Source organism: Hippopotamus amphibius, chromosome 12, assembly GCF_030028045.1.
Source record: "Hippopotamus amphibius kiboko isolate mHipAmp2 chromosome 12, mHipAmp2.hap2, whole genome shotgun sequence".
Classification (NCBI taxonomy): domain Eukaryota; kingdom Metazoa; phylum Chordata; class Mammalia; order Artiodactyla; family Hippopotamidae; genus Hippopotamus; species Hippopotamus amphibius.
The window spans coordinates 59,394,587-59,657,560 of NC_080197.1; the positions used below are offsets into that span (position 1 = coordinate 59,394,587).

At 37.9% G+C, this 262,974-nt stretch overlaps 5 protein-coding genes and 1 non-coding gene across 19 annotated transcripts; 4 read left to right on the top strand and 2 right to left on the bottom strand.

The window, feature by feature from the left end:
• Positions 1-2,388: 2,388 nt before the first annotated feature.
• KRAS (KRAS proto-oncogene, GTPase) lies at positions 2,389-40,135 on the top strand. 4 transcript variants are annotated; one of them, XM_057701791.1, is made up of 6 exons: positions 2,413-2,510; positions 2,979-3,035; positions 6,278-6,399; positions 22,566-22,744; positions 23,756-23,915; positions 31,089-34,414. In XM_057701791.1, exons 3-6 carry the CDS (start codon positions 6,289-6,291, stop codon positions 31,206-31,208), a joined length of 570 nt encoding a protein of 189 aa, XP_057557774.1. In that variant the 5' UTR covers positions 2,413-2,510; positions 2,979-3,035; positions 6,278-6,288; the 3' UTR covers positions 31,209-34,414. The 4 variants fall into 4 exon arrangements, with proteins under 4 accessions (XP_057557778.1, XP_057557776.1, XP_057557774.1 ...); XM_057701794.1 differs by lacking the exon at positions 31,089-34,414 and adding an exon at positions 35,639-40,135 and having other exon boundaries at positions 2,421-2,510; XM_057701795.1 differs by lacking the exon at positions 2,979-3,035 and having other exon boundaries at positions 2,389-2,510; positions 31,089-34,413.
• A 375-nt stretch (positions 40,136-40,510) lies between these two features.
• On the bottom strand, positions 40,511-47,285 carry ETFRF1 (electron transfer flavoprotein regulatory factor 1). Of its 7 annotated transcripts, XM_057704229.1 has the most exons (4): positions 47,139-47,272; positions 46,898-47,052; positions 41,506-41,593; positions 40,511-41,427 (listed from the first exon to the last, which is right to left on the bottom strand). In XM_057704229.1, exons 3-4 carry the CDS (start codon positions 41,554-41,556, stop codon positions 41,206-41,208), a joined length of 273 nt encoding a protein of 90 aa, XP_057560212.1. In that variant the 5' UTR covers positions 41,557-41,593; positions 46,898-47,052; positions 47,139-47,272; the 3' UTR covers positions 40,511-41,205. The 7 variants fall into 7 exon arrangements, with proteins under 7 accessions (XP_057560212.1, XP_057560216.1, XP_057560218.1 ...); XM_057704233.1 differs by lacking the exon at positions 46,898-47,052 and having other exon boundaries at positions 47,205-47,285; XM_057704235.1 differs by lacking the exon at positions 46,898-47,052 and having other exon boundaries at positions 47,201-47,272.
• Positions 47,286-47,414: 129 nt separating this feature from the next.
• On the top strand, positions 47,415-119,202 carry DNAI7 (dynein axonemal intermediate chain 7). 5 transcript variants are annotated; one of them, XM_057702200.1, is made up of 16 exons: positions 47,415-47,490; positions 50,355-50,372; positions 62,318-62,402; positions 65,869-65,960; positions 68,298-68,399; positions 69,229-69,366; positions 74,138-74,284; positions 76,832-76,935; positions 79,015-79,324; positions 104,033-104,108; positions 107,721-107,881; positions 110,395-110,551; positions 113,971-114,227; positions 115,646-115,813; positions 117,729-117,842; positions 118,665-119,202. In XM_057702200.1, the coding sequence occupies exons 1-16, from the start codon at positions 47,488-47,490 to the stop codon at positions 118,941-118,943; spliced, it is 2,211 nt and encodes a 736-aa protein (XP_057558183.1). In that variant the 5' UTR covers positions 47,415-47,487; the 3' UTR covers positions 118,944-119,202. The 5 variants fall into 5 exon arrangements, with proteins under 5 accessions (XP_057558183.1, XP_057558185.1, XP_057558187.1 ...); XM_057702202.1 differs by having other exon boundaries at positions 114,013-114,227; XM_057702204.1 differs by having other exon boundaries at positions 79,015-79,171.
• Positions 119,203-119,267: 65 nt separating this feature from the next.
• On the bottom strand, positions 119,268-215,969 carry IRAG2 (inositol 1,4,5-triphosphate receptor associated 2). The gene is given in 39 exon segments (XM_057702199.1): positions 119,268-119,672; positions 120,583-120,690; positions 122,689-122,790; positions 123,085-123,134; positions 123,252-123,314; positions 125,065-125,108; positions 125,995-126,142; positions 132,425-132,559; positions 136,801-136,941; positions 137,202-137,229; positions 137,314-137,368; positions 139,782-139,839; positions 143,007-143,077; positions 145,233-145,340; positions 145,499-145,563; positions 145,668-145,714; positions 155,314-155,395; positions 156,585-156,732; positions 158,841-158,937; positions 159,505-159,585; positions 160,660-160,721; positions 167,356-167,518; positions 167,940-168,054; positions 182,344-182,507; positions 183,549-183,650; positions 184,388-184,522; positions 186,614-186,713; positions 187,936-188,000; positions 188,106-188,165; positions 189,440-189,496; positions 191,714-191,791; positions 194,846-194,896; positions 196,841-196,958; positions 200,065-200,223; positions 201,474-201,552; positions 201,644-201,714; positions 206,069-206,258; positions 214,379-214,492; positions 215,402-215,969. Coding segments are annotated over 39 exon segments (4,326 nt in total). The 3' UTR covers positions 119,268-119,428.
• Positions 169,603-169,709, top strand: LOC130834260 (U6 spliceosomal RNA). The gene has a single exon (XR_009048643.1). It is a non-coding gene; the product is annotated as a U6 spliceosomal RNA (small nuclear RNA).
• Positions 215,970-250,010: 34,041 nt separating the features above from the next.
• On the top strand, positions 250,011-251,810 carry LOC130833134 (histone-lysine N-methyltransferase KMT5B). Its single transcript, XM_057702433.1, has 2 exons — positions 250,011-250,056; positions 250,166-251,810. The coding sequence occupies exon 2, from the start codon at positions 250,242-250,244 to the stop codon at positions 251,421-251,423; it is 1,182 nt and encodes a 393-aa protein (XP_057558416.1). The 5' UTR covers positions 250,011-250,056; positions 250,166-250,241; the 3' UTR covers positions 251,424-251,810.
• Positions 251,811-262,974: the final 11,164 nt, after the last annotated feature.

The window sequence follows — 262,974 nt, forward strand, 5'->3', positions numbered from 1 at the left end:
TTTGTGATTTACATTGAAGAGTGACTACACAGCAACATACAAATAAGTGAAAATTCATTCACTCAACAAAAACTCACTGTGTCCATTATGTGCAGACTTTTCTAGACTCCCTAGGGTGTGGTTTATCAGAAAGTGACGCGGGTGAGTTTAAAGGCAGATTTTGTAAGAAGTTGAAAACAGAGATTACAGAGACTTTAAGGCATTCTGTCAAGGAAGGATTTAGATTCACACAGTTCAGAAGCAGGGTACATAACTTCACTCATTCAACTTTCCATACATTTGTTGAGTGCCAATTGTGTTTGTAGCAGTAAGTAAAACAGACAAAAATCCCTGCCCTATGGAGCTTATATTCTGATGGGAGAGAGACAAGAAAACAAAATAAGTAAGCTATATGGTATAACAGAAGGTTATAAGTGCTCTAGAGAAAAAACAGGAAGAAAGATAGGATTTGGGAGGAAGGAAAGATGCAACATCAGATGATCTTTTGGGAAACTCTTTCGAAGAAGACATTTCAACAAAGATTTATAAGTGCATGTCAAAGGAAGCTTTATGGATATATAGTGTGTTCCAGTTAGAGAGGCAGCAAGTGCAAATGCCCTGAACAAGCCTGCCTGCATTTTCAAGGAATAGCCAGGAACCAGTGTGTAAGTTTGGAAGTGAGGAAGGTGGACTATTGGATAAGAGCTCAGAGAGTAAAGCCATAGAAGACCTGGAGAAGGTGTTTGCTTTTATGTTCAGCAGGATGGGAGCCACCCTGAGTGGGGAGCAGAGCAGTGACCGTGATCTGACATGAAGGATACTTCCTTTCAGCTGTGTCACCTTGGGCCCAATTTCTAACCTCTCTAAATTTGTTTCCTCCTCTGTAAACAGAGAAAAGCATGACTTCATGAGGTTGTTGTGATGATTAAATAAGATATGTGCAAAGCATTTAGCATCTACCTGAACTAGAGCAGGCATAGTCTTTTCCTTCCATGTTTTCCACCTCCTCCCTTCTGTCTCTTCCACCTGGTATCAGGTGCCAGGAGAGGGAAGTGGGAACCAGCCTTGCAGAGTACAGTCCACATAAGGGTAGGAAGAAAAGGGGGCAGTTGGCGTAAGGCCTAGCTTAACCCACTTAGTGGTTGGGATTTAAAATAACTGTGTTATTCCTGTTTTATGATGTGGAGTAGAGGGACAGAACTGCTAGCAGAGACTCAGATGGGTGGTTCTGTTAGGTACAGGCCCTGGCCTGCCAGGCCTCAAACTTTAAAAAAAACTCCCCCAAACCTTTCTAGGTAGTTTATCAGTGCAGACTCTGGGCTGCTAGCAGTTTTAATTGTTCCACTGTTCAATGTGTTAACTCCCTGAACGTTAACTGATGAATCTGTCTTCTAATTAATGTTTGAGTGATTCTCCTCAGGTCTAGACTATTAAGGGCACTTCTATTTAAAAACAGTCTGTCGTCTGCTTGTGCCGTCAGGGGCAATAGGTACATCTGAGGTCGCCGTTTTCAGTGACCTGTGCTGGCTTCGAAATACCCGTTGAAAACAACAGAAAACAACAGACCCCCTCCCCCTTAATTAGCGATGAAAGGATTTGCCGCGTTTGCCTGGGCCTGGGGCTAGGTCGCCAGCGCCGGAGTGTAAAGAATGGTAATCTCCAAGGCGTGCTCAGAAAGCCCCAGGCCGGGGAACTGGAGGCCGGTCTCCGCCAAAGTCACTCAAGCCGCCGCCCACTTCGGGTGACTGCACGTTGATTTACTTGCAGTAAATGATAGTAAATGAACGTGCCCAAGTGCAGGCCGACCCCAGGGGCGGCGGGATTCTCGCAGCTCCCCCGTGTGCACCCGACAGGGGCGCGGTGGGCTGGCTGCGGCGTCTCCGGGCTGCGCCGCCGAGCCGAGCGCGCGCCAGCCCAGGTCCGAAGCTGCGGCGCCGAGCCGGGGCTGCGGCGGGAGCCTGGGGGCGGGGTCCGCCGGCGCCCCCTCCCGCCCACAGGCGCGCGCCGAGGAACCGCCCAGACCCGCCCCCCGCCCCCCCCCCCCCCACCGCCGGCCGCGCGCCCCCCCTCACCCTCCACCGCCCCGGCCGCCCGCTTCCTCCGCGGGCCCGGCCCCCGCCCCTCCTCCGCCGGCCTGGTCCGCCTCCTCGCCGGCAGGGCCCGGCCCCCTCCCTCTCCCCGGCGGCGCTCGCAGGCTCGCTCTTCCCTCTTCCCACACCGCCCTCAGCCGCTCCCTCCCCGTACGCCCGTCTGGAGAAGAATCGAGTGCCGCGCGCATCGATAGCTCTGCCCTCTGCGGCCGCCCGGCCCCGAACTCATCGGTGCGCTCGGAGCTCGATTTCCCTAGGCGGCGGCCGCGGCGGCGGAGGCACAGCGGCGGCGGTGGCGGCGGCGGCGGCGGCGGCGGCGGTGGCGGCGGCTCGGCCAGTACTCCCGGCCCCCGCCATTTCGGACTGGCAGCGAGCGCGGCGCAGGCACTGAAGGCGGCGGCGGGGGCCAGAGGCTCGGCGGCTCCCAGGTGCGGGAGAGAGGTACGGAGCGGACCACCCCTCCCGGCCCCTGCCGGGGTCCCGACCCTCCTCGCCGGCGCCGGGCGGGGCCGACGGCGAGTGAATGAATTAGGGGTCCCCGGAGGGGCGGGGAGGGGGCGCGGGCGCGGGGCCCGGGCGGGCGGACGGGGTGGGGGGGTTTGCAGGGGGAGGCGCGGGGACGCGGCGACGCGGGGAATGAGGAATGGGCGGTGCGGGGCTGAGGAGGGTGAGGCTGGAGGCGGCCGCCGCTAGTGCTGCTTCCTGGACGGGGAACCCCTTCCTTCCTCCTCCCCGAGAGCCGCGGCTGGAGGCGGCCGGGGACAAACTCGCGGGCCAGGCGGGCCGCCCCTCGGGGCGGTCGGGTGCGGTGGAGGTTACTCCCGCTGCGCTCCAGCCTCCCCTCCCCCTCGCCGTCCTTCCCTCTCCCTCGCTCTCCCTTCGCTCCCGCACCTCTTCCTCCCTTCCCAGCACTCGGCTGCCTCGGTTACCGCCTTCTCCGCTGCATCTCTCATCTCTAGGACGAAGGTATAAACTTCTCCCTCGAGCGCAGGCTGGACGGCTTGTGGTCCTTTTCAGTGTGTAGGGGGATATGTGAGTGAGAGGGGAGGTCGCGTTTTGGAAGCGCGGAGGAAAGTGCTTAGGGACCACTGTTGGAGGTTATTGTGTTTGGAAAAAAATGCATCTGCAGCCGAGTTCCTGACTGCTCCCCTCCCCCATGTATGGGCTGTGACATTGCTGTGGCCACAAAGGAGGAGGTGGAGGTAGAGATGGTGGTGGAAGAACAGGTGGCCAACACCCTACAACGTAAAGCCTGTACTTAGTGAAAAGGAAAAAGTTAATCCCAGAAGGTCTGTTTTGCTTTGTCAAGTTAAAACACACGCAGCAAACCCGCAGAGCAGAAGCAGGGCTTTTTCCTTGCTAGTTGAGTGTAGACAGCAATAGCTAAAATTGTACTTGAAGTTTAATTTGCCTGCTGTTGTCCTTTCCCCCGTCTCTTCTCTGTTACCCTCATGCGTGCAAATTTGACCCCCATCCCAGGAGTTATTACACCACTGCCAAACGGCTTACACATTTTTTCTTTTTAACCGACAAGAGGAGTTAACTGTAGCAATCTGCCAGCCAACTGCCTGAAATACTCTTAGGCATGTGCATGCTGTAGTTGAAGTCCTAAGCAAGCCTCCTTAAATCTTATATCCACCAAAACAAGGTGTTCAGAGCAGAAAGGTATTCTCTCATTTTTTTTACCCAATATACATGTTACATTTGTAATGGAAAAAAAATCATTCAGAGAGAAATTACAAAGGGAAAAAATTCTGTTCATAATCATCTCAGAAACAACCTTATGAGTGATGTCATTCTTAGGTGACTAAGGTCCAAAATGCTGACTCGAACGTGCAATAGACTTGGGGACATCAAATATGGTTGATAGCAATACTGTTTACTTTAGACTGTATCCATCCACAGGCATTCTTGGTTTTAAGAGATAGTATAAGAAACGATAATTCATTTTGTTTTATGAGAAAAAAAAAGTGAAATTTTTTTTCCTGAACAAAATGTTCAGTTCTGGTTCCAGTTCCACCCCTTGTTAGCTTATGTAGCTTTGGGTGAGGGGGCTCTTTCTGGCCTGTGATCTTCCGTGGGAACCCGTTTCTCTCTAGTGGGTTTAAATATTACCTGATTTTTGAAATCCAAGTCAAAGATTTTTTTCAGAAATAACCATTGCATAAAGAAGTAGATGGATGTCTTTCAGAATTCGCACATGAATGTACAACTAAGCTGTAATCCAGTATTTGTCCACAATCTCTCCTAGGCTAGCAAACTTATTGGTCATAAGGACCCAGATCCTTTTACACTCTTAAAAATTATTGAGGATCCCAGTGGGGAGTGTGTCAGTATTTACCACAATAGAAACTAAAATTGAGAATTAAAAAAAAATTAATTCATTAAAAAAATAAGCCCATTACTTGGTAACAGAAATAGAATTTTTAATGAAAAGTAACTGTTTTCCAAAACAAATACACAGATTAGTGAGAAGAGTGGCATTGTTTCGCACTTTTACAAGCCTCTCTACTTATATGGCTTAGTAGAAGTCAGCTGGATCTTCATATCTGCTTCTGTATTCAGTCTGTTATGATCACATGTCTGGAAAATTCTGCTGTACACTTGTGAAAGAATAAGAGTGGAAGGGGTAAATCACATCCTAGCATTATCATGAAACCAGTGTTTGACCTCTTGGACCCTCTCCAAAAGTCTTAGGAACCCTAATGGGTTCCTGGACCACATTTTGAGAACTACTGTTCTAGGCTATCCAAATTTTGGTGGGGTGGGTAGGGAACTAGGGGATACATTTTGGTGTGATTATCCTCACCTGTTACATTTGGTATGGCCAATATTAGGAATGAAAAGGGGGAGCAGACAGGATATCATACATGTTTGTGGTGGCCCTAGACAAGGCTGGGTGGCAGGGAGCAGGTCAGGGAGGAAGTGTGACACAACAGTTATCTGTCCTGTCTTTTCTTTGTGAGTGGGTTCAGGAATAGGTGGTTAGTATGTTGTCACTTGCATATTATGTTTTTGGAGGGTGGTGCCTATTGGGATAATTCTTGGTTTTCACTAAATAGGATGCTGCGTGTGTATAGTGTTTGTATGCAATATCTGCACATTCATTAATTTGGAACTACTTAGCCTGTAATAAATTATTGTGCATTCTTTCTGCTGTTCACTACTTATTTGTAGTAATATGTAGTTATTGAGGGAAAGGAGATTAAAGTAAATAAATTTCTTTTCATTTCAAAAAGATTGAAACGGCTGACTAAAAAAAATATTTTCTGTCTAGGCGCTGTTAACCTTACAAGTTGCCAGTATTTATTGCTACTGTTGGGAGATGATGAATGAGAAGCAGAGAGTAGAAGTCATGTGGATTACTGAGGAAAATTCTCATTAGAAGTGTGCTTGTCTTTAAATATATAATTATATATTTTTTGTGCAATGTGCTATTTTCAGCACTGATATAGCATTATATGTGGTGATTGTTGATCAGATCATCTATACTGAATAAAGTTCACAGTTCTCTTAGTTTTTACACCATTATTTTCCCCAGCAGATAATTTACAGATTAAAATGTCACCAAATATTGTCCTTATCTGCTTTGGCATCTCAGTTTTTATTTTTCCCAGTATACCATCCAGCTTTGACAGGCCTACCCCCACCCCCATCTGATTCCTGCTATTTGTCCAGGAGAACTACTAGGATGATGCTTTTAAAAAGTTTTTATATCTGTTGGCCCCAACAGAGACACTCAGCATATCCGCTTGTAACTCTTAGGGGCCTGAGTCAACAAGGAATACTGTGGTGACGGCTGTCAACAGGTTTTGTGTGGCTGTGTCCACAGGGTATAGAGCAATGTGCTTGACACTCGTACTGAGTGAAGTCATGGGCTGCTCCTTTGAGAGCCATTACCTGCTGCCCTGCAACAGACTGCCTCTTCAGATAGAGCAACCTGAATCTGAGGTAAAAGAACTATGCGCTCTGAATGCGTTTTTCTCAAATGCTGATGGAGGAGTTTGTAAACGAAGTACAATTCATTACAATACATATCTGTAGTCAACTGGAGTTTTCGGCATTGAATTTTGTGAGGTATTTTGAAATAATTTTCCATGTAAAGATGAATTTGTGTTAAGAGGTATTGATAGTGTGTTTGGGTTATATTAATCTCATGTGTGGCACGTGTTCTAATTTAGTCACGTTTTCATTATTTTTATTATAAGGCCTGCTGAAAATGACTGAATATAAACTTGTGGTAGTTGGAGCTGGTGGCGTAGGCAAGAGTGCCTTGACGATACAGCTAATTCAGAATCACTTTGTGGATGAATATGATCCTACGATAGAGGTAAATCTTGTTTTAATGTTATGCATATTGATTTGTGCAGGCCCATCCTTTGGGTACAAAAAAAGGTTTCTCTGATTTTCTGTGACTACTCATTACAAGGCAGTTATACTGATAATACTTTTATTAAGTTACCTAAAATGTGTTTGGGTTTCAGGGCATTACTGTGATGTTACAAGTAACCACAGATATGAGAGCCCAGCCCGTCTTCTCTTGGGAGAATAACACCATCGGTGACGTTCACTCTGTGTTAGTGTATGTGCATTTTGATTGGAAGTGTATTTCAGAGTTTTCTCAGAGGGTGAAAATGTGAATTCACATCTTATCCGTAAGATGAGACATAGCTAACAGTCATTTTTTTTAAAAAATGTGGCTATTATTTTTATGGGGTTTTGGGGTAATTTTTTGTGGTATTTGATGTCACACGTAGAGTTGATTTGTACTGGTGAAGTGTAATTATTTGATGACTGAATTAAAAACAATTAGTAGTATTTTCATGTTTTCTCTTTATACTGAAGTGTTGGAGAACCTACAACTACCTGATGCATTTTAGAAAGCTCATTCTTTGCTTTTATGTGTATGTGTATCAGGTGATATATAAGGGTACCACCACCAATCCTTACCTTTGCTTTGCAGCCATTTTTCAATTTACTCAAGGCAATGTTAGAATTGTTTTTTATTACAAATTGATTAATGAATAATTTTCAGACTTTTTCGGTTTCATGAAAATGTACCAAAGGAATGGCCAACAGCAAAACGATAGAATAAAGGCCTGGCAGAGACCTTGAGAGGTCACGTAGTATTTCCCACTGCCTTCTTGCATCCCTGTACTCAGATGAACTCAAGCAGGTAAGGATTTATTTAATCCCAAAGACCTGCAGGAGAGAGTGGCACATAACTGCCTTGTTAACTAATTTCCAGAATGTAATTATTAGTGCATTTCATGCATAAGCTGAATCTTCCTGTTAAGTTTAACATAATATCAGCTTATCTTTAAAATAGATTTATGTTGTTAGATTATTTCTTAGACTTCTTTACCCCCGAGTAAGCAATCCTAATCCCTTAACTTTTATTCTAGATCTGATATACCAATTTTTTTAGTCAGCTCTGAAAAATTTCCCAGAACTTTCTCTGGGTCCCACGATGTAGCGTGTAGAAAGGTCAAAGTGCCCAGTTAAAGTACTGTGCTGTGTAACGTCTTTAAAAAAAAACACCTTGATTGCACTCAGACAGGTTCTGAGGGCATTGTTGGCCTTGGGAAGATATTTACACATTGTAGAACTTTGAGGATTGATGAGGAAATGTTCATAAGGAGATGTCAAATATTTTTGGTACTGCAGGCAAAAAAATGAAGAAATAACCCTTATTTGCAAAGATCAGATTTAAACACAGAAGCAACTTTTATTTGGCTTCCAAGTTTATTACTTTGCGTTAGTAAAGGGGAAGAGTCTAACTGAAGTGGACCACCTATGGAATAGTCTCTATATTTCCTCTTGGCAAGTCAATTCAATGCTGATGGTTTTGTTTATTTTTTCTTTGAGTAGGATTAAATAGTTCACCTATTTCTAAAACCAAGGTTACTAGGCATACTCCAGCATTTAAATCAGAAGGAATTCCATTACACTCTGTTTCCTATCAGCCATCAAGAATGATATATAAGAACGAGATTAAAAAAAGATTAGGAAACTTTTTGGTCAAAATTGTTTAAGTGCAATATAAATCTTAAAGCTAAAAAAAGTCAATCCTTTAATTTGGGGGGAGGTAGGAAAAGTTTATAAACTCAAACCCATTAACTCTGATTATGATTTCTGCCAAACCAGAAGACTTGACCCGGGGAAGCATCGATTACCTGTGAACTTTGAAACTGACATTCCGTCACTAGCCTAGCCACCTGAGAAATGGTATCAGAGATTGTCTCTTATCTCCCAAGTTACAGTGAGTCTGAGAGAACTGACGCGTTAAATTCTTGGTGTAGTTCAACTAGAAGAAAGGCCAGAGAATTCAGTAGTTTATTTTAATAAGTAGCTAAACAAAAATACATGATATTTTTGTAAAAAGTTGAGGGGTAGTGGGTATCACTACCGCTGTAAGTTTTTGATTGGTGAACAATGCAAGTCACGGAAAATAAGAGAGGACATAGACTATGTACATTTGGAATTCTTATCAGTTTTTCTGCAAGAAACAAATGGAAACCAATTTAGAAAAAAATTTTGATTAATACCATATTTTCTAGTGGCTTAAGAATTTGCAGAGATATATACTATGAGATAGGTAAGGAAGGTGGTCATTATTTCTTTCATTTTATCAATAAAAATGGCCTCTGAGAGGTTTTAGACTTGCATAAGGATACTTAGCTAGTAAGTGGTGCAATTTTAAGTTTTCTGAGACCAAGTTATGTGGAATTTCCATTGTACCCTTGTGTAGCTTTTTTAAAATGAAAAATTAACCTTGAAGCTAAGAAAATATTTACGAGGGTGAGTCAAAAATTATCCACACTCCAGTTATATTAAAACTATAAATTCGACAGCCAGAGTGCAGATAATTTTTGACTTACCCTCGTAGTATTGGAGGCTGATTCAGATTATTAATATTTCAAAATTTGAGCTTAGCATACTGTCTAATGCCATCTTAGTGGCAGAGATATGATATAGAATTAGTTATGATGCATGGATGGAGCATGTTCACATTTGCACATGATAATCACCTTTACTTCTATTCTGAAAAGATTTTACCTTTATCTTTTATGAAGCCCATTGAAGAGTTCCAAGAGATAATGAAATACCTTGTTAGTGATGCAGGATTATTAAAAAATCAGTCCCCAAATACAATGCAAGCTAGAAATAATGCATGCTTTTATTGTGTGGAGATCACGTTATTATAAAAACATGTTCTCTGAAACGTGTTTTCTGAGGTAAAATTTGAAAGCAGAAAAATGGAGGTAGAGATCAGCATGGTCAGTTGGTCAGTTAACAAATATATAACAAGAATCTGCTGGATATAATATAAAAATAGATACAGACAAGTATTTTTTCCCAGGCTCCAATTCATTGACATCTGCATGCTTCTGTTAATGTGACATTTATAATTCAGTCCAAGTATTATGCCCATCTTTGATGAAACAGTTTTCTGCTCAGTAAGGAAGAATGGATTCATAATTGGATTGATTTGTTCCATTTTTAGTGCTCTGAGCTTGGAGTGTTTATTCACAAAGATATATCCGTTTCTCTTTTAAAAAGTTTTTCTGTGTTCATTATGGAATTTACTTTCTGACTAAGGTATTTAAATTATAGAGAGAAAATTTGTAATATTAAACCGGTACTGAAGAGTGGTGTAAGAAAAGCACTGCTCAGTGTTGTACGTTGTTATTTTTCTTTTCTGCTGCTGCTTTTTTTTTTTTTTAAACATATGTATCAGTAGTTATTAATGAGGAATGGGTGGTGACGTTGCCCCTCAGGGGACGTTTGGCTACATCTGGAGATATTTCTGGTCGTCACAGCTTGAGGGGAACTGCTGCTGCTGTCTGTAGTGGGTAGAGGCCGGGGATTCTGTTCATCTTCCTGCAGTGCACAGGAGAGCCCCCCCCAGCAAATAATGACGTGGCCCAAAATGTCAGTAGTGCTGAGGTTGAGACCCTCATGCTATGTATTACATACAGCTTTAAACATCCTGTAGATTGTGACGTTCAATTCCCTGAATATGGTTTATGTTAGGTTTTTTAATGTAATATAGATTTAAGTCTTACATTTTCTAAACTCACAATGTTATATTAGCTTACTCTGGCGTTCTATGAAAACATTCCATTTTTAAAGTGAGGTACACAGAGCAATTTTGTAAATGCATTTCTCTTCAAGACTCTGGCCACTCTTCTCCCCCTTTCAAGTGAGTGCCCTCTACTGGTCAAATTATTTGCTTTTATAATAAAAAATGAAATCCTTATTTGGATGTTTTTTCTATTTAAACTGTGGGTATAATCAATTTGTAACTATATAAATTTTATTTGAAAGACTTATTTTATATAACTAATGTTTTAACAACCTAAAGTATCAGTTTTACTCTGCAAATGTTAAGATTATTGTGTAGACCAGTTAGGCCTCACTAATTATGTGGGTGAATATTTTTAACCAAGAAAGGAAATGTGGCAGTGTAGGAGAAAATAGGGTGGTGCCCTTGTTTTGACACTGATTGAGGTTACTTTGTCTGAGGGCATAAGAAGTGGCACTGTGGCTCTGTGAATTTCTTTGCATGCACACAGGAGGTACCTGACAGAGTTCAAAAGTGGCAAATTCAGAAGTGGCAAATTGTGAAAGTTCACATTCTGTAAACTTTTATAGGACCGTAGAATAGTTGAGAACACCCAATTTTTAGAATAAACTAACACAAAATTCAGGTACTGTATTCAGGTCAATTTAAAAATAAGTATTTAATTAATAACTATTGAGAACTAAATGTGAAAAGTTATTGGACATGTTTTATTCTAACTTGGGTTTTTATAAATACAAAGCTTTAAAAACATAGACGTGAAGGTTGGCAATGGAAACAAATGAAAGGAAAAGAAAATTTTATTGTTTGACATCTCTTAAGAGTCTGGTTTTAACCATTGCAACTAATTTCTTAATTCCATAAACGTTATTAGTGCCTACTCTGTACCATGCAGCCTTCCTAGGGTATAGAGATACACTGAGGAGCAAAAAGAACCAGAGCACTGCCTTCATGGAGCTTAATAGTCTTAGATGTATTTGGAAGAGCGTGTTTCTAGACAGTGATCCTAATTATATATAACTTCCTGTAGAGGCTTTATGCTTTAGGAGGGCAATAGATTCCTTATATCTCTTAATTATATTGTCTCATCATGCCTAGGTTTATGGAACAGTTATATTATTGTGATCTTAATATAATAAAATTTAAAATGGGTAGTAAAAATAAAATATTTGAGAGGATTAAGTAGGGATATATTACTTACCTTAGGTAATTTTTGAACTTTTTATTTTGAAAATTTCAAACCAATGGAAAAGTAGTGAAAAACAGTACATTGAATACCTCGTACCTTTAAACTACACATAATTGCTTTATGTGTGTGTGCCTGCGTATGTACACACGCACACTTGAATACATATTATTTATTTTTGCTGAATTTTTTGAGAATAAGTTGCATATGTTAGGACCCTTTACCTTAAACTCAGGGGTCTGTGAAAGTGTGGCCTGCCTGCTGGCCAAATACAGCCTGTGTCTGTTTTTGTAAAGTTTTATTGGGGCACAGCTGTGCTTGAATGTTTAAGTGTTGTCTTTGGCTGCTTCTGCACTACAGTGGCAGAGCTGAATGGTTGCAACAGAGACCAATTACTGTCTGGTCCTTTACGGAACAAGTTTGCTGACCCTTGTCTATTCTTTTTTTTAAAAAATTAATTAATTATTTATTTTATTGGCTGTGTTGGGTCTTCGTTGCTGCACACGGGCTTTCTCTAGTTGCGGTGAGCGGGGGCTACTCTTTGTTGTGGTGCATGGGCTTTTCATTGCGGTGGCCTCTCTTGTTGCAGAGCTCGGGCTCTAGGCGCATGGGCTTCAGTAGTTGCAGCACATAGGCTCAGTAGTTGTGGCTCACGGGCTCTAGAGCACAGGCTCAGTAGCTGTGGCGCACGGGCTTAGTTGCTTTGCGGCATGTGGTATCTTCCTGGGGCAGGGCTTGAACCCGTGTGCCCTGCATTGGCAGGCAGATTCTTACCCACTGCGCCACCTAGGAAGTCCCCCTCTTCTATTCTATACAAGAATAATTCCTTGTATAACTACAACGCAATGACAAAATTTAGGAAATTGAACATTGATACAGTGTTTTATCTAACATATAGTCCATATATAATTTTATCAGTTCCCAGAGTGTGATTTTAGCAATTCTTTTCTTATCCTGATTGCAGGATCAAAAATCAATTGTCATGTCTCATAATCTAGAACGGTTTCTCAGCTTTTCTTAGTCATTCATGACAGTGGCACTTTTTGAAGAATTCAGGCCAGTTGTTTTGTAGAATGTCCTCTTGTTTAGTTTTGTCTGATTGTTTCCTCTTGGTCAGATTCAGATTAAACATTTTTGGTAGAAATACTGGGTAAGTGATGTTATGCCCAGGTGTATCACATCAGGAGGCACAAGATGCTGGCTTGTCCCATTATTGATGATGTTAACATTGGTTGTTTGATTAAGGTCATATCTATCAGTTTTCTCTCTGTAGAGGTATCTTTAGTTCCTTTATAATTAATACGTGCTCTGTGGAGAGGTACTTTGAGATTATAAATATCCTGTTCTGCAACATATTTCCTCTCAGAGGGATGTAGTATCCACTGATAATTCTCACCAGAACAAATTACCACCAGAGTGACTGCAAAGTGGTAGGTAATCGAAGTCTGTCATTATTTCTACATTTATTATTTGACATCTACCTTAAGTAAGAGTTCTCTCTTTTCTCTTCCCTGTCCTTATTTAGTTAGTCTTATTTGTATCAGTAGGGACTCATGGATTCTTCATTTGATGTGTTAAAGTCTATGCCTGTAATTACTGATTTTGATGCTCAAATACATTTTTGATATGGCTAGCGGAATCCCTTTCAGGCTGGCCTCTGTATCTTATTGACATGTCCCCATCAGTTTTTGAGCTCTTCCTTACTTTCTGGCACAATGTATTCCAAATTCCCTTTGTTCTTTCCCTGTCCCTACCCTGGATTCAGCTGTCTGTCCTAAGAGCCCTAATTCCTTTTACTAGGAAGTGATATTTAGAAATTAAGACCTGGATGTTAGATGTGTTTGTTGCTACTGGAGTGTCACTGCTTCTAGACACTTTTCAACAGACAGAGCTAAGTAGCTTTTATTTAAAAAATCATGAGGTCATTCTTTCTCCATGTCTTCTTTCTCCAATGATGAGAACAGTGGTCCTACCTTGTATAAGTTTTAATGGTAAACATTAGACAGCTATTGAAATAAAAATGATAATTTCAGTCAGCACAGATTGAATAATATAACATTAGGTTAGCTTTTTTAATTTGTGGAATTGGGATTAAAGATTTTTCTCCTTTGAGAAAAGTAGGGATCCTTTTCATTTTCAAAGTATTCTTAAACCATTTAGGAAGAGATTGAACTGTTTGGCTACATAAAGGTTAAAACATCTTTAACAAAAATCTAAGACAGATGGAAACCTGGGAAAACTGTTTGCATCATTTGTCAATCAGGAAGCTCTCCTGTATCTGAATTAGAAAAAAGCAGACATCCAAATAGAAAAAAAAAAGGGCATATGAATAGTCAGCCTATCCACACTAACACAAAAAGTGCTTTCGAAACATAGTAAAAGATACTTCATTATTATAGAAATGCGAGTTCAAACAATAAGTAACATTTTTTATTTCCATGTTGGCTAAGATTAAAATGGTAACCGACCTGGAACAGTATGGGAAAATATGTACTCTTTATGCTGTGGTGAGAGTATACATTCGTATAAACTCTCCGGAGGTCATCAGTTTGGCAGTATGTATTGAAATGGAAACTGCATGTCCTTGGACCAATTGATTCCACTTATAGAAATTTATCTGAAAGATTCAGTTGGATAAATGTTTAAGATGTATACCCACGAGTGTTACTGTAGTGTTGTTTATAATTTTTAAAAGTGGAAATAATCTACATGTCTACCAGAAGGGAATGGGTGAAGTGAGTTATGGTATATTTATACAAATTATATTACACAGTTGTCGAAAAGGATTAGGTAGATCTGTATGTACTGACATTGAAAAACTGTCCATTATGTGAGAGAAACTGTATCATAGCACTTTGTGTAGAGTATGATTCTATTTATTTAAAAACAATGTGAACATGTACATAAAATATGGTAGGACACATGCCAAACTCTGTAGTGTTTTTGGTTTTTTTAAAAATGAACATATACTATTGGAGAGAGAAAAATAAATCCTTATTTATTTATTTTTATGTTTTATTATTTATTTTATTTTTGGCTGCATTGGGTCTTCGTTGCTGTGCACGGGCTTTCTCTAGTTGTGGCAGGTGGGGGCTACTCTTTGTTGCAGTGCACGGGTTTCTCATTGTAGTGGCTTCTTTTGTCATGGAGCATGGGCTCTAGGTGCACGGGCTCAGTAGTTGTGGCACATGGGCTCAGTAGTTATAGCTTGTGAGCTCTGGAGCACAGGCTTAGTAGTTGTGACGCGTGGGCTTAGTTGCTCTGCAGCATGTGGGATCTTCCCAGCCCAGGGATCGAATCCGTGTCCCCTGCATTGGCAGGCAGATTCTTAACCACTGCGCCACCAGGGAAGCCCTAAATCCTTATTTTTGAGGGAGAAAAGTCACTAGAGTATTAGAAACCATTAGATTACTTCATATTTACTTTCTTCTCTCCTTTTAAAACCTCAACAAATTGGATAATACAGATGTATTACAGATAAAGAGGTACAAATAAAGAAATTGGTGTTAGCTGAGAGATATATAATTCAAAATATGAAAATTATATTCACATCCGTAATTATTAAGATTGGATCCATGATTGATCCAGCCTCACATTCTGACCTTGGCATCAAGTGATAATTTGTGGGAGAGTGCACATGACTTCAACAGGTTACAGATGTAGGCTTATAATATCCTTATTTTCAAAATCTGTTATACAAATTTTCCTTGAGTTTATTCAGATTTTGGAACCAGTTTTATCTCTTGGACATAGTATACATTTTATTCCCTCTAGTCCTAATGTAAGATTTAACATTCTTATAATTTCAAATGTCCATTATTTAGTAAAGAAGTCTTTGTTTTCTTTATCCTTACTTTTAATGAATGTCTTAATCAAAAATTCTGTCACGGGAACAGTCTCCTTTAACACCCTTGCTCCCTAATTAATATAGAAATCCGTCATAAACCTCAGAGTTTTAGCCCTTTTCCCCTGGAGCTTGTCCAGCTCCATTATATTTATTTTGAAATACAGTGAGTGGTTTTGGAAAAAGTAGGCCAAACGTAGATATCCGGTGATTTTTATAAGGGCAAGATAACTGCTGTTGCTGTACAGTTCCTAGTGGCCAGTGGCCTGCCCCCTACCTTTTTGGCCTATAATAGCATGTACAATGTAAAATATAAAATAATACCGTTAACTTTTTATAGCACTTTTCATTTTATAAAGGGATTTTCATGGTCTTTAATCCTAACCTGTATACAAAGTCTTGTGCATTATTATTCACGCACTTTTACAGCTAAAGGAACAATAGTTTAGTGTAGACTAGAGATTAAGTAGTTTGCCCATACTCACACCACAAGTAAGTGGCATTCTGCAGCTGACATAGATTGAAGTCAGGAGTATATCTTTAAGTATTTCTCAACTCTTACTGCTGTTGCTGCCTTAGTTCATGTTCTGTCATTTCTTGTAAGTTTCCTAAACTCATCTCCCAGCCTCCAGTCTGGTCTCTTTCTAGAGTTTGTCATAATAATGCTAACAGTGAACCTTGTCAATCTGATCCTCCCTCCTACTTAAAACCTTTTAGTGGTTTAGTATGAGATGAAGTTCACTGTTAGCATCATTATGACAAATTCTTAATATGGCATATTAGACCTTCTATAAGCTGGCCTCTGCTTGATGGTGCAGTTTCACTTCTACTACCTAGAACCCCTCCACTCTAAAATTGGATTGAACTTCTTGGTTCCATGTACTCAACATGCTGTTTCATGTTTTTGTGTCGCGTTCTCTTTGCTCCTTCCTGCCTGGAGTGGCCCCCCTGTCTTTCTTAATTCAAACAAGCAAAGTTGATGTCTTCTCCTGTTTGCCACCATTGTACTTTGTTCTGTATAAGGTGTTGGCATTTATTTAATTGTGCTTAAATTACTTGTTTACATTCGTATCTCTTCCACCAGACCTAGCTCTTTTAGGTTAGAAACTTTATAATGCCTGGTACAGTATATGACATTTAGTAGGTTTTTACTAAGTGTTCCTGTGATACAAGGGAGAATGGAGTAGGTAGGTGGAAATGAACTAATAAGCCTGTGCTTTTATATCCCCAATTCCTTGTTTCTTTCCTATTATAATTCTAACATACCAGGCTGTTGTACATGTTTTTAGCTATCTTTGAGAACTAGCTGTGTACAACACCTTTTGATGATTTTTTATAAGCAATAGCGTGGAACACATAATTCTATGATATATTCAAATAATCTTTTAAAAAGAGTAACAAAATACTTGAGCATTAAGAAAGTAAAAGTAGGTTTTTCATTTTTTCCTATAGGTGTTATTTAGCAGTACATGAAAAATAACACGTTAAGAAAATCTTACAGACATTTCCAAAGTAAATCCTCAAGTAATACTTTAGCTGACATTTCCAGCAGTTCTGTTCATATTTACAAGAGCATCTGATGGAATCAGCAGCATGAAGATGGAGGTTAAATGGGATAAGGCTTGTAATATGCTTATCACAGTATCCAACATATAAATAAGGGCTCAGTAAATGTTGGCTGTCATAATTACTATTGATAGTAATATGGTTACTTTTAGTAAAAGTTACTAATTTCTTTAGGTTTTTTGTTTACAGTAGTATGTCTTCCCATGACAGGGTTAATTTGCCTGAGTTGGAAAACTAAGTTGAATATGTTAAAAGATGAACATACTGAGTAACTTGGTTAGTGTTAATTATGATAGAAAAATGACAAAATGATGTCCTGGTCAGGGAGTTTACCTCATTCTTGAAAGATGTAGTCTTAACTTTCAGATTCCTCCATTGGGTCTACAGGTAAGTGTCTATACATAAAACAGCACTTGAAGGCATGTTAATAAATTGGAAACCACTTTTTAAAAATTAAGTCAGTACAAAAAAGACAAAAATTCCAGATGGCCAAAGGACACAGGTAATGGAAATAAATGAGAAAGAAAAACTATGTAACATTACTAGTCCTCAAAGAAATAGATATTAAAACAATAGGATTTTTGGTTTAACAGGCTGACAAAAATAAAAATATAAAAGCCATTGCTGAGTGCGTGGTGATGGAATGGGTACACCCTGAGTGCAGTGTGGAAGAGTAGTACCATGAGTATCACGTGCGCCCCAGCCAGCTTTTCCCTGTCTTAACATTCTGCCATGTTTGGCTTAGATCTTTTTTTTCCCCCAAGATATAAAACTTAACACAGTTGAAGACCTCCATGTTCTCTGTAATCGTATTCTCTTCCCTCCCCAAAATGTTTTAAAATCTCTATATATTTTGTTTTGTTTACATTAAAAGTAATTAAAATTTTTAATATTATATAAAATTGGTTGAATACATTTATTAAAATTTACTCTTAGTATATTATATAATTTTAAAATTTACAGCTTTATTGTTTAATATAAATACAATATCTTAAACTCATGTTTATTTTTAAAGTGTCTCCATATATTTATTTACATTGAGTGGGTTTATTCAGTTGTTCAACAGACGGTACTGATTACCTGCTGTGTTTAAGACACATGCAAGGTGCGTAGTGGTGAGCAGAACACATGTGAGCCCAACCACCATGGAGTCTAAAGCCAAGTAGAGGGTATAAACTTGAACAATCACACATGAATACATAGTTACAAATTATAATACAATCACCAGCTGTGGAGAATATATATCTATATATATTTTTTGAAGTGTACAATTTATTTTTTTCTTATTAGTAATGTATATATGGCAATCCCAATCTCCCAATTCATTCCCCCCCCAAACCCCCTGCTTTCCCCACTTGGAGAATATGTTGTAGGAGTAACAACAACGGCTAGGAAGCTGTTGCAGGAGATTGCATGAGACAAAATCACATTGGACTAGGCTGATGGTGGTGAGTGCTTGGATTTGGAGTATATTTTGAAAGTAGATAAATGGCATAGCTTGTGGGTATTAAATGCTGTGTAATTTTTTTTTTTGTAAGATGTTTTAGGATGTCATGTTAAGTACATCTCTATGTTAACTATCGTTTTAAAAAAATAAACCACATTTTCTTAGCATCTGTTACTAGAAGTGGCATTACTGTGTCAAAGGCTATGAACATTTGTATGGCTTTTGAAAAGTACTGTACTTGCTTTCCAGAAGGATTGTACCTGTTATGTATCACCAGAAATGTTTGACTTCTGTCTATGCTTAACTTTTGCCAGCATAGTATATTTCATTTAGAAAAGTTTTTCTTTTCTTTTTTTTAGCTACTTCAGTAAATTAAAAAAAAAAAATAGTACTTTAGCTGAGAGTATGGGGAAATGTATGGAATAACTTTCCTTCATTTAATATTTATTATGTTGAGTTAGTTTTTAAGTGGCTTTCTTTTATCCTAGTTTCCAACAGATGTTAGTTACCTATGTATCTGATCTAAAAGTTTGTTCTGTTTGAAAGGCTGGAAATAATACTAATTAAAAATGTAAAGTCTTGATCCTTTTCTTGCTCTGTCTTTAACTAGTTTCATTGTGGAATTTATGTGGTTTTAAACTGGTTAGGCTTTGATAATCTGTACTTTCTCAGTGATGATTTTTTTTTAAGTAGAAAAGGAATAATATGTGTTGAGAGTGCCTTAGATTTGTGATAAGCTCTTTTATCAGCTTAGAGCAGGGGTTGGCAGACTTCTGTAGAGGGTCACTTGGGTCTTTGTCACAAATTCTTTGTTTTTTTTTAAATAACCATTTAAAAACCTAAAAACTGTTCTTCGCTCATAGGCCATACAAAAACAGGTGGGCAGGATTTTGCCTATGGGCAGTGGTTTGCTGTACCCTTATTTAGGCTCTCATCTTGGGAAAGATTCTACTGGATTGGCCATAAAGTTCATTCAGGTTTTTCTGTAAGCTCTTGCAGAAAGACCCAAACAAACTTTTTGGCCAACCCAATACATTGATGCATACATTTTTTTCTACTTCCATATACTTTATGGCTAACCTGAAGTTGGAACAAAATCTTTAGTATTTACATACCATTTTTGTTGTGCTTGCTGTCTGCTTTGTCTTAAAACCTGTCAGTTCTTTTCAGATCAGATCTCGCCACTTAACATTTTTGTTCTTAAGTTTTTACCAAGTTGCACTGCCTTTTTATATAGCTCATTGACTAATTACACTTCTAAGGATGACTCTAGTTAAAATTAACTTGGGAAATACTGAATTTTTAACCTAAGTCTCTTATTTGTAATTAGCAGATTCCTCATTGTTTATAGGCAGGTTATAGATTACTTTTTTCAACAATAGAATGTGACTCAGAACTTTGCTATCAAATATCTAGGGTTTAGAAGGGAAAAAAATGATAGGAATGAATAGGGACTGCTTTCCCAGTTTTCCAGTCCCTTTGATGGGGTATTCATCATGGGAACATGCTATGAAATGCATGCAGAAACTACTAATATTCCACATTATATACTTTTGAAACACAAAATGTTTGAAAATTTTGTAAGTGGGAGTTCACCGAGGTAGATGTCTTAGAGGCGGTATCTGTGGGCAGATGTGAGTAATCCTCCAGCCATGCCTTAGGTATAAATTTGTGTGGCTTCAGAGACTATAGTCTTAAATTTCATTGTTGATAGAAAATTTTAAAGACTAAAGAAACTATTAACCATAAGGTTAACTTAAGCTATTATTGGTAAGTGAAGAATGTGAGGTGACAGCAATAGGTAAGGAAACGTCTTTGGTCTGTTTCACAAACGCAGTAGCCATACCTGGGTAATGAACAGATTGACTCTAAGACACTGTACTTTGCTCTCAATTCCTGCTCTTTCATTCTACTTCAAAAACACTGGTTTTCAATTTATAATATACAGGAGTTCTTTCAAGTATCAACAGTTAATTAAAGGAATAGGCTAAGATAAAATGTCAACCAAATGTTCAAATCTTTCATCAAGAGCTTCTTGTTTAGAAAATTAAATAACCATCCTTTTTTTTCTGACTGGTGAGATAATCAGATTTTATTATAGAAAATTTGGAAAATACAGTTTACTTTAAAAGATAAGCACGAGATCATAGTCTGATATTATGGTAATCTTTCACACTTTTTAAAATTAAAAGGCAAGAAAAGAAATACATTTAAAATAATACCTATTACCAAAAAACAAAGATAAGCAAAAGATGAATTATTTCTTAGATTAATTATCTCCATCAGAGACATACCCTTTGTTGACATTTTGATGTACATACCACCACGAGTTTCTTAATATATGTACAGATATACGGTTGTGGTGAAATATTGAGATCTATTAAAAACATGATTTTTAATGACCACTTTTTAAATGATAGATTGGTCTGTAAAGTAATTCATGAACTAAGGGTGGAACGATAAGAAACAGTGTCCTTAGGGGCTTCCTAGGTGGCACAGTGGTTGAGAATCCACCTGCCAGTGCAGGGGACATGGGTTCGATCTCTGCTCAGGAAGATCCCACATGCTGCAAAGCAACTAAGCCCGTGTGCCACAACTATTGAGCCTGCACTTTAGAACCTGTGAGCCACAACTATTGAGCCTGTGTGCTGCAACTACTGAAGCCCACGTACCTAGAGCCTGTGCTCCGCAACAAGAGAAGCCACGGCAGTTAGGAGCCCGTGCACCACAATGAAGAGTAGCCCCCGCTCGCCACAACTAGAGAAATGCAGTAACAAAGACCCAACACAGCCAACAAATAAATAAATAATTTATTTTAAAAAAGAAGAAGAAACAGTGTCCTTAGGCTTATACTTTATACCCATTATCAGCCCTACCTCTTGACTCCATGACTTCACCTTGGACCAGCCCTTTATCTTATTTTTTGGAGCCTGTTTTGGCAGAGAGTTTGTGAAATCTTTTAGGCATGACTATTAATCAAAAGTCAGAGGAAAATCAGATTTTCATTTCAAGATTCTGTTTTGTTACCTCCCTCCTTTCCTTTACACCATCTTAGAATTGCATGGTCTCTAAGATACCCATCTCTTTTTCTCTCCTTCACCCCTCCCTCTCTTTTTACTAGAGGTCTCACAGAATTTGCAGATAGAACAATCATTCTCTTTAGCATTATCATAGTATCCATCTGACTGTTCCCAGGACTATGAAGTGGATTAAATAAGGGCATTGAAATTCTCAGTATTGACCATTCTCTTATGTATTTTCTTGACTATAAGTAATGTACATGCATGACAATCATTTGTAAGTTGCTTGATTTTTCTTGCCCCCTAAATCATCCAGAATAATAAGAGTTAGTAGAGCTATCTCATTTTGTAATAATTATTTTACTTTACAGAGGATTTGGGTCTTTTTGTTATTAATCTGTGCACTTGCATTGTTGAATCTCTATGTAACACCTTTTTTTTTTTAAGTATATTTTAAACTGTGGTAAGATATACATAAAATTTATCCTTGCCACTTTTAAGTGTACAGTTTAGTGGCATGAAGTAAATTCACAATATTGGACCACCATTAGCTCTGTTTCCAGAACTTTTTCATCATCCCAAACTGAAACTCTGTGCCCAGTAAACAATAACTCTGCAACTCCCCTTTCCTCAGCCCCAGGTAACCTTTATTTTACTTTTTGCCTCTGTGACTTTACCTATTTTAGATATCTCAATATAAGTGGAATCATAGAATGTTTGTCTTTTTGGGTCAGACATTTCACTTACCATAATGTTTTCAAGGTTCATTCATGTTGTAGCATATATCATACTTTCATTCCTTTTTGTGGCTGCATAACATTCCTGTGTTTGTGTGTGTGTGTATGTATGTAGATACACGCATGCATGTGTCCGTCTGTCTCTGCCCCGCACCATTTTGTTTATCCATTCATATGTTTAATAAACACTTGGGTTGTTTCTACATTTTAGCTATTATAAATAATGCTTCCATGACCATTAGCATACAAGTATCTGAGTTTCTGCTTTCAGTTCTTTTGTTTATATACCTAGGAATGGAATTGCTGGATTGATCCTGTTTTCTCTGCATCCTCACTAGTGCTTGTTATTTTCCTTTTTTTTAAAAAAATAGCCACCCTAATGAGTGTACAGTGATAGCTCATTGTGGTTTTGATTTGCATTTCCTGAATGATGCTGAGCATCTTTTCATGTGTTTATCAGCCACATGTGTGTTTTCTTTGAAGACCTGTCTATTCAAGTACTTTGCCCAGTTTTGAATTAGGTTGTTTTTTGTTCTTGAGTTGCGTCCAACACCTTTTTAGAAGTAAAAGGCGCACCATAATAATCCAGACTGTGTCTCTCCCTTCTCAGGATTCCTACAGGAAACAAGTAGTCATTGATGGAGAAACCTGTCTCTTGGATATTCTCGACACAGCAGGTCAAGAGGAGTACAGTGCAATGAGGGACCAGTACATGAGGACTGGGGAGGGCTTTCTTTGTGTATTTGCCATAAATAATACTAAATCATTTGAAGATATTCACCATTATAGGTGGGTTTAAGTTGAATAAAATAAGTTGGCATTGAGGAGTAACTGTATCTTCCATTTATTGAGTCTTTGCTAACTGCCATGTACATATGATCGAATTTAAACTTTAAAATAATTTTTGTGAGGTAGGTAATATCCCTGTTTTACAAATGAAATTCTTAAGAATTAGAGCAATTGAGCAGCTTGTTCCAGACCACAAAGATAGTAGTAGTGCCGGAATTGAAAGGTGGGCCTGTTTGACTCTAAAACCTGTGCTCTTAACCACTGTATATTGGAGAAACAAGGCTTTACGCTAGATGCATCATGAAAATGAAAGCCATGAACAGAAATGTGAAAAGGTAATTGAGATGGCACCATTTGAATAGCCTTAAAAGTAGGTCTGTTTAGTGTAGAATTTCTTGGAATCAGATGAATGTTGGCCTTAGATAATTAAGGAAAAAACACAGCTCTGAATTTATAAGATCGAAGTGTTAGAACAATACAGTTTTTAAAGAATCTTGACAGATTTGCATAAAAGCAACTACTTTTATGAAAATAATTGTTCATATAGAAATCAAAATCTTTACACTTGGTGCTCTCTTTTTGGAAGTTAAAACATTGTTAATGTTGCAATTCATGTGTTTATAGAAACATTATTAATTCTATATATGTAATTTAACAACATACATAGTATATGTTTTTAAGATTATAATTTTAAAAATTTGGCATAGCACTTTTTTGGCCTAACATTTCTTAATATTTCTGTTTTATCATTGTGACCTACCTGCATATGAACCTACTTGATTGTTGTTTTACTACATTTCTAGGTACTTGATCTTTTAAGAGACATTGAAGTTCTCTCTTCAGGATAGAGAAAAGTAACTAGAAGGAGGAGAAAGGAAAATTTGGTGTGATGGGAACTAGGAATTACATTAAGAGTCTTTTAACCATATTTTATGAGACAAAGTTGTGAATAGTTTTGAAAGATTTTTGTTACTAATTCTTCACTGTAACTTTTTTTTTTTCCCTCCCCAGAGAACAAATAAAAAGAGTTAAAGACTCTGAAGATGTACCTATGGTTCTAGTAGGAAATAAATGTGATTTGCCTTCTAGAACAGTAGACACAAAACAGGCTCAGGACTTAGCAAGAAGTTATGGAATTCCTTTTATTGAAACATCAGCAAAGACAAGACAGGTAAGTAAAATTGTAATAAATACAAATCTATTCTCTCAAACTGTATCAAGCGATTTTAATCATTAATCACTCTTTACTAATATATATTCTAATAATGTCATTTTGGGAGCAGGAGGGCATGAACATTAATAAATGTACATACCTGATAGTGTAACTTTTGTATTAGTTGATATAATTTATCAGTTTTTTCTCATTATACTAAAATAGGAAATAAAACAGTATTTACTTGGTAAATGTTCCCTTAAGAATGTGATAGGGCAGCACTTCTTATTCCAGCGTCCATGGTATTATTATCTTTGGCTTTGGTTTTCCCTATATTGAACAATTCAGCACATCTTGTAGTAAGGATTCAAAAAATGTGGGATTTCGGGGCTTCCTAGGTGGCGCAGTGGTTAAGAATCTGCCTGCCAATGCAGAGGTCATGGGTTCGATCCCAGCTCCAGGAAGATCCCACATGCCGCGGAGCAACTAAGCCCGTGTGCCCAAAAAAAAAAAAAAAAAAAAAAATGTGGGATTTTTTTTTTTTTTTTTTTTACTATTTATAAAGTCAAAGAACAGGGAAACAAATTTTGAGTTTCCTATTTTAGAAGTGCTTTTAAGAGTATTATGTCATGTTTCTAGGTTAAATTTTGTTGTATTTGAAGAATTTTACTTTGGTAGTATTTTTTTTAAAGGATATATTTATTTTTCAGGAAAGCTTTTATTAAAGCAAGAGAATATTTAGAAAGTAAACAGAAATTCTCAGTTATTCACTTGCTATGTTGTTCTGAGAAAAAACACCACCAGATTGATCCTGAATTTTGAAAGTAACTTTTTCTCTAGGTAAAATAAAATAATTGATATTATTTAACCTATTTGTATGAAATAAGAGTTTAACATTTAGAAAAGAAAATGAATTCCTAGAAAGGAGTATATATGATGGAATACTAGTTTGTTCCATACAAGATGAACATTTGTTTGGGGCTGTGTCTGGTTATGTGTACCTATGAGCCCAGAAAACCAATTTCATGGAATGTAACTTTATAATGCTCGAAGTTAAGAAAATTGATGAACAACTTATTACATGGTTAAACTTATAAAAACACCTTCCAGACCTTTCACGTGGTTAAACTTATTTTAAAAAAAGTCTAGAAGAGACCTTTCATTGAATTTTGTAAAGGGGTAAAAATTTAAAAGTAAACCATCATTTAGCTAGTATATATGTCTATTTCCCTAGTGGAAGATAATATGTACCACAGATTTGCTACCCAGTGAAAAAAACAATGAATTCTATTTTAAATCTTCGTTTTGGGATTAAAAGCTGAATTACTATAGTTTTTGACCATAATACAGATTATCTCATTCTAACACCTGATCTATAAGTTAAAGAAATACTTGGAATATACATTACTTCACTTTACTTTGGAAGAATTAAGATTTCATTCATATCATTTGCAAAGACTGGGAAGAGGTTTGGTATTTTGTCTTCTTTGTTCTGGTCTTCTCTGACCAGACTCCTTGATTTCCCTTAGGGAGGTACTTAGAAAACATGATTATAAGATTATAACTTTTTCTCCCATTTTTGTATGAAAATTTTTCAGATATAAAATTGGAGGAATTTTATTGAAAACATCTGCAAACCTACTACCTAGATTATACCATTAACATTTTATTAACTTGAATTATTTGTAACTTAAAATATACATTTTAGACTAGTGGACATGTTAGTTTACATTGTACAAAGAAAAGGAAAATCTAAGAGACTTTGCCTGATGTACAGGGTTGCAAATAAAGCAGTGCTTCTCATACTTTAATATGCACAAGAATCAACTGGGCTTATTCAAATCCAGATTCTAATTCTGAATTAGAATTAGGGTCTAGGTTGGAGCTTGTGGTTCTGCATTTTTAACAAGCTTTCGGGTGATGCTGACTTTGGTACCTGGACCACATTTAGAGCAGAAAGGCGATAAAGGACAGTAAGGGAGCCTTATTCCTGCATTGTTGCCCTCCACTCTCATTTCATAAGAGACTGAAATAATGGCTGTGTCTTCTTTCCTTGTTGTATGGTTACTACCTCAGAAGTACTATTGATTCTTAAGCGTTTGACATTAATGCTTTAATATACCACAGCATTCATAACTAATCGGAAAACTACCTAACTTCCTTTTAAAACAGGTTTTTAGGTTTTATACTGGTTTTGGGGGATGGGCTTGTGGGAGTACGGGGTGGGGAAGGGAATGTAGTGTGTGATACCAAGTAGATTAACCTAAATTTGCTTTGTAGACATTTTAATGGATCATCCAGTAAAAATATACAGTGATATAATACAAAGGAATACTTGTACTTTATTTCTTAACCTTCTAGCACTCAGCTTTTCTTATATTTATATCCTGTTTTACTGATATCATTATGTAATTTATATTGCTAAACTAGAACTTAGTGTTTAGTTTCTGATCTTTGATTTCTCTTTATTACATGGACTTGTTGATTTGCCTTTCAAAAGTTTATTCATCTTTCTCTGTTGAAATTAATTTGATATTTGCATGCTTTTAGAAGACTTTAAAGAATTATTCCAAATAATTGAGACAATGAAATATGTAAATTTTCATAAATTTTAATTTACATCTCCAGTTTTTGTGAAAATTTGAAGCCCTATTTTCTGCAGAATGTTTTGTTACTCATCTGCTATTATATATTTATTATTTGAACAAAATTAATATGCATATCCTTGTATTTTATCAGCAGCTACTTCATGCCCTAAGTTTTGGTGTTGAGCATAAACCTAAAAAACAAACAAACAAAAGTTATATTCAAGTTAGTAGGAACAGGACATTCATTTAGAACTGTCATAGATATGTCAGGGGCTGGCAAACTTTTTCTGCAAAGGGCCAGATGATAAATATTTTAGGCTTTTGGGGCCACAAGTGGTATCAGTTGCATTTTTTTTTCTTACAACCCTTCGCAAATGCAAAAATCACTCAACTTGTGGGCAGTACAAAAATAAAGGCTGTGGCTACATTGGGCTTGCGGGTTGTAGTGTGCTGACCGTTGATTCTCTGGGGAACTGTATTCTTTGGCTAGACATGAGAAGTTAGGTCAGACTTTTGACTTAAATCTTACAGGCTAACATTAGTAATTTTAAAGTAAAATTTATGTATTCTATGAAAGAGAAAGGAGTTTTACTCTAGTCTTTGTAAGGTAAAGGTTTTAGACTATATATTTTACCAACTTACTTTCTTATTTTAAAAAGCCCATTTTATGGCTAGAGTATAATGAATTATATTTTTAACTGTCATTTTAGTCCATATCTGAAAGGTCAGAGTAGTTTTATTTTCTGCAAGTATGCTGTATGTGGTCCCTCTGTTCCTAATGTATAAAGACTGCTACCTAGTTCACATTTATCTGGGCAGTTAGTAATTGACACATTTTTCTGGCCTCTTTGGGCAGTGTGTGGCAGTGTTCGCAAAGGCTGTTGAAACCAAAATGTTGACACCATGATAATCAGCTCTGTGTTTTCCAGTCTGCTAAATCAAAAGTGGGGAGCATTCAGTAAAGTGGATGGCAAAAGCAGAATTCTCTGAGTATCTGCTATTCCTGAGTCAGCTTTTTGGCTTTCTGGAGGTCTCAATTTGAGCATAATGTGAAAATTTGTTTTACGAACTTAAAAATGTTGAGTGATTAATTTTCTGGTTTTTGTTGTTAATTTCTAGATACTTAAATTTAGTTGTTAGAAGACCTCCATTAAAGAAAGCTTATGATCGAATTGTTTTAACAAAGCAAACCGAACAAAAAAACTTTATGTGCCATATTTCTCTGTTTAATAGTGGCTGGGTTTGTGTACATAAGATCAATATTTTGAACTTTGCTTTTTATGAGTTAAAACTAGACAAAACAGTTACTGAGCACCTGCTGTGCACCAGTGCATAGTATAGCCTCCCAAGTAATGGTCTGGCTGCATTTCAGTAGTTCCTGAGGTGGACAAACAATAGTTTGGCAAGGTTTCTTTCCAGTTCAGCGATGCAAAGTTGCTTTTCAGAATACATCTTATTCCTCCCATTCCTTTCCTCCAAGAAGGGCTAGTATTCTTGCATCTGTCTACAGTTAGGGTATCTGAAGATGTTATTTATTTCCTTAAAAGAGTTTTTGCAGATAATAAACTTTTCAACTAGAACAAGTACTTGTTTAAAGTTAAATTGCTTAGTTAAAGCATTATAGACACCAGGGTACAGAATGATGTTGTTCACAGTTCTTTCTCCTGTGTTGAAGTGCTCTGTTTCCATAGTCTCACAGTATATTTTCAGATAATGGCTGAGCTGAAAATATTGTCAAATCTCTTGATATAAAAAAATTTACAAATATATATTTAAAAACATTTTAAAATTTATATATATATATATAAACACATGCACTTTTGTTTCAGTTGTTCTTAAAGTTTAATAATAAATGACATCTGAAAATGAGTATATGTGGCAACAAGCCATATTCCCAAGAATAAATCGAGTGCCAGTTAAGACCTTAGCAACTAGCCACAGCAGGTATTAAACATCTGTTTCGGCTGTACTTAATCTTTTTAAATTACCTACAAATTTTGGAATATGAAACCAGTGTTCTGTGCCAGTGGTTTAAGGTATATACAAGGATCAGTAATTTTCTCCTCATGTTAGTATGGCTTTAAAGCATATTATTAAGAGATAAGTAATTAAGTCTGAGAAAATATGGTAAATAACTGATTCTTTAAAATCTAATTTAAATTTCCTATTAGTAAAAATGAGAAATGAAAAAAGTCACTCTGGAATAACTTTTGCAGTGTTGTTAATCATCTTAGCCTCTGAGGTCCTGATACTGAATTCTTGGTGGTGGGTGGTAATCTCTTCTTTTTAATTACTGGCTTCCAATTCTCTCTCTGCATTGCTGGAAACAAAAATCATATCTTCTGATATTGGTGATGGGGATGTACACACTTAAAAAGGAGACACATTCAAACTAATTTTAGAAAGAGTTACAATCAAAATTTGCTTCTGCTAAATTAGTAGAGGACCAAAACCCTGTTTTTTCCTCCGTCATAGTATATTTCAGTACTTCTGTATTGACCTTATAACTTTTTTTAAACAGGAGTAAAAGTTTTCTTAAAAAATATGAGCTTTACCTGGTTTGTTTTATTTATATATACATATATTTTTAAATTTCTTGGATTGATTTTCAAATTGAAAGAGAATCATTTGTGAAAATATCTTAAGTGCCAGCTCATGCTTTATATTTTACATGCTTTACTAGAGTTATTTTAATGCCTTAAATTATCTGATTTAATAAGAATTTCTAATATGTAATTTTTAAGGACTTATGAATAAAAACAAATCCTCTCCTTGTTAAATGTTAAAAATTTTATATATGGGTACAAGTGGCTGTCTCATTTAAAGTACTAACGTATTTAACGATTTTAGAAAATAGTCGGAATTTTTATTTCATAGTTGGCTTAGTTAGTTGATTAAATTGACTTCATTAAAAATAAGATACACAGATTTTCTTGGGCTATAATGACTTGTATTAAACAGCTGAATAGAAATGTATCACAAGTTGGTATAAGTAACTTGAGAGGTACATTTTAATATATAATCAACATATTATTTAAATCCGTACTTCTTAACTGAAACTTAATTTTATGAATTTTAAATTAAAGCTTTACTTTAAAGGTAAATTACTGAGTTCCACTGAAGCAGTTCTTAATATATTCTTGAGATTTATAAAAATTAATGTACCCTCAAGAATTGAAGTGCCCTTTTTTTTCCTTAACTGTTATAAGCAATGGATGTGTGATGACTTCTGCATGCTAAAATTAAGCCTTAAATGTTGGTTTACTTAAGTTAATACTTAAATGGCTGATTCTCTGTGCCTGATTGAATTTAAAACTACAAATCATACTTTTGATACATAATATAGGTACTGAGTCCATTTTGTCACATTTGGTTCATAGAAAGACTGATGTTACCAATTGCAGAGAGTTAAAATATGCCAATTCCCACAGTGTGTAATTCATTCTTAAAATTAAAGGTACAGTAAAATAGGCTACTAACATTTTTTAAACACATCTTTCTTATAGAAGAATGGGACACACGTATCATATCTTTTAAGTTAATTTATACCACACGTAGATTAATGTTTGCCTTTCTCTTTTAGATGTATGTTTCTACTTTGGTGGTTATGTTTTTCTGGATGAATTAGCAGTACAGTTATCTAAACATTTTGTCGTCTTGGCTACTGCCTAATTTTCTAGACTGGAAAAGACATTAAAAACTTTATTGATCTCCATATTGCCATATATGATTGTTGTCGTAGCTTTCTTACCATAGCCTTAAGCAGAAGCCCCCTTTGCCCCTTTAGAGTATGTAAATTGGGATAGATGATATGAAGCCAGTATAGGTGGATATTGTTCTAGAAATAAGAACAGTAAGACTTAAGACTTGTAATAAGGATGCAGAATGCAATGCTACTATTTTGTGTTTTTTGAACACTTAAAAATATTTTCCTTTTATGGTGTACATGGTGTACAACCCTCATTTAGCGTTTTTATTTAAATAGTATAGATCTCCATCCACAAAAGTCCCAGTCTCAGTTCCAGTTGTGGGCCCTACAAATTGACTCGACATTGTAATTGGAGATAGAATTTGAGATTGTGTCGAGTCTCTTGACACAACTATATTTTGAGGTGTTTTATGAGTGTATGTTTAAGCAAAGTTTAAATATCCCTTCTGTACCATTTTTCTCCTCACTCCTCACTCAGAGCAAGGATGCAGAAATCATTTGTTTTACGCAAGTCAAAGAAATAATTTAAATCTTAACTTCAGTTTGGGCTTGGATTAATTCCATGACTAGTCAACTAAAATGACTGCATTAATTAATACACAGGTACTAATAATACATGTACTTAGGGTTTTCATAATCTCTCCTAACTGCTAATTTAAATTAAAAAAAAAATTTAATCCCATTACAAAACAAAACTGACTTCAAAGAACAAACCAGGATTTAAGCCCATATTTTAAAATTGAATCCCCAGTTTTATTGAAACAATCTGATACCTGTTTAAAAAAAAATTCTCAAGTAAAGTTCATAATTTCAAATTTCTTGCACATGGCTGTCCCAAATAAATTACTATTACCAATGAAACAGACTTTAAAGAAGTTGTGTTTTACAATGCAGAGAGTGGAGGATGCTTTTTATACATTGGTGAGAGAGATCCGACAATACAGATTGAAAAAAATCAGCAAAGAAGAAAAGACTCCTGGCTGTGTGAAAATTAAAAAATGCATTGTAATGTAATCTGGTAAGTTCAGCATATTAATTTTGGCAGAAAGCAGATGTCTTTCACAGGTAACAAAGTAGCAACCACTTTAGAGCTATGTAGGTGTGGGATTCTAATCTGAAATATTAAAAAATAAGAAACCTGTAGTTTTTTCCCACAATTAATACATTTATTTTTAATCTAATGGGTATTAATTATAATTGAGGTGGTTTCGATGACTATAGACTACTCTCCATTTGTCATAGTCTAAGAGAAAACATTTGAGGAACCATATAGAGGAGTAGGTTGAATGGCCCAGAAGGTGGGAAAGGGTCACTCTTACAGTGAATGTTTTCTTTTGGATACTCCACAAGCAAATGCTTGTTCTGTCTGTGCTCTCTTAAATTTAGTAGCATCAACATCACTTTTTTAGCCAGGTGAGAAACCTGGAGTCTTGGGATGACTCTGAAATCCTTCTTTTTCACACTTATTTGGAGGCAACCACAAATTCCTGTTATGATGTTACATTCTAACTTTTATCACATCATCACTTCAGGCCCCTATCATTTCTTGCTGGGACTGTTGTAACCTCTTACTTGGTTTACCTGTGCTGTCTTCATTCACAGTACAGTCAGAGAGATATACTTAAAAGAAATGTCATTTTTCTTATCTTTAAACCTAGTTACTGACTTCCTGTTACCTGTAGAATAAAATCTCAAGTTTCATAGCATATGTGTGTGTGTGTGTGTGTGTGTGTATGGCTCTTAACACCTTCCTTCCCCTCTAGCCTTTGGCTCTATCTCTAAAAACTCCTTGCCTGGATTTTTTTTGTCCTTATGTAAATCAACACCATGTTCTTTCTTACCGTCCCTTGAGTCTTGGCTGTTGCTCTTGTTTGGAGTGCCAGTGTTTTTATCCCCTAGTCTTACTAGTTAACACACTTTTATGATTGTCTAATCTGCTGTTCTCTAAGAATCTTTAAACCATTAGACTGAGCCTAATGTGCTTCCTGTGTATTCCCAGTTTATTGCTCTTAACTTTTAACAGTGCTTACCATGTTAAGTTGAAATAATCTCTTCTACGTTTGATTCTTATATGGTAAGAATCTTAGGGAGCCAGAATCATATATTTTTAATTTTTGCATGTCCATGGCCTAACGAGGTTCCTGGCACACAGTGGCTGCCCAGTTGGATATATTGAGTGGAATTTCTCAACTTCCTTTCTAAACCAACCCATATTAAATTTGGTCTTGCTTAGGAAATATTTCACTCAGTAGATGCCAAAAAAGTTCATGCCAAAGCTTAAGATTTTGATGCATGTTATTTGTAACATACAATGTTCTGTGGGAACAGGAAATAAAATTGTAGGATATCATTTATTGTGCTCACTAAAGGTTGGTATTCTTTATTTTATGAGTTGAAGGTCTGAAATAATGTGTCTCCCCAAAATATAAAATATACTTGTGAATAGTAGACTAAGTTCCAAAAGGTATTATGTGGTATACTAATGAACTAAACTCAGAGGAAGAAACAAAGCAAAATTAATCACTGGCATTAATTTTTATTGAGATTTATGAACTCATAATATTTTTTGAGTATCATTGTATAAAGCAGTATTTAATTTAGCAGTTGTGATAAAACTTAACAATGCGATGCAATTTGAAAAGTCAAACTTCTAAAATAACAGTACCCATGACCACAGTTAAGGGATAGTTTTCATTTTTTTCCTATTGTCTTACTATTAGATGATTTTTAAAGTAGAATTATTTAGAGTAAAGTGTTTTATGCTTTAGTTTTTATTTAAAGCAAAGGTGAAAGCATATACTTTTTAAAATTTCAAATTTGGGCAAACTATATTTCAGTGACTGTAGTCTGAATGTCAAATTGTTGGGCATGATGAATTAAATCCTTGTCTTTTCAGTGATTATTGAATAGCATTTATATAGGGAAAAAAGTGTACTTGGTAATATTTAAAGTTTTAAATAAAAATATTTTTACAAAATTAATTTGACAATGATACATCTATGCAAATTAGTTTTTCTTAGTCCTAAAACGATGGGTTTAAACAAAATAATTACTGGTGTCTTATTTTGTCTTTTAAATGTGTATATGAGAATGATTAGTTCCCACATGAAAAAGAAAAGGCATTCGTGGACTTCCTAGGTGGCGCAGTGGTTAAGAATCCACCTGCCAATGCAGAGGACACCAGTTCGATCCCTGCTCCAGGGAGATTGCACATGCCGCAGAGCAACTAAGTCCTTGTGCCACGAAAAAAAGGCATTCACTGCCCTATTTTGATCAATTTTAGCATTTTACTAATCATTGAAATTATTAATAAGATTATATAGAAAGGAGAGTTCAGTGCAGTATAAACAAAGTATCTGTCAGAATCTTGAAGAAGGTAGTAATGTTATAAAATTCTTTGCCTTCATTGTCTCCTAAATACTTATATGTTGTTTTCGCCTTAGGATGTGTCTTCTCTATACCCACCTCATGGTTTTTCATTTTATCTGCTTCAACATTTTTGTATCATTGACGTTTTTCTTCATTATAAAAACAGTTGAAGTGGAGTAGACTACATAAGGATGTATGATCAAAGGGAATTTGTGAAGGGTAGGGGAGTTGGAGTAGATCCTCTCTTAAGATTCCATCCCATTCTAAGAGTTTATGGTTATAAATTAGTCAAGGTTGATAGTATTTATAATAATAAAATAATTATTATATTATTGGAAGTTTTTTACTCTTTATGTGTTAAGGTTAGCATGAAGTTTTATATATATCGACTTGATTGTATTGCTGATAAACTGTCTTACAGTTTTTCTATCTCCTTTGGGTGAAACAGGTTATGTTATATCAGTAATGATATCAGAAAGTGGGGAACATCAACGAGTGCAGTTTGGGGGCTTTACTGGGGACTTTTATTCACTAGTATTCAAATCAATAATGCTGGTTTTTATCCCACTGCTATTGTTTAAATGTGAGCAAGCCTCTCATTCCCACTCTGTTTAATTCTTTAAAAATAATGGTAATACTTTTCTAAATTTTAGATCTGTTGTGAAAATTAGTTAAATGTAACTTGAATGAAAATGCCCAGAATTAATTTAGTTATTTTTAAATACTAATTGTAGAAAATCTTAGTAATACATAAAGGAGAGATCATATCGCTATTAAATCTCGTTATTTTCATAATAATATAACTTATTGGATGTGTTTGTATTAATATTCAACAGAGGTGGTTAAAATGAGTAAAAAACCAGTTTTCATTTTCTGAAAGTGGCTTGATTTATACAACTTTATCTGTTGTATATTTGTTCCTAAGGCTCCCTCTAGTGTCTAGGTTTGAAAACATCATTAGGTTCACAGGCTTTTGTTGATAGTTACTACTCAGCTGAACAGTTTTAAAATACATAGAGGATCATATTTTTTACTTAATTTTTTATTTCGCTTTTATATTTAATTTGCTTTTTAATAGGGGTAGGACAAGAATTGACTTATGTATAGATCTTATATAATTCAGGATTGCAGGGTTAAACTCTGCTGTCCTGCTACCAGTTTCAGAGTGCCATTTTTCATGTTTGGTATGAATGATTAGGTTGAAAATTATTCTGACTTGAAATCACTTTCAACCTTGCTTTGGATGCCTTGCTTTGATCACAACTAGATGCAGGCCAAAATGACCAAATGGAAATTTCTTTGAAGATACAGCATTTGACTTTACGTGGCAAACATTTGAATACTTAATAAGCTAAATAGAAACTAAAAAATAATGAATTAAAAAAACTCCATATCAGCAGACTGTTCCACCATTTAAATGATTTAGCTCACTTCCCCACAAGTAGAGGCATTACCTTTTTCAAAGGAGTGTGTCTTGTGTTGCGGTCACTTTATTTTTAATTATTTTTTTTTTTGGCTGCATGTGGGATCTTGATTCCCCTACCAGGGATGGAACCTGTGCCTCCTGCAGTATAAGTGTGGAGTCTTAATCACTGGGACCACCAGGGAATTCCCCTGTTGTGGTCACTTTAAATTTTCCTTCTCATATCATGAGTATATGAATTGAAACTAATGCCTTAATAAAACTGAAAGTATATTGTAATACTGTATACTTCATGGTAGTTATTTAAATCTAGTGAATTTAAATAAGTATTGAACCAGAGCTCAAATACAGTGAATATTTATGAAAATTAAGTTCTGGGGAAAAGTAATGTGTTAACTAAGCATATGTAAGATTCAGTGCCATTGATTTTCATTGCCTTTTGTGAAAATCAGTGTTCCTATAATGTTAACAAAATATTCTTGAAGACATTTAAAAAACCTAAAAGTCTGACATATATTCAGTTGCCTAAAGCGAAATGTTATGTATCCTTATTCTTTCTCAATATTAGTTTCCATTAGTAATATATCCTTTCTGTTATCTGTATAACTCAAATCATCGTATATATTCACGTTTTATTATTTATGTGTTTCAGGGTGTTGACGATGCCTTCTATACATTAGTTCGAGAAATCCGAAAACATAAAGAAAAGATGAGCAAAGATGGTAAAAAGAAGAAAAAGAAGTCAAAGACAAAGTGTATAATTATGTAAATACAATTTGTACTTTTTTTCTTAAGGCATACTTAAGTAAAAGTGGTAATTTTTGTACATTACACTAAATTATTAGCATTTGTTTTAGCATTACCTAATTTTCTTTCTGCTCCATCCATACTGTTAGCTTTTATCTTGAATGCTTATTTTAAAATGACAGTGGAAACTTTTTTCCTCTAAGTGCCAGTATTCCCTGAGTTTTGGTTTTTGAACTAGCAATGCCTGTGAAAAAGAAACTGAACACCTGAGATTTCTGTCTTGGGGTTTTTGGTGCATGCAGTTGATTACTTCCTATTTTTCTTACCAATTGTGAACTTTAGTGTGAAACAAATTAATGAGGCTTTCAAATCATCCCTCTTCTATGCTTTATCTTGTCACATACATGGATTAATTACTAATTTTAACTTCAGTTGAGATTTCATGATTGGTTTTACTGAAACATTGAGGGAACACGAATTTATGGGCTTCCTGTAGAATCATCTTATAGTTATCATGTCATATAGTTTCAGTTACCCTTAATGAATGTAAAGTTACACTGTTCACAAAGGTTTTCTCCTTCTTTCCACTGCTGTTTGTCAATGGTCACGTTCCCCAAAATATTATATTTTTTCTATAAAAAGGGAAAAAAATGGAAAAAAATACAAGGCAATGGAAAATATTAAAAGGCCACTTACTTTCCACAGTAGGTAAATTCCTATAATACTCTGATTAGCTTTTCCTGTTAAGGCAAACCCAGTATGTAATGAGGATCATAACAACCATTTTGGGGCTATATTTACATGCTACTAAATTTTTGTAATTGAAAAAATTTTAACATGTATTGAATATAAAAAATTCTCATAGGAATTAAATATAGTCTCCCTGTGTCAAATTGCTTTTTCTTAACATAAGACTTTTCTTGAACTTCAGTCTTTGAAAGTAGTTTTAATTCTGCTGGTAGTGGTGTTAAAGATTATTTGGGCCAGTTAGCTTAGTAGGTGTTACAGAGACCAAGGTGGCAAGGCCAAGCCTTGTATGAACTGTTGAGCTTCACTGAGAGTTTCACAGCGTGGACTGCATCCCTATGGTCTTCCAGTGTTGTCATGCCTTGGTTAGTCAAAAATGGGGCCTAGGGGAGAGTTTGGATAGCTCAGCAAGGTACATTCTCACTATGTGGTAGTCCTACTCAGAAACATCACTTTTGTTAAAAACAAAAAACCAGAACCTTAAAAAAAACATTATTTTACATGAGATTTTAGGGTGGGGTGGCAAGATTTTAATTTTTTTTAAATGGTGAAACGAAAAATTTCAAAACCTTGAGTATTCAGTGTTCTCTTAACACTGGCTAAAGTAACACTTTACGAGTCTGGTCCATAATTAAGAATATCTAATGCTTATAAAATAGATAATTAATGTTAACAAAATGATTCTTTCAGTGCATTTAAAATGTTAACTTATTTTAAAATATTTGAACTGAGATGGTGTGTTGAGGTGAAAATATCACTGGACAAGGAGGAAGGTGACTTAGGTTCTAGTTATGTGTCCTTTACAACTCCAATTTTGGGCAAATCATTTACTGTCCGTTTCTTCATGTTAAAAGAAGTCATCTCAAAGGCTGTATCTAACATTATAACTATGTGATTTGCATTCAGTTTACGTAAGGATGTACCTATTTGTCAGTCTCAGCACAATCTGTAACTTTTTACCTGTGTTATCGTTTTCAGTGCCAGTCTTAGGCAAAATTGTGCAAGAGGTGAAGTTTATTTCTGAATATCCATTCTCTGCTTTCAGGACTTCTCCCATAAGTGTCATCTTGCCTGCCTACCCTTCTACATGCCCCATGACTTGATGTTTTTTCTTTTAATACTTCTAATTCCCCTAACCTCAGGATTTATTGCTGCTTTGGATATCTCCATCAAGTCACATCAGAATGCCCCACATCTTACTTCCTCAGGCTCAGCATAATCTGACAGATACTATAATGGGATTTGACCTAATACCTAAGTTTCAGGTGGTGGCAGTAGCAATTTAATCTTGAACCTTTGAACATCATCTCTTTGCTGCCTGGTCCATCAGTGACAAAGTAGGAATTTTCATACCTGCTATGAGTAGTCAGAGCCCTATCCAGTGAAAGGAGAATTTAATAAAAGTAGTGCTGAAAGAATTCCTAAGACTACAACTAGGACTAGCCCTGCTAATAGTGATACATTCCATTGTTTCAAAAAACTAAAATCTTACAATGAAAGATACTTTAAAATTTAATTCATAAATCTTACTCTTTAGCAGAATTTGTTTATGCAGCAACTATTTGAGTGCCTACTAGATGCCAGGCACTAGGGATATTATAGTATCCCAAACAAGGGACATGATCCCTGTCCTTAAGTAGTGCTTACATTCTGGAGTGGTCTGTATCTTAGGGAGGCATTTGGCACATGACCCAGATACAACATCATGCATATTGTAGTTTTTGCAAAGAAGGGATTTAGTCTCTGAGCTTAGTTTCTTGAAGTTCTAAAATAATTGTTTTGCTCTGGTTCCAATGTAATTGTTTAACCAAGCTACTTTTTTTAATTAAATCAGTTTACTTCATTGTTTTGCAGGAGTAAATTTGATTATATTGTTTTTTATTTGGCATAATTATGTGAGTCTATTAGGGCAATTATAGTACAAATTAAGTTGTATGTCAGATACTGTTAAAATTCGTTTGTGTGTAGTATGGTCTCTTTGTATAAGTAATTAAAATAGACTTTAAAAATTAAATGTTGAATTCAAAAATAGTTGTGTTTACCTGGGTAAAAATAAACAGATACCTGCCTAATTCACAGAAAAGGAAACGTCTGTGTAAAAATCAGTATGTTTTCTGAGATGCTATACTAAGCTACAGGTTTATGGAACATTTGGTAGGGTATTCAGACTTATATAGTCCCTCCTCTTGTTTCTACATAAGAGAAAGAAATGGCCATACTTCAGGAATTGCAGTGTTTAACTGAGGGGATTTTTAGGACTTTTGAATTTTTGATGTAGCTGGGCAATTTTTTTATGGCAGTGGTAATTTTCCTTTATTATGTGAATTTTGAATGGCTTACTAAAATGTTTGTTTTTGTAGAGATTTTAAAAAGGGAGAGATAATCCTAGAAATAACATAAATGTTATCTAATTATTACAGCCTTAAAGATAAAAATCGTTGAAGTTGAAAAAAATTGCTAAATTACATAGTTTTAGACATTAACATGTTTGTGGAAGAATGTAGAAGTATGTAGTAAAATTTGAGTGAATATCTCCAATTAGGAATTCTAGGCTCTATTTTAACTGAGTCACACTGCATAGGAATTAGAACCTAACTTTTATAGGTTATCAAAATCTTGGCCACCATTGCACAATTTTGTCCTAAAATATATAGAAACTTTGTGAGGCATGTTAAGTTGCAGTTTGCACAAGTTCATCTCATGTGTATTCCAGTGATTTTTTTTTTTTGTCTAACCATTTTTTCTAAACAATATATACACATTTAGGTTTTTTTTATAGGCAGTAAAAACTATCTGCCATTTCCATTTGTCAGAAAATAATAATTTCTTGATGATTATGTATTAATGATTTTTAACAACCCATTAGTTACTTTAAAGCTGAATTTATATTTAATAACTTATGTGTTGATATTGGGTAGCATGAAATCTTCTTTGAGAAATTGACCAGCATATAACTGGTAGCTGTAAATTCCTTCAGAAGATGAAATTTCTTTCTAAAGATACATTTACATCAGTTCTTAAAAAAGAGTCATAACTAGTAATACTTGTTTTAGTTTAATAGTTTTAGGTGCCTGTTTGGGATGATAATAGGCAATTTTAGATGAATTTAGGAAAAACAAAGTTAATACCTGCAGAAATATCAGTTACAGAAGGTCCCCCTCCCTATAGAGCTAAATGGGTTATGTAATGTTTTATCCAAAAATTTCCAATTCCACTGTCTTGTGTTTTCATGTTGAAAATACTTTTGCATTTTTCTTTTGAGTGCCAATTTCTTACTAGTACTATTTCTTAATGTAACATGTTTACCTGGAATGTATTTTAACTATTTTTGTATAGTGTAAACTGAAACATGCACATTTTGTACATTGTGCTTTTTTTCCGTGGGACATATGCAGTGTGATCCAGTTGTTTTCCATCGTTTGGTTGCGCTGACCTAGGAATGTTGGTCATATCAAACATTAAATTTAAAATGACCACTCTTTTAATTAAAATTAACTTTTAAATGTTTATAGGAGTATGTGCTGTGAAGTGATCTGAAATTTGTAATATTTTTGTCATGAACTGTACTGCTCCTAATTATTGTAATGTAATAAAAATAGTTATGGTGACTATCATAGTGTGTACTTTTTTCTTCCTTCCTCCCTCCTTCCTTTCTTTCGCTGTGCTGCGCAGCTTATGGATCTTAGTTTCCCAACCAGGGATCAGACCTGGGCCCACAGCAGTGAAAGTGCCAAATTCTAACTACTGGACCACCAGGACACTCCCAGTAGTGTGTACTTCTTGATGGAAATTTGAAACATCAGCTCCATAATTGATATGGGATAGTTTATAAGCCACAGATGCTATAGTATATCAGTAAATCTTTTTTGCAGCTTGTTAAGTTAGATATGTTCTTTATTAATGAAAGATGCTGTGAACGTTATATAAAGGTTTAAGTGTTTGCTTGAAACCATGTTAGGTTTAGGTCCTGTGCCGTGCTGACTCATTTAGAAGTGGATGCAAAACACATCTGCCTTTATGACAAAAGAATAGAATAACATTATTTATTACTTTTTATTGAAGAAGGTAATTGATATACAACAGGTGATTTGTTTTAAGGCCCAAAGGTAGCCAAGTGGCAAAATTAATAATGGAAATAATTAAATAGGTGTATATGTAATGCCAGTCGCTGGCAGGCTGTTTCAAGTTCAGAAATAATCTTACTCTGTACATATTATTTCTACTAACTACACTTAAATCATTACCAGATGCTATTTCTCTTGCAGTGAACCTTGAATATGTGCTGTTAATGTACCAAATGGAGTCAAAAATAAGGAACTCCTTCAAAAGTTAAGGGGAATAATCTTGCAAGAAATTATTTTGCTTACTTAAATGTGCATTAAATGGCATTCTCTTCAGTAAAATGCAGAGATGGGCTGAAAATAATTGGCAAAAATTTATTAATTAAAAATTAAGTACTTTTTCATTCAAAATTGGGTGCTCATCAGTCTTTGGTAGTTGGCAGCATTATATAAATTGCTATTTAAGTATAAAAACTGAGCATAAAAGTTGCTGATAAAGCTCTCAGTATGAATAGAAGTTGAAACCTATTTTAGTTCAGTAAGGGAGCTCAGGTATTTTTTAACACAATGTATATCTCGACATTTTAAGTTAGAATTATTTTTGTAGTAGCTGGTATACATAAACAGCTGGCACTGATTTTCAGTCAAATTATAGTAATAGTGATCAGTTAGTTTGGTTGGTATCTGAATAATAGCGTTGTTTCATAGCTCTGTATTTCCTAAGGAAGTATAATGCTTCTAGTTCTTTCATTACAAATTTGCCCCGTTCAATAAGTTCTTTGATCTTCTCTGGGTCCTTCACATCTTTGTTTTTAAGGAAAACATTCTTCAGACGCCTTTTAAAATAGTCTGCTCCTTTTGGATAGTCTCGTCCAAGATACAGCAGCTTAAAAAAGAAAGATTATATATTTCTGAACAATCTATGTCATATAACATTTATAAAATTGGCAACATAATTACTTACATTTTTATAAAGATTCAATACTTCTCCTCTTAAAGAATTGGCCATTTTCATTTATCACGGAAAGGATCCACTTTTATATTTAATATACCTAAAGAAAAAGAAAAGTGTTTACAAATAACTGCATTGTAGTCTTAGAATCAAAGAAAAAAGATTTTACACATTAGCAAAATGGTACCCCCCCTTTTTTTTCATTGAATATTTATTGAGCACTTTTATGTTCCAGGTGCTGAGATGTAGCTGTGAACATGTCAAATAAGATATCTGCTCTCACAGAGCTAAAATCCCCTGAGGGTATACTATGCAAACAAGATCATTATGAATTGTGATAAGTCCTACAAGGAAAACAGGACAGTTAGAGAAAACAGGTTGTCAAAAATAGATATGTAGGTGTACCTCCTTTTATCCCAGAGTGTAATGAATCAGAGCTAGAGTTGAATCCCAGCTGCATAGTGTTATACAGGCTACTTTCTGAGTCTCAGTTTTCTTGTCAAAAGAACTGCCTTTACCCTGCCTTCAAGGCAAGCCTAGAACAGTGTGCAGGACCCTGGGAAGAGGCCTGATCAAATCAAGAGTGCCCTCCTAAGAAAGGCTAAAGAGTAGGAGAAACTGGGTGTGGGGGTCAAGCGAGTTCACAACTAGTGGGAGATGGGCAATAAGATCAGTGGTGAAGAGGCCAAGTGAACAATCTGTAAGGGGGTACATGAGGAGCAGGCAACAGCCAGTGGGATGCAGGCTTCTCTGTGTGCTTTGTTCATGCTACTAGGGAGAGGTGGCTCCTTAAAGGCACCGTGATAGCCTAAACATAGAAAATAATTCCCGATGGTTGTGGGGGTTAAATCCTAAAATTCCTAACATCATTAAGCGTTTAGTTCATGACAGGCCCAAAATAAAAGTTAGTCATTTATAACTTCCCTTAAAATTCCATAATGCCCATTTTCCTATTGACCTAAAAAAAACTTTTGCATCTTTTTATGTCCCTCATTAACATATTTTTATTTTAAAATAATTTCAATCTTGCAGAAAAGTTGCAATTTAATACTACTGTTTTTTTTTCCTGAACTATTTGAGAGTAAGTTGCTAACATATCAAATCAACCTGAATACTTCGCAGTGCCATCCAACAGAAACACAGTGCAACCCACCCATGTAATTTTTTTTGGTAGTCCATATTAAAAAATAAAACAGGTGGATTTTTTATAATATATTGTTTATATCCAAAATATGATTTCAGTGTGTTATGCCAGAAGTGCTTATAGGTACCAATGGGTTAGTTGCTACCATACTGAACAGCACGGTTTTCAAGCATATTTACTATGAACAAGGACTTTTTCCTACAGACAATACAACCACCAGAAGCAGGAAATTAACAAACACTGCTATACTACTACCATTAAATCCACAACCCCAAGTTTGGCAGTTGTCCCAAAGATGCCTTTTATAGCAAAAGTACCCAATCCATGATTACACACTGCATTTAATTTCCATGTTTCTAGTCTTCTTCAATCTAAAAAAATTCCTTTGAATTTCCTTGATTTTCATGAACTTGAAATTTGTGAAGATCACAGGCCATTTATTTTATAGAAATGTGTCTCATTTTAATGTCAACTCATGGCTAGATTCAGCTTACGTAGTTTGGGCAAAAATATTAGACATGCTTTGTTTATTTCATTGCATCCTATTAGGTGGACACAATCCCAGTTTGTTCCATCATGGTTGATGTTAATTTGATCACTTGATAAAGCTGGTGTTTGTCATGACTCTCCATGGTTAAGTTAGCTTTTTCCCTTTGAGGTTAGTATTCTGTAGGAGGTATGTAAGTATATGTAGTCCAGAAAAACCTTTCATCTTGCAAACACATTAAAAAGGACAGCACTTATAGGGCTGGGGAATAGGTTTGGGGCATACCACTCAAATCCTGTGCAATTGAAAACAGAGCACTAATAAAAAAAACAGAAATTGGTAACTGGAGAGCTAATTTGAGCCACTCAGATTGCTCTCAGCATAGCTGGAGGATACCACAGAGATGTTTAAAATGCTCAAAAATAACAGCGTGTGAATGGGAGTGGGAGGCTGGCAGCAAGGAAGGGATTAAAAGGGGCAGGAGAAAATCCGTCGAGATAATGGATATGTTTATTATCATGATTGAGGTGAGGGTTTCATAGGTGTAGGCATGTGTCAAATTTATAAAACTGTATTTATATTTAAGTGTATGTCAACTGTACCTTAGTAAAACTTTAAAAAATCGTGTAGATATGCTAGCAAAATGCCAACAGCAGGGCTGGGAGATACCGAGGTACATGTGGAAGCAGAGATATCTAAACCACAAGGCTGCCAATTAGTGGTCTGGGTAGGTGATTCAACCTGTAACCAAGTCAACAGTTGCAAAAAACAAGGTCTACCTCTCTGAGGAGGGAGCCCTGGGGGTAAGCACTTTTTAAATTTGTTTTACAAATATACTTGAAGAAGGCTCCTGCTGCCAGTACAGCAACTAAGTGAAAACCTTTTCTTGCTAGAGTTTATAAATCCGCTTCTCTGGCTCCTTTCTCAGGGGAAAAAAATCACGTAGGAGCCAACATTATTTCCATGTTAATACTTGTATACTTCCTCTGTTTACTAATAATTTATGAGTTAGTTCATGTGACAAGCATACCTTGTATCAGAAGTTTTTTTCTGAGTTCATTAGTACTAGCTTCTTTTCATCCAAATTGCTATTTTTCTGCTTTTGTATCTCTTCTGAGCTTTCCTCCAGAAAAAAGGAGCCCTTTTCTGTCTACTCTTACAAGTAAAGGACCAAAAAAAAACTTTTTAGAAGATCTGTGTACATGGTTGCAGCTTAGAGACTCTGGGCTTCACTTAAGGTGCTCTGAGTGGTACCTTCACTGCGGAACCTCTGATGTTAGTGTCTTAGACCATTCCCAGCTGGTCAGATTCCCCAGAGAAGAGTCTTCCAATCTTCTGAGCACTTGATAATTCAACATTAAGAAGTGGAAGAGGAATCGGCCTTGCATTCAGCATTATGTGTACCCAAACTCACCTCATCTGCTTCCAGTGTGGTTCTGGTGTACTTAGTATGCCTGAAAACACCCCATTCCAGAGACTAGTGTTTATTTTGTCCAGAAGAAAACCTCCAGTCTTCTGTGGGAATGAGGGGTGCGGGCACTTAGAGGTGTTTCCCAAATAGCTTTCATTTAATCCTCTCTGATTTACTTCATTCTCCATTTCCAATTCCAGTGGCCCTGTTCCAGTGCCCTTTGAGAATTATGCAGTATAAATTGGGCATTTCTAGTGTGCTAGGTCACATTAATCTGTTTTGCAGCTTCTAAAGTTTTACTGTTGTCATTTCCTCTTCTATTTTTCTAATTTATTTTTAAATTGATTTACTGAAGATTCAGTGGTTTTAGAAGGGAGTAAAATTAGATGAGTGTATTTAACTGGGTACATCAACACCTGATTTCATTTTAAAAACTTTTTTCCCTGTGAGCCATTTTTCGTGTGTTTTAATCTTAGTGAAGAATGACTCTGAAGAAGCTTGTGCTTTTAAAATAACTGTAAATTAAATCCACATTAGATGTAATTTAAAGTTACAAATTATAGCCTGTTTAATTCCTGACAAAGAGCATAGCTATATTTAATTCAAAATTTGTAATCTGTAAAAGCTTTTAGAAATGTGGCTTAAATTGTCCTCTTTAGCTGTTGCCCTTTTTACAAATTGTGCATAATAAAGGACCCGCACAGCAAAAGGAGTAGCTGCTGTGACTAAGGTAAATTTGTCCCATTCTTTGATATTTTATGAGTTAAGTAAGTTTTTCATTATTGCATGCTGATCTTCAGGCATTTAAGTTTATTTTAGCCTTTGGGAGAAATGGGTTTCCTTGGGTTCAGAATTGGTGAACAATTTAAATTCAGCAGGGACCTGCGACTGCTCCTTAACCCTGCATGAAGTCATGGAGGTTACTGCTCTTTGTAAAGAGCCAAACGAATTAGGGACTGAGAGAAGTCCCTCATCATTCTGAGAAGCTGGATGGGGAGGGGTCTACAATCCACATCCATTGCTCTTTCCCAATGACTTGAGGGTTAAGGATGTAAGACTTAACCAACTCCAGTTCTGGGTTAAGTGAGAATTGTCATTTTACTAGGGGTTATGGTGCCCAGAGCTGTTATTAATCACTCTTCCCCATGAAGTTCAGACTTGACTCAAACAGATGAAGCACATTTCCCCAAAACAGTTAAGCCTAAAAAGCATCACACAAAAATTTATCCCAATACACTTGCCAGCGCCAAAGGCTATGTAATCCAAGAGGTAGGTGGCAAGACATTTTGCCCCCAAAAGCTGGTTTACTGCTTGGTCTAGGCCTACCCAGAAGCCAGATTATAGAAGTGAGTTGAAAGGAGATGGTTATGTATGTTCAGAGGGAGGTACTACACCTGTCTGAAGGTAAAAAAGAACAGGAAATGGGCCTTCCTATACTTAGCAGAGAACTAAATAAATTCCTTGGTATAATCTCATAGCATAGTGGTCCCCCAGAACACAGTCCAGCGTGTTCTAACACATCCATAGCAAATCCTTCTCCCTAGGAGGGAAGTTGGTGGAATGAGAACTTGAGCAAGTCTCTCTCCTAGAGGCCCACCAAAGTTATTTGGGATTACCATCACACCTCCTTACCCCCATCACAGTTGACTAAGGTTTTGTACCATAAACATCAGTAGCTTGGCTGAAAAACTAAAACAAAAGCTTAGTTCCACACCAAACAGCTTCACAACGCTATATGAAGTCAACATTAACAAGTTTTTATCTTGCTACCTGGGATGTGGAAGTGAGATGTCACAGCTATGACACAACCTGGATTTCTCTGGAGAGAATAACACTCCAACCCACAAAGACAAGCTTATTTACTAATAATACCTTTAGTCAATGAAACTGCAAGGGATAGAGCATTATAAAATTAGAATTCAGAGATGAGAAATGGTGGCAATAATTTTATAGCATTCCACGTCTTGTCAGGCTAAAGCAGGGTTTAGATCTAAAGTCATAGAGAATTCAGATAAGCTTTGGAAGGACCTTAATTTTACAATCTCTTAATTTCGTCTAGTTTTCCTGTTGGGTAAGCTGCCAGAGTTTCAAGTAGGGTGACTGACATTCGAAGGGTTGTTCTACCGGTTAGCACAATCAACCTGTGACCTTGACCTTGGACACGTAATTTAGCGAGTCTTCCTAGGTCTCAGAGACCCCCAGGAATTGCTTCAAATCATTTACAGGTCTTGTTTAGAGCTCCTTTTAGAAGAAACGGCATATACCTTGCTTGTCCAGAAGTAAACAGAACCAGATGCAGGAAGAAGAATCCGAAAGTCATTAATTTCGAAATAAACAACCCTCCGGGAGCCAACTTATTTACCTCTTTTTCTAAACTGCCAATCGAGCCCCGCCCCCCACTGGTCTAAGCGATGGCGGCCCAGGCAGCCGAGCCGGTGTCAGTCACTTGACCCAGCCGCGCAGCCGGCGGCCCCCTTCCTTCTCGAAATCCGCACAGAGAGATTCGCCCCAACCACTCTAGGGAAACAGGGAGAGGGACTGTCAACGTCGCAAGACGCGCAGAAACCCTGTCCCACGCCCGCTGGTCCTCGCCCAGAGCATACTTCACCGCCTCCAGACCCCAGGATCCGGGAAACACAATAAAGTTCACCGGTGCGGCACTCACGCACTTTCCGGCACGACGCAGCCGTAAAAGCCTCCGGCCGTTCCGACTCCTGCGGCCATCGACCGAGGCGGGGCGGCGGAGGTGGGTGGAGCAACCTGTCCGGGAAGAGGGCGGGGCGCCGCCCGGAAGAACGCCAGCGCGACTGCGCAGACCGAGACGCGCGGATCGCCGCTCCCGCCTTGGCCCCCCCAGTGGGCGGGGCTTGTCGTCCTGACAACACGGGAGCGTTTGTCCGCGCAACCCTGAACTCGGACTTGGCAGACTACGGAGGTCGTGTATGCCTCAGCATGGTGAGCAGAGAAAGTGGGGGACCCGGGTGAAGGGGCGAGCATTGATTCTCCCACATCGTGTTAAATGCTGTAATGAGAGCCTGTCATATTTTATTAGAGGGGAGCGAGTCGGTTTAGGAAAGAGCCCAATGCCCTTGGCAGGGACGGACCTTCCCCTGATCTTGTGGCCTTCCGTCCGGGATCCGGCGGACAGGTGGGAGTCCAAACGAGTTTGTGCAAACGGGGAATGACCAGTGCGGTCAGGTGATGTCTTAATCTCGAACTGTTGCTGGATTTAAATATCGATCTCAATGTAGTAACTTCCAATAGTGATAGACATTCCCATGCAATTGCTTTTTTATTGCAGCTTGGCGGAAATGTGTTTTTTTGCCTCCTCAGCAATTGATTAAAAGCTGTTGCAATTTAGTCTGCTTTGAAAAGTTATTTTATGTGGTCTTTTGTGGAAATTTGGATTGTTTTGTGATTCCGGGTACACAACCTGCCCTGTGTGTATTAAGTATGATAAAGCTTCTTGTTTTGTTTTTCTGCACTCCTCAGCTGTCGTGTCTTCTTCAAGAACACAGGCCAACATGTAGCTGTACGATGTTCTCATTTCCCATTTTCTGAAACGTGATTTCCATCTTCTTGTATGATTAAAACCAGAGGAAGTGGAAAATATAATTAATTAATTAATTCGTTAATTAAGGGAAAATAGGGAGCATGTTTTTGTTTTGTGCTTGGCACTAGGCTGAAGCCAAGGACACAAAAGTGAAAATTACAATCTCTCCCTGGTATGAAAGACACACTTAGCAAATTAATTACAATACAGTTTTATAACTGTGATAATTGAAGTGACTACAGTGGAGTAACACAAGGTTGGAAATGTTTAAATTGGGGCAGGAGAGGGGAAGGGAACAGAAAGGGAAGAGCAGTGCTTTTCAAGCTGTGTTTTAAAGTATGATTATGAATTTACCAGAAGTGATGAGAAGAAATAGGGCATGGAGAACATTCGTGTCAGGGAGAACAGAGAGTAAATGGATTTTAAGCAGACTTAAAACGGCTGATAATTTACAGGAACAATAAGCACCTGTTTATTATTTTCCAGTCGGTACATAAGTTTCTTGTTCTTAGATGCCTCTAGCAATCTTTCTCGAAATGTGGTTTCTGGAAAATTTGCCTCTAATAAACCTGGAATACCAGTTAAAATGCAAATTCCAGGAATAGACTGGACTCCAGATCTACAATGTTAGTTTCCTAGGGCTGCCAAGTAACAACATACCACAAACTAACTGGCTTAAACAATAAAGATTAATTGTTTCACAGTTCTCTAGTCTAGAAGTCCAAGATCAAGGTGTCAGGGCTATGCTCCCCCTGCAGGTGCTCACTGCTGGTATTTCTTGGCTTGTGGCAGCATTATCCCGTTCTTCACTGGCGTTTCTGTGTGTGTGTGTGTGTGTGTGTCCAAATTTCCCCCTTTTTACAAGGACACCAGTCATATTGGATCAGAGACCCACCCTATTCCAGTATGACCCCATCTTAATTTAATTATATCAGCAAGGACCCTCTTTCCAGATAACGTAAAATTCAGAGATACTGGGAGATAGGACTTTAATGTATGAATTTTGAGAGGACACAATTCAACCAATAATGTGAACTGAATTACAGTGGGGAGAGAGAAGTGAGTATGTACAGTTTCAGCCCAGGAATATGCATTTTAACAAGCATATATGCCCCCTTAACTTTGAGAACTGCTCTACTAGATGGTGCTCTTATGATTTGCAGGAGGGGTGAGGATATGTACTTATCCCAAACCTGCATCACATGAAAGGCACTAGTGAGAGATGACAATTCACCCACCTTTAAAATGTGGCTACTTGGGAACATGGCGGAGGGAAGTGTGTTAACTATTAATTGACAGCAAATATGATAAAAATAAAACACATTTGTAAAAGGTATGAGAGCTGTCTCCATTGTTCTTCTTTATATCACCTCCAGCATCTCAGAGTCCTTTGTGTGTAAATCATTAATAAATACCTGCTGAATGAATTAGTGAAACATAAGCACTTTTCAAGAAGATATAATCTACTGCTTTGTATCAGTTTTAACATTTATATTTTATACAGCGATAACCTTATGGTTTGGACCACTAACTTCTGTACAAGTCTTCAGATGTGGAAAGTGTATGATGTTATAGTCACATGATCCCCTACAAACTCCTTACCAGAAATCTAATGAATACATGGGCCAAATCAGATTACAAGTAGTGTTAATAAAAAATACTTGTAAATATGTACTGAAATACTATACTTTCCAAAATCCAAAAAAGCATAGGTCTGCTTTAGGACACATTGCTGAATGGAATGATATTGACATAGCTTTGCCTGCTTTAAATTACTGATCCTCTTTTTATAAAATCAACAATCTAACTTTATAGGAAGATTATTTCTTTATAATATGAAGCCATTCCCACACTTTCAAGCTTGACATTAGTACCAATAGTTAGTCAATGATTTCTTGTTCTTTAGAACCCTTTAAACTAGTGCTTTCTTGACTGGTACTCTGTTTCGTGATTGGGCATTTCATTAAACATGGATCATTGATTGTCATAAGGAGTGTAAAACTTACTTACGAAAGATGCTTCAGTGGGTGAACTATCTTAGTCTTTCCTGGACTTGCTTGTAGTTTTGTCTGAATTCTTTTCTAAAAAAACTTTCCGAGATGATTTTACATTTATAGAAAAGTTGCATAGAGGGTACAGAGAATTCCCTTACACTCCTTACTCAGCTTCTCCTAATTTTAGCACATTAGGTAATCATGATACTTTTGTTTAAAATGTCTGAATAATTTTTTTAATTTATCGATTCTTTTGTTTTTCCAACTTTTAGGCTCCCAAAGCGAAAAAGGTAGGTAGAAATTATTCCTCAAAATAGTTTTAAAGCACTGGCATTGTACAAACAGAACTTTTAAACATTTTCCAGTAGTTTTATTATAGTTCATAGAGTTTACTAAGCTTAGTTTTTAGACATTAATGCTATTTAAATCATGGAATAATCCTTTATAATAACAAGGGCATATTTCAAATTTGATTTAAAAAGATAGTTGTAATTTCACAAAGTTTTTTTTAAAAGCCTTTAATTTTTACTTGTGTCTAGATTTGAGGTTTTTTATTACTTGTGCTCTAGAAAATTTTGGATTAGGAATGTTTTTCTTCATTTCAGATAAACACATAAAAATTTAGTTCCAAAATCTTCTGTGACTTAAAAGCAAACTCTAAGGTATGTTTTTAAGTGGGTTGCATGGTGACACATATTGAATTTTTTTGTGCTTTGTAAAAATTTGAGTTCATTAAGGGATGTCTCAAATAACTTTTTCTCTCTTCTTCACTTACTAGATTTATACTTTAAAGCAGAGAGTATAACCTCTTGATTGGCAAACATAGATGTAGTTCATTTGACCTAAAAGGGTTTTTTTTTAAATCAGTTGCCAGGGTATTTTCATGCAAAATTGTGATTTCCATCTATTCTTGAAAAATTGGAAACCTGATAACATTGGGCCTACAGTCCTATGGGGAACAGTTGGCTACACTAAGTAACAGCTACCCCTTTTGGAAGTGCATACACTCTTCAGTTTGTTGTGGTCCAGACTATGACCAAATCCCTTACATCATTTCCTTGCCAGGTCTCAATAGGGATTTAGGTTTGGAGTGCCAGCTTTAAGGCATATCTGAAAAGTCACTACTCTGTTAACTTCTCTTGTGGCATCAGTTGCCCTGTCTGTTCTCATAGCACATGAATTTGTACACACCTCAGTTATAACGCCTATCATTTTATTGTAATAATTTATCATTGTGAGCTGTTCAAGATTAAGAGCATGTCATATTTATTTTTGGATCCAGAGCATTTAGCCTGGCACATAATAGAAATTCAGTCAATATTTGTTGAATGAATATGTAAAACCCCATTTACCCTACCACTACTTAAAAACACGTGGGCCCTTGATTGTTTAAGAAGAAATGCTTATATAAATGTGCATTCGATATTTATACAATTCAACATTTCTTCAGAAAATACTGTTGAGTACCATTCTATGTTTGCTCTTCTCAGCCACTTGACTCCATAACCAACCTGATACAGTTTTAGGGACTGTGGATATAGCTGAACAAAATTTATGAAGGCTCTGGACACATTCTTATGGGGGAAGTATTCTGGAGGACTACAGTCTTTTATATGTGGGTCTGCAATAGTTTATTAGTTTGTGTAGACGTTCATTTTCAGCTTTAGATTGTGAAATCTTAGAGGCATTATTTTAAATCTGAAAACTCATTGTTCTAATGACTTTGGTATTTAATCATGTATGTATGGGTGCTAAATAAATACTTTTGGATTATTTTGTTCATAATGTTGTTTCTCTTAGAGAATGGTGAGCTTCATCTTATGAAGTTTGAAACCAAACATAAAGAGGAAATGACTCACTTTTTAACTATTTCCATTCTTAAAAGATTATGATTTGGGGATGAGGTGAGTCTGTAAAGGGAATTTATAGTATGGTTAGAAAAACTTGGTTAGATATATTTTATTCTTTCTGATTTCTTAAAGATTTTTTTAAAAGGAAAAAGTAATAAACACACATGGTACAAAATTAAAGTTAAAAATGTAAACGTTTCCCCTATCTAAAACTAAAAGAACCGGTGCATATCTTTTCATACATTTTCTAATCATTAAAGAACACACACACGGACGTACACATCCCTTTTCTCCCTACATATGGGAGCATTCTGTAACTTCTAGTTTTCACTTGTTGATATTGTATTTTATTAGTTCTAGGAGACTCATCTTTTTACATTTTAACGTGGCCGAAATTGAGATACGTCTTATGGTTGATAATATAGCTTACAGTCATTGTAGTCCTGAACTGACATCTGTTTCCTCCAGAGATGTTTGCTTCTGTCAGTCACTTAGGCCTACTACCAACCTGATACTACTTTAAATTCTCGAGAGTTTTTGAACCACACTAATGGTATGGGTCAGACGGCAAATCCACATGAACTGGCTTGTGGTGTAAACTTTCAGGGATTTTTTTTCCTTCTTTCTATTCATTTTCAGGATTGTATCTTTCTGTATCGTGGATTCATTTGTGTTTACCTGATATCCAGCTATATACAGGCATCTTCTTTTACATTCCCATCTTGGACCTTTCCTTTTTTGGTATAATAATTTAAAGGTACATCTTACATCTGATGGCTTCAAAGATTCAATGGAGTAAATATTTCTTGGGGACCTTCTTTTGTTTCATCATATTGAAATTACATCACTTCTTTCACAGCTATATCACATTTCATTGAAAGTATGTCTATGACTTTCATATTGTCCCTATTTTTCACTACTTCAAACAAGGTAGAAATGAAGATCCTTGTATGTAAGACCTTGCAAACTTATGGAGAAATAGTTGTTTCATTGATTTAGCACTGTTCTAGGCAATAAGAGTACAGCAGCAAGACAGGGTCCCTGCCCTCCTAAAACTTACATTCTTTTTTTCTCCAGCTTTATTAATATATAATTGACAGGACTTCCCTGGTGGTGCAGTGGTTAAAAATCCACCTGCAATTGCAGGGGGCATAGGTTTGATCCTTGGTCTGGGAAGATCCCACGTGCTGCAGGGCAACCAAGCCCGCGCTCTAGAGCCCAAGAGCCGCAGCTATTGAGGCCACACACCACAACTGCTGAGCCCATATGCTGCAACTACTGAAGTCTGCACACCTAGAGCCCATGCTCCACAAGAAGAGAAGCCACCGCAATGAGAAGTCTGCACACCGCAATGAAGAGTAGCCCCCACTTGCTGCAACTAGACCCAGTGCAGCCAAAAAAAAAGAAAAATGTAATTGACGTATAACATTGTGTAAGTTTCAAAGTATACAATGTAATGATTTGACATATGTATGAGTTATGAAATGATTACCAAAATAAGGTTGGTTAACACATCCATCACCTCAGATAATTACCATTTCTTGTGTTTATGTGTTGTGTGTGTTGAGAACATTTAAGCTCTATTGTCTTAGCAACTTTCAAGTATACAATACAGTGTTGTTAATTGTAGTCACCATGCTGTACAGTAGATCCTCTGAACTTATTTTAATAAGTGGAAGTTTGTAACTTTTGACCAACATCTCTGCATTTCCCCCACTCCCCGCCCCTGGCAATTACCAATTTACTCTCTGTTTCTATGAGTTTGGCTTTTTTAGAGTGTACGTATAAGTGAGACCATACAGTATTTATCTTTCTGTGACTTATTTCACTTAGCATAATGTCCTCCAAGTTCATCTGTGTTGTTGCAAATAACAAGATGTTCTTCTTTTTTAGTGACTGAATATATTCCTATATATATATGTGTGTGTGTGTGTGTATAAATGTGTGTAAGTGTGTGTATATATATATATCACACTTTCTTTATTCATTCATCTGTGGATAGATACCACTTAGGTTGTTTCCATGTCTTGGCTATTGTGAATAATGTTGCAGTGCACATAAGGGTGCAAATATCTCTTCAAGAGAGTGATTTCATTCCATGAAGCTTGCATTCTGTCTGGGGAGGGGAGGTGAAGAAAAAATATCCTTTCAGAATGCTTTGAATGTGCAGAAAACCAAGAAAGGGGTCGGTGAGAAATGGGGGGGGGTAGGGTATAATGGTGATGCTATTTATGTAGGGTGGTTAAAGAACTAAAGTTTGAGAAGAGACCTGGAAGAAATGAGCATTCTAGGCAGAAGAAACAGTTATTGCAAAGACCCACGGTTGGGAACAACCTTGGTGGTTAGAATAAAATGAGCAAAGTAGAAAGTGAAAGATAAAATGTGGGGTGGGGGATGGTGAGCGTGGAGGGGTGGGTGGAAGGGTTGGGGGAGATAAGTAGGAGCCAATTCATAGTCAGGTAGCCCATGGTGAAGTGTCTGGGTCTGAGTGTGGGAGTGTTGTAAGCAGAAGAGTGACATGATCTGATTTACATCTTTAAATGGTTAGTAGAAAATTCACTGCAGGGAAGCAAGAGTAGAAGTCGGAGGGCCAGTTAGGAAGCTGTTGCATCAGGGTAGGTCAGAAGTCTTTACACCCAGGTGAACCTACTTCTAGAAGTAAAACATACTCTTTCCTGGAAAATATCTGCTGTCTTGAAGTTCTGCCACGTTGCCATTGCATCCTCTCCTTTCACAATTTCCTTTCTGCTTTACAAAACAAAGGCATACCTCTCATCCGTTCTGAATCTGACTGTGCTTCATTGCCTGAGAGCCTGGGCTGTGAAACTAAAGGACAGTTCCAAACACTGATGTTGGCAAGGCTTTCTTTAATCAAGGCACTACGGACTTCTTGTTTTGGTCTGTCTTACAAGTAAGTGGTGAAATGTGGCATTTGAAATATCGAGATATTCTGGAAGTCCTATATATCGTAGTATGGAGAGGTGGGACAGGTAATAATTTTCATTTAGTAACACTGTTTGTAAGACTATTGTCAAACAATGATGCAAAAAAAATCCTTTCACGATGCAATTTATTGATAAAACATTCAGACTCCAAAAATAGTATTATTTTTTATCAAAGAAAGATTAAGGGTTTCAGTAAAAATGTAAATGAGCTTAATAGTTTTACATAGACCTTAAAGTTGCCTTTGAAACTTCATATAATTTAAGTTAGTATTATTGATTGCAAAAACTAGGAACTTGTACAAAACTGTAGAAAAGGTTGTAACAGCTGGTGCACAGTTAAAAGACCCATCACTGCATTTACATCAGTATGTTTCCTTCAGAAACCACTGTATTTCATAGAATGCATGAAATAGCAGAAGACATTAATTAGATTGTAGGCAAAAACTGCCTTGCAGATTGATGAATGCATAGATGAACTTGGAATACTTTTATTGATTGAATTGATTTTATTTGAATAGATTGAGACCGGTGCCCAAGTGCCTCCAGGCATGGAACTGTAAAGAATGGGCAAAAAGGGGCCCTATCACTCATATCCATACTTATATCCTATTTTAACTTAGGGAAACCATATTCACAAAGAGGCTTTCGTTGCCTAAAATTTGAGTCCTGGTTCTATGGAACATTCAATGTTTTTTTGTTTTGTTTTGTTTTTTAATAAATTTATTTTATTTTTATTTATTGGCTGTGTTGGGTCTTCATTACTACACACAGGCTTTCTCTAGTTGTGGCAAGTGGAGGCTACTCTTTGTTGTGGTGTGCAGGCTTCTCATTGTGGTGGCTTCTCTTGTTGCGGAGCACAGGCTTTAGGCCTGCGGGCTTCAGTAGTTGGGGCATGAGGGCTCAGTAGTTGTGGCTCGAAGGCTCTAGAGTGCAGGCTCGGTAGTTGTGGTGCACGGGCTTAGTTGCTCCTTGGCATGCGGGAGCTTCCTGGCCTAGGGACTGAACCCGTGTCCCCTGCACTGGCAGGTGGATTCTCAACCACTGTGCTACCAGGGAAGCCCCGGAACATTCAATGTTAACCCTAAACTATAAATGGTGTTAAGTTCAGGCATTAAATTATTGCATCTTTTAAAACAATATGTGAGGAAATAGAATTAACTCATACCTGGCTTATAATAAAAAAGATAGCTTATCATGAGGACGCATATTAACACATTTATTTGTAGAGAAACATGAAGTCTGTGATAGAAAGTAAGTACGATATGGCCAGTTGGTTTAACTTTGAAGGCTGGGCTTAGCTAATTAGGTAAATAGTCATTTTTTAATACTTGGAATGAGCAAAATCTATAGCTTTAAAGTTTTGATCAACTTAAAATAAAAGCAGGGGCCTTTCTAGGTGGTGCAGTGGTTAAGAATCTGCCTGCCAATGCAGGGGACATGGGTTCGAGCCCTCCTCTGGGAAGATTCCACATGCCATGGAGCAACTAAGCCTGTGCGCTGCAACTATTGAGCCCGTGCTCTAGAGCCCGTGAGCCACAGCTATTGAGTCCATATGCCACAACTCTTGAAGGCCACACACCTAGATCCCATGCTCTGCAGCAAGAGAAGCCACTACAATGAGGAGCCTGTGCACCACAATGAAGAGTAGCCCCCACTCGCAGCAACTACAGAAAGCCTGTGTGCAGCAACGAAGACCCAGCTCAGCCAATAAATAAATAAAATAAGTAAATAAATAAATTTATTAAAAAAAAAAAATCAAAGCAGGGACTTCCCTGGTGATGCAGTGGTTAAGAATCCGCCTGCCAATGCAGGGGACATGGGTTCAAGCCCTGGTCCAGGAAGATCCCACATGCCGAGGAACAACTAGGCCCATGCGCCACAACTACTGAGCCTGCACTCTAGAGCCTGCGAGCCACAACTACTGAGCCCACAAACCACAACTACTGAGCCCACGTGCCCCAACTACTGAAGTGCAAGTGCCTAGAGCCCATGATCTGCAACAAGGGAAGCCACTGCAATGAGAAGCACATGCACGGAAACAAAGAGTAGCCTCCACTCGCCACAATTAGAAAAAGCCCTCGGGCAGCAACAAAGACCCAATGCAGCCAATTAATTAATTAAAATCAAAGCAAATGGTAAAATAAAATAATTTTTTCAAAATATTATTTTGATTTTCTTATTTTCAGTAATATTGGGCTTAAGATTTTTTGGATCAAACTTTCTGCTGAAAACAATGAATAATGCTGACTAAAATATATACGTATAGATCAAAACTATCATCTTAAAAGTACTTAAGAGCTGATAAGATAGTAAGAAATTATCAGGAGAAAACCTAAATTAAGGAAGGGACCAAAGAAATAATGGAAGCACTAGAACTCTTTTTCATGAGGGCATTTGCAGTACTGGGCAAAACTTGAACTTGTGGCTTTAACAGCAACAATGGGAGCCAGAGACAGTGGAGTGATGTCTTCAATGTGCTGAAGGTAAATAACTGCCAACTTAGAATTCTGTATCAGCTCAAACAGTTTTCAAAAATAAAGGTGAAAGAAAAATGTTTTCTCAGGCAAAAACTGTGTTTTCCACCTGCAAAACAGATTATATGCATAAGGTAGAAAACAATAATCTGAATAATAACGTGGGTTTAAAACAAAAAACCGAGATACATGACAACAAACAACCCATAATATTCATCAGTTGATAAGTAGATAGACAGGATGTGGTATATCCATACAATGACATATTTTTCAGCCATAAGATGGAAGTATTGATACATGCATCACCCATCATTGACTTGATCTCCAGCAATAAAGTATTTTAAAATTAAGATGTGCACCTTTTTTTTAAGACGCAATGCTATTGCACACTTAATAGCAGTATAGTGTAAATATAACTTTTATATGCACTGGGAAACCAAAGAATTTGTGACATGCTTTATTGTGATATTCGCTTTATTGTAGTGATATCTCCAAGGTATGCCTGTGTTAGGACTGAAAAGAGAGACATGACTTTAACAATGTGACATACTCTGAACAGCTTTATGTGTCAATAAATTAGAAAATTTATATGAATTAGACAAATAGAAAAGAAAATAACCTCGAACTCTTTCATGATGAAGTAGAAAACCTGAATAGTCTTACAATCGTTTAAGAAATTAAATCAGTGGTTAAAATTTTTCCCAGAAGGAAAATTCTAGGTCTACAAGTCTTTGTTAGCTATTTCTTCATTCAAAGATAAATTATTTCATTTTTGTACAAATTCTTCCAGTGCATGGAAAAAGAGAAAACATTCCTGCGTAACCTAACAATAGTATGAGAAAGGAAAATTGAAGCCCATTTATGAACATAAATGCAAAATTTCTGAACAAAATGTTAGCAAGCTCACTTGGAAGTATACAGATGGTAATAAATCATGACCCAATCCAGTTTATCCTAGGAAAGCAGAATTGGTTTAATACAAGAAATTAAATGATATAATTAGATAGAGTTAGAAATTCAATTATTGTACCTTAGTATTTAATAGGTTAAAGGGCACTTCCTTAGCCTGATAAAGTTATCTATATTTTAAATGAAGAAAAAACTGCTAGAGAAGCAAAAATACTGAAGTTAACAAATATTGACCAAGATTATGAGAGTATGAATTGGAATAATTTCTTTGGAAAATTCAACTTTAACAACACTGAAAATACACCTACCCACCAGTTTTCCTTCTAGGTATACACAGTAGAGAAACTCTTGTATGGACACCAGGATGCATACACTGGAAGGTTTATAGCACCATTATTCATGATAGTAACAAACTGGAAACCACCCAATGTCAACCAGTAGAAAAATGGATAAATAATGAGTTACTATTCAGCAGTGAAAATATACAGCTCCTGCTGTATCTCCCTTTGGATGAATCTTACAAACCATAATTTGTATGTAAAGAAGTAAATTACACAGAAGGACAAATATTGTATTATTCTACTTATAGGAAATATCTAGAGTAGTCAGACTCATAAAGACAGAAAGTAGGATGGTGATTGCTAGGGGCTGGCATTGGGGGCAGGAGGGGAGTTAATGTTTAATGGATACAGAGTTTCACTCTGGCATGATGAAAAAGTTCTGGAAATGGGTGGTAGTGATGGTTGTACAACAATGTGAATATATTAATGCCACTGACCTGCACACGAAAAAATGGTTAAAATGGTAAATTTTATGTTATGTATACTTTATGACAATAAGTAAATTACAATTGTATACATAAAGTATAATTGGATTTATGTAAAATTCAAAAGTAAGAAAAATATATTGTTTAGAAATAAATACATACGTATTGAATAATAAAACTTTAAAGAAAAACAAAGTCATCACAAAAATCAGTGATTATCTCTAGGACTAACTTTTTTGGTAAGTCAATGTAATTTTTGGCATATGTTGTGGAAAGAATTCAAAGAACTGTATGATATAGCTGTAACAAACCTATTTCCTTTGGTTTTTTAATATAAACCAGATTTCTTACTTCTTATATCTGTAAAAATTAAAATAGAATCTGTCTGAATCCTTGTTTCATTCAGCAATAGCTAACATTTATCCTTGGATCATGAACTAACCGGGAAAAAGAAAAAACCCAACCATCTCATCAAAAGACACCTATCTAGTAAAATTTTACTTTTTATGTTTTAATATTTACTTATCAAAATTTGTAATATAAAATGTTGCTTTGTTCAATTGTATACCAAAAATAATTGTAAAATTAACTCAATCCATAGCAAAATTTGTATTGATTAGAAACTTAGTCAAGGAAATTAAAAATTTTATACACATTTTCTATAACAAATATGATAGGAGAGTCAACAGAAGTCTTTCAGAGGTAGTATATTAGGGTAAGATTCTGTGGAGTAAGGTGAATGGGAATATGAATTCAAAGAGAAAAGGATTAAAATTTTTATTAAAGAAAAGCTTTTCCATATTTTTAATTGATATTGGCCATTAAATCAGTATAGTCTGTAGATCCATTGGGTATATTTTAAATAGTGATGGATGTATTTAAAAGATGTAAAAGTTGTCTTTTGTATGTTATAGTGGGAAGTACATCATTTGCAGCTGTTTAAACTTATGGTAAAAAGTTTTCAATGTCAACTTAAAAATGTGTGAAGGGGTACATAGCTTTTCAAAAATCTTGTAGGGAACATATGAACAAGTAGTTTTAAAAGTTACTGATCAACTACATCTGAGGAGGAGAAGCCAGAAAAGAAGTCTAAGAAGGAGGGAAGAAACGAAATCAGATAGTATCCACCTGACGGCCTGCTGAAAATATTTCAAGATGAAGGAAGAAAACGTTGTCAGATGATGATGACAGATGAATAAAACGAGAGCTGAAACCTGGCCACCGTCATGGGAAACATGGCATCTTAAGGCTCCGCAACAAGAGAGGTTTTAATGGTGGAATAGAAATGAAAGCCTGATTGGAATGGGGCATGCAGAAAATGGGACGCGGAAGCAGTGAGCAACCCCTTTCGGCCTGTCTGACATAAAGGGTAACAGCCTTGGAGCGAAAGAGGGAGAGGGATGTGAAATCCAATGAGGGAGAAATCTGTGAAAAACTGGAGGTGTTAATTACAGGAGCCATGTCTTTTAAATAGGCAGTAAGGGATACGATCTAGTATAAAAGTGGCAGATTCAGCAGAAGGTACATACAGTTCAACCGTAACAGGAAGGAAGGCAGACAAACATAGAGGCAGGTTCAAAGATTTGGTGTGTAAAGGAGAGTATTCTTAAAGCTTCTAGTGATGTAAGAGGTTAAGGTCAACAACTGACAGTTGGAAAGAAGAGAGGATTTTGGAAGTTTAAAGAGTGAGGGAAATGAAATAGTAGTAGGAATACTGGATGGTGCTTAGAGCCTGTTTAAAATGTGTGCTCACAAATTTGAGCTCATGTATTTTTCTCTGGCAAGGTTCAGCTGCTCCTATTGCCAGCTTAGATTAAGTGGAGAGTTGGGTTTAACTAGAACTAGAAATTTGCTAGCCGAGCTTCTCAGAGGGAGAGGAAAATAGGGGAGGTGGAGATGTATAAGTTCGTGATGATGGTGATGAACTGTGACATCTAACCAGGGTAAGGAAGAAATGACAGTGTGGGGTGGGGGCAGGGGAGGTTGATGAATGGTGAAAAAGTGACAGGACTAATGGATTGGAGATTCCAGTGGAGCCTCCTGCAGTAGGTGAGCCAAAAAGAGAAGGTGGCCATCCGAGAGTCTGTATATCCCAAGCATTAACCACTCAGCTGTTTCCTAAATTTAGATGGTGCACGTGTCTTTCTATACTCTGCCTTAGAGAGAAGGGTGGGGAGGTCATCACCCAGACAGTTCTCAGATCTGTATTCTGTAACCCTGAGCTCTTTGCTACATCTCAGTTCTTCAGTTTTGAAACCTGCACGCTTTGCCTGGATGAGCCACCAGCACTTCATACTAATTACACTTAAATTTCTCTAAACAAATTCTCTCTCAGATCTGCACCTTATGGACTACTATTTTTCTTTTTTGACTCTTCTCTGACCCCTTCCCCTCCTTGACTCCAGTTTTAATCGTGATCAAGTGTTACATTTGTTGGAGCCATCCCCCATCTGCATTTGCATTGTCATGACTTCATTGATTATCGTTAATAGTCACCAAAAGGGTATCGTCTTTATAATCATTTCTCCCCCTAACACCAGGTTAGTTTTCAAGATAATAGCCACAGACATCCTGGAAAACGTTTAGGCGGTCTCCAATTCTTTTAGAATAATGTCCAATCTCAACAGCGTAGGCACCAACCTCCTTTTCCATTCTCATGTCCATCATTGCCTCGTCTTGGGCCTTCCCAGGGCCTACCCAGTGCTCTCCCAACTCTATCTTATGCCTGCTTTTCCCTCTCCTTGGGGTATCTTCCCCTCATATCTGAATGTTAAAATCTGTTGGGCACAAACTTAAAAACTAGCTGCTCTTTAAAAATTTTACTTGATCCCAGCTGTTGAAAATAATTTGGCCTTACTCCAGCCTTGCAAAATAACTCTCTCTATATCTGTTAGTCATAAAAATATCTTTAACTTTTATAGACACGCAGCAGTGTTAAATATATTTTTACATGTATTTTATTTTAATCCTTACAAAAATGAAAGGAGGTTTTATTTAGCACCTCTTTAAAGATGTGAAAACTGGGAATGAGATAATTAAATTGTATATACTTGTCACTGTCACTCTTGCCTTTGAATAGTTTATACGTTAATTTCCCTACTTGTTTCCATACTTGTCCTCAAGGCACAGAGTCAAGGCTTTGCACTTAATAGGCTGTCTTATTTGGATGAGTAGAAGACTGGATTCGTGGAAGTAGAAGTGTTTTTCATAATTACTAGTTGAGGGATATGTATTTTTAAGTAATTTGAGTACATGTGAATAGCCTTTTAAAAAGTTGTGGCCTTTATTAAGTCTGGCAGTAAGAAAAAGAGAATCACCAAAGCCGACCGGTTGAAGCAGCTACAAGAGGAGGAGGAGAAACGACAAAAAGAGGAAGGTATAGAACACACAGTGGTAACTATTTTCATATGCAGGTAATACTAACAATAGGTTGGTATTTCTGTCATCCAGTCAATACTTTTTAAAAACAGGTTTCAAAATTTTTAATTTTTTGAATTTAATCTGCTTTATAATAGCTATTTACTATTTAAAAGATACCCAGAAATTTCTGCTAGTACACACCAATCACTTTCAGATATATCTTGAAGGAGAGTTGTCAGATAAAATACAGGATGCCCAGTTAAATTTGAATTTCAGATAAACAATGGATAATTTGGAATAATTTGCCCCACGCAATGTTTAGGATATACTTGAACCAAAGAAAGAGCCTGTTGTTTATCTGAAATTCAAATTTCATCTCATCAAATTCAAAATTCATTGGGACATCCTATATTTTTATTTTCTAAATATGGCAGCCCTATCTTAAAGTGTTTATACTTACCGATTAAATTAGGGCATTGGTGCTGATTGTGCAGCAAAAATTCTGAAACTCAAATTAAATATGGGGAATATACACTAGCAAGAAATACACAGAGCAACCTAAGTACTTATAGTTTATTAATACGAGGGTGAGTCAAAAATTATCCGCACTCTGGCTGTAGAATTTATTTTAATTAACTTTTAGAAAAGACAAATATATCATTTTTTGACATAATCTCTTTTTTTTAAGAACTTTTATTGACATACAGTTAACATACAATAAACCGCATATATTTAGAGGGTACAATTTGGCATTTTTTTTCTTATTAGTAATGTATATATGGCAATCCCAATCTCCCAATTCATTCCCCCCAACCCCCCCACCCCCCCTGCATTCCCCACTTGGTGTCCATATGTTTGTTCGCTACATCTATGTCTCTATTTCTGCCTTGCAAACTGGTTGATTTGTACCATTTTTCTATATTCTGCATATGTGTGTTAATATATGTTTTTCTCTTTCTGACTCACTTCACTCTGTATGACAGTCTCTAGGTCCATCCATGTCTCTACAAATGTCCCAGTTTCACTCCTTTTTACAGCTGAGTAATATTCCATTGTATATATGTACCACATCTTCTTTATCCATTCATCTGTTGATGGACATTTAGGTTGCTTCCATGTCCTGGCTATTGTAAATAGTGCTGCAGTGAACATTGGAATGCATGTGTCTTTTTGCAGTATGGTGTTCTCTGGGTATATTGCTGGGTCATATGGTAAGTCCATTTTTAGTTTTGCAAGGAACCTCCATACTGTTCTCCATAGTGGCTGTATCAATTTACATTCCCACCAACAGTGCAAGAGGGTTCCCTTTTCTCCATACCCTCTCCAGCATTTGCTGTTTGTAGATTTTCTGATGATGCCCATTCTAACCGGTGTGAGGTGATACCTCATTGTAGTTTTGATTTGCATTTGACTAGTAATTAGTGATGTTGAGCAGCTTTTCATATGCCTCTTGGGCATCCGTATGTCTGCTTTGGAGAAATGCCTATTTAGGTCTTCTGCCCATTTTTTAATTGGATTGTTTGTTTTTTCATATTGAGCTGGATGAACTGTTTATATATTTTGGAGATTAATCCTTTGTTGATTCATTTGCAAATATTTTTTCCCATTCTGAGGGTTGTCTTTTCGTCTTGCTTATAGTTTCCTTTGCTGTGCAGAAGCTTTGAAGTTTCATTAGGTCCCACTATTTATTTTTGTTTTTATTTCCATTACTCTAGGGGGTGGATCAAAAAAGATCTTGCTGTGATTTATGTCAAAGAGTGTTCTTCCTATGTTTCTCCTTGCTTTTCAATACACTTTGTCGATCTGTCAACAAGCTTTTGTATTCCCTCATTAAAAAATGTTTTAGGCTGAGCTCCTAGCCACGAACGCATGGCTGTCTTCACTTCATCAGAAGTGAATCTTCCATCTTCATAGGGCTGCTTTCAGGGGACCAAACAGGTGAAAGTCCGATGGAGCAAGATCAGGACTATAGGGAGTATGCTTTAACACATCAAAGCAAAGTAATCCATGACAGACTTAGGTTTCGAAAAGTTTGTGCATGATAAGTACTGGAGCAACTCACAGAAGAGCATAAACAGAAGCATTTGGATATCTGCAAACAAAATTTGGACCGATACTCTAAAGATGGTGAAAGTTTCTTAAAGAGAATCATTACTGTGATTCATCACTACAAGCCTGAGGGTAAATGGCAGAGTATGGAATGGAAACATCCTCAATCTCTGACCAAGAAAAAGTTCAAAAGTCAACCATCATCTGGAAAATTGATGCTTACAGTTTTCTGGGATTCTCAAGGGCCAGTATTGGAATATTATCAGGAAAAAGCTTCAACAATCAAAAATCTACAGTGCTCTTTACAGAGAGGTGCTTATCAAAGAGCTGAAGCCTAAACTTTGGATTAAATGCAGAGGACTGCTATCCAAGGATGTTGTGATCTTGCATGACAGTGCACATTCAACACTATCGACACTCTGCAAAAACTTCGTTTTGAGGTGGTAAAGCATCCTCCCTCTAGTCCTGATCTTGCTCCATCGGACTTTCACCTGCTTGGTCCCCTGAAAGCCACCCTATGAGGAAGAAGATTCACTTCTGATGAAGAAGTGAAGACAGCCGTACATTTGTGGCTTGAAGCTCAGGCTAAAACGTTTTTTAATGAGGGAATACAAAACTTGTTGACAGATGGACAAAGTGTATTGAAAAGCAAAGAGATTACATCAAGAAATGATCTATTTGTCTTTTCTAAAAGCTACTTGAATTCTACAGCCAGATTGCGGACAATTTTTGACTCACTCTTGTATTTATTCATCAAGTTTAAAGGGGAATTTCAAAGAATGTCAAGTAAAAATTAATAAAAATTTGGTCATTTAAAATAACAAAAAGCGACTTTAAAATCTGAATAGTTTAGATGGTTGTAGCTTTTTAGTATAAAGAACATCTGTTGATTCAGATTCAGGTTTTAAATGTCTGTCCTTGGTTTCCGTGTTGATTTTTTATGTATAATCATACAAATCTTTTTTAGATGACTCATGATAAGAATACAGTATCAGGATGTACATCTTGAGGAATGTTTTATTATATTGGGCTAAACTCTTATTCTTCAACACAGATTTCATACTTTGTTTTTTAATAGTGAAAGCAAGGGAAGATTAAGGTAGTTAACTTTTGATGATGTAGATGTTATAAGATTATGGAAATCTCCTGAGAATTTTACCTCTTCTTAATTACCCATGATAGATGTCACTTTTCATTGATTAAAATCATTATTGGATTGCTATAAACTTTTTGGAGAAGAAAAATATCATCATAGGCCAGAAATTTTTAGAGTCACATTAATTTTTTGAAAGAAATCGGGTACTTTTATTTCTACCACATGATAAAGGTTGTGACTTTTATCAAATATTCCATCACCACTACATATTAAATATTTGAAGTAACTTTAAGGGCTTAAAAACAGACTAAAAAAAATTTTTTTTGTTGGTCTTTAGAGGAAGCCCGTGTGAAATATGAAAAAGAAGAAATGGAAAGACTTGAAATACAGCGAATTGAGAAAGAAAAACTGCGAAAACTTGAAGCAAAAGTAAATAAACATTATGATATTATTACTCAAGACAAACTATGTAGCTGTCAGATCTGCTTGGCCATTTAATGTCATTGTCCCCCAGAGCTGCCAGTAATATTTAGGCCTATATGAACTGGTTTAACTCATTTGACCCTATCATAAAGTTATGGTGGGTAAGTTATCTATTACCTACATTTCACAGATCAGGAGTTTGGGGAATAGAGAGATTAAGCAGCTAATAAATTTCAGAGCCAAGACTTAGACAGAAGTAGTCTTGCTTCAGAGCCCATGCTTGTAACCATTAAGGTATTATTTTCAATCTGTCTTACAGATAATTAAATAGGGACCAAAAAATGTTCAAATTCTACCTCTCCTTTTAAAATTTCACTTCTCTTTTTCGCCAGAATTTTTCATTATTGGATCAGTACTTCTGAGATATTTTAATCTCAGGACAAAACCTAATTACTATTAAAAAGTGAAGATCCCATGGAATTTTTGTTTATGTTTGTCAATATTTACTATATTAGAATTTAAAACAGAAATTTAAAAACATTTGTATTAATAGAGATTAAACATTGTTAAACATAAACATGAATAAAAAAGTAAATACATTAACATATTTTAAGAAAAAACAATTACAGTATACACGTTTATTGAGGTGTAATTGGCATATAAAATTATATTAGTTTCAGGTGTAGAACCTAATGATTCAATAGTTGTATATATTGTGAAATGATCCCACAATAAATCTAGTTAACATCCATCACCACACATTATATACATATTTTTAAATTAGGGAAATGAGTAGCATTGTTTATATTTTTTAAATCTCTTTAATGTCTGACTTAACAGAAGATAACTGGATCTCATACCTGCTTCATATTCCATCTGTTACAATGTGTTGTTTTGATTGAAGTATGTGAAGAAAATCTGGCCTCACACAGATATGTAGTTGGAAAAAGGAGGAATATTGTAAGAGCCTTTCAGATAATTGTGGATATTCTTCTTTGATACTATACTGAGACTTGATAGGTGGTAGCACCTTAATGTGGAATCTGAAACCAAATCAATGAACTTTACATACTCTATTATGCTAAAACATTGATCTGTTATTACACTTTGAGTAGATCTTGTATCCACAAGCTCTTGCATGATTTTGCAACATCATGCATTGATTGCTTGGAAAAAATTGGCTCACTGAATTTTTTAATTCCCAATGTTGACACGTTTTTATTATTCATTATCCAAAAACAAATCACATGCATTAGTATCATCTCCATTCAAATCAGAAAAATTTTTAAGGATTGGGAAACTGTCAGGCTCCCTAGTGGTGGATATGTTTTCTAAAATTCAAATTTTTATTTGAAAGCTTGAATTTTATCACTGGCAACAAACACTTTAAGTTGTTTCCTGAAAGTGACATGCTCAATTCATCCATTTTTAAAAAATCAATTAATTAATTTATTTATTGGCTGTATTGGGTGTTCACTGCTACGCTCACGGGCTTTCTCTAGTTGCGGCAAGTGGGGACTACTCTTCATTGCGGTGCATGGGCTTCTCATTGCGGTGGCTTCTCTTGTTGTGGAGCATGGGCTCTAGGCGTGTGGGGTTCAATAGTTCTGGCACACGGGTTCAGTAGTTGTGGCCCACGGGCTTAGTTGCTTCGTGGCATGTGGGATCTTCGTGGACCAGGGCTTGAACCCGTGTCCCCTGCATTGGCAAGCGGATTCTCAACCACTGTGCCACCAGAGAAGTCCCTCAATTCATTCATTTTTGACAGAATGCCTGCCAAAATACTCAAATAGTTGTGCAAATGTTTATTTCTGAAGATAGCGTTGTCATTTGTTATGTAGCAGAAGTGCTTTATGCACACTTCCCATTTTATCACACAGAATATTAAAAAGACATATACTTAAGGTTCGACATTTAATACAATTAATAATGTTCACTTCTTCTTCAGGTCATTCTCATATGAGACTGGCTGCTCATCACCCCTCTCCCCCGAGGAATGTGACCACTAGTACAGCTTGTGCCTTGATTCGTGCTAAGGCGCCAGCAGTTTTACACCATCTTGCAAATGTGTACATTGCAAAAAAAGCAAATAAAGTCTTAGTATTATTATTAAAATAGACTTGACCTCACAGATCCCAAAAAAGTTTGGGGGACCCACCAGGAGTCTTCAGATCACATTTCACACACCACTGTTTCAGATGAAACCTTTTGGTAATATCAGTTACATTTAAACTAACTGTAGTATTCATCTTGAAATTAAATATTTGTCAAGTAAATTTTAGATGCTACTTATGAAACACAAAGCTGCAGTTAGATTTCAATGTATCTATCCCCATGAAACAGGATCTAGAAAGAAGAAATGAAGAGCTTGAAGAACTTTATTTACTAGAGGCACGTTTTCCTGAAGCAGAGAAATTGAAACGAGATAGTAGATTGCTTTCTCAGGTAAGACTGATTTTATTTATTTATTTAGCTACTACTTTTTTGTACCACTAGAGGGAGTTATAATCCCATATCCATTTTAATAACAAGAAACTTTAAATTTGTCCATAAAAAAACTCTAATCTGACAAATCTCTCTCTCATATTGCTTGCAGCAAAGTAAATTCATATAGCTCTGTAGAAATCTATTCGTCAATAATAAGATCCTTGAAATTTTTAAATCCCTCTACTCTGATTTAATTTGGGGGAATCTATACTGAGGAAATTATCCTAAATTATAATATAAAAAGTTTGAGCCTAAGGCAATCTCGTGTTGCTGAAAACAGCATAACTTTGGGAAAAAATATAGATGATTATCAGAATAAAAAGGAAAACTGTAATATGGCAAAAGATTATAGTATAAAGCAAAAAATTATAAGTATGATATGATTACAAATGTAGAATTTGCATAGACTACAAAATGAATGGAAGGACAGTGGTGGTTAACAATTAGTAGTAATTGGAAATTAGCCCAAGTGTTGGCTTTTGTAATTACAGGAGCTATATGATTAGAGAGGAAAGCAAAACAAAATCAACTCATAAATACTTTTAAAAAAAATAAAATATGACAATAAATAAAATTTCTCTTTATTTGAAATATTGTGGCTTATAAATTATTTTGATGAACAGGAATTTGGTTAGTTTAGAGATAGCTCAAGTAACTAAAGTCATAATACCTTTTTTGCCTAAATTAGGAAAACAAGGTTATAAGAACTTACACTTCAGAAAAGAAGTAATTTAATCTTTGGTTGAATCTTCATCAGTGTGAACCTTCATACATGTTTATTCCACAGTGGAAACACTACATTCAATGTGATGGGAGTCCTGACCCTTCAATATCCCAAGAAATTAATACTTTTATTAGCTTGTGGAAAGAGGAAACCAATGAGACCTTTGAGGCAGTGATTTCAAAGAGTAAACTAGTGCTAAATGTAAGTATTTATTATTCTGTAATCTTAAAGTATGTAAATTACAAATTGTCTGATAGACTAAAAATAGTAATAAAGTATTTTTTGAATTAATAACACTACTACCTCCTGGGCTGTGGAGAAAAACATTTGCTCATCATTTTGTTTTCTTTTTTCTTTTTACCACTCCTAAAAACCTCTTGCCTCCTTAGGTAAGGTCAACCTAACATAAATCTGAAACATTAACTGTATGTGTATCTAATTCAAGACAAAATCAAGTTGCATCCATTTATGTAGATAACTCGGCCAGAATTATCCAGTATTCTGCAATTAAGCAGACATGAGCCAGGCACCTCTTTTAAGCCCTGGAAGTAGAGAGATGAATAAGATCCTACCTTCTATTTCTGCAAGTAGGATGGACAGGCCAACCTGAGGAGCTCTAACTTTTACAATGCACTTAAAAATGCTAGGAAAAAAATTTTGATGAGGTTTAAATCCATTGCCTAGCTCAAAAGAAAGTAAAGGAAAATTTTAAAGGCCAGAAAACAATTCAGAAAAGTGCGCAAGTCTCAAAGTCAGTGGCTTCCCAGAGACTGTATTTGTTAACTCCTGGTGGCTTAGCACTGGTTTAAAGGACCATCAGGAGGCAAAGCCTAGGGTACGAGCAAGGTAGCAAGTTGGATGAGAGACACTTTTATGGCTGGTAATGTGGATACTAGCAGAAAACCTACTCTGCAAAGGGAGATGATAAGAACTTAATTGGCTCACATTTAGCTTAATGAAGGAAAAACAAAAATGTCTCTACTGAGAATTCTTAATAATGAGGGAGTCAGGAGTTAGGTTGGAAGAGTTTATCAGAATACAGCACAGAAAGATAAAGAGATGAAAAATATCAAAGAATAGTTTAACAAATCTATATGATGGAGCAAAAAGGACTAAATGTATATTGACAAGAGTACCAGAAGGAGACATAGAAGAATGAAGGAGAGACAATATTCAAAGAGATAATGGCTGACGATTTTCCAGAATCCTCAGAAACCCAACAAATCCCAAGTTAGGATAAACAGAAAGGAATCCACATTTAGACACACCTACGTAATAGCAGGAAGTAGAAGGAATTCACTCCTCTTGGTCCTTTGATCTTCTAATGCCTTTTGTTTCAATTCCTTACAACGCTGTGCTTCTTGTCGCTGTGGTTTACTTCTTCTCCATGTTGCTTATAAAATGGAAAAACTCCGGACTGTTAATGTCACAACATGCTTGCCTAATTTAATCTGGAAAACAAGCTTATGTGATTCATTTTTCATTTGAAGAACCGGATTGTGACTTGCTTACGGTCCCCTGTGAGACCTTAGATGGGCCTTACCTGACTTTCCAAAGACTCCAAAGAGCCTCCCATGAGGTGTTTGGACACTAATGGATTCATCAGACAGTATTCTTGCCATTGCATATTCTCTCTCCCAGGGAGGCTGCCATGGCGTGATGCTGGTCCAGGAATCTGCTGCTTTTTGATTAGCAGGGAGGCAGCAGGAAGTAGTACTAAAGTTCACCAGTGACGAGCCGGATGTGACATCTTCCTGTTATGAATGTGGGATATAGAAGCAGAAGTCATAAATAGTAGGGAAGATGAAAAAAGGATCAGTAAAACAAAACAGGAGCAGATGAGGAGGGTAATCGTAACAATGGGAAACTAAAGCAGGAAACCACAAGATGAACAGAAAGAACTGGATAGCACTGATCCCGTGGTAAACACCAAGCTCCAAATTATCAAATTTATGTATTTGACAAACTCTTGTGTAGCACTTACCATGCCAGGCTCTCTCAGCCTGGTTTAGGTTATTCATGTTGTTGCCACATTCCCCCAATAACCCTGTGAAGTAGGCACCATCATCCCCATTTTACAAACGGAAGGCACGGCACAGAGGTGCTAAATAACTTGCCCCAAATCACACCACTGGTAAGAGGGGACGAGGATGGAAGCCCAACTTTCTGGTTTGAGCCCGTACTATCCAGCTCTACTATGGTATCTCTCTTTTTTTCTTTTTTTAATTTTATTTATTTATTATTTTTGGGGGGGTACACCAAGTTCAATCATCTGTATTTATACACATATCCCCGTATTCCCTCCCTCCCTCAACTCCCGCCCCATCCTCCCTCGAGTCCGCCCTCCCCTCCCCGTCCCAGTCCTCTAAGGCATCATCCATCCTCGAATTGAACTCCCTTTGTTATACAACTTCCCACTGGCTATCTATTTTACAGTTGGTAGTATATATATATGTCTGTGCTACTCTCTCACTTCGTCTCAGCTTCCCCTTCACCCCCCGCCCCCCCCAAACCTCGAGTTCTCCAGTCCATTCTCTGCATCTGCGTCCTTGTTCTTATCCTGTCACTGAGTTCATCAGTACCATTTTTAGATTCCGTATATGTGAGTTAGCATACAATATTTGTCTTTCTCTTTCTGACTTACTTCACTCTGTATGACAGACTGTAGTTCTATCCACCTCATTACATATAGCTCCATCTCATCCCTTTTTATAGCTGAGTAATATTCCATTGTATATATATGCCACATCTTTATCCATTCATTTGTTGATGGGCATTTAGGTTGCTTCCATGTCCTGGGATATCTCTCTTGATTTAGAAATTTTCTGTATATTATCTACATCCCTGTTCAAAATTTAATTCTGCTACTTAGTAGCTGTTCCTTGATCATGTTGTGCTGTAATTTCTCCCAACACCTTAAATCTCTCTCCTCTTTCTTCTTGCTTGAGTGATTTCTGAAAAGTTGGATATAATTCTTAACTTTGTTCCTCTAAAGGTAAGGTGTCTTCTTCCCTTTGACTACTGTCCGAAATTTTTCTTTATCTTTGATTTTCTATATTTTAAAAACGGTATGAACGAATAGGGGTGTTTTCTTTGTTTGTTTGTTTTAGCATGTACCTTGCTTGGTGTTCTCTGAGCTTCCTGGATCTGTGGTTCAGTTTCTGACATTAGTTTGGGGAAAATTCTCATTCATTATTATTTCAAATATTTATACTGTTCCTTTCTCTCTCTCTTTTCCTTCTGGTATTTCCATTATATGTGTGCTACATTTTTTGTAGTCATCCCAAGGTCCTTGGATATTCCGTTATGTTTTTTCTCAGTCTTTGTTCTCTTTGCATTTTGGTTTTTGGAGGTTTCTACTGATAAATCCTCTCGCTCAGAGGTTCCTTCCTCAGCTGTGTCCAGCTGAGGAATAAGTCCATCAAAGGCATTCTGCATTTCTGTTGCAGCGTTTATGATCTCTAGCATTTCTTTTTGGTTCTTCCTTAGGATTCCATCCCTCTGCTTTGCATCTCCCACCTAGTCTTGCATGCTGTCTGCTTTATCCATTAGAGCCCTTAGTGTATTAATCACAGGTGTTTTAAATCCCTGGTCTGATCATTATGATATCCTGCCATGTCTGGTTCTGATGTTTGATCTGTCTCTTCAGATTGTGGCTTTTGCCTTTTGGTATGCCTTGTAATTTTTTCTTGATAGCCAGACATGATGTACTGGGTAAAAAGAACTGCTGTAAATAAGCCTTTAGTAATGTGGTGGTGAGGCAGGTTGGGGAGGGGAGGAGTTCTGTAGTCCTGTGATTAGGTCTCAGTCTTTAAGTAAGCCTATCCTCTGGACAGTAAATGTCCCAACTGTTTTTTATTTTTCTTATCCCCTCTTAGGTGAGAGGGAATGGTTAGAGCCAGCTGGAATTGGGTATTTCCTTTCCTCCAGGTGAGTTAGGCTCTGATAAAGTTCCAGCAGGTTAGGCTCTAGTTGATTAATTTCCCCTGAGATCAAGCCTTGTTAAGAAGAACAGAGTGCTCTGGCGTGTTTCAAAATGCTTCCTTTCCGCCCCCCTCCTTCCAGAAGCACGAGGGAATTTCTTTCCCCCCACATTTATCGTGGGAACCTGGTTGAGCTCCTGCAGGTAAGCCTCATGATACTGTGGGCTCTCGCTCTCCCATGACGGTGTCCTCCTGGAGCTTTTAACTCTCAGAGTTGTCCGCCCTGAGCCCCCAGCAATTCATCAATTACAGTTCGGGTTTTCCTAGCTTGCACTGGTTCCTGCAGTGGTTTCTGCCCCTGACACTCTGCTCTGGTAAACCAACGCCCTGTATTCACCTGTAGGTCTCTCCGATCTTGGGGACAAGGATTTGCTCTGTGTCCTCCCCTCTTTTATGGATCAAAGAAAAGTTGTCGGTTTTTCAGTCTGTGCAGCTTTTCACTTGTTAGGATGGAGTGGCATCTTCCAAGCTCCTTACTGGTGGAACCAGGTTGCCTCAGTTTCCTCATCTGTAAAAATAGGCAGAATAAACAGTGTCTACCTCATAGAGTTATGATGAGGATTAAACTGTATCAAGCATTTAGAACAGTTCCTGGCACATAGTAAGCGTTCAGTAAATGTTAGTGATTCTCCTTCTCCTCCTCTTCCTCTTCCTCCTCACTCTCCTCCTTGTCATCACATTGTTATTATTTCCATTATTCCACAGTCTTAGATAATAACACGCTGTGCCTCCTCTGTCAGCTTGCTAATAACAGCTCTCTTACACATAGTTGAGAATTCTTACAGTGGAGTTTGGGGAGGAAATATTTTATTTTTCTATGATCTTAAATAATAGAATAAATACAGGAATACTTTTATATGTTTTACTGATGATGTGTTCCTCAACTCAAAAGTGATAAAACATCCCCCATTTTGCTTCTTCTTTGGTTGTCGGAAGACTACTTTTACAGTGAATTTTTACTTAATTTTAATTTATGCTTTGACTTATAGTTAATTGAGAAATTGAAGTTAATTTTATTGGAAACTCCACCATACGATTTGCAAGAGAAAAATATAATACAGTACCAAGGATCAATTCTGGAACTGCAGGAGCTCCTTCATCTTAAGTTTAGCATAGCCACAGAAATCCTTCTCAGAGTAAGTGTGATGTTTTGCTGTATATGTTATTATTAACTTTCATAAGAGTTAAGATTTTTTGTTATATAATTTTAAAAAATCCAGCATCCTTAATTTTTTTGAAGATTAAAAGGTTATGGAAAATTCAGTAGAATGATTGAAGACACGGTGTATTTATCCAGATTTAACAACAGTGAATATTTTGGGAGGAGGGGGGTGAAGTAGAAAAGGATAACTTTGTTGCTTTGCCAGGCAAAGGGTGACACAACAGGCTTCTGCCTTGAAAAACTATGTGTCTCTGAATATTTTATTTTTAAAGAAATAGAACATTATCAATATAACTGGTCTAGATTTTTTTTTCTTATACTTGCTAAAGTTTACTAGGACCATTATGAAAATAAATTCATAAAACCTTTTGTGTTAGATATTCACTCTAGATAAATCAGTTGACACAAGACTGTAATTATTGGTAGTCACTCTATTTTTCCCAAATATCTTAGCACTAATGATAATATTCAAATAGTCGTAGAGCCATTATTATACCTAAGAAAGTTAATAATAACTCCATAATGTATTCTGATATCCGGTCCATATTTAAATTTTCCCTCATATTCCCTGAATATCTTCTATAGCTGTTTTTGTTTTGTTTTTTAAATCAGAAAACAATGTAAGGTCACACCTTGCTTTTGGCTATTTTGTCTCTTGGTTTCTTCTGGTCTAGTAGAACAGTCACTTTTATAGACTTGGTAGAATATGTTGTAATTACAAAAAGAACTGGAAAGAAGGCTTATTGTTATTGTTAAGTTTATTCTTAGCAGTAATATTCATGTTATATAATTTTGCAACTATTTTAATTATAGTATAAGGAAAAGCCAGTAGGGAAATGTATTATAATGATTAGTAATCAAGATTTTTATTTTAAGAGAAAAAAGATATATAGAAAAAAGGAAGATTAGAAAAAAATACTGTAATGTTAAATTTGTAATGGAAATATCGGTATGAACCAGATTTCTTTTTATTCCATAAAAAGGAATCAGGTCTAATTGGGGTAAATGGCTGATTCAAGTTTGGGCAGGGCACGTGAAAGATGAGGTTGTTATTGCAAGATGGGTTTAAGTAATCTTGTGCTAGAAAGCAAGTAAATACTCAAAGACTAATGGAGTCATAGCCAAACGGACAGGACTACCTTAAAGAAGCTCCCACTGGTCAAATTGGGGATAATATGAATATCAGAAATAATGATGATTATAACTGATTATAGAACATTGAATAAAATAAAAATTCATGAGGCTATAGTGACATTCCAAAAAGGAAGGGGGAAAAGTGGAGTGGGGGAGTAGAAGGCACAGTTCTTTACAGAAGAATACCATCAGGTGAATGGTCAGGAAGATACTCACCATTTTTCAATCCCCAATGTGATAGCTGATAAGGCTCATCAATGGCTACCTCAATAGTTAGGTGAAAAGCTTAGGAACACATTATCCTCATAGCGCCAAAGTATTAGACCACAGATTCCTTCCTGATTAGGATAAACGTACTTTGCAGTGGGGAGATATGGGTAGTTACTACCTTAACTAAGTGATCAAGTCCACACTGTTAACAGCAGGACGTCACGTGCCTCCTGATAGGACGCAATGGGAAGAGCACAACATTATCTATGGTGCCTTCTTGCCGAAGATCATTCATCTCATCTGATTAAACCTGCCTAGACCTAACTTCCAGTGTACAAAAGATAAAGTGGATGGAGGAGCAAGTTAAACCCACAGGGAAACAGCCAGATAAATCCAAGCGCTTGTGACTTGTGGGATCTTAGTTCCCCCACCAGGGACCAAACCCATGCCCCCTGCAAAGGAATCACAGAGTCCTAACCATTGGACCACCAGGGAATTCCCAGAACAATCATTTTTCTAAAAAAATAGCAATAAATTCAATTCCCAGTACTTTTAAATTTTTACATTATAGGAACCAAATACATATTGACTTATTTAAGCCCTTTTAAAGAGCTAATGTCTTAAGCAATAGGCATCAAGCTATGTTAGTCTTTATTAAAGAATTCTTAAGAATAACTTTGAATCGTATGTTTAATGTGGATTATCAATTATTGGACTAGTGAAACACATGACTTATCTGGATGTTTTGTTTTCTAAACTTGGTAAGTTCAGAAATACGCTAACTTTTGCAGTAGCATAACTACATTTTAATAAGGTAAGGATAAAGAAGCATATATAGAGTTAAAATAAAAAGTCGTGATAATGTTAAAATTGAAAAGGGGTAACTAAGGGTAATCTACAAGTGCTACCTGGGAATATAGGAGCAATTTCAATCCCAGACACCTTAAGAGAAACTGAGTAGAAAATGGGGAGCTCATTTAATTGAGTAAATATGTTTGTATCGTTTAGAGAAGTTTTTAAAAACAATTCTTTGTTATTTTGATTGAACCTTATTTTTACCCAAATTACTTTTTTAAGCACTGAAGGGAACCTAACACCTAAGTGATGAAATAACTTATCTAAATTACATAATTTATGAGGCCTCTAATCTTTATAACGTTTTCCTTTTCTCTTACAGCAAGCTAGTACTTTAGCAGATCTGGACAGTGGAAACATGGAAATAATCATTCGAGATGAAAATGTTACTCTATATGTATGGGCAAACCTAAAGAAGAATCCAAGGTATTCCCATGGGTGATACTGTAGGTCACATGACCAGGCAGATGCCTGTTGCATTACAGCATGGCATACTTATAAAAACCCATGTTAGGGACTTCCTGGTAGCACAGTGGTTAAGAATCTGCCTGCCAATGCAAGGGACACGGGTTTGATCCCTGGTCCGGGAAGATCCCACATGCCTTGGAGCAACAAAGCCCATGTGCCACAATTATTGAGCCCATGTGCCGCAACTACTGAAGCCCTAGTGCCTGGAGCCCATGCTCTGTAACAAGAGAAGCCTCCACAATGAGGAGCCCACACACCACAACAAAGAGTAGCCACCGCACACCGCAACTAGAGAAAGCCCATGCGCACCAATGAAGACCCAACCCAGCCAATAAATAAAATAATTCATTAATGAAAAAAAACAAAAAAACCAAACCCATGTGAGAAAGTCAGCCAACTGGGGTCTGACTCAGAGACGTGCCGTTAGTCTTAGGCGAGTTCCTTAGCCTTGTTATGCCTCAGTATATCAACAGTAAAATGGTGATGATAGCACTAAACTTAGTCAGGTTGGGCTGAGGATTAAATGTAAACACACGTACAGGTCATACATAGGTGGCATCTAGTACAAATATATCGGGGTCTTCCTCCGCTTTTCACCGACTTAACCTCCTTCCCCACCAGAAAGTAGCAGCAGTAGGTGCTTCTTACGTGGCAATCTGAAACGTTTAAAAAATTTATCTTTTGTGAACTGTTAAAAAAAAATTGTCAAAAAACAATACTTTCCATATTTGTTATTTTTTAGATATTTAAGTGACTTTTCCCCAATGCTTTTCCCCAAGTAATATTCTGAGGAATGATAGAGATGATAATAAGTTCACGATCATTCGGTTGCCGCTTCATCTCAAGCATTTCAGCATAATTGAGTTACTATAGCAGCGAGGATTAGGGGAAAACAAGCAGGATAAAAGTTAGGAGACCTAGGTTCTGGTCCCAGCTCTGAAAAGACGAGTCCTATGACAGCAGAAAGTATGGGAGTTTATTTTTGATATTTAGTAAAAGTAAGGAACAAAATATTTTCCAAGTTCCATTTGCTGCAGAATACTCTGTGGTTTAAATCAGAGTCAATCTATTAACATAACGTGTTTCATTGTAAATATGTTACCTCCAGAAAAGCGAAGGAAATTAATCTGTATAATTTTAAAAGAATAAACGTAAAATGAATAGCCCTATATTAACTACCTAGGTTTAAGAAGAGAACTAGATGGTATCTTTTACTAAGATAAGGAATAATGGAGGCAGAACAAGTTTTGTTTTACAAGGGTGAGTCAAAAATGATCTGTACTCTGGCTGCAGAATTTATAGAAGTTTTAATATAACTGGAGTGTGGATAATTTTTGACTTGTCCTCGTTCTCGGATGGTGATGGTGAGGGGGCGGGGGTGGTTGGGAGGATGAGCTCAGTGTTGGACTTGTTGAGTCTGAAGTACTTGTGATACATCAAAGTGCAACTGTCTGAAGGCATTGAGAGAAATCTGAGTTAGAGACATATTTTGGGGAGTCATTAGCATACAGATCAATAGTTCTTAACTTTTGGGGACTCGCCTCTTATGAACTTTATCACATATGCTCAACAACATATATAAGGGCATTTTTGCATCTTTTAAACTTCATGCAGAGATGCTTCTTCCCCTAGGAAATGTAGAACTCATGTTAAACACTCCTGATAATATAAGTAACAGTAATTGAAGTCGTAGAAATAATATCCAGGGAGAGTATGTAGAGGGAGAAAAAAGGAAGGCTCAGGATGGAGAGGTGAGTAATATCAACATTTAAGGGATGCTTAGGAAGGAGACCATACAAAAGAAACAGAGAAGGAGCTGCCAGAGATGGAAGAGAGAAGAGTATAGAATCATGGACCCCAAGGGAGAGTTTTGAGAAGGTAACATCAGCAACTGGGTCCAAATGCTGCAAAGAAAACAATTATGGGTCAGGACTCAAAACTGTGATGAAATTAAAGTGGAGAGAAATACTACTTAGGTATAAGTTTACAACAGACCTAGAATTTCCTAGAGCCTCATCCTTTTTGTTAAATCAACAGGTACAGAAGTATCAGATTCTCTGACACACAAATTGGATTTGAAATTCCAAGGATTTTAGCAACATCTGACATTGCTCTACGACTCCTACATACCCACTATGATCATGTCACACCCCTGCGCCCTGTTCCAACAGCATCACAAGAAGACACTTCCACGGTAACTTACTTTATCAAAGATGAACTTAAGAGTGTAGAAGCAGCAGTCAGCAAAGATCTCCAAGAAGAGTATAAACAACAAGAAAATGAGTCTAACTCAGTCCATGAGGAAGAAAAAAAAGTTGAGGAACAAGGTGATATTGAAGGACAAACGGTAGGACAATTTATGTGTACATTTTTTCTTCACGTAACAGGTGTTATTAGATTCCTTTGATGAATTCTCAAGATTTTTTCCTAAACAACTAGGAACTGAAAGCCACTTTCTTACCAATGGCTCAGTTTTGAATTTTTTTTTTTCCTTGTCTTCTATTCATAGTCACTATTCATAGCTGAAACTATTGCTTCCACATCCTAAAGTTGAGCACGAGAATTGCTCCTGAAAAGCTTTGAAGCAATTTAATTTTTGCACATTTATTATATTCCAAACTCCCTCAAGAGAGTTTGCAGTAGATACTTTCACAAACTGAAGAATTATCTTACATTACTCTTACTTCCGCAGCTTTTGGTTTTGTAAGAAAAAAATTTATGAAGTAAAAACTGATTTTTTTAAACTGTTGTACACCCCTTAAAACTTGACATCTTTAGATATAATAATATATTATTTGAGCAATTTAATAATCATATTCTGTTAGTTGGTTTCTGTTGTTTTTTTCTTTCTATTTCCAGGATTTTCAAGCTACTTACTTATTATGGTAGAATAAATTGTCTCTTTAGAATTTAGTAATACTTTCTCAGAACTGAGCAGCCTTTTGTTTGGCCATGGACAATTTGCATTTTAGGAAGGACCAGGTTTTCTTACAAGTACTTAAGATATAAAGTGTATTGGTTTATTGGTTTGTTTTCTTTAAACACAGGTAAGGGTTAAGAATTAAATTGAATACAATTTGAAATCAGAATAAAGATTATTAGATATTCTCAAAACATATTTAATTGAAAAATTCCATTTGATTACACCAGAATCAAAAATTATAATGATTCTACCACAATATAAAAAATTGATGACATGATGGTCAGTACAAAGAGTTGTATTTAGAGTATAATTACAATGATGAAAAAAATTAAAAAGGCATAAGGGGAGGAGAACCCAGAAACCTGTATATAGCTGATATTTCACAAAAGTAGGAAATAAGTGGTTAGTTCTTCTTTTAAAACCTGTCACTTTTTAAAAAAAATAAATTTATTTATTGGCTGTGTTGGGTCTTCATTGCTGCACTCAGGCTTTCTCTAGCTGCGGTGAGCGGGGGCTACTCTTTGTTGTGGTGCGCGGGCTCCTCACTGCTGTGGCTTCTCTTGTTGTGGAGCACAGGCTCTAGGTGCGTGGGCTTCAGTAGTTGCAGCACATGGGTTCAGTAGTTGTGGCACACGGGTTTAGTTGTTCCACGGCATGTGGGATCTTCCTGGACCATGGATCGAACCCGTGTCCCCTGCATTGGCAGGCAGATTCTTAACCACTGCACCACCAGGGAAGCCCTAAAATCTGTTACTTTTAAAGAAATGTTTTTTTGAGCAATCTGGTAGCTTTCAAAATAAAATTTATTTTCCCTCTCAGGTAGTGTGGTAGCTTTACTAGAGTTCAACAGTATTTCCAGTTTTCTTCCCTTTCCTGCACCTGTGGGAGGATTACACTCCTAGCCCCATTGAAATTAGGAGTAACCATGTGACTTGCTTTAGCTAATAAGATATGAGTGGAAGTGACATACTGATTTCTAAGGGGGGGGGAAATTAAAGAATAAGTAAATGGACCCTGTATGTCGCATTATTTAAAAAACAAAATGAAAACTTGTAAACTTAAAATTTGGCAGGATTTGTGATTGAAAATTCATGAAAACAAAGAATAAATAAACAGGTATCAAAATTGTTATATGAAAAGAGTATCTAAAAATGTATGGTCTTGATCTGAGAAAAATAATGGATAACTTCTGCTCCTCAACGTCCTTTATCATATTTTATTAAAAACTCATCATTTTATGAAAAATGCATCAACAGTTTACCTAAGAATTTCACATTATTAATTGAAAAATTGTGAAATAAGAATTAGGACACATGTAATTTGAAATATTACTTGAATTTAGATGGCTAAAACAATTCTTCCTTATGCACGTATGTCGGTTAAAGCAGCCCCATGCAGTGATGACTTATTATAGTTCTGTATCTAAAACTACTTAAAAATAGTTTTATATTTAAATTATCAGCATATGAATTCACTGTAATACCAAACAGTGCAGTTATATGTTTTTCTCAAGGTCTGTCATCTATTAGGGTAAGAAATCATTTCCTTTACTCTCAGCCAGTGAGCTCAAAGTTACCAAATTAAGCTTTCCTCATGCTTAACTACATCTGTGGTTTTTGCTATTATTCTTTAATGTTTTATCGAACCATTTCAATTTATCATGATGACTCAAGGTGTACCAATGCTAATGCTGAGAATGCCACAGAAGTACATGAAGGAAAACATTCTACTTGATGGTAATGCATCTTTCATGGAATGTTGGAGCTTTTCTCAAATAAGTGATCCAGGAAACCCAGAGTAAAGATCAGACCATTAGTAACATGGCAGAAATAGTTTTACCCTGCGAAACTTCTCCACAGCCTGGGAAGCTTGACCAAGAGTTGTGTGAATGGGATATGGAGGCACCTGGCCAGCAGAACTTTATGTTGTCAGGGGACTGAAAAAGAGCTAGTTGCCTAGAAGATGAGACTATTGTTAATTTCATTAGCACCCCTATTTCCAGGAAGCAGTCCTCTCATCACACCAGACAGGCGAGTGTGTAGATGCTTATGCTCATGTGTGTGTGCTCTGTCATCCTTCCAAAAGCCCCACCGCATTCTGAAAAGTTAATATGAGTAATGCTGAGGTAGGGATGATTTCCACGGAAGCAGAAGAATCTCATTAGTGCTTTAGTGTACCGAGGCAGGTGGGAAAAGCCATCTCCTGTGCTGAAGGACGATTGTTGGGAGGGGATGTGGCAGTAACCTGCACAGAGTGAAGAATCCCCCAACTCAGATCCACTTGCCCTGCTAAGCTGGGTAGGAAAGGAAAAAGAGCAGATGGAAACAATTGTCAGCTGGGCCTACACTTGCCAGTAATTCTGAACAGAGCACATTTGTGGAGCACATTTTGTAAACGTGAGTAGCCTGCAGGGGACAAAAATCACTGGATTTGTAAAGAGAGTCAGGAGCTCACAAGAAGGGGATAAAGGTATTTGATGGAATTTATGGGGGTGGGGGGAAGTAAACTAAATGGTGGAAAGAAGTAGGAGATCCAATATCTATGTAAAAGAAGTTTCAGAACTCGAGGAGGGAAAGGGTGAGTTTAATATAATAATTGGCAGTGGGACAGCTAGATAAGGTATGAAATAAAATAAATCTCCATTCATACTTCCTCTACAGACTGAAAAAAAAAACAGATCAAAGGTTTAAATAAAAAAACAAACTAATCAGACCTCATAAAATAAAAGTATTTGAAGAGAAAATAGGGAAGTTATTTTGTCATATTAACCAAGAAGGTCCTTCTTACTTATTAGTGCATCAAAACCAAAACCATGCAAGAAAAGGAGATTATGGATTCAAACATTTGTATAACCAAATAAACCTCACTATAAACAAAGTTGAAAGACAAAGGACTGGGAAAAATATTTAAACATATAAAACAAATGGTTAGTATCCTAATATAAAGAACTCGTGCAAATTGGTAAGAAGACAGTTTCCTAATATAAAGTTTGGCAAAGGACTTGAGTAGACAGATTGGAAGAGAAATGTAACTAGTCAATAAAAATATGAAGAGATAACTAAAGTAATCAAATTTGAATGGACATATCACTTCTTATCAGATTGAGCGTGAGAGGTTGCAGGCATTTTCACATACAGTTGTTAAAAGTGAAAATTTGTACAATCTTAAGGGAACTCTGGCACTATGTAAATGTACTTATTAGTGATTTTAATTTTAGTGATTTATTATTATGAAATAATGGACAAAGAAATAAAAATGAATGCTACAATCTTAAAGTTTTTTATATTATCAAATATAGTCCACAGATTAATTATAAAATATTCAGTCAAGTAGTAGCCATTCAAAATGATGATATAGATTTTATATACTTTTTAAATTAAAAAAATTTTATTGAGATATACTTGACATATGGCATTATGTTAGTTTCACGTATACAATACAATGATTTGATATTTCTGTATACTGTGAATAATCTCCATAAGTCTAATTAACATTCATTACCACACATAACTATAATTCTTTTTCTGTGATGAGAACTTTTAAGATCTCTTTTACCATCTTTCAAATATAAAATACAGTATTCTTAACTATAGTCACCATGTACATCTCAACCCAAGAATTTATTTATTTATAACTGGAGGTTTGTACCTTTGGCCACCTTCACTCCTTTTGTCCACCTCCATCCCTGACCTCTGGCAACCACCAATCTGTTCTCTGTATCTGAGTTCTTCTTCTTCTTCTTCTTCTTCTTCTTCTTCTTCTTCTTCTTTTTTATATTCCACACAAGTAGTGAGGTCATATGGTATTTGTCTTTCTCTGTCTGACTTATTCCACTTAGCATAATACCCTCAGGGTCCACCATGTTGTCTCAAATGGCGAAATTTCCTTATTTTTTATGGCTGTATATTATTCCATTGTCTCTTTATATCACATTTGCTTTATCCATTCAACCACTGATGAGCTCTTACATTGCTTCCATGTCTTGGCTATTGTGAATAGTGCTACAATGAACATGGAGGTGCATATATCTTTTCCAGTTAGTGTTTTTGTTTCCTTTAGAATTGCTGGGGCATATGGTAGTTTCATTTTTAATTTTTTTGAGGAAACTCCATACTGTTTTCCATAGTGGCTGCACCAGTTTACGTTCCCACCAGCAGTACACAAGGGTTGCCTTTTTTCCACATTCTTACCAGCACTTATTTCTTGTCTTTTTGATAATAGCTATTTTAACAGGTGATTTTTCATCGTGGTTTTGATTTGCATTTCCCTGATGACTACTGATGTTGATCACCTTTTCATATGCCTTTTGGCTACCTGTATGTCTTCTTTTGAAAAATGTCTGTTCACATCCTCTGCCCATCTTTTATTTGGAATGTTGGATTTTTTTGCTATTAAGTTATATGAGTTCTATATGTAATTTGAATATTAACCCCTTATCAGATATTTGATTTGCAAATATTTTTTCACGTTTGGTAGGTTGCCTTTTCATTTTGTCAGTTGCTTCTTCCGCTGTGCAGAAGCTTTCTAGTTTGATGTTGTCCCACTTGTTTATTTTTGCTTTTGCTTTCTTTACTTTTGGTGTCAAATCCAAAAAATCATTGCCAAGACTGATGTTTTCTTTTAGGAGTTTTGTGATTTCAGATCTATGTTCAAGTATTTAGTCCATTTTGAGTTAATTTTTGTTTATAGTGTAAGATAGTGGTCTCTTACCACATTCATTTACACCCACCACACAACTTTCAATAGATTTGGGAATAGTGATCCCTTTATGAGCAGGAACTGTAATCATGCTTCCACCATAAAAGAAAAGGATCTCTAGCCCACTTTCTACCACAAGGAACACCAATCTCTCTTATCCCTATGCTAGTAATTATTGAAACTCTCAGCTTATTTGCCCAACCAATGACCCTAGCTGTATGACTAATGATGAATATCACAGCTGGCCACTTATTAATTTATTTTATTGGAGGGGCAGTCCTGGCCCTAATAAGCATTATCTCTACCACAGCCTTCATTGCATATGTTATTCTTATTCTACTCACTATCCTTGAATTTACAGAAGCCTTTATTCAAGCACCCTGCTTGTAAGCCTATCCTTACACAATGACACGTGGTGACCCACCAAACCCATGCATTCCACATAGGAAACCCCAGCCGCTGACCTCTTACAGGAGCCCTCTCAGCCCCTCTCAGAGCATCTGGTCTAGTCATATGATTCCATTTAAACTCAGCATTTTTATTATCCTTGGATTATTAACCAGCATCTTAACACTATATCAATGATGACATCACCCAAAAAAGCTTTGTTGCTTGTATTCCTCACATTCTAATTTCCCCAACTAAACACACAGGAAAATCAAGTCCTTACCAATGTGGATTTGATACTATAGGATCAGCATGCCTATATTTTTCCATAAAATTTTTCATAGTGGCCATTATGTTTCTCTTCTTTGACCTAGAAATTACCCTCCTTCTGCCCCTACCTTGAGCATCCCAAACAATCTAATAACAATACTCATTATAGCACTAATTCTAATTTCACTGCTAGCAATAAGTTTAGCCTACAAGTGGACTCAAAAGGCATTCCAGTGGACCAGATATGGTAATTAAAGTTAAAACACATGATCTTGACTCATTAAATTATGATTAAATTCACAATTATTAAGTTCCTTTAGTCTATATAACTATGACTCTAGCGTTTATAGTTTCCTTTAGGGAGTATTAATATACCAATCCCACTCAACATCCTCCCTACCATTTCTAGAAGGAATAATATCATTATTCATTATGGCAACCCTAATAATCCTACACATCCTTTTCTCTCTAGCTAGCATGATACCCATCATCTTACCAGTCTTCACAGCCTGCGAGGCTGCACTAGAATTACCTGCTAGTATTAATATCGAACACCTATGACACTGATTACATACAAAATCTCAACTTTCTCCAATTTTAAAAATTATTGTATTATCCCACCTATTGGTACCACTAACGTGATTCTAAAAGATATAACTTGAATTAATACCACCACATGCAATTTACTAGTTTTATTAGTTTATTCCTTCTTAACCAATTTAATGACAAGAGCCTTAAGTTGTCATTCATCTTCTCTAACTCTCTATCAGCACCTGTACTAACTCCAAAAACGTGACCTATCGCTGACACTCATAGCCAGCCAATTCCACCCATCTAAAGAGTCAGCAGCTCAAATCACTGCCCTTATATATCACTATATTATTTATGCTACCGATATTCCTAATTATAACTTTCACTGCCACGGAATTGATTTGATTCTTTTCTTATTCGAAACAAAACGAGTCCCAACATTAACTACTATTTCTCTCTGAGGAAACCAAACAGAACTACTCAATGCAGGAATTTACTTTTTATTTTACACACTAGTAGGATCTCTTCCACTTCTGGTTGCTCTAGTGTCTATCCAAAATATTACAGGTTCACTAAACCTTTTAATAATCCAGTACCAAGCCCAGATAGTATCTAACTCATGGTCCAATATTTTCATCTGATTAGCATGCATAATAGCTTTTACAGTAAAATGCCCCTCTACAGATTACACCTCTGACTGCCAAAAGGGCGTGTGGAATTCCCACTGCCAGATCTGTAGTTCTTGCAGCTGTACTACTCAGACTTGGTGGCTGTGATATACTACGAATCACAATTATCCTAAACCCCTTAAACTACGTAGTGGATCCTTCCTTTATCTTATCCTTATGAGGAATAATTATAACCAGCTTAATCTGTTTGTGCCAAACAGACTTAAAATCACTCATCAAATACTCCTCCCTTAGCCACGTGGCACTTGTCACTGTAGCTATCCTCATCCAAACACCTTGAGGTTTTGAAGGGGCTGCCTCCCTAATAATTGCCCATGGCCTCACACCATTTATACTATTTTGATATTTAACATCTTTTTCCTGTGCTTGTGGACCATTTGTATGTCTCATCTGGAGAAGGAAGTATTCAAGTCCTTCGTGCATTTAAAAAATGGGCTTCTTTGTAATTTTGTAGATGAGTTGTAAAAGTTCTTAATATATTCTGAATAGCAGACTCCTATCAGATGTATAACAAAGTGCAAATATTTTCTTCCATTCTGTGGACTGTCTTTCCACTTTCTGCATAGTGTCTTTTGATGCACAGAAGTTTTTAATTTTGAGGAAATCCAATTTATTTTTTTCTTTCATTGCTCATGCCTTGGTGAATCCATTGCCAAATCCGAGGTCATGAAGATTTATCCCCATGTTTCTTCTAGAGTTTATACAGTCATTCCTTGGTATTCATGGAGGAATGGTTCCAGGACTGCCCTGTAGATACCCAAATTCGCAGGTAGTCAAGTCCCATATAGCACAATATTTGCATATATCCTACACACATATTCCCGTATACTTTAAATCATCTCTAGAGTACTTATAATACCTAATACAATATAAATGCTATGTAAATAGTTGCCAGCAAAGCAAATTCAGGTTTTTCATTTTGGAAACTTCTAAAATTATTTTTTGGAATATTTTTGATCCACAATTGGTTGAATTTGTGGATGCAGAACCCACAGATATGGAGGGCTGACTAAGTCTTTTATCTGTTTTGAGTTAATTTTTATATGTGGTATGAGGTAAGGGTCAAATTTCATCCCTCTGTTCATAGAAAGCCAGTTGCCTAGCACCATCTGTTGAACAAGATCATTCTTTCCCCAATTTAATGTTTTCCGCCCTTGTCAAAAATCAATTGACTATAGATGGATATGTTTATTTCTCCGCTTTCCATTCAATTTCATTGATCTATATGTATATCTCTATGCCAGTATCACAATGTTTTATTTACTATTGCTTTGTACTAAGATATGAAATTGGGAAGAGTGAGCCTCCAGCTTTGATATTCGAGACTGTATTGGCTCTTTGAGGTCCCTTGAAATTTCATATGAATATCAGGATAAGCTTGTATATTTCTACCCAAAAGCCTTTGGGAATTTTCATAGGAATCACATTGAATCTGTAGATAGCATCATGTACTATTGCCATCTTAACAATATTAAATCTTTCTGTCACCATGGGATGTCCACATTATTCAGGTTTTCTTTCATTTCTTTCAGCCATGTTTTATGATTTTCAGTGTACAAGTCTTGCCCCTTGATTAAATCTATTCCAAAGTATTGGATTAGCTAAAAAGTTCAGAAACGTGTTATGGAAAAACACAAATGAACCTTTTGGCCAACCCATATTTGATTGATGTTGACATTATTTAAAATGGAACTGTCCTCTTAAATTCCTTTTGAGAATATCCATTGCTAGTGTATATACAAACAGATTTTAATGTATTGATATTTTGTCCTCTAACTTTGCTGAATTAGTTGACTCGCTCAAATAATATTTTGTTAATTCTTTGGAAAAGTATATATGTAAGATGCTGTCATCTCTGTCTGTGAATAGACACAGTTTTATTTTCTCCTTTCATATGTGGATATATTTTATGTCTTTCCTCATTGCTCTGGGTAGAATTTCCAGTACAATATTGTAACAATGGTGAAAGCCAGCATCATGGCCTTGTTCCTGAGTTCAGAGATAAACCTTCCAGTCCTCAGCATCGAGCATGATTTTTGCTGTGTGTTTTATCTAATGCTTTGTATCATATTGAATGAATGTCCTTTTCCTCATACTTTTGTGTTTATATGATGAATTTGCACTGGAATTTGTTTAAAGCTTTTTCTGCATCAAGTTACATGATCCTGCAATAATTGTCATGTATTACATTACTTGGTTTTAATTTAATAATTTATTACATTGCTTGGTTTAATATAACAACAACCTGGAATTTCTGGTGTAGACACACTTGCTTCTGGTACATAATCTTTTCAATATGCTGTTGGTTTCTTATTGCTATTATTTTGTGAAGGATTCTTACATCTGTATTTAGAAGGAATGTTGATGTGTAGTTTTCTTTTTGATGCCTGTATGATTTGATTAGACTGGAGTTGGTGGTAGTGGTTTAGAGCACTAAGGCTGGGGGTGGTATGGGAGCTGACCTGGGGCTGGATTAAGGTTAGAGTTTATAATTATAGTCTATGGTTTGTAATTTATGGTTATAGTTCATAGTTATGGTTGATGGCTTATGGATATGGTTTCTGGTTATAAGTTATGGTTTATGATTCTGATTTCAGTTTCTGGTTATAATTTATAGATTATGTTTCTAGTTTCAATTTCTGGTTTGGGTTAGGTTTATGGTTTATGGTTATGGTTTATGACTATAGCTATATGGTTACACAATATATGATTTTATGGCTTTTTGGCTAAGGTTCATAGGGTTTATAGTACAGGTAAGGGTATAGGTATGAGCCAGGGATTAGGGTTTGGGGTTTGGGTTTGGGTGGAGGGCTTCAGGTTTAGGGGCTAGGGTTAGGAGTTAGGGTTAGGGTTTTTCTTTGTAAGTCTACTGAAAGCTCTGTCAATTTTGTTTATCTTTGCAAAAAAATAAAAGAAAAAAGTTTTTAGTTTTATTGATCTTTTAATTATCTTTTTAGTCTATTTCATTTATTTCTGCTCTGATCTTTGTTATTTCCTTTATTCTACTAATTTGGGGCTTCATTTATTATTTTCTAGTTTCTAAAGGTATAAAGTTAGGTTGTTTAGGATGAGATGGAGCTATATGTAATGAGGTGGATAGAACTACAGTCTGTCATACAGAGTGAAGTAAGTCAGAAAGAGAAAGACAAATATTGTATGCTAACTCACATATACGGAATCTAAAAATGGTACTGATGAACTCAGTGACAAGAACAAGGACGCAGATACAGAGAGTGGACTGGAGAACTCGAGGTTTGGGGGGGGCGGGGGGTGAAGGGGAAGCTGAGATGAAGCGAGAGAGTAGCACAGACACATATATACTACCAACTGTAAAATAGATAGTCAGTGGGAAGTTGTTGTATAACAAAGGGAGTCCAACTCGAGGATGGAAGATGCCTTAGAGGACTGGGGCGGGGAGGGTGGGGGGGACTCGAGGGTGGGGAGTCAAGGAAGGGAGGGAATATGGGGATATGTGTATAAAAACAGATGATTGAACTTGGTGTACCCCCAAAAAAATAATTAAAAAAAAAAAGTTAGGTTGTTTAGCTGAGATCTTTTTTGTTTATGATGTAGGCATTTATTGCTATGAAATTCTGTCTTACAACTGCTTTTGCCTTATCCCATAAGTTTTGGTATGTTGTATTTCCATTTTCATTTGTCTCGAGATTTTTTTTTTTATTTCGTCTTTGACCTATTGGTTGTTCAGTAGCATGTTGTTTATCCCCACATATTTGTGAATTTCTAGTTTGTTTCTTGTAATTGATTTCTAGTTTTATACCATTGTCATCAGAGAAGATGCTTGATATGATTTCAGTCTTCTTAAATTTATTGACTTGTTCTGTTGCCTAACATATGATCTATCCTGGAGAAAGTTCCACGTGCACTTGAGAAGAACGTGTATTCTCCTGCTTTTGGATGAAATATTCTGTATATGTCTGTTAAGTCTATCTTATCTAATGTGTTGTTTAAGGCCAATGTTTTCTTATTGGTTTCTCTCTGGATGATCTATCCATTGATGAAAATATGGTGTTAAAGTCTCCTACTATTATTGTATTGGTTTCTATTTCTCCTTTATGTCTGTTTGCTATGTATATTAGGTGCTCCTATATTGGGTGTGTGAATATTTACAAATGTTATATTCTTTTATTAGATTGATTTATTTATCATTATGTAATGACCTTGTCTTTTATTTTATTTTATTTTTTTTTATTTTTTTGGGCACACGGGCTTAGTTGCTCCGCGGCATGTGGGATCTTCCTGGAGCTGGGATCGAACCCGTGATCTCTGCATTGGCAGGCGGATTCTTAACCACTGCGCCACCTAGGAAGCCCTGACCTTGTCTTTTATTACACTCTTTTTCTTAAAGTCTATTTTTGCTGATAAAAGTATAGCTGTACCAGCTTTCTTTTGGTTTCTATTTGCATAGAATATGTTTTTTTATCCTTTCACTTTCAGTCTGTGTGTGTCTTTATATTTAAAGTGAGTCTCTTATAGGCAGCACATTGCTGGGTCTTGTGTTTTTATTGATTCAGCCACTCTTTTGATTGGAGAATTTACCCTGTGTACACTTATTGATAGGTATATACTTACTGCCATTGTGGTAATTGTTTTCTGGCTGTTTTATAATTCCTCTGTTCCTTTCTTCTTTTCTTGTTCTCTTCCTTTGTAATCTGATGATTTTCTGTACTGGTATGCTTAGATTCTTTTGTCTTTATCTTTTGTGTATTTACAATAGGTTTTTTTTTTTAAATTTATTTATTGGATTTATTTTTTTATTGCCTGTGTTGGATCTTCATTGCTGCACATGGGCTTTCTCTAGTTGCAGAGAGCAGGGGCTGCTCTTCATTGTGGTGTGTGGGCTCCTCATTGTGGTGGCTTCTCTTGTTGCAGAGCATGGGCTCTAGGCATGTGGCCTTCAGTAGTTGTGGCACATGGGCTCAATAGTTGTGGCTCATGGGCTCTAGAGCGCAGGCTCAATAGTCGTGGCACACGGACTTAGTTGCTCCACAGCATGTGGTATTTTCCTGGGGCAGGGCTTGAACCCATGTTCCCTGCATTGGCAGGCAGATTCTTACCCACTGCGCCACCTAGGAAGTCCTACAATAGGTTTTTGCTTTGTAGTTACCATGAGACTTACATTTATACAACTTATACTTATAACAATCTATTTTAAATTAATAACAATTTAACGTGAATGCATTCTAAAGCTCTACTCTTTTACTCTCCCCCACATTTTATGTTCTTGATGTTGTAACATATATTTTTATCTTGTGTTATTCTCAACAAAATATTGTAGTTATATTTCTTGGTACTACTTTGTCTTTTAACATACATACTAGCTTTATTAGTGATTAACCCACCATTTTTACAACAATGTTCTGAATTTTACATATATTTTTCTTCACCAGTGAGATTTATACTTTCATATGTTTTCCTGTTACTAATGAGCACCCTTTCATTTCAGCTTGAAGAAGTACCTTTAACATTTCTTTTAAGGCTAGTCTAGTGGTGATGAACTCCTTTAGCTTTTGCTTGTCTGGAAAACTCTTTATCTGTTCTTCAATTCTGTATAAAAATGTTTTTGGGTATTCTTGCTTCATTTTTTGTTTGTTTGTTTTGTTTTGTTTTTCTTTTGAATACATTATTCATTGAATACATTATTCCACTCCCTTCTGTCCTGCAAATTTTATGCTGAAAAACATACCAATAATCCCCCTGGTATGTAACAAGTTGTTTTTCTCCTGCTGCTTTTAATATTCTTCCTTGTCTTTAACCTTTGACACTTTGATTATAAAATGTGTTGGTGTGGGCTTCTTTGAATTTATCTTGTTTGGAACTCTCTGGGCTTCCTTGATCTGGATGTCTGTTTCCTTCCCCAGGTTGGGAGGTTCTCATCCATTATTTCTTCAAGTAAGTTTTTTGCCCCCTTCTCTCTCTCTCCTCTCCTGTTGGAGCCCCTATAATGCAAATGTTGGTCTGCTTGATGTTGTTCCATAAGTCTCTTAAGCTATCTTTACTTTTTCTCCTTCTTTTTCTTTTTGTTTGGGTGAGTTTTACTGCTTTGTCTGTGAGTTCTCTGGTCTTTTTTTTCTAGCTTTATCTAATCTGCTGTGAATCTATTGTATTTTTCAGCTCACTTATTGTATTCTTTCACTCTGTGACTTCTATTTGGTACTTTCTTATATTTTATCTTTGTTGAAATTCTCAGTATGTTCCTTTATTCTCCTCCTTGGCTCAGTTAGCATCTCCATGACCACTGTTCTGAGATCTTTATCAGGTAAATTACTCATCTGTTTCATTAAGGTCTTTCTCTGAGGTTTTATCTTGTTGTTTTGTTTGGAAATATATTCATCTGCTTCTTCACTTTTCTTGACTCTCTGTATTGGTTAGATAAAACAGCCATCTTTCTCAGTATTGAAGGAGTAGTTTTGTGTAGGAGATGAAATTTATCCTTCAATGCTGCCTTGGTTGTCTCTCAATTCTTTGTGATTATTCAAGCACTGACTTTATTTTTAGTGGCTCCCAATAGTTGACGGTGTGCCACGACCTATCAGTGTCCCAAAAGGAAGGAGCTCGGTCAGCATCTAGGTCCAGGCTGATTGGAAGCCAAATCTTCAAGCAACAACTTTTAAAGTATTCAAATATGCATCTTTCAGGGAAGGACTGGGGGATGATCTTCTGGGATTTTCTGCTCCCACTGAGTTGAGCCTTGAGGTGATAGCCAGTTAAGAACTGTTTCTTTCTTTGCTACCATCCTGTTGAACTCATGAACACAAGCTGTGCTGGCCACCAGGACCAGGCAATCAAGGGCCATTCCCTGGGCAGCAGCCATAAAAACCAGGACACCAGACACACATACAAGCTTCCCTTGGGAAATACTGGTGCTCAAGGGAGATAGTGCCTTTACAGTAGCCAGGTCGCGGAAGCAACCTAAATGTCCATCGACAGACGAATGGATAAAGAAGAGGTTGTACATGTATACAATGGGATATTATTTCAGCTATAAAAAGGAATGAAATTGGGTCATTTGTAGAGATGTGGATGGACCTAGACACTGTCTACAGAGTGAACTAAGTCAGAAAGAGAAATATTGTATATTAACACATATATGTGGAATCTAGAAAAATGGTACACATGAACTGGTTTGCAAGGCAGAAATAGAGACACAGATGAAGAGAACAAACATATGGACACCGAGGTGGGGAAAGGGGTGGGTGGGATGTGTTGGGAGATTGGGGTTGACATATATACACTAATATGTATAAAATAAATAACTAATGAAAACCTGCTGTATAGTACAGGGAAGTAGAGTTACTTCACCTCATCTGCAGTAGAAACTAACACAACACTGTAAAACAACTATAGCTCAATTAAAAAAACAAGTGAACCTGAAAAAAAATAAAAAGTAAAAAAAAAAGAGAGAGAGAGAGAGCGATAGTGCCTGCCTTTTGAAGTCTCTGTGGAGGATTACAGTAGGCTCCTAGATGTGTGTTCAGTTAAAAGTCTGCCCCTCAAGCCACAGCTATGAAGATAAACTAATAGGCCTCTTTCTCAGAAAGACTGAGCTCCTGGGTCTGTCTGTACTGGGTCTCCTCTCTGCTGTGCCCTGGGGGTGGCAGCCAGTTAAGAACTCTTTTTGCATTTGTTTCAGCCCTGTGGGACCTGTGCATGTGAGCCCACTGGCCACCAAAGCCAGGTGATCTAGGGGTGTCCCCTGGGTGATACAAGCTCCCTTTGAAGGAGATATTGGCGATCTGGAGCAAAATAGAAGGAGAGCACAAAGATATGGTACCTGCTGGCCTCCGTTTGGGGAGAGTAATTCAGTAGGCCCCTAGCTGTGTGTTATAGTAGATGCCTGCCCCTCAGGCCTCCGCTTTAAGATAATGAAATAAGCCTGTTTCACAGAAAGTCGGGTTGCTTTTCAGTTGGCTGCCTCTGCCCTGGGCCCTGGGGCAGGTGAGTCCACGTGTGCAGGGGCCCTTTAACGTGGGATAGGGAAGGTGGGAAAGAGTCGCGGGAGGAAGGGGATATGGGGATGTATGTATAAATACAACTGATTCACTGTTGTACAGCAGAAACTGGCACAACAGTGTAAAGCAATTATACTCCAATAAAGAGCTTAAAAAAAAAAGAACGGTTTCTCAGTTTGCATAGCCTTATGTGTCTGATGGAAGCAAGCCCTATTGGCTTTTGAAGCTAGATGTTTGGGGGGTTAGTTTCTCAGGTGCACGCCTTGAACGTGGAGACCTGATGCGGCGTTCAGACTCTGCTCCTCAGGGAGAGGCTCGTGTTTGTGTGCTCCCTCCTGATGTTGGGTTGCTGCACAGGGGTGGGTTTACGGTGAGACTGTGTCTCAGCCGCTCCTATCTGCTTCAGCATGGGCTCTTCCCCATTCACCCCGTGTGTAGGAGTCACTCCACTAATTCTCGGGGTTCTTTTCAAAGAAAATTGTTCCACGTGCAGCTGTAGACTCCGTGTGCGGGAGAAGATGAGTTTGGGATACTCCTACGTCACCATCTTGGATGGGAACCTATTTACTTTTATGTGGAAAAATACCCAAGGTGTATCGTTAAGATATTCTTTTCAAGATGTGAACCTATATTTGCAATATTTGTCAGGGAAAAAGTACTTACAGAAAAAAATCTGGCCGCCTCCTTAACCAAACCGTGGCTAACTTGGGTGGGGGGCAGAGTGTGAGACAAGTGGGATGGTGCTATACTCTCAGTGATTTCTTTATTCTCTTTATACTTCTGTGTTGTTTGAATTTTCCATCAACGAGTACTGAACACACATTCCTTCCCTAATAGAAAATGAAACACCATATTTCTTTTCTTTTTGGTTTTAGAAAGGGACAGTTCCTGAGAAGCCTCTGTGACACTCCACTTGCTATCCTGTCCTTATGCAAGTCCCTTCCTCCTGTCACCATCTTCACTCTACCTAACACCCACTTGTCTCTTAAGACTTACCTTTGTTGACAAAAGTTCAGTTAATGATCAAGGTAAGAAGAAAAAAGGACATTTTATTTGAGCCAAACTGAGAATTCTAACCCAGGAGACAGACTCTCAGAAGCTCTGAGAACAGTTCCACTTGTTAGAAGCCAAAGGCACAGTCATATACATTTTCGAGACAAAGGCTCATACATCAAAATGACACACTGACGTTTTACATAAAGTTCACCAAAGAGACATAATCCAGGTAAGCACGTACAAAGTGAACAGTAAATCACCATGACCTCTTATGGAGTTGGGAAAGAATGCCAATCTTCTCAGAAGTTACGTTGCCGACATCAGAGGAAAGGATAAAAACATTGATCTCTGTGGCAGGCATTCCCACCTTGGAGGAGGTCTGGCTCATGTACAACGCAGATGCACATTGTACATTAGGGAGGGCCCAATACAGGCAGGGAATATGTTATGCTTAAATTTTCTTGTCCTGCTTTAAAATATAAATTTTATTCCATCACTTTCAATTTTACCTCCACAAAGTTCTCCCCCTATTTTCAGGCTAAATTAGATGTATCTCTACTATGCTCTTATCATTCTGTTTAATTATTAGAATTCTTAAACACTAAATTATGATCTTGAGGCCAAGAATATCTTGATAGACTTCATGTTTACAGTAAGCACAGGGCCTGGTACATGACAGGGGCTCAATAAATGTTTATTGAATGAATGAAGGGATAAGCGAATGAATGGATGGGTAAGTGATTGAAAGTTGGCCCTAACTTGAGTCTGATTTGCTGTGAGCAACCTGTGTAAGCACTGTCACCCATGTCAAAGAATTCAACCAGTACCCACGTGAAAATTATCCTGTGTTTTGAAGACACTTAGGAGTCAATTACAGTTGGGTGTGCTGGGAACCATTTCTGCTACTTTAGGGAATCTACCAGCTTGTCACTAGGGATTCTCGGGACGCTGTCCTCAGCAGCTGTGACCCCTGGAGGGATCTGGCATAGTGCAGGGGGTGATGGGAGGGGTTCACTTGCAACACCACAGCGGCCTCAGGAGAAGTGTGCTTCTTGCAGTCAGCTGGAACTCAGAATGTGAAGCAGTATTTATGGATGGTGGTGAGGTTTGTATTCTTGTATAATCACAGCAATATAGAAACTACCATACCCTAAATGTCACTCATAGCACTGTTTCCTTGGTGTGGCAGAATATGTTATAAATTTTTTAAACTGGCACATACATTCATGAAAGTTAACTTGTGTGTGTTATGTGTACATGTGTGTGAGTGTGTGTAAATTAGGGACTACCTGTAGGGTCAGTAGGGAAACTTACTGTGTTTTGGCCTTAGAGGAAGAGATTTCTCTATTTTTAAAACTTTTTCTTTGGGATAGGCTGCTTATTTTTATAATTTTAGGTTGGCATATTTTAATATAATATTACATTTCTTATATCTTTTTAATAAATTTGGGGGCCGATTGTAAGGCAAATATGAGTATAATAATGCACGAATTGGTAGCCCAAAATATCTGAATTATGCTTGATATATGATATGATTACAAATAATATTTAGTATTGATACTTTCTTAGTTTAAAAATTAAGTCTCTTTTAGAAGATGGTCCAAATTATGTCTTCCTTTTTCATGGGTCTATTAAGAATTTTGCCACTAGAGGACTCTTAATACCATATTTTAGTTTATTTAAATATGTGCTAATTATACAATAATGTCGGTATTGGCTAATACTGTCTTCCCAGGTAATCTATCTTAGAAAATTTTTAGAAAAGCCTAATTTAAGTGTAGCACAATGTGATAAATGTTGCTTCTTAAAAATGATAATTATCTTCAGAAACATTTTGGTGATCTAAGGGGCATGAGTGGTATTGGGCCTTTGAACTATGTAAAATTCAAGTTAAAAATAGTGTTTGTCTTTAAGATACTCTCAGCAGATACAAGATTTAACATACATATGAGTATATATGTATTATACATATTTAATATAAATATGAGTGTATAATATATAAAACATATATATGAAACAAAATTTACTAAGTACCTTCTATAAGGAATTTGACATGATTGTGGAGGAGAAATGTAACAGTTACCATACCTTCTGCTATGTGCAATGAGAGAGATTAGGCATGGGAGCTGAGATATCAAATGAATTAAAAAAAAAAAGCTTGAGTGAACAGATCGGAAGTCTTCCCTGATGAGGTAACATTTGAGCTATATCTTTTGATAGGTGTGGAGTTTAGATGGGAAGGATAGGAAATTATTCTGGTTGGAGGGAAGAGTGTGGAGATACGGAATAAATAGGCTTAGGGATTCAGGGACTTCTTGGCATCATCATGGATAAATTGAAAATCTGTGAAAGGAGTTGCGAGATGGAGGGGATATGGGGATATGTGTATAAATACAGCTGATTCACTTTGTTGTACAGCAGAAACTGGCACAACAGTGTAAAGCAATTATACTCCAATAAACAGCTTAAAAAAGATCTGTGAGAATTACCCACATGAAAAACCTAGCTTCAGCATTCTTCAGCCTTTAACGTCCCACAAATTTACACTGGCAACCCATTTCCCGGGTCATACCCTGGACCTTGTTCTTATTTCTTTACTCATTCATCACATATTTATTGAATGCCTACCTATATATGCTAGGCACTATTCTGGTCCCCAGGGGGCAGTGGTGAAGGACAAATGAGATTCCTACTCTCATGGTTTACTTATAAGTCAGGAGAAACCAACGATAAATAAGAAGAAACTGGAAAATAACAGATATTAATAAATGCCACGCACAGAATTAAACAGGGTGGTATGGCAGGGAATGACTGATGGTACCTAGACTGGGTGGTTAGGGAGGGGGCTTGTAAGATGAGGTTTTTTTTAAAATAAATTACAATTTTTAAAATTTGTTTATATGTATATTTTTTGGCTGCATTGGGTCTTTGCTGCTGGGCACGGGGCTTTCTCTAGTTGCGGCGAGCGGGGGTTACTCTGTTGCGGTGCACAGGTTTCTCACTGCGGTGGCTTCTCTTGTTGCAGCGCATGGGCTCTAGGGCGTGAGGGCTTCAGTAGTTGTGGTGCGTGGGCCCAGTAGTTGTGGCTTACAGGCTCTAGAGCACAGGCTCAGTAGTTGTGATACACAGGCTTAGTTCCTCCATGGCATGTGGGATCTTTCCAGACCAGAGATGGAACCCATGTCCCCTGCATTGACAGGCGGATTCTTAACCACTGCGCCACCAGGGAAGTCCCTGTGAGGTTTTTTTTTTTTATTTAAGCTGAGACCCAAATGACCAGAAGGAATCAGCTCATGAGACAGAAGTGAGGACCAGAAAGAGGGCCAAAGGACTGACGTATAGTGGGCAAGGAAGAAAGTGGTATGAGATGATGTCAGAGAGCAAAGCAGAAACCAGGTGAAGCAGGGCTTTGCAGGCCAGAGGAAGAAGTTAATATTTTACTGTAAATGCAATGAGAAGCATTAGAAGGCTGTAAGTAGGAGAGTGGCATGATTTATGACTTTGACCAGTTATTCTGGCCACTTTGTAGAGAATGAATTGTGAGGGGCCAGAGCAGAAGCATGGTATCAAGAGCCATGAGAGGTCGTGGTAGCTTGGACGAAGGTGGTAGTAAGAGACATGGAAAGGTGGATATGTCTGGGATATGCTTTGAAGGTAGAGTAAACAAATCCTGCTGAATTTTGATTTGGGGAAACTAAGCAGATCGTGGCGCAGTTTATTGAGATGGACAGGAATGGGCTGCCCTGGTTGAGAGTGACGGTGAAACTAGAGGATTTCACCGGGGGCATGGTACGTTTGGGACATACAAATAGAAATGTCAAGCAGGTAAGTGTGAGCCTGGAGTTCTGAGGGAGGTTGGCCTCGGCCACCATGTGCCATGGAGACTGTGAGCTCCTGGGGCTGAGCAGCACCGTGTGTGTGGCCTGAAGGCATCACTTAGCGTGGATTTGGGAACCACCAGCCTATGTTTGGTATTGAAGCCTCAGGAACAAATGAGACTTTGGCACACTCAGGGTAATCATTCTTTTTTAAAAAATTTATTTATTTTATTATTTTTTTTTAGAGTGTACAATTTGGTTTTTTTTTTCTTATTAGTAATGTACATATGGCAATCCCAATCTCCCAATTCATTCCCCCCCAACCCTCCCCGCTTTCCCCACTTGGTGTCCATAGGTTTGTTCTCTACATCTGTGTCTCTATTTCTGCCTTGCAAACCGGTTGATCTGTACCATTTTTCTAGATTCTGCATATATGTGTTAATATACGATATAATCATTCTTATCTTTCTTCAAAGTGAAGCATATGATACTGTATGTTCAAAATTCATCTTCAACTCCTGACCAAGAGCCAGTTCCAACAATTTGTTCTGAAACTGTAGTTAACTTACCTTTTGATGATGAAAAAATTGGATTTCAGATCAACGAACTTCCTTTGTATAGATTTTCTCTTGATGGACAAGAAAATTTGAGACGTTCTATCAAATGTGTGCAGTATTCAGTACTGACATTTTGCAGATGTCCAATATCAATATCACCTATTTCACTGATAATTATTGCTATCAAGTCTCCCAGGTTCTCTTCAAATAACTTTCATGATTTTTGTGGCTTTTGATTGGTTTAGTTATGTTTTCACACTTAAATCTTTTATCCATCTGGCATTTATTTTAGTATAAAGTGGGGAGAAGCTAAATTTATTTTATTTCAAATCTTAGCCAGCTGTCTCAAAACTCTTACCATGTAAACCTAGGCTTTTCCTATTGATCTGAAATACCATATGCTATATTCCCAAGTGGACCCTGGGGTCTGTTTCTGGAATTTCTAGTCTGTTTCCATGATCTTATCCATGACCCCAATTATGTTTTTATATCAAATTCAAATTACATATCAATATACATTAAAAGAATTTCCACGTTACAATAACTGCACATTAATCAAGTTGCAATGAAAAATACTTAGCTAGTGTTTTGTCAAGTTCTTCCCTGTTATAAGCCAATTTCTATACCTATTGAACCAATGTGTCATTGAAAAGTTATACTTTACCTTCTCTGCTTCATATTCTGTCAACATTTCCAGGCAAACAGTTTTTAGAAATGTTATTATTTAAGTATATTTATTAAAAACCTATAAATTTTAAAAATTAATTTATTACTCTTAATTTATTATTTATTTTTAGCAGCATTGGGTCTTAGTTGCTTCATGTGGGCTTTCCCTAGTTGTGGCAAGCGGGGGCTACTTTTTGTTGTGGTGTGCGGGCTTCTCATTGCAGTGGCTTCTCTTGTTGTGGAGCACAGGCTCTAGGTACACGGGCTTCAGTAGATGCAGCACACGGGCTCAGTAGTTGTGGTGCATGGGCTTAGTTGCTCCAAGGCATGTGGGATCTTCCTGGACCAGGGATCGAACCTGTGTCCCCTGCATTGGCAGGCAGATTCTTAACCACAGTGCCACCAGGGAAATCCCTATAAATCTATAAATTCAGTGCAATTCAGATAAAAAATCCAGTTGGTAATTGTTGAAACTTGACAAAATGCTATTAAAATTTAGATAGAAGAAAAAAAATACATGGAAAATTTTCTTAAACAGTTATGATGAAAGAGGACTTTGCATTAGCAGATATAAACATAATGATAATATGCAGAAAGAAGTATTTTTTTTCCAGCTTCATTGCCAACAAACACAAGGAGCTTTAGAATGTGTAAAACTATGAAGGATTATAGTATCAATAAATGTAGTTTGGAGTTTAATTTTTGTGCAGGAATATGTTCTAGCTGTGATGACAGGAAAACATTCTAGAATAGTTATTAAGATTAAGGAACTTGCACCAGAATGTAAACTGACCCATTGCTTCCTTCCTCCAGAAGTCTAACTTCAAAAAAGAGTCAATTGATGGGCTTCCCTAGTGGCTCAGTGGTTAAGAATCCACCTGGGAAGATCCCACATGCCATGGAGCAACTAAGCCCGTGCGCCACAACTACTGAGCCTGAGCTCTAGAGCCCATGAGCCACAACTGTTGAGCTCATGTGCTACAATTACTGAAGCCCGTGTGCCTAGAGCCCATGCTCCTCAACAAGAGAAGCCACCAAAATAAGAAGCCCGTGGCACTGCAACAAAGAGTAGCCCCCCTCTCTGCAACTACAGAAAGCCTGCACGCAGCAAAGAAGACCCAATGCAGCCAATAAATAAAAAATAAAATAAATAAATACTTTTTTAGAAAAAAGAGTCAATTGAGCTAAAGAGTAACATAAAATTATAAAAATTGTGAATTATGTAAAGGCAATGTGTTGAGTTAAATACAAGATTGTTCTATTGTATGATAATACGGACTCTGATAAATTCCTCTTGTTGCATACTGAAGTACTGTGGTTTTCAAGGGAAGAGTTCTGTTGATAAAGTCTAAATTCTTGGTCTCCCTGAAAGGTAGAAAGGTTTGATCTACATGCTAAGGATTCTTAGTTTTTTGAAGATGTGAATTGGAAAGCCTGAGTCACTTGGTTTGATATCTTTGATATTATTGTTGGAGAAAATCCTTCCTGTAAGAAAGAAATGCAACTGGTTTTTTAATGGTAGATAATATCAAAGGCCACCTAGATATTCCATGGGCACCTCAAATTCAACATATCCACAATCAAATTCACTATTTTTTCTCCCCCAAACCTATTCTTCTTCCTTTTCTTTTCTTGGTAATTATTACCACCATCCATTGTACTACATAAGCCAAACATCTGAAAATCAGTCTTTGCCGATCCCTTGCCTTACTTCTGTATCCAGTCGCCATCCAAGTTATGTTGATTTTCTTCCTTCTCATCTGTCATATATGTTCCTTCTAATGGCCCTGATTGCTGCCTATCCTGAGTTAGCTCCTGATCCCCTTATCTGGGACTTCTTACTCTTTACTAAGCAATACATTCATCAGCTGTGGCCACCAGAATACTCCTCCCAAGTGCAAATTTCTTCATGTTACTTTCCTCGTAAAAGTCTTTGGGGGGCTCTCTTTTACCCATAGAGGAAATTCTAGTCTTTAGAGTGGCATCCAAAGCCCTCCACAAGCTGGCCCCTGCCTCTCTCCAGCTTTAGATATTTACACCCTCCTAGCCTGTCTCATTCCAACCGTACCTGATAACTTGGGGGTGCTTGGAACCCTCTGTTTTGCTTCATACCTTTCTGCCTTCACTCATACTTAAAATTCCCTGCCACCGTTTTTTTGGGAAGACCTAATTATCTTTCAAGATTTAATTCAAACTTTACCACCTTTGGGTAGCATTTCCTATTTTCACCACCCACAGACTATTTTTCCCACAGAGTTAACTGTTCTTCCTCTGTATTCCTGTTGTGGACCCCTTACTACACCACAGCACCCACAGATGGTAGAATGCCTATTTGTTTACCTGCTTCCCTAATAGACTGGCAGCTCCTTAAATCAGAGACCTTGTCTTTTTCTTCCTTTTTCTTCCTAGTATCTAGTGATGCCTGTACAATTTAGGCACTCAATAAAAATGATTTGAATGCATGAGTTAATAAGTGAGAAGTGTCAGAGGCCTGATGGAAAGGGTTGGCAAAGAATGCATGGTGTTAAAACTGGTCAAGAGGAAGATACAGGGCAATACAGGGATGAGAGTAGGGAAAAGATAATTTATAACGGGGACTTGGCTTCGTATGGTGGAAGAGGATGAGAGGCTTGGTGGGATTAACTGGCATTAAGCTTCTGACCAGAATTCTGGTATAAGGTTCTTCTCGTGCTGTAGAAAAGTACAGATGGTATTTGAGGTCAAATGAAAGTTTGCTGGAAATGATCCAGTTTGCAAATATTAGCACACGCACACCAAATTTTTATATCACTGCGCTTATCTAGTACTTTACAGTATACAAAATTCTTTTATTATTTTATTTGACCCTTACACCAATTATCTCCCTAAGCTTCAGTTCCCTTTTTTGTAAAATGAAGATAATAGCTCTCTCTCAGGATTGTTCACAAGAGGTATTATATGTCTGGCACACAGTTACATGCCAAATTGGTTGTTAGATCAGAAATTTGAGGCTCATAATGGTTAAATGACTTACTTAAAGTCACAAAGGTAAGTTAATGGCAGATTTGGATATAAATTCATATGCCCTCTTTTTGTAGTATTCTTTTTACTACACCATGTTACAAGAGTGTCTTCCACATTACTTGGTGCATAGCATCTTTAATTTCCCTGAGAGGTTTACCCCAAAGCCGGCTTTGGAATTAGTCTATCAGAGTTTATTGCCAAAATCAAGCAAAATCTAAAACTTGGCTAAAACCAAAATGCAAATATAAATAATATTTTTATAGCTTGCATTGCTTCCTAGTCTCTCTGTTTCACACTTAGGGGTTTTCAGCAGAGAATCTGGGCAGGCTAGCTCCTGCCCTTGTGAGGTTCTATGGAGATGTGCTCCCATTTAAATTCATATTTAAAATATTGTTTTTGAGTCCAGCTTTAGGCCAAAGCAAGTGTCCATGTGGGGCCCTGGAATTTAGGTAGGAGAAATCTAGTGGGGCCTGGGACAGGAAGAGAGTGAATCTGGGCTGCAGCAGACACTGACCATCACACCCGTCTGTCCTTGTGTTTCCTCTAGTGTTCTGTCCAGGAAGAACCTGAAGCCACAAAATATGAACTGGAGATGAAATTATTAAGTGAAACAGTTTCAGCAGGTATTCTTCTAAATTGCATTTTTAGAATTTAACTTTATTGGGATTTTCTGCTTATGAAAGAAATACAGGGACATTGTAAAAACAACTTAGGTGTTGCGGAAGTGTATTTAAAGTGAAAATTCTTCACCGCTCTTCTGAGATAACCAATGCTAACAATTTTTAAAAATTGGTGCGCTCTCTCTGTCTCTGTCGCTCTCTCTTTTGATTTTAAATAGAACCATGGGATCATATCATACAAATGTTTTTGTTGAAAATTACTTTTTTTCACCTGACGGTATTTGTCATTGTACATACATACATAGAATACAACACATATTCTACTTAAATGAATAATATTCAACATCATTCTAAGAGCACACTGGTAGCCTTACTTTTTAAAGCATCTGTATAATCTCATCCAATAATGGGACATTATTTAATTCCTTATTAGTGGACAATAAGGTTATTTCTAATTTTTTTTATTATTGCAAGCAATGTTACATTGAACATTCACAAGCACATGTAAAATAATCTAGAAAATTTTCAACACTTTTGTCTTCAGTCTTATCCTTGCAAATAGCAATCGGATACAGTTTTAAAATGTCAAAATGATAGTGATGTCTAATTTGCAAATCTTTTAGTTTGAGATTTATGTACATCTTTTCCATTAACTTTATCAGTATGCTTCTTTTCCAGTAACTTCTAAGGAATCTATTTTTTATACGAGGGTGAGTCAAAAATTATCCACACTCTGGCTATAGAATTTATTTTTTATTTATTTATTTTTTCATTTTATTTATTTATTTTTTTTGAGGTACACCTAGTTCAATCATCTGTATTTATACACATATCCCCATATGTAGAATTTATTTTAATTAACTTTTAGAAAAGACAAGTACATCATATTCCAACATAACCTCCTTGCTTTTCAATACGCTTTGTCCATCTGTCAACAAGCTTTCATATTCCCTCACTGAAAAATGTTTTAGGCTGAGCTGCAAGCCACGAATGCACTGCTGTCTTCACTTCTTCATCAGAAGTGAATCTTTGTCCTCTTAGGGCTGCTTTCAGGGGACCAAACAGGTGAAAGTCTGATGCAGCAAGATCTGGACTATAGGGAGGATGCTTTAATACCTCAAAGTGAAGTTTGTGCAGAGTGTCGACAGTGTGGGCAGAAGTGTGCGGACGTGCATTGCCATGCAAGATCACAACGCCCTTGGATAGCAGTCCTCTGTGTTTAATCTGAAGTTTAGGCTTCAGCACAAACTTTTCAAAACCTAAGTCTGTCATGGATTATTTCATAGGCGGAGCCATGGCTGATTTGCAAATGACTTGCCATATAATCCACTGTCACTCGTCTATTGGGCAGAGTCATTTCACGTGTACACTCAATGTTGTCATCAGCCATGGACGTGGACAGGCATCTGGCTCCTTCTTGATGGCTAGCACTTGTGCGACCTTCCTTGAACTTCTCTATCCATTCACACACATTCATATCCATTCTTGGAGACAAAACACTTTCTCCATACTGCGCATAAAGTCTTCAATAAATAACAGCACCAGGTACATCCTCAGGCCACAAAAAGCGAATCACTGCACACTGCTCTTCTTTTGTGCAAATCACAAGTGGGGCTTCCATTTTTGCTCGCACTGCAGTTACAAATGAACTGATGTAACATGTTCACACCTGCACAGCAGTGACTGGGGAGACAGTAGCCTTGAACAGAAAGCACTGATAAGACAGTGCGGCCAACAGAAATTGGCCGCAGATAATTTTTGACTTACCCTTGTATATTTCTTAGCATATTTTTTATAATAGGCTTCCTGTCTACTTCACTTTTTCCAGCACACTTTTGTGTCAGCCATCAACTAGGTTTATATAGTTATAATTTTTCTATAATTCTTATGAGATAATTTTCCTATTAGAAATATGACATATTCACTTAATGAACCTCTCTCAATAATACCAAGGTTTCTATATGGTGGTCCCCAAATAATAAATATCATAAATAGTGTAAATTTGGACACAGTATTCTTTCTGAATTTCTTTTCAGATAAATGGACTATTAATTAGATACATTTGAAAATTTCTTAAGGTCTGCATTTTATTGAATGTACACAAGGAAAAAGCAGCAATTGCTTGACTGGAATTTTCTCTGGCTATTTCCACTTATTTTCAGTGCCTGATCTCCATGAGTTAAATTCAGTGCCATCTCAGTGTGCTTCCTTTGATGGGAGAGGGAAATTGTAATAATAGATAATAAGACTAACAGTTCCTGAGTTTTTACTCTAGGTCTGGCACCAGTTCTAAACTCCTTTCTTGTATTAAATCACAGGCCCCCCAGATTGTAGAAGATAGATACTACTATTACATGCATTTTGTTGAGGAAGAACTGAGACTAGGATGTTAATTAGCATATCTTGTCTACAGTCACACAGCTAGTCAAGGGTGGAACCTGTAAGCGGTCTGATTGCCTTTTCTTATCCATCACACTCTATTGAAAGATTTTTGGTGAAAGGTGGGAATGATAATATGTGACATCAGATACCCCCTGACTGTGCACTGAGATTTATGGGATCATAGGATTTCCCCGTAAAATGTCTGAACACAAGGTTATCCAGTCCAGTTTCTTTACTTTCAAACCTCCATCCCTGTTTTTCTATGAGCTGGGTGTATTTTTATTGGAAAAAAAAAATAGCTTTCATTTCATATACGGACTTTTTTTTTTTTATCATTTTACTTGCTTGTTTCAGAGTTTTAGCTCCATAATGTCCAATTTAAAACCATTACTTTGTCAGTTATTAAATTTTGTGTGAAACCACCTTTGATCTTTTATAATGAAAGTTAGCAGCATATGCCACCCCAAATCTGCCACTTTGGCATAAGAGTTATTTTGAGCTGAAAACAATTAAAAAGATGCAGATGCAAGAAAAGGTCCTTACCCTCCTCCTATTTGCTTCAAAGCAGGGCATAAATTTTCAAAAGAGTTCTTCCTCCCCTCTCTACAAAGATTAATTCCCAGAGACAGTTTTAGACCTTATCAGCCTGAAGAGGGCACCAGAGGAATTTACATAACAAACTTTATCTCTGTCCTTGGAAGCCTAAAACTGCTTTCCCTTGTCCTCTTATTTCTCCACAAATGTGTTGTTCTTTGTAGAAGATGCTGTATAAGCCAGAGTTCTAAACCACCTCCTTGAGTTACTAATTTTTCCCAGGGTATCTTCCATGAATACATGAGGTGTACATGTCAATAAACTTCTGTTCATCTTTCTCTAGTAATTCTGTCTTTTATTACCAGAGTCTCAGCCAAGAATTCCGAAGGGTAGTGGGAAAATTATTTTTCCTCCCATACAATAAACTACATTTTTAAAGTTTTTATTTTAATAGTAACATACTTATTGTATACAAGTTCCTCAAATGTCAGTATACAAATGCACCCTAACATTATGCATGCCTATTCCCACTTTCAAGCTTAGCTTTGTGAATAATTTTGAATTAACCACATTTTGAAGATGTTCAGTAACTAAATAAAATCTTCATTTACCAATATTAGAATTTCTTCATTTTCCTACTAAGAAAATACAGAAATGTTATGATCTGTTTAGAAACTGAATTACTCTGATTAATTTCAGCACAGTTGTTGCTGTTAGAGAATGCTCGTGAAAAGCCATATTTTTTTGAAGAAAATGAGGTTGATTTATGCCAATTCACAACTCTGGGTGGAGTGTACCACTTGGATATCTTGGAGCTTCCTCCAAAATGTAAACCAATGAAGGGCTGGATGATTGTGGAAGTAGGTTGATTCTTGAATCAAAATTTATGAATAATTTCTCATGCTTTTACTTTATCTCAAATGATCTAACATCTAATGAACTTTAACCCTATTAAGTAAACACAAAAGGAGAAAATATAATTTTAAACTGTCTTAAATGTATACATTTGAATCAGATACTAAAGGAAAGGAATCTGAAATATATGGATTTTAAAACTAGAATTCATATATGTGAACTTAATTGTAAACCTATAGCATTATGTTTGTATTGTGCCAATTTGACCTTAATAATGACAGTCTATTTCAAAGGCTGGCAAACTTTGTCTGTAAAGGGCCAGATGGTAAATATTTTCAGCTTTGTGGACCATACCAGTTCAGGCGTTGCAGCTCCTCAACTCTGCCATTATAATATTAAAATAGCCATTTGTAAGTGAATGGACATGGCTGTGTTCCAGTTAAACTTTATTTACAAAAACTGGTGGGGGCTGGATTTTCCAGGAACTGTAGTTTGTGGATTCTGGTGTAAATCAGTGGTTCCCAGCATGGGGTCCCTTGGCCAGAAGCATCTGCATCGTTTCGCGTCATCTGGAAATTTGCTAGGAATGCACGTTCATTGGCCCCATCTCAGTCCTACTGAATCAGAAACTCTGGAGGTGAGACTCAGCAGTCTGTGTTTCAGCTAAACACACCCCAGCGTCTGAGAACCATCTGTCTGGCTCCTTGATATACAAAGTGTGGTCCATGAACCTGCAGCATCAACATCACCTGGGAGCTTGTTAGAAATGCATATTTGGGGCTTCACCTCAGATCTACTGAATCTGCGTTTTAACAGGAGCCTAAGGTGATTCATATGCACATTAAAATTTGAGAAGCACTGATCCAGGCAGGGCCAGTGCTGCTGATGTACAGATAGCACACGATGAGTAGTAAGGATGCTGATGGTAGCAGTTGTTCATCATTTTTCAGGGAGTTTCTCTCTTCTGTTTCAACAAGCCATAACACTTGCACTAGCATTGACTTGGTTTAGCTCTTGGTGGCCTACATCCCAGATACACCCAGTTATGTTGTCACGGCCCCTTCCTCCTTCCTTCCTCGCCCTCCTGCCCTTCTTTTCTTTCTCCCTCCTCCCTCCCAATCCCGTCTGTCTGCTCTAACACATCATGTACATAGATTGTCAGGCACTTCTCACCCACAATCCGATGCGTTAAGGATCTTCGTGCATTATTGAATTAGAGCAGTACTTCTCAATTTTTATTTTCTTCCATTATCATACCTCTAAGGAGACTTTGTAGGCATTTTTTTTCCTAACTGCCCCCCATAAAATATTAATACCACAGATATACTGTATATCTGCTATATGTATATCTGTGTTTTATACCTAGAAGAGTACAATGCTTCCATGTCCCCCCTAAACTAATTTTTACCCTCTTAGGGATGATGTTGCTGTCTCTCTCCCCTTCTCCCCACAAATGAGGATGCAGTTACGAGGGTGAACCTGGGGAGATAATCTGGTCTGTAGCCACTTTTAAGAATCTATTTGAACCAAGCTTCCCTCCCTCAGGGATACTTGACGGACACGGGGGAGTCCAAGAAAGACACTCTTTGGTGAAGGTAGGCCTTCAAAACTTTACCCGTGAGAAGGTCCGAGCCTGAGCTGCTGATTTCAAGGATTCATCCAAAGAGCTGTTGTTGTTGAATTTGGCAGGATATCCTGATACCACTACTCCAGGCTCTGTGTTTGGGCCCAAAGTATCCTCCTTCACACTTGTTTTTCTCTCCTGCAACAAGGAGGCCTTCCTCCTTTTGTCCAAGTCCCTTTTTAATAATCTCACACCTCCTTTAGAAATTTTTCCCATCCAATTTTTTCCTCTATTTTGTAACATTTTTAATCCCCCCGCCCCCACCATATCCTTCTCTACTAAATTCTGATAATGCACAAATCTCCTTTATCTCACAGATATCTGCCCTTGGCTTAATTTATTTTCTCCTCCCCCCCTCCCCGCCCCGAGCTTTTTTGAGATATAATTGACTTATAACATTGTGTAAGTTTAAGGTATGTGATACGATTTTTAATTAATTTCATTCATTCATTTCTACACTTCTCAAAAGGTTGCTTATACTTTTTCTGTCTTCCTCCACATACCCTGGGACAATAGGATTTGGAGTCCTATAGATCTATTTTTGACTTCTGGTGCCTTCTTGAACTCATTTTGTAATCTTTGGCATATTGATTTCTCTAAGTCCCAGTTATCTTCCCTGTTAAATACATGCCTTGTAGAATTACTTGGAGGGATAAAATGAACAGCGAAGTCCCAGCCCATAGGAGGGTTCTGAATTACATTCAAATGTAGTGATTTTTTTCCCCTCAAATCATTATCTTTAATTTTGTTGTGACAGTTTGTTAGTCAATCTATAGTTAAGTGTGACCAAACTATATTGCTTATTTAAAATAACTACACAGCTTATTCAGCAATATTTACACCTTTGTTACCAGTCAGCTTCTAACTTGATATTATTTTGGTCATTTTTAAAAGATACACAAAGAAGGATTACAGAAATATACATATCCTCCAGAAACTACAGAAGACTTTGAAACGGAAAACGTTTTCCCACCCATAGAGGTCATGCTTGAGGTTCATGAGAACGTAATCTTTTTCGAGAATCCTATGGTTGCACGGTGGGATGCTGAAGGTACAGCTTTGACAATTATGTAATGAAAAGAGAGATAATAATATAAATCCTTAAGTCAAAATAGGAAATGTAGCATGTAAACTGAATTTTTAATCTTACATATTTCTATGCCAATCCTAGGGTCTTTGTTTTGTTTGCTCTTGATGGAAATGGAGGTTGGGGTTTTTTATAACTGTTAGCTCCTGAAGTGTTTATATCTGCCATTTTCTCTGAAAAGTTACCTTATGGCTATACAATTATGTTTTGTTTTGTTTTTGTTGTTTTTTTTTTTAATTTATTTGTTTATTTATTTATTTATGGCTGCATGGGGTCTTCATTCCTGCACGCAGACTTTCTCTAGTTGTTGTGAGCGGGGGCTACTCTTCACTGTGGTGGGTGGGCTTCTCATTGCAGTGGCTTCTCCTGTTGTGGAGCACAGGCTCTAGGCACACGGGCTTCAGTAGTTGTGGCACTCGGGCTCAGTAGTTGTGGCACATGGGCTTAGTTGCTTTGCGGCATGTGGGATCTTCCCAGACCAGGGATTAAACCTGTGTCCCCTGCATTGGCAGGCAGACTCCTAAGCACTGTGCCACCAGGGAAGTCCCTGCAACTATGTTTTAACAAAGAAGGAAATGAACAAAAATATCAAGATAGTATAGCAAATCAAAAACAAACAAATGAAACTACTCTCTCTTGAAATGGCCAAATAATTCAGATTCTAGGGATTAAAATTTGCTTATTGTAATGTTAATGATTTATAAGTTGCAAAGCTTATTACAACCAGGTACTGAGGATGGGGAGTGCACAAACGGCAAACCTGAGAAAGAGGAAAACTAGCCACCGTCAGCCTCTTTATACCTTTTGACTGTTGAATCATAGGAAATGATCGCTTATCCAAAAATGTTAAATAAATATCAATAAAATCAGAAGTACTAACAGAAATACAAGGTAATGCCTCACCAGTCATTAACAAATACCTTCTTTGGGGTTGGCTGGCTAAACTTGGAAGAGTCTCTGCCTCATGAATTAATGTGTGCATTTGGGGGGCTCTCAGATGAAAGCTGGATAGCTTTGTTTTTAGTGTAGGTGAATTATTCTACATCCATCTACTTGTGAAAGGATGTGCATACTAGATGATAGGTTTAGAACAGATAAGATCACTAAAGCACAGGGCTATTACTTTACTTATTTAGTTGCAGGGGCAGAGAATGTAGAGAATACTTTGTACTTTACACGTTTTTATGGTTGCTACAATACTCTGTATTTCTGCTTGTATAGACATAGCCACAAGATATTATTTATTCTAGAAATAATTTATATATTAAAAACAGTATATTTCTATCAATACATTAAACCATAAAGTATATCAAAATAAACAGTGAGTAATCTTTTCCTTTCATGTTGCTTTAGAGGTTTCACTTTTCCTTTCATTTAATGATAATGTTCCTAAATATTTATCACACTAAAATTTATTCACACTCAATTAGAATTAGACAAGGTAAATCATCCCACATGATTCAGGGAAATACAATATGTAAAATTTGACTCTAACTGCAGTGATTATATGATAGTAACCTACAACTCCAGTAATTTTTAAACCATGGGGAAACTTTCTTGCCAGGAAATACTAGAAAGTTAAAGAATTTATTTATAGGCAATACTTAATTTTTACGTTTACAAATTGAAATAATTTTGTTAATGTAAAAACAATAAGAGGAATTATAAATAACTTACCTTTCCAATATAATTGTATTTATTATAATGACCTTAAGAGTCAAAAATAGGGGCTTCCCTGGTGGCGCAGTGGTTAAGAATCTTCCTGCCAATGCAGGGGGCAGGGGTTCAATCCCTGGGCCGGGAAGATCCCACATGCTGCAGAGCAACTAAGCCTGTGCGCCACAGCTACTGAGCCTGTGCTCTAGAGCCCGAGAGCCACAACTACTAAAGCCTGCATGCCTAGAGCCCATGCTCTGCGACAAGAGAAGCCACCACAATGAGAAGCCCACGCACCACAACAAAGAGTAGCCCCTGCTCATCACAACTAGAGAAAGCCCGTGCACTGCAAAAAAGACCCAACGCAGCCAATAAATAAATAAATAAATAATTTTTTAAAAAAGAGTCAAAAATAGTCAGTGGAACCTTCCATGTGAGAAGAGGAGAAAGCCAAGTGAGAATGAAGAGTGTGTTCTAGGAAGATAATTGTTCACTCATTCGTTCCATAACTATGCTAAACAATAAGAAAGACAGAGATAAGTGAGACAGTTCCTTCTTCCAGGAATTTTCAAAGCTGTAGAAGAGGCAGACAGGGAAAAAAATCATAATACAATGTACTAAGGTGCTATATAATAGACAAAAGTGCTAAGGAGCAGAAGAGTGACTGGGTCCCATCTAGAGAGTAAAGACTTCTCCTAGAGTGGAATATTGAACAGGTCCTTAAAAGACTAAGAGAACATTCACATGTAAGTCTTGTGTGAACAGGTCTTCACTTCTCTTGGGTATATCCCTTAGGAGTGGAATTGCTAGCTTGAATGGTAAATTGATGCTTAACTACTTAAGAAACTGCCAAATTGTTTTTCCAAGTAGCTGCACCAGCAACATATGAGGTTTCCTATTTCTCCACATCCTTGCCAACATTTGTTATTATCTTTTTTTTTTTTATAGCCACTCTAGTGGGTGTGAAATGGTAGTTTGTGTTTTCAATTTGTATTTCCCTAATGACTGGGAATGTTGAGCATCTTTTTTAATGTATTTACTATACTTTTGTGTATCTTCTTTGATTAAATATTCAAATCTTTTGCCCATTTTTAAGTTGGGTTGTGTTGTATTGTTGAGTTGTAAGAGACATAAAAGACCACCTATTATCTGATTGTATTTAATGAAAAGTCCAGAAAAGGAACATCTTTAGAGACAGGAGGTATATTAATAGTTGCTTGCGGCTGGTGATGGGAATGGGAATTGACTATAAGTGGACATAAGATATCTTATCAGGAGGATAAGAATGTTCTAAAACTGAATAAAACCAGATGGCAGTGATGGTTCCACAGCTTGGTAAATTCACTAAAAATAACCGTGTCCTCAAGACAGGTGAAGTTTAAAGTTGTTTAAAAGGAAAGATGAAGAGAGGTTCTCCAAAAGGCAAAGGAAGAGCCCTCTAGGAAGAAAGAACTGCATGTGTAGAGGCTCAGAGGTATATGATGTTGGGGAAGAAAAAAAGTGTGGCTGGAAAGAGGTAGAAGTGGCAAAGGAGGAAGCCAGAAGCGAGAGTCGGAGCTTCATTCTACAGATCTCACGACTGTATTAAGGAGTCTGGACTTGATCCCGTAGACAGGAAGAAACTCCCAGCAAAGTGGGCTTTTTGCTGAGATTCTGTTCTAAATGTGAAAAATCAGTTTATACATATTGCAGTTATTGGAGTGGTTTCATTCATTTTATCTTTGCAGAGGGAAAAATGGAACTAATGTCACGTTCTTCCCAATTAAAAGGTAAACACTGGAAAACCGATGGCATCAGCAATGTATCTTACAAATCGGAAGACAGACTTATAACATTCAGCTTGGAAACTTTTGGTCCTGTTACCTTGCTTCAAGATGCTCATGTTAATATGCCATACCAGTCATGGGCGCTAAGACCCCTTGGTGTGAATAAAGTACTTCTGACTGTGACTACGGTATTCACTGAGATTCAAATACAAATTAAGGTAAACTGCTGTTATAGCAAGTCACATCAGAGAGCTAAATCTCTTTGATGACAGAAAGTGTGTCAAAGCAGTTAGTTACCGGTGGTTTACATGTTGAAATATATCTTTTATGAATCTATTTAAAATATACCTTGAGCTGTAACTTCTAAATGAAATATTAGATAGGAAATAAGATGTAGTAAGTAAAGTACAAATTTGTACCCGCAAGTTACTGGGAACAGAGCAGTTGGTGAAGCTAAAGCCTGGTTGCAGTATGACTTTCGGAATTTTTGATCCACTCTAAAGAGGCTTCCTGATCTTATCACCCAGCCAGTTGAAATCCCCTTTCAGTGCCTCCACTGCTCACCAGTCGGAAATTACCCAGTCGGAAATTGAGAGACACAAAAAGTGGATTTAGTGGTTGCCTGAGGCTGAGGGTGGGAATGAGGGTTCACTGTAAATGGGCATGAAAGAGTTTACTGGAGGGAAGAAAATGTTGTAAAACTGATTTATGGTGATCATTGCACCACTCAGTAAAGTTACCAAAAAATCACGGGACCATGCCCTTGGGTGGGCATGGTGAATTTTATGATATGTAAGATATACCTCATGAAAGTTTTTTTAAAGGAGAGAGGAAAAAGAAAAAAGAGATAACCGGAAATTCCTTATGAATGTGGCAGGAAGCTAGCATGTCATCAAACTTGGCTTTTAAAGTCACACAAGAGTTGTGAACACTGTACACCTTCAAATTGCCACTTTGCAAACTTTATTTTTTTAATCTTTTAAAATATTTATTTATTTATTTATTTATTTATTTATTTATTTATTTATTTATTATGGCTGCTCTGGGTCTTCGTTGTGGCAAGCGGCCTCAGTAGTTGTGGCACACAGGCTAGTTGTGGCATGTGGGATCTTAGTTCTCCGACCGGGGATCGAACCCGGGCCCCCTGCATTGGGAGCATGGAGTCTTAACTGCTGGACCACCAGGGAAGTCCCCCACTTTGCAAACTTTAAAACTGGATAATAATTTTGTGTTATTATATTAAAATTTTATATGTGTAAAAAAAATGATGATCCTTAAAAGTTGCAACATGATCGCTGTCAAATAGCTCTTATGCTTCAATACGAACCCATGCAGTACTCCTAGATGATAACTTATAAAGTAGGAGGCCTGCGAGATTCTTTAGTTCAGCCCCTGGATTGCTCAGACAAGCCCAAGAAGAGTTGATAAACTGCTTAAGGTAACGTGGAGACTCTGTGATGGAGCTTTTGGATCAGGCCTAAAACATATCTGTCCTGCATTCTTTTTAATATAGGATAATACAGAAGTTTTTTAAAATAGTATAAAAGAACCTAATGGCTGGACCTAGAATGATAATGAGGTAATAGTTTCTTTAACCTACTTATATAAACAATTGTTTTTTTCTTATTGAAACTAGGAAAACCTCTGCATGTTAGCGTCAATCAAACTAAACAACAAAAAGCACTCCTCTATTTTGGAAGAAAAGTGGATGACTCCTGCTTCTTTCATTCTTGCTTTGAAAGAAACTGGACTGAATATCTTCCCTACTGGACACTCTCATTTTTATGTTGTTATAAACTATAAGGTAAGAATGAATCTTTCCAAATTTAATGTGATGGACATTTCGAATGTCAGCAAGTATTAAATTTTATATAAATCTTAAGGTACACCAATGGTTTTCTATGTTCACTTATATAAGATTATAGTTAGAAAGGAAGGAGTAACTAGCATGACCAGGGTTCCCTCAAATTTAACACGCTGTAGTATGATCTTCATGGAGCATAACCACAGCTGGTCAGTTTAGTGCCAAGGCAGTCTGAGCAACTTCCCATTTTGTGTGCTTTCTTTCTTCTAACAGACTGGACATGTGTAAGATTTCTTACAAGAGTAAATGAACCGGCAGGTTCCCAGACATGATAAATCAGGCAAAATTAAACATGTACAAGGACCACCGATACACAAAACCTACTTCCTTCTATTTCTTGTCAGAGCCTCCCTGTCTGCCTATAGCGTACTCATAAGTTAAGTTAAATGAGATCCTTCCATGTTAAACTGTGAGCTCCTTGAGGGAGGTGACTGTTTCTTAATCAACTTTGATTCTTCCAGCACCAAGCCTATTCCTAGAATACAGTAGATGTTTAGCAAATATTTATGATGCATGAGTGAAGACACAGTGCTTCTAATCATGAAAGGTGTTTGGGGCAGAAGAGTTCTATACTCAAGAACAAGTTTATAACATACCAGAAAACGGCAATATAGGTAGACAGTTATAACACTCGACAATAATCCTGTCAATGAGTGTATACATATATGTGTAGGGAAAAAAACCCACCTTGGTTTTAGTAACTCAAATTGCCAGTTACTTTACAAATGCTGAATGTCACGTACTAGTCATCTTTTCAGAATATTATACTCGAGACTTTTTTTCCTGAACACCTATATTCTAGACATTGTTTTAAATGCTTAGGAAATATTAGTGAATAAAACAAAAGTCCCTACCCTTGTGGAGCTTAGATCCTAGTAGAGGGAGGCAAAAATAAACAACAAACATAATAAACAAAATTATCTTATGTCAGAAGGTGATAAGTGGTTTGGGAAAAAGAAAAGGTATAATATCAAATAGGGTGTAGCGGGAGGGGGGCTCAATGAGAAGATAAGATGTGAACAAAGCTTCAAGGTGGGGAATGTAGCCAAGTTGCTATCTCTGGACGGAGATCAGCTTCCAGGTGGAGAGAGGAGCTGGGGAGAGAGCCCAGAGGGAGTGGCCTGATGTGTCTGAGGATGGGAGGAACAGCAAGGAGGCCAGGGCACTGAGAGAGCAAAGGGAGAAGAACAGGGGATAAACTCAGAGAGATAATGGGGTATGTGGGGGATGTCAGACCACAGAGGCCCTTGTGGAGCACTGATAGGACTTTGGAGTCTCCTCTGAAAGGGGAAGCCATCGCCCCATTTTGAAAAAGAAGTCATGTAATCTGACTTACATTTTATTTTATTTTTTTAATATTTGAATTTTATTTTTTTAATAGTTTTCCTTTTTAAAAATTTTTATTGGCATATAGTTGATTTACAATGCTGTGTTAGTTTCTGCTATATAGCAGAGTCAGTTATACATAAACACATATTCACTCTTTTTTAGTTTCTTTTCCCATATAGGTCATTACAGGGTACAGTAGGTCCTTATTAGTTATCTATTTTATATATAGTAGTATGTATGTCAATCCCAATCTCCCAATTTATCCCCCCGGCCCCTTTCCCCCTTGGTAACCATAAGTCTATTTTCTACATCTGTGACTCTCTGTTTTTGTAAATAAGTTCATTTGTACCATTTTTTAGATTCCACATATGAGTGATGTCATATGACTTATCTGTCTTTTCTGACTAATGGCGCCTGACTTACACTTTAAATGGGTCTGTGTTGAGACCAGACTAGTCTGTAGGAGGCCACGGAGGGAAAGGAAACTTGACAGGCTCTACAATTAACTCTGTTTGTATATTGACAGTTTCCTCCGGTAGAAGTGAAAGCTTATCGGCAAATGGCCCTGCTCAGTTCAGCTTTTGCGTTTGGTTGGAGCAAGTGGAATATAGTATGTGATTCTAAAAAAGTTGTATTTCAGGTATGGTATGCAAAAACCCCAGCAGAGTATTCTGTCCTCCAAAAGAAGATACTCAAGAGCTAAATGAATGTAGACCATGGTTTCTCCTCTTAAAAAGGTGAAAAAAATTAACATTCAAAATGGAGTTTTAAAACTTCATTTTCTTTAATTTTGTCAAAAATATAAAACCAAACCATGTGAAGGTTACACCTTCATTGTCCATTATGGTATTAAAAGCTCTTGATTTCAGGCTAGAGGCCTTACCTCTCTTTGCATCAACTGAAGAACAAATGTAAGCCTTTCACGTGAATATATCTATGATTCACGAACTTTCTCCTCTGAGAGGGTTAGGCCTCCAATTTAACTTTCTGGAACATTTCCTACTGCCTGATAAAGAAGGTATCTTATCAAAATCTACAAGTTGACTGATGAATATTTTAGCATAAACGAGCCACCATGTTTATCTTGTTTATTGTGTGTTTCTCATATTAGAATATAAGCTCCTTGAAGACAAGGTTTTATTGTTGCCGCTGTTAGTTATTTATTAATACGTTTAGTTATTTTTCTCTTTGTTGCTATTGTTATACCCCAGCACCTAGAACAGTAACTGGCACTTGAAGTCATTCAATAAATATTTTTTAAAGAATTAATACATTTTGATAAGCTCCATAAACACCAAGGTATAAACAGTTTCATGCTTAAAAAAAAATGGGACATTAAGGATATTTCTTTTTATCTTAGCAATCTGGGGAACTCAACTGAGCCCTTCAAATAAAATACTCTACTGCCAAAATAGCTAATACAAGAGGAACTAGTCACAGATTCTTCTTTCTTATTCTTCAGGTGAGGGAACACCTTCCTGAAGAAGAACCCATTCAAAATCCTCATTGGACCCTTTTAATGTTTAGTGGTGATAGGGCACAAAGTCTCAAGATCAATGAATCCAGTGATGCATTCTCTGAAGCCCTTAAAGAAGAAACTGAGTTTCATTCTACTTTATATCACATGGTTAAGGATTTTGCTTCTAAAGAAGCAATGAAGAAAGTGAGGCATTCCAACTGCCAGTTTGTTGACTCTGTTTGCCACATGTTACTCTCAACTAGATTGCTTAGCTATTCTTAATCCCCACTGAGAAATTTTATTCAGTATGAAGAATCAAGCAACTTGGAGAAAAAGCGGTATTTCTTCAATAAAGTGTAATGTGTGAATATATGTCAAATAGGCTGTTAAAATGATCTAATCAGCATTTTACACTCAAATTTTATTTTTTTAAGAATTAGGGGTTTTCCCCTTCTGCATGCTTGGCCTACTGAGACTTCCAACGTTCACTGCATGAAAATTTGAATGGTTCTTTATTTCAATAAATTTTAACAAACAATAATATCTCCTCTTCAAAAAACCCATTAAAAAATCACATAGGCAGGCTTCCTCCCCATTATATTTTAGTTAGGAAGGTAATCACAAGAAGAAGGAATATAAAATATCTTACAGTCATTCTGAGAACCTCTGGTTCCACGCTATAATTTCCCAGCTAAAAGTTACTAATTTACAAAGTTCAGATACTGAAACTTTAAAAACCAAGATACACACACCAGGATGTGCTGCAGTCAGACTGGTGGTGGCCCATTGTGCTGGAGTCTGGTAAATGGCCACAAGATATGTTCCAGAGACATCCAGGGGTTCCCATCCTGCGCGGGAGCGGCATCCACGGACCTCTGGAAAAATCGGCCTGTGAAGAAGCTCATCAAAGCTGCAAAGAGCACAATGAACGCGACGGAAAGCCAGAGTGCCTTATTGGCCTCTCGGATGGAAGTCTTGAGATTTGTTGCCCAGGAAGCTATCGTGTCGTAACTACAAGGAAAACACAAAATCAGCATGAGGTAATCACAAGAATCTGTTTTTAGAAACACTCCTTTTGTCAACAATAATCAAGTCATGCATCTGCCCTACGTAATTCCACCAACACCTCCTCATAACAAGCTACATAATATGATCTGTGCTCTTGGCTTTGGCCATAATCTGCTCCTCCCACCCCTTATAATTTTTAGAGTTAAAGAAATGATGTGCTAAGGTAAGAATCTGAAAGTTATGTGATTTAGGCACTATCTAACTACTAAGAAGTATATCTGAGTATTAATTTCATTCTTTCCATCAGGTAAGGCAATTTACATTCTTATGGTAGAAACAACATTATTTATTGGGTAGAGCTGGGTATATGTGTTATGTACTTATAAACATGTCACTTATTTCTCACCATACCCTGGACTTCTGCTGTACTTAAATTTAAACTCTTCCTTTTAGAAACACCCACCAAAAAAGCTTATTAAAGCATCATCTATGTTTTTGAAAATAGTTAACTCTGTGTTAGACACTATACTAGGCATGTTGATACATGTGCTAATTCATTCCATCACGATAGCAAAGCAAAGACATGGGTACGATTATTATCCCTATTTTAGAGATGAAGAAATCAGTGCTCAAAATTGGACGCACTTGCCCAGGTCACACGGCTAGTTAGAGAGCTAATTCGAGCCTGGGCCATCTGGTTCCAAGGCCACTTCTTAACACTGTGAACTCACCTGTCTCTTGCAGCTCACAGGTTCAGGGATAATTCTTATAGACCATATGGAGTTTGTTACTCATCTTATGTTTAACATTTTGAAAGGCCTTTTAGTAATTTGATTAAGATTAATACTGCTAACCCTGCCTTACCTTCCCCCATTCCACCAAAATGGTATCATTTAGCAAGTAGACAACTTACATTGAAGAGACATCCCATTTTGATGGATTGTTTTTCTTTTCAGAAAGACTTAGCTTTCTTGTCCTTTCTACTGTTTCTTCTCCAGGTGGTTCTGAGTCATCTTTAGTTCTGTAAATAAGTATTGTTTTTAAATATTAAACTATGGATAATGAGCTATAACTATTTATAAGATATTGCTAAATTTTACTGTATTAGCAAGAAGGCTTTGCAGATACTTGTTTTGCTTTAGAAAGATTTGATAAATACCTAATTCTGAAAGTCAAATTACCAACTTTATATTTTTAATCTGCAATTTAATTTTTTAAAGTAACTTTCTGTATTTAGAAAAATAGCAAGTGTCTTTTGTAGAAAGTTGGGACGCTAGCCAAAGAACAAATTAAAAAGGGGAGATTTACAAAGAACATGTGTGTTAGTCAATTCTCACCACTCATAATTAATAGTGTCATTACTGTGATTTTCCTTCTGCATGTGTGTGTGTGTGTGTGTGTGTGTGCGTGTAACTACACTTTAAAAAACAAATGTGGATGCCGTATTTCTTCTGTGGATTTTTCATTCAACATATAGTAAAACTTTTCTCATTAAGTATTCTTTTACCACACCTTTTTTTAATATTCTCTATTAACAATCGATTTTACTCTTTTCTCTGTAGGTTTTTTGAGCAATGCTAAACTGGAATAACATCAAAGTGTCATTTCTTCTTTCTCTAAAAAATCTTAATAATTTTAAAAGTATTTAAATTATTCAAAATAATTCATAGTACTTTTACGAAGTATTTATGTTCAGTGTAAAACTACCTAAAATAAACCAGTATTTAGTGAGCTGAGAAACAGCAATTGGGTTGACTGTATTTAAATAACATCATATTATCTAACGAGGGGTGCTTCACCAGAACAAAAAATTGCTTCATTATTCACCTTCCATGTTTCATGCTCACTGAGTCCCTAGTTGGATCTGAATTTTGAAATCCCAAGCTCAGAATTCCCTCACAACTGCCAAAGGGAACTGTGTCTCAAGGTTTTTGTTTTTGTTTTTGTTTTTGTTTTTCAATCAAACGTCTGCAGGGAATGCAAGTGGTAGATTTCAGTTTGGTTTTTAAAGAAACAAAGCCCAAAGCCAGAATTCGTATAAGAGTCTCAAGGTTTCAGTCTTTTGTTTGAAAAGACTTCTCAGTAGAAATCATACCATTCTAACAAAACTTTTAAAACAGATTATAATCTTTTTGAGGAAATAATCTGTTAAAAACCCAGATCATAAAATATCCATTATGTTAACTCTAAATCTAAAGAGAGTTCAATACATGTAATTAAGCTCCCAGGATTGTTTAAGGTGGCGGGGGCGCGGTGGGGGGAAGGCTTTGAAGGTAGGAACTATGTCTTTTTTATCTTTACATCCCTTAAGCTTGAGCATAGCGTGTCTCACATAATAGGCACGCAATGAACCTATAAAATCAACATAAAATCATTTCATTAAGTTTTCTACAGATGAGGAAACTGAGACCAAGTAAGGTTAAGCAGTTTGTCCATCATCACCCAAGGATTTAGAGGCAGCATTTCTCCATGTCCGTCCCTCTTGCCCTCTACCTTTCGCTACAGAAGTATATTTTATTGGTTTAACTTGCTAAATATAGAGATAGCAATATAGAGTTTTATGTTTCTCCTACTCTTTATTCACTTAAAGGGAGGCTGGATATATATACATAATGCACACATATTACATATGTGCCTATAGGTTATACACACACATACACACACACGTGTGCGCTGTATATAATTCATCTATGTGGATGCACATTTTATTTTTATGGCTCTTTATGGACCTTTCCCCCTGATGATAAGATACCTATGCAGAAGAAAATTATCTTCAGAAATCTGGCCAATTCTAGGCTCTCTTCTAACTTAAGACCACAAGCTTGCAGTACTGACAGCTACAAGAGTGAATGTATTCACAAGTAACATTTATATAGTGCTTTATAGTTCATGAAAGTCTTAAACAATGAATGATCTTTTTGATGATGTAGTATTGATCTCATCTCCACAGAATAAAAGTGATCCCCACTATTTATGCCCCAGTCACATCAGGCTAATAAACACATCAAGTTTCACCTACTTTAGTTCACATTTTTCTTCTTCAGCATCTGCCCAGGCATAGGTACTAATAAATCGATGTAAGGAGGGACGATGTTCACTCTGCTTTGACCCCAAAACACGCCTAAATAAAGATGATTATAGCCACTTGTCAAATATACTTCTGTAGCCATTACCAATTTATTTCCCACCACCTAAATCAATACAAAAATGATGTGTTCTTATTTTTTCCTTGGCATATTCATGTAATCCGTATTTCATAAGAAAACAATTTCATGATCACATGCCAATTTTTACAATTATTCTGCATATATTCTGTACAAATCAAGTGTTACTATATCAACTATTTCAAACATTTACTTTAGCCCAATCATAAAACAGTAAGGTTCCCAAAGAGCCACCTTAAAATAACACTTACCAACTGCTTGACCTCCTACTGAATCGGTCATTATTTTCCAGCCCAGCCACCTTTAAAGTTCAGATGTTAGAGAAATAATAAAATATGAATTTAGTGAAGTAAATTTATACTTTTGTCATATGAAAATCAATTTGCTTTTGACTAAGAACGCTTAGAAATTTGCTTACCATTCCTGCATTTCCAATATTTCTGGGCAAAGAGGCAATGGTCACTCTTCGAAGAGAAGATGGCTACCCAAATGGGGAAAATGTACATTTAGAAAATCCTCAATATTTTATCCTTCTATGAAACACTGACGGATATTCTTGTATGTACACATCCATGTACTCAACCACTGATGAGTTAAACAGGAGACTTATTTTCAAGAATTTTGTTACAACCAAATTGCCTTCCAAATTACCTTCCAGAAATATTCTGCCAATCCATATTCCACTTTCTCCAAAATGGGGTAATTTTTTGCCAACCATGTAAGGAATATAAAGCTTTCTGTTTAGGTTTCTAGTAACACTGAACATTCTTTTCCTATGCCAAATAACCATGTCTGTAAGTGCTCTGAGAACCACCTGTTCATGATTTTTGCCTATATTTATTTTGTTAATGATATTTCTCGGCAGAATGTTTTTATTGTTATTGCAGCCAAATCTTTTCATCTATCACTTCCTCTCTTTTTTTTGTTATCTTCGTTTTTTTTTTTCTGGCCACGTCATGCGGCGTGCAGGGTCTTAGTTCCCCGACCAGGGATAGAACACGTGCCCCCTGCAGTGGAAGCACAGAGTCTTAATCACTGGACCTCCAGGGAAGTCCCTCATCTCTTCCTCTTTTGCTACTATTTCTTTTATGCTCGGCAAGGTTTTCCCCAACTCAAGAGGAGATAAATATGCACCTATTTTAGAGCTTTTTTTTTTCATGGTTTCATTTTTTCCATTTAATACATTTAAGGATGAGTATGATATTTTAATGAATGGATGTATTCAAACCTCAGCCTTGAGATTTGTACAGGAAAATGTTATATCATATTTTGTGGCTCTTCATGTTTAAATAAGTAGAACTTCAGGAAATAAACTGATGAAGTTTTATGTGAATTCTTTTCTTAAGCCACCATCCCTAATTTAATTTTTTAGGTTAGTTGAACATCAAAAATATCAAATTGTTGTCCAAAAACCTGGGTTCTAATCATGGTTCCATCACTACAAGATCATAACTAATCACTTAACTTCTGTGAAAGTGAATTTCCTCATCTGTGAAAAAGATTTGGATGGAATGATTTTAAAAGTCCCTTGCTCAAAAATTCTTTGAAATCCTGACTTTCAAACCGACAAAAACTGCTGACTGACTTTCAATAGCCCATTCTCCCCTTCTTATTTAGTGACAAATCCCACTGATTTTTAGTTAGGCATACAGCCTCCAAAATAAAAGCTGTGTTTTCATCTTATTTCCAACCAAGAATGGAAAGGGAAATGTTATCTGGGACTTCTAGGAAGTGTCTTCAGAGGGAGAGAGAACACCTGTTTTTGCGTGTTCCTTTTTCTGGAACACGACTCACTGTAATGACCAGGACCTGGTGCCCAGAACTGACAAAGCCATCTTAGACCTTAAGATGGAAGCAAAGCTCTGCGGATGATGACTTGGCAGAAGAGAAGGGGACTGGGCCCTAGGGATTTTGTGAAGTTGCTCTGCCACTGTTGGGCTGCTTATTCCCCACTTTGGTTTCACGTGAGAGAGAAACTATTGTTATACTGGCTTTCCTTTCGCTGCCAGGCAAACTTCATTGAGATACAAATGTTGCAAGATGTATAAAAGCATATATATATCATATAAACATAAACACACACACATGCATATATACATAACACATACATATGAACTGAAATCACTGTTGCCTTATGATTTACACTGAAAGCCATGTCGCTTCAAATAATATTTTAAAACCATCTCATCTATAACATTTGATAGACATTTGTTAAGTGCGTTAGTAATTACCTTAGAGTTTAGAGAAGCTGAACGTTTTTTAACTTGGCAGTCCTCTGAAAGGGAAAACACATTTGTGTATTTTAGGAATTACACATGCAACTTAATTCTTTACAAAGGAAAGCAAGCGACGGTCAGAAAATATTGAAGACCACAGAGACTACTGAGCAATTTAAATATCTGGTTATCATTTATTTGGTGATTCATAACATAGTAATCTGAATTATGTGTGCTAATGTCCACAATGCCTGCCTAGCACAGAGGGGGCACTAAATGAATGTCTGCTGAATAAATGAGTCCAAAATTACAGATCAGAAGATCATCAAATATTATTACTTTTCTAGAAGAGAGAGCAGATCATTAAAATGAAGAGTCTGCTTAGAAACATCTATACTGTCTATTTAAAACTATTATAAGATGTATACAAGCCTTCTGTTGAGATTTTTTCCATGGTCACCGATGGCTCCCTATTTTCCAATCCATTGATCAGCTTACTCTGCCACATTCCTTCCTTGTTCAAGGGATACAAAATCATTACTGATGAGAGGGGTTCATTTACACTATTGTGTCTTGCTTTACATGTGGAGAAAGAGCCAATTCTAACATATCTTAAGTAGGACAACACTGGGATCAACTCAATGAGTTGGATTAAGTATATTCTCTCATATGGCAATTTAATTTAATGAATTTTTGGTGTCTACCATAAAATTCATCTTGTCTCCTAATTTCTTTTCTGGCATCTTACTTTGGGCTATATAAATAACAGGAATGAGTTATTTCTTATATTCTTATACATATATTTCTATATATCATCTTCTAATATAACCTTACATAAGGCTCCTATACTAAAGGCATTATATAATAAGAATTAGTAAGAGAGAGAATGAAAAAGGAGAATGTTAGAAAAACATAACTGTTACTATTATCTTAAACTTTTATTACCTTCATCTTCAAGAGGGTTAAAAGTCCTTTCATTTTGCAAAAGAACCTGTTTCAGTTCTTCTAATTCAGCGTGCTCTTTGGCATACATTCTCTTCAGATTTTCTACATGCTGAATCATCACTTCAACTGCTTTACTAACCCTGCTTTCCTAGCAGGAAAAAAAAAAAAGAACAAATTTACATTGAAAATACGATCCTCGATACCCAGTTAAAAGACAGTGAATTAGAAACATGCACTTATCTTCACTCCATCCCTAAATCCTACTAAAATGACAAAAAGGGGTTTTTTAAAGGCATGAGTAGAGAAGGGTAAATAGAACAGAAGAGGATATAAAACATTTTTGAACTCCTGCCAAGTAGAAGGACTAGCGGTAAATGACTAAGACTTAAAAAGCTGAACCCTAAAAAAAGCACTAAGAAAAGCCTAGAAGCAACCTGGGTTGTACCACAGAAAGCAGCAAATGCTCAGGAATTAGTGGTGCCTTTAGAATCAAGCTTGAAGGTAGAACAGAAGAAATGGCTGAAAATCTGTGTGAAAAGCGATTAGATCCGCCGATCCCCTGCCTTTCTCAGGTCAGCTGAGCCCCTCCACCACATCTATGAAAGACTACGAAAGCTGGATATCTAGAGAGAGTTAAACAGAAACCGAGCAGTAACAAATAGTTGATGGTGAGTGGCTCATACAGAAAAGAGTAGATTTAAGCAAAAGTCTGTGTATGTACTGAATCTAGAATAACGGAGCCTTATTAGTCTTCCTTCCAACTATCAAACACTGGCAGCCAAGCTTACACTCTCAAGGCTGGCCGTTGGAAGACTTTTCTCAGAGGAATCTGACGTTGCAAGTTGAAAGTCTTAAAATTACCAACATTACGAGTATCCCAGTGAAACATCCTAGCTCGTGCAAAGCCCACAGCCGACAAGAAACTTCCCCACCCAACGTACACAGCTGTATAATGGATCATCACCAGTCAGAGGAAAGCCTCTAGCCAGAGGAAAGAAAATCAAAACACAGAAAAAAACCTGAAAGAAAAAACCTAAAACTTCAAGGAAACCATCAGTATCTTCAGAAAGGTACGAATAAGTATTGCATCTAAGAACAAGATATTAAAAAGCAATATTCTGAGAATTTTAAAAGTCTGGAAATTAAAAATATGATAAAAAATACGTAACACAAGCGTTTCAAGATAAGTTTGAGAAAATTTCTCTGAAACTAGAGCAAAAAGATGAAAATGTAGAAAACAGACAAGAAAGGACCAGTTCAGGAGATCCAACACCCAAAGATTAGGAATTCAAGATGGATAAGAAATGTGGAAAAATTCCATTAAATGTAGAAAAGGAAATAGTTCAAGAAAATCTCTGAACTCACGAAATAACTTGCCAGTTTATGTTCACTCACAGCCTAAAACAGTGGTTGAAAACAGATCCGTGCCAAGGAATAGAATATCCTAAGTAGGGGTAAGAGAATATCCTAAAAGCTTCTGAAAAATAAAAAGGGGTTATAAACAAAACCTCAAGACTGAGAATGGCATCAAAGTTTGATAGCAACCCCAGAAGCTAAGAAGAAAATGAAGCAATGTATGAAAAATTATGAAGGAAATGACTTCTAACCTAGAATCCTTCACCCAGCTACCGTAAAGACATAAAAAATAAAGACATTTTCAGTTATATAACATTTTTAAAAGTTTACCTCCCAGACATTCTTTTCCTCAGGAAGTTATTGGGTGAGATGTTCCACCAAAATAAAAAAAAAGTAAACCAACAAAGAAGGAGGTATGGGATTCAGGAAATGGAATTCAACTCAAGAAAGAAGTGAAAGAAATCTTCATTTAAGTATTTCTAGGACTTGTGTGGTGAGCCTGAAGAACAGCCAGTTGAGACTGACAGGTCAAAAATCTCCAGAAGAAACATCTCAATGAAGAAATTGACAGAATACCTGATGAGTTTAAATGTACTGGGAGATCTAGACTCCCTGGGAGAGGTTGAGAATAAATTAGAGACAAGTAAATAGAAAACTAAGCATAACAATCATGGCAAAGGAAGATAACTCCACAAAGAACATGAACATTGTGCAAAGAAGGAAAAGCCATCATAACAGACTACTGTCTCTGCTATGAATAGAATTTACACAGGCATAATAATGTTTACAGATAATATAGATCTAATATTATCACTCACTTTTTAATTAAAAATTTTTATTAAGATAATTTCTACAGACACAAAAAGTAGACAATAAACCCACACATATCCATCAACCAGTTTCAAGAACCACCAACATTTTGCCATATGAATTTCACCCCAAGTTTTGAATGCTATTTCTTTTTAAGTACAGGTGATGGACATCATGTTACTTTACCCATAAACATTTCAGTAAGTATCTAAAAAGAAAACAAAATAGGAGTGTATTTCCTTAAATAACCACAATGACATGATCACGTCTAACAATATTAACAGAAACATCTTAACATCATCTTATCCACATTCAAATTTCCCCAACTGTCTAAAAAACATCTACTTGAAGTTTTGTTTGAACTGGAACCTGACAAAATACATTCACTGTATTTTTTTTCTTTTTTTTATATTGCTGTGTAATTCGCAATATAAATTTTACTGTTTTTAAGTGAACATTCAGTGACATTCAGTACATTCACAATGTTGTGTAACCACCATTTCTATCTAGTCACAAAATGTTTTCATCACCCCAAAACAAAACCCCATACCCACTAAGCAGTTACTCCCCACTCTCCCCTCCCCCCAGAACCTAGCAACCACTACTCTTCCCCCATTCTAGATACTGTATATAAACAGAATCATACAACATGTAACTTTTGTGTCTAGCACCTATACTTAGCTTCATGTTTTCCAGATTCATCTACATTGTAGCATGTATCAATACTACATTCCCTTTAACAGCTAAATAATATATTAATAATATTGCAATTTCTGCACATCCTTGTCAATACTAGTTATTTTCCTTCTTTCTTTCTTTTTCTTAAAATTATAGCTATCCTAGTAGGTGTGAAGTGGCATGTCAATATGGTTTTGATTTGCATTTCCCTAATGATTAAGCATTTTTTTATGTAATTATTGGCCATTTCTGTATCTTCTTTGAAGAAATGTCTATTCAAGTTTTATTCCCATTTATTTTTTTTCCCATTTATTTTTGACACAAATTCAAGATTTTATTAAAATCATTTGTAAGTTGACATAATATCTCAGTGGTGAAGGACAACTTTTAATAAAGCAAAAATAATGAGTAATGTGAATAAACAGAAAAGTGAACAGTGTTACCTGTGACATTTAAATGATTACATGATTTTAATTATTTTTTTCATAATAAACAACTCTGTGAACACTTATTTAAGGATTTATTCCCATTTTTAAATTGGCTTATTTTTCCCAGATTAATACAATATCTTCCTACATGGTCTCCCAGTTTCCATTTAAACCCAATCCCCCACCCCACCCCCAGTGTCCATTCTTAATAAAACAGCCAGAACAATCCTTTTAAAACTTAAGCCAGGACTTCCCTGTGGCACAGTGGTTAAGAATCTGCCTGCTAACGTAAGGGACATGGGTTTGATCCCTGGACCAGAAAGATCCCACATTCCGTGGAGCAACTAAGCCTGTAAGCCACAACTACTGAGCCTGTGCTCTAGAGCCCACATGCCACAACTGCTAAGCCCATGTGATGCAATTACTGAAGCTTGTGCACCTAGAACCCATGCTCTGAAACAAGAGAAGCCACCACAATGAGAAGCCCACACACTGCAACAAAGACCCAATGAAGCCAAAAAAACAAAAAAACAAAAAACAAAACCTTAACCCAGATCATGTTACTTTTTTTTTCATGTTACTTTTTGGTTCAAAGCCCTCTAGTGGCTTTTCACTCTTTCAAAATAAAAAACAAAGTCCTTATGATGACTTAAAAAGATCGACATGATTCCCCTGCCCTCTTACCTCTTGGACTTTATTTTCTATGACTATCTTTGGATTATTGCACACCAACCATACTGGACTCATTTTCTGTTTGTCATATGCTAACTTAGGTCCCCAGTTCTAACTGTTCCCTCTACGTAGAATACTCTTCCTCCAGATATCCACCTGTGTTAGCCCTCACCTCCTCCAAGTCTTGTTCAAATGTCACCTTCATAGAACAGCCCAGCTGACTACCTGACAGCCTCTGTAAATCTTCAACCCCTCCCATCCCAAAGTTTTTCATCCTCCTTTTTCCTGCCTTTTGTTTTTCGTAACACTGATCACCTTCTAACACACTACATGTTTTCCTGACATCTTGTTTATTGTCTATCTCCTCCCACTAGAATATAAGCTCCATGAAGGAAGAATATGTGTCTGTATGGCTTAGATTAAGGTGGTAGCTATGGAGAGGGAAATGAATGGTTGAATTCTGGACACAGTCTGATGGTACAGTGAATAGAATTTTCCATAGGATGAGATGTGGAGTGTAAGAGAAACGCATTGAGAATTACCCCCAAGGTTTTTCAGCCCCAGCAACTGGAAGGACAGAGTTGCCCCTGACTGAGGTAAGGAGATAATGCGTAAAACAGTTTTTGGAGGGACCATCAGCAGTTTATTTTGGGATATGTTAAGTTCAAGTTGTTTATCAAACTTCCAAGCAGAAACGCTACGTCAACAGTAGCAGATTCTAACCTGAAACTCATTGCAGAGGTTTAGGATAAGCGTGTGAATTGGGGAGTCATCAGCTGACCACACGGGATAGCATGGGGATTGAGTGACGATGGAGATCAGACGTGCAAAGGTGAAACCCTGGGGCCCATCAAGATTAAGAGGGCTGGGAGAAAGAGGGGGGACCCATAAAGGAGCCTGGAAGGGACTGGCCCATGATATAGAGAGAAAGACCAGGGAATTGTGGTACCTGGAAACCAAGTGAGGAGCGTGTTTCCAGGAGGAGGATGAGCTCAGCAGTGTTGAATGTAGCAGACAGGTCACCAAGACAGGAAAACGAGTTGGTTACGGCTGATTAGAGTAGGTTTCAGAGAGAATGGGATGAGGGAAACTGGAAACAGTGAGAACAATTCTCTTGGAGGAGATTTACTAAAAATGGGAACAGAGAAACAGGGTGGGAGCCAAAGGAGAAAGAGTCAAAGATCTTTTTGTTCGTGTTTATTTTGTGTTATTTTTCCCATCTTAAAAACAATGTATTTGTGTGCTGATGGGAATGATTCAATAGAGTGGGGGAAAACTGGAGATGGAAGAAAGCAGGGAGAATTGGGGCCCGAGATTCTGAGTAGTTTAGAAGGGACGGGATTGTATATAGAGGTGGGTTAGCCATGGATAGGATGAGAGAGAGCTCATCTTTCGTACTAGGGAGGAAGGCAATGTCGAGGGTTTAGATGCTTGTAGGCTCAGAGCTTTTGGCAGGACCCTTCTGATTACCTCAACTTTCTTACTGAGTTAGGAAGCAAAGTCATTACTTGACAGAGAAGAAAGGGGAGGACATGATGGTTATTTGAGGGGAAAGGACAAAGTGTGAAATTAACATATAGAAAAGAGGCAGGGTGAATGATGGGAAGCCCCAAGGACCACTTGAGGTTTGTGATGAATTTCAGAAGAACTCCGTCAGCATACAGGTGTGAGATTTTCCATCTATGCAGGTATAATCAGGTGGAGAAATGGATTTAAAACAAGACTGTAGATTTTCTAAATGAGTAAAACAAAACAAGGGACGGAAAAGTGTTGAGGGTTTATGCAAGGGAGCATATACTGTGTTTGACCATGGAATTTAAGCTTGGTTAGGAAAGAAGAGAGATTACAATGAGGTGAAAGACAGTGAAAAGGTGTGTGGGGAAGAGATGGACAAAATAAATATTCATCTTTGTAGTAGGAAACCAATAAATACTTAAAACTGAAAATAAATCACTAAGCGACATTATAAGCACATTATTTGGAGATATGAATATAAACAAAAACAAACCAAAAGAGTTGAAAGTTGCTGCTCTGGAACATGGGAAATGAGATAATAAGCCTTAGAGAACTACTTGACGTTTTTTAAAAACTATGAACAAACATAACTTCAATCAAACAAAGAATATTATTCTCTAGTGAGGGGTTAAAAAAGAAACTAGAATATTAGAAGTGTGTAACAAATGTTCAAACTAAAACTGTCATCACAATGAAACGTCTCCTTCTTAGGAAAACATATTTTAACAAGTTTGTTTAGGTAGAGATTCAAAAATTTAAAGTCTCCCCAGATTTTCCCACAAAGAAATTTTGAAAATCTACTTCTCTATGAGTAAGTGTGCAAAGATGCAAAAACAAGGATACTTACTGTAGTATTTTTTAAAACAGGAAAATATCAGGAACATTCTGAAATGATCAGATACAGTTTTTCCCTAGAAATATAATCCACTTTTAGTAATTTCATTGTAACTGCAGAAATGGAGACAAATTACCTGGTTAATGGCTCCCAGCATCTCAGCCCTACTGGCCACTCGTGCTGTGCACTGGCTGAGGAACGTTATACTCTTCTCCAGCTTCTTAATGATTTCCTGGGCTTGGCTGTCATCTTCACAAAGAGGTGTTAAAGACTGCACAGAAAGCAAAGGATTAAAAAGTATCCAATCCAAGTGTTCAGCAAGTGATTCTAACACTGACTACCTTGTAAATGCAGATGACTCTATTATCTTTGTGGAAGGTGAAAAGCAGAAGTAAGGACCAATAATGAATGATACTGAAATATTAATACCTTTGTTGGTTATGAAGTAGACCTGTGCAGGTGTTCACAACACCTTTTATACTATTTTTGATCCCTTCCTTCTTTATTTCCCAAATTTGCTACTCCTTCGTGTGTGTTTATAGCTTTCTTCTACAATGAATAGGATGGGATGTAATTAATTGGCAATGGTAAAGAAATTATGTCTATAAATGAACTGAATGCACTACATGAGAAGCATAGTTTGAACTTTGAAGAAAGTAGTAAAAATACACTTGAATTAGATATGATTCTGATTACTATATCTGCTCTCCCATTGATGACAAGGTGAGATTGGGCTGGTTAGATAGGTAAGCCTTCATTGCCTTATGAATATTTATCTCAAACCTGTGCCCTTGATCCAAGAGGATGGCTTTCCTGATGGAAGGCCATCTGTTTCACGGGGCTGGAGAAGGAATTAAGAGAACAGCATATTTGGAAACAAACAAGTCGTTGCTCATTAGCTATGTGATCATGAGCAAATTTCTAATACTTGCCCAAATCTAAAATGGGCAAGTTTTATAGCATTAGAAAGGAAAAGTGCTGCCAATAAAACTATAAGGCATCATTGACTGTAAATTGCATCTTAATTCTACAAATGTTATAATATTAAGCTTTCTGATTTGCTTTTTCCTCATCTGTCAGATGGAGACAACTGCATCTTCTTCCCAGGAATATTGTGACATGAGAGGTAACAGATTCTAACTGCCTGTCACACAGTAAATGCTCAATGAATAGCAGCCACTTTTGAAACAGACAGATATGTATGAGTCGCGACTGGAAAGCTGCTAACCAACTGGAATGACCATTGTCAGACATACATTTTCCTATTGCAGTTTAAATAACCACCATTAGTTAGAAAGGGAAGAGCATATGTTAGTTGCTAGTCAAACAGAATATGGTTTACCAAGACTTAATCATGAAGAAATAGAAAACTGGAGTAGACCAATAATTAGTAAGGCGTTTGAAGCAGTTATAAAAAAAATCTCCCAAAGAGGAAAACTCCAGTTGTATATAGCTTCACTGGAGAATTCTATCAAACATCTAAAGAAGAATTAATACCAATCCTCCTGAAACTCTTGCAAAAAAAACTGAAGAGGAGGGAACACTTCCAAGTTCATTCTCTGAGGCCAGAATTACCCATACCAAAGCTAGACAAAAACATTACAAGAAAACTACACACCAATATCCTTTATGAATAGTGATGTAAAAATCCTCAACAAATACTAGCAAATTGAATTCAGTAGCACATTAAAAGTATCATACACCATGACCCAGTGAGATTTATTCCTGTAATGCAAGGATGGTTCAACATATGAAAATCAATCAGTGCAATACATCACATTAACAGAAAGAAGGATAAATATCACATGATCATCTAAATTGATAAGAAAACCATTTGACAAGATTCAACATCTTTCATGATAAAAATATTCCAAAAACCAGAAATTGAAGGAAACTACTTCAACATAATGAAGGCCATATATGAACACCTACAGCTAAAATCATAGTCAACGGTGAAAGGCTGAAAACTTTTCCTCTAGGATCAGAAACAAGGCAAGGATGCCCACTCTCACCACTTCTATGCAACTTAGTACTGGAAGTCCTATCCAGAGCAACTAGACAAGTCAAAAAAAATTTTTTTAAATCCATACTGGAAAGAATGAAGTAAAATGATCTCTGATCATGACATGATCTTACATAAAGAAACCCCTAAAGATTCCACAAAAAGACTGTTAGAACTAATAAACAAATTCAGCAAAGTTGTAGGACACAAAATCAACATACAAAAATCAATTGCACTTCTATACACTACCAATGAAAAATCTAAGAAGGAAATTAAGAAAACAATTCCAGGTACAACAGCATCCAGAAAAATAAAATAGTTGAGAATAAACCTAACCAAGGAGATGAAAGACTTGTACAATGAAAACTACAAATCACTGCTGAAAAAATGAAATAAGACACAAAGGGAAAGGCATCCTGCATTCATGGATTGGAAGGCTTAATTTTAAGATGTCCATACTATTCAAATCAATCTATGGATTCAATGTAATCTCTATCAAAATCCCAATGGCATTTTTTTTTTTGTAGAAATAGAAAAATTCATATGGAATCTTAAAGGACCCTGAAAAGCCAAACAATTTTGAAAAAGAAGTACAAAGCTAAAGGTATCCCATATCTTGGTTTCAAAACACATTACAAAGCTACAGTAACCAAAACAGCATGGTACTGACATAAAGACAGACCAATAGAACAGAATAGCATGCCCAGAAATAAACCCACACATATATGGTCAAATGATCTTTGACAAGGGTGCCAAGACTACAAAATAGGGAAAGGATAGTCTCTTTAACAAATGATGCAGGAAAACTGTGAAAGAGTAAAGTTGGACTCTTATTTTACACCATATACGAAAATCAACTCAAAATGGATTAAAGACCTAAATGTAGGACCCGAAACTATATAACTCCAGAAGAAAACATAGGGAAAAAGCTTCATGACATTATATTTGGCAATGATTTCCTGAATATGACACCAAAAGCATAGGCAACAAAAGCAAAAGTAGGCAAATAGCACTACATTAAACTTACAAACTTTTATGCATCAAAGGACATAATCAACAGAATGAAAAGGCAACCTATGGAATGGGAGAAAATATTTGCAAATCATATATCCTATTTTAAAATTGGCATAGGATTTAAATAGACATTTTCCAAAGATGATATACAAATGGCCAATAAGCATATGAAAAGATGTTCAACAATACTAATCATCAGAGAAATGCAAATCAAAACCGCAATGAGATACTACCTCACACCCGTTAAATGGCTACTATCAGAAAACAGAAAATAACACGTTGGCCAGGATGTAGAAAAACTAAAACCGTGGTGCACTGTTAGTAAGACTGTAAAATGGTGTAACCACTGTGCAAAACAGTATGATGGTTCCTCCAAAACTTAAAAATAGAACGCCGCACGATCCAGCAATCCAATATCTGGGCACATTTCTAAAAGAACTGAAAGCAGGGTCTTGAAGAGATATTTGCACACCCATGTTCACAGAAACAATGTTCAGTGTTCACAATAGCCAAGAGGCGGAAGTAACTCAAAAGTTCATCAATAAATGAATGGATAAACAAAATGTGGTATACGCATACAATGGAATATGTTCTCCAGCCTTAAAGGAAGGACGTCCTGCCATGTGCTACAACAGGGATGAACTCTGAAGACATTAAGCTAAGGGAAATAAACCGGTTACAAAAAGACAAATACTGTATGATTCCACGTACACGAGCTACCTAAAGTAGTCAAATTCACAGAAACAGAAAGTAGAATGGTGATTATCAGGAGCTGAGAGAAGGGCAAAGGGGGAATAGTTTAACGGATATACAGTTTCAGTAAACAAGATGAAAAGTTCTGAAGCTCTATCTCACAACAAGGTGAATATACTCAATACTACTGATGCACACTTAAAATGGTTAATATGGTGAATTTTACATTTTGTGTTTTTTAACCACAATAAAAAACAGAGTATGGTTTATATACTTTTATTGTCTTTTTCCAAAATTAGCCCTTTTAATTTTCCAACCTATCTGTATATTTATGGGGACTTCACAAAATAGAAGAATAATATAGTTAACACTTCTGTGTACCTTACAGAGGGTTTGCCCATTATCTGACAAGACAAATCAGTCACCATACTCTTTTTTCAGTTAATTAAATGGAAACAGTCTTTCAATTCTCTTCTTTGAAGCTTAACATTGACATTGTCTCCTATTTCTCAGTTTTCTGCATCATTACTCTACTGCCTGAAATCTATTTGAAAATCCAGAGAGACGGCAGAAGATTCACATAACTCCTTTAAAAGACACGTATTTGTTTTATTGCTTATACGCTTCTATTAGTGAACGTTTTCACCTGATGCTGAATTCTTAACTCCCATGAATTCACATGTGAGTCGGGCAGTGCTTGGTGCCTGGTGTTGGTTTTAGTCATACAAGTAAACTCTTATGTAATTTTGAAAACTTTATTAATAATGCAACCAAACGTGTAGTCCCTAAATGTTGATTCTCACCTCTAACAGTTTTAAACAGTTAGTGATTTCTTTCTTCAAGTTTTCTTCTGCCAAGTCACGGGATCTTTCTTCAAGCCTCACTCTTTTCTCCAAGGTGAACCAGTCGCATTTAAATCCCAAAGATAACCTGAGAAATTCGGCCTGTGGTCAAAATAATGGGAGGGTGAGGAGAGAACACTGGATGTAGTCAAATATTTTAGTTTAATACCAAATTATACTGAGGCATTTCTTTCTCCTCCCAGCGACATAATGCTGGCATGCATAGGCTTTACCTGCAGGTCATGGCCAAGCCAGACACCAGACATACAAGAGCTTATGCAAAAGCATGCAGGGACGATAGGCAAGTGAGTCTGAAACACTTCTTTTTTTATTAAAGGAAAAAACATTTGTTTGAAACTCACCTCCACCTCCTTCTCACTAGCAGAAGTGCTGTAGGATAAGAGAAGAACTTATTCAAACACACTTCAACAGAAAAGCAAAAAATGTGAGCATGCTACATGGAGAAGAGCTTACTTGTCACTTTGTCTAAAGTTAACTGACTTCACGGCAAGAGAGGAAACAGCAGCACCTATTAAAAGACAATAAAATAGTATTTGGTTAAAAAGGCTTAACAGCTAAAGGCACAGTCAATCAAATGTTGTGTCCTCGCTTCGCTAAACAGAGGCATTTTATTGAAGTATGTCTGAGAAGATCACCAGCTAACAATGCACTTGCTTAAATATAATATAATGTTATGCTACGCTCTGGGGATGGTGATGATGTTAACATTACTGGCTCACACTCCAGAACGTGAAGTCTTTGAAACCTGAAGATGTCTCAGAGTCAAGGGACAGCCCAATGTGTTCTTTCTGCATTTGAATGTTTATTTGATTTGATTCCGTGGTTAAATGCATAGCTTCGTCTGGTACCCTGGTGTTCCTGCAGACCAAGGACTGAAGAGCAGCACCAACAGGGGTACTAGTGATTCTAGTAGTAGTAGTAGTACTAGGAGAAGTAACAATAGTATAATAATAATAATAACGCAATAATAAATATGATATCAATCATTTACCACAGGTTTACTATATGTCAGTCCCAGAACAAAGCTCTTTAAATATATTAATGATACTCTTCACGACTACTTCAAAAAGAAGACAATATTAGTTATTAGGAGCATTAAATATAGCGTTGAAAAGAGCTGGTTTAAATCCTAGCGGTTGTGGACAAAGAATGTGGCCTGTCATTTCAGTAAACAAAGGATGTTGTAGCCATCAAGCCATCAATCACCATAGCTGCGGTGCACCCTGAGGGGACTTAAGATGGGGACAAGCAGGATACTGGGTCTAGATAGTGAAGGGGCATATCCAAGGAATGATCTCAATAAGCCCAGACTCTTGCCTCTTCCCATACACAGAAAAAGTGCTAAATTCATTAACTTGAGATGTCTGTTCTTTTTTTTCTGTCTTTTTTTTTTTCTTTGTTGGACTACCTGGTGGGTTTTTTTCATTTTCTGCAAAAACTCCTATATAGTAAGTCCCCTACATATGAACGAGTTTGTGGTTCCGAGAGCACGTTTGTAAGTCCAATTTGTTCGTTTAAGTCCAACAAAGTTAGCCTAGGTACCCAACTAACACAATCGGCTATACAGTACTGTGCTGTAATAGGTTTATAATAATTTACATACAAATAATACATAAAAAACAAGCACAAAAAATAAGGAAAGCATTTGTAATTTTACAGTACAGCATCTTGAAAAGTCCAGTAGTCCAGTCCAACAGCTGGCACACAGGGACTGGCATCGAGTGAACAGACAAGAAGAGTTACTGATGGGAGGAGGGAGAGGAGGGGGGAGGTGGCAGAGCTGAAGGATCGTCAGCAACAGGAGACGGAGGGCAGGCTGCAGTGTCACTCACGCCTGACGCTGGCAAAGGTTCTGGTTCCTTGCTGGAACCAGCTGCACATTCACATCTTTGAAAGTTCTCAACTTGAAGGTTCGTATGTAGGGGACTTACTGTATATCCTGTCTCTTCCCTTACCTCTTTGGAACAGTCCCTCAGAGCTATCTGAGAGGCTATATCCCAGGCTTGAGTCCTCAGTAAATCTGCCGGATAAAACATAATTCTCAACTTTCAAGTTGAGCTTTTTTTTTTTTTTTCAGTCAACCCTTTGATCCTTGTAACTAAGTGACCTGGAACAAGTCGCAACTGCATCAAACCGTCTACAAAATAAGGGTAATTTTTTTGATTTTTCTATAGTAGCTAACTTTTATGAGAACTTATATCAGGCACTTTTCTAAGTGCGTTTTACATAATTCCTTCAATCCTCACAACCAGCCTTTTGTGGTGGGTACCATTCTCATCTACAGTTTATAGGCTAGGAAACTGAATCGCAACTTACCTAGCTCACACAGGTATTGGGGAGAACTAAATAAAACTATGCACATAAAGAATGTAGCCTAGTGTTTAGCACAGTCTATTCTTCATAAAGGGTACTTTTTTACTCATAATTTCCACTTTGCAGATGAGGAAATTAAGACTCAAGGTTAATAACTTTCCAAAGTCACAGCAAGTAAGAGACTGGCCAAGCATACAGTGTGTGACTCCAAAGCCGGAACTCTATCCACTATTCCATCCTAACAGAAGGCAGATGGGGAGAGAAGCATATTAGCACTCATCCGTTAAATACTGGCTTATTTGCTTTTAGACGGAACAATAAAAAAGATCTCAGAGTAGAGCTTTGAATTTGCTACCAATGTTGGCGTGATTCTTAGTTCACAATAGGGTACTAGTTATTATAAGACCTCTGGGATTAACAGGCAATGCAACATAAATATGGCTTTTTGAAAATGATACAAGCTGAATCAAAATCAGTTCTATTTGGCTGATTTTATCTAGAGATGCACAGTTGTAGATGCCATATCTTTACTCAGAAAGATGTCACCCATAAAACAAACCAGCAGGGAATAAAAGTTCACATGGGGGTTGGAAGAGAACATTCCTTACCTCCTGCAGCACATTCTTTTCTGTGCTCATTTATTGTTTCTGGTTCCCCTTTGGCTTCCTAAAATCATAAAGAGATTTTATTGCTGTACATAGACTGGAAATCCTTCATAACCAATGATTTCTCAACTTCCTGTCCTCTCCTGCCCTACCCTATTCAAAAACACGCTATAGTGTGCGAAGAATTGTGCTAGGCATTAAGAAGAAAAGAGGACTGGGACTTCCCTGGTGGCGCAGTGGTTAACACTTTGCCTGCCAATGCAGGGGACACGGGTTTGAGCCCTGCTCCAGGAAGGTCCCACATGCCACGGAGCAACTAAGCCCATGCGCCACAACTACTGAGCCTGCACTCTAGAGCCTGTGATCCACAGCTATTGAGCTCATGTCCCACAACTACTGAAGCCTGTGCACCTAGAGTCTGTGCACTGCAATGAGAGAGGCCACCACAGAGAGAAGCCTGAGCACCTCAATGAAGAATAGCCCCCGCTGGTCACAACTAGAGAAAGCCCGTGTGCAGCAACGAAGACCCAATGCAGCCAATTAATTAATTAATTAATTTAAAAAAAAGAAAAAAGAGGACTCCAAGGGGGTTTCCAATCTAGCTGAGGCATAAAGAACAGAAACACATGAAAAGCTGCAAACATGATACAAGTTACCACAAAGCAAACTAGGATTAATTGCCAAATAAATGACACACAGATAAATATGTGCTTTGCGAGGGGAAGAGAGCGACACCATGGCTTGAGAAGCATGGAAAGTCTCTGCAGGCAAGGAACAAGCTGGAGCTTGAGGGGGAGGCAGGACTGAATGGATGAAGAGGGGGCAGTGATCTAGGACTACCACACGCAGCTTTCCAGATGGGCTGTTGGGGGAATTATGGCAAAACAGCTACTAAGATTGTGCCATGTTTGGCTTTTACTCCATCTGAATATATTGCAAGGTCACTGACCAACTATCCTACCAATGTATCTATACAACAAGAATCACCGGAATAGGAGAGTTGTACTATATTGCCTGGGGAAATCTAAAGAAGGAGCTCTAGGTATATAATTATTTTAGGATAATTATTATTCAACGTTCTCAGGATTTTTCCATAAAAAATAAGGCCAAGACAACTTTCCTTGGTAGGGCCCTTGAAACCATGTTACATAATTTTTGGACAACTGAAACTAAGATTTTGATAAAATGTAACAAACGCAATAATACAGGTAAGACATTGGATCTGTCTTATCAATATTTACACAATCTTACGTTGTCTGAATCCTCCCTCAACCCCTTGACTTCTTCTGGGTGTGGCGTTTCCTTCCTCTCCCACGCTTCCCGCCTAAGCTTCTTCTGGGAAGAGCTGTCCACGGCGGCTGCCTCTAGCTCTTCATCTCCCCTTTGTGATCAGTGAACTGCTCTGCCCCTGCACCCAACACGTCAAGGCAACTGCCCACCCTAGTTATCAGCGAACTCCCTATGGCCAAATCCAATGGATAATTTTCAGTCTTAATCTTACCTGACCTCCCTGTAGCCTCTAAAACGGCCTATAATCCCCTCTGTCTTGAAGTTTTTCTCATCCCTTGTTCCCCCATCAGAACAACAGCTCCTTCTTGGTCCCCTCCACCTCTGCCTTCGCATGAGACAGTGGACTCAGCCCATTACCTCTGCTCTCTCTCTCTGCCTGCCCTCCTTCTTGGGGAATCTCCTCCACATGCTTGGTTCTTTGATGATAACTCACAAATACGTGTCTGTGCCCCAAGGGTCCATGAGTGAGTTTTTGAATACGGGTAATCAACTACTTACAGGATATTGATTATGTCTCATATCAACCTGAAACTTGATGTATCTCAAATTAAATTAAATTAAATTTACCCCACAAATTCTTCTTACTCCCTCCTACTCTCATGCTAGTCTATTCATTCTGTAGGTTAAGCCATAAACCTGCATATTGACCTTTGCCCAGGGCCCTCATTATCAGTCACCCTGTACTGCAAACGCTATTCCTTAAATATCTCTCAAATTAGTCTCATGTTTTCCATCATCACTAAATTCATACTATCTTCGCCTCTAGCCTGAATTATTACTATAGCATTCTAACCAATTCCCTATCTCCATTACTACGTTTTCTAATCCACTATTTTTAGAAGTTTTTTATTTCCTTTTTTTTTTGAGATGAGAAGAAATTTGTTTTCTCTAAAGACTGCTATGAAAGACTAGAGGACTTGAACTTTCCTCTGTCCATTTTCGGCATGTGTGCCAGCTAACACTACACTTTACATATACTTTACACCACAAAGAATTATTCCAAATCACATACCCCATTACTCCCTTCAGACAAGAATAGTATAAAATTTTTATCTATCTTATTACCTCAAATGTATACACACCACGGCCTTCTCTTAACCTGAGTTAGTTGCATGAGTCTCTCTTTCTTGTGATCAAATGGGCCTAACTAAAACAAAGTTTGCACACTCGGGGGGAAAACAATAATAATACACACAGAGAGACACATACACACACCTCCGCATGTAGAATACAGAGAGGGACTAATATACAAATAAGACCCTTGAAGGAACATAGAATTGCCCATGGTCTATAAGCTACTCTTCAACAATGATAAATTCATACCAGTGGCAATGAGCCTTCTCTTTCAAGAAACGAATTTAATTCTTTTCCTATAAACATTTAAATATTCACTCTTATAATCTTTGACAGCAGTTTGTCATGTGCCTGTATGACATTCGATACCACTCACAAGGTACCACCTCCATGACACGTCTTCTGTTCTCTCACCCCAATCATTTTTCTTTCATGTCGCTGACCACAGTCTAATTACTGAGTAATTGTATTTCTTCCATTAATTATAACATCTTTAAGAAAGATATGTTTTATTTAGATATGTTTTAACACATTCATTTATCTAAGGGTACTCTACAGATAGATACTTAGCTTGTTTCCAGTAGACCTTTGATGAAGAAATGACTGAATGAATGCATGAATGAAAGAAAAGCCAGCATGGAATCAGGAGGTCCCACCTCTGACTCTACTGGGTGACCCTGGATGCTTTGGCCTCAACTTCTTCATCTATAAAATACTGGTATAACTAAATTCTATTAACCTCATGATATCTGGAAAGGATGAAATGAAATAGTGCTTTTAAGACTACTGTGCAAACTTGAAGGGACAGTTCTACCACTGTAACATATCACTACTTTTATTGCTAAGATGTGTATATTTCCTTACCTGATTTGACATGGTTTTTTCTTCACTCACAGAGCCTTGGAGTGCAATATTTTCAGGAACTGGACTTCCGCCTATAAGAAGGAGGAAACATATCAACAGTGTAGGGGGAGGGGGAGCCGCAGCAAGTAAAAAGAGGAAGGAAGAGTGAGGGTGGCAACGCGGGCAGAGCGGTAAGCGGCAAAGGGCTGAACATGTGAGACAAAGTTTGTACTAAAAAACTTTGAATGTTTCCATTCATTCAGAATCAGCTAAAGTTCCCAAGGAAGCTAGCTGTATAAGATGTCTTAACAGAAACGAATACTTGTATAAATGGCTTTCAAATAGTAGGGTTTTTAAAATATTTTTTAAGGCTGATGCTGCTTTTTTTAAATCAAACTCATTACTAGTGTAATTACAGAAACTGAATGAAAGAAGGATGGACAATTAGTAACTTAGCAGCTTTTTTTATAGCTTGACAAACTGGTTTTCAAAAATTGTATCTGCAAGGCTGATAACAAAGTACAATATCCTTCCAAAACACAGTATCTTTCTAAATAAAAGGTCATCACACGAAGAAGAAACGATGCACTTTTAATTTATGCCATTCCTTTTCATAATTTCCCTTTATTTATTTGCATTGTAATGTACTTGATGATGATTTTCCTCTTCACATGAGCCATTGTCCTGAATTTAGTTCAGTGCAGGCACAAACATCAGTGGCTATAGATGTTGTTTCTTTCTTTTTAAGAAAACAGACTAGTTAAAGGATGTATTCGATTTTTTAAATTTATATAGAAATAAGAACAAAATGGTAAGCACTTTCTTGAGGGATATAAAATTTTTTCCCTATGGAAATTTTATTTTAGTTCTTTAAAAAAAAATTTAAGACAGATAGTAGATTCACATGGTCCATAAATGAAAAAGTGTAAAATGTTTTCCGGTGAAAATTCTCCCTCCCACCATGCCTGCCAGAAGCCCACTTTCCCTCCTCAGAGACAACGTTACTAATTTTTGTCTAGCCTTGCAGAGATGTTTTATATACACACAAAAACTTTTTTCTATTTTCTTTCACAAATTTTTACATGTAATACATAATGATTTGTACTTTGGTGTTTTTCCCCAGAAACAACAGTTCTTTGATATCCTTCCAAGAAAAAAAGTTTCCATCTATATATGTTTTACAGATGTATATTAGTATTCCATTACATATGCCAAAATATGTTAGTCTTCTACTGATCGTTAACTTGTTACCAATATTTTGTCATTATAAACAACGCTGCAGTAAATAAACTTCCATATATGTCATATAGTATGGTGCGTACTTAGATCTACAAGATAAATTCCCAGAAACCAAACTCTTTTATTATTGGATATGTACACTTAAATTTTGGGTAGATATTGGCACATTCCTCTCCATACTAATCACAATAATTTACATTCCCTGAAGCAATGAATAAGAATTCTTTTTCTCCCAACAACCTTACCAACAGTGTGTAATCAAATTTTTTTCTCTTTGTCTACATGACAGGTCAAAAATGGTATCCTGGTACAGTTTTAATTAAAATTATTCTTATTTGATATGAGGTAGAATATAAAGATATTCTTCAGTTGAAGGAATGGATTCCATTTCTATAATTTTACAGCTCCTTTAATTTAGTACCTATATCTCAAATTTAATTGTCCAATTTAAACATTAGATGAATTTTCCTTGATTGATATTTTTGGTGGAAATGGGAGCCTATGCTTCCTAGGAGTATCAACTGTAGTGATATCTTACTGGGAATGGTTGAGAATAACCACTTTATTTTTAGACTCAAATGGCAGAAAAGGATCTAACATATTGCTAGTCAATTTGTGCCTCCTGGGTGGACCATGACTAATTGGTTCATCTTTTTAACGGAGTAGATGCTAATTAGGATTCTGAGAATTTCCTAAGTAGGTGATTCCACATCTGCATCACAATTGTGACTCAGCTGTTTCCAATCAATTTTGGTCATAAGGAAATATTGAAATCCCATGAAAATATACTGTAATTTTTATCCTAAATACAAAATTAGAAAAAAATTGGTAATATTGTCATATATGAAGGCCATGGTTACCTCTTGGACTTCTTTTCTCCAGACTATGTCTTCAAAATTCTTTTATAAAATACTATTACTGAGACACTGAGGAAAGTTACTCTACTAGCTTTCAGGTTTGCTTACTGTTTTAGAATGGAAACTATACTTGAACCCTTCAACAGCTTACCTTTGATTTTCGTCACAGCAGAAGCTGATCTTTTATCCTTGTCTTTCTCACAGAGTGGTTTACAGTGAAGATCACCAGAGGCCATATGCAAAATTTCTGATCCAGAATCTATCAACAGGAAGAAACTAACAGCATGAACACTATGCAAAAGGATTATTTGCTTATGTCTTTTTCATTTGCACACAACTCAGCAGGTCACAAAACATCCAAGTTTATAGTTACAATGCTAATGCTCTATTTTTATATATCTTTTCTAATCTACTCACCACTTGAAGTTACAGTACTCTCTGTGGATGAAGTGTGTCCAGGAGATGGCAGGGTGGAATATTCCCTGTCAAAAGAATAGAAGTATTTTGCAGTGTCAGGTTCAAAGAACTCTCTTAGAAATTAACTGAATATGCATCCGAAGTCATACACAGAAACAAACAAGCAAACCTGGACTGTGGCAGGCTCTCAGAATACAAGCGTTCAACACCATTCTCCTTCAGACAAAAAAAAAGAGAGAGAAACAAATGAACAATTTGACATTTTCCACTCCAGAGAGGTTGTGTTAAGCAAACATTTTCATACAGTTTTAAATAAACCCATATTTGCTTTGCTCTTTTGGAGAGGATATGGGAATGGGATGGTATAGGGCAGATGGACATACATGCTTCCTCAAAACTGTACTTGCAAAAAAAAATTCCAATTTTAAGTATACTTACAAGTCCAATATTTAAAGAAAATTTAAATTCTTGAGCAAAACAAATTCTAAACTTAAAGGGCAGATAGAGTTTATATCATGAACTTAAGTTTTCTTTAAACAGAACATTCTAGGTGGGCATAAAAACTTTTCTATTTATGGAAATATTACTCAACCTAAAACTTTTGACCTGTTGATTTAAAAATGGTTCACAATTTTCTAGCTAGACATATAATACATTTTAAAGCTAACGCAATCCTCAAAAATCTGAGGGATTACATCTAAGTCAGCAACCTCTTACTTGGGGCTCAAAAAGAGCTTAAAAAAATTGTGGTCCGAGTTTGCCAGGGCAAGCATTTCAAGTCTCATCTGAGCGTCTTAATCTCTATCAAGAGTTCCTAATCTGGGGGGAACTTCAGGAGAGTAGGTTCACTTATTCTCTTTCAAAAAATACAGAGGAACACAGATTCCTCGTTAATAAAGGTTTTTTTAATAAATATATCTTCATTATTATTAGGTCTATTATTAGGAAAATAAATCAAAATTTAATAAATTAAAACTGAAATCACTTGGAGATATCCAAAATCTGCACAGACAATGCAAAAATGAAGACATTTGAATATTCTATAATCAAACACAGAATTTACTAACTGCCACAACCAACAACAGGTTTCAATGGAGGGATGCTGTATATCATACACAGTATTTAGAATCTATTCAAGATAATACTGACTATAGTCACAGAAAGATAAAGGTTTAGCAAGAGTTTGCTGAATACAGAGTTATCCAATACAAAAAACAATAGCTCACATCTGTTCCGCACATTAAAATCTACAAAAGCCCTTTTATGTATCATCTCATTTAATTTTCCCAACAACCTTATGCAGTGGGTTTTAGAAAAAAAAAAGTTTACTTATTTCAGGTAAGGAAAGAAAAGCTAATGAATAAAATAAAGTCTCAGGAGTATTCAGAATGGTGGTGTCAGCCACTGAACAGTCTAAACAATCAGACTAAGTACAGTGTCCTCTTTATTTCAAACAGAACTATCTCTGAAATACCCTAAGGTTACTGGAGAGACAAAGACTTCCCAATGATTGTCTTAGACTGCTAGATGATTTAAATATAAACTTTTAAAATGTTCATCTCAAATGTTAAGAAAACTCCACAATCAAACTTGCAGAGCAAGAATTTACACCTAATCCTCCTATATATAAATGTTGGGCAATCTCTTATTTCATTTTGTCCCTGCTTTAAATGTCTTTGTATCAGACTATATGTGACTGAAGCCCCTTGTGACATCAGTTCAATTTAATTCAACAACTTTCATCAAAGGACCATTCTGTGCCAGAAGCAGTGAAAGACTGTTTCTGGCACAAAATAGAAAGGATGGAGAGACCAAAACACAGCCCTTGTCCCAGAGGAGTTCATAGGCCAGTCAGAAAGACAAATATGTAAAATGAATACTTCATAAATTATAAGCAGCATTCCACAGCGGAAAGTAACATGCACAGAACAGAGTAGGGTAATATTTGCATTAAATTTTGCAGAGAAATTATACCTTATACTCCACAGGTAGTTAGATGATATTGGCTTTATCCTTAAGATATTTAAATAGATTGCACTAGTAATTACTATATGCTAATTTAACTATCTGCCAATATATATGTAAGAAATGAAGCTATAAAAATAGGAAAAAATTAAACATTCTTCAGTCTCATTGAGTATCCGCCACAAAAGTCAACAAGGATTGATTCCTTAATAAGAAAAAGCAGGCCCATTTAACACTCCATAACATACAAATCTGTTATATTGTGTGGCTTGAAATAACACCTATTACTGTGCTATAATTAATAATATTACATATAATAATTATATTGCACTAACTAAAAAGCTAATTTTGTCAGAAAAAGATTTCTTCTTATACAAATCAGAGTCATGAATACTTGTATTTGAATTTAAGAGGTACAAAAGAACATAGTTATTTTCTATTCAATTAAACTGATTTCCAATATTAGGGGAAAGGGAACACATTATTTTTGTAAACTGTTTTTTTAAAAAATGTCTAATTATTAAAGTCAAAATAATAAATACATCAAAAATACAGTTTGCCTTCATTATTCTAAAAATGAGTCTCATTTGCCATCATGCTCTGTGTAAAGCCCCTCTTTTGTCCTGTTCTTCATATGTGAAACCTTTAGGTAAATATAAAATATTTACTGATTAAGTAACGATTCTGTGATTCTGGAGAAATGTCATATATTTAGTAGCCATACATTACTACATCGTTCTGTTGCAAGGATATCTGACATTATTGGATATTATTCCCAATTCATTAATCTTTAATAATAATCTCACTGATCAGAAAACCTAATACACATCATATCTCAACCTCAGATTTTCATATATCCGATCTAACATTTTTTCCCACCTTACAAGAAGAACCAGACAAAAGATTTTTTTTTCTTTCCAAATTTAGGGTTATAGTTAATGAAAGTGGGAGACACAGCCCCTCAGTGCGTGTGTGAGTGTGAAGTGGAGTGAAAAGTAACTCAGCAAAAACTTTCTACAATAGTGCTCTTTTCTTCCAGCTTCAAAAGACACCCGTATTCAAACCAGCTTCCCAACCCACAGGAGAACCTAACACACACAACAACTGCGGGATCTGGGCAGATGATAAACAAGACAATTTACTGGATATATTTCAAGCCAAGGAAAATCAAAAAACTGACTAAAAGCAAGAAAAAGTTCCAAAGAGAGACTTACTTACAGGTAGAAGACTGGCTCAAGTCAATGAGTCTAACACATGCTGACAGCATAGAGCAGGAAGCATGTTCTTCCTGTTCGAGCCATTCAAATATCAACCTGCATACCATTTACATGAAGATCCGTGCTCCAGCCCATTTGCTTTTGGCAGTAAAAGTCTAACACAGGGTGGGGTAGGCAAGGTACTGACAGAACAAAGCAAGACATTCTCCCATGGGCTGGCTCAGCAAATGCAGGACACACACACAGAGCAGTATTATTTTGAGATTTAGATAGAAAATATGAAGGACAATAAGAAATAACTTCCAGGATATTAGTATGGGCAATTAATAGGTCTAGATCATCTCCCAGGGTTACTCTTCTGGATGAAATGCCATAGATTTTTATCCACAGATTTTTATGATCAGAAACCCTTCCACTAAAAAACATTCATGTTATCAATGTAATTTTTACTTTTAGATCCATTTTAGACAATTGACACTACTCAAATAAATTCATGTGATTTTCTGAGAAAAGAAGAAAAACTGAACAAAAGGAGTCTATATAGGCTTATTTTATTCTAACTTTAAAAAAAAAATGCCCTTGACTTGGAGTTGGTTTCAATGTTCTAAAAATAAAAGAATGTAAAATTGAATGTCAAACAATTACAACTGCTGTAACTTAAATAAAACTAAATTTCTTCACAAGTTTTTTTTTTCCAATTTCGAACTAAAAGGATACCATCCCTTCAGATCTACAGGACACACCGACCACTTTGAGGTTCATCTGTAATATAGTTATCAGCCAACTTCTACATGTCTCAGTTTTGCAACGTTATTTATTCTCCAAGATTATTAAAGCTGCACCCACGCACAGCTTGAGAGAACAGGACAGACAATGGCCAGAAAATCTTCCGAGATATTTTAAAATTGATTCTGTCCTTTGCCTCATAAATCATCGTCTCCTAGTGATAGTACATCTCAGGCAAAAACATGTAATGACATGAAGCAGACCTCAAAGGGATGGCAAAACACTTAATATTTAGTGTATGTGATTTTTTTTTTTAACAGCCAGAGGGAAAACAGAATTTTATCTTCTTTTCCTCTGACCTGTGTTCTCTGAGCTTCACACTGCTGATAACTCTGATTCTAGGTGATAGTTACAGTTGCTATGTTTTGAGTGTTTACTAGGAACCAGGCACTTTACATAGGTTACAAAGTGTCTTGCTGGGATCAAATCTGAGATTGGAGTAGGTAGAGGGGAGAATCAGTTTCACTGTCATACAATTTTCAGGAAGCTTCTTAATTCTTGGACTGTTTGGGGACACACACAGGTAGCTAATGACAAGTCCAGTTTTGCGAAGGCCCGGAAAGCCTTTGGTTGCTATTCAGACCCAACGGTGGGAGCAGTGAATAAGCAAAGAAAGATTATAAGGAGAAACAACTGAGCTCCAGAGAGAAATTGCCAGGGGTGAGGAAGAAGTGGGAAAGTTGGTCTAGCTGCTGAAGGAACAGCAGTACCTGATTCCGTGGGAGGCTGTGCTCCCCAGCTCTGCGGGGTTATCTATCTGCTTTAGAAATAGAGGCTAATTTTAATAGCTGCATCACAAGGAGTCCACCCAACACCCCAGTAGGACCCTGCTCTGAAAGCGCTGAAGTAAGAAGGGAGAGTCATCTCCCTACTGACCAGGGAGAGGAGATCAACCCAAGGTCCAGGCACAGCGCTCCAAGGAGGTCAGCAGCGGAGCAGGCAGGGCCTGTGAGCGGTGTGGACAACAAACAGAAAGGACTGCAGAGATGTGAGTGGTGAAACCAGCTACCTTCTCCAGCAATCCCTCAGGAGGTTAAGTGTCCTTCCCTGGGAACTACGAGTTGGTGAGGTTGGAAGGACACTGGGATATACTGGTAGGCACCCGTATAGAGATTCTTGGAAATGTTGAGAAGGGAGCCCATGAATCAAAAAGGCCTTCCTATTCATCAGCAAGTGGGGAAACAGAGCACCCAGATTTGTCTTTCCTGTAACTACGACCTACTTGGTGTGTTTCCATGGACTGGTTAGGCTAGAACTTAGCCACCGCAGATATGTATAAGTATATATATATGCATAATATATGTTTATGTATACATATGTGTTTGAATTCTGAAAAGAACTCTGCAAAGTAATATCTCTGTTTCACAAGAGACACACACAAACTGAAACAGGTTAGGTCACTTGTCGAAGTTCACACAGCTAATAAGTAACAGCCAGCTTAAACCCACACCTGCTTAATTCCGAAGCCTATGCTATGTGGCTAAAAATTCTAAGTCATTACTGGGAAATATTTCAAATAAATACAACAGCAGACAGAACAGAATAATTACCCTTTGTGTACCCATTCTGCAGATTCAACAATTATCAACCTATGGCCCACCTCGTTGCAGCTACACTGTCACCCACTAAACCTACCTCGACATTGTTTTGAAGCATATCCTAGATACTGTAAACATTTTTTTCATAAATATTTTAGTCTACGTCTCTAAAAGACAGAGATTGGAAATAAGTTATTTCCCTTTCTCCTCTTTACACTAAAATATCCCAAATAAATAGGTTTCACTGGGTCAGTAAAGTAGCTTTGTTCTCCCCAAGAATGTCCCAAACTGGACCCCAAATTATTTTACTAAGAAGTTCTTTTTGAGATATTAATCTTGTTAGAGTCCTTTGGTCACCCAAAGACCCCCTTATGAATACTAATGTTCACTCTTCTCTCATACTGTAGTTTCTGAAAAAGATGCTAGAATATAGCTTCCTCTATGAATATGGAAGAGGAATAAAAAAAATAAATCTCAATTTCTCAGGAATACCAGTCAGAAAGCAATAGGGCAAGACTATCAATTCAACAAGCTCACTGGGTGCTCAACTCTCAACATGTTACATAGACCCTACAGGGAGTACAAAAATTAATAAGTAAATAAGGATTCAACAAATATTTACGGAGCAGCTACTGTATTCTATTCATCCAGATCTATTCAGGATGCTAGATGTACACTGGTTAACAGCCAAAGGCACTGTACACCAAATTTATAACCTGATACAGGAACACATATAAGAAAACAAAGAGGGACTTCCCTAGTGGCAGAGTGGTTACAAATCCACCTGCCAATACAGGGGACACCAATCCCTGGTCCGGGAAGATCCCACATGCCATGGAGCAACTAAGCCCATGTGCCACAACTACTGAAGCCCGCGTGCCTAGAGCCCATGCTCAGCAAGCAGAGAAGCCACCACAATGAGAAGCCAGCGCACCGCAATGAAGAGTAGCCCCTGCTCGCCACAACTAGAGAAAGCCCGCACAGCAACAAAGACTCAACACAGCCAATAAATAAATAAAGTTTAAAAAAAAAAAGAAAGAAAGAAAACAAAGAACTACAATGTAAACAAAATACAGGTGAGAGGAGCACAGAGTTACTATTGGGTGTAAAAGAAAAGAGTAAACTTATATTTTCCTGAGTGGGATAGCTGAGAAGTGAGGAAACTGAGGCGGAACCACAAGACTCTTCCATAGTTGCAGAGAGGTAGAAATGGGGAAAACCCTCATCTCTCGACTTCTAATCCATTTATGATTTCCATCTCAAGAAGGGCTAAAGATGCTTGAATGTAAATATTTCTCGCTACCACAAAAGGTTTTATGGAACACTTGGTTTTTGGAATGGGCCTTGACAGTCAAAGAGATTTTGACAAGTGGAGAAGTAAAAGTGTTTAGGGGCAGAGAAAACAGCATAAACCGCTTTGTGTCATCTATTCCAACAATACAGAACACCGGTTTGGCTGACATTTAGGGACAACCATCAGGTGGGAATGGGAAGGATGGAAAGTTAGGTTGCGACCAGATTAGAGAAGAGCCTGACTACCAGGGCAAGTTGTTTGTTTTGAAGGCCCTCACAAGTGATGAAATTCCAAGAGTTTGAAGCCAAAGAGTTAAGAAAACACAATGATTTATGGGTTGCTGGGATAAACACGGATTATATGCTTTGTAATTTTAACTTCATATTTCATTCAAATTCTTATTAAGGAGAATGCTTAGATAAGCATTGTCGAAGGAGAGCCTTCTGTTTGTTTAGGAGATGGGCGTGAGGGGTATGAGGGCTAGGAAGTGCGGATTCACTCCAGGGATAGGCATGAGGGCGTAAATGGGCAGCACGGATTCCTCAGTGGAGCAGAGGGAAAGGGAAACGGTGGAACATGGTGGGAACAGCCACAGAGTGCAGCTGACAGACTGGGTCCTGGGGCCTATGGAAGAAATGGCACAGAGGCAGCAGGAAGACCTTCAGGGAATCTATACATTTCCGCAGGCGCATTGGGCAGGCGTTTGTCTTGGGATCTCTGTTAGCTCCTATTTCTTCACAGGTGTCAATACAAAATAACTCGGTCACCTATCGTAATGAGAGTGAATTAGGAGCTCCTTTTAGATGTATAAGGAAGCACATTTATTTCTTAGCCAAAAAACTACTTTCAAGGTAACTGTGAGTAATTATTACACTTGAAATGTCTAAATTCAGCGTTCTAAGAGGAGTTGTAAGAAGGAATTAATCTCTGAAGCTAGATAAACCCTGAATTTGAATCCCAGGTTTGCTACTTACTAGTTGAGTGATCCTAGTTAAGTTACTCAACCTCTCTGAACTTCAGTTGCCTCATTTGTAGAAGCAGAGAATATTTAACCAAAGCTGGAGAGAGAATTAGTACCGTGGCATGTGGAAATGCTTTCCTACAAAGTACCTGGTGCACAACTGATGTTGGTTCCTTCCCCCTTCTTGGTGAAATCAGTACCAGATAAAAGGGAAATTACTAATAACCAAACATCCTGTAAGGTTCCAAGCTCAACTTCCTTTATTAAAGCTTTACAAGAACTGCTAAGTAACAGCAAAATAGATTCATTTCCTTTTTCTCTCCTTTTCTTAGATACTCACTAGGATGGGGTACTAAGGAACAGAAAAAATGTCAGATACACACACTTAAAAGAGCAAGAACAACTCATACAACTCAATTTAAAAAAATAACCTCATTTTTTATAATGGGCCACAGATCTGGGTGGACATGTCTCTAAGGAAGATATACATATGGCCAACGAGTACATGAAAAATGCTCAGCATCACCTGTCATTAAGGAAATGCATATCAAAACCACACCAAGCTACCACTTCACATCCACTAAGATGCCTATAATCAAAAAGACAGACAGAAAAGAATAGACACATGTATACGTATAACTGAATCACTTTGCTGTACACCTGAAACTAACACAACATTGTTAATCAACTATGCTCCAATATAAAACAGAAATTTAAAAAATAAAATTTAATTGAATTAAAAAAAGACAAGTGTTGACAAGGATGTGAAGAAATTGAAATCCCCATACATTACTGGTGGGAATGTAAAATGATGGAGCTGCTTTGGAGATCTGTTTTGCAGTTCCTCAAGTGTTAAGCAAAGAGTGACCATATGACGCAATAATTCTACTCCTAAATATATGCCCAAAAGAACTGAAAACATAAGTTTACACAAAATGTTTTACACTGATGTTCCTAGTGCCATTACTCACGACAGCCAAAAAGTAGAAACAACCCAAGCGCTTATCATTGGTGAATGGATGAACAAGAGGTGAGATATTCACACACTGGAGTTCTATCCAGTCATAAAAAGGAATGAAGTGCTGATAACATGCTACAACACGGATGAACCTTGAAAACATTATACTAAGAAAAGAAGCCAGTCACAAGAGGTTGTGGATTGTATGATTCCATTTTTACAGGATGTCCAGAATAGGCAAGTCTATAGAGGCAGAAAGCAGATTAGCAGCTGCACAGGGTGCGGTGGGGTGGGGGTGGGGGTGGGGGGGATGAGATAGACTGCTAACAGGTATGAGGTTTCTCTCTAGGGGAATCAAAATGTTCTACAGTTGATTGTGGTGACGGCCGCACAACTGAATATTTTTTAAAACATTTAATTGAACAATTTAAATTGATGAACTGTTTGGTATGAGAATTATATTACAATAAACCTTTTAAAAAATACCCAAAGAGTGATGGATTTCCAGATTCTGAAACAGAACGGTTACTCCATTTGATTGAGAAGATCATACTCCCTCAGGCTCACACTGCTGCCCAAGGAAGGAGCTCCAGGCATGTCTCCATGACCTGGGGTTTTTGCCTAAGTGCCCACAGCTACTTGGTATTCTCTTTTAGGTAGAAAAATACTATTAGCACCTAACTGCAGCAATGGGTGCTCTTTGGGCATTGCCTTACTTTGTACAGCAAAGTACCAGCACCTCAAAGATCATCTAGCCTTGACCTTAATTCTTAGAGAATCAAGGAGACCTGAGACTCCTTACAGCCAATAGTGAATTAAAGTCCCAACCAGCCTGCCTCTCAAACAAAAAAGTTCAGCACACTTCATCAGAAGCTCCTTTTGGTTATATACCCTTGAGTTTAAACTATTGAAGGGGTAGAAATCCCCCCAAATGCCATCAAAAGTTGACATTTCTCATGCATCTGAACTTTGTGCTATAAGATTTGCACTTGCCATAAGAGTCTCTATAACATTTCAAAAAAAAAAAAGAATACCCATAGAAGAGTCAGGATATGGTAGAGCTACAAATGAAGTTGAAATATAGTCCAATACTCACTTCCATACTTAGGTCATTATTCATCCTGATGCAACCTGAAAGATCTGTTCCTGGGTGGGGACCAGCTGTAGGGCCTGGGCACCTGCTAATAGACAGTGAAGTTCCTTACCACAGGTGGAAAAACTGCAAATTTCAGCAGATACCAATCTATCATATAGTTCCCCTTCCCTGCCCCAATTTCACCAAATTTCTAATTAAGTTCATGTCTTAAGTGAGACATAATAAAAAAGAGCTCCAAGGTCAATCAGAGAGAGGTTATAAACACAGAGAATCTAGCCCCAAATGAAAATGATGTATTTGCAATTCAAAGTCTTGCTTCCCAACCTGTAACACAGGGTGGAAATTTCATTGGGGTGGACGGTGCTCACAAACCCCACCGGCACTTCTGAACTTCTCCTAAGGAAGATCATTCTGTGTACTCAGAAAGGTGAGTGAGCGCAGGTGAGCTTCTCCTAAGGAAGAGCGTTCTGTGTACTCAGAAAGGTGAGTGAGCGCAGGTGAGCTTCTCCTAAGGAAGAGCGTTCTGTGTACTCAGAAAGGTGAGTGAGCGCAGGTGAGCTTTGGGAGAGGGTGGGTGCAAGCACAGGGATAGATTCCCAAAGACTTGTTCACCTGGAGTGTGAAGGAACTGAAACATGATCAAAACCTAGCTGAGGACTTCCCTGGTGGCACAGTGGTTAAGAATCCGCCTGCCAATGCAGGGGACACGGGTTCAAGCCCTGGTCCGGGAAGATCCCACATGCTGTGGAGCAACTAAGCCCGTGAGCCACAACTACTGAGCCTGTGCTCTAGAGCCCGCAAGCCACAACTACTGAGCCCATGTGCCACAACTACTGAAGCCCGTGCACTCAGAGCCCATGCCCTGCAACAAGAGAAGCCACTGCAATGAGAAGCCCGCACACAGCAACGAAGACCCAATACAGCCAAAAATAAAATAAATTAATTAAAAAAAAAAAAACCCAGCTGAATAAGTTACCTTAGCAGTACATGGTATATTCTTAAAAACTGGGAAACATTTGAAGTAGTCTAAATTGTCTTTTACACTTTAGAATGGATATTATGAAATTAAAAGAGCTACAGAGAAAAGCATAGAGGTATCTCTGTTTTAAAATTGTCAATTTTCAGAAAGTTAGAGAAGTTACACAATAAAAATTCCACAATAAAGATGTCATGATATCAAGATATGAAAATCTAACTGATTAAAAGGTTAGGCAGTAGGAATTGGCCACCTACGAAAATTAGGCTAAGTATATCTTGCCCTTTTAACTTACTTGTGTCTTCCAGTCACACCCAAAGCACCAGCCTCTATTTCTCCATATCTGGGCCTTTCACAAGAAGCATGTATCTGGTTGGCTACACATGAGAAAGGTGTCAGTTCTCGTCTTGGAACTGCTGTGAGGCTAGCCAGATGCAAGGCATCTGCAGTAGAACAGGAAAGAATAAAATAGAAATTAATGGTTCAAGTTTTATACACATATTATTTCTTTCCCTCTTGGGAGATTAGACCATTTCAGAAAAAGCAAAAGTCAATTCAATTCAATTAACATTTTAACATTAACAACCCCCCACCCCTTAAATTTTGATGCCTAGTTATAAGGGGTAGAAATGCCTTTTTTTTTTTTTAAGCAAGGGTTAGGGGTGGAGGAGGGAAAACAGAAACTGTCGCCTAGTAAGCAACTAGAGGGGTCAACAATAATTTGCTGCCAGAGGGCAAAATCCAGCCAGCCGCCTGTTTTTGTAAAGAGAGTTTTATTGGAACACAGCCACACTCATTCATTCAGTATCGTCCAAGGTTGCTCGGGTGCTACAACAGCAAAGCTGAGTAGTTGCTGCAGAAACCATACAGCATCCAAAGCCTCAAATATTTACTATCTGGCTCTTTACGGAAACAGTTTACCAACTTCTGAAGAGAAAACAGTTTGACATTGTGATTGGAACCCATTAAAGAGTGCAGGAAATAGGGAGACAATTTTTTTTTTTTGAGGAAAACTGTCTTATGTTCTTCTGAGTGTAGGAAACAGCAGAATTGAATAGAAAGAAAAAAAACATAGGCTTTGGAAATCAATCTTTTAGTTCAAATTCTGACCCTGCCACATACCAAGCGTATGATCTTGAATAAATAAGCTGGGACTTCCCTGGTGGCACAGTGGTTAAGAATCTGCCTGCCAATGCAGGGGACACAGGTTCGAGCCCTGGTCCGGGAAGATCCCACATGCCTCAAAGCAACTAAGCCTGTGCACCACAACTACTGAGCCTGTGCTCTAGAGCCCGTGAGCCACAACTATTGAGCCCTCGAGCCACAACTACTGAAGCTCGCACACCTAAAGCCTGTGCTCCGCAACAAGAGAAGCCACCAAAATGAGGAGCCCGTGCACCACAACGAAGAGGAGCCCGTGCACCACAACGAAGAGTAGCCCCTGCTCACTGCAACTAGAGAAAGCCTGCATGCAGCAACAAAGACCCAACGCAGCCAATAAATTAATTAGTTAATTAATTAAAAAATAACTAAGCCAACTCTGAGCCTCAGTTTACTTACGTATAAAACACATGACCTTAGGCAAAGTACTAACTCAAATTTCTGTTTCCTCATCTTTAAAATGGGAATTACATGAGCATCTACCTCACAGGGATATGGTGAGGATTAAATGAATTAATAGGTACGTGAACATACAGTTCTGAGAGCAGAGAACTGTGCCTGCCACATACAGGGCCCTCTTTGAGTGCTACCATAGTGTGGTCACGATCACTGAGTTAGCGTGGGTATAAAGCACTCATCTATTGTCTGAAACAAACTGGCCACTCAGTAGGGGTAGCAGTTTTCCCTCTTCTAGTTGAAATAATCCACAAATCACTCTACTTTCTTTTTATTCCTTCTTAAATTTATTTTGATAATCTTCCCATTTCTTTTGTCATTTCGGAATCAACCATTAAAACTTTTGCTTTCAAGCACATCCAGGTTGTGATGAGAGATGCCACCGCTTTGAACATTTCCTAAGATAAAGTTCATGCTCCTTAGACTGGCACTGAGCAATAGTCCACGATGTGACCTGCAACATGCTCCAAACTCACATCCTACTGTATCCTGACCCAATTCCTCTTATATCCAAAGTGACTTATCCAGCTTGGACTCTTCTCCAAACACTTAACGCTTTTGCATTCTTTTTTCCCCCCTCATGTCATTCTCCCCATCTGGAATACTTTTCCCATGCTTTTTGCTTTTCCAAATGCAATCCATCTTTCCATGCCTGGTTCAACACCCGTTTCTTCTTCCGAGCCTTCTCTGAACCCAGGTCTTATTTCCTTAATAATCTGTGAGCTACTTTAGGACTTCCTCTTTATTATACATGAAATAGTGCCTGGCACAGATAGATGCTCAAATATAAGTTGACTGACTGAATTCAGGGATAAACATCTAAGTTTTCAACAACTTTTGCTATATAATTGTGATGAATTATTTTAGCTCTCAAAAAGAACCCCACTCCCAGCTGTGTCTGAGAGGGTACAGGAAATGGTCTAGGCATGCTTACCCAGCAGAGGCGAGTACCAGCACGTATGTCTGAAGGTCAGGGGTAGCTGATGTATTCTTGCTTCTTGACCACTGTATCGTTTATGGCAGCACTGCTTCTGAACAGAAAATAAAGTACTATTAGCTTTCCAAAGAGCTGTAACATATTTCACAATCTACTCTCTTCATCTCCAAAATTAGAAAGAATATCACTGTTCTCCCGCGAGAGAGATGGAGAAGGAAATAAATGACATCGCGTAACAAAGTTTTCATGCTTTGGATCAAAAGATATATACGTTATGAGTAAAAATGTAATTCTTACTAAAGATCACTCTTCAATAATTTAACAGAATGATAACACCAATTCCCAATAATCAACACTTTCACATAAACCAAGTCTTTGAGAAAAGAGATATGGCTGAGGGGCAAGTTTAGTTATATAATTCTTCTTCATGACACTGTGATCAGAAAGTTTTAAACAGTACCATTTCCTAGGGCCTATCAGAATTTGTGTGTGCACATGCTAAAGAAAAAAAATAGGTATCTTTCTTCATCTGATAATTGCTCAAGAAAAAGTACAGTTTAGGATTCTAACTTACTAACACATCTTGGACTTAGCTTTCTATGTTGGCATAGTAGTAGATTCACAATTGGCACTTAAATAGTTTCAAAAATCTTAAACTTACCAATTGTTCCTGGAGAGGTTGATGAATTCTATCTGTGCAGCACAAGGGATCGTAGTGAGGAAATTCCTCATCTAAATAGCTCTGTCATGAGAAAAATGGTGGAGTGCATTCAAAGACAGAATGATGGAAGAGTCAAGATATGAAACACATTAGATTTAAGATGTGATGCTACCTGAGGAGGAGAAAACTGACTAGTTCTTTATCTTGTATTTTACATGAAGGGAACACGTTTGTAATGGTAAACCTCTCATTGCATTTTTCCCATTACTTGATCTAGGAATGAAATCCAAAGATCAGGAACAGGAAACTGAATGACTTTGTCACTGAAACCTTTAAGCAGAGACCAAAGAAGCTTGTTGGAGACATAACTCAGGGTAGTGAAAATGGTGCTTGTGAAAATTTTACAGCTGTGACGTCTGTCCAAGAGGTAGATACATATCTATCAGTTACATAGCAACAGAAAATTTGTGTTCTTGAGATGATTATGGAGATTTTTCCAGTTCAACTTATTGTAAAGGGCTTTTTAGGCACACTGCCTAGCTTAATCTTCTACATGAATTTTTTTTTTTCTGTTTAAACAGATGTGCCTGCATTATGCCTGGAAACAGATACATGCAAATATCACCCTCTCTCTCTTCTCCTCCAGCCCCTTCCCTCCAGTGCCAACCTTGCTGTTCCTTATGTTCTTCATTTATGAACAGAAAGGAGAAATTCACCAAGTGTCATAAGGGAAAGAAATACATTTAACACGACTATGGATATCTTGAGATATTCGGACAGAAAGGAGTTGAAAGTTTAATTCAGATAGAGGAAAGAGAGGGCAACCATCAAAGCCCACACCAAGAGTCTCAGAAAGGAGGTGCTGTAGACTAGCAAACTGGCCCTTTGCTCATAGATACAGTTCTGAAATGCTTCCTCTCTGAAAGATGTTACTAGGAGCCACTCACCCATGTGCATTCTCCCCTCCTGTGTTGCTAAATGCTTTCAGTGCATAAGAAAACAAAGTCCACCAGAACACTTTTTCTAAGTCGGTTGCTTAATTTTATGACTAAAATGATTATATAACTTAGCTTAACAAAATCTTACACCAACTGGACAACTTCCCCACAGTAAACACATATCACAGAGGTTTGGGTCTTTTTGTTTGCTTTTTACCTGAAACGGCAAGCCACGGAGTTGTCCTTGAATTAGCGTCTTTCTTAGCGACTCCGTTGCTGCTATAAAGAGAATTTATAACCCGCTTAATATGACAATTTGTAACCCTCTTTTCCCTTAATTCATTTCATAAACTTTTACCAGCTTTCAACTTGGGGCCTGAGGGAAGCAGAGGGAAAACGATGGCTTCTGAGAAGGACGTTCTCAACTCGTGACGCGTGAAAATGGGAGAGCAGCCCAAAACAGGTGGCAGCAACTAAACCATTACTGCCCTTGAATATTTAAAATTAACCTCGGTAGATGCAAGTGAATCATCTTCGAGAAGTGAGTCACAGAATCATTCACGTTAAAAGAGGCCACTCGGTCCACCCTCCCAGCCATCAGTCATCACCTCTCCAGTGAGCCTCTGCCCGGGCTACAAGCAATGGAAGCCCTGGAAAGGGAGCCACAGAACCTCAGGACCCTACAAGCAGGTCTGAGATCAGGAGGACACTGACGTCCAGAGGATTTCAGTGGATAAACGGTTATTCGTGGAGCTGAGATCAGACTCACAGGACAGGGTTCCACTCACTATACACGTTTGTGAAATTAAACATATTTGTCTCTCTACTTAACTGGAATCTGCTTCCCAGTAACTTCCAAATTCTCCTCTCTGGAATGATGAAAGCGAGACAAATACCTAGGTAACATTTTAAGTTACTTAGTAACAGATTACTTATTCAACAATCCACACCCTCTGAAAGACAGCCAAGAACCAGAAAATAGGTTGAAATCTTTGGAACAACCAAAATAGATGTTGATATCCATGCCCTTTATTCATGTGGCAAATCCTCACACTCCACTCAGACAGTGGGCTCTGAATTTATACAGAATTCTCACAAGCTCGACTGTTTTCTCAGCCCACAGATGATTAAAAAACAAAAATTAAATGAGGGTAGGAAGCTCTGCTAGATGGAGGCATATTAATAGCTGCCACTTTAAAAAAAAAAATCACTAACAGCCAGGAAAATTAACAGCAGATACTCTGGTGTCCAAAACACACAGAAATCTGGTGCTTCTTATTTTAAAAGACCAACAGTTTTGCATCTCAGTAGCCTGAAGAAATTCTGAGCCATGAAAATAATGCTAATACATGTGAAAAGTACAAAATCTAATTATAAATCTTTTTTCAGGGAAAAAGCTTGAAAAGCTTCAATTATGTGGAAAATTACCCAGGTAACATTTATTCTGTAAGAATACTTTCTGCAAAAATAACATTTCTCAACTAAGCTTGACAGTGTTTATGAGGCCCACAAGGAGGATAATATATTTTTAAACTATTTCTAACATATTTAGGAATTTTTAAAAATTAATCTTAATACTTAGAACACTAGTAAAGATTCAATTTTTCGAAATTCTCTGTGTTAACTATATTAAGAAATAAGGCTCTGTCCTCCTCCTGACCTATCTCTGAGCAAGAGCAAACAAAGTTTTCAGAAGTGGCCAACATTATGCTTCTGAAGTTGTATATCTCAAAACACTGCCTTTGAATTTCCAAATTAAGCCTGTGTTTCAGAAGAAATAATGAGTTAGTATAAGACTGTCTAAACTGCCCATCTGCTTCCCCACCAGGCAATCCTGGGTTTTAGAAACAGTCCACCTCAAAGCATTCAAGTTGTAAACCTCATTTCAACAGATGTTTCGTGCCATGGGTAGCAACTATTTTCATATGTTTCATAAGGCAAAACAAGCTGGCTAATGACCTTAATTTGCATGCACCTTTGCATTCTTCTCTATGTGTTTGGAGTTGGACCTGCCATGTCTCTAGGACATTCAGGTTTCATGTGGAAGCAAGTAAAATAATGGCCACTGTATCCCCTGCTGTTGCCATCTGTGATGTAGGATGAGACCAGTCGTCTTGGATCATCTTGGATACATTTCCTTTGAAGGAAGCTGAGATACAACAACTTTCTAAATGACTCTACTTTCAGGCAAAGGCCCTGCAATTAATTGGCTGTGGAAACGCAAAACCCTGATGCTGAGCTGCAATAATGTTAAGTCTCAATAAGCGCTGACATTTACGGATTACAGACTTCGTCACACAATCTATACACGACTCGATGTTCTACAAAACTGCGCATTAAAAACACTGAAGTTCACTGAAATCCACAGACTAGAAGAAAATAATTCACAGCACATAAATCTGTCAAAGTTCTCATATCCAAAATACATAAAGAAATCCTACGACTCGGCAACAAAAGGACAAGTGACCTAATTTGAAAAAGGGCAAAAGACTTAGATACTTCACCAAGAAGATACACAACGGCCTATCAGCCCAACAAATTAAAATCACAATGAGATACTCAGTCACATAGGGAAAACGAAAAAGATTGATACCATACACATTTCTGGTAGGGGTGTGAAATGCTACCAACTCTATGGAAAACTGCTTGCAGTTTCTTAAAAAGTTAGAATCACAACTATACTATGATCTAGTATCTCTGCTCCTAGATATTTATCCTAGGTTAAATAAAAACACAGGTCCACGCACAAACCTACGCACCAGTGTTCACAGTGGCTTTCTCCCTAACAACCCAAAACTGTCAATATCATAATTTAGACGTCCAAAAGCAGGAGAAAAGATAATCAAATGGTGGAAAGTTCTTACAAAGAAATGTGACTCAACCATGACAAGGGCACCCCACTGATGAACATAACACAGATGAATACTATGCTGAAGGAAAGACAGACAGATGTCTATAACTCAATTCTAGGACAGCCTAAACTAACCCATCGGCGATAGAAATCAGATCAGTGGTTGCTCCTTGAGGTGGTGAAGGTAGAAGTGGGGAGTAACTGGGAAGTAGCACGAGGGAACTTTCTGGGGTTACAGAAGTTCTGTTTCGATGTGCATCTGTCAAACTGGCTCGACAGTGCGCTTAAGATCTGAACATTTTATGATATGAGTACTCATCAATAACAAAGAGACAACAAGAACAAAAGCAGCGGGGCTTATGAGATAAATAGGGTTAGGAAGAGATCATGGAAAACGTATATGCAACATGGTAACCAGAGCACGAACAGGCACAGATATTAGCAGTGCCTAGGAAGATAACTTGGATCACTGAGACAGGCAACTTAAAATGGCTAAAGGCTGACTCCCAGCATCCTAGAAAGGCACAGAAACAATGACACTTTAAATGGCACACTGCTGGCGAGGTGCTGAGAAAATGCAGATGGAAGTGGAACTCTGAAGCAGCGGGGCTGCTAAAGTAAACACAGGCGGGAAAACAACCTGCCACAAACCAGAGCTCTGCGGGTCTGGGACGGCGGCGCTTCTCCAGGAGGGAGGCCCAGGTGCAGACACTTGTTTTTAATTTTCTTAAAATAAAGCTGAAAGCCTCCTGCTGCCTGTCAGCAGCCAGGCTGAGGGCTTTTTCCTTTCCTGCTGAAGGTTATAGTTCTATTCCTACCAATCCAGATGCTATTCCCAGGAAAATTGGGAACGTCCATGTTATTCTTACACATCTTTGCCCATTTGTCAATCGTGAATGAGGTAGTTTATGTGATAAAAACGTACTCGAGCAGAACAGACTGTACCCAGTATGGCCAAGCACTAGCTACTGTTTGCATTTGTTATGTTACTTATAAATTAACAACTCTGGCATTTTCTGGAAGAAGATACTGAGGCTCAGAGATGGAGAGAGATTTGCCCAACTTTATCAAAGTCTTTTGTAGACTTAGAATATAGGCTTGTTTAACCTCAAATCCCATGCTCTTCATCATTATGCAATACTTTCTCCTAGGTTATTTCATTCATACCTGCATCTTTCATTTGGGAAAACGTAGGCCCCCATCCCAACAGAGCTGTACAGCAATATCTGTATTTGACTTTGGTTCTCTCCTTGGTCCTCACCCCAACACATATCTTCAAGTGTCTCCATCACCTGAATCCCCCTCCCTGTCCCATTTCCCTCTTGTGTGCCGACTGCTCAGGACATGTGGCTCTCATCTTACATTCATCCTCAAAGCTGTAGGCTGTTATCTGCCCCATACGTCATGCCCTCCATGCTAAGAATAGCAGGCTAGAAGAGAGTTTCCAGTGAGTTCATCTAGGCGAAAACCTCTAAACTATAAAGTTCATATCAGATACTATATTCAAATAAGGAATCTGAATATACAGGGGCTTCTCACGCTCTCTCCCCAAAGAAATATTTATGGTTTCTAAAGGAATTATTTATGGTTTCACTCATTGTCTATTAAATGAGCAAGTCAATGAAGATTTTATGTAGATAAGGGTATAAAAGGATGAATACTAAAGGGGTGATAGCCTGGATTAGGTCACTTAGTCTACGTTTCCCGCACATTAGATTCACCCTAATATACTGCACGCATACCCTAGATCTAAGCAGCTTTATTCCTTTCTAAGGCAAACATTCATTTACATATCCAGTATGCCCCTTGTTAACAAGGGACTTAGATACATATGAAAAAGCAGAAGAAAGAAAATATATGTTACGATTCAAGAATTTTAGTAATTCTAGTGGCATATTTCAGGGGAGCAAGCATGCCCACAAATTAACTCATAAATCAGTCCAGTACTGGTGGCAACTGAAAACTTGAACATTATTTATTCAACATTAAATTCAGGGTATCTCATCAAACGTCAGAAACAACTTCCTACTTCCAGTTTGTGAACACTGCCATTGACCTAAACATTTGGACACAACTGCATCCCCACACAATTTGCTAATGAGCCTTTCTTAGGTGCAGCAGAAAGCAATTGCCATAATACTTAATGAATTTATGAAGCTAACCAGAAAGTTTCACAAGAACTAAATATGGATTTAAATAGCTCTGGTGTCTGACTCAGAATTCAAATGTCTGACTCAGAATTCAAACAGTATGTGGTGGCAGTGGTCATGGTAGAAGGTGTGAGGATGTGTTTGTGTGATAACTGTCCTACCTCGTTGACGTCTGTTCACACTCTATCTGGAAAATCTGCCCTATACACTTTTTGAAAATATGTGCTACCCAAATTTCCCTCCTCTTGCAAAGGCTGATGTTTAAGGGCATTATTAGAAATATCTTCATAAGCAAAGGGTCTTAAGAGCAAAATCTTGACAGGCATGCCTTCTTTGGGCAGCAAAAGATACTAACAACTAAAGGAGCTAATAAAGCCTGGCAGATTGTGAGCACTTCAAGACAGAAAGGAAGCATCCATCTTATTACCCAGCCAGAAAAAAACCTAGGACAGCTTTCATATTCTATTTTAAATGATATTTGGACCAGTTATCCCCTGAGGATAGACTAGGAAGACAATAACACGTTCATAATATTAAGAACGTATATTTTGGAGTAAGTTGCAAAAGTTGGCTTTTCCAAGAAGGTACTACAAACCATAATAAGTTGGAGGAGGGGATAAATTCTTCATTTTATAAAACTCTGGGGTATAATATTGATTTAATCAAAGGATAGACATAACTGGATCAAAAGATTAGACTTCTAAGCACAGTGTCTAAATCAAGCACACCATAAACCAAATTTGGAATGCCTTAATGAAGGCATGTTCATGCCCCAAAATGAACAGTTTTCAACACAAGGGGACCTTCTCCAATGCCCTCTGAGCAACACAAAAAAATAACATACAGATTATGTAATCTAATGCACGCTCTACATTGTCTGACAGAGTGAAGCTGAGTAAAATGCTACTTAGAATTATTGAAAATGAGCAAGTTCTACAAGGCTTAGAAATAATAATAATAATAAAGTGTTGAATAACCACTGCTGTTTTAGAACTAGCCAATTCCTTTAAGCTCTTAAACAGCTTTCTTAAGTAACAGTAGACAGGGTACAATAAATCCAAAACAAACACAAGTCTGAAAATTTCCATCGCTAGCTTACCTTAAGCTTATATTTAGTTATTATTCAAAACCAATAACTTTCTATAAAAAGAACCTTCACACTGCTAGAACAAGAATCTGGTTGAACAAAAGCGGTTGTCTGATAAATGGTCATATACATAAGCTTTACTTTTTCTGAACTATGTTTCTAGAATAAAATAAGCTTAAAAATAATCTGACATCTGTAATTTGACAATTGTCTTCTCACGTAAATCCTCAGCAACCATGTATCCACTTTTAAGTAATGCAGAAAAAAATGACAAATGTTTTAATTTTTGAAGCAAAATATACATGTAAAGAACACATTAAAATTTTAAAAGAATTTTCATGCATATATAATATGTTGATATACACTGAATTCATAAGTATTTTGCTCAACGCTAAAATTACTGCTTAAAAGAAAACAGAGGCAGGGCCTTTTCTGCCATATGATGGGTACAAACCAGCTATAAAATCAGTAGAATATGTAAACAATTTACAAGTTCAATTATCTCGTGCATACAAGAGTTTTTTCCATGTTCACTTTCACAGATACTGAGAAGTGTTTAATTTTTAAAGAAATAACAGTCATGCAAAAATCTTGTAATTTTTCCATCTTGTAATAAACAACCAAAAAGGAACGTTAACGGTTAAATCCATCCACCTAGCCAGCAGGCAGATCTCTCTGAATGCCCATAACACTGGCTTCCGGAGCCATTTCACCGTCATGAATTCAGTAATAATACAGCAGCTGGAATCTAGAAGAATGTCTGTAGTCCTCCTGCCCCACCTCAGAGTGGACCCAATTCGGACATAACAAATATTTGCTACTTACTTTTCGGTTTCCTTATCTTCTGCTCAAGTGTCTGGCAAGTGTTCACTAACTCAGTATTTATAGTCTGGAGATTTCGTTGATCCGAAATTGCTTCCTCTAATGTATGCAGCAAAGGCTTAGCTTTTTCCCTGGCAGAGTGGGCTGCCCGATCTCCATCCTCCACCTGGATACCGACAGTTAATGCTGTATTTTAGCAGGGCAGCGGGAAAGAAAAGCAACTGAGCGCTCACTCTTTATTATGCACACGAAACTGAAAATGTGCTTTTCTTCTCAGGGAAGTGATAAGCCTCCACTGAACTTCTGCAATTCTGTGTTTGCATGGGCTTCGTATGCCTGAGCTATTTCTACAGCGGCAAAAGTCCTGATATGTTAAGTTGCCTCTTTCTGCAAAGTCGCCTCTTTCATCAGCAGGCTGTTGACACCGCCTCTTACAACTCCCCCTTTACTTCCTCCACTCACTGCTAGTCGAGAGGGACTGAACTTTGCAGTTCCTCTTTGTTTTTTTTGTTCCTCCTCCATTTTTACTTCAGGGTTTTAAGGACATCTGAGGAGACTTCCTGTGCATATAATGCAGGCCACCCTACCTGCTCCTCTGCCTCCTCCAACCATTCGCTTGCTTCTGGGACCTTCCTCCTGAGGATGACTTCCTGGTTGACGGCATCCTCTTGCAGTTGTGTGATGGCTTTCAGTTGTTTCTGCCTTGAGTTTAAAAAAAAAAAAAGTCCAAACCACAACCTGTCAGTGACATTTCAACTAAGAGTCACCCCCTGGGAAGTTATGACAAATGCAAACTTAATATTCTTCCTCAGAGATGAGAGGAAAAAAGTGAAAGTGTTTACATATAGATAAATGCTTTACAAATAGAGAATGTTAATTAAAGCAATCATAGTAATCACTTAGTCTGATAATCTCACCTTACAGATAAGAACATTTAGTTTTCTATTCTACACTGGTATATTCAGTTCCCCATAAGCTACATTCATAGTATTTAGCTACATGGGTGCTACAATGAGGTCACTGTGGCAGGTGCTATATGTACATATCACAGCTAGCTTAAGAAAGAAAGAAAGGAAGAAAGAAAGAAAGAAAAGAGAGAAAAAAGAAAAGAAGGAAGGAAGAAAGAAAGAAGGAAGGAAGGAAGGAAAGAAAGAAAAAAAGAAAGAAAGAAAGAAAAAGAAAAAAGGAAAGGAAAGGAAAAGCGAAGAAGAGAAAAGAAAAAAGAGAAAAAAAAATAAACAAGCTCTTTGTTTCACAACCTTAGCCTTTCTCCTTAGAATTGTCATCATGATATAAATATGTGCCACGAGCACAGGAAGGGCTGCTACCAAGAACAGGTAAAAGTTAGCTGTTAGTATTTCCACTGCAGTCCTCTCTTTTCTAAAGCCTTTCCCCTCCCTTTCTTCCTTACCCCAAATCTCTTAGCGTTGTTATGTTACTTCTCTTTTGGATCCAACCCTAATTCCCCAAAATATATAAAAATGCATCTGTTCGCTGACAAGATTATTTAAACCATGCTATGTATCAACATATCAATGACTATCTGAAAACAACTTGACCTGAATAAGGACCTTAACTCAAAGGAATGATAACCTTTGGGAGTTTCTAAGCAGTGAGGAAGACATCTTCAGGTTTAGGCCCTTTGCATAGCTCTCAAATGTTAATACGTGTTCAGGATCCCATTGTACATTGGCATAAACCCAGCCCTGTTTACAAGAAGGACCATATGAGAGACAAGGATGGTTTCAGAGAATGCTTTACCACTATGGTCAGCCAACAAACAAAACCCTAACCAAAAATAAAAACGACCTAAACACACATTCTACTGAGCATTGCTCAACAGCATGTACTGAGCATTTTTCTTTTTAAATTGTGGTAGGAACATTTAACATGAGATCTACCCTCTCAACACTTTAAAGTGTACAGTATTGTTAACTACAGGCACAATGCTGAAGAGCAGATCTCTAGAACTTATTCATCTTGCGTACCTGAAACTTTATACCCGTTGAATTACAATCACCCACTTCCCTTTCCCAAGCCCCTGGAAACCACCATTCTACTCCCTGCTTCTGTAAGTCTGACGATTTTAGATACCTCATGTAAGTGGAATCATGCAGTATTTGTCCTTCTGTGACTGGTCTATTTCACTTATCATAATATTCTTAAGGTGCATCCATGTTGTCACATGTGGGAAAATTTCCTTCTTTTTTGAAAAGTTTTCAAAAAGTTTTTTTTTAAAAAAGCTGAACAGTGCTCGCTTCGGCAGCACATATACTAAAATTGGAACAGTACAGAGAAGATGGGCATGGCCCCTGCGCAAGGATGACTCACAAATCCATGAAGCGTTCCATATTTTTGAAGCATGTACCACAATGTTCATCGCAGCACTGTTCACAATAGCCAGGACGTGGAAGCAGCCTAAATGCCCATCAACAGATGAATGGATAAAGAAGATGTGGCACATATATACAATGGAATATTACTCAGCCATAAAAAAGAAAGAAATTGAGTTATTCGTAGTGAGGTGGATGGACCTAGAGTCTGTCATACAGAATGAAGTAAGGCAGAAAGAGGAAAACAAATACCGTATGCTAACTCATATATATGGAATCTAAAAAAAAAAATGGTACTGATGAATCCAGTGACAGGGCAAGAATAAAGATGCAAATGTAGAGAACAGACTTGAGGACATGGGGTGGGGGGCGAAGGGGAAGCTGGGACGAAGTGAGAGAGTAGCACTGATATATATACGCTACCAAATGTAAAACAGATAGCTAGTAGGAAGTTGCTGCATAATATGGGGAGAGAAACTCAATGATGGGTGATGACTTAGATGGCTGGGATAGGGAGAGTGGGAGGGAGTCGCAGGAGGGAGGGGATATGGGGATATATGTATAAATACAGCTGATTCACTTTGGTGTACCACAAAAACTGGCACAAGTGTAAAACAATTATATTCCAATAAAGAGCTCTAAGAAAAATAAAAAATAATAAATAAATAAATAAATAAATAAATGTTAAGGCAGCCTTTACAAAAGGATCTAAGGTTGAAGAATTTTTCTGCCTTAACAAAAAAGAAAAAAGAAAAGAAAAGAAAACATACTTTCACAGATTGTGAGGATCAAATAAAAATCATTTCTGTAATTATACAACTAATTAAATATTTTCAATGTCTGTATTAAGCATTATACTCCTCCATAATTGACTGATCAATAAATTCTAAGTGAAGACAAACGTTTTTCATGGAGTTCTGAAACTGATGAGTTTCCCAACCTCCTGCCCATTTATACTCCCTCCCCTTTATCAATATGTAGATATCCGATATTCAAGTAGAGTAAAATCAAAAGTCAAGCATGTTATGTTATGGCAAATAACATATTTTTCAATTCAGTGGGCATGCAATATTTAACAAGACGTACATGGCAAAAGTTTTGTGTTACTAATTGGGAAGTGTTTTCTAAAATATCAAATATCTGTTTTCTGATACAGTTAAAAAAAGCTGAATAACATTTTATTGTATGTATATGCCATATTTTTTTATTTATTCATCCTTGATGAACATTTAGATTGTTTCCACGTCTTGGCTATTATGACTAATGCTGCAGTGAACATGAGTGTGCAAATATCTTTTTGAGATTTTGCTTTGAATTCTTTTGAATATATACCCGGAAGTGGGATTGCTGGATCATATGATAGTTCTGATTTTAATTTTCTAGAACCTCCCAACTGTTTTCCATAGCAGTTGCACCATTTTACATTCCTACCAACAGCATACAAGGGTTTCAATTTCTCTACACCCTTGCCAACATTTGGTATCTTTTGAGTGTTTCTTTTTTTTAGAATAGCCTTCCTAACAGGTGCAATTCATTCATCACTGTGAATCACTCATTGTGGTTTTTATTTGCATTGCCCTGCTGACTAGTGATGTTGAACATCTTTTCCTGTACTTGTTGGCCAATTTTATATCTTCTTTGGAAAAATGTCTATTCAATTCTTTTGCGCCTTTTTAAATTGAGGTTTTTTTTTTTATTGAGTTGTAGAAGTTCCTTCTATATTTGAATATTAACCCCTTTTCAGATATATGGTTTGCAAATATATTCTCCCATTCAGTAGGTTACCCTCTCACTCTGTTAAATCCTTTGCTGTGTGGAAGCTTTTTAGTCTGATGCGGACCTACTTGCATATTTTTTCTTTTGTTGCTTGTGCCTTTGGCTTCATGTCCAAGGAACTATTGCCAAGACCAATGTCATGAAGCTTTTCCTTTTCTTCCAGGAGTTTTACAGATTTAAGCCTTATGTTTAAGTCTTCAGTCCATTTTGAGTTGATTTTTATATACAGCGTATGATAGGGTTCATCTTTATTCTTTTGCATGTGGATATCCAGTTTCCCCAGTACCATTTGTTGAAAAGACTATCCTCTCCCCATTGTGCATTCTTGGCACCCTACTTGAAGATCAGTTGATCATATATGTGAAGGTTTATTTCTGGGTACTCTATTCCATTCCATTGGTCTGTAGTTGTTTTTTTTGTTTTGTCTTGTTTAAATCTGATTTTGAAATCAGAATGTGTGAAACCTCCAGCTTTGCTCTTCTTTCTCAAGATTGTTTTGGTCCTTTGTAGTTCTATATGAAAATTAGGATTGTTCTTTTCTATTACTGTAAAAAATGTCATTTGAATTGTGATAGAGATTGCATTGAATCTTTGGATTGCTTTGTGTAGTGTGGACATCTTAACAACATTGTCTTTCAATTCATAAGCACAAGATGTCTTTCCATTAATCTGCATCTTTTTAAATTTATTTCAGCAGTGTTTTACAGGTTTCAGTGTACAAGTCTATCTCCTTAGTGTTTATTCTTATTCTTTTGATACTATTTTAAATAGGATTGTTTTCTCAGTTTCCTTTTCAAATAGTTTATTATTAGTGTATAGAAATGTAACTGATTTTTGTATGATTTTGTATGTTGCAACTTTGCTGAATTTATTAGTTCTTACTGCTTTTTGTGGAGTCTTTAGTGTTCTATATACAGATCATGTCATCTGCAAACAGAGATGTTTTCACTTCTTCCTTTTGAATGTGAATACCCTTTATTTCTTTTTCTTGCCTAATTGCTCAGGCTAGGACTTCCAGGACTATGTTGCATAGAAGCGGTGAGAGTGAGCATGCTTGCCCTGTTTCTGATCTTAGAACAAAAGCTTTCAGTCTTTCACCATTGAGTATGATGTTAGCTGTGGGCTTTTCACACACAGCCTTTATGTGTTGAGGTAGTTTCCTTCTATTTCTAGTTTTTTATCATGAAAGGTGTTGAACTTTATCAAATACTTTTCTGCATTAATTTAGATGATAATGTGTTATTTATGCATCACTTTTTTAATGTGGTGTATCACATGAATTGATTTGTGTATGTTGAACCATCTTGCATCCCAGGGATAAATCTCACTTGGTCAGGGAGTATCATCTTTTTAGTGTGCTGTTGAAAATGGTTTACTAGTATTTTGCTACGGATTTTTGTATGTATATGCATCAGGGATGAATAGTTTTCTTGTAGTGTTTTTGGTTTTGGTGTCAGAATAATGCTGGTCTCATAAAATGAATCAGGAAATGATCCCTCATCTTTGATTTTTTGATACTGTTTTTCAAAAAGGCTGACAATTTTCTTTAAATGTTTGATGATTCACCAGAGAGCCATCTGATCCTGGGCTTTTATTGGTTGGGAGTTTTTTGAATACTGCTTCAATCACCTTACGAGTTATTAGTCTATTCAGATTTTATGTTTCTTCCTGGCTCAGTCTTGTTAGGTTACACGAGGGTGAGTCAATAATTATCTGCAATTTTAAAACTTCTGTTGGCTGCACTGTCTTATCAGCACTTTCCGTTCAAGGCTACTGTCTCCCCAGTCACTGCTGTGCATGTGTGAACATGTTACATTAGTTCATTTGTAACTGCAGTGCAAGCAAAAATGGATGCCCCGCTTGTGATGTGCAAGAAAGAAGAGCAGCGTGCAGTGACTCACTTTTTGTCTGAGGGTGTACCTGGTGCCATTATTTATCGAAGACTTTGTGCACAGTATGGAGAAAACGTTTTGTTGTGAAGAAATGGATAAAGTTCAGTGAAAGTCACACAAGTGTTAGCCATCAAGGAGCCAGATGCCCACCCACGTCCATGGCTGATGACAACATTGTGTGTACAGTGAAATGATTCTGTCGAATCGATGAGTGACAATGGATTATGTGGCAAATCATTTGCAAATTAGTCATGGCTCAAAGGTTCAACAATCAACAGTGCTCATTACAGTGAGATGCTTATTGAAGAGCTGAAGCCTAAACTTCAGATTAAACGCAGAGGACTGCTATCCAAGGGTGTTGTGATCTTGCATGACAATGCATGTCTGCACACTTCTGCCCTCACTGTCGACATGCTGCAAAAACTTCATTTTGAGGCATTAAAGCATTCTCCCTACAGTCCTGATCTTGCTCCATCGGACTTTCACCTGTTTGGTCCTGAAAGTAGCCCTACAAGGACGAAAATTCACTTCTGGTGAAGAAATGAAGACAGCGGTGTACATGGCTCACAGCACAGCCTAAAACATTTTTTAATGAGGGAATATGAAAGTTTGTTGACAGATGGACAAAGTGTATTGAAAAGCAAGGAGAATATGTCAAAAAATGATGTATTTGTCTTTTCTAAAAGTTAATTAAAATAAATTCTACAGCCAGAGTGTGGATAACTTTTGACTCACCCTTGTATATTTCTAGGAATTTATCCAATTCTTCAAGGTTTTCCAATTTATTGCTGTGTAATTGTTCATAGTAGTCTTTTATGTCCCATTTCTCCCCCAGTGGCATCAATTTTAACATCTCTTCTTTCATTTCTCATTTGAGTTTTCTCTTTTCCTCAGCCTAGCAAAAGGTTTGTCAATTATGTTTATCTTTTTAAAAAGTTTCATTGATTTTTTTAAAATGTTTTTCTGTTATCTATTCTGTTTATTTCTGCTCTAACCTTTATTATTTCCCTCCTTGTGCTTACTTTTGGACATAGTTTTTTCCTTTTTTATAGTTCCTTGAGGTGTAAAGTTAGGTTGTTTGAGATCTTTTTGTCTTTTTTTTTTTGGCTGTGCTGCATAACTTGCAAGATCTCAGTTCCCTGACCAGGGATGGAACCTGGGTCATGGCAATGAAAGCCCAAAATCCTAACCACTAAGCAACTAGAGAACTCCCACAATCTTTCTTCATTTAAAAAAAAAATTGTATTTATTTACTTATTTTTTTTTTGGCTGTGTTGGGTTTTCGTTGCAGCACACAGGCTTTCTCTAGTTGCAGCAAGTGGGGACTACTCTTCATTGAGATGTGTAGGTTTCTCATTGCAGTGGCTTCTCTTGTAGTGGAGCCTGGGCTCTAGGCACACAGGCTTCAGTAGCTGTGGCACACAGGCTCAGCAGTTGTGGCTCATGGGCTCTAGAGCACAGGCTCAGTAGTTGTGACACACAGGCTTAGTCGCTCTGTAGCATGTGGGATCTTCCCAGACCAGGGTTCAAACCTGTGTCTCCTGCATTGGCAGGGAGATTCTTAACCACTGTGCTATCAGGGAAGTCCCTTTCTTCATTTTAATGTAGGTATTTATCACTGTTAACATCCCTCTTAGCACTGCTTTTGCTGCATGCCTTGTTTTGATATGTTGTTAATTTTATTTCAAGATATTTTCTAATTTCCTTTTTAATTTTTTTTTTGTGGTTTTTCAGCAGTATGTTGTTTAATTTCTGTCTTTGTGAATTTTCCATTTTTTCTTCTGCTACTGATGTCTAGTTTTATTCTATTGTGGTTGAAAAAACTACTGAGTATGATTTCAATCTTCTTAAATTTGTTAAGATTTGTTTTGTGACCTAATATGTGATCTATCCTGAAGAATGTTTCAGGTATACCTGAGAATATATATTCTGTAGCTATTTGGTGGAATGTTTTATACATGTTTGTTAGGTCCATTGGCTCTATAATATAGTTCAAGTGTGTTGTTTTCTTATTGGTCTTCTGTCTCAATGTTCTTTCCATTATTGAAAGTGGGGTATTGAAGTCTCCTACAATGACTTTATATTGCTATCTATTTCTCCCTTTCATTCTGTCAATGTTTGCTTTATATATTTAGGTGCTCTGGTGTTGGGTGCATATATAATTATAATTATATCTTCCTGGTGAATTGACTCATCATTTTATAATACTCTTTGTCTCTTTGACAGTTTTTGACTTAAGGTCTACTTTGTTGGATAGTCACCTGTGTTCTCTTTTGGTTAGCATTTGCACATAATATCTTTTTTTACCCCTTCACTTTCAGCCAAAATGTGTCCTTAAGTCTAAACTGAGTCTGTTAGAATAGTAGAGAGGTTCCTTAAAAAACTAAAAATAGAGCTACCATTTGGTCTAGCAATCCCACTCCTGGGCATATATCTGGAGAAAATCATAATTCAAAAAGATACATGCACCCCAATGTTCACTGCAACATTCTTTACAATAGCCAAGACAGGGAAGCAACCTAAATATCCATTGACAGAGGAATGGATAAAGAAGATGTGGTACACATATACAATGGAATATTACACAGCCATTAAAAAGAATGAAATAATGCCATTTGCAGCAACATGGATGGACTTTGAGATTATCATACTAAGTAAAGTAAGGTGGACAGAGAAAGTCAAATACCATATGATATATGTGGAATCCAAAAAAAATGATACAAATGAACTTATTTACAAAACAGAAACGGACTCACAGACTTCGAAAACAAACTTACAGTTAGCAAAAGGGAAATGTGGGGGCAAGGGATAAATTAGGAGTTTGGAATTAACACACATACACTACCATCTATAAAAGAGATAATCAACAAAGACCTACTGTATAGCACAGGGAACTCTACTCAATATTCTGTAATTACCTGAATGGGAAAATAATTTGAAAAACAATAGATATATGTATATATATAACTGAATCACTTTGCTGTACACTGGAAACACAACATCTTAAATCAACCATACTGCAACATAAAATTTAAAAAAAATTTTTTTAAGTGAGTCTCTTATAGACAGAATATAGTTGGGTCTTGTTTTTTAATCCATTCAATCCACTCTGTGTCTTTTGACTGGGGAGTTTGATCTATCTACATTTAAAGCAATTATTGATAGGGAGGGACTTACTATTGCCATTTTGTTGTTTTCTGTCTTATAGTTCTTTTGTCCCTCTTTTCCTATCTCCCTTTGTGTTTCATTGATTTTTTTATATTTTATGTTTTGATTCCTTTCTTTTTCTTTTGTGTATCTTTGATACATATTTTCTTTATGGTTTCTAGGGGGCATATATAAAACATCTTACAGTTATAGTTACCTATTTTAAGCTGATAACAACTAAACTTCAATCACATACAAAAAACTACACCTTACTTCTCTGCTTCCCCCATTTTATGTTACTGATGTCACAATTTATATCTTTCTATATAGTGTGCCATTAACATATTTTTAAACTTTTATTAAGTATTATAAAGTATTATTTATACTTGTTTTTTAACTTTTACCCTAGAATTAAAAGTGATTTACTGTGTATATCTATATATCTACCTTTACCAGTGAATTTTATACTTTAAAATGCTTTCATGTTGCTGTTTAAGGCCTTTGAACTTGAAGAACTCTCTTTAGGATTTCTTGCAAGGCAAGCCTAGTGGTAATGAACTCTCTCAGCTTTTGTTTGTATGGGAAAGTCTTTATATCACTTTCATTTTTGAGGGATAGTTTTGCTGGGTATAGTGCTCTTGGTTGGTAGTTCTTTACTTTCAGTACTTCAAATGTATCATCACACTCCCTTATGGCCTGCAAGGTTTCTGCTGAGAAATCCACAGATAGTCTTATGAAATCTCCTTTCTAACTGCCTGACAAAACCCTTCTCTTGCTGCTTTCAAAATTCTCTCTTTGACTTTTGATAATTTGATTATAATGTGTCTCAGTGTGGATTTCTTTGGGTTCATCTTATTTGAGATCCATTAGGCCTTCTGGGTCTGGGTGTCCTTCCCCAGATTTTGGAAGTTTTCAGCCATTATTTTGTTGAATAACTTTTCTGTTCCTTTCTTTCTCTCTTCTCCTTCTGGGACTCCCATAATAATATATATTGTACTTGATGATGTTCCTTAAGTCCCTTAAGTTTTCTTCACTCTTTTTCATTCTGTTTTCTTTTTTTTCCTCCTCTGACTGGATAATTTCCAGTGACCTCTTTTAAAGTTCACTGATCTCTTCTTCCACTTGATCTAGTCTGATATTGAATTCCTCTGGTAAAATTTTCAGGATTCTTCTGCTCCAAGATTTCTATTTGGTACTTTTTAGAAAATATTTATTTATGTTTATTTTTGGCTGTGTCAGGTCTTACTTGTGGCATGTGGGCTCCCTAGTTGTGGCACTCAGGCTTTGTTGCCCCACAGCATGTGGGATCTTAGTTTCCTGACAAGGGACTGAAACTGCATCCCCTGCACTGGAAGGTGGATTCTCAACCACTGGACCACCAGGGAAGTCCCTGTTTGGTACTTTTTTATATTTTTTGTCTCTTTGTTGATAGTCTCACTTTGTTCATGCACTTCTCTCCCCATCTGATTGAACATCTTTATGACAGTTATTTTGAATTCTCTGTGGGGTAAATCATTTATCTCTCTCATTAGGTGCAGTTTTTGGAGATTTATTTTGTTCCTTTGTTTGAGACATATTTTCCTGTGTCTTCATTTTTCTTGACTCCTTGTATTGGTATCTTCACATTAGAAAAAAGAGTCACCTCTCCCAGTATTAGCAAACTGGCCTAATATGGGAAAAATTCCTTATCAGTCACTTTGAGCAGAGATTCTAGGAGCCTCTCAAATATTAATGTTGGTTCAACACACCATTTTTGTTCTTAGTGGAACCTAGGCATCTGGGGTATGAGGGTCCCATCATTGCTTTAAGATGAGTGTGAGAGAAGCCAGTCTCTGACGTACCCCCCAGAACAGCTGGAATTTTGGTTGTGTGATCCAGCTCTTTCCTTCCCTAGTGAGAAGCTGTGATCTGGAATTTTTCATCTGCTTACTCTGTGCTGAGCTAGGGACTATGATGAGTGCTTGTGAGCTAATTCAAACCATTGTCTTTGTTCTCAGTATCCCCCAGGTGTCTACAGTACACCCAGTTTTGTCTGCATTCTGAGACAGGTGAGACAGAAGCTGGTATTTTGGGCAGTTCTCAGCAAAGTTGGAACGTTGGGCACAATACTCCAACTCTTTCCCTATCCAGGGAAAAGCTGGGAGCTGGGGAGTTCTTTCTGATCATATGACACTGTGCCAGAAGGAATTATGGTGAAAGGGTATCTAGAATTTTCCTACCAGAATTGATGTGGCTGGTTTCATGGTTACCCAGGGCGAAGCGGCCCCTTAGGTATTAATTTCTGGGTTTCTCACAATGGGAATTTGTCTATATATTACTGTTGAGTAAGTGTACCAATCGGGAGGAGGATCCAGTGCTTCCTATTCCACCTTCTTGCTGATATCACCTCCTGTTTTTTAAGACATCAATTTTACCTACTTTTATCTTTTCTGGGGATAGTTTAAGCTCTCAAGAGTATCTGTTACCTTTCAAGGGAAAGCAAAAGGATTGTAAGGACCAACAGAAATCCATATTTAATAATACTAAAGCTTTTAATCACTTATGTGTATTTGTACCTATAAGAAAACATTTATTTACTTTATGAAGCACAGCAGCCTTAAAAATAGCTTTTAAAAATTAGATAGTACCATTTATTAAAGATATCCAACAAATGTTGAAACTTTGAATAGTTTTCTTTTATAGAGATTTTCATTATCATGTTAAGAGACATAGTAGCTTTAGCTTTGGGTGTGTGTGTATTTAAATTCAACAACTCTCCCTGCTAACATGTCCTAATGCTAAATCTTGATTTTTTACTCCTGCCAAGTCTGAGTCTCCCCCAGACTTTGCCATCTAGCACCCCATTTACCTAGTTTTCAGACCAAAAACACCTAGTCAGGGATGACTCTCTTGCATTCCCACATCTAATTCACTAATATGTCAGATCTGATCTAACCTCAAACTATAGTTTGAATCAGACCATTTCTTATCACCTTCGTAACTATCACCCTGGCTCACATTATACACCTCACCTGGACTATTACAATAACACCTAACTCAGTGGCTTTTTTGACCATGATTCAGTAAATATTTTATATTTCAACCAAGCACACACACCTAGCTGAAACAAAAATTTTATGAACTATTACTTACTCTTACTATAAGCAATGTATTCTGATATTCTTATATTTATTTTTTTAAATGGGTCATAATCCAGTAAATTGATTTCAGGATCTCTAATTGGCAATCCATATTGAAAAAAGCCTCTTCTCACTGGTCTCACCGCTTCCACTCTTGCCCTCTATAGACAATTCTCTACATGGCAGCCAGAATGATTTTTCAAAACACAAGTCACATTACTTCTCTGCTTATAATCCTTCAATGGCTTCCCATATACTCAGAATAAAACCCCACTTCCTAAACATGAACTGCAAGGCTGTGGACCTGACCCCTGCCTGTATTTCTGACCTCATCTCCTACCACTGCCCAGCATTCACCCTACCCACACCATGCCATCCTCTCGCTGCTGCTCAAACATACCAAGTTCATTACAACTCCAGGGCCTTTGCACTAGTTATTTCCTCTGCCTAGAACACTTCCCAGATCATTACATAGTTCACTCTTTGACTCCATTTATCTTCTCAATTTATCATTCCTCAGATGGGCCGTTCCTGACCATTCTTTCTAAAATTAGGTCCTTCTGCCCCTGGTCATTCTTGGTCTTTTTATCCTGCTTTAATTTCTTCGTATCACTTACCACTCCCTGGAATTATGTTATATAATTATATGTTCATTCATTATCTATGTCTCTTAACAGATGTCAGTTTTGTGGAGGTAGAGATTTCTATCCTATTTTCTATAATTCCCTAGCATTAAGGGGGGTAAAAAGTCTGGCAAAGCGGTGGCACTTGGATGTACAACCACATGTACAAATGATGACATGCTTTTCTCACTAAGCGCTCCAAGAGCTTTTAGTTTTTCTTCTTCCTCTTTTTTTTTTTGCTTTCACTGCCTCTCATTGCGTCACTCAATTCTTTCCATTCCTCAGCACTGGAGTCTTGAACCAAAATGGAAGCTTTCTCCTCAGCAAAAAGCTAACTCCTGAAAGTTTACTTTTAATAAATATTTCCTACTTCATCTAAACACAGAATTCTCTCTCACACCCACAAAATACTTCACTCATGTTCTTACTCATAGTTAAGATCTACAGCCAAGTCACTTTGTGTGTAGCCTCTATATGGCTTTTTGTCTTTTAAATTATGTTTAGAAGGCAGGGGCTAAGCCATCCTTACACTGATGAGTATTATTTTGCCCAATGCTAGATTCCTAGGATATTATTAATAAATATTATGTTAGATCTTAACAAGTAGATGTTGTGGGATTAACAGTTGAAGGAACATGGGATTTGAAGTAGACCGTACCTACGCCTGGTCCCAGTTGTCACTTAATCCCACCAGGGTGACCTCTCTGGAGATGAACGATGTCAAATTCTTAGCACTACATGCAATACAATGAGTTCTCGACAAATCACATCTACTATTATTTAACTGGGCTGTTTGTGGGTCTAATAGGAGAATAAAGAAGAATCACTTCTTCCTCCGAGGTGACTCTGGTGCAGGCCTCGCTCCAAATAGTTCTCTGTTGCTAAACAGAAGAATTTCAGTGCTCCCTTTTGTGGAGATGGTATCTGTGTAAGGAAGCTGCATATCTACTTAACCCACGCCTTTACGGCTATGGGGAAGTCTGGGCTCCCCGGCTTCTTAGGGAAAGCAGATCATCGTCTTGATAGTTCCTTCTGTTATTAATCTCTCTCTGATATCTAGCTTCCTTATTTGGGGGGAATAAAATAGCTTCTTCTTGCTATTTTCTTCAAGCAACCTTGGTCTCTACATTTTTTTCTCTTACTTTATTCCAATTCAAAATACACCCATTTTCATTTATTCATTCATTCAGTCCAAAAGCATTTCTTAAGGAAATGCTAAGTATGGCATTAGCAGCTATATAAATAGTGGTTAACAAAAGATCTAATTCCTGTCCTTGTTCAGTATGTGGTTTATAGAATATACAAATTTCAAGAGTTTTCCCTAGAAAACATAATAATTAAGGGGAATTCCCTGGCATTCCAGTGGTTAGGACTTGGCGCTCTCACTGAGGGCACAGGTTCAATCCCTGGTCAGGGAACTAAGATCCCAGGAAACTAAGATCCTTCAAGCCGCGCAGTGCGGCCATACATACATACATACACAAAACACAGGTATTTTTTAAAAAAAGAATTAAGGTGAGAGGAAGGCTAAGATTGTAAGTCATTTTACATTTAGAGTCTTCTATTCCCTATGACTTCTTTTACTTGAAATTCAATTGACTAGGGCCCAAGTGCAATGTATTATGTACTGAGACGGAACATAAAGCCCACTGGCATAGGAGTCAACAGCCCCAGCATCAAGTCCTTCCATTAACAGAGCTAGTCATAGATTTTCCATTAATAACTCTCAGGTCTTGATCAATTCACTTTACATCCTTTTGTCTCAGTCCTCTGTAAAATTATGAGGTTTTACTAAATAATCTCTAAGGCCCCTTCTGGTTAAAAGAATTCTATATTCTGATTCCAAACTCTGCCTCTAGGGAAAAATAACTCATTATATGGGTTTCCTTAGATTTCCAGTTTACTACTTGCAATTTTGAATATATAAGTCAATTTCATACTCTTTCACAATTCAAAATTGTCAGACAAAATGTCCTCCCTGAAAAAGCATCACCCGAAATCAGTGTACACAACTTGAAAAAAGTAAACTGAATGCCACAGCAAACTTACAAACATGTTATGTATATAAAGCATGGTTTTCTTATATATAAGGAATCATCACCTGGAAAGAAATTCTTTTCTGAAATAAAAATATTCCAGCCTGAATCTCTTCAAAATCTCTATCAATTTGGCAAACTCTTTATCAAGGGATTCTCTGTGGTTTCTCAAGCTCTTCAGCATTAATATGCAAAGATTTAGCTTCTCTTCCATGATATATTTGAATTCCTATAAGAAGAGTCACAAAACAAATTCCACTGTTCCAGTGTTAAATATAGAGAAATAACAGGCAATATAACATGCTGTGGCCATTCCTATCTCAATATCATTCACTGTTATTGGACCCTAATATTCTAAAATTGAACAGACACCCAATTCACAATTGCCTAAAGACTGATTATCCTGTGGGTTGATTATCTCAATTTAACAAGTACATATAAGGTACCCACAGTGTGCCTAAAATTGAGCTTTGTTTTCTTTTTCTTAAGATACGTGACCATTTCATCAATAATCACCATTGCTTTAGAATAGAATGGGACTAGGAAATGCAATAAAATCAGTATTTGTTGATTACCATATTCAAAAGCATATTAGAAAGCTTTTTAAAAAGGTAAGTTTGGCAAAAGGACTGAAATTATTATTTCAGAGTTTATTTCTTGCTTTAGCTTAATTTAGGGGGCTGATAGATGTCAGGAAGTCAGCTGGCAGTCAAGAAGTAGAGATAATAAGTGATGGATAAATTAAAGAGATTTCTTTTTATATGCTTCTTTTCTAACAAAACTGGGAATAGCTACCTAAGAAGTTTCCATTTTCTGATATTCTGCTTATTTCTGGTATAATACAACCGTCAGAGTATTAGGAATAAGATTCTTTTGCGCAATCATCATTCTATCAAAGTTAAAGGATTTTGATAGCCCAAGGAAAAATTTAAGCTTAGACCAGCCAGTTCTTAAGACGACTCAAATAAAATACACTTTTAATTAAACCATCTTATTTCCTCCTTCTCTCCAATGCATATCCCATATCCTCACACTCACTCACTCTTTGTTCATCACCCTCACACTCACACTCACTTATCGTGACCATCATACTCTCACCCTCACCCATATACGCACATTCATGCACATCCTCAGACACACACTCTACACACATTGTCAGAATGAGATGGCAGAAAACTACAATAAAGTCTTAGAAATGATACTGTGTATAGTATTACCTGGGTTAAGAAAGTAGAAGAAAAACCAGGAAAATTACAAAATATAGACTTACAGTAAGCTTGTTCTCCCACTCTTCTTTCACAATAATTTCTGGATTAGTTACCCACTGTAGAGGATGATCAATGAGCGTTTCACCTTCAGAAACATCATCATGCTGAAAAAAAGAGTCCCACATCTTCAACTAGGAATTCAGGTGAACGGCATATGCTATTACATAAGAAGAAGTAATTCAGACAAAGTTCTATACAGGTAATTCGGGAAGCCACCAGAGAGTTCCCTGTCTTCTGATGCCACTCAGTGACTTTCCTTCATCCCAGGATATTTCCATGTGTAGATGCTAACTCCCATCAGGTGCTCTATACATGCTGAACGTATCAGATAGAACTGTTGTCCAGAACAAAACCTACCCATTTTCATTTCCCTCTCAACCAGAAGGAAACAGACATTTTCATGGATTTTTTTCATTCATCAAACTGAATACTACCTACTATATGCTAGGCACTGTGAAACATAAAAATGTTGTTCTATGCTTTCTCTGACCATCTAAGGTTTCCAGTAAAAAATCAAAATGGAGAAAGAGGTACTAGCCATAAGCTAGAAAGAAACTGTTCAACAGATACCACGTCTTCATCCCTTTGATACTAAAGATTAACCTGTAGGAAAAATAAGCTCAAGAAATCCATATCTAATGGTCAACCTGTTAGTCCTGACTGACCCAGAACTAGAAGATTTATATCAGGCAGGTCTGAGAAAAATCTTCTCATTTCGTAGTAGGATAAATTTGGGCCCCAACAGACAGATATGCACGTGCTCAGCAAACAGCCTGTATGTCAGTTATCTGCAGATGTTCCTGCCAGTGAAACAGCACGGTACACAGATGTCATACAATACCAGCTTCTGAAGCATAGCTGTGAACTCCACTCCCTTTTGTTCAAGTTCTCCCAGTAACAGCAGCATTTCTTGGTCCATCATTGTGTCCAAAGATGAGAAGCGGATTAAATCGCACTCCCACTCAGTTTCACTGTTCTGAAACAATTACCAAAATGTCCACAACACTGTCCTCCGAACAAAGAACATTTCATTATTTTTATTTTATGAAAATGATGCCCATGGTAATTACCCCCACTAAATAGTTCTAAATAGTCTTATAAAATTATCCTAATATTCCCCCAAAACTGTTTTCATTTTCTCTCTTAAATGGCTTCATCTTAACATTTACTCATTCTTAAGGAAAATTCATGTATCCAACAGATAACATTTACATGTAGGTGATATTTTATGGCTCTAATTTCATGAAAAGAGGGGAAGGGAAAGAAATTCACAGAAAAAAAATTTTCTGCGGGGCACTCAATAAATCACATTGAAAATAGACTGGTTTCTTTCATCTGTCTTCCACTCAAAGATACTCTCAGATGACGTTTCACAAAGCAAATTTCTTATAATTCTCTCAAAGCCTCTATGTCCTGTCATATTTTAGACATATGACAACAAATTTAACTCCCTTCTTTCTGTCTGTTGGAAGAAGGTCATAGGGCTCTTATTCCAGATTCCAATTAGAAGGCAAAGACTTCCTAATTCATTAGAGGGATAAACTTCAGAACAAACACATTGCCAGCTGTTTAACCCCTGTATCAGAACTATAAAGCTTTACCGGCTGACGTCTTGGCATTATTATTATCTCAGAGGACTGGGGATAAAAACACATTGCCGTGGCAGATTTGCCACCATTTCATTCAGTCTGGCAGTTTGGCTTGGTATCAAAAACACAGTAAAAATGATGAGAACTTGAAACTGAACGTCAGGAAAGCACAGCCCCCAGCAGAATGTTCAAGGCTGCCCGAGACAGCCTTAGGTGAAGGCAGCATATGTTGCCCTGCATCCTTGGCAGGAGAAATTCAAACAGCATTTGCCCCAAGGACATTCTCTCCTTTCAAGGTCATATCACAGCTGTCAACAGGAGGACATTCTGGACATATCCATCATGTACCCAACACGGAAAGACCATCAAAGTAGCGAAAGAAAGCAATTTGCTAATAACACATTTCCTAACATAACAAGCACAAAACTGGAAAGTACAAAGGAGTCAAAATATAGCAGGGAGGTGGGTCCCCAAATTTCATCCACAAGAAAGCTTTTGACTGTTTCCTCTGCTGTTATAAAGAATTGGGTCTACTAACAAACTGGAGATTTTAAAGCAGTAATTCATTTTTCCATTTTAAAATTAACCCAGAACAGGACTTCCCTGGTGGTCCAGTGGTAAAGAATCTGCCTCGCAATGCAAGAGACGTGGGTTCAATCCCTGGTCTAGGAACTAAGATCCCACATGCTGAGGTGCAACCAAGACCACACGTCACAACTACTGAGCCCTAGGGCCTCAACTAGAGAGCCCGTGTGCTGCAAACTACATAGCCCACGTGCCCTGGAGCCTGCATGCCACAACTAGAGAGGAGAAAACCCACATGCCACAACTAGAGAGAAGCCCACATGCCGCAATAAAAGATCCCACATGCCTCGACGAAGATCCCGTGTGCTGCAACGAAGACCAGACACAGCCAAAAATTAAAAATAAATAAATAAATAAACTGCGTTGTTTTAAAAAAAATTAACCCAAAACATATAAAAATGCTAATATATGTTCAGAACGTAATAATCACTGTCATTAATTTGGGTCAGTAAAATTACACTTTAAAGCAAAGAAATTTCATGTTGTTTCTGAGCATCTTTATCTTTGGTAGATACATTTACTTTGGGGGTTTGGAGAAATACTAAAATAGTTCATGGATCTCTACCACTACATTTCAGACCCCAGACTGGGGTCCCTGCAGGTAGTTTGTCCTAAAAAAATTATCAAGAATATGAAGATTTCTAAAGGCCGGATTCACTGAACACACACTTCCACAACACCATACTTGAACCTCACTATAGTTTTCAGCCATAACTTGAAAAAGATCCGTTCTTCCAGGCTAAGAGGCTTTAGACTTCGGTTCTATAAACTACCAAGAGATTCCCTCAAAATGTCACAGGTGATTTTCAGCAAGTTATGGACCTTCACTTAACAGTAAGTTATCACACGTGGCGATTATTTTTAAAGCCTTGCAGCCGATGATAATTACCTACCTCTGCAGACTGAGCAAGGATGAGTTCACAGTGTAGAGATTTTTCTCTTTCAGAGCTGACACTCTTACCTTCTCCACTAACATTCAACTGGATTCCACTTCTTGAAAAATAAAAACAAAACAGTAGTCGTCTGGTTAGGTATGTCTCCAATATTATGTTTTAAGACACCAGAATAAGGTTTATTTATCACCAAACCATCAGTAAGCACCCAAGGACTGTATACAGTACTTAAGAATACAGAGAGCAGGGCTTCTCTGGTGGTGCAGTGAACCACAACTACTGAGCCCTTGTGCTGCAACTACCAAAGCCCATGCACCTAGAAGTCCATGCACTGCAACAAAGAGTAGCCCTCACTCGCCACAACTAGAGAAAGCCCATGCACAACAAAGACCCAATGCAGCAAATAAAACAAAAAATTGGTGCCAATGGTTAAATCTTTTAAAATTTTTACTGAAAATCTAGATTTCTGGCTTTTCTTAAAAAAAAATCAGAATATGTGGCCATATGGCCACTGGGTCCATAGATTCTTTTTTTTTTAATTAATTTATTTATTTATTTATTTTTGGCTGTGTTGGGTCTTCGTTGCTGTGTGCAGACTTTCTCTAGCTGCAGAGAGCTGGGGCTACTCTTCGTTGCAGTGCTCGGGCTTCTCATTGTGGTGGCTTCTCTTGGTGCGGAAGTCGGGCTCTACGCACGCGGGCTTCACTCGTTGTGGCTCACGGGCTCTAGAGGGCAGACTCAGTAGTTGTGGTGCACAGGCTTAGTTGCTCCGAGGCATGTGGGATCTTCCCAGACCAGGGATCGAACCTGTGTGCCTTGCGTTGGCACGCGGATTCTTAATCACTGTGCCACCAGGGAAGTCCCAGTCCATGTATTCTGCATGTAGCAACTACCTGGAGCTAAGCAAAATAACCCCCACCTCTACCTGGATAATGCACTTTTCTCTTTGTCACTCCCCTAATGTGAGTATGTGCACTTACCCCCACTGACTTTATTCATTTTTGTTACCTATGGACTCCTGGACTAGCACGTGACACATAATCAGAAACAAACAATTATAAGGTCGTGTTAGGAAAGAGGTAAGAACAACATGCCACGCAGGCACTCAGAAGGATTATTTAATCTCAAGGTATGAGAAAAGTAAGGGAGGGTGAGGCAGGATGATGGAAAACTTGTGAAGGAATTCATTCTCTTCGGAGAAAAGCAGAGAAAATATCACTTACGAAGGTACAAAAGAAGAGAACTGCACATAGCTCAGTAGGTGAATAATGCAGGGCAGGGGCACATGACGGAAGGCTGGTGAGGGGTTGCTCTGTACTTACACGATGAGTTCCTGTTGCAAGTGCTGTAACTCACAAGCCAGTTTGTTCTTCTCCCCTCGTAGGTTCTGGAATCACATACAACATTAGGCTGTATGTGTTACTCTAGTGGGACATTCACATTTACATTTAATAACCCCCACCTTGCAAGCTGTGAGATCATGATGGTATACCTCTATAACACTTCTGTATTCTATGATGGTTGACTTAAGTTCTTCTATACTTAAATCCTTCTGAAAAGTAGGAGAGAGAATTAATAGCAAATAAACGTATGAGTCCACCAAATCATATTTACTGGACTATCAATCTGAGCCACAGAAGAATTGTAAACGCCCGATGAGAAGACCTTCCACTAACCTCATTATTGGAAAACTGAACTAGTCTGTGTGATTAAAACTAAGCAAAAAAGTATGGGACAGCAAGGCAGCTATATCTCACTGGTGTTAATTATGTTCTCTCTTTGCCTGGTCCAATGGAATCATACCCTGAAAGGTAATTCTTAAGTCCAAGTCAAAATTATATAACCATGTTACATTTAAAGGAAAAAAAGCAGTTTTTCTCTGCAAAATGACTAATGAATTATTAAGGCATCCAATTTTATCCAGTTCAAACCAGATCTCTGTTCAAATCATAGTTGTGTACTGCAGGACCAGCAGGTACAGTCAGTGTCTGACCTACAGTTCTGTCGAATGACGAGCACAGTGCGGGCACACGAGAAGTGCCTTATGAGAGCTGGGCAGGAGTGCAAAGTGGTGGGAAGACCAGAGTTACAGAGGAAGTGAGCAACCACTGCTACCCGATGTCACTATACGAGAAGAGAGAACACCCGCAAGGAGGAGACACAGTTCCTACAATATTCAGTATCCTGGTCAATGTCCACAAGCTGTGAATGACTCCTTTGAAATCTCATAAATTGCAGGGAAAGGAAAAGAAGTGAAATACTGCTCTTTCTTCACTTCCCATCTTGGAATATGGAAGTATATTAACTTAGGCTGTGTCCTTCCTGTGTCACTTAAAGCCACCATAACCAGCATCTCGGTAGCCAGCAAACTTTGTTACCATGATAGGCCATGATCACAGGATACAAGGATAAAAAGAATAATAGCTATCAAATCAACAAGTCAAACTAGATGGAAAATAATTCAGGATAAATTCTTCTTCCCTAAAAAGAATGACTGCACACTTATTTGTGTTGTTATGAATAAAAATTGCATCACCACTATCTGGCCAGTGAAAGGCAAATTGGCACACTAATATTTGTTGAATAAAATAATGGACATCACCAGAATTTACAGAGGGTATGTTAAAACATCCCAGATGGAGAAATCAGTATTCTTCACTGAGAAGAAAATTTTTGTTCTTACAAATAAAGAAATGTCTTGTGACAGAATATTAGAATCAGATATCTTAACAGGGGTGAAGTTACACAAATGACCATCTCCTTCTTTTATGACTTGGAGAGAGCTAGTGAATCCCACAGGCCTTCATGGGAAGAGACAGGACCAACCTTCTGCAAACTTGCATCTTTATTAAGCAAAGTGTTCTCATATGTGTGTAGCTGCATCTGAAAAGAAACACATTCAGGGAAGGCCATTGGGACATTGCTTTGGTAAAGGACAGTATCACAAAAGCATCCAGTAGGGAGGCAGGTTTCTTCAGTACCTTTAATGTGCATGTGTTTTTCACTTTATAAAAAACGTTCACTTTAGCCTCACAAGAACCCTTGAGGCCAAGGTCATTGCCCTTGCTCTACCAGGAAGGAAATCAAAGCTCAGCACTATCCAGAGACTTGCCCAATGTCACAGCCAGTAAGTGACAGAATGGAGACTAGAATCTGAGTCACCAACTCCAGCCAAGGGTTTTTCCCACTATTTCACACTTCATATAATAAAAGGACATAGAGAGTCTTCATTTTTTTGATGAAAATGAAAATCTAGAAAGGACACAAACAGCCTCCATATGGACATATAGAAGGCTCTTCCTCTTTTAAAAACATAGTTTAAAAATGTTCAAGATTTCTTTTAGCAAAGTGAATATTAAGGATATATCAGTTTATTCAAACCCAAAGCAAGCTTGTTGGCATAGGCTTCTAAATAAGATGTAATTGATAAAAATGGGTTTTTTTAATTGATAAAAACTGATTGAATGGAAAACCTAGAAAAATAATCAGCATAGTCAGAAATAGACATCATATAGACTTGATATCCCTTTATAGTTCTAAAGGTATTTTCACATAACCCTTTCATTTGAGTTTCCAACAAGCTTGTGGATGAGGTAGAAAATATTGTACCCATTTAATAGATGAGAAAATTGAGATTTAAACAGGTTAACTACTTGCTTGTGGTTACAAAGCTTTCAAGTTGAGAAGACAGGATTTGAATCCTTGTCTTCTGGTTCTTTCCACTAGTTTATGATAGTTGTGTTTTCCAAAACAGTCATTCCTAGAATAAAATCAATATTAATATCTAAATTATAACTGCTATAATATAGGTATTTGTATATACACACATGGAACTGAGATGTCTTCTAGAAAAGTTGAGAATTCCACACATAGACATGAAATTTAAGTACATCATCATTTCAAACACATTCTACAACAAAAAATACTGCTCAAATAAACCATTAGAGATGGCAATAAACGTAATAGTTGTCTTCTGTTTCCTGATACTCGTGTATGGCAGATATAACAAAAATACACTAAATATATACTTTCTAGATACAAGATAGAAAAAATCATTTTTTTAAGATATCATTCCTTAATTCAACAGAGTTGAATTAAAAAATCAAGATAGACTTTTTTCCCAACTTGCCTCATTTTCTGCATTAAGAGGGTAGAATAGCTGAAATCTTCCCTAACTTAGGGATTGGCAACATCAGATACTGTGAAATTAGAAATCGTCACTATAATGAAAAATATAAATAATAAGTGGTGGCAAGGATGTGGAGAGATTTGAACCCTTGTACACAGTGGGTGGCAACGTAAAATGGTGCAGCCACTCTGGAAAAAAGTCTGTTCCTCAAAAAGTTAAACATAGAATTATCACATGATGCAGTAATTCCACTCCTAGGTATATACTTTTAAGAGAAATTAAAACATACGTTCACACAAAAACCTGTTCATGAATATTCACAACAGCATTACTCATAACAGTAAAAAAGTAGGAACAGCCCAAGTGTCTAGCAAGTGATGAATGGATAAACTAAAGGTGCTGTGTCCATACAACGGAATATTATTCAGCAATAAAAGGAAACAAAGTAATGATATACGCTCTAACATGAGTGAACTTTGAAAACATTATGAAGCCAGTCACAAAAGACCATATAATGTATACGACTCCATTTACATGAAATGTCCAGAATTGACTCCATTTATATGAACTGTCCAGAATGGGTAAATCCATGGAGACAGAAAGCAGATTAGTGGTTGTCTGGGCTTGGGTTTGGGGAGGAATGGGAAGAGATTTTTTTTTTTTTTGGACAACGGAAGTATTTTAAAATTGGCTTTGGTGATGGTCACACAACTCTGAATATACTAAAAACCACTGACCTGTATGCTTTTCAGTGAGTGAATTTAATGATGTGTATTATACATCAGTAAAGCTGCTACATTAAAAAAAAAAAACACAGAAACTGCCTTTTATAATAACTCAGACATCTAGAGGAGTACAAATTTCAAAATTTATAACCAAAGGTTATTGGGTCAATGAGTCACATACAGCTTCACAAAGTAATATTAGTTTGACGTAAGAAAATATTTTACCAGTATTTGAGAAGTGCTTACTTGGTGCTCTTTCTCAGTTTTAGACCATTCCTCAATCTTCTTTTCCAATTTATATATATCCATAATGTTCTTAGCATTCTAATGTAAAATAAGATAGTATTCTTAGATTCAGACCAAAAAAAAAGGACATCACAACGTCTTTTTTAGGAAGTGATATTTTCATCATTGACACTGTAATCCATTTTAAACTAAGGGACAAAACTTCAGACTGTGTCTAAAAATAACACAATCCTTTTAACATGATCATCCAGGAATACTCTCAGTAATCGCCTCATTTTCCACTCCATCTGGGCCACTCACTCCCTCATCATACCTTCAACCTTGTCATTACCATCAACTGGGACCCCTCCTTTACCTTCACTGCAAGCATCTCACTCTTCAACCTCCACTTCTTGTCTTTCCAGATTACTTCTCTGTGCATCAACAAGCCTTCAATCCCCACTGGAGCCTGTGGTCCATTGATCCAACTGCTTTCTCATTATCCTTCCACCTTCCCCTGACCTCAGTCCCTTCTTGACTCAGCTTAAATCCTTCCATGGTCAATCATTACCACCTCTCTCTTCCACATGCCCTCAATTCCGTTGGCTCTGCCCTACTTCTTAATATTTTCTTAATTGTATTTAAGAAATTCTTAGTAATTTCCTAGTATTTTCTTGCCACCCACTCCATGCCTGCACCCTTACAGATAAACATTTTTAAAGAAAAATACAAATAAACCAACAGGTCACACATTAAAATCGTAACCTTTAACCTCAATGTTTACTGGTGATTATATCATATATTCCTAATCAGTTCACATGGCCATTTGCCTAAAGCAAGGATTTACAAACTATACCAACTGCCCCACTCCATCCCCACAGGCCAACTCTAGCTGACCACCTGGTTTTGTAAATAAAGTTTTATTACAACAGAGTTGAGCCCATTGTTTTCACATTGTCCAGGGCTGCTTTCACACTGCCAGGGCAGAGGTGAGTGGTTGTGACAAAGGCTTTCTAGCCAGGCAAGCTTAAAAATATTTACTATCGGGTCCTTTACAAAAAGTTTGCCAAATCCTGGCCTATTTCATTCTTTCCCTCTCCCTGAACTTCCAATACCTCCTCCAACATCGTCACTCTCAGCCGATGACACTGCTCTGTATTTCACTGAGTTTCCACTATTAGAAGCGAATTTTCCACGTGACTTGGATATGTAATAAATACCTTTGGATATATCATAAAGCATTTGCTGAACACTTTCTCCACTTCTTTTGTCCCTGCTTCAGTCTAAGCCTTCATCAGCTTTCGCCAGGACTATCACAAGGGCCTCCTAACTGGTCTCCTTGCTTCTTCCCTTGCCCCACTGTTGATTCTAAACTCAGCTGCCAGAGATGTCTTGGCAAAACAGAAATTAGATATTGTTACTCCCCTGCTCAAAACTGTCCAGCATCTCCCATCTCACTGAGCATAAACTGACAGAGCAAGCACAATGCCTACATGAGACCCTGGGGGTCTGGGTCCCCGCAGCTCTTTGCAGCACCCTGTGGTACTTGGTCCCTCGGCTCCAGCCACACTGACCTTGCTGTCTCTCAAAAATAGCAGGCAGGCTATAGCCTGAAGACTTTGGACTCTGCTGTTTCCTCTGCCTGGAATGCTCTTCCACATGAACCTCCTCATTTTTAACCAGATGATTAACCTCACAGTTCTGCTTTCCCTAATCATCCTAGTTTACATTGCACTCCCCCACAATTCTTTTCACTGTGGCTCTAATCATCGTCTAACATGCTAGCTTCACATGGGATATTCTGTTTGTCTGTATCCTTAACGCCTAGAATAGAGTCTATCTCCCAATGAACATGTGTATAATAAACAAATGAATAAATGAAGTGAAAATGTATGGACACCAAGAGGGGAAAGCAGGGGGAGGGGAGGGGGTGGGATGAATTGGGAGATTGGGGTTGACACACATACGCTAATATGTATAAAATAGATAACTAATAAAAAATTATTTTTAGAAATAAAATAAAAGTAAATAAATAAATGTAAGTGAATAATTATCCAAACCCTTGTGCCACTACTCCACACGATGCATCAGACGTTTATCTCCTAAAGGAATCTTAGCGACGTCTATATGCCTTTTCTAACATAAATCAATAATTGTAATGCTATCTCATGATAAAGGGTACCAAGTCTCCTTCCTTCTATCTCAGTTCTAAATTGTAAAAGTACAATTCTTTGATGCTAGTCACTCATCTTAAATATGAGGAAAAAAATATCTTACATTGGGAGCTTAATTGTAAAGCATCAGTTTCATGGAAACCTGCCCTTGTAGCTGTAACACATCTGCATCGAATGTAGGGTTTCTTTCCAATCTTTAGTTGTTCCTTTCCAACCTACTGTGAATTTTTTTAATGTTCACTTGGCCCATAAATTGGATAACTCATCAGACTGTTCATCACAGCTTAATAAATACCTCTAATAAGCTTACATAAAGCCCAAACAAAATGACTGACATTCAAAGGTACCTACAGAGGATTTTCCTGCAAAACAGTAACTTACTAGTAGCTTTGCTACCTGTTCTTTCAATGTTTCAATTCTGTTGCTTAAAAATATATATTGCATAGAATTTTTCTTTTTTTTTTATTTCCTAACATATATGAGGTATATTATGGTTAACCAAATGGCTTCACATACATTAACTTAAACTTTAAAATAACTGTAGGGAATAGGTATTATTAATCCCCCAAAAGATGAATGGTTTTTCCAAGGTTAGACTGTCAGTGAATTTAAGATCTGGGTCTTAGACTCAAAGACCTTTGCCATCTAATTTTGTGGAATAATAATGGAAAATTATTAGATAATGTCTATAATTTCCTCCTTGATTTGCATACTTTTTAGATGGGTTAATTTCATGTCATCTTAAGTCTGAATTTCTTAAATCTCATTTCTTCCATGGATGATTACAAAGGTACAGTATACTTTTGTCCAAACAGGAAAATCCTGTCTATTCTTCCTCACTTGTCATTTGACAAAGCAACCTGGTATTTGGTTCACAGGAGCCTGAAATTCACATGATTTATATTTAACTCAGGGTCAGGACCCATGATTGTATAATTTCCATATGCTTATCTTTGCCCTTTTAACAATTTCAACATACCTCCTCTTGGAGAATCCGAATCTTAAGAATCAGAGCCCGGTTTTCTGTCTCCTGATTTATTAAGAGAAAAATAATTTAAAAGTATTTGAGAAGTTTATGAAAATATCAAATATTTACTTCCAGGGCTATCAACATTTTTTCTTTTTATCAACCTTAAATATGGCATTGCCATATCACAAATGAGCCTAGTCTGAAAATATTCTCAATATGGGGTTAAGCCTTTGGCTTCCAGTTTCTTGGAATCAGTGAGAAGCCACTCTTCTCCTTGACTCAATCTAACTATGACAGGCAAGAAAAGATAAAAAGCAAGAGAAGTCAGCGTGGTTTTTTCCCTGCTACTTTACTGCCATCCACTTACGATAGATAGTGTGAACTCATCTATTTAAACAGCACCTTGAAATCAAAGAGTACAAGCTTTCTACTTGAAGCTATGGGTATTCTTAGATTCGAAATTACCAGAACACAGGAACATCAAAAATTATTTTATAATTAGGAGCCCTACCATCAGAAGAAAACATATTCCAGGACAGGATATACCAAAATGTTAACAGAGAATCTTGTGGGCAGGGCAGGGTAAAGATGATTTTGTGGAATTTAATTTTTTTCTTTGTTAATACATATTTTCTTATTTTTATAGAGTGAACAGGTATTACCTTTATAACATAAAAATAAAAGGGAGGCCATCTCAGGCTAGGATATTATTGGTACAAGAATGAAGGAACGTACACACCACATAGCTGGAATCAGAAAACCTGAGTTCAATTCTCACTCTACTAAGACAATGGATTTTGAATAACTGAAACATCTCTAAACTTTACCTATAACTTTACTAATTTTTTAAAATGAAGAATAGCAACTTCTGTTTCCACATCTTCATTCTAGATCCTCATAGAATCTTTATGATGACCAATGAGAGGAAACAAAAATTCTTCTGAAATTGTAAAACACTGAATTGTAGAAGTGCAAAGGATTAGGATTGTATACCTAGGACTGTGCACTGCAGTAGCAGCTAACACCTAGCCTCAGGAAGAAAGAGGACACTGACTGCTTTACATGTATTAACTCATTTAACCCTCCCCGCCCTAAGGCAGGCAGTATTGCCATGTCCACTTTGCACAGGGGGACCCTGAGGCTTAAAGACGTCACATGGTTCGCTTAAAGTTAGACAGCCCTCAAAGTCAGGACTTGGATGCCCACAGTCTGACTCCCAAGGCTGGGCTTCCACACGCTTCCACACAGAAGCTCCGCAGTGGTCCCAGATTGAGTCTTTCCTGTAATGCATTCACAGAGACTTGCAGTCACCTGACACTCAATGAGTCCAGTCCCCACATTTTACTGTTCGAGGCAAAAGCTAAGCTACGCTGTGTTGGTTGTAGAGGGTCACGAGTGAAAGACACAAGCCTGAAATCCAAGTCTTCTCATGACTTAGACCTAAAAATAAATTAGTCTGAATGACTTTCAGCTGATCCCCCACCATAGTTAGCAATGCTCAAATACTGCTGGGAGGACTCTGAAGATTATTACTGAAGCTCTAGACAACAGTTTAACATTCTCAATAAAAATAATTACTTCTCTGGTAGTTGAATTAAAGCTTAGTCTAAGTAATGTTTTGCTCTAAAAATTACAAGCCTGTGCTTATTTAGTGTAAGGACTGATTGGTGGAGCTAATTAGTGATCTGTACGTGCTGAGAAAATGGATTTTTTTAAAAACCTGAGAAAAAGGTGAAAGTTTGACAGAGAAGATATTTTTGGAAAACGTAAGTGGTTTTTAGTGTCAGATATTTATGAATTCACCTGTTAACTTCAGAAGGCATTCTAGATCTCCACAAATCATTGCAAATATGACTCATTTGTAAAGAATTTTAATCCTGGTTGAAAAGGAAAACAGTTTTTTATCCTACCTGCCTTTACTTTTCTAAGGTTTACCTTGCCTCTTGGATTTCAGTTATATAAACTATTAATATATGTCAATTTCAAAGTACTTGGGTGACTTACTAACTGTTTGTTCTGGGCTACAATCATGGTCTTCTGCTCTTCTGAGGCGTTCATACTAATTTTCAGTTCCTCCAGTTCTTCTTTTAACAGATTTGTTCTCATAATAGCCTGGTGGGCACTGTGGGGGTGGGGAGAGAAGGCAATGAGCAAAACCTCAAATATAACCGTCAAAGATACTAAGTAAAGCCACAGACTATTTTTGGACCCAAGTTGAAAACCACTGAACACTCAAACCAGATGCCAACAATAGTAAAAAAAAAATATATACTCAAAATCTTCCACAGTCCTTGGAAAAGGAAGGGATTTGGGTGGAATGAGGTAGAGGGGGAAACATATTCCTGAAGATAAAGATTCAGAGGCTCTCTCTGAAATCCATCACTGGCTGAATCACATGGTTCTTTCCTTCTACTAATAAGATGTAATATTAGTTAATGCAATTCTACCAACAGTTACTGAATAATGTTACAATCAGTTGCTGCACTCTGCAAAAGGACCTATGATGCTGGACAAGAGAGACATGGTGTAACCTCAGAGAGGTTACATACTAGTGAAGGATATGACCACTAAACCAACAAGTAGTTACAAATAGCCTCCATCTGATATATTTTATTTAAAAGGTTTACTGCAGCATTGTTGATAATAACAAAGCATTGGAAAGAAACTAAATGTCCAACAAAGGGAAACCTATCAAATGTATTATGGTCATTCATACCACAGAATTACCTGTTTGTACTCCCCAATGATTATAAACTGTTTTCTGAGCAGGGTCTTGAAAAAGGTACAATTTTTTTCCCTACTAAGAAATTACATTGATCATTCAAGCAACATTTATTCAGCTCCAACTCTGTGCCATTTATTCTAATGGGCATTGAATAAGATAAAAGTGAACCCAATCGTAAGAACTCTGCCCTCCTGGAATTTATAGTCTAATAAGGTAGACAGACAATCTTAATTGCTACACAGCACAGTAAGAATCAAGGCTGGAGTGAGCCCAAGTTCTGCAGACACTGTGTAAGAGGAAGATAGCTCAGATAATGAGAAGGAGGCAGCAGGGGACAGAGGGATCGAGAACAGAAGCTCACTGAGGGACTGCAAGCAGCCAGCTACTGCTGCAGCCGAGGAAAGATGGGAGGTAGAGAGAAGGCATCCGAGGCCCCATCATTAAGGGCTTTGCAAACCAGATGCAGGACTTTGGATTTTACCTTGAATGTGAAAGGGATGCATTGAACTGTTTAAAGCAGGGGCACGATGTGCGGTCAGACTGGCCGTTAGGAGAAGCCTGCCTGCTGGAGGCGGCGCAAGCTTTGCAAAAGGCAGGGAAGCTAATCAGGAGGCTCTGCAGTGATCCAGGTGACAGGTGATACTGACTTGAACTAAGTGGCAGCTATGGGAACAGAAAGCAGTAAATCTACCTGCGAGAGATAAACTGGGCAAATTAACAGGACTTGCTATTTGATTTAGAAGTGAAGGCTGAGGAAGTAAAAGGAGACAGAGATTTTTCATCTGCAGGCAACTGGAAGGAAGGGAATGCTCTTCTATAGCAGACATACTACTAAGCACTGGGGCGACCAGGATAAACAAGACATGGTTCCTTCTATTAAATGAGGACATATTAACACAGAAGACAAATTATATCATGATGGGACAACAGCACAATATTAAAAATAGGCTGTGAGTGCCAACAGGAAATAGGCTCTTCCTGAAGAATTGGGGGGTGGGGGTGGGGGGTAGAAAAGAGGAGGAGGAGGGCACAAAGGCTTCATTCTGTAGACACTGGCATTCCGGCTGCCCACCCAGATTCTCTGGCCTTTCTGTCCGTCCTGCGAGTTACCCAACTCCTTTCTAAGACATTTCTTCACTGCTTCAGTTAACTGGAATCAGCTTCTAGCACTTGCAACCAAGAGCCCTGACTGGCACATTCACCCAAAGCATAGTTTGTTTGCTCTTTTAAAGAGACTTTGAATTATTATATTTCAAATAAATAATAAATAAGCCAATTATGGAAAGGAGAGAGCTTGAGGTTAGCAGGTATTTTTTAAATTTTATAGATTGGGTTGGAGGCTGGCCAAAATTATGAGGGTAAGAGTTCATGGCCAGAATGCTTTACTATCTTTTCAGGTTAGAGCTTTTCTGTTCAGAATTTTAGCACCTACAACATCTATACACACAAACTTTGTGAGAACCATGTTGCTTGTTTCCTGATGCTCAAGTATCTCCCCATAGCCTATTTTACTAGTGTCTGACACTTTATCTGATATGTCTCCAATGTCCATTATCCCTTTCTATCTCAAGCTAACCTCATGAATTTTCTTATCATCCTTCTAGGCTGTAGGTACCCTGAGGGCACATTTTAAACTCGACTCATCAATGAATCTCTCCTAATACTGAGCATGTGACTTTGCAGAGTGAGAGTTCTACCCAGCCACAGAGTGTTGGGATGTTTCACACTTGACCCATACGTATATTGGTCTTACACAGAGACTTGAATGACACAGAGAACATCATCACTAGAAAAGAACTAACAAACCCTGCTGGTGGGAAAGTAAAAGGGTGCAGCTGCTTTGGAAAACATTTTGGCAGTTCCTCAAAATGCTAAGTAGAGGTTACCATCCAGCAATTCCACTCCTAGGTATACACCCAAGAGAACTGAAAACATATGTCCACAGAAAAACTTGTACACAAATGTTTGTAGCAACAGTGTGCATAAGAGGCAAAAATGTGGAAATAACCCAAGTGTCCAAATTGAGGCATATCCATACAATGGAATATTATTCGGCCATAAAAAGAAACGGAGCAGAGATATATGCTAGAACGTGGATGACCTTTGGAAATGTGATGCTCAGTGAAAGAAGCCAGACACAAAGGTCACATACGATATGATTCCATTTACATGAAAATGCCCAGAATAGGCAAATTCATAGAGACAGAAAGTAGATTACTGGTTGCCAGGGGCTGAGAGGAGGAAGAAACGGGGAGTGACAGCTAATCAGCATGGAATTTCTTTTCAGAGTGATGAAAATATTCTGGAATTAAATCATAGCAATGGCTGCACAACCTTGTGAATATAGTAGAAACACTGAATTAACTGTATACCTTAAAAGGGTGAATTTTCTGCTATGTGAATTATATCTCAATAAAAAAGATTTTTTTTAAAAAAAAGAGAAAAAAAGAAAAAGAGAAAGAACTGCAAGCTCCCAGCACTCAGTAACCCCACCATGGCTCACCTTTTTATCTTAAGGCGCAATTCAGAACAGTCCTCTGATAACTGGCTATTAGCTTCTTCCAAGGTTTCTAATGCGAATTTAAACTTATTATTTTCCTCCTCCAATTTCTGCTTGTTGAAATGCAGGTCTGCTACATAGGTAATCAAATCAGGCACCTCTCTGCAGGTGAAAGAATGAGTGAGAATAATCTTCAATGTCTCTAATCCCTTCTGTTCGCAGTAAGGCATATGGTTAAGGTCAAACAGGCTTAAATATTCCTGTAAGATTTTCTACTTTATCTTCATTCATCCTCATAAACGTAGTTCATTTACACAATATTGATTCAAGCACTTATTACAATAGCATCAAAGATTTTTCCAAAATTGCCAGATATTTAGCAGCTGCCACTGGTGAAGTCGACTTCTACAGCGTTTGTTTCTTCCTTTCCACTTTGCTCCCAACATCTGCCTCTGTCTACACTGAAGAATTCCTGTTTCTGCCTGGGTTATGGAAAATCCTAAAATAAACTGACACTGTACTCTTTCAGTCAGGGATCTCAGCAGGTTTGAACAGGCTTTTAACTAGGGAACAATTCCTAGTCTTATAATTGTAGCTTGTATCTCACAATTTAGTATTCATCTTTCCTAGTATTTTCTAAACTTGTTAATGTTTGTGGGTGTCACTCTTGCCCCTGACATTTGATCATCAACCCTTTGAGAGTCTGGACTGTGTGTTTCACGGAGTCCCAGGACCCCTGTTCCTCTCTGCCATCTTTTCCTAGAGTTTAGCACAGGTTGGCCGCATGGTTTCTACTCCACCTTTTTTTGCATGGATAAATCTGAAGTGGCAAAGATAAAATAAGGAATGACAGATCAAGCAGTTAAGACTCTGCGCTTCCAACACAGGGAGCGTGGGTTTGATCCCAGGTCAGGGAACTAAGATCCCACACGCCACATGCTATGCAGCACAGCCAAAAAAAAAGAATAAGGAAGGACAGAGTCACCTCTCCTTAATATCTAAAACTCACATTTAGCAGAAAACAGCTTTTCTCATTCATATCTAAAAGTATCTACTAAAGAAGTGCTTTAAAAGTAATCCCCCAAAGAGCTTAAGGACAATATCATAACTCTACTTCAAATGGAATTTGTTTTCCATGGAAAACACATGAAGTCAGAGAAGAAGTGTTTCACGAGTGAGAAAATTTATGTCGTACTAATCGTCCGTAATTTGTGTTCCTAGTGAAACTACTTCTAATGCAATTGGGATAGAATAGTTAAGAGTTAAAAATAAATTGTTAGCCCTACCACACACACAGAAGAAGAGCTAAGTGACTTTATCATAAATAAAATACATAGATCTATGAAATAATTAAGAAAATAAATAAGAAAAGTTGAGGCACTTGAGAAAGCATTATAAGGAAGAATGCTTACAAGACTTCTTTAAACACGTCTCCACCCAAAGCCTCGAAGCTCCATGATACAGAATCTGTTATATCTGTGGTCACCTTAACTGAAACACATACAAGAGAGGTTTATAAAAAAATCCATTTCTCCCAACCACAAGAAAGTGGCAGAACAATCCCAAAGCAACATACACATACTTGCTCCACCCGATTTTATGCTGTTCTGTTTGAAAGCAGAATTATCCATTCTACTGCTTGATTCATCTTCCCTGTAACCAAAAAACAAAAACCAATGAGCTAGCATTCTTTGCCAAACCAAAGCTTGGCTAATTTTTCAGATGTGTTCTGTACTTTCTTATTCGGGTCCTTCTTTCTGAATTTTAAAACCATCTATTCATTCAGCAAGTACTTGGAACCCAACACGGTGCTTAAATAGGGTCATAGAAGAGAAACCTAAGGCATTACCTCTACCTTCCATAAACGTTTAATCTAACGTGACAAAGAAAATGTGCGCACAGAAACAGGTAGGTGATGATGTACAGCAGCTGCAGTTAGGGGATGGGAGGTCTCAATGGATCAGGAAGCTGATGTAGTTTGGAGGGATAAGTGGACACCTGTAGAGCTAGCAAGTCCTCGGGCCTTAAGAAGTGGGAAGAAAAAGACACGAACAACTAACATTTTGGGACACACTGATGGTGTTCTCTGCTCTTTCTCATGAAAAACCAAGTTGAACCTAGACTATCTGTACCTTGGAGCATTTCACTCCTGGAATTTGGGGAACCCTCTTCACAGGCCTCTGTCCAGGACACCAATGCTAGCTCTAGCCCCCAAAATAAATATTTTAAAATTTCAACCATTTCTTTTTTTTAAATTAATTTTTATTGGAGTATGGTTGCTTTACAGTGTTGGGTTAGCCTCCACTGCACAACAAAATGAATGAGCCACACATGTACAGATGTCCCCTCCCTTTTGGACTTCACTCCCATTCAGGTCACCACAGTGCACTAGGTAGAGTTCTCTGTGCTATACAATATGTACCCATCAGTTGTCTATTTTATACACAGTATCAATAATGTATATGTGTCAATCCCAGTCTCCCAATTCCTCCAACCCCACCCCTTTCCCCCTTGGTATCCATACATTTGCTCTCTACATCTATGTCTCTATTTCTGCTTTGCAAGTAAGATCATCTATACCATTTTTCTACATTCCACATATATGCGTTACTATACGATATTTGCTTTTCTCTTTCTGACTTACTTCACTCTGTATAACAGTCTCTATGTCCATCCATGTCTCTACAAATGATCCAATTTCATTCCTTTTTATGGCTGAGTAATATTCCACTGTATATATGTACCACATCTTCTTCAACCATTCCTCTGTCAATGGACATTTAGGTTGCTTCCATGTCCTAGCTATTGTAAATAGTGCTGCTATGAACACTGGAGTGCACGTGTTGTTTTTGAATTATGGTTTTCTCTGGCTATATGCCAGCAGTGGGATTGTTGCGTCATAGGGTAGCTCTATTTTTAGTTTTTTAAGGAACCTCCATATGTTCTCCATAGTGGCTGTATCAATTTACATTCCCACCAACAGTGCAGAAGGATTCCCTTTTCTCCACACCCTCTCCAGCATTTATTGTTTGTAGATTTTGTGATGACAGCCAATCTGACCAGCGTGAGGTGATACTTCATTGTAGTTTTGATTTACATTTCTCTAATAATTAGTGATGGCTGAGCATCTTTTCATGTGTCTGTTGGCCATCTGTATGTCTTCTTTGGAGAAAAGTCTATTTAGGTCTTCCGACCATTAAAATTTCAACCATTTCTTTTCCAAGAGTCTTTATACTGTGATTTCAGTATTGTCACTTAATCTTACCAAATGCCAAACCCTTAGATTATCTCTCTGGAGCAGCGACAAAAGCCTCTAAATTTGTACATACATCCTGTTGCGCTTCAATGTGAGATGTCTGTCAGAAGATGACTGAGCAGAATAACTCAGACATCACTCTTACTATTTCTAGATCTACACCGATCACCATTTTAGAGTTTCTGTTCTTACGTTTTATATTTATATCTCCCATGTTTTTTCTTTCCCTTTATATTTGTTATAAAAATAAGTTTTCTCTTTTGCCCTCACTCCACTTGATAAACGAATTATTGATATTTTTATTACACAATCAAACCTAAATATTTTAGTTAAAATAGAAAATTCGTAAGAAAAGAGGACGGAAAGTTAAGGCCATCATGCAGAGATAATCATTTTGGAGCATATTCCTCCCAACTTTTCTGTGCATATTTTTATTTCTTGGCAAACAGGGGATTGTACTACATATACAGATCTATGGCCGATTGTTTGAAATAAGCACATATGAGTAATTCTCTTGCCTAATATTTATGTAGTTATAATTCTGAGTGACTAATTAGGATTTTCGTGTATGGAAGTATTACAGGTTATTTGTCCAACTACCTACTTTTAAATATTTTTACACTGCTGACATTTATCACTGCTATAAACAATATTCTGCACATATAGAGGGAGTATATGATTGGCTATTTTTCCTGAAGCTACATTATTTGACCACATTACATATTTTTAAGGGTTTGATACACATTCCTAAATTGCCCGTGAAACCCTGTGCCAACTTACACTATTACCAACCAAGTATGAGAGGGCCTATTTCTCCACCCGCCCTGATAACATGGGATACAGTCATTCTTCTAAATCACTGTTGACCCGATGGGCAAAAATGATGTGTTCTCTTTATTTGCATTTCTTTGATTACTAGTAAGATTAGATATTTTTATACATATTTATCTCACCTTCACAATTAACTCAAGTATGGCAAACAACATTTCAGTCACATTTTTTAAGTCATTATACGTTAGGAAACCATTGACCAAAACTTCCTGCCTTGGCCAGGCACGATGATAACCACTTACATGAGTTGTCTCACAACAGGAGGTCCCAATAAAGAACTCAGTGCTGGGCTTCCTAGGTGGCGCAGTGGTTAAGAATCCGCCTACCAATGCAGGGCACACGGGTTCAATCCCTGCTCCAGGAAGATCCCACATGCCACAGAGCAACTAAGCCCGTGCACCACAACTATTGAGCCTGCGCTTTAGAGCCCGTGAGCCACAACTGTTGAGCCCATGTGCTGCAACTATTGAAGCCCATGCACCTAGAGCCCATGCTCCACAACAAGAGAAGCCACGGCAATGAGGAGCCCACACACCACAATGACGAGTAGCCCCCACTCACCACAACTAAAAGAAAGCCCGCGCACAGCAAAAAAGACCCAACACAGCCAATAAAATAAATAAATAAATAAATTTATAAAAAAACAAACAAACAAACCTCAGCGCTGCTGCCGCCAAAAACTAACCAGGAGAACTTAGGAGGGGCCAAAAAGAGGAGGGAAGAGTCTATACGTTCTGTCAGTCTCCCAGAAAGCTGCACACTGGAATCCATCCTGGCAGATAGATGCAGGCGCCACCAGGGAGGACCCTGAGCCAGAATGATGGGCCAGGGACCACCCAGAAGCTATCCCCATCACCATAAAACCCAAGACAGCGAGCCACGGGGCAGAGCGGTCCTCCTGGGTTCCTTTACCCTGCTGCTCTCTGCCCCGGGGCGCCCCTTCCCAATAAAGCCTCTTGCTGTGTCAGCACGTGTGTCTCCTCGGACAATTCATTTCTCAGTGTTAGACAAGAGTTCACTCTTGGGCCCTGGAACGGGTCCCTCTTCCTGAACAAACACAACCTAACCCCACGTGAAATCCAGCAAGTTTTGCCACTGTTTGGGCTTAAAACATTCTTTAAGAAAATCCCTAGTATGTATCAGCTGGTAGCTGACAATTGGTGGCTGAGCAAAAACCACAGGATGAGGCTTCCTGTGAAAGAAGATAATGCTTCTGCAGCATCCGCTCAGGGCACCTGAACTCATGGGTACCACTTTCCTTCACCTTTTTTCAGCTTCACTATCCTTCCATTTTCCTTTTCACCTTCCTATATTCTAGACTTCTAGATTACAACCACTGCCAGCATCTCCGCCCTGACCTTACACGGGAGTTCATGCCGAATTTCAATGCATTTGGACTTCAGTCTCAAATTTAAAGACTTGGTAGTCAGTACCAATAATCTGCTTGACTCCTATGCCAGAAGAATGTATTAATATGTACTTACATGTACATTCATTTATTTATTTTATACATTATTAAATACATATTTATTTCAGTTGGCCATAAATCTGCATATGTAGTACAATCCCGTCTGTCAAGAAAAATAATATGTAATAATAAATGTAATCACAATAAATGAATGTTATCACAATTATCATAATAGTTTCTCAAAATGTGCCCTCACCCCCCCCACGCCCTCATCAGTATCAGTATCACCTGGGAACACGCTAGAAATGCAAATTATCAGGCTTAACCCCAGACCTACTGAATCATGGTGGCGGTACCCGACAGTCAGGTATAATATCACTTAGGTGATTCCAGCACATGCTCAAGTATGAGAAGCACCAGATTATAGTATTGCCATCAATGCAGAAAACAGTGATTAGCATTCACTGTAATCAATAGTTAAAACAGAACCTGAAAACACGTCCTGCTGGGACAATGATTACCATTTGTTTCGGCAGTGAGCCAGCCACTCTTTCATGATGGCCTGGAAGGTTTCCAGATTCACACGCACGTCTCTCTTGTCAGGATCAAGCATGTTCCACAGCTCCTCAAGGCCACCATCTTCAAAACCTTGACTAGTTGTTTGTCTCAAGTAATCTATTATTTTGGTGACTCTGACTGAGCCTGAGAAAGAAGAAAGCCAAGTTAGCTTTACAAGGTGGGGAAAGATTATTTTTTAAAAGTGAGGTGCTTTGGGCTTCCCTGGTAGCACAGTGGTTAAGAATCTGCCTGCCAATGCAGGGGACACAGGTTCAAGCTCTGGTCCGGGAAGATCCCCCATGCCATGGAGCAACTAAGCCCACGTGCCACAACTACTGAGCCTGAGCTCTAGAGCCCACGAGCCACAACTGAGCCCATGTGCTGCAACTACTGAAGCCCATGCCCCTAGCCGCAACTACTGAAGCCCATGCCCCTAGAGCCTGTGCTCCGCAACAAGAGAAGCCACCGCAATGAGAAGCCTGTGCACCACAACGAAGAGTAGCCCCCGCTCTCCGCAACTAGCGAAAGCCTGCGCACAGCAATGAAGACCCAATGCAGCCAATACATTGAATACATAAAATTTTAAAAAATAAAGTGAGGCACTTAACTCTTTTAAGTCCCTTGGATCCTGGAAACGTGCCTTATGACCCTCGCAATCCTGCTGAGTTGGCGTCACAGTAAGTAAGAACACTGGCCTTGGGTTGGAATCTAACTGACTAGGTCAAATCTTGACTCTGGGCTGTATCAGCTGTGTGGCTCTGGGAAGGTTACTCAACCTCTTCGAGCCTCAGTGGCCTCGTCTGTGAGAGGATGCCTACTACTCAGAGTTGTGAGATTTAAATAGCAGCAATATATGTAATCAATCATCACTTGTGGGAAGGGATCAAATGCCACTTTATTTTTGTTTCCCGTTCTTTTCTTAAAAAGCTTTCAGTGAAAGAAGGGTTTCCTCTGCCCTAGATGAAATTTTGGCCTCAGGTAAATGGTTTGACTTATATTTGGGGGGTCGGGGGGCAGGTAGAAAAGTCATTCTTAGATACAGTCAGGGCTGCTATCACATTCAGAAATTAAAGTCAAACTGGCACAACAGTGTAAAGCAATTATATTCCAACAAAGAGCTTAAAAAAAAATTAAAGTCATACGGACTATGTTGGTTATTAACACTCCAGTCTTCTTTAAGCAAAAGGCATCTCTTTCACTCTTAACTAAGGCCTGCCTTGGGCTAGCTGCCGGAAAGGGAGAAGGAAAAGGAAGTAGAAGGTTGATGGGGTAGATGCAGAAGTGAAGATTCTCCCCCCAGGAGGTAAGCAGAGACCCTGATACCTATATATATAAAGAATAAGTTTGGTACATAATTAGAAGGAAGGGGGAGCTGTAAAGGAGACTGAATAACTTTAAAGAGAGTATTCATTTAATGGAAAATGTCATTTGGCTATGACAGGAAGAAATGGAAATGATAATTATTTAAAGAGATGATTTTTATTCCTGTTTGCGGCAGAGTTGGAAAGTCAACATCAATACCTATATTTCATTTTCCTCCACTAAAACTCTGGAACTTGTATAATATACCTCAAAACTAGAAAGGTCTGTGATGGTTTTGCAATGTGTCAACTTAACTGGGCCATGGAGTACCCAGATATTTGGTCAAATGAGAATCTGGTTGTTTCTGTCAGGGTGTTTTTGAATGAGATTAACATTTAAATTGGTAGACTAAGTAACACACGTTCCCCTCCCTAAATGTGGGTGGGCCTGAACAGAACAAAAAGGCAGACCCTTCCCCAAGTGGGAAAGAATTCTTCCTGCACGACTGCCTTTGAACCGGGACTTGTCTTTTTTCCTGACTTTGGACGCAAACAGAAACATCAGCCCTTCCTCAGTTTTCAGCCTGTTGACCTTTGGACAGGTTCTCTCCTGGTTCTCAGGTGCCTGGACACTGACGGGAACTAAACCATCATCAGCTCTCTCGGTCTCCAGCTTGCTCACTCACCCTGCAGATCTGAGGACTTGCCTGCCTCCACAATCACGGGAGCCAATTCCTGATAATACATCTCTTTATATACATATATCACACACACCCCCCCCCCATTGGTTCTGCTTCTAATACGTCTCCCTTCAGTGGAGCTTCCTTATTTTCTTCCAAGAAATAATTCCTTAAACTCTCTCCAAACAGAGACGCTTTCTGGGAATAAAGAAGTCCTATTCATCCTACCAATACAATTAAGAGTAGAGGCAAGGGACTTCCCTGGTGGCGCAGTGGTTAAGAATCCATCTGCCAATGCGGGGACACGGGTTCAAGCCCTGGTCCAGGAAGATCCCACATGCCGCGGAGCAACTAAGCTTGTGCGCCACAACTACTGAGCCTGTGCTCTGCAACAAGAGAAGCCACCACAATAAGAAGCCCATGCGCCACAATGAAGAATAGCTCCTGCTCACCGCAACTAGAGAAAGCCCACACACAGCAACAAAGACCCAATGCAGCCAAAAATAAATAAATAAATAATAAATAACTAATTTTTAAAAAAGAGTAGAGGCAAATGTTTTGCTATAAGAATGTTCATTACGGTGTTGTTTATAATAGAGAAAAAATACCCAATTAAAACATACTGTTTAAATATAGTATGTTACATCCCCCCCAAAGTACGGTATACAAAGAAAATTTGTTGACACAGACAAGTATTCAAAATTATTAAGCAAGAAAAAGCAGATTATAAAGCAAGTCTGGGAACATTCCCATACACATTTAGGGAACATACTGCATACAGCTTAAGAAGAAAAGAATGATCAAAAAAAAGCCTTAGGGGCTTCCTAGGTGGCTCAGTGGTTAAGAATCCACCTGGCAGTGCAGAGGACACGGGTTCGATCCCTGCTCCAGGAAGATTCCACATGCTGCGGAGCAACTAAGCCCATGCACCAAAAAAAAAAAAAAATGCCTTAAACCACTTTCAGCAACCATACTGTGGTAGTGAGGTGGACAGACTGCAGGGTGCCCCTTTATGAGCCCTGTCTCCTAACATGGACATCCCTGTGTCCTCTCCTCCCTTGAGTGTGGGCATGACCTGGGACTTGCTTCTAACCAGCAAAATATGGCAAAGGGGACAGGATATACGTGTATGTAACTGCATGATTAAGTTACATAAGATCACAGTGCCTATCTTCCTGGAGTCATTCCCTTGCTGGCTTTGAAGAAGCAAACTGCCATATTATGGGCTGCCTATGTCTAGAGGTCCAACTAGCAAGAGACTGTCCAGCTGACAGCAGCAAGAATGTGAAGCCCTCAGTCCTATAACTGCAAGAAACTAAGTTCTGCCCCTGAAAGGAGGCCATTCCCCAGCCGGGCCACAGCTGCCCTGGCCAGCATCTTGACTGCAGCCTTGTGAGTGAGTTCCTTCACAGAGGACCCAGCTAAGCCATGTGTGAACTCCTGATTCACAGCAATTGTGAGGTAGTAAATGCGTGTTGTTTCCAGCCACCAAGTTTGTGGAAATTCAGCAACAGGAAACAATACAAGCAGTTCGGGTACTGCTAATCGTAAGCCATTGGGCACGTATTGTAGAATAAAGCAGAGGAGCATTTATACTGATGTCATTGAGAATCAACATTTTCTGTGGTTGAAAAGGGGCATATGGAATATAAGAGATAAGCCTACAGGTAAAAACCCTGTAGGCCTGAATTTGCATTAGAAGGAAGGCTGCTGAGCTCGTAATGTAATTTATCTTCAAAATTTTTAAATACTTCCTAGGTTTGCCCACTGAAAAGGCCTGGAAACAACCACCATCCCTTGTCCCCAGATCATGGTCTATATATTATTTCCCATTAAAAGGAACCATGGATTCTTCAAGAAATAGCTGATTCCAAGGTTGGGGTAGGAAATGTAGGAGATAAGCCTAAAGATTTTTATAATACTAGGGATAACAAGGAAGCTAGTAAAAAGGATGAGAATGTCTCAAAAGTATTAGTACCTGGGACACCTGGTTGTTCCAGGAAGTAACAAGATGCTCAAAGAAACATGGGGACAATGCAAACAGACACAGGAGCCAGCTTAAAGAATATCCTGCCGCTCAACTCTGGGACAGCTTCAGCATCAAAATAAATAATGATAGTAACAGAATTAAGAAGAATCCTGAAATGCATAGTAATATTAATTCACTTAATTAGGGATATGCTACAACCCTTATGACAGACTGACAAGGAAAAAATATAGAAAGAATAATGGAGATTGAAAAATTTCTATTTGGCAACCACTATGGTAAGAATTGATTTAGGCAAGAAATATCAATAGATGCTATGTTTCTGTTCACTAATTCCGATGTGTAGGGCTCTTCCCACCCCCCACCCCCCACCCCCCCACAATATAGACACATCCAAGCACTTTTCAAGACACTGAGTGTTCCACAATTCAACTCAATTCTGACACTATCTATGCACTGATAGTGTCAGAGCCACAGGTTAATGGCTCAGTCCTACAAAACTGACTCCACCCCCTTTAGACACCAATTCCAGCCCAGGTTGTCACCTGTGCTTCTGACCAACCAGCTATAGGTTGGAGGTTCCCACGACCCCTCTTTGTGTTCAATTAATTTGCTAGAGCGGCTCAGAGAACTCAAAGAAATTTTTTACTTATTACATCACCAGTTTATTATAAAAGGATATAACTCAGGAACAGCCAGATGGAAGAGATGAATAGGACAAGGTGTGGGGAAAGGGCATGGAGCTTCCACGCTCTCCCGGCATGCCACACTTTCCAAATCTCCACGCGCTCACCAACCTGGAAGCTTTCCAAACCTCTCCTTCTGGGTTTTTATGGTGGCTTCGTTACGTAGACATGATTGATTAGAGCATCAGCCATGGGTGACAGAACTCAATCTCCAGCCCCTCTCCCCTCCCTGGAGGTCTGGGGAGTGGGACTGAAAGTACCAACCACCTAATCACATGATTGGCTCCATCAGCAACCAGCCCTCATCCTTAGTCATTTTATTAACATAAAAAAGGCACCTTTATTGCTCTCATCACTTAGGAAATTCTAATGGTTTTAGGAGTTCTGTGCCAAAAATGGGACAAAGACCAAACATATACTTTTTATAATAAATCATAATATCACAGATGCTAAAACTAGTGAGTGAAAGTTTGATGAGGAACAGGATGTTTACATAGATTCAAAGCATCTTCCCATGAATCACTTATTATTTACTGATGAAATAAAAATTCATATTCTAAGGCAAGTCAAGGAAAATGTAAACATAAAAAATTTTCTCTGCTCTTTGGCCTCCTCTCTCCCCTCTGCTGTGCATTATGCACCGACCAAAGATCCCCATCGGCAGAAACACCTGCTCAACCACAAAGAGCAACCTTCTCCTGACATCCCCAAGCAAGACAAATCCTTAGGACATAACCTGCCTTCTCAATCTCATAAGGAACCACGATGACCCATGACCCACTACTCACTTTGTACACTTAGATCTGAATTGTGTCAGCTGTCGGAACTTCCCTGGTGGTCCAGTGGTTAAGACTCTGTGCTCCCAATGCAGGGGGCCCGGGTTTGATTCTTGGTCAGGGAACTAGATCCCGCATGCCGCAACTAAAAAAGATTCTGCATGCTGCAACTAAGACCCGGTGCAGCCAAATAAATAAATAATTTTTTTTTCAAAAAACTATCAATAATACATTATTAATGTATAGCCCTCTGTCTCAAAAATGTGCTTTGACCTTTAACAGGCAAAACAGTTCTCAGAGCTTTCTGAATGGCTGTTCCTGGATTATAATCCTCAATTTGGCTCCAATAAAATTTTCCATTTCTTTCTTAAATTGACTGATCAATTTTGTTATAGACATTATAAAGGAAAAACAGTAACTTTACAACAGGGATATCTGGCAGATACCACACTAATCAAGTGACCAAAGTTAAAATCCTGATACACTGTACTGAGAACATAACATCACTTCTGTAGTGTGCCTGTGAAAATGTATATCCTGAATAATCAACAGGAAACATCAGATGTTCTACAAAGTAACTGGCATATACTCTTCAAAAATTTCAAGGCCATAAAAGACAAAGAATCTGAGGAACTGCTCCAGATGTAAGGAGACTAAAGGGATGTGACAGCTGAACACAAGGTGTGATTCTGAATTTGATCCTGGACCAGGAAACAAAAAAGCTATAAGGAATGTTACTGGGAAAATTGACAAAATTTGAATATAAGCTTTTAAATAGTATTGTATCAAGGCTAAATATCCTAATTTTGACAATCATTCTGTGGTCATGCAAGCAAATGTCCTTCTTTGTAGGAAATACACACTGATGTACTTAGGGGTAAAGAGGCACAATATCTGCAATTTCCTCTCAATCAGAAACACAATCAAGCTTTTATCCTGCTTTTCCTTTGGGAAACAAGACTCGGCCACAGCCAAACAGTTGATAAGCAGAGTAGAGTTTCTTTTTATAGATATTCCAGTTGATAAAGTAGGAAGGAATGAGAGGCCATCACCTTTCACAGCACCTAATGAAAGAATAAATCTAGGCCTTCATCCTCAAATAGTTTTGTCTTCTGATAAAAATGCATACACCATCTATGCAAAATCTTGCCAAAAAAAGATATAAAACTTTTATCTGATCAAACCTCTAAATGTAGGGGACAAAGAAACAGGTTGTTTCTACGGCCACAAAATCACCAGAATTCAGATTGGGGGAAGCTATGAGATAAAAGAAACAGTTTCATTAACAAATTACTTTAAAATACGAAAAAGAGAGAATAGGAAGGGAACATAGAGATAAGCCAGACAACGAATAACAACGAACAAACCTTTCTTGGATGTTGATTTGAACTATTAAACTGTTTAAAAAATAAATTTCTCACACAAATGAGAAAACTTAAATGCTGATAAGATATTCGATATTAAGAAATTATGTTACATTTTTAGTCATAATAATGACATGGTATAGTTGTGTCTGAAACCAGCCTTTATCTTCTGAATGTACTGAAATATTTACCGGGACTTTCCTGGTGGTGCAGTGGTTAAGAATCCGCCTGCCAATGCAGGGGACACTGGTTCAAGCCCTGGTCTGGGAAGATTCCACATGTCTCGGAGCAACTAAGCCCATGAGCCACAACTATTGAGCCTGTGCTCTAGAGTCCGTAAGCCACAACTACTGAGCCCATGTGCCACAACTACTGAAGCCCACATGCCTAGAGCCTGTGCTCTGCAACAAGAGAAGCCACTGCAATGAGAAGCCCGTGCACCACAACAAAGAGTAGCCCACACTCACCACAACTAAAGAAAGCCCGTGAGCAGCAACAAAGACCCAACGCAGCCAAATAAATAAATAAATATGGGAGATTGGGATTGCTATATATACATTAATATGTATAAAATGGATGAATAGTAAGAAAAAAATATCAACTTGTACATTTTAAATATATGCAGTTTATTGCATGTCAATTATATCTCAATAAAACTCTTTTTAAAAGGGAGAAATAAACAAACTGCTTAAAAAAAAAAGAAATATTCACAGATGAAACAATATGATGTCTTGGATTTATCTCCAACTAATCCAGAGTGGAGGAGAGGAAAGTGTGTGGGCCTAGAAATGACACATCATTATTTATGACACACATATAAGGGTCCCACTGTCCTTTCTACTCCTGTATATGTTTGAAATGTTCTTTAATAAAAAAGTTTTAATCTAAATAAAACAAAATCATATCAAATCAGGAATTTATGGACGGTTATACAACAAATCATGAGCAATGGCTACTCAGGGAAACAGGATTACTGATGAGTTTTTTTTCTTTCCTTTCCATATATTATTAACTTTATTACAGTGATCATGAACCATTTGCATGCTAAAAATTACTGGCGGAAATTTTAAAAAGACCATGTCTCTAAGGGAAACAGAAGTGAAAATCTATAATTAACTCCAAAATTTGAGCTAAATTTGTATAGCGGTTTTATACATATAAAGTATATATTTCTTGTGAGGCAACACCTATGAGGTGTAAGTAGTTCCAATCAATGATTGCAACTGGTAAATCAGTTGATAAGCTCAATAAAATCGTTCAAGACACTGGAAAAATATGCAAAATAGGTACAAAGAAATTAACCAACATCTAAACAGCCACCCTTCCTCCCAAATTAGGTTGCACCCACCGCGCGTGTAGACACAGATACACAGAGCTCCACACATACACCATTTACCTTTCTCTCACAACAGAAAGTACAATGACTTGATGAGTACCACCGAGCACTTGAGCAAATAATTTTTGACTGACCTCTGCATTTGGTGTCACATGCACTAAAAATACTTGTAAGCAACTCCTCTTCACAGGTCCTGTTACTGCTATAGTTTACATCTTCCTTGCCATCATTAGTTCCTTGTTTCCACCCTGTTAGAAGAAAAAGTTTGCAAATCCAGATGCTTTTCTGTGCTATAATGCTTAATTGTTAATTTTTTTGTTTTAATTTTAACAAATGAAACATATTTAAATAAAGAGCAGCCCATAGTACCGGCTGCTGAACTTGAATAGCTCAAGCAAAAAAGTGGTCTTGAAGGGTCTCTGATTATTCATTTTTCCTTTCAAATTTTATAAAGGTAGAATAAAAGGACAGATAAAGAAGAGGGAAATGAGCTTTACTGCCCTGTAATATTAAAAGCACTCTGTGAAAAAGCAAATAGTATAACACAAATATAAATATTTTAAGGAAAAATAAAGGGAAAGTAAAGACTAGCTATACAGAAAATGTGTCGTTTCACATTGTTTTATTTTTCAGGGCCTATCATGTACGGGACTCTGTAAACCATCCCCTAAACAGAATTCCAAAATTTCATTGAAATTGGCCTACAAAATTTACATTCTCCCCCTGGTCTACCTTATTGGCTCTACACTTTCTTACATATTTTACTCTCACACACAAAAAACGCTAAAAGGTAGTTTTCAGCAAGGCATGTTGGAACTATATGAATTTTAGCTCCCCTATATCTATGTATTCCCATCATGACATTCTAGTTGGCCCAGGAGAAAGTTTGTTTTCAGGTTAGTAGAGAAATACCAATGATTATGATTGTAAATACAATCTAGAATTTCTATCAGGTTTATAATTGAAAGCATAGAAAATACTTACACTTCACATAGAAGATTTTTTTAAGAGAGAGAAAAAAAATTTTAAGGGAAAGATGGATGCTTCCATCCAAGTTTTGATAATGTACACTGGTATTTCATTTTAGTTCAGGTATTCTCATAGAGATATGCTCATTGCTTTATCAGAAGAACAAACATTAAAAGATGAATATTTACCCTCTTCATTCAGAGATAATTTTTTCACCACTGAATTCAGAGGAGTAAAAAATTCAGAGCTCTGATCAGAGGTGGAATCAAAGTCAAGTGTTAAGGTACTAAAATCACTTCCACTATAATAGTTATTCAAATCTTTGTTAGAGAATCCTTGCTTGATCCGTGGTATTAAGGATGCGTAATTCTGGGAGTTCTGTGATCTCGGCCTTGCAATGTTTTCGGAACTTGTGAGGATAAGAGAGAATGCTGCATTCTGAGGAGAGCTGAGGTGAGAGACGGATGGGGTTCTTGGAGATATTATTTGAGGACGTGAAGTGAAGGCACCACCTTTCTCAGGACTTGAGAAGAGAGCATCGGGCAGAGGAACATGAGCAGCCACCATTCTCTTCAGTACCTCTTCAAAATCTTTCTTGGGGTTAGTCTGTGGGCTGTTAAAACTGCTAGACTGGTATTTGATAATCCGTCGGATGGAATCTGAAATCTCTTCTCTCTTTTGAATGGCTTGGATCTTTCTACAGATGCTTTCCACTGGGTTATGTCTCTTCTCAGCTGCCTTCTTTGCAGAGGCCATTGTTGACTTTCCTCCAATGAAACAGATGAAGTAGCTAAAGGACAGACAAAAGCAGACATGTTTTTCAAAGTTAGCATTATTCTAGCAATAATTTAGCAATAGGCTATTTATTCCCAAATCAACTTTGGAGGGATCAAGATATCTTTAAATGACTATCTTCATAAACAATTGCTTTTTCTTTTAACGGAGTATAGTTGATTTTTACAATGCTGTGTTAATTTCAAGTGTGCAGCAAAGTGATTCAGTCTTATATGTATATATTCTTTTTCAGATTCTTTTCCATTATAAGCTATTAAAGGATATTGAATATAGTTCCCTATGTTATACAGTCCTTGTTGTTTAAACAATTGCTTTAAACAAATTTCCACGTGTTTAACTTTGGCACTCAAATTCCTAGAAAATAGTAACAGCTAACATGCATAAAGTACCAGGCATGGTAGTAAGTTCTTTATATGTATCAACTCATTTCATCTCAAAACAACTCCATGAGACAAGCATTACTATTATCTCCATTTTCAGGCACACAGAGAATAAGGGACACACCCAAAATCACCTTAGATAAGTGCCAGAGTCCAGATTTGAATCCAGCCAGTCCTGTTCCAGAGGCTGGACTCCTAACCACACTGCTTTTCATTTATATGTCAAATACGATGATGGTGATGATATGAAAGCTCCTATTTGTATACCTATGCTGATTCTCGTCTATTGAGAACTTAATAAATACCCCCTTTATTAAACACATTACACATAGTATGACTAAACTTCATTCAAACCCTATCAGATATGTAGAAATATCCGCTTTTCACAGATGGTAAGAGGCCAAGTAATCTGCTGATCTCTAAGATTTATGCCAAAGAGTGTCTGACTTTAGCATAATTTTATTTAATGGCAGGCAAATATGATCTTTAAAAAGAAAAAGTATCGTCTCAGTTCTTATAGTAATTAAAATAATTTGGAAATAAATCCAAAATTGTGCCTAAACTGGTAACATTTAAATTAATCTATGCAAAGAGTTACAATAATTTGAATAGTTATAAACAAACAGTGGAAAAGTTACAAAAAGCTTGAAAGTTATGAGTTTTAGAACCTTAACAAAAATTTCTATTTGTAGCTCTTTTTTTAAAAGTCCCCTAACAGAAAATGAACAAAGGGGCATTTAGAAAGACTAGGAAGAAGAAGATACTCAAAATCTTCTCAATCTGGTTCATTTTCCCTCAAGGTGTTGGCCACCAGCTCCAGCTAATGACATTTCCATCAACAGAATCCTTCACTATTTAAGGTCATGATCAGCTTTGAACTTTTATGTTGCCACTTGACATTACCCTTCTTTCTGTCTCTTCGAGGCTTTCCATGCCAAGCCTAAAGAACATTCCCCGATTAAAATTCTGGAATCAGTGTATACTCACTGGACTCAAGCTTTCTGCTCTCTCCTAGGATGTATGATTGTACTGCATATTCTGTCATTTAATTAGATTTTGTCTTCTATTCTTGGACTGTTTCAAATGTGTATGTATGTTGTCTCCTCAAAAACACTTTTAATTCTTGTATTCAAAAGCCATGATGTGATTCTCCTTCAGATACTTAATATATTACTGATAATCCACAATGGTGTATAATAAAAATAATTATCAGGCTTGTGGCTGCAGTGAGTGTTGTCGCCTCTCAACGACTTGCAGCCACTCTTCCTGGAGAATTTCCCCTGGCCACATGGGAGCTTCTCATTGCTCAACCTTCCTGAGAGGCTGGAGGTGAAGCAGTGGTAATGACAGAAGGGAAGTTACCCGGGCACACAACACATTCCAAACCCACAGTCGGCTGCAGTGATGACACCCCGGAACCATCCGACTTCCCTGTGTCAAGTAAAGACCCTCTTAAAGACTGGGTAAGTACCTGTCAGTGTTCTCAATGTGATGTGACTGCTTTTTCCTTCCAGAGCTGGAGAACTGAGGGACAGGTTGAGCTAGGGGCTAACAGAAGCCCTAGAGCTTGAACCACAGACTCCCAGACCCGTCTGCCTGGGAACATCTGTGAACCTCGATGTGGGATGTTGTCTGAGCCCCAGGGAAAGGCCTCAGTTTGTGGGCATTTGTGACTGATCCAGATGAACGTTCCTATGTAAGACACCACATTTCTATTTGCTTTTCCAAGGCATTTTTCTCCTCCTACCACCTGTTTTCTGAACTTCCATGACTCACCTAAGTGAACCCTATTCCACGGTTTATAACCTTAAACCTTACAAAGAGCACACTTAAGACACTGGCTCTTCATGAGCTAGCAAAGCTTCACAAGATTAACTTGTTTTGCTTTTTCTAATACAGAGCAGAACATTTGTGGGAGTTCAATAAGTAAGATGTGGTGATAAAGATTTCAAAATGTGTGCCACCTTCTCCATATATGGTCTGGAAACATCTCCTGTCCGATCTGTCCAAACTTTTTTTTAAGGTTTAGATCCTGGTAGAAAAGATGAACTGCAATCTGCCATAACACTTAAAAATACAGGTCTATTGCTTTGTGCAATAACTGTCTTTGAAAGAGTACTAAATGAAAATTAAAAACTGAAGGTTAATTGTACTGGTAGAGTCAGTTGCCTGGAGTCTCTCTTTTACAAGGAATTTCCTCCTTATTTACCTGTTTTAGTTGACTGAATATTTACCATGTAAAGATGGTACACTTGTAAAAATCCCAATGGCTTCTTTTGTTTTTAAATTCCCTGAACCTCAGTTGTACTCCACACCATTCATCCTTTTAGACATTCTTCAATCAAAGTCTATTAAGTAGGACTTCCCTGGTGGTGCAATGGTTAAGAATCCACCTGCCAATGCAGGGGACATGGGTTCGCTCCCTGGTCCTGGAAGATCCCACATGCTGCAGGGTAATTAAGCCTGTGTGCCACAACTACTGAGTCTGCACTCCGGAGCCCGCAAGCTACAACTATTGAGCCCGAGTGCCACAATTACTAAAGCATATAGCAGAGGTTACCCTAGTTTGGGAGTGAGGACAGGGAAGAATTGGGGGCATCTAGTATGTGTCATGTACTGAGCATAATGTTATACAGACTGTTTGCTAAATCCAAGGTTATAAACAGAATATTAAGAAATAGAATCACAAATCTGCTGTAGGACTATGCATTTGGATTCACAGTAAATGTAACATAAAATAATGTTAGTGATTATCCAAACAATATTTCACTGATTTTATTTATTTCTCCTATTGTTTGAGCTATGCCCCCACTATTCTCATTTCGAGAATGAGTCCAGTTATTATTGCTGCCTGAATTGCCTTGCTGTATCTAGTAAAAGCTCTCGAATCAACACTTTTCAGCCATCTCCCTGATCCAAAACTATGAAGCAATAATTATAAGCCTCTAATGCATGGCAATATCTATTAAAATATGATTTGTTTCTTATCCCAAGTAAGGTTATTTTCACCACTGACATAACTACAGAATTCAACATTCACCCCTAAGACATTTGCACTCTTTGAGACGTACAGAAATTTTTCTACATTTGTTCTGACTTCCTAAAGAAGTCTTCAGTAGATCAAAATAAATTCACCATGTATGTATAATATAGACAATATCTCATACTCTTTAGGAATTTACAAACAATATTAGAGCATAATTTGTATTTCTCAATATCCATATTCTTCAATCATTAAGAAACAGTTGGATTTCTTTGCAAAGAAAGACAAGATTTATACAGAGATACAAAAATAGCATCCTTGAAGATTTTTAGAAAGCCTTCTGAATCAAACTCTGACAAAAAAGATTATGTTGACAATGTAATGATCTCTTCTTTACCAACCATCTGAATTTTTTCTCCCTTTACTAATAGTTATTGCTTGAAAGTTGAACTTCCAAACTTAAGATAGGTAGCCTTATTTTAACAATCATCTGTACCTTAATTACAAAATCCGGGCAAATCTTTCATGATTCACCTGAGTCCCGCTTGGTGGTTTAATTATGGCAAAGCCCTTATTTAATGTACGTAAAAAATGTGAATATATATGTACATGTAGATAGATAAACATGGCGTTCCTTTTGCCAAAAGAGTCCTTCACTAACAATTAGATGCCAGTAAACTTTTTATTGACAGAGAAGAAGAAACATCTGTTCACTGAAATGTACCCAGGAAACTCATTTTTAGCGAGCCCAGTGGGAGAGCAGAGCATGGATTTCTACTTAACCAGTAAACTTTATATTTGCCAAATTCACTGTTTTTAATCTATTTAGTATTTAACATGATAAAATAATAACACTTTTTCCTGCCCTCTCTAGATAGATGGTAGCAGCTATTCATCAAAACGATTTGCAAACCACAAGTCCCAGATTTAGTAAATGCTCAGTGAGTCTGTCATCTGCAAACCTTTTTTCATTACTAATAATTGCAAGCTGGTAAGACTGGAACCATCTCCTCCCACCACTCACTTAACCTTGTTATATTAAGCTCCTTGGCTGGGTCACACCAAGCTTATTATAAACATGTCATATTGGAACAATTCCTGAAATAGCACAGTCACACATTATGCTTCTGAAAACTGTGTTCTTCTGTTTCAGTTCTTATTATATGAAGTCTGGTTTTCTTCTCAGAGACCAGGAAAAATACGACAAATCTCTAACTCCAAAAATTCAGGTGCTCCCACATTCTCATAGTCTACAAAACCACATAACCACTTTGAACTAACACACATTCCAAATGACCGAGGCTGGGAATAACAATTCAGTGCTTTACCTATCCAAAAGCCCTCTGCACACAATTCTGGGATTGGTCTCGAAAGCAACAGTTTGGGGAACTTGGCTTTATCGCTTTCAGCTACGCACCTTTTTCCCCCCCAATGTTTTCAGTGTTTGGCGTTTTTTCCTAGAGTTGTTTCAAGTTTTCAACAGCTCTGTTGAACCTCCATGTATCGATTCTGGAGGTGTGTCTCATTCACAACAAACATATTGAATTGGGGGTTGGGGTGCAGAGACAACAGAGTAGCTACACCTGGGGTTGCTTTTCCCGGTTTAGGGAGGATTTTCTTCACTTTCGATGACTAAGAGCCACCATCAGCCAAAGTTTAATTATTTGCTGGGGGAAAACTCACCACCTTATTTTCATTCCACTTCACCAGTATCCAAGAACCATCTTCCGAGAACTGGGAATGGAGCGAGGCCTGCAAGATCACATGATGTGGGCGGAGCTAACGTGCGCCGGGTGGGACGGAGGCTGGAGCAGAGCGAAGCCAGTCATCAGCTGCACCTGCCTCCCGGGTTCAGCCAGGATCACGCGAGCAGGCGCGTGAGGGAAAATGCACGTGGGAGGATGGGCACGTGGGAGGATGGGCACGTGGGAGGATGGGCACGTGGGAGGATGGGCGCCGCCGCTCGCAGAGGGTCGGCGCCGTGGTGGTGTGCTCGCCACCCGGTAATCACAACGTTTTTACAAATAAAGATCATGCAGAATACACTCTCTAATCAGGAAAAGACACGTTTTAAGTTAAATTTAGTATGTTTCTATTGGGCTAAATGCCGTATGCTTTCTCAAACATTCCTGCTATTAATCACTGTGTCTTTTGTGGGACCCTTTCTGGTTTGGGAGACAGAGCATATAAATTTATGGTAAGTACGGGGCTATTTTGAAGTAAACCAAATCCTAGGAGAATGACTAAATGGGGTGAAGTATTAGTAGGATGACAACTCTGAATCATTAAAACATAAAATAGCTGAGAATTAGTATAAATCGTTTTAAATCCTCACATTAATCTAGAAGTTATGCCGTATTTATATTATCCAATACTTTAACCCAGTAATATAGCTTGGTATTCCATTTACTCACCTCCTTTTGTACACTCAATAAAGCGATACTTATTCCTTATTTTTAAAAAAAAGTATGGTAAGTACAATAATTGAGCAAGGAAGTAGATGAGTGGTACATTAAGTTCCATGGGAGGTCGGGATAGGGTGAGTTCAGTGTGGGTTGAGAATCCATTATAAAGTAGGTAGGACATAAGCTGGGCTTTAAATAATAGAGCATTTTGCGAAGACAGGGGCTTGGACACACCTGTGAGGTGGGGAGAGTCCTAGTAAAGCCTAGTGGTGACACTAAGCTTGTTGTTTTGGCAGCACTGGTAAACAGTATGATGGAACCGTGATATAGGTGGGGGGGGGTGGAGTAGTGGAAAAAATGGAAGTTTAGGTGGGGAGGAAACAGGAGGGTTCAGAATGGCATTTTCCATCGAAGGAAATGATACTCAGCTGTAATGAGCATCTTAAAAACACAAGAAAACAACCTAGAGACTGTCATACAGAGTGAAGTCAGGAAGAGAAAAACAGATATCCTATATTAACTCATATATGTGGAATCTAGGAAAAAATGGTACAGATGAACCAGTTTGCAAGGCAGAAATAGAGACACAGATGTAGAGAACAAACTTATGGACATCAAGGGGGGGAGGGGGGAGGGAATTGGGAGCGTGGGGTTGACATATATACACTAATATGTACAAAATAGATAACTAATAACCTGCTGTATAGCACACAAAAAATAAAATAAACTTTGTTTACTCTGTGAAAAAAAATCCTTTGCTCACTTTTTAATTTTCATCCTTTTATTGTTCAGTTGTAAGTATTCTTAAAAAAAACAAACCCCCCACAAAACAAACAAATAAAAAAGCAAACCAGAATCACGGTTCCAAACATAACTCAAGGCATCATAACTGGAACGTTTTGTTCTCAAACTAGCAGTTTGCTTACTCCCCGTGGGGCTTCTCCAGCCAGACCTCTGCAGTCCCTAATCACACGCTTCACAGGCCTTCGCATTGGTGATTTCCTACTTCTCCCCTTTTTCTCTCTCCCCTGCTCTGCATAGTGGTCAACTAATCTATGACAAAGGAGCCAAGGATATACAATGGAGAAAAGGCAGCCTCTTCAATAAGTGGTGCTAGGAAAACTGGACAGCTACATGTAGAAGAATGAGATTAGAACACTCCCTAACACCATACACAAAAATAAACTCCAAATGGATTAAAGACCTAAATCTAAGGCCAGACACTATAAAACTCCTAGAGGAAAACATAGGAAGAACACTCTTTGAAGTAAATAACAGCAAGATCTTTCTTGATCCACCCCCTAGAATAATGGAAATAAAAAAAAAAATAAATGAGACCTAATGAAACTTCAAAGCATCTGCACAGCAAAGGAAACTATAAGCAAGATGAAAAGACAACCCTCTGAATGGGAGAAGATATTTGCAAACGAATCAACAGACAAAGGACTAATCTCCAAAATATATAAACAGTTTATCCAGCTCAATATCAAAAAAACAAGCAACCCAATCAAAAAATGGGCAGAAGACCTAAATAGGCACTTCTCCAAAGACAACAATATGGATGGCCAAGAGGCACATGAAAAGCTGCTCAACATCACTAATTATTAGAGAAATGCAAATCAAAATGACAATGAGGTATCACCTCACAGCAGTTAGAATGGGCATCATCAGAAAATCCACAAACAGTAAATGCTGGAGAGGGTGTGGAGAAAAGGGAATCCTCCTGCACTGTTGGTGTGAATGTAAATTGATACAGCCACTATGGAGAACAGTGTGGAGGTTCCTTACAAAACCAAAAATAGAGTTACCATATGACCCAGCAATCCCACTGCTGGGCATATACCCAGAGAACACCATAATTCAAAAAGACACATGCACTCCAATGTTCATTGCAGCACTATTTACAATAGCCAGGACATGGAAGCAACTAAATGTCCATCAACAGATGAATGGATAAAGAAGATGTGGTGTATATAGACAATGGAATATTACTCAGCTGTAAAAAGCAATGAAACTGGGACATTTGTAGAGACATGGATGGACCTGGAGACTGTTATACAGAGTGAAGTGAGTCAGAAAGAGAAAAACAAATACCGTATATTAACACATATATGCGGACTATCGAAAAATGGTACAAATCAACCAGTTTGCAAGGCAGAAATAGAGACACAGATGTAGAGAACAAACATATGGACACCAAGTGGGAAAAGCAGGGAGGATTGGGGGGGAATGAATTGGGAGATTGGGATACCAAATTGTACACTCTAAATATATGCAGTTTATTGTATGTTAAAAAAAAAAAAAAACTGGGGCTCTGAATTCAAATACCTGGGCCAAATCCCAGCTCTTCTCACTAGGTTTGTGACAAAGTATTCAATTCTCTGTGCCTCAGTTTCTTTGTCTGCAAAATTGCATCAATATTATGAATGACCTCCTGGGTTTACTGCAAGGGTTAAATGAGATAACATAGGCATGAATACACTTTCTGAAACTCAGTGTATTTATTGGGACATTAAATGTCCTCTTAAAGCACAAAATAGTGCCAGAAATAACTAATTACCGCATTCCTCTCATTAGACTTGTTCTGTTTAATTTCCCTTGAAATGAACTTTCATAACATCCATGCTTGTGATCTTCTTATTAAGCCACAGGTACCAAAACTAGCAACACCCAGAGAGATTTTCCTCCTAGTCATAAAGGAAGCCAGTGGCAGAGCCAGAAATAGTATTCAAATTCTAAATGCACTAGACTGTATCGCCTGTCTGGCAAACTATACTTTCTTCCTCCTCCAAATGAGTGTATCATACCTGACGTTTCTCAGAGCAGTGAAACAAGCAACTTGAACTTAGGAATAAATTCCAATGGCTCTGCAATGAATTGAATGAACATGTTATTTCATCACTTATTTATTATTTATTTATCACATTTATTTCATCACTCATTGTTTGCCTTGGGCTGATTCTAACAGAATACAGCTGCCTAGCCCCGAAAACATGCTTTGTTAACACGGGAGGGAGTACAAAGGAATAAAATGCAGACTTTACCCCAAAAGAGCCAAGACGGAGCTTTGGCTTTTGGATATACTGCAGGTAGGATTGATAAAGTTGTTTCCTTGCCAAGTCATCTCCCTTCAAGGTGGGTTGACCAGACAGGGCCCCTGATATTGTCAGACCTAAAGGCAACTGTCTGTCTTGCTACTTAGAGAACCTCTGAGAAATGCCATCTCCACTCTTCAAAATAACATTTCAAGGAAATTAAATCTTGTGTAAATAGGCAAAAAGAAAAAAAAAATCTAAACAACATATATCCCCTTCTCTCTAATGCAATCTTTTTTTCTTTAAATTTTTTAATAATTTTTTTTTTTTTTTTTTTGGCCACGCTGCACAGCACGTGGGATCTTAGTTCCCCAACCAGGCATCGAACCGGTGCCCCCTGCAGTAGAAGCTTGTAGTCTTAATCACTGGACCAGCAGGAAAGTGTCTCTAATGTAATCTTTAATGTTGTTAGACATTAGCTAGTAGCTGGATCTCTGGAACTGATCTCTGGTTAATCTCAGGGACTCATTTTATCCAACCAAAAGTAGATTGGAGGGGAAGAGGAGCACTATCGGAAGAAAAGAAGGAAGGAAAGAAAGAAAACCAGACAGTGGAATCCTCCTTTATGAGCAGCATGGCCAAACATAACATACATTTTATTTTTCAAAACCCACTGTATGTAAAATGCACTATTTCTTTTTTTAATGCACCATTTTTTTTTAGAGAGGCACCCTTAGAATCTAGGTATCATTGTCTTTAAATTGCTTTCTGTTAACTAAACCTTAATAAGCAAAAGCGGTGTCTTCAGGAAGCCAATTTTCATAAAGATACTGTCCCAAAAGAAAGGGATTGGGAATTTTAGTGATTTACAGGTTCCATTCCGAAAAGGAGGAACACAGAAGCGAACACTTTGGAAGAAAAATTGGCCATATGTTTTTGGAGGGAAGTTAAAATGAAATAAAGCCCTGAAGATATTACAAGATAGGTATTAGCTGAATGACAATCATCTCTTGTCCTCCCAGACTTACCCTCCTGAAATAAAGCAACACCCACTCATCCTCGTTCAGTGTCCCAGCAGACTGGCCTCCATGGACAGCATCAGTCTGGCTCCCCTGCCCTCTGACTTCCTGTTGAATTTGGCCAGTACAAGTCACCGACAGAAAATAGATGGGCTTGAGCAGAATGAGCCTGGGATATTTTCTCCTGGATCCCACCCTGCCAGGCCTCTCTGACAGTGGTCCATGCTTTTCCAAGGCTCCTGACCGGCAGCCCTCTCTTAAAGTGACAGCCCTCACTTGGTTCTGATCATCTTCCCTCCCTTGGCCCTTCCTGGGACGCTGATGGTTCCCGAGATCCAGGATCCCAGCACCACGGGGTGCCCCCCCACTTGTTATCTCCCTTAATCCTGCCCACACCTTTGTGATTGAAATTCTTTTTAGCCTCCCCTTTAAAAAAAGGTGCCATTTGTTTCCCAAGGGATCCTGACTGATATACACTCAGGGATTCTTTTCACGGTCCTACTAATTTCCACAGCCCAACATGGTTGTCCAACATTACACAAAAGGCATAATACCTCCCTTAAAATATTTTGTTTCGGAACGTCCCTGGCAGTCCAGTGGTTACGATTCTGTGCTTCACTGCAGTGGGCACAGGTTTGATACCTGATTAGGGAATTAAGATCCCACATGCCATGTGGCATAGCCAAATATATATATATATATATATATATATATATATATATATATATATATTTATATACACACACGTAGTTTTTATTTTTAAACTCTGGTAGCCTTTCCTTCTGATTAAGTACGTGCAGCTAATTCAAAGAGATTTGACTCAAAAAAACGAGAACAACAAACAAAAAATCATTCCACGAACTTCTGAAAATTGTGATAGCTGTTGCCACATTGGTTTCCATAGCAGTTGTATCAGTTTATCATCTCACCAACAATCTGTGAGGCTGATTGGTTCCCCACACCTTCACCAACACAGTGATCTTTGCCAATCTGATAAGCAAAACATGGCATCTCCTCATTTTATTTTTTAATTTTGTTCATTTATTTATTTTTATTTATTTATTGGCTGCATTGGGTCTTCATTGCTGTGCATGGGCTTTCTCTAGTTGTGGTGAGTGGGGGCTACTCTTTGTTGTGGTGCACAGGCTTCTCATTGTTGCGGCTTCTCTTGTTGTAGAGCACGGGCTCTAGGCACTTAGGCTTCAGTAGTTGTGGCAAATGGGCTCAATAGTTGTGACTCACAGGCTCTAGAGCGCAGGCTCAGTAGTTGTGGCGCTCAGGCTTAGTTGCACCTTGGCATCTGGGATCTTCCCGGACCAGGGATCAAACCTGTGTCCCCTGCATTGACAGGTGGGTTCTTAACCACTGCGCTACCAGGGAAGCCCAGCATCTCCTTATTTTAATTTGCATGTCTCTCCTTACGAATATGGCTTCCTGTGTTTAAAGCTATTTGTGTTTCCATTTCTATGTTCTATGTATTTCTATTCTGTGGTCATTTATCAATAGGGGCTTGATTTTATCAATTTATATATGAAGAAATTTACTTCTTTGTATTTTATGTGTTAGAAATGCATTTGTACAATTTGTCATTTCTATTTTTCTTTTATGGTATTTTTGCCACACATTTTTCAAAAAACAAACTTAGATTTCAATCTTCTCTGTGTGGCTTCTGAGTTTTTGTTAGACTTGGAAAGTCCTTCCTGACTCCAAAATCATAAATCATTCTCCCATGTCCTTTTCTAGTACTTTTATGATTAGTACATTTAGACTTTATTTTGGTGTAAACAAGTTAGGACTCCACCCTCATTATTTTTCAGATGACTACCGGCTTGTTCTAGGAAGTTATCCTACAGATATATTTGCACATATTTACAAAGATAAATGTTAAAATATACTTATTATAGTTTTGTTTGGAATGACAAAGTATTGAAAACAAACTTTGCATCCTTCAATAAGGATTGATTATATAAATTACAGTTCATTCACACATTGCAATAAAATATAACTTTAAAAGAAAGAGATTCTCCAAGAACACATATGAAATCCCAACATTACATGGTCAAGTTTTAAATTAACCCGAAGATGAAGAACAGTGTTTATACCATTTCTGATTTAAAAATATGTGTATATGTATAAGCAGAGTGAAGTGAGTCAGAAAGAGAAAAACAAATATCGTATATTAACACATATGCAGAATATAGAAAAATGGTACAAATCAACTGGTTTGCAAGGCAGAAATAAAGACACAGATGTAGAGAACAAACATATGGACACCAAGTAGGGGAAGGGGATGGGGAATGAATTGGGAGATTGGGATTGCCATGTATATATATTACTAATTAAGGAAAAAATCAAATTGTACACTTTAAATATATGCCGTTTATTGTATGTCAAAAATAAATAAATTAAATAAAATAAAATTGCAAAAAATATATATATATATAAATATGTATAGGGACTTCCCTGGCAGTCCAGTGGTTAAGTCTTCACCTTCCAATGCAGGGAGTGCAGGTTCGATCCCCAGTTGGGGAGCTAAGATCCCACATGCCTCATGGCCAAAAAACCAAAATATAAAACAGAAGCAATATGGTAACAAATTCAATAAAGACTTTAAAAATGGTCTACAACAAAAAATCTAACAACAACAACAAATATATATATATACAGTATATATATATATACAGTACAAACCAAAGCAAAACACACACACGCAGATGCCGAAAAAACTGGAGACAGTGATAACCTTGGGGAGGGAAACCGGGGGACTAAGAAACAGGGGTAGAGAAGAGAGTTAAGTATTTCTTTCTATTTTTGGACTGTATTTACATCCAAGATGATCAGTTTAAATAAAAGAATAAAAAAGAGAAAAAATAATAGATTTTTAAAACTCAAGTCATTCTATTTTGGTAGCTGATTCATGACCACGTTATGTAGATGCGTAAGATCGTGCCATTTACTTCACTGAAACCTGTCCCTCAGTTCAGCAAACACTTTTTAATACATCGGTGTAAAAAATGTGGATCAGTAGTACCCTCTGCTGGTAACCAGTTGAAATTCAACGACCTAGAAATCATCAATAAACCTACCTTAACGCTTTATTTTGCGATGACTGTGTTATCATGTACTCAGTATATCATGAGTGATAATGCTTCATGTCACAATTTTTTAAAATCACGGTGGGAGTTTCCTAAAGTTAAAAAAATCACACATTTTTGTAGCAGTTCACAATTCTGCTGCCTGAGGACAGAACTCAACTTTTGATGATGTGGGATTATTGAAAATGGAATAATAACTATTTTTAACCATAGTTATCACCAATTTGTATAAACGCAAGCAGCGCTGTGTGTGTCTTGCCAGGCTGTGTGTTCCCATCCTGCTCATCACTGTTATGGTTCATTCATTCAACAGATATCAAGCACTCGATGTGTGTCAGGCACATCCCAGTGCTGGGATACGCTGTGAATAGACAAACTTCCTGCTCTCATAGAGCTTATTTCCTACCAAAGGAGACAAAATTAACATAACTGACCAAAAAATATATAGCATGTTATAGTCTGATAAATGCTGAAGAAAGAAAAATGAAGAGAATGTGAGGAATGAGTTTGGAGGGAGGGCTGCGATTGTAGATAGGGTAGCCAGAGAAGGGCTCGCCTGAGGCTGGCTGTGAGTAAAGACCTGGAGGAAGTGAAGAACCTAGCCAGGGGACACCTGAGAAAACGCATCCAGGCAGAAGAGCAAGTACAAACGTTCACCTGGCGTGTCTGAGAAACAGCAAGGAGGCCAGTGTGGCTGGAGTGAAAAGAATAGTGGAGAGTAATAGGAAATGAGGTCAGAGCATAAATGGGGGAGAACTAGTTACGTAAGATCTTAGCGTTATAGAAGAACATTGGCTTTTACTGTGAGATGGGAAGCCTTGGGAGGATTTTTAAGGACAGCACATATGTGCTCTGAATAAATGAATAAACTGAAAGTTGTCAAGGGTAGAAACAGTTACATTAATTAGATGTTTACAGCAAGAATCCAGGAGGAGAAATAATGATAAGAAGTCATAGATGATAGATAGATAGATAGATAGATAGATAGATAGATAGATAGATGATAGATAGATAGATAGATAGATAGATGCTGTTAGATGAGACAGGATATGCTGGCAGACTGAATGTGGGGTATGAGACTAATAAAAGACTCAAGAATGACTTCAAGATTTTGACCCGAGCAACTAGAGGACTGTAGCTGCCATTAATTGAGATGATTTAGAGGGAGAGATGAGTAGCAGGAGCTCAGTTTCAGTATGTTGAATTTAAGATCCTACTAAATATTCAAGTGGATGTTGTCAAACAGGCAGTAGAGCTCATGGTCTGGATTTGGGGAAGAGGTTCAGGTTGGAGATAGTATAAATCCTGGAGCCCTCAGCATAAAGCTGGCATATAAGGCTGTGGGATCTATGGGGATCACCAGGAAGTGAAGGGAAACAGGAGTCCAAGGCCTGAGCACTATGGCCCGTCACCATTTATCAGTCTAGGTAGTAAGATGAGGAGGAACCAGCAAAAGAAGCTGAAAAGGAGCAGCAGAAAGAAGGTAGAAGGAGGAAAATCCAGTGAGTGCGATGTGCTCAAAGCCAGGCGGGGACAGTTTCCAGGAAGACAAAGTGATCAGCCGCTGATCAGTGTAGTAAAATGAGGATGAGGACATGATTTTGGATTAGCAATAAGGGAGTAGGTAAGCCGTAATCTTGATAAGAGCAATTGCATTTTGCAAACTAAAGAATGGTACTCACCATCTGGTTCGACAAGAGCGAAGCCACTGGCCACCGCAGTCACTGACCTTTAACACCCCCTGAAAGGAGTGCAGGGCAGAGGTCAGGAAGGAGACCCTCTGCGCTCTGAGAAAAACTGGCAGACCAGGCCTTCAGATAGAGAGATATTTTCAGGAGAAAAGTTTATGAACCCACCGTCTTGCATCTTCTCATACCTAGAAAAGCACTAAAATCATCAACAGAGACCTCTGCTCCTCGTGACCAGCAGCCTTCTACCAAGACGTGTGGCTGATTTCACACACCCCCTCCCCGGCACCAAATCACACACACACTGACCCTCTCCCACCCTCTCGGTGCAGCTCCTCAGAGCTCTCTGAGCGCCTCCTGGGCTATAGTCCTTAGTAAGCCCCAAATAAAATTTAACGGCTCAAGCATTGTGCCTTTTTGTGTGTTTTGTTGTTGTTGTTGTTGAATTTTATTATTTATTTATTTACTTATGGCTGCATTGGGTCTTCGTTGCTGCACATGGGCTTTCTCTAGTTGTGGTGAGCGGGGGCTACTCTTCGTTGTGGTGCACGGACTTCTCATTGCTGTGGCTTCTGTTTATGGGAATAATCTGATCCAGAGGGAAAAACTGAGGTTGCAGAAGAGAGAGCTGAGAATGGTGGAAACTGTGGGTGACTATGTGTGAGAGAAGGAGGCCTGTGCCTGGTGAGGGCTCAGGCTTAGCTAGCCACAGAGACAGCCCATCCCCAGGACAGGGAAGGTACCGAGTTTGGGCACAGATACAGGTAGGTAGGCACAGGGGAGGGATGGTGAATGTTTTCTTCTGGTTGCTTCAATGATCTCAGCAAAGGGAAATACTGTAGGAAGTTTGAGGAGAGAGGGAAATGTATAACAGAATCTAGGAGAAAGCGTGCGAGAGGCTGGATGAGGGAAACACGGGGTGATTTCTGGACATTGTGAAAGTCAGCACGAAGATTCATGGTCCCAAATCTCACATGAGACCAGCTAGCACAGCTGCATAAGTTTTAGCTGTGTGGGTGCAGGCACAGAGTTAATGGAAAATTGCAGTTAACTAGGGTTGTAATTTATCCAAGCAAATTTGATGTGAGACGTGAGGAGTCAGTAGAGTCGAGTGTGTACAAAACAGTCACTCTGCTGTTGGACATGGGACCTAGGCTGGGCAGAGAGAAAACATAATGGGGATACAGGACGATGCCACAGTACTAGAATCAGTGAAGGGGAGATCCTGGGGGAGTGAAAGCGAATTGGAGATGGGGTAGAAGATGGCAGTCAGGGTGGAATCCAGAATTTGCCACAGGACAGGGCTCTGGCTATTGATAGTAACAAGGTCAAGGGTGTGGCCATGGCAGTGAGTGGCTATGGTAGAGTGTTCCAGTAACTTTGCGAAACCCAAAGTTTAGGTTCTTTCTCCAATAGGAGGCTGTGTATGGCTCTAGTGACTGAGCTATATATATTTCACATATCAGCCTGGGGTATACTTTCAAAAATAAGCCCTCGAGTGGTTCATGTTTCCATTTTATACACTAGAATACCAAATAGAACACATACCCTTATTTTTTAAATAGAAGAGGAATTTCATTCCTCCCAAATATGCAATCATAAATACTTGAACTAGAGGTCTAGTTAGTTTTCAAGACAAACATGTTTTTGTTTTTCCTGCCTGGCAGGTAAGAATTAGTGTTACATAAATATTCCATTCACTTTCTTGTTTTTTATAATATGCAAAATGCAATCACTTATTCACCTTGATTTTTTCCCCCATAAAACTACTCACAAAATAACTAGCACACAGAATTGAATAATAAATCAAATGCCCTATGTAAAACCTAGGCATTCTCCACATACCCAAGTTGACAGACTCGACTTTGCTGTGTTATGGGAGAGAGGAAATTAATCAGACAAGAACTTCTATTCCTGAAAATCAGCAGCCAGGCATGAAACCATGAATGGTCCTCACTCCTGTGATATATGTCAGCACCATGTAGGTCATAAGAAGGAGTCATCAATACTTACAGCTTCATTAAAATTCTTTCCAATAATCTGCTTATCCATTGTCTACCATTATCTTGCTGGGACAACTCAACTGGGCTTCATTTCCTGACGCTCAACATAGCATCTTTATCAACAACAACCAAAGTGTGCTGGGGATTTATTTTTTTCACCAATGAAGGTCGGACAGTGCTGTTCACAGCACAGATGTTGGGGATGTCTTGGTGTCCTCTGCACACACAGGACTGGCGTGAAGCGAATCTGAGGCTCTGCTGAGACCCCCGAGTGCCTGCTCCCTTCATACTATTTTAAGTGCCAGATACAGTTGCACGGAGGTCACTGTGAAAAGGAAGAAAAAGAAAGCAAAATAGCCTAAGACTTCCATTATTTTGTGAAAAATCACAATCATATAGTTTGTTTTATCTTAGAGGAAGGCTACATGGGTCAATCTGTTGGTAAGTTTAGATCTTCTGAGTGAGTCAGTTGGGATGGGAATGTGAACTTACTTGAGCAAACACACATTATCACAGGGAATTCCCTGGAGGTCCAGTGTTTAGGACTCTGAGCTTTCACTGCCGGGGCCCCAGGTTTGAGCCCTGGTTGAGGAACTAAGATGCCACAAGCAGTGTGGCACAGCCAAAAAAAAAAAAAAATGGCATTATCACAAACCATCACTGATGGCCATATCTATCTTATCCATCACTTGGGCTTTCTGCATCTCTTGAAAAACGTTCCTCCTCCCCAAACAGGCAGGTTTCCTCATAGTCTGCTAGTTGCTCTTAGTGAGAGAAAGGGGTGGGTGATTCTATTCATGTAGAACGTGCTTTAGTAAAGTCAAAGTTAGCCTTTAGTGAGCCTTTCCAACTTCTTGTTTCCAACTTCTTGTTTCTGCTCATGCCCCCCACCCCTGCCCCCCGCCCATCATAGCCTCCTGACCAAACTCACTTCACCCTCCCCACTGGAATCAGCCACAGGAGGAGCAGGACAGCTGGGCGGTTAAGAGCAAGGACTCAAGATCTAGACTGCCGAAGTTTCCTCTGAACTCTGCCCCTTGGACTTTTACCTCTCTGTGGCAGTTTCTTTTTCTGCAAAATGGTGATAATAACAGGATCAAAGTGAGGACTACGTGAATGGCTATGTGTAAAGTACATAGACCACTGCCTAGCACATCGCAGGCACTCCGAGTATTAGCTATGTAATTGCCAGAAATGTATCAGAAACTCCAAGTAGTTTCTTTCAGCTCCTCTAGGTCTTACCCATCTTTATTAATTATCCTTTTTGGGGAAGCAAATCACCCCGAGGTTTAGAGGCCCAGAAGAATAAACACGTATGAGCTCACAGTTTCTGTGAGTGAGGAATCTGGGGCTGTGTAGCTTGGTGGATCTGCTTCCAAGATCACTCCCGTGATTGCTGGCAGGCCTCCATCCCTCACCACATGGGCTTCTCAGCACGGCTGCCTCACAGCTTGGCAGTTGGCTTCCTCCAGGGTGATCAATCCAAGAGAAAGAGGGAAAGAAAGTGAAGAATTCTCTCACACACACACACACACACACACTAAGAATAGCAAAGTCTTTTTAAACCTAATTTTGAAAGTGATAGCTCATCATTTCTACCATATTCTATTCATTATAATCAAGTCTAAATCTAGCCCACACTTAGGGTAAGAGTTTACACAGAGGCAGGGGTCCCTGGGGATGGCCTATGATACCATCGATTGTAAGCCTGATTTACAGAGTATCCCTAAATTATTTTGCCTGTACATATATGTAGAGAGAGCATTATTTTCCCCAGTGAAAACCAGCTTCTAACATCTACCCTCTTACTAAACAGACACTAGTTTTGGCAATAGAAACCCATACTTAACACCCAATATGCTAATTTGCCAAGGTTGATGGAGGAGCTCGGATAGCGGAGAGCTGGCTTTTTCTGTGCTGAGCTAGATACCCACCCTGGTATACCCGGTGGAGAGCAGGGTAGCTGGTCACCCCTGGAAATGCTGCTTCAACTAATTGGCACATACGTAATATCATGCCAACTACACTGACGTTTCTAAACGTAAATTACATGCTTTATAACACCTTCCTCGAAGATGTTCTGTAAGTCCAACCAAAGTCCTATCTCTATGAAAACCTTTTATTTTACAAAATATGGCTATAAATAAAAGCATAAGTAAAGGAAATAAGAACAAGAAAATGGTAGAACTTACATATTTTTCTAATGTAAGTGAGTCTCAAAATGGAAAATCCAGACAAGTGGAATGTCTGTATTGAGCCCCACCGCACAGCGGCTCAATGCTGAGAAAGTGTTTTGTTGACTTAATAAAGCTCTTTGGCAGCTAAAAAGCTGTGGTGGCATTTCTGCTGCACAGTGTTCTGAGGAGTTGATCTTCCGTTAACTCTTGAATACAATGAAAAAGGCGGGGGACACCCAAAACTGATAAAATGGGAATAGTACAAAAATAATCTTTAAATTTTTAAGTAAATAAAAGCAGGTTATATATACTATGATCTCAAATATATAAAGAGAAAAGGGAAAAAAGCCTGAAAAGTAAACCAAAATTATTAACAATGGAAGTTCTGAGTAGTAAAATTTTGCTTTTCTTAAACTTCCAATGTTTCCAAAATAAAGCCATGTGCGTGCATGTATATGCGTGTGCGTACACACACACACACATTTTAAATAGAGCTTTTCCATATTGGACTTTCAATGTCAGTGGGTGGTCGAAATCCATTATAGAAAACTAAGTTGAAATTCAGCTATCCTTGAGTAATCTATTACATCCAAACCTAAACACTTCATTCACAGCATTTTATATGCAATCTGCTCTGTTCCAGAACAAACACTGTAGCAATTTAATCTCTCTCAGAAGCAACTGAGATCCCTGAGAATCTATCTCTCTTCTAGGTTTGGGATTGATCTCCAAGTCTTCTGTGGACCCAAAACGCCTGAAGTGCTGCCTGTTTTTAAGAATGTTTTCCCAAGTGGTAAAAATTAATTAAACATGAACTAAATATGACCACAAGTATATCATTCCAGCTTTATACTTCTTAAACGTGAGGAAATTGCTATGGCAAGCCAATTTCAGCTTGAAAGCAGATCCTGCCTGTTATACATTGGCCCATAAAGCTTTGATTATTAAGACCCCAGCTGAACAATCTACATACCACACCTTATCTGGAACCACACTGGAGATTTTGGAAAAACTTGAACTCCTATGACTATCTGTGCTGCCCATATGTGGCTTGGATCTTTAAATTTAAATTAATTAGAGACTTCCCTGGTGGTCCAGTAGTTAAGAATCCGCCTTCCAATGCAGGAGACACAGGTTCTATCCCTGGTCGGGGAGTTAAGATTCCCACATGCCTCGGGGAAACTAAGCCCTTGCACTGCAGCTACTGAGCCCATGCACTCTAGAGCCTGCCTGCGTGTCACAACTAAGACCCATTGCAGCCAAATAAATAAACAAATAATTTTTAAAAATTTAAATTAATTAAAATAAAATTTTTTAAAAATTCATTCCTCAGTCACACGAGTCACATTTTAAGTGCTCTATAGCCACACATGGCTAGCAGCAACTGTGCTGAACAGAGCAGAATATAGAACATTTTCACCATCACAGTAAGTTCTGACAGTGCTGCATTTGATTATTGAAAAGTTACCTGTGGATGGACCGAGAGATGAACACAAGCCAAACAGAGACAGACAAATATCATATGATATCACTTATATGTGGTATCTAAAAAAAAAATGATGCAAATGAACTTGTATACAAAACAGAAATAGACCCACAGACACAGAAAAAAAACTTATGGTTACCAAAGGGGAAGCGGGGGGAGGGATAAATTAGGAGTTTGGGGTTAACATATACACACTACTGTATATAAAATAGATAACCAACAAGGACCTACTGTACAACACAGGGAACTATACTCAATATTCTGTAATAGGCTTTAAGGGAAAAGAATCTGAAGAAGAACCACACCACTGCTTTCCCCAGAAGCCTTCATAAAACATTCATGCAAAGTGTTCTTCTTTAAATTACCTGAGTATTTATCTTAATTCTGCATCTTCTTGATGAATAACTGTCCTGTGGCCTTTCTTAGTGATATAGATGTTACTGTAGGTCAAAGGACGGAAAGCAATTTCAGAGAAAAGCAAAAATGGAGGGAAGAACACAGTTAAAGTGAATATATTTTTGTGGAATTAAATTGAAAAATTTGTTGTTATAATTTTATTATGAAAAATCTGAAAAAATAGATATATATGTATAACTGGATCACTTTGCTGTACACCTGAAACTAACACCACATTGTAAATCAACTATACTTCAATTTTAAAAAATAGACAAAAAAAGAAAGAAAAGTTGCCTGATATCAGAAAATTCTAGTTATTTACTTTATGACACAGATGTGTATATAGTGTGAAAATTTTTCTTATCTCCTGGAACTGAGAGTACAGAAATGACTAGAACCTTAGGACTACCTTTCAGGAGATTACCATCTAGACCTGCGATGGTGAATTGCTATAATCTGTTTCCTTACTCTTCACTGACTTTCCAAATTTCCCAAAACCCCCTCAGTGGGAGTCGTGACACTAGTGAAAAACACTAATGATATCTGATGATGCAGACATAACTGCCATTTTTGAAAAACAAAATTTCTATCTTACACAGGATTTTGTTCTTATGGAAAGACTTAGTTTAAAGGCCACCTCTTTCATTAAGAGTACCCTGATTTCATTTCCTTCTGTAATTCCCTTCCATCCTTGGTGGCAGAGCATAGTGGTTAAAAGTCCTGACTAGGGACTTCCCTGGTGGCGCAGTGGTTAAGAATCCGCCTGCCAATGCAGGGAACATGGGTTCAATCCCTGGTCTGGGAAGATCCCACATGCGGTGGAGCAACTAAGCCCGTGCACCACAAGTACTGAGCCTACGTGCCACAACTACTGAAGCCCACGTGCCTAGAGCCCCTGCTCTGCAAAAGAGAAGGCACCACAATGAGAAGCCCGTGCACCGCAACAAAGAGTAGCCCCCACTCACTGCAACTAGAGAAAGCCCGTGTGCAGCAAAGAAGACCCAATGCAGCCAAAAAATAAATTTATTTAAAAAATTTAAAAAAAAAAGTCCTGACTGGAGGAGTTTGCACCTCCCGGTTTCAAATTCCAGCTATGCTACTTACTAGCTGTGTGACCCTGGGCAAGTTGCTTAACCTCTCTGTACTTCAGCAGCAGCAGCAAGAAGACAGCAATGATAATACTACCAGTACGAAGAGGTTTTATAAACATTCCACCACTTAAAACATATAAAGTAAAAAAAAAAAAAAAAAAATTTAAAGTGCTTAAAGTGGTACGTACCACAGAGACAGTACTCAGTGAATGTTAGCCAGAATACAGCTATTCAAATATTTTTTCAACAAATAAAATGTTGTCTGTCTACTGTGAACTGTCCTGCACTTGAAGAACGACTAGCTCTCTTTTCTAACCTTCCAGAGCATTTTGCTTCTTTATTTGACAGGTTAAAAATTCTGTCATCAATTAGAGAGGTCTCTGCAGGTATCTGTCTCCAGCACCTGATACACTGCTGGAGGGCAGTTATTCTCTTCCATCCTCGTGGTCCTAGTGCAGTGCATTCATTAGCTGTTGTGTCATACAATCTCTATCACTTTCCTTCCTGAATAATAACAAGCATCTTCAAAGGCCCCAAGTCAAAATGGTTCTTTCATTTGAGAAACATGCCAGTTTAAACTTGTTTCAATAATTATGCTCAGGTGGCTTGAATTGTGGAGAAGGAAGCTTCCTGAAAGAGCCCCAGGAGCTTCAATTTTGCCACCAGTCTTCTTTCTTAGGGAGTTTTTTCCCCAGCCCATTTGGTCTAATTACAACATATAAAAGGTACAAATAAGTTGGATGTGGTAACAGCAGGTTTCTTTACAAAATTGCACTCATAATCTACCTTTGTTTTTATTTTCTTTCTTAATTAAAAACAGCAGATTTTAAGGTGTCACAAAACAGAGAAATATGGTGTTTGCAATTTATACAGCTATTTTCATGCACTTTTTTCTAGTTTTATATTTCCGATATTCATTCATTCATTCCACAAAAATTGTATTGGTTACATCTTTGTGCCAGGCACTGGACTAGCTCTAGTAATACAAGGAATATGGGACAGTCTTCTCCCTCCTGCTGCCTGCGGTTTTGTGGAGGAGACAGGCTTTAAATCAAACAATCACACAGTGATTATTTACATTACAATCATGAAAAATTGCTGCAAATGAATGTGGACGGGAGTGTTGACTGTTCACATAGAACCAGGATTGACTTTCTTAAGGAACTGGCACATTAGGACCTGAGAGGTGAAGAATTTTTTTAAAAATTTCCCCTGGGCCATCACTGTCTTGTTAAATAGAAACATCTACCCCCTTCCAAAACACCCTCACCACCACCCTTCCACAACCATTAGCCTTTTCCGAAAGCCCTGGATCACTTCTACGTCTTCAGGACTAAGGCAGTGAATTACAAGGAATCCTCATGCTTCCCTGTGTCTTCAGAAATTGTGTGCTTGACCTGCTAGTTCAGTACATTATGGCATTTAAACTATCAGATTCTTTTTTTATTGTTTTAATTTTTTCCTCCTACTCTTCCAGCCCCTACTTTGCTATCCCTATACTTTGCTTTTATTTATTTATTTACTTATTTATTTATTTGGCTGCATCGGGTCTTGGTTGTGGCATGCGGGATCCTTTATTGCAGCACCTGGGCTTCTCTAGTTGCGGTGAGCACGCTCTAGAGCACACAGTAGCTGCCCTGCAACGGCTTTGTTGCCCCGAGGCATATGAGATCTTAGTTCCCCAACCAGGGATGGAACCTGCGTCCCCTGCATTGGAAGGTGGATTCTTAACCACTGGACAACCAAGTCCCTCTTAGATACTTAAGTACTTGATAAAGAGTCCTTCCTCTTGCACAGTGGTTCTTAACAAGGCAATACCTCCACCCCAGGAAGCATTTTGGAAGCATATGCAGACATTTCGGGCTGTCACAATGATGCGGGAGGGATGCCATTGGCCTTTAGTATGGATCCCAGTGCCCCAGACACCTGCACAGGAGAGGCAGCCGTATCCCCCCAGTGTTCAAATGTCCCACCACAAAGTCATGTAAGTAGAAAAAGTTTATAAACATCTGACTCCAAAATCGAATTCCATTTTATATCTAAACTCAAAATATGGGGTGCAGAGTTTAATAAACAATTTTCCAGAAATGCAAAAGCCATGTAAATAAAGGATAAATTGTGCTTTAATTTTGAACATCAGAATTTGGAAGCAGTGTTCACGATTCAAAAAAACACATCAGTTAAAGCCAACATACTTGGAGTTCTGGGTGATCAGTCCACACACAGGATCAGTCTGCATTTGAAGCTGTCCCGTTCACGCTGATTCCACATATGGGTATAAACATTCGGTTCCACTGTGGCTTTCTGGAGTCATGTCCGTTCATTTACATGTTGAAACACATTCTTTTATTATAAATTAGTTTCCCTTTGGCTTTCCTTTATAATGTGTGTGTGCTTAAATTATATGTGTAGGTAGGTCATCTTATCTATGAATTTCCTTTTAGGATAGTAAAGGGAGCTTTGTCAAATATTTGCAATAAAAATGATACTCTGGGGGACTTCTCTGGTGGTCCAGCGGTAAAGAACCTGCCTTCCAATGCACTGAACGCAGGTCAAGGAACCAAGATCTCACAAGCCGCAGATAAGCTAAGCCCACGCACGCCACCACTACAGAGCACGCACGCCTCAAAGAGAGAGCCTGTGTCCCTCAACGAAGATCCTGCATGCCACAAATAAGACCTGATGCAGCCAAAAAAATTTTTTTAAGTAAAATTATAAAAAAGGATGCTTTAGGATGAAAAACCTTGAGGGCCCTTCTCTGGCACAGGCTGGCTCTCTGCTGGCCTACTGGTTCTCATCTCAAATACTCGAGCACATTGTATCCTTAAAAGCCCTCTCTTGCTTCCAAGCGGGTACCACTTTCTTATGCGTTTTCGTCCCCACAGAGCTGTTGGTTAGTTTAGTCCCTCTGTTTCTGCCTACAGTACAGCCTCATAGGTTCTGTGGGCATTTTCCAATGATGCCATAAATTCGTGAAGAAAATTTTAAATTTTGAGTTTTCAATTTACAAATAAATGTATGTATATATTTCTTACTACTCCCTAAATTTTCTGAAGATCATCTTGTGGACTGAAACTTGCAGGGCTCACATCTGAGTATGTATTTATAATCAAATTAGTCAAGAATTCACCTGAGGTGACAATGTATTAAGTTTTAATAAAGTTATCCTAAAGCTCATGCATTCTTTCTATGAGTTCAAAGTTTGATAAAAGCTAGTCTATTCCATATTTTACTGTAACCTTGATCACTGTTAATAAGAGAGGCCTGTATAACAGAGACCAGATAAATTTATGAGGAAAAAGAACTATGGCTTGATCTTTGTTCATTACATTCCAATCAATATTAACATTAGTTTAAACTATTTTCTTTTTCATTTCTTTTTTTTTTTTTTTTTTTGGTTTATGTCACAATGAATATTTTCCTCCTTTCCATTCCCGGAGTCCAGTGTGTATCTAACTTTGCCATCTTGTTTCCTTCATTCCCTCTTTCGCTGACTATAAATAATTATGTCTGCAGATATAGAGAACGGACTTGAGGACCCGAGCTGGGGGGCGAAGGGGAAGCTGGGATGAAGTGAGAGAGTAGCATTGACATGTATGCACTATCAAATGTAAAATAGATAGCTAGTGGGAAGCCGCTACATAACACAGGGAGATCGACTCAATGACGGGTGATGACTTAGAGGGCTGAGATAGGGAAGGTGGGAAGGAGTTGTGGCAGGGAGGAGATATGGAGATATATGTATAAATACAGCTGATTCACTTGGTTGTACAGCAGAAACTGGCACAACAGTGTAAAGCAATTATACTCCAATAAAGAGCTTAAAAAAATTTTAAAAAATAATTATGTCTCTCTTATACTTCCTGGAATCAGCTTTATTCTCATGTTGACTCCCCTGTGAATGAATGAAATAAATTTTGACACGTTTACTCTGTATTTGTATGGAGTCATCATTTGTTACTAGCTCTTGCAGTTTATACTTAGCTTGGTTTTTTGGTTTGTTTGTTTTTTAAAATATTTATTTATTTACCTGGTTGTGCTGGGTCGTAGTTGTGACACGTGGGCTCTTTAGTTGTGGCATGGGAAATCTTAGTTGTGGCATGCGTGTGGGATCCAGTTCCCTGACCAGGGATCGAACCCTGGCCCCCTGCATTGGGAGCACAGAGTCTTAACCTTTGCACCACAAGGAATTCCCCAGTTTATACTTTGGAAGTTTGGGAGGTCTCACTGAGATGTCCAAGTGGACTTACCTCCCAGGACCAATTAACCTGCCTTAGAGGTACACCTCAGGGGCTGCTTAAGCCCAGTCATGGGTCAATAGAATTTTCCCTCTGCTGACTCTCTTCCTCAGTTTCCTTTTCTTTCCTTTTCTTTTCTTTCTCTCTCTCTCTCTTTTTTTTTTTGACAGGAGATAAACTGCATATATTTAAAGTGTAAAATTTGATATTTTTTTCTTATTAGTAATGTATATATGGCAATCCCGATCTCCCAGTTCATCCCACTCCATCCTTTTCTTTTAATTCTGTGTATTTGTTTTTGTTTCTTTTCTTGGCCAGATCTATTAATCTGTCCACATTCTATCTAACTTGCAATTTGGGCCATTTCTCTTTTCATTACTAGGTGCGGGAACTAGTGGATAAAGGAGAGTGGTACGCTGGTAAATGCTTAACAGCTGGTTCTTTCAAGTGGCACAGGGGCTGATTTTCAGCATCTACTGACTTCTGTAGTATAAATACTTCCAACGTGGCCAATGATGAGCCACCAGTGTGGAGTCCCTGGCTGCAAAGCTAGGATGGGCTCCTGTGAGCCAGGGGAGCAGCCACAACACACAGCTGGTCCTCGACCACTCGGCAGCTCTTGGCTTTATAGTTGAGAGAGCACCCTGTAGATTTCTGAGTCCTTAGGAAATAGCGATGGGACTACATTTTTTCTACAGTGTGGTCTAGGAAGTCGTGTATAATGAACTTTCGGGCGTCACTTCCATGTGACACACGTGGTGGATGATTTACTCCTTATTGGTGGCAGCAATAATTGCAGTTACTGAGGATCTGATCCCATCACCTGCCCCCGTGGTGATCTCTCTGAGAATGGTGAGGCTCCATCGTCCACTGGGTGAAACATGACAGGCAGAGACCATGGTCTATTAGCCTTTTTTGTTTTCTGTATTTGTCTATTCCTGAGCACAAGTCAGTTCAGAAAATACTTTGTGCCCACTGGGAAGGAAAATTGCTCTTTGAGATATGACCAGAGAGTTTTTTTGTTTCTGTATTGACTTTTGACCTGTGATTGAGAACAGAACATACAAATTCTCTGAGGCCTGTGTGTCTGTCATTGAGAACAGCCTTTACCTCTTTTTGACGGAAGGTGAAATATTAATAAATTTGCTTATAAGTCGTTAATACATTAAATTATAATGTCTTTAAAAAGGGGTATAGGGGCTTCCTAGGTGGCGCAGTGGTTAAGAATCCGTCTGCCAATGCAGAGGTCACGGGTTCGATCCCAGCTCCAGGAAGATCCCACATGCCGCGGAGCAACTAAGCCCATGTGCCAAAAAAAAAAAAAAAAAGAAGGGGGGTATGGACCAATTCCTTGAAAGATTCAATCAGCCGAAACTCATACTAGGAAAAATAACAATATGAATAGGCCTATATCTATTAAAGAAACTGAATAAATAATAAATAACCTTCCAAAACAGAAAGCAAAAAGCCCAGATGGGTTCACTGGTTAATTCTACCAAACATTCAAGAAAAAAATTATACCAAGTCTCTACAAGCTTATAATACCAAAACCAGACAAAGACATTACAAGAGAAGAAATTTTCTGGCCAATATGTCTCATGAAATAGATGCAAAAACCCTCAACAAAATGTTAGCAAATACAATCAAGAAAGTATAAAAAGAGGGCTTCCTTGGTGGTGCAGTGGTTAAGAATCCACCTGCCAATGCAGGGGACAAGCGTTCAATCCCTGGGTCAGCAAGATCCCACATGCCACGGAGCAACTAAGCCCATGCACCATAGCTACTGAGACTGTGCTCTAGAGCCCGAGAGCCACAACTACTGAGCCCACATGCCTAGAGCCTGTGCTCTGCAACAAGAGAAGCCATCTGCAGTAAGAAACTCGCATACCACAGCAAAGAGTAGCCCCTGCTCACCACAACTAGAGAAAGCCTGTGCGCAGCAACGAAGACCCAATGCAGCCAATAAAAATAAATAAATAAATAAATAAATAAATAAATAAATAAATAAATAATAAAATAAAATCTTTAAAAAAAAAGTATAAAAAGAATTATATACCACAACCAGGTGGTATTTGTTCCAGATGTGCCAGACTGGTACAACATTTGAAAATCAATTAATGTGATCCATTACATCAACAGACTAAAAAAGAAAAATCACACGATCATATCAATAGATGCAGAAAACATATTTGACAAAATTTAGTTTCCGTTCATGATTGAAAACTTTCAGTAAACTAGGAAGAGAGGGGAACTCTCTCAGCTTGATAAAGACCAGACGCAAACTATCTCAAGATAGCATTGTACTTAGTGGTGAGAAGCATGAAGCTGATGAAATAAAATTTGTATTTTACCACAGAACAAGAAAAAATTAAACATAAAATTCTCTCTGTGTGTTTGTTTGGGTCCCCTCCTGATGTGCAGTGTGCATCTGCACTACACATTAACCAGAGCTCCTCGGAGTTGGGAGGGACTGCTCAACCACAAAGATCAATTTTGTTTTTCTTCTGACCCTAGCATAACTTCTTACAAGAATAATGTTCTTTCCCGGCTCTGAAGGGGGGCGTGGTGACTTGCTGTTTGCTTTATCTGTGCTTCTTTGGACTATGTATCCCTGGTAAACTATCAGTGTGTCATTTTGATGTATAATCCTTTGTCTCAAAAATGTATATGACTAATGCCTTTGACGTCTAACAGGCGGAACAGGTCTCAGGGCTTTGAGAACCTGCTTCCCAGGTTATAATCCTCACTTTGGCTCAAATAAAAATGCTTGTATTTATTTATTCCTCTATTTGCTTATTGGCTGCCTTGGATCTTTGTTGCTGCACAGGGGCTTTCTCTAATTGTGGTGAATGGAGGCTACTCTTCGCGGCAGTGTGCAGGCTTCTTATTGCAGCGGCTTCTCTTGTTGCAGAGCACAGGCTTTAGGTGCACAGGCTTCAGTAGTTGTGGCACTTGGGCTCAGTAGTTGTGGTGCACAGGCTTAGTTACTCCATGGCATGTGGGATCTTCCTGGAGCAGGGATCGAACCCATGTCCCCTGCATTGGCAGGCGGATTCTCAACCACTGCACCACCAGGGAAGCCCTAAAAATCCCTTTTTTTATTCTTCTTAACTTAAAGGTTAATTAAATTTTCATTGATAAAGCTTTCCCACCAAGATCAGAAACAAAGCAAGGATCCCCTCTCACCACTCCTTTTCGACATTTTGCTGGAAGCCCCTGATAATGCAATGAGTCAAGAAAAGGAAACAGAAGTCATACAGATTGGGAGGGAAGACACAAAACTGTCTTTGTTTGCAGATGACATGATCATCTATGTACAAAATTCAAAAGAATCTACCAAAAAGAAAAAAATTCCTGGAACTAATAAATGACTGTAGCAAAGTTTCAGGACATAAGATTAATATAAAAATTCAATTGTGTTCCTATATACAAACAATAAACAAATAGAATTTGAAATTTAAAACATAATACTATTTACATTAGCACCCTCCAAAATGAAATATTAGGTATAAATCAAACAAGATATTTAGAAGATCTAGATCAGAAAGACATAAAACTCTGATGAATAAAATCAAAGGACTAAATAAATGGGGAGATATTCCATGTTCATGGATCAGAAGATTCAATACCATCAAGATATCAGTTCTTCCCAACTTGATCTATAGAGTCAATGCAATGCTAATCAAAATCACAGCAAGTTATTTTATGGGTATTGACAATCTGATTCTAAAGATTATAAGCTTTATGTAGACTATAAAGCTACAATAGTCAAGACAGTGTGATACTGGCAAAATAATAGACCAGTAGAGCTGAATATAGAACCCAGAAATAGACCCCCATAAATATAAACAGGTGATCTTTGACAAAGGAGCAAAGGTAATACAATCAAGCAAAGATAGTCTCTTCAACAAATGGTGCTGCAACAACTGGACATGCACATGTAAAAAAAAAAAATGAATCTAGACACAGATCTTATACCTTTCACAAAAATTATCTCAAAAAGGATCATAGATCTGAATGTAAAACACAAAACTACAAAAACTCCTAGAAGATAACGTAGGAGAAAATTTAGTTGATCATTTTTATTTGGGTATGGCGATGACTTTTTCAATACAATAATGAAGGCATAATCCATGAGAGAAATCATTGATAACCTGGACTTCGTTAAAATTAGAAATGTGCTCTGTGAAAGACATTGTTGAGAAAATGAGAAGACAGACCTCAGACTGGGAGAAAATACTTGCAAAAGACATAATTTGATAAAGGACTTATCCAAAATATACAAAGGACTCTTAAAATACAACAATAAGAAAATCAACAACCCAATTTAAAAAAATGGTCAAAGACTTTAACAGACACCTCATCTAAAAAGATGCTCCACATTATATGTCATCAGGGAAATGTGAATTCAAATAGCAATGAGATACCACTACACACCTATTAGAATGGCCAAAACCCACAACACTGACAACACCAAATGCTGGTGAGGATGTGTAACGAGGAACTTTCATTCACTGCTGATGGGAAAGCAAAATTGTACAGCCACTTTGGAAGACAGTTTGGTGGTTTCTTGGAAACTAAATATAACTCTAACCATATGATCCAGCAATTGCTCTCCTTGGTATTTATCCAAAGGAGCTGAAAACTTATGTCTACACAGAAACCTGCACACAGATGTTTATCAGCATCTTTATTCATAATTGCCAAAAGTTGGAATCAACCAAGATGTCCTTCAGTAGGTGAATGGATAAATAAACTGTGGTACATCCAGACAATGGAATATTATTCAGTGCTAAAACAAGTGAGTTATCAAATCATGAAAAGAGATAAGGGAATCTTAAATGAATATTACTAAGTGAAAGAAGTCAACCTGAGAAGGCTACATATTACATGATTGCAACTCTATGACATTTGGGAAAAGGCAAGATGATGGAGACAATAAAAGATCAGAGGTTTGGTGAGGGGAGCGGGGAAGGAGGCTGGAGAAGTCAAGGAGAGATAATAAGCAGGGCACAGATGCTCTTTAGGGCATTGAATACATTCTGTATGAGATGATAATGATGTATATATGTCATTACTCACTTGTCCGAACCCATAGAACGAATAATACCAAGAGTGAACCCTTAGGTAAACTATGGACTTATGGATGCTGGGTGATTATTACATGTCAATGTAGATTTATCATTTGTTAAAAAAAAAAAGCACCATTCCGATGAGTGATGTCAATATGGGGGGTGGGGGTGGGGAGGAGTTGTGTATGTAGGGGAAGAGGATATATGGGAAATCTCTGTACCATCTCAATTTTAATAAATCAAAAACTTCTCTGAAGAAATAAAGTCTTTCAAATATCTGAGACCTGTTTTTGTTGGTTTATGAAGAATAGCAAGTGCTTATATATATTTAATATACCCAAACTTCCTTGAAAATAAAGAAATGGAACTTTTAATTTTAATGCGGTGCTCTGTGAGTAACAATTTTTTAGGGAAAAAAAAACTCACAGAAAATTCTGCTCAGAAGCATTTTAATATAAGAAGCCAAATTCAAAACATCATGTGAATCCTTGACAAATCTAGTTGTATAATTTTGGTTTAAAAATAACAATATAGAGATTATGAGCAAAATAGCAGAATAGGAATAGCCTAAGCTAACCTCCTCCCACAGGTAAACCAGAATTAGAACTATTTACAGAGCAACTATTGATGAGAAAGATTGGAAGACTAGCAGAAAAGATCTACAGCTAAAGATATGAAGAAGGAGGGACTTCCCCGGCAGTTCAGTGGCTAAGACTTTGCCTTCCAGTGCCGGAAGTACAGGTTCAATCCCTGGTCAGGGAACGACGATCCCACATGCCTAGGGGTGCAGCCAAAATCTTAGAAAAAAAAAAAAAAAATATATATATATATATATATGTATATGTAAAGAAGGAACCATAACAAGAGGGTAGGAGGCACAGAGACATAGTATAGTCAAGACTCACACCCCTGGGTGGGCAACCCACAAATGAGAGGATGATTATAATTGCAGAGGTTCTCCTCAAAGAATAAGAGGTCTGAGTCCCACAATGAACTCCCCAGCCCAGGGCTCCTGCACTGAGAAGAAGGGGCCCCCAGAATATTTGGCTTTGAATGAGAGCGAGGCTTACTTTTGGGAGAGCCAGAGGGCTGTAGGAAATAGAAACCCCATGCTTAAAATGTGCACACAGAATCTCACATGCTCCAGAACACAGGACAGAGCAGAACTTTGAAAGGTACCTCAGTCAAACCCATCTGCTGATCTTGGAGAGCCTCCAGGAGAGGCAGGAGGCAACTGGAGCTCACTCTGGGGACAAGGACACTGGTAGCAGCCATTCTGGGAGGTCCTTCTACCACGAGGACACTGGTACTGGCAAGCACATCTTTGGATTCCTTCCTGTAGCTCATTGGCCCTGGGACCCAGCCCCACCCACCAACCTCTCTGCACCAGTCGCAAAACATCTCACACCAGGCAACTAGTTGGGCAGGGACATAGCCCCACCCAACCAGCAGGCTGGCTGCCTTAAGACCCCTTGCACCCACAGCTGCCCCAGAAGCCAGCCCTGTGCTCCAGACAGCCCAGGACCTGCCTGCACACACCAGTGGGCGAGTGCCAGCCCTGGGACCAACCTCATCCACCGGAGGGAAGGCACCAGCCCCAGAACCTCTGGGCCCTGCAGCTGGAGACCTCAAGACCTGCCTCTACCCACCAGCAGGCAGACACCCGTACCGAGAACCCTTGGACCCTTCAACCATACACCCCAGGATCCAGCATCACTCCCCAGTGGGCCAACCGCAGCAGTGAGATGCACAACATCACTAATCATCACAGAAATGCAGATCAAAACCCCACTGAGATATCACCTCATACCTGTCAGAATGGCTTTTATCAAAAAGACAACAAATAACAAGCTTTGGTGAGGATGTGGAGAAAAGGGAACCATTGTGTAGTGCTTGTGGAATGTAAATTGGTGCAGCCACCCTGGAAAACAGTATGGAGATTCCTCAAAATATTAAAAACAGAAGTACCATATGATCTGCCAATCAAATTCCTGGGTATTTATCCGAAGAAAACAAAAACACTAATTAGAAAAGTTATACGCACCCTCACATTCATTGCTACATTATTTGCAATAGCCAAGATATGGAAGCAACCTAAATGCCCATCAATAGACGAATGGATAAAGAAGCTATAGTATATATAAAAACAGTGGAATATTACTCAGCTGTAAAAAAGAATGAAATCTTGCCATTTGCAACAACAAGGATGAACCTATAGGGCATTATGCTAAGTGAAATAAGTCAGACAGAGAAAAACAAACACTGTATGATTTCACTCTCATGTGGAATCTAAAAAATAACACAAACGAATATAACGAATGTAACAAAACAGAAACAGAAACAGAGTCACAGACACAGCGAACAAACAGGTGGTTGCCAGAGAGGAGTGGTTTGCAGGGAGGCAATAGGTGAGTGAGAAAAATAGGTACAAACTTCTAATTAATTGTAAAACACGTGAGTCACGGATATGAACTGTACAGTGTGGGGAATCTAGTCAGTAACTATGTAATATCTTTGCATGGTGGCATGTGGTAATTAGACTTATGGATGGGGTCATTTTGAAACGTATAGAAATATGGAATCACTATGCTGTATAACAGGAACTATCATAGGGCTGTAGATCGATTATACTTCAAAAACAAGCAAACAAACCCATTAAAGATTTGTAGTTATCAGAGACAGAGGTTGGGGGTGGGGAATTGAATGAAGGCAGTCGAAAAGTACAAACTTTCCGTTATAAGATAAATAAGTACTAAGGATGTAATATACGTCAATATATACTGCTGCATGTTATATATGAAAGTTGTTAAGAAAGTCCTGAGTTCTCATCACAAGGAAAAAAATTCTTTCCTGTACTTTAATTTTGTATCTTGTTCACTAAACTTATTGTGTAATCATTTCATTATTTATGTCAGTCAAATTATTATGCTGGGGCGGCGACGCGTCTGCGGCGCGGGAGGCGAGGCTCCGGGGCTATGAGGTGAGGGCGCCCGGGCACCGGCGGCGGCACGCGCGGCGCCGGGAACCAGAACGCGGAGCCCCCAGGCCGGCGGCGGCCTCTGGGCCCTCGAGGCCGCGCGCGAGCCGAGGAGAGAACATTGAAATTATTCTCTAAGCTATTTGAAGAGAGTGACTAAATGCACCTGGGTCAGGCTGTCTGTGGGTATGAAGTGGTTGGGAGAATCCAAGAACATGGTGGTGAATGGCAGGAGAAATGGAGGCAAGTTGTCTAATGACCATCGGCAGAATCAATCAAAATTACAGCACACGGGGAAGGACACCGTGAAGGCTGGCAAAAACGCAGGCGAGAGGAGGTCGAGCAGATGTAATGGTAATCCAGGATTTGAAGGACAGAGCCGATATGTACCATCTTCTGGAATGTCTGCCAAGGAGCTCTGTGAAAACGATGACCTAGCAACCAGTTTGGTTCTTGATCCCTGTCTAGGTTTTCAGACACACAAAATGAACACGAGCGCCTTTCCTTCGAGGAGCTCAAGGCATTTTTCAAAATCTGACAGTTTTTCTCACAACAACCCTGTGAGATTTCGGCCTATTAAAGGAAGACAAGAAGAACTAAAGGAAGTAATTGAACGTTTCAAGAAAGATGAGCACTTGGAGAAAGCCTTCAAGTGTCTGACTTCAGGGGAATGGGCACGGCACTATTTTCTCAACAAGAACAAAATGCAGGAGAAATTATTCAAGGAACATGTATTTATTTACTTGCGAATGTTTGCAACTGACAGCGGATTTGAAATATTGCCTTGTAATAGATACTCGTCGGAACAAAATGGAGCCAAAATAGTTGCAACGAAAGAGTGGAAACGAAATGACAAAATAGAATTACTGGTGGGTTGTATTGCCGAACTTTCAGAAATTGAGGAGAACATGCTACTTAGACATGGAGAAAACGACTTCAGTGTCATGTATGCCACACGGAAAAACTGTGCTCAGCTCTGGCTTGGTCCTGCTGTGTTTATAAACCATGATTGCAGACCTAACTGTAAGTTTGTGTCAACTGGTCGAGACACAGCATGTGTGAAGGCTCTAAGAGATATTGAACCTGGAGAAGAAATTTCGTGTTATTATGGAGATGGGTTTTTTGGAGAAAATAATGAGTTCTGCGAGTGTTACACTTGTGAAAGACAGGGAACTGGTGCTTTTAAATCCAGAGTGGGACTGCCTGCGCCTGCTCCTGTTATCAATAGCAAATATGGGCTCAGAGAAACAGATAAACGTTTAAATAGGCTTCAAAAGTTAGGTGACAGCAGCAAAAATTCAGACAGTCAATCTGTCAGCTCTAACACTGATGCAGATACCACTCAGGAAAAAAACAATGCAAGTAAGTAGGGGAGATTCGATAAGCATATCTTTTTTTCTTCTTTTTTTTTTTAAAGTATTTTCACATAGTTTGCTTTCTAAAGCATGCGTTAATAGTTTTGATCTTTTAAACATTGAGAGAAACTCTGGGATTCATGCACTTCACCAGCACTGCAAGGTTCTAGAAGTGATTCGAGCACAAAGGCAGTCTGTATCATGCCTCCAGATCTCACATGGTACTAAACTGTCTGCTTTTCTGGAATACTTGGTAACTGGATATTAAGTTCTTCACCGTGTGTTCCAGGGTCATCATGTGTTTAACAGAAAGCTTTGCAAGTTGTTAGTTTCTCTGTAATGATGTTGTTAGGTCCGCAAGAAGACAAAGGACGGGGTGGCGTCACACAGGCCTGTCCTGCGCCTGGCCGGTCTGTTAGGATGGATGATGGACTTGGGGAGCTCATAGTTTCTGGCCTCAGTTCTTCCACCTTTTTACTTCCTGCTTGCCGTTTTCAAAATGAACTGACCCAATTCACCAAACCACCAGTTTCCAGACTCAGAATTGTGGTAGAGGAGCAATCTGAATGTCACTATACTATGACGTGTTGTAATACCCACTACCGACAGTAGTGAGAGATGAAAAGGAGAAAGAAACAAGCTTTAAGATACCAGTTGTGGGGGGTGGGGAGGGGAGGGGCGAGACCTGATGGAAACTGAAGACTAAAGAGAAAAGAAAGAGAAGAAACCCTAACCGAGCGTAAGAGGACACATCGTGTTTGTGGAGCTTGGAAGTCTTGGAACCATTCTCTTTGCTACTGCTTTTCATCTGGGCGACACCAGTTTTCTCTAGTTGCCACTAAAGCAGTAGGGCTCTTTAGTGTGACTTGTCTCTGATAGGAATAAAATTTAAAAGTTTTAACTTGATGGTCCCCGAAGTATGCCTGTTTTGGCACCGTAAACCTCCACACGTACTTGTTAGCTGTAAGTACCCTCTGAGGTGTGATTATTTAGGCTCCTCTCCCTGGCTTCAGATGATTTCAGCCCAACTCTGGGTGCTCCTCTCCACTACAGAAAATCCCAAAGAAACGGGAAGGTGTGTCCCATGATGGCGAATGTCACTGCCGTGAATTCCTGAATCTACCTGCCGCTGGAGTCAGAGGCTAGGGGTACCCTCCACAGTATAAAAGCAATACTGTGTTCCTATTCCAGTCTTTAATGTCCAGAGGGAACAAAAAAGAGCAGTTAGTTCGTCATGCACTGTTGGCTGTTGGTTTTAATAATAAATGCAGCATAATGAAAAAAAAAATAAAATAAAATAAAAAAAATTATTATGCTTTACACCTTAAACTTATACAGTGCTGTATCAATTATATCTTAAGAAAACTGGAAGAAAAATAAATGAATAAAAATAACAGTATGTCTTTTCTCCAATTTTATCAGTGTGGAGTATAATACAAGTGTGTAATTTTTAAGATTGAGTTTGTTTTCTAATAAAGAGGCTAGTTAATCTGAACTTCCTAAAATTCTTGTACTATTACAGATTAGATAAATTAACATTATTCCTATGTAATATATAAAACTACTGAAAATACAGAATAATGTGACTGATGATAGTTATAATTCTAAGAAATATTTTCATATCAACAGTTATATTTTATAGTGTGTTAGATTAAACATAATATCCAAAATTCTTAGTTAACATAAACCAGACATACTAAATTGAGTTAACTAGTACATAATCTTTGAATAGGTAGATAATTTCTAAGTAAGATAAAATACTGAAACATTGACCACAAATGTAATTTTGGAGAGCAACATATACTTTTGCATTTTATTTTTATATGAGACAGAATGGCTGTAACTTTGCATTATGTTAATGTGAATGTGCTCAGTTTTAGCATGTTAAAAAAGTACAGGACTTCCCTGGTGACGCAGTGGTTGAGAATCCGCCTGCCAATGCAGGGGACACGGGTTCAGTCCCTGGTCCAAGAAGATACCATATGTTGCTCCACATGCTGGGGAGCAACAAAGCCCCTGCACAACAAATGCTGAGCCCGAGTGCCACAACTACTGAAGTCTGCACTCTTAGAGCCCGCGCTCTGCAATGAGAAGCCTGCGCACTGCAACAAAGAGTAGCCCCCACTCTCCATAACTAGAGAAAGCCCATGTAGCATCGAAGACCCAACACAACCAATAAATAAACAAATAAATAAATAAATTTATTTTTAAAAAAGCTAATGGAATGCAAACTATTGTATATAGAGTGGATAAACAACGAGGTCCTACTTACAGCGCAAGGAACTATATTCAACAGCCTGTGATAAACCATAATGGAAAATAATATAAAAAAGAATATATATATATAACTGAATCACTTTGCTGTACAGCAGAAATTAATACAACATTGTAAATCGACTATACTTCAATTAAAAATTAAACAAAAATAAATAAAAAAAAAAGCTGATGGATTGTTCAAAGTCAAAATAACCACATATGCAGAAGAAAAATATATGACCGCAATAGTACAAAAGCCTGAAAACTCAAAATAGGAGACTGATTTTTAAAGTGGTATAGTACAACTTAAAGATAGACTGTAATTATTAAAAAAAAAAAAAAGCTAGACTGTGGTTAGTTAAAGATGTATACTATAAACCCTAAAACAATCAATAAAAAAGATTAAACACACTAGAATAACAAGAAAAAAAGGTAAAACTAATAAGCAAACCTAGGCTATAAGGTGGAAGCATGATGAATATTCAATTAATCCAAAAAAAAAATCAGAGAAAGAGGAGATGAAGAACAAAGAACAGAGGAGACAAATAGAAAATAAACACAGGAAGATGGTAGATTTAAAACACACCCATACTCAGAATCACAATATGTAAATGATCTCATCACTCCAACTAAAGGGCAGAGATTATCAGATTGAATAAACAGGAGACCCAGGATAACCTGTATATGGAAAATATGAAGACAAGAAAGAATTCATAGGCAGGAATAGGTTTTCATTAAACTTTATTTCACAAGTATTTATTGAGGGCTAACTATATGTCAGGCACTCTTTTTTTTTTTTAAAGAACTTTTATTGAGATACATTTAACATACAATAAACTGCATATACTTAGAGTGTACTATTTGGTATCCCAATCTCCCAATTCATTCCCCCCCAATCCTCCCTGCTTTCCCCACTTGGTGTCCGTACGTTTGTTCTCTACATCTGTGTCTCTGTTCTGCCTTGCAAACTGGTTGATTTGTACCATTTTTCTATATTCCACATATATGTGTTAATATAAGATATTTGTTTTTCTCTTTCTGACTCACTTCACTCTGCATGACAGTCTCTAGGTCCATCCATGTCTCTACAAATGTCCCTGTCTCATTGCTTTTTACAGCTGAGTAATATTCCATTGTCTATATGTACCACATCTTCTTTATCCATTCATTGATTGAGGGACATTTAGGTTGCTTCCATGTCCTGGCTATTGTAAATAGTGCTGCAACGAACATTGGAGTGCATGTGTCTTTTTGAATTATGGTGTTCTCTGGGTATATGCCCAGCAGTGGGATTGCTGGGTCATATGGTAACTCTATTTTTAGTTTTGCAAGGAACCTCCATATTGTTCTCCATAGTGGCTGTATCAATTGACATTCCCACCAACAGTGCAAGAGGGTTCCCTTTTCTCCACACCCTCTCCAGCATTTGCTGTTTGTAGATTTTCTGATGATGCCCATTCTAACTGGTGTGAGGTGATACCTCATTGTCCTTTTGATTTGCATTTCTCTAATAATTAGTGATGTTGAGCAGCTTTTCATGTGCCTCTTGGTGTCAGGCACTCTTTCGATACAGGAGTCAAGGGGTTAAGGGATAGATAAGGCTAAGAACAGGTTTACTGTGTGAAACTGAGAAACATAGAAGGATAGGAGGTTTTGTTTGGAGGATAAAATTTTAATCAAAATTTTAGAGGCTCAGGGAGGTGACAAAGTCTCGTTCAGTTGTGTTATATGCATAATGATGCTCTTGATGGTGGTTAAAATGCATGTACTCTGGCCTTACCCCTAGTCCCCCTCCCAGGAGCTGAGATTCAGTAGATCTGGGATGGGGCCTGGGGTGAGCATCTTTAAATGAAGTCAAGGGTTAACTATGCACATGAACAGCTTACTCAGAGTATCAGTGAAGATTATCTAGATTATAAGGTGTCAGTCCCATTTTACGACCTAAGAAAATGACAAGGCTCTGGAGGAGAGGAAATTTGTGAAACATACAAGGAAGTCCTTAGGTTTTTTGAAATGAAGAGTTTAAGCAGGCATAAATGATATTGTTGAGAATACATGTAAGAGTGATTTGAACCTAAATTGACGTGCTCTAAGCAAGCTCTTCAGAACTGCCAATAAATTGGTTTGCCTAAAATAGAGAGTATTTGGGCAGTGGTGATTTAGTGAAAAGTGCTTTATGTTACAGAAAAACATCCCACTGAATATAAAAAACAAAATGAAGCAAATTAGAAGAGAAATTAAATGTAATAATCAAAGCTAATATTTATTGAGCATTTACTATGTGGTAGGCACTATTTTAATTACTTACTTGTATTAGCTCTTTCGATCTTGGTGAAAACCATAGAGTTTTTAATCCCCATTTTGCAGGTAAGAAAAATAAGGTCGAGACAGGTTAATATGTTCAAATGTCACCCAGATACCAGTTAAAAAGCGAATGTCCAGCTCAGAGATGAGGGTTTGAAATAAGGCATTCTAATGAGTATGAAGAGCAAAAGACAAATTTGAGAAATAATAAAAAGTTTATAGAAATTATAAATGATGAAACTGGCAGATAGTGAAGGAAAAGTAGGATCTGAAGTTGACTTGGCTGTCTTTTGGGTTACTAGATAAAGAGTCCTATTATTAAGAAAGATAGGAAATACAAGAGGAGCCACCAAGCATACAGCATGTGGTAGGCATGTGTGTGCGTGTGTGTGTGTGTGTGTGTGTGTGTATTTATTGAGAAAAGGATTTGAGAGTAACTATAAGTTCATTGTACATACGATAAAAATTTTGTACTGAGTCGGAGATACCTTTGGTTCAAACATGTGGGAATGTACATCTGAAATATGAGTAAAGTTTCTTGAAACGTGGCACTGGAGTATGGGCAATATTGAAGCCAAGGAATGCTTTCAATAGTAGTAATAAAATACTTGACCAGCAGAGGCAAAGCAATAAAGACATTTAATTATCTCATATAGCAAAAATTTTGAAGGTCGGCAATTCCACTTTTGGCAAGGTGGCTCAGTGATGTTATCAACAGCCCAGGTTGCGCTCTCTCTTTCTCTCTCTTTCTCTCTCTGCCTTGCCATCCTCAACATATTGGGTTTGGTCCTTGGGCTTGTCACTCGTGGTTGCAGGATGGCTGTTGGCAGCTCCCTGAAACATGATCTATAAACAGCATTTAAAACAAGAAGAGAAGGGAGTGACACCAGCAAGGACTTCTTGCCTGACTTTCTTTTTTTCTCCAATCAGAAGGTGAAATCCTTAAGAGCCCCTCCAATGACTTCCCCTTAGGTCTCATTTGTTAGAACTTGATTCTTTGGACCTCTGTAGCTCAAGAGAGTATGGGAAAATAGGTATATTGCAAAGTAAAATGAGATTGTCATTACTTCATTAGATTAATTATCATTCACCTCCCCCAAGACAGGCATAGTCTGTACCACCACCCTCGAAAAAGTCAGGGCTTTGTTAGAAGAAGAAAGGGAGGAAAAGTGGCCTTTTGGTAGACAAGCAGCAGCATCAGCCAAAGAGTAGATGAACTCACCCATGGAGCACACGTAAAGTGAAGGAGAGGGACTTCCCTGGTGGCGCAGTGGTTAAGAATCCACCTGCCAATGCAGGGGACACAGGTTTGAGCCCTGGTCTGGGAAGATTCCGCATGTCTCGGAGCAACTAAGCCCTCGAGCCACAACTACTAAGCCTGAGTGCCACAACTACTGAAGTTCACGCGCCTAGAGCTTGTGCTCCACAGCAAGAGAAGCCACCACAATGAGAAGCCCACACACTGCAACAAAGAGTAGCCCCTACTTGCCACAACTAGAGAAAGCCCGTGCGCAGCAGCAAAGACCCAATGCAGCCAAAAGTAAATAAATAAATAAATAAATATAAATTTAAAAAAAAAATCTGTTTTAAAAATAATAATAATAAAAAAATAGAGTGAATGAGAAAAAAGTTGAGAACAGAGGATAAAACCTGGAGGGAGGACAATATCTGAAAAGAGATAGAAGAACAGTATCTTTTAAGAGGTAGAAGAGATTGAGAAGCCGTAGTCTGAAAGGTAGTCATTGGGCTAACACCATGGTTACTACAGAGATGACGGTCACATATCTTCACAGAGTGTGCCCTACAGAAGGGCAGCTAAGACTCAGACACCGAAACAGCACAAAAGCTGATATGGGTCTATAAGCAGGATTTCTCAATTTGGCATCATTGACATTGTGAGCCAGATATTTCTTTGTTGGGGGGCGGGGTTGTCTTGTGTATGTGTAAGATGTTTGGCAGCATTTCTGGTCTCTACCCACTAGATGCCAGTAGCAATTCTCACTTCCCTTATTCTCCACCTCCTCTCTCAGCTGAGAACCACTACTAGTCTACATAGCAAGGACATACCTCAGGCAAGACTGCAAAGGGACATTAGTAATTGAAATGGATTTTGAAGATTGGATATCATCTAGGCAAAGTTGGAGGGGGGAGAAATTTCAAGGAACATTGCACAAAAACAATGATGGAAGATTTCAGGTGTGCTTGCCACACAGCACATACTCTAGTCTGGCTCATATGAGAGCATGTGAGTGCAAGTTACATTCTTTAGAGTAGGGAAGAATCTAATCAGCTCCGAGGGCTAGGAAGATTACTTGCCATCTGTGTATTGGGTGGACTGTGGCAAGGAGAGATTGAAGGCAGGAATAACAGCAACCCAAGGGGAGGGTATAATAAATGACTAAATTAGGGCAGCGAGAGTGGGAACAGATGGGGCTCCACCATGAGAGATCTTGTGAAAATAGAACTGGGAAGACTTGGTGATAATTGGCTGTGAAAGGCTCATGTCTTTCCTTTCTACTGTAAGTGCCATCTATGAAGACATGAACTATATTAAATTTTGGAACCTGGATGACTAGGAGAACGTCGATGGCATCAGCAGAGAGAAAGAAGACAGCAGGACAAGCAGGTTTAAGAGGCAAGATTGTGTGCCTGGATTTGGACTAATTGGGCTTGAAATAATAGTGATGAACCAGATATGGGCCTTTGGAAATAAAGTCTGGAGATTAGGAGAGAGGTTACAATTAGAGGCATAGTTTTGGAAAAGCTCAGACTACAAGCGACAGTTGAGATACCTAGGAACGGAGTATCAGGGCCATGGACAGGTGGGCTGCCTATCTTGCCTGCATCTAGAAAGCATGAGAAGAAAGAAGTATGATTGTAATTAGGGGAAAAGGACCTGCCAGAGAGACTGGAGAGGGTCCAGAATAGCGTAGTATCATGGAAGGGAAGAGTTTCAAGGAAAAAGTAGCCAACTTTGTGAGTCAGAGCGGGAAGTGCCCTGAGAGTTTATAGAGAGCTAGCAAAAAAGATTTACAGCATCCTTTCAAGACAGATGAGCATTAACTTATTTTTAAAGAATTCAGAGGAAAGATTCCGTAAATTTCCCTTGGAATTCTTTTCTTAGTTAAGATGTGTTTTTAATATTCTAGAATTTCTTTTCTTTCACTTTCAGTCTATATCCTTCACTTATTCATTGCGGAAAATGAATGGCTGTTAGTTATTCTAAGGCAATCGGGATTGAAGGGTTCATAGGAGACATGTGTGGAGCACATAGAGGGGCCTCCAGTGATGGCCGCTGTACATGGATTAACTCGTTTCTCTCTTAAAACATGCCTCCAAGGTACGTACTCCCTTCCTTAGATTAGTGATTTTTTAAAACATTAAACTGAATTTCCAAGATATTAAATAATTTGTGAAAGGTTGTACTTTACAAATTAAGCATAACTGGGGATACAAATTCAGGTCTGGTTCTGAAGCCAGTGCTTTCCCCTAATTTGCGCCACCCCTTCGTTTGATGATCATTTATTTTAAATTTATTTTTTAATAAATTTATTTATTTATTTATTTATTTATTTATTTATTTATTTATTATATTTTTGGTTGCATTGGGTCTTTGTTGTTGTTCACAAGCTTTCTCTAGTTGTAGAGAGCGGGGCTACTCCTCGTCGCGGTGCGCGGGCTTCTCATTGCAGTGGCTTCTCTTGTTGCGGAGCACAAGCTCTAGGCACGTGGGCTGCAGTAGTTGTGGCACTCGGGCTCAATAGTTGTCGCTCACGGGGTCTGGAGCGGAGGCTCAGTAGTTGTGGCTCGCAGGCTTAGTTGCTCCACCACATGTGAGATCCTGCCGGTTGAGGGTTTGAACCCATGTCCCCTGAACTGGCAGGCAGATTCTTAACCACTGTGCTACCAGCGAAGTCCCAATGAACATTTACTAAATAGGGCCTTTGTCTTCTCTTAACTTAGAGATTATTATAGGGTTAGGCTTGAGTCTGTTTGCTCCATGAGGGACATGAGTGAAGAATCAGATCAAAAGAAAGTACAAAGGAGGCATAAAACTCTAGTCTTTTTTTTTCTTGTCCTGGGATAGTTGACCCAAAGATTATTGATTTATTTAGGAACAGCTGAATCTGGGGGTTACCACATCCTCCGTGTTCAATAAGAAATCCTTGTTGAGCCCTTTCTGTCTTTGGATATCAATACCCCTGGGCAGACAAGATCATCCAACTTGTTACCCAATCCCCCCCACTTTTGATGGGGGCGGCCAACTCTCTCTGATACAGTGAGTCTAATTTTGCATTGGAATTATATTCTAGTATGTGTATAACAAGGCTGAAGGTAAATCCACTGAGTTCAGTTTTTCCTGGAAAATTTCTTAAACTTCCCATTAAGTATAGTATAAATGAATTTTGAGTATTGAACTTGGTGTGTGTGTGTGTGCGCGCATGTGTGTATAAAACAGTTGCAAGTATTACAGGAAATACAAAAAAGATAAAACCTTGCAGTGATTTTCATTTTGAGAACTAGAGAAAGAGAAGAATGAAAATTTTTTCTGAGTTTGTAGAGTAGAATTTTAGAGTAGCTGTCCTTCTACCCTTTATGACAGAAAGCATCATTGCCTTCTGCTAACTGAGAAAATGTGACTTTCCCTTCCTCTAGAGAAGATTTAGTAAGACACAGGAGAGAAATTCTGCAGGTACATAGTTGGCATATAATTTTCATAATGAACACAAAAACACATAACAGACTTTTTTTTTTTTGGCAGCCTATGGGATCTTAGTTCTCTTACCAGGAATCGAACCTGAGCCCCCTGCAGTGGAAGTGCAGAGCCTTAACCACTGGACTGCCAGGGAAGTCCCAATAACAGACTTTTTAATAACAGTGATGACAAAATGGAGCTGGACTGTCTGGGGCTCTGAAGTCAATCTCACAGTGAGCATCTCTGGGGACTGTTAGAAATTCTGTCTCTTCTTCAAGTTCAGCAAACAAACAAACAAAACAAAACACTACCTACGGATAAAGATACGGAGTACATCAAGTTTGAAGACTCCAACATCCTTTAATATCTTTCAACTGTGACTTTCTTGAAGTGTAGAGCCCCTGACAGCGTAACAGTCTTGGCTGACGATGACCCTCTTCATTTGGGAAGCAGCATTTTTGGTGTCCGAGAGGGAAGGTTGGGGAATGTTTGCATGATGCAGTGAGGGAGCTCTGTGGGACCCTCCTCTCAACACCGGAGGGGAATGGGAGAACAGACATGGCCGTAGCCAGATTCTTTTCACGTTCTTCCGTAGATGGTAATTCCCTCAAGTCCTCCTTCACTTTACTCCTAGCCTCCCTTCAAGCTCTTCGCCTTTATCCTTCTTTATACTTTACACTTCCTTGCCTTTATACTTTCCTTCAAGCTCTTTGCCTTTACACTACCTTCTTCCTTTGTTGCTAACGTTGGAAGAGTCCTTACAGAGGAACGTCATTGGATCTAGAAGGCATTGCCGGCATGGTTCAGAATTTACTCATTAATTCAATCCGGTCTATCACCCCATCATTCTCTATCCCCTTACCATGCTTTATTTCTCCTCATAAAATTTTTGTACTCGCCACCTAATCTTTAAAAAAAAAAAACACCTTCATTGAGATGTAATTCATGTCGTACAATTTACCTATTTATTTAAAGAGTATAATTCTATTTTATTGTATTCACAGAGCTGTGCAACTATCACCACAATCTAATTTTAGAATATTTTAATCGTCCCCACAAGAAACCTTGTACACATTAGCAGTGACTCTCTACTTCCCCCTCTCTCTAGATTGGCAACTACTGTCTATCGTCTGTCCTATGAATCTTCCTATTCCGATATTTCAGAGAAATGGAATCATGATTCATGATCATTTGTGACTGGCTTTGTTCCCTTCATGTAACGTTTGCAAGGTTAATTCATTTTGTAACGTGTATCTGTAGTTCATTACTTTTTATTGCCAAATAATATTCTATTGTGTGAATATACCTCATTTTATTTATGCATTCAGCAGTTGATGGACGTTTTACTACCTGATTCATGTTCATTTTCTGTTTCGCACTCTATAAGCTCTGTGGGTGTCACATATTTTTTGTTATTTACTCTATCCTTAGCATCTTGCCCAGTGCCTGGCATGTTATAAGAGCTCAGGGAATTCCCTGGAGGTCCAGTGGTTAGGACTCCATCCTTTCATTGCCCAAGACAAGGGTTTAATCCCTGGCCTGGGAACTAAGATCCCACATGCCTGGCGGCATGGCCAAAAGAAAAAAAAATTCAACTCAATAAATTTATCAGATGAATGATTCCATCATTCATTCGCCTAACCAAACTTAGTTAAACATCCACACACACATTTGCACTGAACACACCCTCTGCAAGGTAGTCCACTGGCTGTAGGAGGTTACCACAAAGGATCTACCCGCAAGAATCTCATAATCTAATGATGTAACATCCATGCAAACAAATAATTAAAATAAAGGATATGGACAAAGAGCAGTGCGTAGACAAGGGCTCAATTCTGCTTGAGGGACTCAGCTGTGACTTCATGGCAAAGACTCCAGTTGAGATTCACAAAAACCGGAAGTTGCTAGATGGACAGAGAGTGAGCTGGGGTCAACCAGAAAGGCATTTAAGCAAAATCTTGGAGCCTGACCTGAAAGCTGGAAAAGTAGCAATGCTGGAGCTTTTGTGCAAAAGTGGGGAGAAGACCCAGAGGATGCAGTGGGCTAGCAGGTAATGTTCAAATCAGAAAGAATTTTACATGCTCAGTCAAAGAGTCAATGATTTCTCCAGGTGCAGAAGAAATTGACAAAAAAGCTTGACTGAGCAGGGACCGCGGGACTAGAGGAAGGGGTGGGAGAAACAGAGATTGGCAAGCTCTTAAGAACCAGGCAGACGACGGGCATCCACTGTATAATGCTAAGCAGGGAGATGCAGGAAAGTTACTCTGGAGAAAGTGGAACGTGAGGTCGGCAGACAGCCAGCTAAGGAGG

What these genes read in the sequence shown, in the direction of transcription:
- ETFRF1 (XM_057704233.1), bottom strand. Translation starts at nt 41,556, where the DNA reads ATGAAAATGGCCAATTCTTTAAGAGGAGAAGTATTGAATCTTTATAAA. An exon ending in TATTGAATCTTTATAAAAAT is followed by an intron (nt 41,428 to 41,505) that starts GTAAGTAATTAT and finishes TTCTTTTTTAAG; the next exon opens with CTGCTGTATCTTGGACGAGA.
- KRAS (XM_057701795.1), top strand. Translation starts at nt 6,289, where the DNA reads ATGACTGAATATAAACTTGTGGTAGTTGGAGCTGGTGGCGTAGGCAAG. An exon ending in AATATGATCCTACGATAGAG is followed by an intron (nt 6,400 to 22,565) that starts GTAAATCTTGTT and finishes CTCCCTTCTCAG; the next exon opens with GATTCCTACAGGAAACAAGT. An exon ending in CATCAGCAAAGACAAGACAG is followed by an intron (nt 23,916 to 31,088) that starts GTAAGTAAAATT and finishes TTTACAATGCAG; the next exon opens with AGAGTGGAGGATGCTTTTTA.
- LOC130833134 (XM_057702433.1), top strand. Translation starts at nt 250,242, where the DNA reads ATGAAGTGGTTGGGAGAATCCAAGAACATGGTGGTGAATGGCAGGAGA.
- DNAI7 (XM_057702200.1), top strand. An exon ending in AAGTGAAACAGTTTCAGCAG is followed by an intron (nt 104,109 to 107,720) that starts GTATTCTTCTAA and finishes GATTAATTTCAG; the next exon opens with CACAGTTGTTGCTGTTAGAG. An exon ending in ATGTTGTTATAAACTATAAG is followed by an intron (nt 115,814 to 117,728) that starts GTAAGAATGAAT and finishes GTATATTGACAG; the next exon opens with TTTCCTCCGGTAGAAGTGAA.